This window comes from Sander lucioperca, chromosome 8, assembly GCF_008315115.2.
Source record: "Sander lucioperca isolate FBNREF2018 chromosome 8, SLUC_FBN_1.2, whole genome shotgun sequence".
In the NCBI taxonomy this organism is placed as follows: Eukaryota; Metazoa; Chordata; class Actinopteri; order Perciformes; family Percidae; genus Sander; species Sander lucioperca.
In genome coordinates this window covers 19,679,238-19,936,776 of record NC_050180.1, presented here as the reverse complement: position 1 = coordinate 19,936,776, position 257,539 = coordinate 19,679,238, and the positions used below count along the sequence as shown (strand labels likewise).

At 39.9% G+C, this 257,539-nt stretch overlaps 11 protein-coding genes and 1 long non-coding RNA gene across 23 annotated transcripts in view; 6 read left to right on the top strand and 6 right to left on the bottom strand.

Annotated features, from left to right (window-relative positions):
• Positions 1 to 13,948: 13,948 nt before the first annotated feature.
• glra2 (glycine receptor, alpha 2) lies at positions 13,949 to 26,301 on the top strand. Of its 4 annotated transcripts, XM_036004573.1 has the most exons (10): positions 13,950 to 14,649; positions 15,373 to 15,497; positions 17,815 to 17,842; positions 17,946 to 17,973; positions 19,587 to 19,810; positions 21,125 to 21,207; positions 21,300 to 21,437; positions 21,523 to 21,737; positions 23,793 to 23,942; positions 24,531 to 26,301. In XM_036004573.1, exons 1-10 carry the CDS (start codon positions 14,564 to 14,566, stop codon positions 24,810 to 24,812), a joined length of 1,359 nt encoding a protein of 452 aa, XP_035860466.1. In that variant the 5' UTR covers positions 13,950 to 14,563; the 3' UTR covers positions 24,813 to 26,301. The 4 variants fall into 4 exon arrangements, with proteins under 4 accessions (XP_035860468.1, XP_035860466.1, XP_031151992.1 ...); XM_036004575.1 differs by lacking the exon at positions 17,946 to 17,973 and having other exon boundaries at positions 13,949 to 14,649; positions 17,775 to 17,842; XM_031296132.2 differs by lacking the exon at positions 17,815 to 17,842 and having other exon boundaries at positions 13,954 to 14,649; positions 17,906 to 17,973.
• A 5,228-nt stretch (positions 26,302 to 31,529) lies between these two features.
• Positions 31,530 to 38,509, bottom strand: fancb (FA complementation group B). Of its 2 annotated transcripts, XM_036004237.1 has the most exons (9): positions 38,286 to 38,504; positions 37,360 to 37,815; positions 37,118 to 37,273; positions 36,925 to 37,011; positions 36,324 to 36,452; positions 35,214 to 35,386; positions 34,296 to 34,720; positions 33,968 to 34,208; positions 31,530 to 31,961 (listed from the first exon to the last, which is right to left on the bottom strand). In XM_036004237.1, the coding sequence occupies exons 1-9, from the start codon at positions 38,352 to 38,354 to the stop codon at positions 31,553 to 31,555; spliced, it is 2,145 nt and encodes a 714-aa protein (XP_035860130.1). In that variant the 5' UTR covers positions 38,355 to 38,504; the 3' UTR covers positions 31,530 to 31,552. The 2 variants fall into 2 exon arrangements, with proteins under 2 accessions (XP_035860130.1, XP_031151969.1); XM_031296109.2 differs by having other exon boundaries at positions 37,360 to 38,509.
• A 92-nt stretch (positions 38,510 to 38,601) lies between these two features.
• Positions 38,602 to 54,438, top strand: mospd2 (motile sperm domain containing 2). Of its 2 annotated transcripts, none has more exons than XR_004898054.1 (15): positions 38,602 to 38,892; positions 38,993 to 39,050; positions 39,463 to 39,618; positions 40,824 to 40,910; positions 41,101 to 41,255; positions 42,585 to 42,645; positions 42,800 to 42,838; positions 43,827 to 43,951; positions 44,528 to 44,701; positions 49,142 to 49,260; positions 51,699 to 51,792; positions 52,200 to 52,296; positions 52,765 to 52,885; positions 53,045 to 53,325; positions 53,486 to 53,688. XR_004898054.1 is itself a non-coding variant. In XM_031296119.2 (15 exons), the coding sequence occupies exons 1-15, from the start codon at positions 38,860 to 38,862 to the stop codon at positions 54,251 to 54,253; spliced, it is 1,578 nt and encodes a 525-aa protein (XP_031151979.2). In that variant the 5' UTR covers positions 38,616 to 38,859; the 3' UTR covers positions 54,254 to 54,438. The 2 variants fall into 2 exon arrangements, 1 of the variants encoding a protein (XP_031151979.2); XM_031296119.2 differs by lacking the exon at positions 53,486 to 53,688 and adding an exon at positions 54,101 to 54,438 and having other exon boundaries at positions 38,616 to 38,892; positions 53,045 to 53,150.
• A 3,703-nt stretch (positions 54,439 to 58,141) lies between these two features.
• On the bottom strand, positions 58,142 to 62,351 carry LOC116047342 (ankyrin repeat and SOCS box protein 9-like). The gene is made up of 7 exons (XM_031296098.2): positions 61,898 to 62,351; positions 61,687 to 61,766; positions 61,337 to 61,444; positions 60,665 to 60,815; positions 60,270 to 60,404; positions 59,052 to 59,243; positions 58,142 to 58,919 (listed from the first exon to the last, which is right to left on the bottom strand). The coding sequence occupies exons 1-7, from the start codon at positions 61,980 to 61,982 to the stop codon at positions 58,747 to 58,749; spliced, it is 924 nt and encodes a 307-aa protein (XP_031151958.1). The 5' UTR covers positions 61,983 to 62,351; the 3' UTR covers positions 58,142 to 58,746.
• gpr143 (G protein-coupled receptor 143) lies at positions 59,182 to 73,460 on the top strand. The gene is made up of 10 exons (XM_031296085.1): positions 59,182 to 59,268; positions 65,249 to 65,510; positions 67,753 to 67,862; positions 68,486 to 68,580; positions 68,924 to 69,016; positions 69,217 to 69,326; positions 69,421 to 69,529; positions 70,557 to 70,674; positions 70,763 to 71,018; positions 72,796 to 73,460. Exons 2-10 carry the CDS (start codon positions 65,255 to 65,257, stop codon positions 72,897 to 72,899), a joined length of 1,251 nt encoding a protein of 416 aa, XP_031151945.1. The 5' UTR covers positions 59,182 to 59,268; positions 65,249 to 65,254; the 3' UTR covers positions 72,900 to 73,460.
• Positions 73,461 to 73,569: 109 nt separating this feature from the next.
• tbl1x (transducin beta like 1 X-linked) lies at positions 73,570 to 101,118 on the bottom strand. 3 transcript variants are annotated; one of them, XM_031296033.2, is made up of 15 exons: positions 100,762 to 101,118; positions 84,670 to 84,775; positions 83,925 to 84,070; positions 82,097 to 82,316; positions 80,839 to 80,971; positions 80,526 to 80,667; positions 80,360 to 80,423; positions 80,121 to 80,218; positions 79,370 to 79,430; positions 79,089 to 79,210; positions 78,927 to 79,001; positions 78,699 to 78,826; positions 75,940 to 76,105; positions 75,734 to 75,835; positions 73,570 to 75,536 (listed from the first exon to the last, which is right to left on the bottom strand). In XM_031296033.2, exons 2-15 carry the CDS (start codon positions 84,725 to 84,727, stop codon positions 75,510 to 75,512), a joined length of 1,542 nt encoding a protein of 513 aa, XP_031151893.1. In that variant the 5' UTR covers positions 84,728 to 84,775; positions 100,762 to 101,118; the 3' UTR covers positions 73,570 to 75,509. The 3 variants fall into 3 exon arrangements, with proteins under 3 accessions (XP_031151893.1, XP_035860034.1, XP_031151913.1); XM_036004141.1 differs by lacking the exon at positions 100,762 to 101,118 and adding an exon at positions 92,657 to 92,727; XM_031296053.2 differs by lacking the exon at positions 100,762 to 101,118 and adding an exon at positions 92,196 to 92,614.
• Positions 101,119 to 104,042: 2,924 nt separating this feature from the next.
• Positions 104,043 to 111,681, bottom strand: LOC118495558. The gene is made up of 3 exons (XR_004898011.1): positions 111,670 to 111,681; positions 110,757 to 110,766; positions 104,043 to 104,139 (listed from the first exon to the last, which is right to left on the bottom strand). It is a non-coding gene; the product is annotated as an uncharacterized LOC118495558 (long non-coding RNA).
• Positions 111,682 to 114,366: 2,685 nt separating this feature from the next.
• Positions 114,367 to 154,536, top strand: LOC116047309 (anosmin-1). Its single transcript, XM_031296021.2, has 14 exons — positions 114,367 to 114,644; positions 120,228 to 120,275; positions 135,538 to 135,600; positions 135,899 to 136,121; positions 140,278 to 140,462; positions 140,826 to 140,955; positions 143,301 to 143,506; positions 145,169 to 145,313; positions 146,410 to 146,556; positions 149,119 to 149,207; positions 150,302 to 150,473; positions 151,309 to 151,529; positions 152,221 to 152,362; positions 153,341 to 154,536. Exons 1-14 carry the CDS (start codon positions 114,453 to 114,455, stop codon positions 153,397 to 153,399), a joined length of 2,022 nt encoding a protein of 673 aa, XP_031151881.1. The 5' UTR covers positions 114,367 to 114,452; the 3' UTR covers positions 153,400 to 154,536.
• Positions 154,537 to 185,401: 30,865 nt separating this feature from the next.
• On the bottom strand, positions 185,402 to 196,568 carry LOC116047298 (clumping factor A-like). Of its 4 annotated transcripts, XM_036004550.1 has the most exons (10): positions 196,279 to 196,567; positions 193,860 to 194,150; positions 189,472 to 189,729; positions 189,037 to 189,138; positions 188,695 to 188,748; positions 187,781 to 187,882; positions 187,408 to 187,461; positions 186,928 to 187,053; positions 186,793 to 186,834; positions 185,402 to 186,278 (listed from the first exon to the last, which is right to left on the bottom strand). In XM_036004550.1, exons 1-10 carry the CDS (start codon positions 196,325 to 196,327, stop codon positions 185,548 to 185,550), a joined length of 1,809 nt encoding a protein of 602 aa, XP_035860443.1. In that variant the 5' UTR covers positions 196,328 to 196,567; the 3' UTR covers positions 185,402 to 185,547. The 4 variants fall into 4 exon arrangements, with proteins under 4 accessions (XP_035860443.1, XP_031151852.1, XP_031151862.1 ...); XM_031295992.2 differs by having other exon boundaries at positions 186,793 to 187,053; positions 196,279 to 196,568; XM_031296002.2 differs by having other exon boundaries at positions 186,826 to 187,053; positions 196,279 to 196,566.
• Positions 196,569 to 197,423: 855 nt separating this feature from the next.
• klhl6 (kelch-like family member 6) lies at positions 197,424 to 203,585 on the bottom strand. The gene is made up of 7 exons (XM_031295980.2): positions 203,152 to 203,585; positions 202,904 to 203,069; positions 201,021 to 201,470; positions 200,563 to 200,800; positions 199,848 to 200,050; positions 199,327 to 199,540; positions 197,424 to 198,019 (listed from the first exon to the last, which is right to left on the bottom strand). The coding sequence occupies exons 1-7, from the start codon at positions 203,406 to 203,408 to the stop codon at positions 197,721 to 197,723; spliced, it is 1,827 nt and encodes a 608-aa protein (XP_031151840.1). The 5' UTR covers positions 203,409 to 203,585; the 3' UTR covers positions 197,424 to 197,720.
• A 1,671-nt stretch (positions 203,586 to 205,256) lies between these two features.
• Positions 205,257 to 215,401, top strand: LOC116047259 (immunoglobulin superfamily member 2-like). Of its 2 annotated transcripts, XM_031295933.2 has the most exons (11): positions 205,257 to 205,356; positions 206,068 to 206,144; positions 206,974 to 207,348; positions 207,475 to 207,891; positions 208,048 to 208,452; positions 208,704 to 209,075; positions 210,832 to 211,203; positions 211,328 to 211,720; positions 212,211 to 212,621; positions 213,809 to 214,198; positions 214,317 to 215,401. In XM_031295933.2, exons 2-11 carry the CDS (start codon positions 206,075 to 206,077, stop codon positions 214,520 to 214,522), a joined length of 3,411 nt encoding a protein of 1,136 aa, XP_031151793.1. In that variant the 5' UTR covers positions 205,257 to 205,356; positions 206,068 to 206,074; the 3' UTR covers positions 214,523 to 215,401. The 2 variants fall into 2 exon arrangements, with proteins under 2 accessions (XP_031151793.1, XP_031151786.1); XM_031295926.2 differs by lacking the exon at positions 205,257 to 205,356 and having other exon boundaries at positions 205,847 to 206,144.
• A 21,375-nt stretch (positions 215,402 to 236,776) lies between these two features.
• The window catches only part of igsf3 (immunoglobulin superfamily, member 3), a 73,273-nt gene continuing 52,510 nt past the window's right edge, over positions 236,777 to 257,539 (top strand). The window contains exons 1-2 of the mRNA XM_031295941.2: positions 236,777 to 237,762; positions 256,472 to 256,852. Of these exons, the coding sequence (XP_031151801.1) occupies positions 237,723 to 237,762; positions 256,472 to 256,852 (421 nt within the window). The 5' untranslated portion in view covers positions 236,777 to 237,722. The remainder of the gene's footprint in view (positions 237,763 to 256,471; positions 256,853 to 257,539) is intronic.

The following is a 257,539-nucleotide window of genomic DNA, read 5'->3' as shown; positions in this document are numbered from 1 at the left end:
TCTGCCCAACATGGCAAACACAAAAGCGTCCAAATGACAAATATTTAACTGGTCACCAGTTAAAAAGATAATAATCACCCTTTTTTACTAAATATATTTTTTATATTTATTTATTCTTTTTTGTCTGCTTTCCATGTCACTTTTGGTTTGTGATATAGCGTAGGTGTCAGCAAGTTTTTCTATTTTTCTATTTTTTTTACATTTTTGTTTCTTCAGTCTGTAAATCTGCTTGTGTGGATGATAATCAAATACAATCAGATCTGAAATTCCTGCACATATACTCTCCAAACATATTATGACCTGAATCTGTGAGAGGTCAACATGGCAGCCGTGATACAGAGGTATATACAATCACTTATATTTCATATATTTATCTGTATTTTTTCAAAACTCTTTTGTCATTTAATGTCGGGACTGCAAGTGTCCAATAGTTTTAAACAAATTTTCCTTTTGTGTCATAAACCACATTCAGTAAGTAGGTCCACCATACAGAATACATTTGGCTGATATATACGTGTGTAGCATGAGCCTGTTATTAGAAATCTGCATCACTACAAACTGTAGGCCTGTGTACATGAGCTGGATGCCAGTGTGTGTGTGTGTGTGTGTGTGTGTGTGTGTGTGTGTGTGTGTGTGTGTGTGTGTGTGTGTGTGTGTGTGTGTGTGTGTGAATAGAGGACCTGCATGGGAACATTCCAGCACTGTGCTGGCTGTTACAGCAGGCACAGCAGCTGGCAGACAGCAGGCATACAACTGTTATTAGGGTGGACCATGGCAAAACAAAACACATCGGACAAAGCCTTTTATCTGACATTACACAGCACACATGGCTGTGTCACTTATAGACCAATACGCCCAGGGCATGATGTTTTAATTCAATGGGGGATGCTGTATCCTGCAGAAAACATTGGACATTGGACATTCATTATTTTGTTAAATGTGATTCAGACTGCAATCAGAGCAAAGACGCTGTGCATGAAGTTTTCTGTGTTTCTTAGAATTAAAGCCATAATTGCAATGCCATCTAGTATGTCAGTAGTCTCGCATTGCCAGACCTCCAGCGCTAACCAGCGCTGAGTATGGTCTGCCTACATCACCTATCTATTCTGTGATGGGGGGGAACGCTCTAGATTGTTTGTTTTTCTTTAAACCAATCACAACCGTCCTGGGCAGCGCTAAGCCCAGTAGCAGAGACAGCGAGAGGGGAGGAGCATCCGCCACACGAGAGACACGGCGGATGTTAGGCACTATCCCAGCTCAGTGCATCCATTGACCCTGACTAGTATATCAGTAATTAATATGTGATAACATGTCCATTTAAATTGCATTGTGGAAATACTTTCTGAATATAAATGGGCACTTTGCAGGTCCAGCACTTAATCAGACCCTGGACAAAGCAGTTTGGAGCTGTCAGCACACTGATTGATTGAGTGTTTGATTGGTGCACTCTCAAATATCTCATATGGGCAAAGTATCAGTAATATTGCCCCTCCTTAAGTGTTTTTCTTACCAAAGAGGCATTATAAGGAGTCACAGCTGAAGACATATCTTGAAGCAATTTTGTTCGCTCTCATTCATGTAATGTTTCTTATTAAAAACAAGCACAGTGAAACAGGGATGGTGGAAGGCAGTGGAGGCAAATTGACGTAATCCTGCAGCGTCTAATTGCAAATTAAAAAAAAGATGTTGAAGCGCTTCACCAAACACAACAGCCACCATAGTTACAAACCACTGAGTAAATGGCAGACACCGTGAATGGGCTCAAAATGAGAGGTGGTTTAAAGTGTAGTGTGAAGTTGGCATCATATCAGATGTTACATGACTTAGTTGAACACATCTGGCCTGCAAAGCGCTCCTTAATATGTCACTTTCTGCGTAACAAAACTTTCTGCTCATATTGGTGATGAAATAACAAGAAAGAGTTTCTAAATCATACTAAGCATTACAAAATATTCTTTTTCTAGGAAAGCTATGCAGTCCAGTATTGAATGTGTGCTAAAGATACTGTAATTCAATGGATTGCTTCAGTTTTTCCAGATAACATTCAACAGATGTTAAGAAATGTGTAATGGGGTGACCTCTAGCTCACCCAGTAAGAGCATGCGCCCCATGTAGGCTGAGGCCTTTGCAGCGGCCCGGGTTCGAATCCGACCTGCGGCCCTTTGCTGCGTGTCATCCCCCCTCTCTCGCCCACCTTTCCTGTCTATCCACTGTCTCTCACTCTGAAATAAAGGGAAAAAAGCCCCCCCCCCCCAAAAAAAAGAAATGTGTCAGTAAACATATAGTTACTGCACACATGACATGATGACAGTGTCTTTTAAAGAATCAATTCAGTATCATGTTTTCCCTGCTGACTTTCATGTTTTAAGATAAGTTGAAGGGTTAGTTGCTCTTTGAACTCAGAGAATACAACTGTTCCTGAGACTTTGACATTGTGGTAAAGTGAACAACATATGAGGTTTAGTGTGGAACCAACATCTGGTTTAGTATTTGAGAAGAAGTGGAAAATAATGTTTCATTGCCATCTCAGGGAAAACTACAGGGGAAATATGTTGTTTACCACTACCCACAAAAGGCTGTCAAACGAGTTTAATCTATTAAAACTAAATACTGCTTACAAGTTGAAAACATATGCCACTTAGGGACAAGGCATGTTTGTGCTTGAATCTTTTATCCAAATGCTATTCTGCATTGATCCCCAACCTGACTGGGGATTTCTGATTGTCAACTTTTATTGAATCTTAAAATTGGCCTCTTATAATTTAAGTTCTTCATGGAGTTTAACAACATAAATGTCATGTGTTGGAAAGGTTTTGTATGTAAGTCAGTCTCTGCTGGAGGTTCTGCAAACACACTCACCAGAGTCAAAACAGACAGTGGTGACCGACTCCAGCAGGTCAAGGGGAGTGATGAACATGTAAGCAGCTCCGAGCTAATTGTAATTTATAGCACCCGAGGCCCCAGGCACAGGGCAGTCACAAAACAGCTCCATGCACAGCTGGGGGCTGGGCAGGAAGTTACATTCAGGCGAGTTATCTCCTCAAGTCAATGTGTAAAAAGAGAGAGTAAAAAACCCCCACTTTTGTTAACGTTAGATCCCTGTGGATAGACATGCTCAAAGTGTGAAATGAGTGAGAAAACAGTCCAGCTGCAGTGTGTAACAGCGCTGCAAATTGTATTGCATCTGTTGCCCTTGGTTTCTGGTGGTGCTAAGAGTGCAAAGAGTTGGGAGTGGCCAGATTTTGGAGGACTCACTCAACAGACAGACTTAACTCTGGGAATGGAAAAACAACAAGAGCAACTATGCACACCCTCGTGACTCTGCCTCCAGAGATAATTGGGTCAACTCTCTCCACGGTATACAGGATGCATCATGACAAAACCATCAGCTGTGTGTTGAATGTTTAGAAATGAAACATTTCTGTATATGTAAAACGAGGGGATAATGTAAATATGGACACTGGATCAGAGTTAATTAATCTTGACTAGATACTCTCTCAAGCAAACTATGCCCTAATACTAAACTATTCCTCCTCCACTCCCATCATTTGCTGGCTGGCAGCAGTGGCCATGGGCAGGGACCACATTACAGTAAATAATTCATTCTAGCAGAGCAAAGTTGTGTTGTTGACTACATTTTACATTTTGTTTCAAACTGATGAATGTGGTGTACGGGTACATTTGTGTAGGAAAATAACCTTGGACTTTATTGTTGCAGTAACTGAACTAACGGCAACCGTTTTAATACTACTCTATACTCTGCTGCCATCTAGTGATTTTTTGTGTGGTGGCCTTTCAATACCATATGGGATTTTATCGAAGAAAGATTTTAAGGAGGCAACACAAATATGATTTTTTTTGTTGCTGTTTTGCTAAACTGGAACATGATTTTAGTTTGTGTCACCTATTCTCAAAACTGTGCCTTTTGTTTCTAACACGGCATCCCAATTATGGGTTTTCAGGATTAAATTGTTTTTTCCTGAAATGTCTTTTGTTTTTTGAAATAATAGCAATGCATGTGGAGTACAGTTTCTGCTAGACTTGCATGCTTGTACAGAATATTACCGGGCACTAAAGTCAAATATATATTTTAATTTTAGAGTATACGCTGAAATTTACCATTGGGATTAATTAAGTATTCTATCTGTCTAAATGTGGCCCTGTTGTCCGATTTGATTATGTGTTTGTCCAATTATGTTGTGTTTTGCATATTAAGGCCATTGTATTATTTGGATAGCATTGTGACATTTGTTATCACTCATTGACAGAGAATTCACATTTTTTCCCTCACAATGCGGTACACCAGAGGAAACCTATGGAACAAGAAGAACAAAGTTTGACTGAAATGTTTTGTTGGTGAATGAATCAAAAGCTAATCACTCATCTTGTGTTCAACCCAACCATTCACAGAACAGTCTCACTCATTAGTTGACTTTGATAGAAGTAGACTGCATGTACTAATGGCACATACAGCATACTGTCCAACAGATTAGTAGGTATTTTAATTAACAAATGGCATTAATGTGATTGTTCTTCCTATCACAGATGTTGAAAGTCATGTCAGCCCAAAAGGACTCCTGTTATGTTACTTGACAGATTAAGAAAGTAGTGCTCCTGAGTTTACCTGAGGGAAATTATCAACTCATTGGTTGACAGCCAAATGATATCACCTCCAAGCAGCTGCTCTCCTGTTGACTCTCCTGAGTCTGAAATGAAAGCATGTAGTCTTATGTGTGTGTGTGCTTCACTCTCTTTCCTTTTTGAACCCTTAAGATTTACATTTCTCTTTTTTTAAATATAAATCCAAGGTGCAAGGAGTCAATTAGCCTACTGGACTGTGAAAAGCTTGCTGCATTTATTTGTCTGATATGTTTCTATTATTGTTTGAATATTTTACAAATATTTTGCTAATTTTTTCAAATAATTAACTATTTTTTGTTGGATATTTTACTGATATTCTTTGGAAATTAGTGATATTTTTTCTTTTTTCCAGATATTTAGTTAATTTTTGTCTGACATTTTAATAATCTTTTTTGTAGGCTATATATTACTGACATTATCATTGTGTTACTAAAATATATTTTACAAATATTCATAAAATATATAAAATTAAGTTAATTTAAAAGTACAACACAACAATCCAGTTTGAAAATGATTTTTTACAGAAATGTTCATAACAGTAAGCTAAATAAATAAAAGCAGATTGAATTCTATACGACAAATAAGCATCAATTATCACTGAAGATGCAGTGAAGAAAGTGATAGTTTTGACAGGATTTAGATAATAGAGGGTTGACTATTGTATTTGATGGAAGCCCATCTGCTGCTGAACAAAGGTGTAATTACTTTTGCATCTTCTATTATAGATTATTTTCTGTTTCACATTTGTTAAAACTGAAACTGTGACAATTTACCTCTATCATCATTTAAAAGAATGACAAGATGTGCTCTTACTGTATATACATAAATTCACCAAATCAATATATGGAATAGCTCTGTTGCATATGGATACTAGTTGTTTTGTAAAAAAATTTTTATATCTTTGCAACTATTTCCATTCCCAAAAAGCAATTATGTCAAATTGAATAGCAGCATCATTCGAGTTTTGGATTGAAAGTAGTGTCCATTTGCACGCTGATTACTCCTCACCTGCCTTGCACATAATTTCCCTGCTGAGTCTTTCCTCAAACAGAATATCAATACTAATTAGAGATAAAGGCGTCTTCTCATATTTTATTCATTTAGAGGTTTGGTGACCTCCAAGTGGTGATGTTTCAATGCGGTTTTGTACTTACTTCAACAAACATGACATTGTTTTCTCAGAGAAGCCATTAGTGCTCTGAGCAGCACATTAATACACTAGTAGACTGTGAGGTCCTTGCATTGATTTGAGTGACTTATTTGCCAAATGGATTTTACCTACATGCTGTTGTCACAGTTCTTGTTCTTTGCTTCGAAGGAGCAAATGAAGTGAATGGTGTAGTAGTGTGGGGTTCGCAACATTAATTTCAGTGTGACATAGACAAACCTATTACAGTAGAAAGCACTTCTTTTTCTACATGATCACATTCAATTTATTTGCCAACATGTGCCTTAACATGATCTACATGCTCTGCAATTTTGCTATACTATGCTGTTTATGGTAATGTTACTGTCACTGTTCCTCCTCTATATCAAGGGAAATTGGGCTTTTATATTGTGAACATAATGGTAGTTTGTTTTGCTGACCTGGTAATAACAGGCAGTCAACAACACAACTTCAACAATTTCTGTGTTTTAGAAATGGCAATTCAGGATAGGGAATTTCAAAAACAGTAAATTATCTCATTTTTCTTCTCATGGTCCCCCTGTTTCTTTTGCAGCATAAAATGGCTTTTCAGGTAGCAATACATATAGGTTTATTTTCTATTCACGCACCCACTGTACAAAGGAAGAGAAACATGGCTGGGCTCTACTCACTGACGGAGTCCAGTTGTCACTATTTCCTCTGGAGTCCCTGTTTCATTAGAAATAGATGCATTCATCAGACTGCCAGCAGGGAACGAGTTCATCTCTGAGCCTCACCCACATTGATCCACAGTCAGTGCAGCAACAGAATGAGAAATGTAAACTTCGGAGGTGTTTTATCAAAGCAGACTGTTAACTAAAAATTAGGGTGACATTCGTCACCAGTTGGCGTGGTATTTCACCATCTAGTTCACCAGTACTCTACCAATCAACATGCTGTTGATGAAGCTGTACGTTCTCTGAGCTTTGTAGGGACAAGTCTTTTTTTGTGTCAGCGCTCTCGTACTTTCTGTGCAGTCCTCTTGGGACCATAAAAGCCACAGAGGGAAGATGTGCTGCTTTCAGGCAAAGCATCTCTCACAACACCATCGGTTGCACTGTGATCAAGTTCTGTCTGTCCTCCCAACAGCTGAGTCTCAGCCCATAACCCTGGAAAACATTCTCAGTGTACAACATTAAAGATCTCCCGCCCCCAGACAATTAGAATACTCTACTTAGTATAACAATATAATCAAAATATTGTGTCTGATGGTTTTTCCACAAAAAGTGCTGAAGTATATATCTACTGCCCTCATTTAAAAAATCCCCAAACTATGAATTTGCAAGTATTGTTTGCACATGCATTATTCTGCACAGCACATGTCAATAATCCAAGTGAAGTAACAATGTGCACAGCACATTTTTGAGCGCTTCCAACAAAATATGATACGCTCTGTTCTGTAGAGTATATTCAAACAAAGTGAGCGACACATTATTTATGCTAGAAATTAAACACAATACTTTTTGACTCAATTTTCTTGGATTATTATTTTAAAAACATGTCCGACCTTTCTAGGTAACTGTTTCTTTGTCTTCTTCTTCTTCACCTATTGACTGATGCTAAATTAAACTGCCTGATTGTTTCTCTCGGGCTTGATGAGAACAGCTGCACCAGATCAATATATCCATTTGTAAAGTAAAATCTAATTGGAAATTGTTGCCCATTTGCGATCACACTCAGCCACACAAGCAGACCGGCAAAACCAGATAAGAGTAATTTGTTATCTGCTTCATAATGAGAAATCAAACAGATTCCTCTGCTTATGGATCCCTATATCCCGAATATATTGGTAGTTTTTAATTGTGTGCGCCAGCTGAAACCCTCACAGCTTTTGAGGTTTCATTCGTCATCAGAGAAATACAGCTGCTCCAATCCGCTTATCAATGTGTGTCTCGGGGATGTTTCCATGGAAACTGTGTTTACTGCCCCACAGTGTTCTAAAAATGGTTCCAAAGTGATAACGGTGCCTGAAAGCAGGGCAAAGATGAGACGGACAATGACAACATTTGACATTGTAACAAGTGAAATTTGAATGTAGACATATAAGCCATTACTCTTTATACACTGTTGAAACAAATTCAATGTCTAAAGCTGATTATTTAAAGCTTTGAGGAAAATGGTAAATTAAAAATATCTCTCTTTCCCCCTCTTCTCTCCGTATATGGCTCTTTTTCTTTCAGCCACTCTTCCTAATTCTTGCTTGCTGCTCTGGAGAGGTGCTGAATATGTTGAGCTGATGAGCACAATTTAGATAGAGACAAATTAGAAATTGAAGTTGACCTTGTGGCAATCTATGCTCAGTGTGAAGTCCAAATAGTGGAATTAAAAAGGTTAACTAATGTCATTATTTCTCTTTCTTTGTCTAATAATACAGGCTTTTGTAGGCACATTACCCAAACCTGAACACCTTGAGATATTTCCTTTTATGCCACGAGAAGATCTTTTTGTGAGTCTGATTACGTGTCCGTCTCTAGCGTCCTGATTATTCTCCATCAGTGCTTTCACTTGAAGGTGAAGGATATGATTGAAAATGCCAAGCTAATTTGCTTTTTCAAAAGATGAAAGAGATCGCACATAAACAAATCACTTTTATCCACAATGATCTAGTCATAATCTGTTGTATTGTATCTAATTCTCTATACTCTATTATTACCATACAGTTTTTTTCTTCTTACACTGTGAATGCTGTAAGATGTCTTTTGAAGGAGACAATTATCAGCTGTCTTAGATGGAAGAGACAGTTACCACACTGTTCCCATGGCGATCAGCTAGGAGGAAATAACTTTGCATTCATCAAGTTTAAAGTAGGATTTTTCTATCACTGGGGAAAAGTTGGGTTTCAGTTAAAGCTCTGATATCTCGTTCAATCATTTCAATGTGATCAATGTGAAGGAACTTTTTTTCCAGTGAAATCTGACTGTTTCCCTCTTACACAGTATATGACCTTGATTTCTTTTGTTTCCTTCTGCATACTATTTGATAATGAGATTCATTAGTGTACTCTGTAGCTAATTTAACTGCTGAACACGTAAATCTTTTACTTTTATTTTTTTAATGAATGGAGTGAAATACATTTAATTTGTTACAAAACAAAACTGCTGGTAAATTAAAGAATATTGTATCTTGTCATTCTACACTGTGTGATTAACAAAATGCCTCCAAGTTCATGTGATTCATGGTTGTGAATGAATGAAAGAAATGGCTGTGATAGTTCTTATTAAATTATTTATAAGTTCAGACCACTTACTGGTTAAAAAGTGAATTCAGTCAACCTTTGACTTAATGAAAGTGGAGCTGTTCCAAAGACACATATAAGACCTGGAAGCTGTCAGGTGTCTTCTCTGGATGATCTGACAGCTCCACACCGTGTCCACCACCCAACTAGAACCAAAGAAATGTTATTCTGAAATGAGGTCTGCACCATTTTACTGTTACATATATGACACTCTGACAAAGTGAGTGCATCAAGATGTGTTCTCTGTCTTGATAATTCCAAACTTGTTGCTTTTAGTTATATGGTAGCAACATTCAAAATTACGTAATCTGTTTATAATGTTTTTGAGCTTTTTACATTATTCACATTAGTACCACTTTTAAATGAGTCACCCTTTTTTTAATTATAAAAAGTTACCTATATTTTGTAGATTAGTTATAAACCATTAATAAGAAAATGCTTTGGGTTAAAATAGATTTTTGGATTTTAGTTAATTACTTACTAACCAATAATAAAGCCAGTTACAACCAAAACTTTTAAAGGGTGGCATATTAGAAAGCAGTAGCATAGCATTTTTTTACCAAAATAGGTCTGTCGTTTCATAATAAAATGTTTATAGTTTTATAAAGCATTACATACTTTAACAGTCTTGGCACTGGTTGTATGATTTATACTGTTACTCACATCTTTTCATGAAGATGCACAATCGCAAAAGAGGATATGAAGATATACTGAAGTGATATGCAGATGATGCAATGAACTAAACATGAAGATGTCTTTAGTATCTTGTGCACTTTTTGTAAAAATCAGTCAATAGTGGTATATTTGAATATGGTATACTGTATAAGTCAGTGTGGCTCTGTTTGTTTCAAAATGAAATAACAGAATAAAAATAAAATGAAATTGTGCAGTTGCAATGGGACGTTTCAAGGATTTCATTGTGGTTTCATGAAAGCATTATAACACATATCCCTGTAAATAACCTACACTAGACATGCCATAAACTAGTCAGATGTGATTAAAATCAATTTCAGTTTTTAAATAAAGGTATATACAGTGGTGGCACAGCTGTGAATGTAGTACACCTTCAATACTTTCTGACAGTTCAAAATAAGACAAACATGAAGAGTAGGAGAAGAGACGTGCCAAGTGTCCATTCAAGAAGATACTGATGCCTGATAATAGAGAACAAAGTGTATGTGGGCTGCCAGCAAACCTTTGCTTTTTTACTTCTGGAGAACAAACAGCAGCTTGGCTTACAAGATAAAAATGTTATGCTTTACATGTAGTTGGTATTTCAATTTAATGCAATACTGGGACGGAAAACAACATAGACAGTGGAGTGCAGCATGCTTACCTCTATAGAACTGGATTCATTTTGAGTGTGACAGTCAGTCATCTCTAATGTGTTCTTCCATTTGACAGGCTGCATGCTAATCACTTTTATGAAGCCATGTTTGTGCAAGCATACCATGTCTTGTACTCTAACAGTGCGCCTCTAACTGTATATCTGCACACGCTTCTCTATATGACAACAATTATTACGTTCCCTATTTCTTCTGACAGACCTGGTGAGATGTTGCAACCAGCTAAATTTGACAGTATTTCCTGCCACATGAATTGACACATTAGGGTGGAATACCAACACATATTAATATTCAACACAAGACTCTGCAAATAAGAGATTAGTTCCCCCATAAATATCTAAAAAAGCCAGGGAACAAGCGCTACCACTCTGCTAGTGTCCCCCATGGGTTATTGCTCCCATAACATACATCTAAGCTCCACTGAAAAGAAGAAACTGATGTAAACCAGTTCAGCAATTGAAATTGCATTCAATCTTCAATCTATTCTTGCATCACTTTGACAACTGCACAACTCCAGCGACAACAACGCTCAGTGAGACAAGCCTGCGAGCTATAAATAGATAAATTGTGAGCCAGTGTCAACATGGAGCAGAAATTAGTCAGAGAAAAGTGAGTGTATGTGTGCTGTTTAGGGTTTGGGTGACTGCATAGAAACTGGAGCTCGGGAGACATCCTGACATGAAGGTCTGAGAGAAGGAATGATGGATTTCCCCTGTCGCTTGAAGAGTAATTGTTTAACAAACTGAACGCAGTCTTAAGCGTTCAATATGATCTATACACCCTGTAAAAGCGACATGGCTTTTTATTCAGCTGTTTGGATGTGCAGAGGAAGAGTGACTGTCGAGGGTGTATGGGGGTCTAGACTGAGGATCAGCGGGTTTTCTGTGCTCAGTGATGGAGAAAGGCTCTGTAGCTGTCAGGTTGCTCCCACTGATGAAGGGAAGCTGTGATTGACAGTCGAGTCTTATGGAAGACCAGCACTGCTCTCTTCACTTGGCCTGAGGGATAGCATGACCTAAGGAGAAGCATCCTTAAGGGGCATTTAGGCTGTTTGTTCACTCTGTAGGGTAGATCAAACATTTCACCATGTGTCTGTGTTGTAGCCAGGATGTGTGTGTAATCTAAACATGTTTATCATTCTCCTTTGTGCCTCAAAATAGCCTTTATTTTGCTACGACAGAGATTATGATAAGTGTGTTGGTTGTTGTGGCACTAGTGGATTCACAAATCCTTCCTTCTCTTCAAGAATCCAATCATTAAATCCTTTGCATTCTTCCTCCAGCTTGTTGCATCGTCTCATCAAAATAGCTTCCACCACAAGTTACTCCTCTGTATCCCTGCTAGGCCCGGGATCAGCTCCATGAGTTGAATTATAGAGCGAAAAAGTCATTAAGTGGGATAAAGACACAAGGAATCGATGGAGCAATAGATACTCTGCAGCTCTCAATTGTCTCCAGTCCAGTGCACATGAGCATCGGGGTGGTGAAGCCTGCTTATTGTTTCCAGGTGAGCTGCTCTCCAGCCAGTCCACAACTCTTCAGTCATTGAGGGGGATCAATGGCAACAGCATACCCAGACTACATGGAGCATCCAGCTGCTTGCTGCTTCAACCTTATATATCTTAAACAAACTATTTTTTGTGTACAAATATAGATGGGAATATTACAGTATTGCTAAGCCGATATGTGCATCATTTTGGGCTGTAATATCATAACAGAAAGACTTAATTTAAAAGCTATAAATTGTGTTGCAAGTCCTTTTAGACAACACAATAAACCAGATGATGTAAAACCCTTAATTCCCTACAGAAAAACAGGCGGTAGCAACCAATCTTTGTTGTGTGTGGGCAGCTTTAAAATAGCGCCTTTTCCTGTCCTGAGCCTGTAATTTTAATGGATATAAGGAAACTGCTGGATAAATGAAACAGACAGCTCTAGTCTAAAGAATTGTTCTGTTTTACTCTCTCCTTTCACACACACAGAGATGAGAGGGGCACCATACATCTCTCTCTCTCTCCCCTTAATGACACCCAAATTTGACTTGTTCTCCTTTAATTATGTGACCCACGTGGCCCCAAAGTCTTTCCTTATGGAAACTAATGGCCAACTGAAGCTCTGGTTGGTTGTCATTACACAGACAAGCCAACTGCAGCTGTCTCAGAGATGGCAAATAAATGACTTGAGTACAAAGAGAGAATGTTGGCCTTTAACCAGAAATGTATTCATTAAAGCAACTTCACAAGATATCTGATTTTATAAATGTTATTTTTTGCCTCGGATCAGGCACAATGACATTGAAGTCATCTACATTGATGATGTGCTGCTCATCATGATACTTGCAAGAACAAGTGTGTTTGTTTCCTTTTGTCAATAAAATGCCAAAATATGGACATGCAGTACGCATGTGCCTGTTGGTAAATAATTCATACAAGGCATTCAGTATTTATGGAGTCAAACATGCTGCAGAACAGGCCATGCACATTGATGACACATTAATGTTAAATCCCCAGACCAGAGTAAGCCATACATTTCCCACCCATGAGATACAACGTGACACTTGTAATTTGGACTTTAGCATGAAAAGGGTTAGGAGAACACGATGACTCCCCCTCAGGCTGACACAGGCCAAGATGATCTGAAAACTGGTCAGTAACCAAGTGTCAGACTAAAGTGTATTATGGCCCCAAGCATGTTACAGCATTGATGCATGTGATGTGCTGAGAGTCATCTCACAATACGCCTGTGGTTGGCTTGATGTGAATGAAATACCTTTTTTTCTCTCACTAAGTTTAGCTGTTTCTTCCACAACACATGCCTGTGTGTTCATGTGGAATGAGTCATTCATGCCTGTGGTCCATGAAGCCTCACAGCCCACTCACATCCTCACAGTTCCAGGTTTCCCATGCAGCCTCTGTACCAATACCAATAGCTTATATACATATTGAATAATAATTACTACTCTGTGGTGGTGGCCTACTAAACCTCGGTTCTCCACCCTTGGGCTTCAGCCAGCCTATATATTTCCTGCCGACTACGTCTGTGTCTCTGTCTGTCAGTCAGCTCTCTTTCGTGTCGCTCTGGGAGACAATCTTTTCAGCATTTCCAATGATGTGCCTCGGAAATCTGTTTCCAGGGCAACCAGGGTACCAAATACTCTCCCAGCGGCATCTCGCTTGTGCGTCCTTTGTTTACACTTTTCATATATCTGAGAGGATGTAGGTTGCTCTAACCAGACAAGTATGGGAACAAAAAAAGCCACATTGCGTAAAAAAAACAACCAAGGATGATTTCAGAGTAACCCTGACAATCTTATGTTATACACCCACAGTATGTTTTCTTGTGATTTGCGTCCCTGAATGATTATGAGTGTAAGTTACAAGTGTTTGAAGTCACATTTTTACTAGAGGATGTAGATTTAGACTACCCACATTATCCATGTAATTTCTTGTACTTAATTACACCACTGTGGAACATGAAACAGTCCTAAAGCCAGTTGATCCTGATGCGCAGCTGCCTGCGCTCCCGTGAGACGAAAGCTGTAACATTTCAATCAATCATTCCATTTGTATTTGTCATTTAAAACGGACACCCTTCGTTATGTAAGAGACATGAAAGACATTTTTTTCATGTGCTTTTGATGATTACCTCCTTCGTTTACTGGATTAAAAACCAACTCACGTCCACCACTTTTAAAGCTTGCGCTTGCGCGTAACGGAGCCGGGAGCTGTTCAAGTGCTGAAATGAGAAAAGGCGTTCCAAACCCATTCCTCAACAGAGGACGGTCCTCTACCTGCGAAAGATTTCACTTCACAAGTAACAACACGAGCGAGCGGGGTTGTCTTCACAGAGCGAGCTCTTAGATCTGAGCCAACGCCAAATGCTTCAGGCCGATGCGTTTTTGGAGTTTCACCCTCTCGGCGTCTGACCACAGGACTGATGTTTCTTCACACCTCCGCTTCGAGAAATCTGGTTTTGGGAGTCAGAGTTTCATGAAACTAAACTATGATCTGTGGCTGCGTTGAGGAATGTCTCCTGTATTTTTGTGTGACACAAGAACACCCACACGTCCACGACTTGGTCAGAAAGAAACGGTACCCCTATTTGGATTATGTGTTTGACCAATGTAAACATATGGAAGATATAAAAAAGTGAGCACATGGGAAAACCACCAGGAATGAATCGCTCCTTTGTTAAGGTTTTGGCAGCTTTATTTACATATTTCATGGAGACAAACAACTTCAGGTAGGCCAATTAATTTACCAAACATATATGATTTTATAGATTGATGACAAATTATTTCTTCCTTTTAAAGTTTGGAAAATAAGATCATTCAGTAAAGTAATTGTAGGCGTAATTAAAGAAACAATATGCAAGCGACTTTCTGCACAGACTAAGTGGGTATAATTGCTTGAGTGCTGCTTTGATTAAGATTAAGATTGTATTTTCAACTGTTTTAATTGTTTTTGTGTCCACCACATGGCCCTTAAAATATACGTAAAATATAAAATGATATGTTTTGGCCTGTAGTACAATGACTTGTAAAATTTACGCACTTAATTGTATTATTAATTATTCTCTTGTGACACCATGACAACATTCCTACAACGTGAAACTACAGCACGCTGATATCTGTGTAGTAATCTTGCATGATTTGACAGAAATATAGCTCTTTCTCGTGAAAAGGAAAAATGCCCACGACGTTGAAAACACAAGATTCGTCAGATATGTGTGTGCTCTTAAACACAATTTCTAGTTTCCCCGTGCTTGCCCATCACTCAAAGACAGCTGCTAGGCGACAGATAAGGTTTAACTCCTGCTTTTCAGCCGCAACTTCAGTCTGATAAAGTCATTTTTCTCACTGTGTTTGTCTGTGTGTGTGTGTGTGTGTGTGTGTGTGTGTGTGTGTGTGTGTGTGTGTGTGTGTGTGTGTGTGTGTGTGTGTGTGTGTGTGTGTGTGTGTTCCAGAGTTGTGGATGCCAAGGAGCATGATTCCAGATCATCATCCTCCAACATGTCTCCATCAGACTTTCTGGACTCACTCATGGGTCGCACGTCTGGGTATGATGCACGAATAAGACCAAATTTTAAAGGTTTGTTTATCACTATAATTGTCTTTTGGAATTTTTCACACACCTCACTTTATACTACCGCAAACCACAAAAACACCACCTTTTCTCAACATGTGATGCACATGGAGTATTTGTGCATGCAGAATACAGTATCCATCCCCCCTAAACACACCAGACTTTGGCATTATAACTTATCTGGAGATCTATTGACTGTTACCTGATGCTAAGATACTGTGCTGCCAGTCCTTCCATAAGAACAATCAATCACTTCACTTGACAGTAACATGATTGTCCTGGCTTGAATTAAATTATCAACTAACTCCTCATTGTAAAATTGCATGCTTATTTTCATTTGGTAAAAGCATGTCAGATATAACCATAGCTCCATTAAGTAATAATTTGGAAACAAAATAAAAAAGGCTTGTAAATATCACAGTCACAGATGCAGACAGGGATGCCACCATGACCGGCCAAATGATGGTTGGTGCCCCCATGGCAAGGCTGCAGGCTATTGACTTCCTCTGTTGTTGATCCTGTGATACTGGGGACAGACACAGCATCTGTAACTGGAACGGAGCTGAGTGAGGAGATGCCGGCCCGCTGGGGCTCAGGCCCACTCCAGGCTGGGTCAGGTGGACTGGGATTTGTTGAAAGTGGGTTTGGTGATTCCAGTTGTTGATGCGGCAAAGACAGTGTAGCACGGTGGATTGATCAGCAGGATTCAGAAACACATGGCCCAGATCTTTCCTCTCCATCTGGTAGAAAAAGGAAAATGTTGACAAGATTGCTAAAATGAACTTAAGATGGGAAGACAGCCTGTTTAACACCGGCTGGCTTTTTCAGGGGAGGGATGTAGTGAAAGCAACTGTTTACAGCTAATGAAGAGAGGTTGAGCACACATGGATTAAAAGGCATTAAACATGATTTTAATGTGGTTATATATGTATTCTCTCTGTATTTTAGAGCAGCATAAATGTATATAGCTGTATAAAGCTCCCTGTCGTACACAATCCAGCATTTTAGCTAGAAAACAAACACTTTTGCATGACCCCACTGCGATGTAAACAGATGATTTTGGTTGCGTACCTGCTAGTCATACTTTGAAGACAGTGTTGAACTGTATTTCTGAAGGCTGACCTAGATTTCCTTGTTTGTTGTGAGGAAGTACTGCTTTTATTTTTCTGCTTCTGCTGTTAAATGTAGCTACCTGGCGACAAACTGAGGCAAATATTAATACCAAATGCCATGCAATATTGATGAGCAAAGCACAGGGGAAGGGCACTACGAAGGGCTTACAACTTCACTTATCAGATAGGGAAAAAAGATTTGCTGTGACTTTAAATGGCATAACCTTCCAAGCCTCGCAAAGAGATTTCAGTTTATGCCACAAAAAGGAAACTACTCATTATAGCATGCTGGGTACTTTTTACTCACAGTGTAGACAGAGAATGCTCTGATATGATACTGGAACTAACACATTTCTTTAGGGCTGCAACCGATGAGTATTTTCAATATTGAATAACCTGTATAGAACTCTCTTGACTCATTGTTTATTCATTTAGTACATTTAGAAATATTCAAATTGCTTGTTGTTTTCTGACCAACAATACAAAACCCAAATATATTTTGTGTTATATAGAACATTAAGAAACTATTCACATTTTAAAAGCTGTAAAGCTGTAAGCTTAAAAGTTACTTAAAACGATAAATTGACTATGAAAATAGTTGCAGATTAATTTTCGAAGTGTCGAACGATTTATCGATTATTCGGCTAATTGTTGCAGTTCTAAATGACTGCTTGTGTGTGCATGCATTTGTCTGTGTGTTCATGTGTCCTCTGCTGACAGGATGTAGAAAAAATAAATTGACACTGTGTTAGCCACAAAAGATCACCATCACACAAGAGATCACTAAATAATTATAAAGATTATAATAAGCTGACACAGTTTGATGTCGTTATCGATTATTATATTCTGTTTAAATATAACTGCATTTTAACAACATTCAGCGGAAAAAACAAATATATAGGTCTTGTGATCTTTTGCGTTTGGTTTAACAAAGCATGCAACATGTCACCATCCACTCCTGGAACTTCTATAAAATGAAAAAATGAAGAAGAAAAAAAGTGCTTGTTGGTATTAATGCATGTTGACACACTGTACACAGTGAAAACAGCAGCTTGTGAACCATTAGACCCAAATTTTCTGATTAAACATCTTCACCGCTACAAACCCAGTTGTCCCTGATAATATGGTTTAAGGCTTTTTCCTGTCATGTTATTGTCATTCCATTTCACAGGTTCCCCCGTAAACGTTACATGCAATATTTTTATCAACAGTTTCGGCTCTGTCACAGAGACAACTATGGTGAGTTCCTCTGGCTGATTTTTGCACAATGTGTCAATGTGTTATCTATCCCTCAACCTGCAGGTTCACCAGTTAATGTTACCTGCAACATATTTATCAACAGCTTTGGTTCTATAGCAGAAACTACAATGGTGAGTTGAGTGTTGTGCTCGGATATGTTCTAAAGCCCTGACCCTTGTTCAGGAGTTAAGACTGAATCATCCTGTTGTATTTTCACCTATCTTTTTTTTTTAAAAACATTTATCATTGCTATGTCTACATGATCACTTTTTGTCATCAAATGTATTGTTCATTCATTGGGGAACATGTACATTATAATTGATAAATCTGTTCTCTGGCTATCCAAATAAGTATTGGTTTCTTCTCCCATGTTGCCCCTTATACAGTACACGTGTTAGTCCAGGTTTAATAATTAATACAATAAATCCCAACCTGTAAGTCACTTAAAGTGCAGCCAATAACTGTGGGTGGGTGGGTGGGTTTGGGCAGTAGATCAAACAAGCTGATCTACAATATGTAATGTGTGAAGCCATCCAGTTGCCCAAGGGGTAAAAATATAAAACCTGCAAGGCTGCATCGAATCTCATCACGATCAAAGGATTCATAATGAGTGATAATAACTACTTAGATCGTGAATGAAGGATGTTAATTTGTGCAGGAGCTGGGGCTCACAAGATTGCCAGGAAATTACACAGCTTTAGACACGCATGCCAATATTTGGAACCGAGCCAATATTCTGATTAAATGTCAAACAACATAAGGGCCTCTCATCAACATGACATATCAATTACTCTGAGCTACTGAGCTTTGTGACACTCAGTTTACTTCTAACTACATGGTCAGAGTTTTCCTCATCAGCCACTATATCTTATAAATCCACTATTAGCTTCTATAATGGCGCTTACATAATTATGGTTAATAAGAAAACTTGTTATAAGGCCAGTGTTTTGCAAGCTGGTCGTGTGAACACGTTTATGGAATTTAAGATTATATAGGCACCTAGATGATAGTGTTGCTGAAAGATATAGATTTTTGCTAAACGTGCATTGGAATTCTTTTTTCGTTCCTCATCCATTTTATTATTTGTCATGTGTTGTTATTAATATTACAGGACTGTTTTTGGAAATGTTTTGTATTATAAGAACAGCTGTAATTGAGCAAATGTGACAAAGTAAAGTAAAAGTAATTAGCAGCAAAATATACTTAGTTTCAAAAGTCAAAACTCATGCAGAAGGGCCCCTTCCAGAGAATTGTTGTATATTTTATATTATTGTTTTACTATTTACTATTTTTTACATTAACATGTAAAATGCATTTTAATGTTGAAGTTTCTCAAAGTCGAAATCATTTCACTGCTTCATATGTTGAATGTAAAATCTTAATCTACAAAGTAACTATAGTTGTCAAATAGATGTAGGCGAGTAAAAGTACAACATATGCCTCTGAAATGTTGTGAAGTAAAAATATTAGCATAAAATGGAAAAAGTAAAAGTACAAATCAGAATTGTACTTGAGTCATTTGAGTATCTGCTTGCTTGTCATTTAATGCCATTTTATCAATATGATAGATGCATTTCTGTGTATAAGAATAATCATGAAGATGATGAAGGTTACCAATCTAATCTTCCTATTTACCTCATCAAAAGGAGGATATATCATTTTAAAAGCTGATATTGATGACTGCTTTCTCACAACCGCAATCACTGGACTACAAAATATGCAAAGCCGCTTGTCATCTCTGCAGGATTATAGAGTGAACATCTTCCTGCGGCAGAAGTGGAATGACCCTCGGCTGGCGTATAGTAAATACCCAGATTCCTCCCTCGACCTGGACCCGTCCATGTTGGACTCCATATGGAAGCCTGACCTCTTCTTTGCCAATGAGAAAGGGGCCAACTTCCATGATGTCACCACAGACAACAAGCTGCTGCGAATCTTTAAGGATGGGACAGTCCTCTACAGTATCAGGTGAAATGTTGGACATGTTTTCATAAATAACAACAGAATTTCAAAGGACTTAAGAATGAAAGATTGAGCTTTACACTAGGGCTGAACCATTGACTATTTGATTGGTTCGATGATTGACAGAAATTTTATCAGCAATTATTTTGATAATCGGTTAAGAAGTATGCAAAAACAGGAAGAATTGACTGGTTTTAGCTTTTGAAATATATCCTGGTTTTCTTTGTCTTCTATGATAGGAAACTGAAATTCTTTGGACTGTTAGTCATACAAAATTAGATATCACACTTGGAATTTTACACTGCTGGCAGTCTACCACCATCTTGATTAATTGAGAAAAATAATCAGTAGACTAGCCGATTATGAAAAGAATTGTTTGTTGCAGCCCTAGTTTACACAATTTGGCATTGTAGGAATCTGTACTGAGAGAAAAATGGTACTGCAGAGGACCAAAAGCTCTGATGCATAGATTACCGCCAGGACATGTTCACTTATCGCTTTTCTTACATTTCCTATCAAACATCAAAGACTGTCAATCTAAAACATACAGTTTTAAATGGATTGTATGTCATTATAATCACTCCTTTGAAATGGCACAGTTCACTGAAGTACAGTACATCCCCATAAGCGATGTAGATTTTTAATAAAAAGAACAGTGATTGCAAGATGGCAAGCTAATCTCAGGGGCATTGTTGAGTACCCAAAGTGAAGATAAGAATGGAAATACTTTGTGTTGGTCTCTCCGAATGCAAAATATTGTACTCTGAAACATGCAGTCAGGATGGATGACACTTTAAAGGTCCCACCAGCCAAAATGTGAGCAAAACTCAGTACAAGATATGAAAATATGTTTCATTTCATTTCAATACAACCTCAATCATATGTAGCATTGAATTTTCTCCGCAATGATGCAATATAAAACAGATCAATTTTGAGTCCATTTAGAGAGGCTCAGGTGTGGAGGCAGAGTGGGTCAGCAGGAGAGATGAAAGGTGGTTAGCCACTCTCTCCATTCATGAGAGAAGTGACAGAGTGAGCAGACCGCCGACCACAGTGCATCACAGAGACAATAAGTGCAGTAATGAAAGTGTGATAGGAACCTGCTGAAGGGAATCTTACGTGATATGTCCGAGGCTATTGCACAGGAGAAAGAGGCACACCATACAGAGTTACCAAAGAAAGGTACCAACTGTAGCAAGCAAATTATTTTCAATTTATGTGTCGACTATAGTTCAAGGTATATGTCTTTCAAAATCAAATATATTCATTGGTGTATTACATATAGTACATCTGACTGTGTGACTTTGTCTGACATCATAGGTTGACTCTCATTCTGTCCTGCCCAATGGATCTGAAGAACTTTCCGATGGATGTCCAAACTTGTACCATGCAATTGGAAAGTTGTAAGCATTAACTTCTCTCGCTTTTATCGCTGCACTTTCCACACTTGCATAATTATCTAAGTTTTGATTCATCCATTCTTTTCTGTCTCTAGTCGGCTACACCATGAATGACTTGATCTTTGAGTGGCTGGAGAACAGTGCAGTGCAGGTGTCAGATGGGCTCACACTGCCTCAATTCATTATGAGGGAAGAGAAGGAGCTGGGCTACTGTACAAAACACTACAACACTGGTCAGAGGACACAAATTATGCTGCTTATATTTCACAAAGCTAACATTTCTTCCAGTCTGGTAGCTGAATTGCATTTGTGTTTCAGGTAAATTCACCTGTATAGAAGTGAAATTTCATCTGGAGCGACAGATGGGGTACTACCTGATCCAGATGTACATTCCTTCTCTCCTCATTGTCATCCTCTCGTGGGTGTCTTTTTGGATCAATATGGATGCTGCTCCTGCTAGAGTGGCGCTGGGCATCACCACTGTGCTTACCATGACCACCCAAAGCTCCGGCTCCAGAGCTTCTCTTCCAAAGGTGAACCTCATTTAGTTTTCTCAGCAGCATAAGTTTAGAATTTTCTGGTATAATGTTGTGTTAATATTACATCTTTAATGTAAGTTTGGCTACTCAGATGTTCAGACAATGAATTATGCAAGCCACGCATACTTCATGACTGTGTTAATGTTTTTACAGTTGTCACAATCACAATTCTGAGATAAAAAGATGATGTTCTGTGTGTTAAGTTTTGCTGAGACGGAGGCAACAAAAGACATTTAAGAACATCATTTTGAAACATGACACACTTCTGCAGTTGTACATTGATACAAATGGCATTAATTTATCATATTAAAATGTATTGGGATCTCTGATATTAACCAACCCACAGTCTTAAGATTCTTTTAAAAAACAAAAATAGATAAATAAATACATCATGTGCTAATACCACCAATAGAACAGGATACTGTATTTTGCTCATTACATAAATAAACACATGAATAAAAGGTATATTTAACATTTGGCTTAGGTTAATACTAACACAAAAACTGAAAACTGTTTCAGGTTCATTACTGGTGGTCTTTAATCATAGTGTTGTTAAATAAGTTTTTAAATATAAATTTTAAATCTATGATCTATACATCTATTCAGCATATTGTTTCTAGTGGTGCCTCACATGTAATAATTTCATTGCTAAAAAATATATCTAAATATACACACACACATTTGCATTATAAGACGTGTACATTTCAGACTAAAAAAAGAAAAGAAAAAAGCATTTTAATAATCTCCCTAAGCCATGTATGACAGCATGGTAAATTAAAAGGTAATCGAGCTACAGGGACCTAAAGACCCAACTGTATTTTAAAAGTAAGAGCATTCAATAGATTAAATTAGATTGTACTATTTATTCTGCATGTAGCCAGTCCTTGGGAGCTTGGCTGTGTTATTTTCTTCTCTCTAATTGTAACTGTAACATTGCAACAATATTTTGCAGTTGTTTCAGACAGAGAATAGATTCATAACCCAGGAAAATATGAAGACAAGTTTACAATCTACACAAGAAGTCAATGCAAGAACCAGTGATGAGTGAAATAAAAGAAAGGATGATTCACTGCTGACTGTTTGAAGAACTTAGAAAGTGAAACAATTGCGTCTCTTTCATCCGTTATGTGACAGCCACTGTATAACTTCAGTGGATAAGAAACACCTCATTTTAGAGATGATAAAACCATAACTGAGAAGCTCTTCTGACCTGGTTGGTGCAAATCACAGCATCCAACATTTCCGTTCCAGCAGTGAAGATGTTGCCATCTAAAGTATGCATTGCCAACAGCAGTGGTAGCCTCTTTAGCTTTCTTTTCAATCAAGGTAAATTACCATGCACACTTTGTGAAGGACACTACAGGCACTGAGAGTCAGATCTCGATGATCAATCATTCTCCACGCATCAGTCTGCACCTGAGCACTGGAGGCCTCAGCTGCGTCAGGGATTCTCACATAAAAGACGTGCATGCTGATACATATTTAGAAATAAGCTTTTGAAAGCCTTGATTCAAGAAAACAATAACTTAATACGCCTTAACTGCCCTCAAAAAGCTGAGTTGTTTTCTCCACATGCTAATCAGCTGTCATGGAGTTAGGCGGTCACACTGATGATCAGAAAAGGCTTTCAACTTCATCCTTTACTTTTCTCCAAAGAAACGGGTCAAAAACAGTGCCAGAAACTAATACTACAATTCTCTTGCTATTGGTAATGAATGCTGCAATTATTTCCCACTGTTTATGGTCATGCAATCACTGACTTTACTGGCAGCTCTGATACACTTGTTAGCAAACATTACCTATAATTACAGTCAATTAGAAGTCCCTGTTAACTGGCATAACGAGCACGCTAAAGGGATGAAAAAAGGATAGAAAATGCAACTGCAGATCACCAGGTATATCTAGAAGATCCATGACTTAAAACAAATACAGAAAGGTTAAAAAAAAAAGTTATTTCAAGTCAAAGCATAAATTCATATTGCATTTGAACTATTAGCTGGTGCTATCACCTTGGAGGATCTAACAAAGGAAATCTGTTTTCTCTCCCAGGTTTCTTACGTGAAAGCCATTGATATCTGGATGGCTGTGTGTCTGCTCTTTGTATTTGCTGCATTGCTCGAATATGCTGGGGTTAATTTTGTCTCCAGGCAACAGAAAGAGTTCCTACGCCTGAGGCGAAGACAAAAGAGGAATCACAAGGTAGGCTTTCAAAGTCTATACAAGGTTGCTGTTTGGTTATCAAACTTTTTAGCCACATGTGACGATGGCAACGTCCATCTGTTGGCCGCAGATGGTCCAGACTAAAATATATTGGCAACTATTGAATGGATTGCTGTTCAATTTTGTACAGGCACTCATGTACCCAGACGATGAATCCCAATGATTTTAGTAATGCTCTAACTTTTCGTCTAGCGCCACGAACAGGTCAAATCTTTCACTTATGCAGTGAAATATCTCAACATCTACCGGGTCAATTGGCACAAAATTTGGCGCAGGCTTGTGTGTGGGATTCATAATAATGCCTTGTTGGGATGTTGAAGTAGTATAAATAGTCAGTTATGATTCATCCCCTAAGCAGTCATTCTAAGTGGTTTATCATTAAAGTGCATCAGGTTATCTTTTTTTAATTTAAAAGTGTTATCTCATGATTAGTGTTCATGTAAGTTCACATTGCTAACAGCAAACACTGAGCTGTGGCAATTGAGAAACAAAGCCTATAATTTGAGCTGCAGTACTGTAAAGACCAAGTAAGTTCATTCTGTCCACATGTGCATGTTTTTTTTTCAGGATGATGATGTGCGTGAAAGCCGCTTTAATTTTGCTGGCTACAATATGAGTCAGTGTCTGCCAACAAAGGATGGCTCAGCTGTTAAGAATGCTGCTGCAGCTTCGAACCCTCAACCATCAGTCCCCAAGGACATAGACACCATCAGGAAGAAGTTTGTGGACAGAGCCAAGCGGATAGACACTATCTCCAGGGCCGCCTTTCCTATGGCGTTCCTCATCTTCAACGTCTTCTACTGGGTCACCTACAAGATCATCAGGTATGAGGACGTCCTCCTAAAGTAAAGAACTTAACCCTTGACAAACAACATTTATTTTTTCATTTCTCAGATTGAGAAATGCTTGGAAAGCACAGTGAGATGATGAGATGGGAAACATTGAGAGGTACCATGGTGGTGATGATGGTGGTATTCTTTCAGGGATAATGTATAATGTTCATGCATCATACAGTAATGCTCATGTTCTGATAATGTGAGATTTTTTTGTCGTTCTGCTGCATAATATTTCCTGACAAATCTGGACAAATGGTTTTAACTCAAGGCTTAGTAACATGCTGGAGAAGATGGACCAAATTGTTTTTGTTATTATTATAATATAAATATATAATTAATTCTTCCTTGGCATCTGTGCAAGGAACAAAGAAACATTCCATGGATTTGTAACTGTAAGGTAGCTTAGTCAGACCCTCAAAGAATTTTTGTGATCGCAAAAAGGGTTTTTCTTAAGGATGTTTAGGACTGTTTTGTATTGTACTATTGTCAAGACACTTCCTCTCTGTTTATACAAAATAAAGCAGACAGAAATTTCTAAAATATACAGGCAGAAAGCATATACATCCATCAGAGATTAGGCAGCAGCACACATTTTAGGCATGAGAGTGAACAAAGCAGATGGAAATCGGGAACTGGATACTGCATTTTTATGAAATACCTGAGGCCTTAGATAGCATGAAGATGAGAGATGTGAAGTGCTGTGCTTCTATTTTTTTTTTTCAATCATCTCCTCTTGTTCACGGGTCTATCAGAGCCGAATGCAGCGTTTGATCTTTTCTACCTGTGGCCAGACATCCAAAGGTACTTCTTGTTGTTTCCTTTCTCTCTAAGTGTATTATAAATCACATTCATGGGCAACTGATGTCCTTTAAAATCAATGTAAGTTTATTCAGATGTTTTAAAAGTCACAAATTTTCCTTTTCATTCGTAAATAATTTACAAATAAACTGTCATATATTTCACAGGCTAGGGTTATAAAAGTACAATGGCCAAGTGTATAAGTAAGCCTACAAACTGGGAACACGCACTGCATTACTCAATGTTGTCATATGCTCACATCCACATGAATTCATTTATATTCCAGGTAAATACTCCAGGTATCTTAGGTATGGTTTTAGAGTTTGAGACTATGTTTTTTGTAGAGTTAGTCTAATAAAATATTAATTGTAATGGAGGAAAGGTTATATATATATATATATATATATATATATATATATATATATATATATATATATATATAAAAGCTTTATGTATACTTCTTCAACCTCCGGTGTGGCCTGTTACCCTTCACTTGGTGTGTTTGTTGCTGAATGGTGACGTATGTTTGTAGATGGATTCAACAGTGAAGGACAGATCTGCATAACATTCATGGTACAGTGGAGCTAATGGTCCTTGCACTCTTGATATAGTGGTGAAGAACTCCTTTCTTGAATGCTATTCCTGAAAAAAGGTTATTTACTGGCCTGTACATCAATAAAATTCACTGCACCATATTTACTTTATTTCTATTTCTCCTGTCATGTATAAAGTAGACTACTTTGTTTATTTTCATGCATTTGTTGACACAATTACACTCTATATTGAGATGAATAGATGGAAGCCTTTCCAGAAATAAAACCTGAATAAGGCACATACACATGAAAATGCCTTTTGTGCCTGGGTTGCAGATCAGATCAAAGAGAACGACAAACAGTCTCCTCACCGAGCCCATGAGTCAGGGTGAAGACACATGCCATGGATCGCTGGGTGGCCTGGGGTGACACAGATATGATCTGACAGCGAGTTTCCATTAATGCATGATAATGGACTTCACACTGTTGGGTTGAGACTCCCTTTAGCTGGGGCTTACGTACCAGTTGAATGGAAAATACTGAGGTGGCATTTTCAGACAGGAGAGGACAATTGTATTAGATTATATATATATATATATATATATATATATATATATATAATATTATATAGTATAAAATATGCTTCTTAAACTGTTTCCACCTGTTGTTACTTCATGTGAGCTCAGACAAAAGCCATGAATAACCCAAATATATCATCCTTAAAGAGACAGAAGTGGCCACATCAGCTCTCAATATCCTGTCATTACATAATAATGCTATGCATTATCATACTGTGGGTAATGCCAGGACCCATCAATCTTATTTTTATCTTAAAGATGAATAATACATGGCCTATGGTATAGGTTTATTGAGATGGCTGCATGAATCATCTACTAATGTAATGCACAACACACAGGGATTATAAACTAATCAATAATACTGTTAAAGAATAGGCATACCATCTATTTCACTGACACAGCCTTACATCACCACCCATTATTATTGCCGTTGGAATATACAAAGCCCTTATGCAATCAAGTTCAGTATGACGGCTTATGAAAGGAAAATAATTTACAGCTTATAATTGTGTTTAAGAGGGAAAACAACTTTCCATAATTAAGGTTTAGGGAGGCTGCTTTGTGAGGTCTGAGAGAGGCACAAAACAAGGGTTGCCATAGCAACAGCAGAGCAACTGAGAAGGCCAGTGTAAGAGAAAAGCGGGAAATTAATGGAGTTGAGAACAGTGGAGCATAATTTTGCCAAACATGTGTCCCTTATGCCCAAACATGAACACTAAATTAAACACATTTCCACTGTATTAAAGTAATAAAAAATCTTTTATTTTGGGTTTATTCAGGGGATTATGCTTCCATGACACTCAGCAAAACAGGCACTGTGTCTGTGAGGAGAGCCCATGTTATGGATTGGATTTCTGCCGTATGAATGCTGTACTAAAAGTGGTACACGTGGCACTTCAGCAACAGAAATATAGCTGGTTGGTGTGAGATCATCTGCAGGCTGTTAGTATTGATCTCTACTTCTTTCTTATAGCTCCAGGTAGCCTTGTATATAATCATGGTGAGCCTAGTGCCTCTGGAGACAATTTTAAAATGGAAAAACATCTGAAAAACAACAAATTTCCATGACAACATGACAACAATTTGACATGGAAGGCCATAGAATATGGTTGAAAGCAAGTAAGTATACCTTGTGTTGAGAATTTCTTGCTAATTAAGTTCAACAACCTGAATATTTAAAGTTAATGATATAAATTAGTAGCCTTACCTATAACATAAGTATTATTCATCTTGTATGTACTAGTATTATGCCCAATGCTTTAATAAAATGTGATGCCATGAATACTGTTCTTAGATATCCCCAATTATATATTTGGTGAGATGTCCTAAAATAATTGGCCTTCTAAATAATTTAAATATGAAAGCATGCATTAAAAGGTTGGTAACTCACAAGTACTTTTAATCCAGAATGGTAACTCACATTGTGAGCTCTCTGCATACAGAATCATGTACACTACTGTACTGTATGTAAGCTGTGCACTATGCATTGCGTTGTAGAGATAATCAATGGTCTCCCACTTTGTTTGGTTGACCCACTGAGTTCCAGAATTCAGGGGACTGACTGACCCTGATCAAAACAATCGACAGGCAAACACCAGACCAGTGCCCTTTTTTAAGAAAATAAAACACAAAATTGGAACTTCCTGCTACTCTCAAACAAATTAACATGTTTAATACAGTTGCATTAGATAAAAACTGAAAGCTTCCTGATGCTGTTAAATGTGTTTACATCATTCATATTTCCAAAAAACAGTCCTATACCTAATTATGAGATGAGATGCTGAGTTTCAATCTATCCATTTCCTCCAGGAAAAAAAGCCCTAACCCATTAAAAAGTCATAATAGCAATACAAAAATTATGAAATATTTAATCATAATTATGAGATTAAAAGTCACATTTTAGGTAGTAAAAAAAAAAAAAAAAGAATTCTTTACTTTTTACCTTATAACCTTTACTTAACATGAGCATTTGTTGACTAACGCTTCGTCAACTCTTTGTTTCCTGGCGGAAATGGACTGCCTAAAGTGACAGTAGATGGCTGGCATCCACAAAGGTGTCAAAAGATGCAGGAATCTGCCAATTTGGCTGCATAAATAAGCTAGAAGGGATGTAGATTGTGGTTTATCCATGTCTACGATGTTTCATAACACAGCAGAAACATAATTTATCTACCACGTTTTCATTCCCTATTAAACCAAGGGGACTAGTGGCTGGGTTGGATCAGTGGGTAGAGCAGGCGCACATATACTGAGAGGCTTATGCCTCGACGCAGAGGTCCAGGGTTCGAGTCGACCTGACGATTTCCTGCATGTCTTCCCCCTCTCTCACCTAGCTGTCCTATCAATTAAAGGCAGAAAAGCCCCAAAAAATAATATTAAAAAAAAGTGAGGGGACTAAAAACCCTGCAGCCTTCCTCCACCACTCAAAGTTAATAGAAGTTAACAGACAATAATGGGATGACAAACCATATATTTTACTCTGGGTGGCAGTCAGGGCTTTAAGGGAACAATACAATTGAATTTTCATTTTCACATGTGATCTTTTTCTCCCTGGCCTTTTACTTGTCTTGTTTACCAGCTGTGTTTACAATTCTTATTCTGTGCTAGAAGTGACAGGGGTGTTTGTGTCACAGCCAACAAAAAAAAAGGTGGGGGAGGTTTGCCTGTTGTCTGTATGTGAGGGATCGAAGAAGCAAAAACAAAGAGTTGATGTGTTCGATCAACTTGCATGGTGGCTAAAGTTGAGTTGTCTCAATATATCAGCAAAAGCTAAATGAGCTGCGAACAGGGGCTTTACTTCCATTCAAACAAGACAAAAATATATTTTGTAACTGTAACATTTCATTTAACCCACAGTAGCATTACCATCAAAAGCAACACATTAAAAATCACTCACTTTGAAGTAATTATGTTTCAGCTAAGTTCAGTGGAGTCCTGTGGCAATGAGTCCAGTGGAAGTGGTTACTTGTAATGAAGACATATTAAAGGCGTAAAAGAGGGGAAGTTCATCTCCCCTCAGACTGAGTACTACACAGAGACGGACTAGCTCAGCCCACTGGGGCAACAACCTCCCCACGATTTTAGCAAACACTATGGTCAAGCTGCCACAGACCTCATGTATCCAGATCCTTTTAGGATTTGATGTTTACTTGGGTGAACGGCATTTTAACTAACAGTGCTGACAGTCTGTGCAGCAGCACAGAAGAAACAGAATCCAAGGACAATTTTTTTTTTATTTACATCGTTTCACAAGAAAACAACTGAACCATAAGTGGAAAAGTACCACTAAAAGCTTTCAGTCAAACCCAGCCACTGAGCAGATGTACAACCCCCTTGCTCTAACCATCACCTGTTGCCTTTATTTATAACACAAACAGTTTCCCACTCCAGGATGAAAGTGGTCTCTCTCCTACTGAATAGCACACAGCAGCAGCAGCAGCAACAACAACAGACATTAAAGAGCATTTGTGAATACAGAGGGTCTAGGGACACGAACAAAAGAATAAGCTGAGCAGAAAGCAGTATAACATCAGTATCAGATTAAGGCTGTGCAAACCAGGAGGTGATCCAGTGGAAATAGGCTGACTCAGTAGCAGACACTAAATAGGTATAAACCCCAAGAGAGGGGGCTTTCACACCTGAAAGTCCGAACCAAGGTCTGGACCAAGGTTCATGTTTTTGTTACATTGTATACATTTGATCTTGGTTTCACACTGCAGTTATGCAAGCGCACAAAAGATCTATACGTGACAAAACTACGTCCTGCTGTCATCACATCCGTGATATCAAATATTTATAATTGATTGGTTTGTAGACGGGCTTCCTCTCGTATCCTCTCTCTGTGTCGGAGTTTTTTCAACTGACTGCTGCTCTCCCCTACTGCCGCGGCTCGTTTTGTTTTGTTGGGATGTTGAGAAGCAAGACACGGGAACTTTCTTTCTGGAGCAATTATTCAGAGACAAACAGAAACCTACACTGTACATTTACGAGTACATTTACCACTTAACAAGTAAACTGCTGATTTATATTCTGCTCCGATAGCCGACAGCTGTATGACCTGTTCCTTAAAAGGAGCTTCCCCGGTCTTATAACACCAAGATAGCCTGCCAGAGCTTCCTGTATTTGGTCAGAAAGTCAGAACCATCCAAAAAATGCTCCTTTAAGGAATAGCTCAGTGTTAAATGTGTACATGAGAGTGTGTGACGGTGAATGCACTCAGAGCAGACAGCTGTCGGCTATCAGAGCAGAGAATACATCAGTGGTTTATTTGTTAAGTGGTAGTACATGTACAGTGTAGGACAAGGTTTCTGTTTGTCTCTTAATAATTGCTCCAGAAAGAAAGTTCCCGTGTCTTGCTTCTCAACATCACAACAAAACAAAAAGAGCCGCAACAGTAGGGGAGAGAAGCAGTCAGTTGAAAAAACTGCCGTCTACAACCCAATAAATTATAAATATCTGGAGACGCAGCTCACGTATGTGATGACGGCAGGACGTAGTTTTGTCACGTATAGATCTTTTGTGCGCTTGCATAACTGCAGTGTGAAACCAAAACTTACCGGATCAAATGCAAAAAACATGAACCGTGGTCCGGACCTTGGTTCGGACTTTCAGGTGTGAAAGCCCCCTACGAAAGCAGACACACAGTACAGCAGAGACATAACCAAGCCAGCAACGGGGGCAGCTCTCAGTACAGGTGAAATGTGAAGAACATACATGATGTACTGTCTTTGGTCATTACACTTAACACAATGCACTACTAAAGAGTTGGCTTCCCCATCATTAATACTAACTGCGTGTCCAGACTTTGCGAAGGGATTTTTAACAACAACCACATCTACAGCATATTAGCAGAGAAAAGGTCTCTGAGTGTCTAAGAGAGCCGCCAAATCCCCATCGAGCTGGACTTTGGACATGCTTTGGGTTAGCCTACGATACCTCCCTACACCCACCAGGGGGCTCAACCTCATCCTACTCCTCTCCACGTCCCGCTGAAACACCTCCCTACACCTCTGGAGCCCCTTCACAGAACCTGGCTCGGGGGTCTCCTCATGTCCAAGGCTCTTCCTCTCCTCCTCCTCTTCTTCACAAAGTAGCGATGACACACACTCAATGAGTGACACCATCTCTTTCTCCAGTGCCAAAGAAAATATTTGAGTTGCACCCTGTCCTTTTGTTCCTTTGACAGGCTGGATGGAACAGGACACAGGGAGGTAAGCCAAGAGAGAGTCCAGAAACTGGAGCGTCTGTAACTGGCTGCAAAGGACCAACAGTCACACAATATGCATGTTATTATATGTGTTGTAATAAATTCTTTATATAATTTCTGTCAGCTGCTTCACACCCATCGACCTGTTCAGAGTTTATTTGCAGAATTTGTCATTTTAAGCGCTCTGCTGGCCAGAGAATACTAATCACTTTGATATTCAGTGGATTATCACACGGGCATGCTTCCTAGTCAACTTCAAAGACTCCATTAATATAAATTGAGCAGTGTCCACGTCTACTACCTTCCTTGTTTCTTTTAAATAAAATAGAATAATTCAAGAGAGTCCCTGGTAGTAGTGTCTGAACCAGTACACAGAGCAGCAATATCATAGTTTACAAATTTAAAGAAAATCTCTCTATTAGACAAAGTAGTCTGTGTTTTTCCAACTTTAAGTGACAAATCAAATAAGCAGCAAATTTAAATTTCAAAATAGGACATGGATTCAATAGCTTTGTTAGACCTCAAGGAGACACACGCTGGGCCTCATTCACCAACCGGTCTTACGAAGAAATGTGTTCTTAAACCACACTTGCGCACTTTTTACTAAGATTCTGACATTCACTAATGTTTTCTTATCTTGGATTTGTTCTTAGCTAAGAACAAAATCTACGAACACTCAAGAGCACTCTTACGCACATTTGAGTGATGACAATTTGCTCCAAATAATTGCTTACTGCATTTTATTTAATTCTACAGTCGTAGAAAAAAATAATAGTATGCAAAGAAACACTAACACTGCAATTTACATCAGCAATGTATTCAATTAAATCCTGCTGCGCTATTTATAGGGCCAAAATGCAGTGGTGGAATATAACAAAGTACAAATTCTTTGTTACTGTACTTAAGTAGCCTACATTTTTCCCGTATCTTCGTTACATTTTGCAGCAATTCTCTATACTTTCTCCTCCACTACATTTCTACAACGTTCCGTTACATTTTCTGATCAGTTTTTCTAACCCTGCCAAAACGTTTTCCTGACCGTCACACGTTTGTCTCACCAGTGAAGTTTGGTTACCATAGATATGGAGCACCGCCGATCCTTCATTGGCTTCCAAGCCGGCTCGGGTGCTCCAGAGCACGGGCGCAGCGCTGCTGACCCTCGGTAATACAGCCTCCGGTAAAAGTGAAAATGAAAATGTTTTTTTTTTTTTTTTTTTATTATTCCCATTTTTAAATCATAGTTGCCATCTATTTCTCTCCACCGCGTCGTTTACTCTTCCGCCAGGCAGCGTAAGACGCGTTCATATCTTATTTATTTGGCTGGACCTCTTCACATCGCCTCCCCATTTTCGCTGCTTCACGAACTTTATTTGCTTACTTGCATGGTTAAAGAAAATAAAACGGTCATAAAATACATCCATGAATAAAACCAACCGCATTCCGATTCTAACAAAATATTTCCGTTTTATGCTGGTTAGGATAGGAACATTTTTTAAAAGCCAGGCCTTGTTTGTGTTAGTGGACATCTTCTACTTTTACTAAAGTAAATATGTGTCTGGTTATTTGTACTTTCACTTAAGTACTGAGATTCAGTACTTCCTCCACCACTGCAATGTACAAGTCATCTGCGACTCCGACAACCATCTCTTGAACGCAGTATCCCGCTTCCCAGGAGGTGCACAGGAAGTGTCATGTCCTTATATGTGAATTTGCGGGGCATTTTCTTATGCTAATTAGGAACAACTGGCACGTGCTTCCAATTACGAAGACGTGGGATTCATCAATCCTAAGAACACAGGTGCGAACAATTCTGCTGTTTAAGAAACATCATGAATCCGACGTAGACTTTTCTTAAGAACATATTTAAGAGAAAACTTAGGAAGATATTGGTGAATGAGGCCCAATGTGTTTTGGTACAGGTAAGTAACACTTCATGTAAACAGAAAACTTTGTTTACAAGACAATTCAATGGGGCACCTTTAACTTGAAGACCTACAACTCTGAGGCAGTGATACAGCCATGTTACTGCTATCTGTAATTAAAAAGTATTTACCTGGAGTGGACAGACAGTTCACCCTGGAAAGGGGTTATCTGATGCCAGTGCAGCAGCATGAGAGCAGATGGTCCTGAAGAATTCAACAGCAGATACTGAGGGCTCACTTCTACCCTCTTACAACCCACTCTTTTCTGAATCCAGCTATCTATGTTACCTAAGCTGTGCTCAGGAGAGTCTATGTGGAAGACCCAGCGATCCAGCACCGCCATCAGACTCAGCAAGTCCTCTTTAACCTCATCTGTGCAAAAAAAAAAAAGAAAGAGACAATAGTGAACAGTCATCTGTCAAAATGTAGATCTTAAGTCGTAAGCATTTGTGATTTTACCTGTTTTGAGATCTGGGTTTTTCAACAGTCGGGTTTGGAAATCACTGTGGATGTCTAAAGCAAATTGACCACAATGCAGAACAACCGGTGTTGGGTTGCTCACAAGGGCAAAAGCATCTTGTCTCTGGACGTAATGGAGCATGACACGGCACTTGACACAGCCCGAGTTCAACAGAGGCGTCAGCCTGGTCACAGCAGTCACAGCCACTCTGCATGTGTTGAGATCATTGGGTGTGCCGGCATAGTGCTGCTTGCTTCTCTTGGCTGCGGGCTCTGAGAACATGTATGCAGAGGAGGAGGAGGATGATGATGATGAGGAGCAGGGCGCAGGGAGCCAGAACACTTGGCTCTGGGTCTGGATGACTGCAGGCGTTGAGCTCTGACCCGTCTCTGTCAAGATGGATAAGCTCACACTGGCCACTGGTCTGGAGCAAAAATAACACATCACCAACAATCAGATATCGCACGGACAGTAGGTAATCACATAAAAAACAAATATGTGTGTGTGACTGTGCGTGTGACTGCTTGTAAACTGATTAGCAACACCAATATCTCCAGGTGGTGAAATCAAAACAGCAATATATGGGCTCTTGAGGCAATCATGCCAGAAGTTGTTTTGCTCCACATGTTCTCAAATAAAAAAACAGGAACAGGTGGATTGGGGAAATCTTAAAGCTTAGTTATTAAATACTCGTTGCCGTGGCGAACACCTAGCCACACTGCATCAGCCTTGGAGAAATCCATGTAAAGTTGGGGGCAATTAAAGAGCATTATAAGAAGAATCACTACTACGTGTTTAAATAATGTCACGTTCAATGGGCCATATTTACGAAGGCTGATGCCTTGGTCCTTAAAGCTCACACATTCTTCACACAGACATTCACAATCCACTTCAATTAAAAAACAAATCATGTTTACACTGAGCTGTCAGTAGTTAGTATCACTCCCACAACCATTCGCTCCTCAGTGATGCGATGCCACAGCTTGTCAACTTGAGGTTTTGAAGACACTGCTGGCATGTCTTGTGTCTTGTCATCCAAGGCCTCGTCTTTTGACTCATCATCACAGTCCCACAGAGCAATAAGGCCTTCCTGGACAGGAAGTGCAAAGACTATAATCAGCGATGACAAGTGTTTGACAGCATTGACAGCAATAGCAATTTAACAGACATTTTAATTCGCCCATTGGGTACACATGCAGTGGAATACAAAATAAATACTATTTAAAAACAAAGAGCGTCAAAGTTTCTGTCAAAATACAGCACAATTATTCCTAGCATTTGAAATTTGATTTTCAAAAGTTAGTTTTGAGCCATATACACCATTTGTTGTGGGTATTTGTTGCATCAGCAAGGCCACCAGTTAGATGCGTTGGGGTTTCCAAGGCAAGTCTTGTGCCAACAGCACAAAGAAATTATAGCAACAGAAACAAAAGCATTTATAAACATGAAAGGACATTCAGTTACAAAGTAGAAGACAACAAAACATTTCTTTTCATTTCCTGCATTTGCTTCCTCAATGCCTGTGGCAGCGTTAGAAATGCTGACTGTGTCAGACTCATGTGAGATGTCATTTCAATATGACAACTTATCCACATGAGTGACTGAGTGCTGAAGCAAAGCCTTACCAACAGAGGGGAAGGAGGGTGGGACTAACAGTAATATTCCAAACTCCTTTAAGGTAATACGCTGCATATCCTTAAATTCCCATAAAGATTTATACAGTTTCCCATTTTGAAGTTGTGAACAAAATTAAAATGCATGTCAGAGGTACTGACATTTCATTATTATAGAAATGCTGCTGAAAACTACAACAGAAGACTTTGTGTTATCCTGTCTCAGTGCTAGAGGGAATGCAAGATTTCTGGTATAGTATCACTCTGGTTGTGATCTGGTTGAAAGAGTTGCTGCTGGTTTGATTCCCACTACCGCTAGTTCCAAGGCCTCTGAAAAATTAGCTAAATACTGTAACACGACAGGCAGTGCTTTGCAGAAAGTCAAAGTTGTATCGTTCTGTGCATGTACTGTACCTGCTCATGCTGGGTGAGAATAGTTTCACTTTCTGAGACCACATCGGTAAGAGCTCGGACCGACTGCTGTAGAACTCTGTCCTTCACTCTCACCTCTCTTTGAAGCTCCTGAAGCACGGTCAATCCACTCTAAATAACAGATTGTATTTGATTGAGTGTATATATTATAGATTCATCAAACATTGACAAGTGACTGAAAAAGTTTTTTTTCAATCATTAATTATGCAGCATAATAGGGCGATATGGATTCAATTAAATCACAGTATTAATACAATGTTTTACTGACAACTACAGTGTATACACATCACTATATGGCACATGTACAGCTTGTAGAACATGTTAAACAAAAACATTAATAACATAATTTCGTTCATTTTTGCTTTTGAATTATTCATTTATATTTTGTAAAACAGTAATACAATGTGATAATATCATCAGGATACAATTGATTATGCTAATAGTGAATTTGTGTCCAGCCAAAAAATTAGATAGATTTTTTTATTAATCCCAAAAAATGGGAAATAAAATTGTTGCAGCAGCAGCAGCAAAATTTAGTTAAAAATTAGTGCTGCCACTACAGTAATAGTTTATAAATGCTCACCTGTAGTCTGGACTCTAGAGCTCGAAGAGTGAGATCGCTCTCTGGTGAAGGAGGCGGTGTCTTTGGGGCTCCACTGTCCTGACCATGCTGAAATAGGTAGTTTCAATGAGTCATGCTGACCACCTTCAGATGTTCACTTTATCAAGAGAAATATATGGAGTATTGCACATGCAAAGTAAAATGTATGCCTTACAGAATATGAAATACCACAGAGATCAGTGAGGAGAAATGTATCCAAAGGCTGTCCTGTTATGCCTTGATCCTTAAAAAACAACAGCATTTGGTCTGTTCCACATCCTAGGAAGTCATCCACATGGACAGAACTGACACTTGACCAGTGGGAGGCTATCTGGGGAAGAGAGTTTAACAAAGACAGCTTATAAAAACCTGTAAACTGAAAGTAGAAAAAATACAGATATTGAAACATCGGTTTACCTGAAATGTCTCCTTCCACATAGCACATACATGGCCCTGGTGGAAAGATATGACAAACAAGCAGCCATTTCTACCTGTGTTGACCACCTGAATATTTTCAGGTTGTTCAAAGGGGAGCTGACATACGTCTTTCACGATGCCATTCTCAAAATAAACGAGTTGCTGATTCGAAGTTGCTGCAATCACAGCAGATTTCAGCACATCATCCACTTTTTCAGCTGATAGCACCAAGATGCACCGTGTGATGCAAATGTAGGGATGAGGCAAAATCACTGTGCCGTCAAACACCTGTCCACTCTCAACAAAATAGCCCAAGATTTGGCTTGTGGACGGAGTATTGGAGCACTGATCTGAAAGGTTGTGCAGCCCAAGGACAAATAGATGTTCTTTGTGGAGGGGAAGTTCTCCAATAACACTGTGGGACACCTGAATGGGCATCTGTCTCACCTCTCCTGCCTGCAGAGATGCATAGAAGACATTACCAGTATGGCTCCACAATACTGTGGGGCCATGGAGGATATGCACAGTCTCCCTCATTTGATAAGGGAGTTTAAACTCAATGCAGGGCTCCAGGTGGTTCGAGCTGCTCAGTGTGAGAAGACTATACTGGAAGCTTTCCCCTTTCTCACTCTTCTTTGTCACTAAAATGCACGCTGTGGTGACTCTCTTCTGAACATTTATGGCACATTTACATTTCACAATATCCACATGCGCGGATCTTTTCCTGCTGATGATAGCTGCTCCATCAGCTGCCTTCAGGAACGTGTTGTCTTCCCGTTGAAATGCAAGGCTGGAGAATATTAACTCGGTTCGTTCGCAGTCACTTGTGGCTGAAGCTCGTTTACAGTTAAATATGATTACCTTTCCACATAGGGAAAGCCGAATAAATCTCTCCATTATGCAAAAGTGAAGCTTCGGGTGCCTACCAGGTTCGATCCCTCCTTATTAACAGCTTGAGTCAACGTTATTGCTAAATTGGGAGCTGTCACTTTCATGACAGAAGTCTCACCAAGGTGTACATATGGACAACTAACGTTAGTTGCTAAGTTTACTTGTGAGAGAGAAATGTAGCAGTATTCAACCAACGTAGCGACTGCTCGAAGCGGCGCGCCAACTGAAATTGAACGCTTCCTGTCAATCCAAGTGCATTGTGGGTAAGAGTTGGTAAACAGAGATGACGATAACAATAGGTTATAATACTTAGTAGAACCTCTTTGATATTACCGTTAAGCTAAAGTGTGTAGTAGTCATATTGAAAAGAATCAGCTGTATTAATGATTAGATAAACGCTTTTCTTGTGACCTTGTTCAACACTCCCTCTGCTATTTCAGTTCAAACAACACAGCGGAGCGGAGAGGTGTGGCCACGGCTGAAGCCAAAATGGCGACGACAGGACCTCAGTTTCACACTTCGCACTGATTCACTCACTTAGCTAGCTGACTAGCTAGCTCAACAAGGAACTACCACAGAGACGGGAAACCCGGCCGGGGACAGTTAAATATGGCTGAACTTGAGCAGCACGAAGGAGAACAGGTATCGTTAACTACCGTTACAACACATTTGTAAGCAATTTTACAAATGAATGTGTTTAAACCAAAGACGCGTCTAATATTAACGAACTCTGTTTTAACAGGACATTGAGAAGAAAATTGAGGAGACGAGACAGAGATTCAAGAATGAGTTCCTCCAAGGTAACTAACAGTTATTATGAATAAGCTGACATTAACTTGCTCCTTGCCCAGTCACTTGCTTTTGCATTAATATGGGGTTGTTGTCAGCTTCCTTAACTCAAGTATTGTAGGTTAACTGTCCACAAGTTAGCTGTTGCTCTACTTTGACATGTTGATAACACCATGACCTAAATGCTCAGAGCCCGGATAAGCTCCAACGGTAGCTATTTATTGCCACAATGCAGCTGGTAGTTGTGACTAATAAGGTACAACGTTATAGCCTTCAGGTAAACTTTATATGAGCTCACAGCACATTGTTGTAATGAATGGGTTTTAACAGCATATTAAGTCAGTCAGTGTGGTTGAAAGTGAAACCTTGTACTTGACCTCTTGGTATTTGTCATGTGATTGAGCCTTTGTTTTATGTTTACAGATTCAATAGATAAATATGACTCCAGAGATGTGGAAAGGCTTGAAAAAGATGCTGCTCTGGTGGAGGGCTACCTCCAATGGAGACTCTATGTTATAGATGATGCCTTGAAAATGATTGATGAAAGTCTTCAGTGGAGAAAGGAATATGGTCTGAATGGTAAGAAATCATGCTAAATAGTTTGTAATATGATATGCGCAATTTCACCTAAAAGTAGTATAGGGCTGGGCATCCTTTTTGATATTAGTGCCAATCTGATACATGAGTTTTAAAATCAATACCCAACTTTTTGTTTTCTTCCATTTCTTACTTTGACAATATTTTGCATGTTTTTCTAAAACAAATCTTTTTTTCATTTAAAACAAAATCTCAAATGTAAAATGTTGTCAAAAGAGAAGCAGTTGTCTATAAACTGACAAAATAAAGTAGTTGTCAATAATTTGGTTTAAAATCAAGAACTACATGATCAGATTAAACAAGATTATGACCAGTCCTTAAATGCCAGCTTTCAGTAAATGACGGTTTTTGATAGCTGGTGCTACAGGCAAAGTTTAGTCGGCACCAAAAAAAAAAGTTTTAAAGTATCCAGTCCTATCTAAAAGTTGAAAAGTTGACATTGGCATATTTAGATGTTAAAGCTTGTGACACAGATCAGTGGTTGTCTATGTGCTGCTCTTGGTTGAATCCAGACAGAGTGTCATTGTGTGTTAAACACCCATATAGCCATGATAGGCCACCACTGAGGACAATCCCCATTCTTTCTGTTTTCTGAGGAATTTCTCAGTTGTTGTTGTTTGTTAGTCTTTAAATCAGCAAATTGAATTTGTCAAGCAGTTGTTTTTAGGAAATTTGATTTATTCAAGTCATTAGTATCCAGGGGCCTCATGGGCCATATCACCAAGGCCAAATGTTGTTAGTTCTTTTATGTATGTATGCTCAACAGATAGGTTCTATAAAACTATTATATAATGGTAAGGGAGAAACTTCCTCTAGAAAGAAAAGTACATCTGTCCACTTCTGGTTCACCTACATGAATGTTTTAATATACAGTTGCTGTACATGAATTTCAGTTATATTTTGTGTTTGTGATGATTTATCTCCAGGAATAGAACAAGATGGCTTTAAGTATACCCGGACATGATGGAAATTATAAAATTATGAAAAAATGAAAAAATAAAAAGTGTCATATTAAAATATTTTGTGCCGTTTTAAGTAGTTAAATTAAAGATTCAAATAGTCTGAAAATATGTACAAATCTTACAAGCAACCTTAGCCCTTTGCCTACAATGCCATGTTCTGTATAGCTAAAACTTCATTGATAACAAACACCATTTAACAGTAACGTGTCTATCTGCGTGTTTCAGATCTCACTGAGAGCTCCATTCCCAAATGGATGTTCGAGACTGGTGCTCTCTACCTCCACGGCTATGACAAAGAAGGCAACAAGCTCTGTACGTACATATTCTTATACAGACCTACTTACAGTAAACTCTGTTATACAGTTACAACTTAGCCTTTCTTTAATTGTAAGACAAAATATCTGTTCAATTAAAAGTGTGTACCCATCACTGAAAATCTACACAAATGCAAAACTACAAAAACCTTAATTAATAATTTTGAATATCTGTTTACTGTGTTTAGTCTGGTTCAAAGTAAAGCTACACGTCAAGGATGCAAAAACAATCACGGACAAGAAGAAGTACGTTGCCTTCTGGCTGGAGCGGTATGCGAAGAAAGAACCTGGGATGCCACTCACTGTTGTGTTTGACATGACAGAGTCTGGCCTCAGTAATATCGTAAGTCCATGATGATAGTGTTTCAAACTAGGTTTTTGTAATTTTATCAGCAACTTCTTTTTGATTTTTTTTGTCCTGCTCTTTAATTTAGCTTCTTTTCTGGAAGTACAGTAATAGCCAAGTCTCCAAGACAAAACTTGTATCGTTTTTTTACTCCGACTCTGCTAAATAAGCTTTACTTTTATGTTACAAAAATACCATTTCCTTTCTGTGACTGTCATTGAAATGCTGTTGGAATATCCTAATTTTTCTTGCTGTTTGAGCTCTGGTTTGCAGGGACTGATGCTCTTTAATGGTCTTACACTTCGGAGATTAAAGTAACCTTCAAATCCCGTTGGTCAATTTGAGTGGACTGCCTAATCCGTAGACTCGCTGTGTCGCAGGCGTTAGCTCCTTGATGGAGCTCTCTGTCAGCGAGTGTATTTCATTGGCTCTGCTCTCTCTGCTGGAGAAATGGCTCAATTAAATACAAATAAACCTGCACAAGCACAGCAAAAAGGATAAATATCTATGCAACCCAAATATGAAATGAGTAGATTATTTTTTTCATTTTTGAAAGCATCCTTGTTGAACCACAGTATGAGCTAGAGCAAGGGTAGCCAGTATGATCTCATTAAGGCTCAGGAGTGAGTCTCCTGCATAGCAATGAGGCTTCCAGCCAATTATGGAGTTCAGCCAGGGTATAGGGGCTGTATCTATTGACATATTGGCTGTTTGTCTGATGATTAACATAAAATAGTAAGATGAACATTCATCATATTCACCAAAAAACTAATTTTAAGTGTGATAGAACATTACACCTGGATACACGTTTTCTAGACGAGACTTGCATTATAGTATGTATTTAATTTCTAGTGCTACCTAAAGCATAGATAAATGTCTTTGTTTGAATCAGAAGAGAAAATGCATTTAAGTCTCAGCCATTTACTGTGAGCTCTCTCTTTTATGCTTGTTTTTAAGAAGATTGGCTCCTTGAAGTGATACAAGTTGTTAGATCTAGGTAATGCAATCAAATGGTGACAAAACAGCATAACAGCAAGTTATATAATTATCTATTTTACAAATGGTTCATAACAAAGTAAAAGTTTAAAATAGTTCAAAAATGTGAAGAAACATCCTCAAGTCTTTCTCTGGGAGGAATTGAGCAGGTCATCAGAGGAGCTTGTAATTCATTTAAATTTTCTGTTAAGTGGGTCACTTCAGATCTAGAGGCGGTTATGAGTGAACAAACATTCTCCCTATTGAAAATCCATAAAGCCTCTTTGATAGTTAAAGCCCTGTATAGGGTTCACTTTTGAAATCTTTGTTTTTTTCCACTTTGTGTTTCAGGACATGGAGTTTGTGAAGTACGTTATTAATTGCTTCAAAGTATATTATCCAAAGTTTTTATGTAAGTAACAAAAGTTGTTGTTATTGTTACAAATATTTATTCACATTCACTATATTCTCACATTGATAGAGATTTACACCTACTTTCAAGTCAAACCTGGGAATTTTTAAACATGATTCTAATGGACAAGACCTTTCCTTTCCTATCATTTCAGCCAAAATGATCATTGTGGATATGCCTTGGATCATGAATGGTGAGAATGAACCTGCCTCTTAGCAGTCCCTACAGACTTTTTACGTCAATCACAATTCATCAAAATAGTAATGAGTCTGACTGTGAAAAGGCTTCCTTTCTCCCGTTTCACTAGGCCCTGTTCCCAAAATTAATACTGTTTTGTGTCTGCTTAATCCTTAATTTCAGTGTAATGTTGTAGGTTATTGTTTTAGTTTATTTGTTACTTTATTATTTGGCATAGGCCTGTTCGGCAGGTTTTATGGGTTCATAGTGTTTTGCTATGGTTCTGCCTGTGATGTGGGGGGTAGATCAGCTGCTCACTAGCTTAATTGACGAGAGTGCATGCAGGTTTGCCTCATTAGGTCCTTTCTATGGGGAGGGGCTGGACAATCCTAAAGTGTAGAGCAATAGGTAAAACCGTTTTTGCAGCAGTTGACATTTTGATATTATGTTGGTTGTATGTGTGTGTGTGTGTATATATATATATATATATATATATATATATATATATATATATATATATATATATATATATATATATATATATATATATATATATATAATAAAATAAAATATATATTATATATAATATATATATTTTATATATATATATTATAAAATATATATATATAAACAAACTAGGAATGTCAGCAATCACATTTATCTACATGGTATGGTATTTTCTACATTCAAGTGTCTTGTTTTTCTTCAGTTTGGCTCACCCTCTAACCACCGGTACAGGTGGTAGGTGCCAATTGAGTGAGGCTGGGTTAAAAGGGTTTGAGGAGAAGGGGGGCAAGAGGGAAGGAATGGGCAGCTTGCAGAGAGGTTGCTGTTTTTGTTTGTTTGAGGGTATTTTGCCCTAAAGTGATTTTTATTTTATTTTTTTGTTTGAGAATGTTTTGGTGTTGTTTTGTTAATAAATACACAAATTGTGCACTTTAAAAGCCTCCTCTCCAGTCTTCAATCCTGAAACTGACGTATTGAGCATAATGTCTCTATTTCAGCTGCCTGGAAGATAGTGAGGTCGTGGTTGGGTCCCGAGGCAATCAGCAAGCTCAAGTTTGCATCCAAATCTGAGGTCCAGGGATTCATAGGCCCCGAGTACTTGCCCCCTCACATGGGTGGAACGGTATGTTATGTCTTTCTGTATGTGTTATATTAAACATTTCCAAATAGCCTTACATGGTGCATTAATTAATGTCCATCAGACAGTTACAAAAGATGCCGTAGTTACTAGAACTGGTCTATATTGTAATGATGGTGTGATGCACAAGTATGTTGTGAAAGCTTTAATCATATTAAACTAATTGTTAATATAAACCATTTAAAGATTTTTTTGTTTGTTATCTTGAGTTGTTTGTGCCACACTATCTGTAATATTGTTTTTGTATTATTGATAATGTACATTTTTATATTGTTGTAGACCCTCTCCATACTTGAAAGACATGTTATTAGGTTTGTCAGGTCACAACTGTCCAGTTGACAAAAATAATGAAATCTAACTTCAGTAAATAATAAACATCAGTTTGATTATTAACAGAATTTCCCTTCAATAAGCCATGTTATTATATTCATTCATATGCAAGTCATGGGACTTTTTATACACATCAAAGACATTCAGTATGACCACATTGACTTCAATTGACAATGTACACACTTTAAAAACCATGCGTGTAGTGATATAACTTATTTGACTACATTCCAGGACCCCTTCAAGTACAGCTACCCGCCTCTTCCTGATGACGATTTCCAAACACCCATCTGTGAAAACGGACCAATTGTTAGTGAGGACGAGACGGAGAGCAAAGAGGGTGAAATGGAGGGCAAAGATGCCCTCGAGTCCAGCTTCAACTCTGAGGTTGCGGTAAAGCCAAAAAAGGTACATTTTCTTTCAAGTTTATATCTAGTTATTATCGGTCCTTTCAGAATGTAGAAGTTTCAAAAAACATCTTCACCCTTCCACACCATTTAATTTGGCTACATTGTAAGTCAGGACTGCTCCTTGTGTGTTTTGTAAGTCTTCATTTTGGCAGGACACAGAATTTGAACGAGGAAGTGGTTATACTTTTGAATAAAATTGTTAAAGTGAATGTGTTTTAAATTTAGCCGACGCTGAAACTGATATAGTTACCATGACTAGTGTTTCTGTTGTCAGTGAAGCTGCTCTCATGAGTCATGATAAATGCTGATTCTGGCATTTCAGGCAGTGGTGTCCAATCTCTTATAGATGTCTAATTTTGCTACTAGTCAAATTAGATTCCTCCTGTTTCTTTCACTCATTTTCTATAAGTTGAGCCTGAGATTACAGCATGTAATCGGACCGTTCTGTGGAGACAACTGTGAATTAAGTGGCAAGTAATGCCCTGATTTGGAAGACGTTAAGCTCTTGCTTATTGTCTCAGTGAAGGTGACTCCTAATGTCTCTGGCTGCAATTAAATCCTGCCAACAAAGCCCATGAATCACAGCCAGCGCTTTGCTTCTCTCATCCTCTCCGCCCCTCATATGGTCCACTGAAGTTGTAAAGTCAGCTACTTAAGCTCTTCCCTGCTGTAGCTTGATTCCTGTTCTCACCATACAGCAGCACGCAGCCTCTCAGTGTAGCACCATCACTGAGACGCCCCACAGGCTTTATCTTGAATATGTCTGCAGCCACTGTGAACCACTCTTATACTACGGTGTTACCAAATTTCACCCACTGTATGTTACATATTCTACTCACTGGACAATCCAATGCATGGAAATAGATGGAGGGCATTAAGGGTGTCCTCTCAGGATATGCTCGACATCAGGAAATGCCTTTTGAAGACTTGTAGAACGTTGGACATTTACATTATATTGGTGGATGTTTTTAACCATGGTTATTTATGCTTTATTTAGTGTTGCAGCTGTTATTTACAGATATTTTGCTGTCATAGTTGGGAGAAGCAGATTTGTGGTTAACTGACAATTGATGTGAGGAGTAGGATATAACTGTGCTGTAATTAATAGCCGCTCACTACCTCATATAGGACACAAACTGTATTTGCTGGAGAGGTGCTGCGTCATCCAAAGCTACTCCCATGAGCCTCCTAAGCCCCAACAAACAGTGCTCCCATTGTTAATAAATACCACATTGGTCATGCACAATAGCTTTAGATTTACAAAGCAGAGATATGCAAATCAGTCAATTATTGGCCACAACAATAATCTACAGGCACAAGTTTGAAGTTTGTTAATATAAATTACCTTACCCTCGCAGGTTTCTGGTGCGAGCGACATTAACATGCCCTGCATAACCCCAGAGAAAAGGAACCTAGCTCCCATGTTAAAGCATTCGTCTCCAGATACTAAACCCATTAACTGTATTTTAACAAACCCTACAGTCCTCTAAGCTGTCAGACTAGATATCAAAACCTTTAAGTCAACTCTGTGGGAAAGGGTAAGATAATTCTTAGGTTAGCCTGAGAATCTAGTTACACAACCACTCTGTAGTGACACTGCACAGACAGTGAGTATGATATTATAAGTGTTTGAATATGCCTGACTGCAATCAAACCGTCTAAAGGGGTCGATGACAATATTCAAGGTGAGAGCAATAGTTCAACAGTTTTTCTTTGTATTACGATTAAAATGAATGTAAATAGTTATTCATGTAACTTCTAATACTGCCACTGACTGAAAGTTACATATTACATACTAAATATACATAAAGCCACTAGCACACTAACTTCCTTACACACCCATAGTTTTGTATAAATGTATTATACAGTTGGATGTTTACCAAAAATAAATTTAAGTTTATCTAAAACAAACACAATACAAAGAAAGGCAAGGTTAAGTGTTTGAAGTGAGAGGAGAGCGGTGATGAGAGGTTAATATGAGAGCTTAAGAGAAATTTGTAGGGCTGTAACGATACACCAAACCCACGATTCGTTTGTATCACGAATTTTGACCCACGATTCGATACATATCTTGATTCTTTGGGGGGGGGGTTGGAGGAGAGATATACTCAGTAAACGTAATACAACTTTTTTTCTGCCACATGGCATCGTTTTGTCATTGATTTTACATGCCACTTTGCAACACGATAATACAACAGACCATATTTATTGATATTGATTGATTTCAATATAGATCGATCCAACACCAAAGATTCTTTTGTACCTTAAAATGTTTCCAAAATCGTTTCAGTGGTTCATTAACTCGTTCGAATGAGCCATAAGAATAATGGTAACGTAATTATTAGCGTTACCGGTGTTGACTTCATTTCTGGTGTGCTGTGTTATGACTAAACCCGTAGCACTGTGTTAATATACCTGCCTGTCAGCTCTTCAAGCCCGTCTGAACGCATTCCACAGTACTGCTTCTTATCCATCTTGTCTAAATAAACAAGAGACTCCGCCTCTCAACTACCACCACCCATCACAACCTGAATTCTTCTGGATTCCAGGCAGCACTGCGCTGATAACTTGGCTTCAGGAAGCTAATTGCCTTTTTCTCTGTTTTGAAACAAGGGCTGGAGGTGGTAAGGCAGTGTAGGATCACACCCACACAAGAAGCCCAGAGTCCGGAAGATTTCTACCAGCTGGAAAGGCAGGTGTACTCACATGACTGAATTATTGTGAGTGCACCTCCCTCACAGTCGACTGATATCATCTCAACCCCTGGACATGTTCATCCCTTGACCTGTCCTGGACCTCACATTTCAATTTGACCCCCAAAATTGTATTGCATTGTTTAAAAACCGCAACATTTCAGACTTTGTTATGAAGGAATGTAGGCTAAATGAAGGCTAGCCTACCTTTTGCACAAAACCATGTAAACACTCAACCAAGGGAGACACTCTCATATTTCACTGTATAATCAGCTCCAAGAAAACTGAAAGCCAAGTCACTACTCCTCATTAACAATATATGTATCTTCTAACCTCAGATTAAAACTACTAACACAATTACTGCTATGTTACAGTAGCCCAAGTTAATAACACTCCGCACCAGATCTTAAACCATGCTCGCCTTTGAAGCAACTTAACAAAAGCCGTGTGTGCCTTGTCCTCAAACATTATCTTTTACGAAGTCTGCGACTCTGGAGAGTGCTAATCATGTAGACAATCGTGTTTTATGCCTTTTTTAATATGTACTGTATAACCAATAGACACTCCTCATTATGAGCATTTCACTAATTTTTCACTTTAGGATAATGTAAAATCGTCAATGATTTAAATTGTCTTTGCATTTCGTATCTTACACACAATGTGTAGAAATCATGAAGTTCACTAATTTTACATTACATTTCTTATTTTATTTCTTTGTACGTGATTATGGTATAAGTGTTTTTTTTTTTTTAATTTGTTACTCAAAATTAATTGCCACTTATTTTGTTCTTTGTAAATCTATAATGGAATATTGTTTCCATGAGCCTAATGAATATGGTCAAAGCTAATTATAACTGTATGACACAGCCTACTATTTCAGTGTTTCATTTTTAATTAAAAATTGGAGCATGTTTTACTTTTTTTACTAAAATTATTACCTAATTATGTAAGCCTTGCTCTTTTAAAATGATGAATAAATAGAGACATTTCATCAGCAGCTGATTATCTCTTGATGTCTTCATTGTGGCAGTTGCATTACAGTCAGCCATTAAATTAAGATGACATGTTGTGTTGCTTATCGCAGCAAATGACACACTTCCCCTCTTGAGTCACAAATGTTCCCATCACATGCAGAGTCCACTCACCTTTGCCCCTTCCCCCCCCCCCCTTTCTCCTGGGATGTGCTCACTCTCCCATCTGTTTCACAGAATATGTGGTGCCAGCAACACTGTGAAAGCATCCATTTTCCCCAACTCACCTACTTCATCCATAGCAAATGTTTCACAATTGCAGTCCTGTCAGCTGGTTTATGGTCATATGGTCCCTCTCTGGGTGATTTGGGTCAAGGTTTATGGATATTTTGATGAAGTGAAAGTATCATGTGTGAGTGGTGATATGACATCTGGTCTGATTGAACGAGTTTTGTTCAAGGTTCTTTGTTTGTTCAAAAGTCCCAAGTTTGTGAGACTACCAGGAACAAGGGTCAAGCGTCATCATGGGGGGGGTTTCTCAGTAAAAGAAAATCTATTTTAATGTTACCCTTCACCATTATTTTGCAAGAACCATTTATTAATCATTACAGATGACTGTCAAGAGCTTCATTAACTGATAGCTTTCTACGTGTCAAGGGCAGGGGTCAAACATTTTATTTTCAGGAAAGAAGCCAGATAAGGGTCATACGATGACATTATCAGTACAGAGTACTGTTGTACTCTTTTCTAATTGGGTGCTCTTTGTTGTTTCAGGTAAATTTCCTGGAAGACAGTTTGAGGGCAGAGGACAATGAAAAAGGAGACACAAGCAGCAGGACCAAAGGAGCCAGGAAGCCACTGACCACCTTCAAAGGCCCTCTGCTAGATGTTAGGTAGGTCATCCTGCTCACGCCCTTCCCCATCTTTTCATTATTATACACATCACTTACAGCTGTTCGTGGTTGCATTGCAGTAAGAAGGGAAAAGAAGGGGTTGTCTGTACACCTACATGAGCAATCTCTCAAAAACTAAATTGATGCAATAAAGTGAACAGTTCACAATCAGCAGATGGATTTTGAAAGTGGTTTTAGCTTTGGAAATCATGCTGAAATCTCATATCTACTATCACTTGGGATCTGACCGAGACCCTCCTTTTCAAGCAGTCTCAGTCTGGTTGTTTAACACCAGAGTTGGATTGACAGGTTTCACAGCAGCCTAAACGAACCACACTAACCGGGCGAATGCAATAGAGTTTCTTCTAACCGAAACAAACAGGTTAGGTATCTAGGCATCTGGTCTTGTTGTCCTGACTGCACCTGTACTCATCTGGGGTTGTATATGCACAGTATCCAGCTTCTGCACTGCAATTACATCACAATTACAGTTTTCAATTACATTATCATTAGTCCATCCCCTGTTACCAACATTTCTGGCTATCTCCACCCCACAGCTTGTTCAGGTTTTGTACTGTGGCTGACTGCACACTCATTCCCCTCTGAATAAATGTACATCTAAATAAATGTACACTGAACTGAACATTATAACCTTCATTCAGGTAAGATTGGTGCAGGGCTGTTGATTGATACAGCATTAGTTTTAGCTAGGCGTACCTAATGAACTGGCAACTGAGCATATGTGAAATGTGGAGCCATATGCAAAAAGACAACGTATTGACAAAAATGTTCTCTTCATGTATTGGCTCAAAGCCTAAAGTCATTATTGATGTCTTTGTACCTTTTTATAGCCCAATTGATCTGGTCACATGTGGGCAGGAATTAAGTATGCTACCAGTCAATTGTTCAGTGAGAGAACTGGCCATTGATCAATTAACCTTTACGAGAGGAGCACTCATCACCTCTTGCACGTGTTAACTGAATTGCAAAGGTGTCGGCTTCAAAAGCGGTGTATTGCAAAGGAGTAAAGCAATCGCACCATGATGTGGTTGGTTCTTGGGTAAATAAATACTTCACATCAGTGCATTCACACACTGTATGATATTACTCCTTATTTTCATGAATAGTGTCTGACTGTTCTGTTTTTACAGAGTAATGGCTTTGATGTAAGGGGTTTGACAGCTCTGGGCTGTGAATTATAGTGAAACAGATTTAAATGAGCCTTAAATGCAATTATGTTTCTAAGCTGCGTTAGCCTTAACTCCAGGCTGGGGCTTTAGAAGGGAGTAGGGGGCTTTGATCTTATGTTTGCCAAAGGTTTCCAGAGCCCGAAGACTCACTCTGAGCACAAGCAAGCACCAGACTTTTCAGCTGTTTTACTGGGGAAAAGAACACACGAAGACTTGAAAAGGAAAAATATACCTTTTGTTCTTAGCAGTTTTAGTCCATGAAACGTAGCCAAGCTGCACCACTGAGAAGCTTTATACATATGGTGCAGATATTATAATCCATTTGCTAGTTTCTTCATGGCAAAGTTTAAAGTCCTCAATGCAAAACGTGTTCACTGAGGCTGAATTCATCAAATCACATACTATTTATAGCCAAATTAGACTGTTGCAAACTTGCTTAAAGGAAGCATTGAGTGCCAACCATGAGTGTCAGAGAGCAATGCAAAGTGCCTCATCCAGATTTGAAATGAAATAGCCGGTTTCTGCTACAGTATACACATCTGCTCTGTAAAACTGTTTGACTTTGAGACAAGGCTGGATTATTAACCGGGAAAACATGCTTATCACATACTCTTATTATTGTGTGTAAGTTGGTCTGTGCTATGATTATGATTAATTGCAAAATATTTATGAAGATGTGTACCACAAATGATTAACTGAAATGATAACACCATTAAGGTGGGTTTTTCAATATTGTCAAAACATTGGTGCAAATGAAAAATAAAATTACCACAAACGGGTGTTTAACAGGGGCCTACAACTCGATCTTGTCCACCGGGAACCCACAGTAGGGGATTTTATTTTTTTTGGTGATTTTTGATCACCAAATGTAACAATGTAAATATGCTTGACAGCAATCCTGTATTTGAAAGTATGCTCTAGTTTTTTTTAGCTGCAAAAGATTGCTGAAGCAGATAGTTAAGGTGTAAATACCAGGATAATCATACCAGACGGACATCAAGGCACATGAATTGTAGCAGTCCAATCTGTATTAATAAGATGCCTAATAGAGAAACAACAAAACGATTTGTGAAGTAAATGGGAACTCCTATCTGCATCTATCAGTTGTATATGTACTGAAGTGCATAAATAGACACTTTATAGCACAAAATGACTATTTAAGGACCCGAGCCTCTGCTTTCCATCCTAATGTAGCTCCTGTCTCACAGTATGTGTTTGTTTGTTTGTTGTTTTTTTTTTTTCCTCCAGCCCCGCAGAGGAACTCAGCTTTGGTTCTGGAGAGACAGAGAAAAAAAGCCTCATTATCCTGAGCAATATAACCAAAAATCAAGTAGCCTTTAAGGTGAGAGTGAAGGCGCTCACATACGTGTGTGTGTGTGTGTGTGTGTGTGTGTGTGTGTGTGTGCGTGCTTGAACCTGTGAGCCAGTATGAGTTGACCGAACAACTGCTTGACTCTGCTACAATAAATAATCAAAATTGTGACGTGATTAGTAGTTGAAGTCATTTGTTAAGCAAAATTGCCAAACATTAACTGTTAACAGCTTCTCAAATGTAAGGATTTGCTGCCTTTTATACATTATTGTAAATTAAAAAAAAATGGTTTTTAGACTAGTCTAGTTAGTCAGACAAAACAAACATTTTGAAGATGTCAACATGAGCTGTGGGAAGTTGTAATGTGTATTTCCCCTGTTTTGACATTTCATAGAAATATATATTATTTCTGAAAGGTGCCTCTGGTGTCTCCACAGGTACGGACCACAGCACCTGAGAAGTACAGAGTGAAGCCCAGCAGCAGCAGCTGTGACCCAGGAGCTTCAGTAGATATAGTGGTGTCTTTACATGGAGGTACTACACTTTAGCTCTGCACTCTACCCCACTCACAACAGATGTGTCCAAATGCAGAACTTCAGAATAATCAAATGGTCTGGTCTTTTACCTTCCCAAAGTGCCGGAAGCCACTTTTCTTTGCCTGCCATACATATTTCAAAAGTGATAAAAGAATAATCTCAAGACAAACCATCAGACAACTGAAAGTGCTGTGCGAGTTAAGACAGTTTATGGTCATCAAGCACTGAAATGTCAGCTGTAGGTTATGATGTCCTGCAAAACACTCAGAAGAATCAGCGCTATTTCAGGGTTACTTTTTTCTAGCTTTTGTGTTTTTTCCATTACTTTAATGTCTAGCACTGACTTTTTTTAACATAGCCCCTTCATTTCTGTTAGAAAAGGTTTTGTTACAGATTTTAAACAATTTCTTTCACATTTACTGAAAAAAACCTAACTCTTCCCATTTCTGTTTTTGTTTCTGTGCAGGTTCTCAAGCCTCTCCACAGGACAGATTTTTGGTCATGGCTGCTGAGATGGACAATGCTGGATCACAAGAACTTTCACAGTTCTGGAAAGAAGTACCAAAAATCAAGGTCATGGAACACAGGTATGCATCTGTGCTCTTTGTTTAGCCATGTCTAAATATGTGAAAGAATTTGTACGCTGGTCTGTTGCCACACAGTCGTCATTACAGCCGTGCCAGTGGACTCGTAGGCTGCATATCCCCCTGATGTCCTCCGTTCATTAGATTGTGACTTTCCAACAGATTGCGCTGTCATGTTCTGGAGAGCATTAAACCACAAACAGTGACTCTTCTCAGAGACAGCCCTGTGGAGACAGGGACCAACGGGCAGCAGGAATTAAACTCAGCGGTGAGTTCTGGTGGAAGAGAAGCCTTTTTACAATACTCATTATCTTTAAGTCACAATATATTTGTTCATTCAGATACTTTTGACCACCATTATAGATTTTGTAGACTGCCATCACGATTTTAAAACACATTGTTTATAACATGTAGGCTGAGTATATGTCGGTTTGTAATTTTGGGTTTTATTCTTTTAAACCTCATTGGAATTGCATTTGTTATTGCTTGATTTTCTGTGTTTTGGATTCTATTGTATTTTAATCAAATGTTTTTTGTGTGAAGCACTTTGTGACTCTGTCTGTGAAAGGTGCTATATTAAATAAATTACTTACTTACTTTTAGGTTGTATTACTATAAATGTCTAGTATAACAAGTTAACTGGTTTATTACTTTCTTAAATGTTTAGTTTGTTTAAAAGAGTTAGATAAGAAAACCCACGTTTGTGGGTTAACTATGGAGCTGGAACAGAGAGGCAGCTAAACTAGCTTAGCATAAAGACTGGAAACGGGAGGGAACCCTTAGCCTGGCTCAGTCAATAAAAAAAAGCTTACTAATAACACTTTCTATCTTAATTCATCCGTACGTTCGAGGGACAACGTGTAGCCTCTCTGCTGATTGCCTCACACATTTCTGTTTATGTATAATTTAAACAAAACAAATGCATACATTTTTGGTGGCGCAGGTAGGCATATTTTTGAAGTTTAGAGAATGCCAGGTTAGTTGTTTAGCCTTGCTTTCAGTCTTCCATAAGCTAAGTGCCTCTCTGCTCAAGCTCACACAGACATAGTGGTATCAACCTTCTCATCTTCTTTAACTCTTTGCAAGCAACCAAATCTGCATATTTCACACTATTCCTTTAATTTACTGTACTTATCTACCTAATTTGTTTTTATGGTTTTCATTACAAGGGTATTAGATTGATAAACCAGGTCAGTGATCCAGTTTTTATCTCACCAGCTCATGCGAGTGATGACCTGCAATGCACGAATGGAGCAGAAGCTGAATACGTGTCTGTGGGTGCAGAAGGTAATCATTGGGTTGGTGCTGGTCCTCGTGGTGCTGAACCTCATGTGTCTCCACCTGCTGAGTGCTTCCCAACAGCCATCCTGACCTGATACAGCTCCCTCCTCCTGCATCTATTGACCGCAGACACACAGACGCTTCCAGCAGGGCCACAGTCAACTGGGCTGCTGTCATGGAGGGGAGGCGAACTGACTTTAGGGACATGTGAGTTGTTGTGGAGTTACTATATGAAGAGATTGTACTTTCTCTCTTCAGGCTCTTGAGAGTTAATACAACAGAGACACTCAACAATGTGACATCAAATCATTAATGTGTTTTTTAAGACCAATCGTGAAAAAATGTGTATTTATTGCAAAAGACACAATACGTAGGAAGAATTGGTTACTTTTGTGATCATAATGTACATTTTTTTTATATATTATATAAATCTACAGAATTTAAAATAAACACTTTTTGTCAGCTTCACTTTTGTTGAACATAATGTTATTCTCTTTGTATAGTCAGATCAGATCATCTAAGAGCATCTACACACCTGCCTTTATCCAGAGATGTACAGTGGTGCGCCTAAGTTTATGAACCCATGTTAAAGTTCACTAAAAAGAGGAATAAAAAAAATCATCTTAATGCCTTAATTAAAAGAATGAGGAAAAATCCAACCTTTAAGGACACCAATTTTCTTTGTGAATAAATAATGTATTGTAAATAAATAAATGTTCTTCCTTAAAATACAGGGGGCATAAGTAAGTACACCCCTATGTTATATTCCCATAGAGGCAGGCAGACTTTTATTTTTAAAGGCCAGTTATTTCATGGATCCAGGATACTATGCATCCTGATAAAGTTCCCTTGGCCTTTGGAATTAAAATAGCCCCACATCATCACATCCCCTTCACCATACCTAGAGATTGGCATGGTTTTATTTCAGTTAGCCGAATAGCTGGTTGGATTTGCATTGAGAGATGATTTTATGGAAAGTACCCCAAGTACGATACATTATTAATTCACAAAGAAAATTGGGTGTCGTTAAAGGTTGGATTTTTCCTAATATTTTTAATTAAAGCATTAAGATCAATTTCCAAAAGGTGAATTTTTTTTGTTTTTGTTTTTCCCCTCTTTAGTCAACTTGAGCATGGGTTCATAAACTTATGAGCACAACTGTAGATGTTTTGATCACTCAGTAGTCCTGTTTTGCATAAGTATTCACACTCATTAATAAACCCTCATTAGTACAGCAGCGTCTAATTGAAAACATTGCAGTGTATGACCTTAATAAACCTCTCCACACTCAGACCAAGGAGCCACAGGAGATCTGTCTCCACCATCTCCTCCATTTGTTTTTAATTACCCCTACACTGCTGAACTAAAAATACCAAAGCAATTACTGGAGTACAAGGACATGGCACAACCCACTTGTAGCTTAGTGGGAAGCACTGATATCTATAACAAGATCCAGCTCTGAGCAATCGGGACGTGTGCCGTCGCACTAGGAATGATCACAATTGGGTTATTAGATGTGCTCATAAGGGTTGTCTGGCATCAACATTTGCAGATTGTTCGCAGTAGGTGGTGGCTGCTCGCATGCGAGGGATGATTAGGAGGACTCGTGCAGTAATGGGTAAACTAATCCTACGTTGATTATAAACACTGGGCTGTTTCGGGGAGCCGCAAAATGTTTATTCCCTTAAGATTACATTGCATCGCTTGTTCTGTAACTCATGTTAGTGGCAACCCTTCATATGGTTCTTATAAAACCTCTCCATTAATAGTTGTTCGTCGAACGAATTGGTTTTAAGTGAGCATGTGCGCTGAATGTAAAACTTGCATTATGTATTTCACTTCATCTCTCAGTAAGAAATGCATTTTGCACTATTTGGGTAGTAAGTGCCTATGCACCAAAAAAAAAGAAAAAAGCATGGGGGTTAATGGTGTGTTTGCCTCCAGAGAATAAAAGTAAAAGCTTTGGTATCACACATAGGTGGGCTGATTTTAAGTGCATCTGAGTGCCAAGCAGTACCTGACTGAACTCAGGGAGTCGATCAGATACACTGCACTGCACAGAGCCAAACGCAACACCAACATCAGTGAAGCAACAATGACTGAAGTGGAAAATTATTTGAGCAGTCATGTGACGGTTTCCTAGACAAGACTTTCTCACCTGATTGCTTATTTGTCAGTAATTGCTTACAGTGGATACTGTCTTTTCCAGTAGCTTCAGAAGTCAGAAGCTCCCCAACGGTATTGATTTAACATTAAACACCAGTTAAATCGAAACCAGTTCAATGTGCGGCTGGCCCCGGGCACTCATGCGATGTTTGAAGGGGGGTGGTGATTAAGTTCAAGTAGCAAATTGGGACGGGGTATCTGGAAAGTCAATGAGTGCTGCATTTAACAAGAAGAGTGTGGGTGTTGAGCATCTGTTGCTTTTAGCACCATAGAGAGGATGTTCAGATGTTCATGTTGCTGAACTACAATACCACACAATGCCCTTTTCATCATCTCTATAAATGACCATAAATCAACGCCTATAATACAGTGGTGTTGAGCATTACTCAGCTCCCATAACTGTAGTAACACAAAAATGATATGGTCCGTACCCAGTAAGAACATACTATATTAAAAAGGTTTATTCTCCATCTTCACTATTTTCCTTGCCATATATCCTAAACCAGTTTTCTGCTTTTCCTCCTTGTGGGGTCTTTCAGCCCCACTGATTGGCTGCATGCACAGACCAACACAGGTCAGAGGTCAGTGAGCCCAAGGATGGTGACAGCTGACAGGCTGTTAGGTGCTTTGGAAACATTACCAATGAAGCCTTGCTCACACTCAATATTTATGCGACTTGTGTGGACAAAACTATTGAGAGAATCAAAAAGAAAAGAGATCTGCTTTGCATTACATGTTCCTGCTTCAGGCAGCCGATAAATGATTACCATGAAGAAATCAGCCAGCACATCTTAAATACTAGATTTGGTCAATGGAGAGAAGTAGTGACCTAAGCAAAACATTGTATTCTTTGAATTCGATCTGAATTAATCGGAATAATACATTGTATAGATCACTGTTTTATCTTTGTTGCAGTGCCCTCTCTCCTCTTCAGGTTATAATACGTAATCTCGCACCACAAGGAAATTAGAAGCTAATAAATGCCTCGCCTCAATGCTCATCCTCGTTTCCGTGAGAAATGGAGCATTGCAGATGTTTATGTTTGATGTAGGAATGTATACCTGTGGATTCGCTCAGCTTTAAGGAAACCTAGGTGTAACTGGGTCATAACTTATTCATTCAAACAATGAATACTTCAGTGTCACTTTTTTATATATGGTGTGTTTTGTCTCTTCTGTATACATTCAGTGTTCACGTAATGTATAGGTGTTTATTGTTTGCTTGATCCTTGTGCTGTGCTGTCTTCTTTTTCTTTTAAAAATACACTTTGGGGAAACAAAGCTTATATTTCACAGAATAATTTGCATAATATCTTAACACATCCTGTTCACAACCGCAAACCCATAACATTCGATTGTTGTGAGTGAAAAACCTGTTTCTTCACAGTGCGCATGCTGGAACATTAACTGGTACATTTATATATCTCATTTTAAACAATCTGTAGGCAAATTATACAGAGTGTCTTAAATAGCCATACGCTACACACTGTATGTACAACTGGAAAATAATTATTTTATATCTGTGTTGTTTCATTATTGCTTTCCAATCAAAACCAAAAACTCAACTCAAAGACAACAAATTCTTAATAAGATAAGAAAGAGGGAAATGAAAGAGGGTTTTTTACCAACTCAGACATCTGGTTTGTGTGCATTGGATGCTGACTCTAACTAGTTAGCATGACCATGCTTGAAATTATTGGTAAACATAGCAGCCATCCAGCTACATATGACAGATAAATCACAAAAATCTTTCCATCCATCCAGAGGGAGGCACCTACGATATCTGATACCTTTTTGATTTGAAATAATCAAGAAATGTTCTTTGTTTGTATTATTTATTGCAGTACAAAAATATATATTTGTGTAATCCAATCTCTCTATTGATGTGTTCAGCTTCGTTTTTAAATGTTTGCTGTTGGAAAAATGTTGCTATGTACCCTGCAAGGACTAAAAACACTAAACTATTTCCAGGAACTCTATAGGGACGGCATGTACCAGACACGAACAAGATTTCATGTTAGAGTAAGTTCAATCTACTATAAGTCTAAAGGAAAAATCAATACAGCAGCATCAAAAACAGAAACTTTAGTTTCAAATAAAAACTACAATATTAGCTGAATGTGGAGGCTTGTGTAATCTAAAGAATATTGTTTCAGCTTATTAGTTATGCAACAATTATTAGACCTTATAAGCCCATATTCTCATTTTAAATGTGTATTTTATATTTATGAATACTTAATGATAAAAAGTCTTAACAAAAGTCCTGATTGATCTTGAGAATTTTGAAATTTTGTTTACAGAGGTCTGTCACAGAAAGCAGAAATATAGTTAATTACTACCATGACCATGAGCTATGATGTAGTCTTCTGACTGCAAGATTATGCAACTGCACCCCCTACTGACCTAAAAGTTAAGGACTCAGAATCTAACATTGTTATTTAGTGCATCGGATCTCCCACTGGGTCTGATTTGATAGAGAAGATACTGTTTCACTTCTGTGGGAAGGTGAAGGTTGTGAATCGCACCCAGTCTCTGCTTGCCCAAAGTTTTCCTGATGTACAGCCGGCACAGCTGCATTAGAGGAGACACTTCTGGGCAGGCGTCAGGGGAGAGAAGCAGGAGCCATGACAGAGAGATGTTTTGATTATTAGCTACTGCTTTGCTTAGGGCACCAGCCTAATGTAAAGGCCGTCAGGCTACTTGGTTAGTGTTGGATTGAATACCTCCTGCTTGTCTCAACAGCCTCTCCACTGGGCTGTTGGGAGGTGCGAGCTCCAGTGGCTGTTTGCCCTCTGAATTCCTGAGTGAGCGATCGGCCCCGTGTTGAAGCAGGACTGACACCATCTCAGGACTGGACAGACGGGCAGCGATGTGCAGCGGCGAGTCACCAGATACACGGCTGTTCACACTGGCACCTGAAGGAGAGCAGAGACTAATGAGGTATGATGTCATCATATTACATAACTCTCTGACAGTTCAGTTGAAGCTTTTCTTCTCCTACAGCAGAGCATGCACCCTTTATCTTCTTTAATGCTTACATAAAAACCTTTGTGCCATTCCCTAGCTAGGCTGCATTTACTCAGGTTATGAATATTCAAATCAGTAAGCCCAAAAAAACACATATATATATATATATATATATAAAAATCAATATTAAATTACTGCTTACACATCATTGCATCAACAATAAAGAACTAATACTATAACTATATAAAATATAATAATACTATAGATAGAAGAAGGGCCACACTACAATAGAAGGGGCCATTTTGCATAATTAGGACATTTACGTCTGGTGCTTTACATTTTGCTGATATTTTTGTTGTTTTACTTATATACAATTTTGAAAGCAGAACTTTTACTTGTAAAAGAGTGTTTTTACACCATGGTATTTTTTTTTTTTTTTACTTGAGTAAATTATCTGAGTACTTCTTCCATCACTGGAAACAAGTTGTCGTGGTTTGGGGTAGCAATATTATTTAGCCCATGTGTTTGTTGTTACTGGCTAACCCCTCCCTTTGACACAAACTGAGCTTTGACACAAACTGAGGTTTCAGAATACAGAAATTAGGATAAAGCATTGTTATTACACCAAATAAGTAAATATGTCATGTTTTATATGTTGTACGGGCTATGCACAACGAAATATATATTCCTTTTGTTTGGCAAAAAGTCAAAGAAAAAAAAACAGATGTAGATGTAACAAATGTTACTAAGGTCAATCAGACCCCAAAGATGTGTATTCACGTTAGACTTCTTATGAACAAACTGTTATAAAACTCCAATATTAATACAATTGATAGGCCCCTCTTTAACCTAAACCCATTCATTGGAGAGGTTAAAAGTTAAAGTTAAGTTAAATTCCTTTACCATTATTTCTTTAATTTCTTTACCATTATTATTATTATTATTATTATTATTATTACCATTACCATTCTTACCAAGTTGAAGCAGTTTACACACAGAACTCAGATGCTGATTGGAGCAGGCGACGTGGAGAGGGAAACCTGATTGGTCAATATACTGATCCACAGCGGCACCGTGCTGGACAAGAAGCTCGATGCACTCTGTATGACCTAGACAGAGTTACCAGAATCATCACAATGTAAAGTACTTGAAAGGATGTGCTTTGAAAATCTGCGTGTGCTTGGCATCCTGGGGGGAAATATGCAATCATTTTACTTTGCAGCTTAACACAACACCGTTTTCTTTGATACATTATACATTTCTCAGATCTTCTCTGATGTTTTGGCACTCTTTGTGCATTTTGTAGTGACGGACAAAGCTGGTTCAGCATAGATTGTCTGTGCATATGCAGTGGAATGTGACCTCTAACCTTTGGCTGCAGCCCTGTGGATTGGAGAGCTGGTGTGGCTGGTCCCTAGGGGAGTCGCACCTTGTTGAAGGAGCAGCGATACGCAGGTCACATGGCCCCGGGCGCATGCTTCTGACAGGGCCGTTTGTCCATCCACCGTCGAATTGTTTACCTGACATGGGTAAATATATTTTTGACACAATTCACAAGAAATTCAATACGAAAATCATTAAAAGTCCGAATACCAAACAAATCAGGGAAAATAAATCAGATTTTCTTTTAGCAAGAAATAAGTGATAATAATTTAACAAAACAGAAGCAGTAATGAGTTGAAGCTTGCATGTCGCAAACAACCCCTCCATTGATTATATTTATACAATATTTACTGTGGATCTGCTATCAGACATGTAGTGCACTGTGGTGGTGTGACAAGTCGGACTTTGTATCTGCAGATTGATGTTTGTTAATGTGTTATTGTGCATGCATGGATGTGTCTGCATGTTCTTTGTCTGTGTGTTGGGTTAATATCTTACTAATATGCACCAAAACAAAGTTAAACCCAGCAATAATTGATTGGTTGCCTCCTAACTAGAGATTTAGGAGTGTCTTTAAAAAAAAGACATTCCTTTGGGATCATCTTGAATTTAGTTATATTCCCAAAATATCATAACCAGACAATGATGCCTTACTGACTTTTGCCCCATTTTCCACCAGAAGCTTGGCGCAAGCCACGTGGCCTTGTAAACATGCTCCATGGAGAGGAGAGACCTGGTTCAGAGTGTTCAGATTTACACATGTACCCTGTGAATAATACACAACACATAATACATTCACTGAAATAGCGTAGATGCACATTAGGAGTTTACGCTCCAAAATAAACTATTCATAACACAATGACATACGAGTTCAAAGTCTCTCTCTTAAGACATCATTAAGAATCAATATGATGATTTTCAGGCAGCAAAACTTCTCTTAATGGATGCATGTTATAATTATCTCTTCATGCAGTACAATGTAACCTACTTAGTCCCATTACACTTTACCTGAGCAATGAGTCTCTGCAGAGCAAGGACACGTCCATTAAAGGCAGCATCGTGAATCGGGGACCAGTCAGATTCAAAATCTAGGTGTAGACATTAAAAAGTCAACCACAATTCACCCAGTGTCGTACTTTCAAATAACATAAATATGCATTAAAATGACATGGTGAAATGTGTTGTGCAAGGCAGTAATATGCTGCCTGTAGCTACTCACCACTCATCAGAGGGTTCGAGAAAAAAAACGCAGTTCCACTTTGACCTGTGGTGTCTCGCGGAGTCTCTTTGTCTCCAGCAGACATACTTCACCGCTCTGTTCCAAAAGCTGTTTAATGGGCAGATTGTTTTGCCTCATGGGTTTCTGTAACAGAGGCCGAACTGTGTGTTGCTCGAAGTCAAAAAGAGGTTTGGTCCTCATCTGTTTTCAGTGTTTTGGTGCTGTGATGTCATTTCCTCTTTGACAAAGAAGTTGCCTACAGGAAACAGGCTGGTTAAATAAAGCAGTTGGTTCTCAACCAATGAAGGTGCAGAGGGAGTGAGAGTGGGGCCTGTTAGGCAGGTCTGTAATTTGAGTGTAATTTGACACTGTACAGCCACACCCATCCAGATGGGCGGTGTGGAGTTGGTTGAGGATGAGTAAAGTGAAGGGAAATGAATCAATCTGCATGGATAAAGTTCTGCTCCAATCTAACCAACATTTAAAGATACTGTATATCATCTGTTTATATTTCTTCTTATTGTGTCTGATTTAGGATAACACAGCAGCACTTTTTAAACCCCTTTTAGGTGATTCTTCAACTTTATGTCCTTGGCTTGATTTTCATGAAAAAATGTTAGCAGTTGCTATACTTTAAATTGTTAGATAAAAGTAGTTTTAAACTTTTTTTTGATTGTGCCTCAGCAGTGATGTTGCTGCCGCTGCAGAGATGTCACGGTTTTGTTTTCAGACATTTAAAGTCAAAAATGTGTTTTGCGTATTGTTACATTACTTAGATGTTTGACCTTCCCTGTGTGGATGATGTTTGTGCAGAGCTTGACACCAGACATTCATCTGTAGAAGGGGGAAGGTTTCTCTTTGCTCACCTTAAAATCTTGAGTTTGATTTTGAGGATTTTGTGACTTCAGTGTGATGTGGAAACTTGAAACCTCTTTTCAGTGAAGCAGGAGGCATTGTGTCTTGTGTCTAGCAGTTAAACTTTCGTTATATTCGTTAGTTCATAGGTTCTGGACATTTCAAAGAGGGAGAACAAATAAAAATGCTTTAAATAATGTATAAGTATTTTTAATCTAGTATTTATCTAACATATTCAACAAATTATTATTCCAAGCAAAGTGTTTTGATCCGTCTTAGAACCTGTCTGGAGGGGATCTTTAATTGCTTTGAACAGGTAGGTACATGAGCATTCTTACTTTGTTTCTTTCTTTGTCATTTAATTCTAAATGAACATAGTTTATTTTCATTTTGTGACGGCAATGACATTTTGTTTAGTTAACAGTGAAAGAATGAAGAGAATCTTATTGCTTGCTTTGTAGAAAACAAACAAACAAACAAAAAAACATGTTTTTCAGACTTGACAGAATGTGGATGGGTGGCCTGATAATCAGACAGACCCTCCTTAAAGTCAAAAGGTTAGGATTCAGCACTCACGTTAACAAAACTCTGTTCTGCTTAAGTGTCCTTGAGTGAAACACTGAACCCCTAGCAGTTCTGGCGATAAGCTGACCTGACCTACTGAATGACTTCCCTTACAGAGTAGCACACAACTTCTGTATCTTGATAATGAAATAAATCCAATTCCACCAGCTTTGTTATGGGACACACCCCTGTGCTTATTGATCTAGTCTAGTGGTAGTGCTTCATGTGTGCTATGAATATACAGTACTACAACAATGTGTAATGGTAGTAGCTACTGTATATCTTTCCACACGCAGCTATTACCAAATGCACAGCACCAGCAATATCTGTTGTGTTTTGGGCGCTAAAATCACATTGTCTGCAGACCAGCAGAGGGCAGCAACAGAGAGCAGACGTTACAGCAAGTCAATACTAACTGTATTCCTCAGGGAGTTGTTAATCCCTGGCAGCAGGCTACAAGCTTGACATACAATTGACTTTATGCCTTGTCAGAGAAGGTGCATATGGATTAGAATGTCATTGTACAAACTCAATGAATGCCCTCTCTGTAGTACTGAATAATGAAAGCCCTTGATGCTTTGTTTCCCAAATAAATCTGCTTCAAATACCCATCCGTTTTCTCAGAGCTCTGTCCAAGCAAGCAGCTCCAGCAGCTGCAGTGACCTCGCCTGTATCTGGACGTGGTGAACGTCTGCTGCATACATATTAGAAGGGAAATTATATCAAATATAGGCTCTTGATCCTGGTGCAAGTCTCAGCTAACCTATGCAAGGGCCTTGTTATCAAGAATCTGATGATGAGACTCATTTATTTGTAGGCTTCCCATTTCTCTTTATACTTTATACTTTTGTTGCAAATTTCTGACCTTTTCATAACTGCCTAAACAAAGAGAAAGCAGGCCAATGTTTACTCTTTGGACAGCCGTGAACAATCTTTCTTTGTCAAAATTAGATTTTGTGTTCATGCGCAAATCAATCATTTTATAAGACTGGTACAACATACTTTGCATGCTTTCTGGATTAAAATTTAAAGTCAGTCTAACAGTTACTCTGCTTATCAAAGCATAACACTGGATCTTTTATGCTGTAATCCATGTGGAAAACTATACAGAAATCCGTTTCTGTTATCACAAAAACATGAGCCACAAATGGCACAAGTGGTAGATATAGAGGACATCAGCCAGGGTTATCAAGTTGGTCTCCCACTGCTGATGTTTCACAGAGTTTGGCCCACATCACCTCCAAAAGGCTCAACATACATTTATGCTATGGTATCCCAGATTGCAACCACACACAGTGAGGCAAATGGCGGATGGGTGGCCTTTAACCAACCACATATACCCAATCAGAATCTAAATTCCAAATATTGTATGATATATTTACTCATTCCTATATTGTATTTATATGATGTTTATGTGCTTTGTGTTTCTGTTTTCTGATGCACAACCAATTTCCCATTAGCAACAAATGAAGTGTTGTTATGTATTGATTGATTGCTCGTTTTGCTATAATAAAAATAGAGTATACAGATCATATTCTGTATATTCAATATTAAAGTTATTCTAATGACCAGTATGTAGCTTAATGCTTTTCCCTTATAATTTTATTTGAGTGTATTTTCATCAGGGATACTGAAGAGGCCAAGTACCTACTGCAACATACTGTACATGAATGAACTAATTAAAATATAGATTGCTGAACTCACCTAACTTAAGACCTAAATCACACAACAGTCCTTTGTCGGTTTCTTGTATTGTGGCACAGTTAAACTACAACCGCAGGGATTAAATGGAAGCACATGATGATTCAACCCCGTGATTTCTCAGAGTCGGCTCATGTACCCAATCATTTCCTCTCCTTTTTTTGTCTTTTTCTTCTTTCTCCTGATACCGTAGCCCACTTCTTTATTTCTCTCTTTAACTCTCTCCCCCAGTGCGTCATGGCTTCGCCCCGGCTGGAGACTTTCTGCTGCCCGAACCGAGACCCAGCGACAGAGTTTGTGGTCACCTTCCAGCCCGTCTTGTTCGGGGCTTTAGGTCTTGGAAGCGCGACTCTGAGTCTCGTATTTGCTGTTTTACAAATTCTGCCAAAACGCAAGGGATACAGAAGACTCGGACAGTACCCGCTGCCAAGGCCCGCGTCCTCCTCACGGATATTGTTCATCATCAGTATATGTGACATACTGGGATGCACAGGTAAAAAACGAACTGCTGGTACAGGCCGATTTTTTTTAATCACAGCTGAGAGAAATTAGTTTTTTACAACACGATGTTGCTTGCTGGATCTGGTTATGCACGCAAATATGTTGTTTTTAACCCTTTTGTTGCACAACATTTGTCTATCTGACCTCTTTATGCAAACAGAGAGATCACATTAAACAGAACTTTTGTACAAATGAATGTACTATGAAAAATGTATCTGTTTGAATCTCTCCACATATGAGCTTTTGCAACATTTTGAGTCATTAAAACAAGTTAATACACGTCAATAATACAAATGTTCACTCTTTTTTTTAGCTGGGAACTTCCAAACTGATCAAATGCAAATCAATGACCTTGATCAGGTTTGTACAAAATACATTTTTAAAGGGACAGTTCATCCCCAAATCAAAAATACATATTTTGCATCTAAATACATTTTTAAGTGGACGGTTCACCCCCAAATCAAAAATACATATTTTGCATCTTACCTGTAGTGCAATTTAGCAATCTAGATTGTTTTGGTGTGAGTTGCCCAGTGTTGGAGATATCGGCCGTAGAGATGTCTACCTTCTCTCCAGTATAATGGAACTGGGTGGCACTCACCTTGTGGTGCTCAAAGTGCCAAAAAAAATCTCTTTCCAGAAATCAATCAATTCAATCAATCAATCAATCAATGTATTTATTTGTCACGTGAAACTATTAAAAAAGATAATCCACAGGCATGGTTGTGAGCAGTTTCATGTAGGAACTATTTTCTTTCTACCGAACCACACCCGCCAACCGTGTCACCGCGTAGAAGGAAGCGTACTTATGGACAAGAGGCTGTCCTCGGCTGAGCTGTAGCGCTAGCTAGCTCAGGTGAGCTAGCAGTACCGGTTAGCTACAGTTACAGTTCAGCCGAGGAGGACGCCATCAATGTTTACATCTCGCCCTGTCACAAGCATGAGCCTCTCATTGAGATGATGCGTCCTTCTGTGCGGTGATACAGTTGGCGCATGTAGTTTGGTAGAAAGAAAATGTTTCCTACATGTAACTGCTGATAACAAGGTCTGTGGATTATTTTGAGTAATGGGTCATGATTTATGGAAAGAGACATTGCTGCTGAGTTTTTCAAATGTATTTCTTTGGTGCTTTGAGCACCACAAGCTGAGTGACATCTAGTTCTATTATAATGGAGAGAAGGCAGCTCTACAGCCGATATCTCAAACACTGCAACTCACACCAAAACCATCTAGATTGATAAATAGCACTACATGTAAGTGGAAATACTGTAAATGTATTTTAGATTTTGGGGTGAACTGTCCCTTTAAAATTCTGAAGCAGCTTATTGAAACAAAATAATGAACCATGATCCTCTCATGTGAGTAATTAATGACTCCTAACCACTGCAAACCTTTTTCTGTTGATCTGAATGCAGCATTGTTCTTAAAGATTATTTTTTTTGGGGGGGGGGGGGCATTTTTAGGCCTTTATTGACACAACAGCTGAAGCAATGAAAGGGGAGAGGAATGACATGCAGCAAAGGGCCACAGGTTGGAGTCGAACCTGGGCCCGCTGCGTCAAGCAGTAAACCTCTATATATGGGCGCCCGCTCTACCAACTGTGCTATCCGGGTGCCTGCGGAATTGTTCATAAAGAAACTAAATGTTACACATTTAATAACACACAAAAAGCCGTGGATTATTTTCAGATTGTTGCACTGCATCAGAACCAATGTGAACCTTGAGCTGTTCATCACTTTGCCTCTGCACTTGGTGAAAGAGAAGGCAGATGAAGTCATGTATTTCTGTGTACTTAGTGCCCAGCGAGATTCACCCACAACTGCAAACTAACAGCTTGAAGCACACCCCTGACACAATTTAAAAAGAAATACACAACAGGGTGTAGTCTGCATCACATTAAGATTGTGGGAGAGCTCCCATTGTTCCACGCCACAGTGAAGAATCTCATGTAGGAAATGGAAACTCCCTTATAAACACACCTGGAGGTGGTTCATATTTCCATGACATAAAGCTGCTATTAAAAGGGCTCCCATGACTGAATCTAATTATTTAACACGGTTAAAAATACAGAATGAAATTATGTTTTTAATGTTAATTAAAACCAGACCAATTCCACATCCCCTGTTCATTTGTTTTGCCCTCTTTGTTTGTTCCACTTTCTTCGTCCAAGCAGGATTTGTCTAATTTACTTAACAGTGAACAATTAGAGATCATGTGTTGTTTTCCTCCTCCAGGTATCATTGTAAGGTCATCTGTCTGGCTGGGCCTGCCAAACATCTTTGACCGCGTCTCAGTGGCCAACAGCACTGAAGCCTGGCCAGAGGTCTTCTGTGTTGGCAGTGCAGTACGTATGATACTTTTTATTGATCCCCAGTGGGGAAATTAAAAATATGTTTCACTCTGTTGTTAGAAATCACTACACACAGGCCTGAAATACACACACATGCTCAGGTCCTATTCATGCACAAATGGACAGATGTCAGAGTGAGGGGGCTGCGACTGCTGGACAGGCACCCGAACAGTTGGGTGCCTTGCTCAAAGGCACGTTGGCAGTGCCCAGGAGGTAAACTGGCACCTCTCCAGCTACCAGTCCACACCTCGTACTTCGGTCCATACGGGGACTTGAACCAGCTACTGCCACCCCTTGATTCAACAATCAAACGGTTTAACTTAGCCTTTATGCGAGCAAATGCACCATATATGTTGTTTAAATACGGCTTTATGCTTGACAGATGACAGGAAGGGGACTATAGTGGAAAAACAAATTCTGTTCATTATAATATCATGCGTGATCCTGAAAAATCAGGGTGTCACGCATGCTCAAAAAACATGTGCAAAGCTGACCATAAAATAACGTCACAGATAACAGATTAACCTCAAAAGCGAGGCACAATTACTCACGCTTCTTATTGTCTGAATGATCAGAATTATGACCTGTATAGTAAGTATTCAATTCATGTTTTACAGGTGTGGATCCAGTTGTTTTTCAGCGCTTCTTTTTGGTGGACCTTTTGTTATGCTGTTGACGTCTTCCTGGTGGTAAAAACATCTGCAGGAATCAGGTACTCACCTCCCGTTCCATTTAAAATTCATTATCACCTCAACCTCTCCTTCTATAGACACGCAATGAAGTAGAAACTGAGCTGAGAATGTGTCATTTACAACAAGCACAAAGTGTGAAACATCTTCCTCGCTTATTTTCACTTTGTACTATAGATGTAATGCTTCTTTTTTTGTCTCATGATTCCATTCGCAAACACCCTGAAAGTGGTTTGAATTTTGTTCAAAGTCATATTTTTTTTTACCACACTTGTTGTATTTCAATGGGCTAACACTATCCTCAAGATACAGACCTGCAGCATGTGTTGTGATCTCAGTCTCATGACTTGTTTCTTTCCCCATCAGCACCATTATCCTCTACCACATGATTACGTGGGGTCTGGCTGTGCTGTTGTGTGTTGAAGGAGTGGCCATGCTCTACTACCCATCCATCTCTGAGTAAGACGCTTTGTTGTTTCTTTCAATGCACTGTCAAGCACCTTCCGTCAGCATTTGTCACTGTCTTTTACTCCTGCAAGAGCTTGAGACTATCAGAAAAGACCGTGGATAACTTGTCAATGATGACAGCACCTCTGTTTAGCGCTATATAGCAGTGATTCCCAATGCTAATTTCATTATTTTGTTGCATTTGTGTGCAGTTGTGAGCAAGGACTCCAGCACGCCATCCCCCACTATGTCACCACATACGCACCGATGCTGCTCGTCCTCGTAGCCAATCCCGTCTTCTTTAATCGGACCATATCTGCAGGTCGGTTCTTTTCTCTCAAATCTCTGTATGTCTAATTCATTCTTACACATGCACAGGGGCTTAAATATCCACCTCTCTCATCCTTCCGATTTAGTGACATCTTTGCTAAAAGGACGACAAGGAATCTACACCGAAAATGAGAGACGGCTGGCCAATGAGATAAAAATACGCTTCTTTAAAATAATGCTGGTGTTCTTTATTTGGTATGTTACCATTCTTTATCAACGAGACAAACTTATCCTTAAGGAATAGTTTTTGGTTACTACCCTTATTTGCTTTCTTGCCAATAGTTAGATGAGATTGTAGCTTCATGTTTATCATACAGATTTAAGAGTGGTATCAGTCAGCAGCCAGTTAGCTTAGCTTAGCATAAAGACTGGAAACGGGGCAAACAGTTAGCCTGGCTCTCCACTTACCAGCACCTCTAAAGCTCACTAATTAACAACAGGAATGGATGATACATCCTGGATTTCCTGCATTAATTCATGCATTAAAGGACCAGTGTGTAGGATTTAGTGGCATCTAGCGGTAAGGTTGCAGATTGCAACCAACTGAATACCTCTCCCCTCATCCCTTTCCAAGCATGTAATAGAACCTATGGTGGCCTTCAAGTAACGTAAAAACACGAAAGGCTCACTCTGGAGCCGGTGAAAACCCAAACACAAAACCCAAACCCAGCAAAACCTAAACACAAATTACTATGGCACGCAACAGTATGGTAGAAACCTGGCAGTGCAACATGGTGGGCTTCAAGGAAGAGAACTCGCTCCCTATGTAGATATGAAGGGCTCATTCTAAGTTAATGAACACACAGCGAGTCTTAGTTTCAGGTGATTATAAATTAATAAAAACTTAATTATGAATATTATATATTCCATTTTTGCCAATAGCTCCCACTAAATCCTATGCACTGCTCCTTTAAATCATCATGAGTGATGCATTGGTTAAGCATTGCTTATGATTTGTACCCTTATTATAAAGTGTTACCGAGATCATTCAGAATGAAGCCATCTTGTGTAATTTTCGCATTAATGTGACTCTCACAAGGCAAATCCATGAATACTTAAATGTGCTAGACCTCAATAAAGAAAATCAACACTTGTTAGGATATCAGCTGCATATTCATTTGATGGAAATAATGTCATGTTTTTTTTGGTTAAAATGAGTCAAATTTTAAAGTCTTATTGAGAGGGACTTGTTAAAAGCTAATGAGACATGTTGATGTTTTAGCTGGGTTCCAAACATCATCAATGAGAGCCTCCTCTTCTACCTGGAGATGCAGACAGACATCAATGACCACAGTTTAAGGAATATCAGAAACGCTTCCCTCATCACATGGTTTATCATGGTGGGTTTAAAACATTAAGACAGAATAAAGAACACTAGTTTTATCATTGTCTAACACCTTTGATTCTTCTGCATGTTGACTCTTTCAGGGTATCCTGAACCCCATGCAAGCTTTCCTCAACACCCTGGCCTTTCACGGCTGGACAGGCTTCGATGTTGACTTCAGACTGCAGCGGAGCAGAGAGCTGCCCTGGGACTCAGCTTCTACTTCAGTGCCTAACGCAGCAGGCCATAATACCACAGTGGGTGCGACTCTGCTCTACCAGAGTCATGTCCAGGAAGCCAAGAAGAACATGATGAGCAAAGGACAGCACCACTCCGACGCCATCAGCGTCTTATCAGAAGGTAATTGGGCATTAACAGACATTAACAACTCACCTGTATATCAGGGCTGGTGAAGCTCTAAAGCATCAGCATCCTGTATGGTGCATGGTGTCTGCTGATCGCTGGACTGCCTCCTCTTAATATGCAATATATATTTTCTTTGGATGACATAATTATGGCATGATATCCTCCACTGAGGAATCTGCTCCAACTGTGTGAGGACCAGTCTGTTTCTAGTTATTTTATCATGGTAATTAAATTAAATTCAGTGGCAAAGCTCTGGAGACATTGACTAGGACAAAAGCTCTCTTTGATACATTTTTAACCCTCGTGTTGTCTTCCAGTTGACCATACACTTGTCTCCCAGGTCACAATTGAAAATGAACACTGTTTTGACCCATTTGTAGGTGTTTTTGTTGATTTTGTTGTTTTGACATTTTTTCGATATTTTTTTGTAATCCTACTGGATGCAATGATGAAGCATATAGTGTTAGAAACACCCTGCAGAATTGTCTATTTTGATCTACGGTGTACTGATTATTACAGTAGTGTGAAATTGCAAGTTATGCATTTTTTGTTAATGAACTGATAAAAACAGGTTTTGCTACCTTTTTTGCATTTGTTTCTTAATCCACCGTGGCAGGGCATGCTTTTTTACTGTGCAACGTCATAATAAGTGCAAATTCTGACCTTCTGTTAAGAGTGCTGCAATTGTGCCAAGTTATCACACAGAGCTTTAAGTGTCATTATTGATTTGCATAAAATGATATGCACAGAGCAGTGGCAAAGCGGTTGAATTTTTAGATGAAGCAGGTAAAATAGACTCAGTTTGCAATGTTTTGGGTACACCTAGCCAAAACTAATGCAGTTAGGAGCCCTGTAATTCATGAAGGTTATAATCAGTGTTTGTTGAAGCTATTAGAAATCAACTTTATAGTCATTTTGGAGGCTGAAGTTTGTTGTGCTGTTGTATAATACTGAGAGGTGAGTTTACCAACACTATGTCCTATAACTGTAGGAGTTATTGTAGGACTGTTGTATAAGACTACTTTAGATTTAGCCAGGTGTACCTAATAAACTGGCAACTGAGTGTAGATTGAACACTGATGTGCGTCTACTGGATAAAAATGTCAATATTTATACCCCCAATTCTATAACACTGAGTGACGACAGGCCTTTTTCATGTCACAGCATGGAAAGCACGGGTGTAAGTAGTTAAATGATGGCTGAATTCCATTTAGCTGCTTCAGTTTCAGGGTCCTGGTATTGTGCATGCTGGCTCACTGCGACACATGAATACAACTGAGACGTATCAGTAACACCCGCACTTTTCCTACTGTGACATGTCAAAAATGTCTGCTGTGACAAAAAGCCTGTAAGATACTATTAAATGTATTTTGGGATGATTTTGTAAAGCATTTTAAACCATTTTTTATGCACAATGTAGATCATGTACAAAGGCTATTCAATGTTTTCGTGTCACCATTCAGTGTCTCTGAAATGACAAGTCTTCAGAAATAAAGTTAATCTTTTTAAAGGATTTATGTTTTTCATTCATTTAAATAGCCTCCCCCAATTCTAAGATGCAACACATTAAAAATGTCCACATTAAAGACTGCATTTGCAAGATATGTATACCAATTCCCAAAATACATTTTTGAATCAATGCATTTGCACATTTGTGATGGAGGTATGTATCAATACAAGATCAATATCTCAATGGATGAGCAGTTTTATAAGCTGTGAAGGTGTCATGTGCAGTCCCACCCAGTAATCTACCCCCATTTTGTCTTGCTAGGTTCAGACTCTAGTACAGTTGAAATCCACATTTCCAGCGAGCTACAGGACTATGAGGAAGTAAACGCTGATGGAGAATCCTTGGAGAACTCTGTGAGGCACTAGCTGGGCGGTGATCAACAACCCGCCTCCCTCTACTTTTCCTGTGTTACATTGTTCTTTTGTTTTTTTTAATCGTCTCCTCTTAGCCTCGATTATCCCGCTGAGATTTCCCCCAGATATTAACTAGTCATGAGATTTCATTAGTTGGTATAAACAAAATAAGTCACATTCTTGATTCTAAGCCTTTTATTCCTTCCTAAGCTTTTTAAATCTGTCTGCAGTACAGTACAGTGTAACATTCAAACCCATCGACCGTACAGCAGCTGAAGAGTTCAAATCTATTTCACTGTCTCTTATAGCAGTCTGTCAACAAAACAAACTTGACATTTTTTTGGTTAATAACTTGCAGACCTTTAAAAGTGCCTTAAGTGCTTGAGGAAAGATTTCTCCTGGAAAATTCACTGAATTAGATGTGCACTATTGTCATTAAGTTCTCAAATGCACAACAGAATGTAATAAGCCAGTTAGTGTTTTTGTTTTTAAAGTTACTGTATTTCCAGTTGTCCATCTTGTATTTTTGCACACATCTATTTTATACTATATTAAATTTACTAAATATTTCGTTTATATATAATATGTTCACCTTTTGTTGGTGACGGTTTCTTATTGTCTTTTGAGTGACTAACAAAATACTCCTGAGCTAAGAAAAACACACAATTCAAAAGACACAGGCTCCATGGTTTCTGATATCAAAATAGAGTGATTTATTTGAGACACTGAATGACTTTAAAGTTTTGTCTTGGAAAACAGGTGACTGCACCCTGGACCGGGGTGCGAGAGAGATATTAGCCGTCACAGCACATATTCCTTACCGGGCTCCTAAGCATGCCAAGAATGGCCACCAACCCACAGCCCAATTCTCAGTCTGACACAGACAATAATGGCTCTCAGCAAATGAAAAAGTAAGAAAACAATGAACCACCTATTAACATCCAATTGTGACATTAAAAATAGAGAAAAAAAACATTGGCCCATCAACTTTCAGCAAAATTTGAACATTTGCTGTACCCACCATTACAAAAAGTGCACTTCACATTGCTCAAGCAGATGTTGACTAAAAAGGGACCAGAAAACAAGGCAAATCAAAGTGGTGGCAAGTTAGTTTGAAGATACTGTCTTTTCAACGAGATCCCAGTAAGCAGATGGAGCCACTCTTACAGCACGCTGATGAAGCTCAGCCCACAACACGGGCATTGTCGGTGGGACTTAACAAGACCAACATAGCTCTTTTTTTAAGCAACAGCAGGACTTTTCCTTGACCTCCACCTTCTGGTCAAAAGATTGTTCAGAGGAAAGTGCCAAAGAGAAACCATGCAAATGCTAAATAAGCTGTAGTTGCTTTCCCTGCTCAGGTCTGCATGATACTCCTGTTCCACATACAATGCAACGTTTTGGCAGAAGCCAGGCAGGAGACTGTGATGACTGTTCTCTCCCATATTGTTGACCAGATAATTCCCTGAATGCCGGTAATGAGGTGCTCATTTCTTCCATGGCTTTCAGGGATCTAGAGTGGAAAGCAAAGCTGCTTAACATATCTGTGTCGACGCCATTTGTGATTCACTGAAAAAAGAATGAACTCGATGCATTGGATATGATTTGCCCAGTTGAAAAAGACTGTATAAAAAGAAGCTGATGACACATGCACTTCATTTAAAAAGAGGTCTTGTCACGTATTATCAGCAAAGATGTGACCGCGCTAGCCATTAATTAAAGTGTACTGTATATAAACATATATACACAGTATATAAGTCTGTGTATTAATCTAATTTACATATCTTTACATTCTGAAATTTACATCCAAAAAGGGAAAACACTTTGTAAACCACACTTTTCACATCTTGACCATAAAATGACATTATCTAACCTCGAGTGAATTGGGTAGGTCATTTTAGGAGGTTAGGACTGTTTCTTGGCAGGTTTTCCTTGTGTCGACCTGATGTTAAACGTGAGCTAAGAACTGCCTTGTAGCGGCACATTCAATTTTGACTTTCAAAAGTCCATCTGTGAAAAAAAAAAAAAAAAGCAAGAAGTACTCTTGAAACAAACTATTCTCCACTGGGAAGAAGTTAAGCACCCTGTCAACAGACAATACCAGTGCTTCAGTATTGATGTTACTTTAATCACGTCCCCAGTTAGTTCATTTGGACATGATGTAACATTTGCTCAGAGGAATTCTAAAAAACCACAACCTTTCTTTCATAATTTGTTGCCTTTCACAGCCAAACACGTGTCTCGTTAACACGTTTCTCTTTATATAAAACTCGTCTTTGTTTCCACCCTTACAACCCAATAACAGCTGGACCGGTGGCCCGGAGGGGTCCCGGCACTTTCTCATTAGAAACCTTTTACAACGCGGATGCACCCAGGGAGTTGGATTCAGTCCATTCTTGGGGATCTCTTAAACGGCTTCCATTATGTTTCCAATAGGCGTATTATAAAAAACACGTCAACAAACAGTAAGGTGCACTGAAGTCAGTTGGTATTGGCTCCTGTGAGGGGTTTTGTTTCGCTCCACCTTACAGCTCTTCTTGAGCAATGAGTGTGTGTTTGCTGCTGTCAGAAGAAGGCAATTTGCTGCACATTCCAGGATTCATCATCAAAGTCTCAAGTCAGCTATTTTCGGAGATCAAGAACACATACCTACAAGGTAAAGAATAAGGTAGCATTACTAATACATTTCAAGCAACATTCAAATTATTGTTCTCAAAGTAATAGTAATGAGTTCTTTCAGCCAATTTTATTTGTAGGCACCAAACCTAAAAAAAAAAGCAAATAAAAAAAAGGAGCTACAAATAGTTTTAAATTACTACTTCATCATCACAATGGCCATGGCTTACCGAGCCGTCTGAAGCGCTGGCACCAACTTTGTCCCCCGTGCTGTTCCAGCACACCTCGAAAATACCACCAGTACCCCTGTAGCTGTGCACCAATGCTCCGGTCTAAACAAGAGTGCAAACAAATTAATGACCGACTGCATCGAGACTTGGCAATCATAATGAGTCTTCTCCTCTGCTGTTTGGAACAGTATGAATCAGATGCTTACCATGGTGTTCCATATGTGGACGCACTTATCGAAGGAGCCGCTAGCCAGGTGCTTGCCATCGGGGCTGAAGGCCACGCTGTAGACCGGTTCCTGGTGCTTGGTCAGCGTGTGAATACAAACCCCTCGCTCAACATCCCACAGGCGTACTGTAGAGTCGAAAGAGGCGCTGTGGGTGCGGAAAAGACACAGATCACAGATCAGATATGAGAGAAAAAATATTTGCTTGTCATTAAATTGACCAAAACAGCTTTCGCTTAAGTGTCTTTAGTCCCGCAAGATGCCTTTAAATAGCATTAATTATTTAGACGGATTTACGATGCAGTGAATGCACCCCAAAAGCTCATAAATGGAAACAAGGGGACCCAACAACACATTGTTAGAAGCTACAGATTTTCATCATTTTATTAGCATCAGAACATCTTGTCCTAAGCAATTTCACAATGCTAATGTCTAAAGCCGCTTTCCGACCAAGTAGTTACAGGAACGTAGTTATAGGAAAAGTCCACTTCTAAACAGATCTACTAACTACTCTCCCCCAAAACCGTTTTTTCCAATTGCATTCGCACTGGCAAAGTGGCCATAGGGACTGGTAGGAGGGGTAAGGGAGTGATGCAAGCACAGCAACGGTCTTTATAGCGTTAAAATCAGAAAACAAATACACCAAAAAAAAGTATGAACTAAATACCAAATCTAATGTATATAGCATAGTTGTCATAATTTAAACAAGTCTCCCAAAGAGAAACGAGTATCTCTCTCTCCCCCGCCTCTGCCTGCTGCGCTGTAGACGTGTGTGTGTGTGTGTGTGTGTGTGTGTGTGTGTGTGTGTGTGTGTGTGTGTGTGTGTGTGTGTGTGTGTGTGAGAGAGAGAGAGAGAGAGAGACGGCCAGCCAGCCGCAGGACACGCTTGTTGAGTTTAACTCCAAAAAGACAGTTAACCACAGGTTCCCGTTAATCTTATGATGGACATGCGTTGTGATATTTAAACAAACGAACCGTCAACGGCGAAATAAAAGTCAGAGCGGTCTGAGAGACCTCCAGCTTACAGCCGGGTTCTCTGAGACAGTCATGGCCGAGCGACGAGCTAGCGGCCGGGGCACGCGCCTGCTGGCTGTCGCCTCACTTCATGGAGCTTCTCAACTCCGAAAACTTTGAAGCAAATTGTCAATTCGGCATCAATTTTCGCAAGACTAAATTGAATTCTAAACAGTCAATGTCTCGCCTAAAAACATTGTCAAAAGTGAAATTAGTGATGAATAAGATGGCGAAATTTTTTTAAATTGTCCCGCTGTTGGTCTGCCTGTACCGGAAACCCGACCCTCGTTGACCTAAGTTCATATGCTGAAAAGGGAAAAGACCCTGCCCTGAAGTAGGAGCTGAAAGAGTTACAGGAACTGAGGCCAGAGGGACTTAAAAATCCCCAAATTGGTCCAGTCGGAACACGAGAAAAAAAGGGTTCTAGGAACTACAAAAATCTCTCCGGTCGGAAAGCGGCTTAACACACATCTTGGAAACTTGGAAATCATAAACCACTGAAAAACTACACAAAAGAGTCACACTTTGCAATTAAAATAACTAACTCTGAGCATCTGTGACCCTAAAACTGAGACATTGTTGAAAACAAAAGTCTGCTTTCAATTAACACATCTTCTTCACCAAGGTATAAATAGGCACGGCTAATCACCTATGGGTGCCCTTGGCAACAAATGAAAGTGAACTCGGAAGAATATTATGGAGGGAGCAAAAACTGAAGACAATTAAAAATGTATTGCACACGTACTGTTCAACAGTGGCATTTACTCAAGATTACGAAGTTCCTTCCAAGCAGTGGCGATAATGGCGGTTTTATTTCTAATATGAAGTACAGGCAGGTGTGCTGGGTTGTCAGTAAGGGCTGTAAATTCCTGTTATTTTGGTATTTGAAGTAGAACATTTACACATGCATGCACATCTGGGTCAGGGTGTAGGGCTTTGGGCCACTGACAATAACTAGTACTGGGATTTTGTCTGGAACATGATTTCTTCTGAATGCCAGGCTATGACAAGTGTCCCCTTCCCCCACACGCATATATAAAGCTTGTTCTGAGCACACAAACTTCTAGCCTGACGTCGTCATACTCTGTCTTTAGTCAGAATATGAGTCTGAAAATACTGCTCCATTGGGCTGTGATTATGGGGCGTGTTCCAACCGAACCAGGAAAGAAAATGCCTCTGCACTCAATTGGATAGACCTACAACCAATCAGAGCAACGGAGACAGACGTCACAGAAGCTGCAAGTCAAAGGCAGGCTTCGTTCTCTTTATACATCCATGGCGTCGACAGAGCAAAGGTAGAGGCGGCAGTTTCCGTGCCGTGCAGACAGGTGTGGTAATGTGTATACATACGTGATCGCGGTTCTCTGTTCCTCTTTTAAAATGAATGCGCTGTCGATATCTTCTATAACAGACGCGATGGCGGAATCTACACATCTCAAATGAATTCAACCCAAGCGCTCTTTGGTGATGTGGTTGATTACGTTACGGTTGATCGTCTGTACATCATCGTATAAAGCCCGCCCTGACAATTTGATTGGTCCGAACAGCTCTGGTTTGAGTATAGTTGCTCCACAACGGATCAAGTCCAGACCGAACTTCCCAACCTCAAATGTTGTGGGCGGGGCTAAGTTCGGCTGGCTGACTTCGACTTTTCTTTAAAAATTGAGTAACGTGGGTGGTTGCCCTGTATGGTACTAAATGTGGGCTGTGTGTAAGAGACTCCCCACCTGGCGAGCATGATGTTGGAGTTGGGGTTGCTGGTTCCAGGACCTGTGGGGCTCCATTTGATAGTGTAGATCTCTTTACTATGAGCCTGGAGGTCGTGGACACAGGACTCCTGCTTCATACTCCATATCTGGGTGTGAGGGGAAACAGCAACAGCAAAATGTGACTGGATACAAATCACCACGTAGGCTTGTTGTCTTTAAGCTCTAAAGACTGAGGACCAGTCTTACCTTTAAGGTCATGTCATCTGAGCAGGAGGCAAGCAGCATACCTGATGGATCCCACTTAATGGCGTTAACTTCATTCTGCAAAACACAAAACTCGTTAGCAGGACTGTGGAGGGAGTAAGCATGGTGTAAGGTCAGATGAGCAACACAGAAAAAGATGTTCACCGTGTGGCCCTGGAAGGTCTTGAGGGGCCGGTCGCTGCCAAGGCGACATACGTGGATGCACATGTCTGTGCTGCAGGAGGCAAAGGTGGTGTTGTTCTGCCAGTCGACATCCAGTGCTGGGGCTGAGGAATATTTGAATGCACAGGACCGCATTCATAATGGCTTAGGGCATTTATGAGCCCACAATACAACCACAACTGGGCAGGAAACATTTTGCATCCTCTTTATTATCTACAATAATAAGCTTTTATTGTTCTGGAAACATAGTGAACTCGCTTTACCTGAGTGAAAGGGGAACTGCTGCTTGGCTTCTCCTGTGTGTGCGTCCCAAATGATTGTCGTCTGGAAAATAAAATTGAACATTTGATTACAAAACACAAATGCAACATTTCTGAATGCATCATTTAAAAGAATATGGCACATTAAAAGGTTCTTTCAAATGTACTCTACTTGGACTACTTGGGCTTGAAATAAATCCCACCAAATATTGGGTAGGGTAAGAAAAATAAATCACTGATACAGCTAGTGTCATATTCCTTGTCCTTGGTGTCCTTTCTTTTATCTGCCTGTTCAACTTCTCCGTGCCTGTTGATACACAGTTTTAATTTCAAAGAATCATCCACAAAATAGGCATATCTGCAATTCATGTCACTGTAGCACAAACAAAACCTGCAATTATTGTAAATTAACTTAAGTTATTTATAAAGTTGTATTTAATTAGATTTGGTTACATGCTACAATGATGCTATTATATAATTACTGTAAGTGTATTTAATAACATATGTAAGATATCTCAAATAATCGAAGGGTTCTCTCTCTGTATCTTGTGCTTATACTGTACAGAAGATTTACCGATAACAGTGCAGTTTGCATTGTAGTTTATGAATAGCAGAAAAATTATATGATACAGATTTACACTTTGGCTGATGACCAAACAGTTAATGTCAAGCCCTAGGACTGGTAAAGAAAAAACACATGAGGATATTATTATTGAAAGACACAAATCAATGCTTGTGGGCCATTATGAAATACCTTATCTACACCAGCACTGAGAATAGAGTTCCCCTTCTTGTTCCACTTGAGTGCAAATATGGGCCCTTTGTGCTGTCCCAAGGTGCTTGCCAGATTTCCTAATGGATAAGAGCCATATCCATTTCTTTTAGAAATGATCCTTCAAAAAATTGTCACAGAAGTTGCATTATTCACAATAACAATGGCATAAACCTAATGACCGAGGAAACAACACCGTACTGGAATGGAGGAGGACATACCATCCTTTGTCCATATCCTGGCAAAACCATCATACGAGCCCGTTGCCAGAAGAGTCCCATCGCTCTGTTGGATTGAAAGATAACAGAACGGTTACTTAACTGTCCTCAGCTGTCTGTTCACCACATGGTGAAAGTAAAAGACGAGGATGGATGATCAGGAACCTACATTCCAGTCTAGTGAGGTGACGTCTTTGTTGCTGGGGACATCCTGGCCACCTTCTCGGATACAGTGGCGCAGCACCAGCTGGGTGGAGTTGGAGTTATTATTCTCGTTCAGGTTCCAGATCCTGGCGGTGGAATCCCCCGAGCTGAACAGAATACCAACGCAGCAGGAGGGGGGGTCAAAAGATTGCTGGAATCCAAGCTATTGATATTATGAGGCCATATGTCTTACAAAATAAAAGCCAAAGCGTGCATACAATGTAGTATGACTCATCCGGCACGCATTAAGATTACTTTTAGCACAGACAGGGACTCACCCTGAGGCCAGCAGATCGCTGACAGGGTTCCAGGCACAGATGAACACTTCAGACTCATGGCCTCGGAGCACTGTGGCTTTACTGGCTGGTATCTCCACATCTACATCCATCTCCATGGGCTCACTGTGGTTATCTGTGAAGAGTGGGCGAGCACACAGATGGACAGATACATGCACACACATTTATATACGCACGAACACACGCATGTCAACAATGGACACTTGTCAGCAAGCTATGAGTACTATAAATAAAATGCTGATAAATGTACCGCTAATGAATGTTTCAGGAGGTAAAAGGTATACCTTTAAATAACAGGAAGATATAAAAAACAAAAATAATGTGTTTCTGCTAGTATATGCCAGTGCTATTTTTATTTATCTCAGTCTGAAAATACTGACCCACTTGGAGTGTACACAAATATCACAGTATAATGAGAACCCAGTCACAGTAATTGTTTGAAGAATATGTGAAAGCTTTCAGATCATTTCTACCTTGTGAAAGCCAGAAAGACAGTGAAACCTTACTCACACCCGACTCTTCCTGTTACCATCCACACCTTTGAATTAAATTCTTAGGGGATGTGCTGACACACACATTCACTTCCCTTCCCCTTGTCTAGAGCTCCACCTGATCGTGGATCTCTTTGTTTCTCCGTGTAAAACTGTGCGGTAATTTGGACAAATCCCTTGAAGTAAAAAAACTGATGATTTTGGTAGGTGTACTAATGAAACTACTAGGTTGCTTTCTTATGACATCACAGAGCCAAAACACAGCGCTGGAAGACCAACTCCTGTCTGCCACTTCTTTGAAAATGTTCCACATACAGATTCATAAAATGGAGCAGATGTTACGACATTTTGAAACATTAATGTAGTCGGTGCATGCTCACTTACTAGAAAAAAAAAATGAGAAAACTTAGCAGTGCTAGGAGTCAATATTATATTTCTGCAATGGCCGTGATGTTTTGCATTAAAAGTAAAGAAGAGACAGAAATATAGAGAAATATTTTGACTACTAATAAGAATGCTGCAATATAACCACCCATTTTATTTTAAACTTAAAGATATCAATAGAAAAAGCATTTCTTAGATTGTTGCAAGTTGCAAGTCTAGTAACTTACATGGAAGACAAACATTTTGTGCACTTGTCTGTCCCTTTCTTTTAACCCTTCTTGATAACCATTTGATCACATCATTATTTGTTGTAAGTTCCTACTTTGAGATAATTGGGACATGCGTATTTAGAAGATTCAACCTACTCATGTTGTGAGTGCCATTTTCCTCCCCATTGACAGTGGCTTCTCCATTCTTTGGTGCGTTGGACTGGTTTCCAGAGGTTGAAGCTGCCATGGCACCGGCCGCCTGCTGCTGGGCCAACTTGTCGCGAAAGGCCTGCTGCCGCGTCTGCACCACATCTGGCATCACTGCGTCAATGAGTGACAGTGACTCGATTGGCCGACCATCGAAGACTGTACCATCCTGTCAGGACAACAGCAGTTAATAAGACATCATGAGGCGATGTGATTTTCGATTAGTGACTTGTCTAGACTCCCTGATATTAATCATCAGTGATGGGAATAACGGCGTTATAAATAACTTTTTTTCATTAACGAGTAATCTAATTGATTACTCTTCCCATCTTAATAACGCCATTACCGTTACTTCCAAAAAATGCGGCGCGTTACTATATTTGAAGCTGTTTTTTTCATCAGACCAACTAGGTCCCTGAGTCTGAGCCGAGAAGCAAATACTTTTTTTTACTGTCGATTTGTGTACATGGTTTCTGTTAATAATGTATTGTTTTAAGTGTCCATTTCAATATAATATTCAGATTTATCATAAATAATTGAACATGCACATGTATTTCAAGTTCCATTAAAGAGGGGTAGGTGGGGTCACATTTGAACATTTGTAACTATTACCAAAGAATTTCTAATATGGGAAGAAGTTCCACTCTCTCGTTACTTCCGGCGTCTGAACTGGTTGCAGTTCCACCAGAGTTCCATATAGGGGGCGCTCACAGGCCAGTGCAGAATGAATGGGACTCTATGGAGCTATACCCCTCAAAATCCACTTTTCTCAGAATATAATTTTTTGTCTAGTAATTTGAATGTTGCATTTGAAAGGGGAGGCTAAGAAAATACACACTGCTGGGTGTTAGATTTTTTTAAAGTGGCTTTTTTGTTCTAAAAAGCCTTTTAAAATGTCAATGACGTCATACACATATACGGCCAGAGATACTGCTTTACGGCAAGCTCTGAGTCGCTTCCTTTTTCTCTCTCGAGGCATCGACAACACAGCTGACAGGTCAGACTCTCCCTGTCAATACATGTGCTAGAAAGAGGTTTGCTAATGTTTTAAAGACCACGCCGAAATATTCACTCTGACATTCTGGCTCCGCTTCGGATGCCGTCAAGCGGGATCTCCGATCGTAATCAGTCCTTCACTGACCAATCAGCATTCATTAGCAGAATGCTAGCGTGTTATGGGCAACAACGACTCAACCTGTAACAAATCGAAAGGGCATAAGTACTTGTTCATTCAACTTTTGACCTATAATCCATGTTGAACTTGCAAAAACTACAATCAAATCTGAGATTTCTCAACGACAATCAGGCGAAAGAGACAAATTTAGCCGTCTAGCTCCATAGGGTCCCATTCATTTTGCACTGGACCGTGATCACCCTCAGTGGAACTCTGGTGGAACTGCAACCAAAGTAGGTACAATGGGGCTTAATAGGGAGTGGAACGGCTTTCCGTAGACGGGCTTTGCTATTACTTTCATAATTTGTAACTGAATAACTAATGTAGTTACTTTTTGGAAGAAGTAACTAGTAACTGTAACTAATTACTTTTTTAAAGTAACTTGCCCAACACTGTTAAACAATTATAGAGGTGAAGAGTTTCCTAACTGGTAATCTTCTACAAACATTCTTCAGTGTTTCTTAAAGTATAAGGATGACTGAAAATGTTGAAAGCATTTGCAGTTCACCTGGTGTGTTGTCCTAGAGATCAAAGTCAGTCTTCGCATCATTAAGCATTAGAAAACATCTGTGGGAGTTAGTAACAGCAGGTCCCTGCCCTCACCTCATTGATGCTGATTTCTGCCTCCACATACTGAAGCCCTTTCTGCAGGATGGAGATGAGAGCTGCAGGGGGCACTAGTGTTCCATTGATGTTAGACTGGCTAATGTGGCTCTCAATGCCAAAGGTGAATGCTGAGTGGGAGAAACCTGAAAACAAAACACCATTTCACATTCATTAACGGGAGAGTGCCAAGCACAAGATGTGCACAAACACAACACAAATGTTCAAAGAAAGGTCTCGTCCGATCCAAACAAAGCTAACAGTAAATTAATACAAAAAACAATGGCATAACAAGTATGACGTTTGAGAGTGACATAAGGCATGCCAATGGCAATGTTGACCTCTCAGGGCTATTAGTAGCTTGTATTTTGCCAGGTGGCTTCAGAAGCAGTATCAATACACAGTAGCTAGGAATTTAATCATTGATACAAATCCTATAAGAGTGAAGAATAGCATGTTGACATCTAAGGAGCAAAGCAATATTCTTTGCACCCACAAGATGTTCATATTACAGGGGCTACTGTAAATGCCCTCTTTATTTCCATCCACTATAAGCTGAGGAAAAAATATCTCCACGCAAGTGACCTTGTTTGATCAAATAAGATGTGCATAGTTAGCACAACCCTGCAATACTGAAGAAAAAAAAAAACACCACCAGCAATTCATGTATCAAGCCCAAGTAAATCCATTTATGATCAGCATTAAAACAGTATCACTGTGTTTAGCAGGTATTACTGAGACAAACCTGATTCTTGGAGGTATCTGTAGACCAAGAAGTTCACTTCGTCACTGGTAATACTCATCTTAGCCCAATGAAAAGGAGGAGGTATGTTGGAAGGCTGGGCTCACTCCTGAAAATATAATCAAAAATGGGAGATGGAGATTAATATTTAGGTCTGTGGTCTTGCATACAACATATTCTTAAGTCATCCTAAAAAAAGAAAATAAAAAAAAAGATTTCTCTATCACACTTACAAATAGATCTGAAAACAAATCTGTTCCCAACCTTGTTTAGTGATGCAGACATGAGCCAATATATTTTAAAGATGCAGTAGGTAAGACTTATAAAACATATTTTGCTGAAACTGACCCTATGTTCAAGTAGAAATACATGAAGCAGGTAATTCTCCTACAGCCTGTAGTGCGATTTGCAAAAGAATCCACTGCTCCCTGTTCAGATGCACCAATCAGGGCTAACTGCATGTCAATCACTGCTCATGCACACGCATTCATTCTCCCTCGTGGGGGGAGGGGCTTAGGAGACCGTTTGGGCTTCAGCAGAAAGGGGGGGAGGGACTGAGAAGTTGTCAATGTTCAAATTCTTTGGCTAAATCCTGGATCTTCACAATCCTACCTACAGCACCTTTAACACACACACAACACACAACACACATTCACACTGACCGCGTCGGTCCTCAGACGTGTTACTGTTCCACGCTTACATGCTACGTTCACTAACTGATACAGCAATTCGGATGTTTACACTGTTAAACAGTGTGAAAAGAGGGATTGTAGAATATCAGCAGTTAAAGTTATATTTGTGCACGTTGCATAAGAAGCTGTGTGCAGTCATTGAGGAAGTGGTTCAAGGAAATGTCACCGACGCATAGAAGGTTAACCTTAAGCCGGAGAAAACAGACGAAGCGGCAAAAACTAGGGGTGGAAAATCACCAGAGGCCTCACGATACGATATCATCACGATACTTATGTCACAATACGGTATTATTGCGATTTTAAACATATTGCAATATTCTGCGATATATTGCAATTTATTAACTTTTTTCCAACTTCAAATTTTTCCCAATTTCAAATTATGTGCCCAAAAGGAAACTTTGTCAACATCTGTTTCATTTAAAAAGATAAATGTCTCTGTTTGTTCATCTCACTTCACTTTTATTGCTGCAACATGGGATTGTCAAGCAGACAAACTGACCAACACATATATAATAAAAGATCGATACCTCGCTTCTGTGTATCGATACACTATTGCCACGGAAAATATTGCGATACTATGCTGTTTCGATTTCCCCCCCACCCCTAGCAAAAACGCAGGTCTTCCCATTCATTTTGAATGGAGGTAGTATGTTCAGGCTGTGGCGGTGGGAGCCGATAAAACACAGCAACCTGCAGCAAAATGTTGAGACAGATTCAACTTTTGGAAAAAACGCAACCCAACGTCACGCTGCGGTGGCCAATCATGTAACCGGTGATCAGACTTGGCAGTCCGTTTTGAGGCGGTGTGAGAGTCCTCTACAGTAAACAGGAAACATCACTGCCTCTATCGCTGCCACAAGAACGTTTCAAAGCACTATGAGGGTAAAAAACAAACACAAGCACTTAACTGCCCAGGAGTTTGTGTAACAGCTCAATGTTTCCTGCAACAAAAAAGCACAGTCCCTCCGTCTCTTTCCTTTCTCCATGACATGAAGCTGCAGTCAGAAAAGACGGAAACCAATAATTGTGAAATATAAAGTCTACTTGTGCTACATTGGGGGGTTAAATAACTCAACACCCCGAATCGCCAGATCGCTTTTTTCTGGTCTGAACGTGCCCTGAGTACGTGCGCACTCTTGTCTTGTCAATTGCATGATTTCTTCCTTTTAAAACGTCAATGCCTGGGTCATTTAAACTGTGCATCCATGTCTATTACTGAATGTAAGTATTCCCAACCTCTCTTCTCTGGCCTAATAGGAGTGTCTATATCCATTTTGCTATCACTGATAACTGAATAGTGCTTCCCATTAGTGACCTGGCCAACCATCTAGATGGAAAGAGCCCTGATAAAGCAGTAAGGATATTAAATGCCTGTCTACTGCCCATCTAGTGAATTACAGAAGAGAGCAAGAGGAGAATTATTCAGAGCAGCAAGTCTGACCTTCACTCCTGAATTATTTTCAATAGTGGTGTTTAACAGAGCTTATGTTAACATTTCAATTGAGATTGTCTCAAAACTGAATGAAGCCAAAGAAACAGAGAGGCAATTATGTTTCCATATGTTTTTTGTCCTCAGACTGATGAAAACAACTAGAATACTGTAGAGTTCATAATTTCCCTGTGGCTTACGCTTACACTTTACGTGGGCAGGGTAAATGGAGCTTGAACAACATTGCACACAATGTAAACACACACAGATGTACATATGGAAAGAAAGATAATGCTCTATAATGCAAGTTAAGATTAGGAAAATGGGTAACAAAAGAAACAAACAGCAAGCTGAGAATGAGTCATGACAAACTATATAACCATGTATAACTGTATAACTATGTCCTGCTCTCTCACGTGGAGATTAAGGGACAGACATTTTGCTGAGAATACAAAGAGAAATAAAGGGGGGTAGTGTCAGGTATGAAGACATGGCTGTCCAACTTTAATTCCAAACACTGTCCAGGTCCACTCAAGTTCCCCTTTGGTAGCATAGCAACAAGAGAGATCGAGCAAAATAGACAGAGAATGGTGTTGTCCCAATTACCAGTGGGCATACAGCCAGAGGGGTTGAACATGTTACTCAACATGAATTATTCACTTTCGCCTTGGTATATTCTTTCAGATGGAGTCTGCCTTTATTGCACCACAGCAGCCATGCTAAGGGCTGGAATTATAACAACCTCTGTAACTGGTGCAGCCACAAAACAGTGTCTTTTATACAGTACGTTTTAATACAAAAGTGGTGTCCATTAAAGGTGGCTTGTGGGTTTTTTCTTTAAGTAAAACAAATGTGTATTTCCTTCATCATAAAACATTTACAAAGCTGATTTGAATTTTTTAATCCTGTATTGTTTTCATCCATGTTTTTTTTAGCTAGCAGTCTTCTTCTTCCCTACATTTGTTGGCAACCTATAGCCACCTGGAAGTCAGTGAAATAGTGTGAAACCATGTGGCGTGCATGTGCGTTCTCGTGCTTGTGCCTAAGACATAACGAGGGCCTGCTCATAAATACAGCTAACCTTTAAATTACACTTGGAGTAAAAAAAATAAATAATCTTGCAACAACTTCAAAAAAGCAGAACAGAATCTCACAGAAATGTTACTATAAAAACAAATACTGGTTTCATCTCACTGTTTCACACACATCAACAAAGAAAACTAACTCAAAGGCAAATGCTTGATGCTTTATTCTGCCAGAAAGCACAACAACACTAAGCCTGTCTATATAAGGCACTGTGCCCCGATTTGACCACTGCCACTGTGTTTATCTTCAGCTTACATATACGACTAGGAGAAGCCACATCAAAGAAAGGCAGCCGCTGCTACCAAGGCCGCCACAGCTACATGCCAAACAACTGGAAACGTAATTAACAGGCAGCCTGGAGGGACTCAGGTCCCATTGGTGCAAGGCAGCAGCAATAATCTCTATATCAGATGGGCCCATGATGCCACCATCCATTACACAACTCCCTGGGCATCCACGCCTCCTTTGACCAAATAATGTGCCTTCCGGGAAACCAGACAAAATGCTAACCTCTGCAACGGCTCTGAGGTTTATCCACTGAAGTGATAAGTGGAGTCAAAGCCTGAAGATATGATCCCTCTGAAAAAAAGAAAGTCATCACAAAAGGAAAAAAAAAAAACACTTGCTTTGCTTATAAGGCTGCTACTACAAAAATGCTGTTTAACCAGCACAGATGTAGAAGTAGGGATATATACAGCAGACACAATATTAAAAAGGAAATATACAACCACATATCCTTGATTATGATTATTATCATGTAATATTGTGATATTACAGCTTAAAAAAGGTACAGCAGGAAACTTGATTTTGAATTATGATGTTTCGCACAGAGGTTCAGGCGCCCAGATGGTATGGTGGGCATTTCAGTAAGATGCAAATAAAAACAAGAAGGCCCTGGAAATAATGCAGGAGACCTCCAAGCCCCACACAACAATTATTCCACATGGCTGAATTTGCTATAGCTGTAAAGGTAACTGATATGCCACTGCCATTAACACCTTCAACCCAACAAAAAAACTAAACTAACTCAAGTGTCTTAATGCTGAATGAGTATCAATAGCCTGCATTTGAGGAATGAGCCCAGATTATGTGCTGCATGCAAATTGATTCAATCCCATCAACGGCAAAAACAAGGTGTTATTCTCACTCTGGAGGGATTGCATTAATTTAACACAGCCAACAAACTGTTGAATGTTACACGTCTGCCCAGCACTGCAGCTGAAACAGTAAAATATTTGTCAATTCATACTTAATTTGGGAAAAACTCAAGACAAAATTCCAACAATGGAGCCTCCGTGCTACTCTCTGCATTACATCTTATTTACCAGCCTAGTTTGTTTACTACACAGTTCTGGTGGGAATTGGCACAGCATACAAATAAATCAGTTTTACTCCTTTTCTTTCCCCTATTTTACTCCTCTGAAGTTTTAAATTGAAAGATCCTGCCAATTTAAGTTTCTAAAGTTGTAAAATGTCATTCCCTCAACTAGCAGATTTAGGCTATGTTTAGACGGAAATGATCTGAAGAGAAAACGCATAAGTGGCGTTGCGTTCTCACTTTTTATTGCGCATTTAGACGAGCGTTATGGGGGGGGGAAATCTGCATGCATATGGTGACGCAAAAGTGTGTGAAATGTGATCCACCAAGTCTGCGCGCCTGCGTAGAACCTTCCTTCTACTTGTCTCCCTCTCCTCCTCCTCTCTCCCTCGTAGGCCGAAGCGAACAACAAAAGCTGACAATTTTGACGGGAACACGACGGTGGAGCTTTTTTAAGATTTCCACTCTGGAGTAGAGTGTGAATCTTCAACGATCTCCCGATTGGATTACAATTATCACGCCAGCGATTCGATTTGATCTCGTTGCATCACGATGTGTCAAATACATTTTTCTGTTAAAGCCATATAGGATATTTAATTCATAGCTTTTCGAGCTTCAAAAACAAAACATTCTGCAGTGCTCTAATACTAAATACATTGGATACTGCATAATAAATAAGCAATTATAAAAATTATAAATAGTGCTGCTATTTTTGTTGACCTGTCAAAAGCTTGACACTGTTGATCATCTTCTGCTCATTCAAACATTAAGCAATATTGGATTTCATTCACTTGCTGCAAAGCAGAAAACATTCAATCAAAATCTTTGCCAGCGTGGCCGGGTTGGCTCAGCGGGTAGAGCAGGCCTACATATACATAGAGGTTTATGCCTCGACGCAGAGGTCCAGGGTTCGAGTCCAACCTGTGACGATTTCCTGCATGTCTTCCCCCTCTCTCTGCCCTTTCTCACCTAGCTGTCCTGTCCATTAAAGGCGGAAATGCCCAAAAAAAATAATCTTTTAAAAAAAAAAAAAAAAAAAAAAAAAAAAATGTTTACCAGTAACAAAAGGTGTTTCACAAGGATCACTTCTAAGCCCTGCCCCGTTTACAATTTATATTGTGTCTCATTTAACTGATTGGAATGTTCATCTTTATGCGGACGATTGTATTTTGTATTGCATTTCTACCTCTCCACAGCTGGCTGTTGAAAAATTTAACTTTTTTCAACATGTTTTAATTTATCTTAAACTTGTTTTAAATGCAAACAAAACAAAGTTCATTATCTTCTCTAGAGCAAGAGGCATTGATTTTAGAAGTTTATACCTATCCACTTTGAATGGTGATAACATTGCAAAAGTAACAGAGTATAAATATCTTGGAATATGGCTTGATGAATTTACATTCAAACATATTCAAAAATTCATTACCAAACTGAGACAAAAAAATGGCTTCTTTTATAAAAACCGATCCAGCTTCCCCTTGCACTGCAGGAAACACAGTCGAGGCAGTCTATTTGTCAGTCCTGGATTATGCTGCTACCACTATCAAATCCCTGGACTCAGTTTATCACTCTGCCCTCAGATTCATTACACGAGACCCCTATGACACTAACCACTGTAATCTGTATAACAAAGTTGGTTGGACCTCTCTGGCACAATTCTCTTGGACTGTCACCACCATATAAAGCACCGATGATGAACTGGATCACAGGACCTTACCAAACTCGCTCTACAAATTGCCGTATGCTTCAAGTCCCTCAGGTTAACTCTGAGTTTGGTAAATCTGCTATAGTTTCTATGCACCAAAAGCATGGAACCACCTTTAATGTTCACTTAAGCTGAACACTCTTACTACCCCTGGACATTTTAAGACTGTTATTTCAAATCATGTTACTTCTGTGTGCAATTGTTTTCATTGATTGTTATTCATTTGTTTTGTGTTTTATGTTGTATGTGTCTTCTATCTCGGCATCACTGAAAATGAGGGAGACCTCAATGATTTCCGAGATTTTAAATAAAGGTCATAATAAAAGGATTATGTCACAGCACTTTGAGACTATGTGTAAATTCAGCTTTGATATAATTTGGAGTTAAAAGAAAGACGTGTTTAAGGTTAGAACATAAGATCCATTCATATTTTGTTGACAGCAATATCTGAGAATGAATGTGGATTTCCAGAAAGAATGACCATGAATTATCATTCACTGTAAACCAGCTTGGAGACCCACTCAATTCTAAGGCTTTTTCTTCGTAGCTAATATACAATAAAAGAGCCAATTACAGATTTAACCTGATCTGTCTTAAAATAGATCCCAACAAAGACACAACACTGATATTCTTTATATAGATTTAAAAAACAAATTAATTTATGGCTGATAGTAGGGCTGGGCAATATGGAGAAAACCAAATATCACGATATTTTTGACCAAATACCTCGATATTGATACCGCAACGATATTGTAGCGTTGACTATTGGTGCTTTCACAAAATATTTACACAATGAGATTTTTGATAAATAATCATCAGTAATGTGGATATAATGACTGAGTGGGAAAAGGCAAATAATAGAACAGCTAGAACAGTCAGGTAAGTTCAGAAAATGACATCACTTTACTGTAATGCAGTCGTTAAAACCACGAAAAGACAACACTTATGCCATATTACGATATTACGATATCCAAAATCTAAGATGATATCTAGTCTCACATCACGATGTCGATATAATATCGATATATTGCCCAGCTCTAGCTGATAGCCAATTTAAACACTACTTGTTAGATTTCAGCTACCCTGGTTAAAACAAACACGCCAGTGCAAATAATTCCTTGAACAGCACTCTGAATAGAGCTTATCATGTAAAATCATCCATTCATAGCTGAAACTAAATAAAATTGCTTTCTGAACATAAACATTTGAATTCAAAAACTGGTGCAATGAGAGCTACACAACCAGCTGTCTCCTACACGTGAAGGTTTTCGAAAAGAATGATGTTGAAAACCAGCATACCGGGGACCCCATTTTCTCCTGAACAGTCACCTCCTAACAGATGTGCAAACAAGACCTGGAAACAGCAGCCATTTTCTCTTGAACTGCTCTGCTGAGTAAAACCCGCCTTTGAAGCTTCTGGTTGGGCTGCAGTCTTGAGGGGGGAGGGGAGTGAGAGAGATATAGTGGGGGAGGGGAATCAGAGAGGGGGGATGGTGGAATGGGAGTTGGGTGATAAATAATGATCCCCACACAGGTAATCACAACAACCATTTGCGCATTATTCTTTGCCTCTCTCAATGAGTCACTTAGCGACAGCTAATGTAGGTCGGCAAACAGTGGGGGATGGGAGCCTTCAGTCTCCAGGGGAAACACTTCTCCCACGCCATGAGAGAAAGTCTGCAGGTTTTCATTCAATCCAAAGACTGCCCACTGATTAGCACTCCTTTAAGTAAAGGGAAAGAAGTAATTTGTTAAATTACCTGCTGATGTGATCAGTTGGAATGAAAACCTGAAGACTGTTGGCTCTCCATGCACACACACACTAGGGAAGCTTGATTATGGAACAAAATCATAATCACAATTATTTTGGTCAATATTGAAATCACGATTATTTATCACAATTAGTCATTGACTTTTGCGAAGACGATGCATTTCTTAAACTTAAAAAACAGTTAAACAAATTAACAGTGAAAACACCTTGAACTTTGAAATTTCCCTTAATACGTTTTCCATTTGAATCTCTTTTTTTTATCATTCAGAACATAATACAAAATGAGTTTACTTGCAAAAATGTGCAAAATAATAGTTTCTCGATTACATTGTTTTTGTGATCGTTAGGAGCCAAAATCGAAATTGCGATCAAAATTCGATTCATTGCAAAGCCTTAACACACGCACAGGGTTGGCCACCTTGGAAGCAGTAGGCCTTATCTACTGTATCTTTCAGCAGTTTACAATGAAAAAGGTCATCAGGGTGAGTAGTGCCCTATTACAGCCACTGATACTGCAAACATGCACCAATGCTATGATCCTCAGAATTACAAATCTTTGATATATGCCTTGATAGATTTGCAGCAATATGAGTGTTAGGTGTGTATTTTTCTCTTTCAGTAAAGAAACTTTCTTTCCCAGGGGAATGAATGGGGGATGGTGACAGACAACAAGCATCACTGAAAGGATTCATTATGATGGCTTCTATTCGGGAGCGTCAGGACCTAAGATCGACCCTCATGCTGAAGCCATTAGCATCAAATAAAAATGACAACTCCCACTTGCCTATTGATGTCATTTAGTATTCTCTGTAGAAACAAGGATATCAGCAGTCTAACTGTTCAAAGAAGAGAACTCCTGGGTTGTTTTTCCTATTGATGTGGACAATACATTGATAGTATTTCATCCTGTATCTGTAGCAACATTCCATACCAACGCAGATCCTTGCAATTATTTAACTCAGTGTTAGTTTTGGTCTGGACACCAGGTCTTATGCAACAAGTCTTATGTTATTAATATACTTTACATATACATCATCTCATATTATTAGGTATTTAATATGCCAGTCTTGGTTAAAAGATATAGCACGGGGTAGGGAAAAAAAAAAAAAAAAAAAAAAAAAAAAATCAGATTATTGATCAAAGACAGCTTTTACAGTAACCGTGTTATTAAAGAGCATAAAAAACACTTTGATTTTGTGGTTTCTCAAAATAACCTGGTTTCATATGTGCATGTAAGCACACAAGGAACCAGTCGCTGTAGGGCATTCATGTGTATATGGCTGTGTGGGGGCGGGTGGCAAGTAAATACGTTGTGCGGAGATTGTGGGATGCCGAAAAACTTGTTGATGCTCAGTGCAGGACACATACCAACATAATAATAATATTCATCTTGCTCTTTAGAAAAATATCAGAAAAACGGGCTTCATAGACATTCTTCATGTCATTTGTCACTACACAATAAAAAAAAAAAACCTTCATTCAACACAATGCTCTTGCATTCAGATAAGAATTTGCACACAATAGTTTTTTTGCTCAATTTTAACCCGTTAAGGATACTGAATGAACAAGTGAACACAATCACTTTTATATAAATAAAATTCATTGTACAACACTGACAAGTTTGTAGAATGAGTTGGCTTCAAATCTAGGGCAGTGCATGTTTTGTACTTTTATGTTGCATGAGCCACAAGTTCCTGTGTATTGCATCTGAAATCTAGAGTAAATGATCTGTATCAAAAACAACAAACTGTAAAATGGAGAGAAGCTTTGGCAGTCTTCTGGCCGTGTTGATGTATCATAGATGCAACTGTTGTCTCCACCGCTGACAGGAACTGAAACTATCTGAATCTTTATAGGAACGGACAGTATGTCTTAACAAGGTTTTATGTAAGCCCAGTTTCACTAAGAGAAAAGAAACCTAAAGACTGTATTTTGTAGAGTAAATGTTTAAACTACATTCATTCAATATAAGAAAGAAGTGCCCTTGAGATTGTAATAGTCAACACAGAGGACTCAGCCAGCTAATTCTTTTTTTCAGCAAGATGAGGATTGCACAGATGAGCTGTAAACACAGAGACACTACAGTGTGGGCAATACAAGTGTTGCTATGGTGACCAGAAGATCTTGCTTCTCTGTCAACAGCTGCTCATGCCACCCTAAATACCCTCCACTCTCTGAGCTTTCCTTCCATCAGGGTCAAACAAACAAGGCAGACAACTGAAAAACTGATCTTCATTCTAAGCTTTCCCTTGACTGTTTCTTTTCCTAGCATTTACACTGTTCGACACGGCACTAATACACAGATTTCCCTTGGTGGTAGTGTGTGTGTGTGTGCGTGTGCGTGTGTGTCTGTGTGTGTGCGTGTGTCTTCTACACAATGTTTATCCTGCTAAGCAACTGACGGCACATACGGAATAAATGTTTAGAAATGTTTTCAATTTCAGCGATAAAGCAAAAAAAGATCAGACAGAGTGCTTGCAGTGCACACATGTTCACATAGCCTGTTTCCACACATCTTTAATGCAGCCATATTATGCTCATTTTCAGGTTCATAATTGTATTTTAAGGTTGTACCAGAATAGGTTTACATGGTTTAATTTTCAAAAAACACCATATTTGTGTTGTACTGCACTGCTCTCTCTCACTGCTGCAGATCCTCTTTTCAGCTGGTCTCTGTTTTAGCTACAGAGTGAGACCTCTTTTCTTCTTCTTCTTCTGTACTATCTTTGATTGCACTGCACATGCCCAGTAGCTCAGATGTAGATCATGTCAGCTAGCTAGCTCCATAGACAGTAAAAGAAAGGCTGTTTCTACAACTTTGGTCAGTTACAAGGCAGGATTAGCTGGGAGACTTCTAAATGAGGGCGCACATGTAAGTAGTTCTTTTGTAGATTATGGTGAACTTGTGTGTGTTGTAGCAGTGCTTTGCTATTGAGAACGAGGTAGCATGCTAGCGTTAGCCATAGCGTTAGCATGCTAACGCTACGAGCTAATGGTTGCGTTAGCCTGCTCGTTTCGGCTTGTGATGTCACAAGCCGTGCCGATTTTGAACAGCTCACCCAGAGACTGAAGGCAGGACACATTCAGAAACCGTATCTCACTCTAAACAGCATGGATGGATTTTTTTCAAAGTTTGTATGTGTGTGGAAGCACCAGAGACACAACATAACACCCCAAATCCCAGAAAAAGTGATTTTTTCATAATATGGGCACTTTAATATTTATAGCCCATTTTTTCTATGTGCAACAACAACTTTGGTCCGTGTTGCAAACACACCTCCCTGGTTTCCCATCAGTCCGTGTCTTGTGCTCTCATTGGCTGTAGCTTCCCGACAGCTCAGATATTTAGCCTGCTGTCGGCAAGCGGAAAATCGGGGCTAAATTCCTGTAATTGGCACTTGCCATAAGGTTGTTATTTTAGAAACTGAAAAACTACACATTTATCTGTTAGATCATGATAAATTCAGTCGGTCTATTTTCTTTATGTTTGTGTTATTTAAACTATGTTAATTGTTATCGTTTTTATTTACATGTGTATTACAATGAGTAGTGTGAATGAAAATGTCTGTATGGTCACTATGTAAACTGTGAGGACCCCAGAAAGAATAGGCTAGTTGTTGCGATGCAAAAGCTAATGAGGATCTTAATAAACAAACACATGTTTAATCTGTATGGGTATTTGGATCATAAAAATACAAAGTTATAGACAACAATCGCTGATTTAAAAAAAAATTAAGTAGGCATATCTAGTATTTCATAAAGACACTAGGCCAAAAACAGTCTTGTTGGGAGGCAATAAATGCACCATTAAGCTCTGTAATAAAAACTGATTGTGACTGACTGTGTGATATTTCACAGGGCAAAGGTAAAAAAGATAACGTAAATACAATTTAATGAATGTGGGACTCCCATTTAATGTCGGTTTAGTAACCGCTCATTGGTTTACAACATGCTAAAATGGTCTAATTCAAACACAGATATTTAAGGTTTGGGGTATGCCAGAAAAGAACTGGTTTGTACGACCATGTTAGAAAGCAAAACTTTTTATAGCCGTTTCAAGCGACCACTCTAGAAAGCAACGTGAAAGGTCGGCCATAATAGAGAGAGGTGAGCAGTTTAAATATGGGGATAATGCACAATAGTGCACAGTTTCAGACAGCCCCTTGAATTTGGTCATAAGAGAGTTGTGACCATGATATATAACGAAATATTGTACTGAGCCACATTTTACAGTTGAAAAATAAACCTGTCAGGGATCTCTAGTGGACAACCAATGTCACAGCTCAGACATATCTCTGGTCTTTCTCTACTAAATGTTCCGAAAATTACTATAGCATTGTCTCAATATAAATCTTACAATATTTACAGAAGTAGTAAAGTATCATGGCAAGAAATTAAATATCTGTCATACAGAGGTGCTATGTGGAAAAGTATGTCCCATTCATTTTTTCCATAGACAATGTTAGGTGGCCAACAGCACTTTGATGGCTTGTAAGGGCATGAAACTCTCCTGATTGAATGATCCGTACAAAATTATACAAATTCACGTGACGGTAAACATTTTCAGATGTGGTTCTGTTTTTACAGTACATACTCCTCACATTTACTTCACTGCTACACAATGTATCCGACAAGATAAGTACGTGGCTGAATCAGGAGGCAGTGAAGACAAAAAAAAAAAAAACAATGTTCTCTTTAGTAAAGAAGTTTCTCACTCTGGCATGCATGTGCTTGCACAACTTCCTTAACAGTCATCCGCCAGCAGTAATAGTGCTCCAAACACCTTCCTTCTGAAAAATGACGTGCCTACTTCAGAGGCACACTAGAATGATGGAAACATAGTAACAGACTGACCTTGTAAAAAAAAAAAAAATGTTTGTGACTATTGACTAAGCATGTGTGCTAAAAAGTGAACATGCTCCATTAACAATAAATACCAAGTCTTTAAAGAAGGAAACTGAATCATTCTTCAGACAAAATGGAAATAAACTGATTAGCTGCTAGACACAGACAGTTGGACACACCCTTAAAGGCATGTTGCTTCCTCCTACTTATTATAATTTGAATACACACAAGGACAGAGTCGAGGCACAACAGACTCAATTTCACACAACTATAAACAGCCCTAGATCCAAAACTAGCCATAACTTGTATGGTCGTTATTTCAGAGTATCAACTAGTCTGCCAGTTGGCTGGTAGCCCATGCACACTGTATAACTCTTTTGGAAGGAGAGAATGGCTCACCTCGCCCCATGGCCTGTATCATAAATGAATACTGCTACAGAACTATTTGGACAGCCTGATACAGAGCTTTGCAGCGCCACAAGGTTGACATGGGCTTTCTCTGGGACTTCCTTGCCCTACTTATGAGCAGGAGATCATTTCTGTTTTGAACAGTTACACACAATGTACTTTCGATTCACAGTTGACTCTTCTGTGCCTCAATTTACCAAGTTCATAGCAATTACATTTAAATGACTTATCAAAAATCTATGAGGACTGACTACAAGCCATTAGATTAATGAATTTTGATTCTTCACATATGGTACGCCATCCACTTTTGTCTAACCACATACAGTACAGTATAGCACTGAAACCAATAAGTTTCAACTCAAATCCTGTCACTGAACAAAAGGCAGCTAGACAATAAATGTATGCCCTCTGAGGACTATGTACAAGGGTAACTGTGCCTGTCTTCTAAACACCAAATTAAAAGAAAGACAATAAAAGCTGCTTAAACAAAATGTTTACTGGGAATGATTTAAAGCATTGAGAAAAAAAGTCTTGCTCCTCACTCTTCCAGAGCTATCAGTGAGGGGTAGTAATGACTTTAGGCACTGACAATAACATATTCAGGGATCAATACAAGGAAATGTGGTATGTAAAGTGGTCTGGAATATGCCATTAAGACATAATAAAACTCCTGTTGTTCTTTAAATAGGTGGCACTAAATCTGTTTTTGTAACCACTGCAATTAGGGTTGACTGCAAGTCCAGACTCTGGTACCAAAACTGGTAGGGCAAGGCAATATGGTTGAAATCAATATCAAAATGTTAACAAAAAAATTGCGACTGAAAAGGAAATGAGAATATAGGCTAAGCTAATAATCAGATGAAACCATCAAATTTGTGTTCAATGCACTGTGTGCCACTTTTACGCACCACATCAGACAAAACTGTTCAAACGTGCAGAACAAAAACTTGAGCAACTAATTTTGTTCCCTCAGATCAACAGTTTGCTTAGAACCATGTATTTGTACAGATTTTATAAAATGATAAAATTACATGATAGGACAGTCACTCTTTACCTATATATACTGTATAATCTTGAGTCAAAAGTCCACTTACAACATTTTCGAAAGATTTAACCAAAAATGCTAATTATACAGTGTGCAACAGGACAATCCTTGTACTCCATGGGGGTCTCTGATCTATAGAATGCCCTCTGGTCTCAGTAAACTATGCTATCTCTTTGTTGACGCAAAATGGAGTAAACTCCTGAACTGTGCTGAATGAATAATGACAGCAAACCATCTGGGAATAAGTGAAAGCCTTTTGGATTTCACCAAAAGATGTAAAATTATTGGATAAAGGTAAGGCTGTTTGCGAACTGCCTTACAGTAACATTACCAAGAGAACAAATCTGAAGTCATCTGTTAGGTTATGACATCAACAACATAACAAAACATCAATTTGACAATGAAACTGCGGATGAGATTACGTGGGTTGAGCTCAAATTTATTGGAACCATTTACGTGTTTTAGCTTAACCTTGATATTTGTAAAACTATTACATAATAATATTGTCCCGTGCTGTTACAACCCCAGAGAAAAAGACAAAAAACTTGATTTTTTGCAGAGCCCATAACCACTGGTGTTCTTTTTTTTATATATATAAATACAATGATCACAACAGTTGTGGTATCTCTGAGGTGATGGCATTAGTGAAGAATGGTGTCATCCAGATTTATGAATGGCTTTATATATAAAAAAAAAAAAAAAAAAAAAAAAGGTGGCACCAAAATGTCAAACCAAGTCCAGTCAGTGTCTTCTCAAAGAGGTTATCGCCATTGCAACTTCTTTGTTAAAATGCCTCCTTCTGATTTCAGTAGCCAAACAACATTGACTGATATTGTGAACATACAACAGCCACTAGGTCAAGAAGAAAATGGGGTCATAACTTTGGCATTAATTATATGGGCCATTGAAGTAGAATCAGGTTAAGGCCATATTCAAACAACAGTGTGCTTTAGCAGTTATTTTCATTTGAATCCTTCTCATGTCTTGCTTTGATGGAGATAATAAACTCTTTGATGCTCAGAGGATAGATGAGACAACTGTGTCTGTACATGCTGCATCCCATTATTCCAAGAACTACAGAACAGCCAGGGCTACTAACTGGAAAATAAGAAAAATGTATAGGTCACTAGACTGTTTTATTAAATGTTGTGTTAACTTGTGAAATCCCCATGTCCTCAAGCTTCACAATTAGCAGGGTTTCTTTTGATAAATTGGCGCCTCTGTTGTGCTTTAAAGCAGCTACAGCTGACAGAGTCAGGGAACAGCTTAGCATTGTAGTTATACAGTAACATGAACTGTCCTTTGAAAACTGGCAGTGTCTAATACAGTTACATGTATTCACCCCACTCATGCGCTCCCAAAGTCTGCATGGCAATATAAATATGTAGTATTCATATTTGAGCTTGAACAAAAGGACTCAATTTGCACTGGTGCAACTTAATGTGGTCACTTAGAGGTAGATATCCTAATAATCCACCAAAATGGGACAACAGTCAACCTCTAAAACTTATTCCGCTTCCAAGGTTTAACACGAGTGTGAAAAAAAACAGTCTCAGAAAAGTAGGTTGTTTGGACAACCGAAAGAGAAAAAAATTAAAAGACACAAGTAAGAATTTCAACACACGTGTGGAGTCAAAGGGTGACTAAGCTATGTGCCGGGCAGGCTCCTAATCAACGCCATAATCACCAATTTCTGAATGGCATTAACGTTTTCGCGGATAACCAACACACAACCACATAACGTTTATCAGCCCGAATGCACTGCAGCCCAAACCATGCCACTTCAACTGGCTTACCTTTTATTGTGAGAGTGAACTCGTGGTGTCCGCCGCCACCTCTTCCACAAGGAGAACCTCCAACTTCAACAAGCTAGCAACGACTTTCCTCCCATTTTGCTTATCGTCATATTTCAAGTTCCGACCGCTGCCGTATGACTCACTGTGGACTAATTTGGTGTGCTAACAAAGCAGTAATCGCTCAGACACACTCACAACTGGCGCTTAAGTTGCAATATACCCGAGTTTCTCTGGCTGAGGCTGCAGGCTAGTTACTCTGTGGAGTTTCACCGTTTACTGAGATCAGGAACGTAAAGAGACAGCAGCAGCAGGCGCTGATCGGCAGCGGGAGAGAGACGTAGACAGAATAGAGAGAGAGAGGGGTGGTGGGGGGTAACTGACCTTAAACCTGAATATTGAAAACACGACTAAACGTATAGATTAATGAATTTATTTAATAATAGTTTATATCATGTATATCTCACTGCACATAACAGATCAAATGTCAGTTTGTAAACGTGAACAAGCTAGTTTACGTTACTGTATGAGATAAACCGTCGACTCTCAACGGCTGTGTGCTATTGAAGTCACATAGCATAGCTACTGTATGTTTCCTATAGCTTAAATGGGAACCTAAAATGGCGCTTTTTAGACCAAAAATACACATTTGGTTGCCCAACGTATACCGTTTAAATAGCACACTCTTGAAAAACCGCGCTAAAGTGTACTATTACTTTGATGTTTTGCTCTAGTATGGGCAAGCAGTGAGTCTACAGACTACAGTCTAGTATGTTTTTGCCTAATGCCTAACTGGCCTAGTCTGAGCCACTTCCCCATCCCCCACACTCCACTATTTTTCGCCTGCCCGGTCACACACAGCGGTTGATTAATTCTCCTTTCGCCTTGCTCAGTCATTCAGATTTGGAAAGTAAATAACAAGTTGACATCATTACAGCTCTACACTGGTGTGACACATTCCTTTGGTTACCGTACACACGGCAATATGTGCGCATTAAATATTCCATTCTAAAGCGCAACTGCTCCAGCTTTACAGTAATTGCAATGTATTTTACTGTATGCTAAAGGTGTTATTTTCGCTTTAATTAAAACAGTTTATTAGAAAAATGACAGCACAGTGGCTAGTAAATAGGGCCATAGTCACCAATTAGGACACTGAGGTCAACTCAGCTGTACTTTTTACTTTTGTCAATCAAGGAGGGAGTTCATATTTTTCAATAATACAATAATAAAATGTATATGTGATGTGTATTTTACATGCTGATTCTGATTTTTTTGACTCAATACTTGATTTGGGTTGGTTTAAAGCTAGCAGAAACAAAAATCTAGGATACTGTATCCTTTTTTTTCTGGCAGGTTCGAGAAGGCTTTGAAGCAGCATTTAGACCATGTTAAGAAATAAAATTGATAGAAAATGTAGGCTAAGAGTTAACCAACTTAATAAAATATGAAAAATCGACTGAATCAGTTTCTTTTGCAGTCTGTTATAACATGTCCAATGGTGTGTGTTGTGTCTGTAGAACTTGGACTAATTATTACTATTTCTAAAAGCCCTCATTATAAACGTAAGTTCACTATAGGCCTATATCATATAAGGATAAAGTTACTTTCATTTGTTTTTTATCCCATGAAAAAAAACCAATGTATTTCTCTGACTCTACTTCCTGTCGTTGGCACTCATCCCCAGGCCTTTTCCCTCCTACTGAAGATCTAAAACTTTTTTTAAAGGCTAAGTATTTTTTCCTAAAACAGCACTGCAGTTTTTAACAAACACATCTCACATACATCTGGTGCTTCACTAAGTATTTACGGCAGCAAGATGGCGTATGGGGGATTGACTTAAAATAAACTACAGTGCCTATGATCGTAACAAAGGAACATGTCACCCTGTTCAACCATGTGGCTCACTGATGTATTTCTATCAGTTTTTGGATAACAATGTGGGTCTGTGGCCCAGAGGAATAAACTACATTAGGATTTAGCTCCACATGTATTATTAGTATAGGACAAAATAATTGTTGTTTTTGGTCTGTTCCTGGGATTTGATGACAATGAGACAAATATTGAATATCACCAGCCATCGTTCCTGCATTTGAAATTAAACCTTTTTATATATATATTATCGCACCTCGTGGCTTTTTCCATTGCAGGGCATTGTTTCTTTTATGTCCAGATTTTTATTTGGACCATAATCATGTTACTGTAGCTATTACATTCTGAATGAGAGACAATACAAATAAACACACAGTTCACAGAGGACATGCAGATGTCAGTCAGTCTCTGATGTGCAGATGTTTTAGGACCATATGTTACAGAGAGAATCCTGTCAGAGCTGTTCTCTAGTGCAAATCCATATTTGATGAGAGCAGATAAATGGATATATGAGCTCAGCCCTCCTGCCTGCCAAATAACAGTTATAAAGCTCTTTCTTCACATTAAGTTGTTCTATAGATTTCAGGAAGTGAGATATCTCATTTTCAGAAAATTCAAAATTGTCTTTATTCATTCATCTATTATCAAATATGACACATCTGCATTTTACAATGCAGCATTTCTCACGGTGAGGTTGATGGTGATCATTTAAAATTTTGTAATTATTAACACATTTTGTGTATTGCGAAATGTAAGTTCCATGCGATGATGTATTTTTACACACTTTTTAAATAGTGTCATTTTTCCATTCTGAGAAGCCCTGCAAAGCATTCTCAAGATTATGTCACAATTTTGCTGTAATACAGTACAATGTAGGAGTTGCAGTTGAACTGGTTGAACTGCAAGATGCTGATCCACATATTGGCTCATATAGGATGTTGCATAACAGTTTAGTTCAGAAGTCTTCATCTTTAGATTATCTTTAAATGTAACATTCCTATTTTGATGTTGTAGTGCATTTATAAAAGGAAATTTGCTTAACAATACAAACTACAGGTTACGAAATTACCACCAAGTTCAATTACCTCTGACTATTTCAACAATAAAAACCTTAGAGCTTCTCTAAAAAGCCTTCCAGATAGTGCTTTGTAAAATATACCATTTTCTCAATCTCTTATTATTTAAGTCAAAGCTTGTAACAATATGGAATTTGAGAAATAAAGATTGAGCAGTTAAGCTTTGTTTTATAGCTCAGCTTATCTTTACCAACACAGAGTGCCAGCTTATCCCTCTACCTGAGTTTACCATCACTCATACTACTAGAGATCATCATGTGATGGGATCATGGCCCCATGGGGCAATGGCCCCTTCCCTACCCCCCTAATACCGGCGCCATTGCTTGGACCACACCCATCTTTGAACTCAGCCTACATTTTGATCTCAACTACACACCTGTAATGTTTCGTGACTGCATCTTGCACGGTGGCAACGCTATTGCGGTGACAATATCTGGCTGCAGATAGACAGAACCATCTGGCAAAGTACTCAAATTCGCTTCTGTGGTCATTCCTGCTACAGTAGGTGTTCCCAGGACGACATTTTGCCATGATGACACACACACACACACACACACACACACACACACACACACACCCACACACACACACACACACACACACACACACACACACACACACACACACACACACACACACACACACACACAGTCTCACAAGGTAAGAAACCAACATTGCTGTCACAACCATCCCTTGGGATTTTAGAAGTGCTGATCCATATGCCAACCCCCTCACACTCTGCTGCAAACTGCATGAGGATATAGTCTGAAGGACATCATCTGCAAATAGTAGAGATGCACTGAAAGTTTTCTGTGCAGCTTTGTAGCTGGTTTCCCTTCAAGGAATACCACACCTCCTATTTATTTTAATTTATTTAAATAACCAAGTATTCCTGCTTCAATTTTTGTTGGCCCTCTACAGCTGTAACCCCTTGGATCTGTCACTACCTCTCCCACACAAACAGTTCTAATGTCATGCTTATATTATGCAGACATTTGAGCCAGCGCTAATAAAAACAGATCTAAAATTGGTTCACTTATTTTTCTTTCTGTTACATCAGCCCTGTGCCATTTAAAAACTGCTGGATCTGCATTATTTTGTCAAACACTGACTATGTGAGTCTTGCTTGCTTGATCTCTAATGCATGAATGCTCAAAAATTGAAGTCAGTCGTCTGATCCCCAACACTGCCCTTTCTGCACTTCTATTACATGCTGTATGGTAGGCGCGCTTCCTGCCATAGAGCTGGGCTGACCTCCTAACAAAGAACAGGTTCAATCTGCCTCCCCTCCCCCAACCCGGGAAGCTGATGAGGGTCACATGACCTTTCTAGACAGCACTGAGGAGCAATGGTAATATGTACGGGTGGGGGAAGGGTACTGCGAGTCACACGCATGGATGTATTAAGAGAACGGTTTGTTGTGTCATTATTAGGCTGGGGAAGCGCGTGGAAAGCTCAGTTTGTACCAGGGGAATATCCAGTTTGGTATCTATTCGTCATTGTACTCTGATATCCATTGACATATTGGATTTAGTTCCCTAAGCCCTGCTGCTTTATTTACACTGTACAGAGAATAGGACTGTCAGAGCCAGTCTGGAGTAAATGCTTCACTGTGTGTGTGTGTGTGTGTGTGTGTGTGTGTGTGTGTGTGTGTGTGTATATGTGTAAGCTTGTGGCATGAGAGAGAAAGCAAGCCTTAGTACTCACTGTAACCCCCCCTCCTCCCACTGTCTTCCTACCCTCCCCCTCTGCAACCATCCACACAGGCCAGAGAGATGCAGGAGGCTTCTGTTATGTCATGGTCTACAGAAGTATTTTCCAGACAAAGCAAAGCAGAATGAAAGATTTAAAAAAATCTGTATATTCAGGTGCAAATGCTTTGGTTTAATAAGCAAAGCAAAGTACAGTAGATGTAGCAGTTGACAAAGTGGAGCTCCAATGAACCATACAGTATGCAAACTGCTACAAAAAACACGCAACACATTCTCACCCCCATCGCCTCAAAAGTGATGCTTGGGCAGGTGCCTTTGGCGTTTGTTATTGTATTTAGACAAATTTTATATTTAGACGCACTTGTTCGGAACTCTTGGCGTCACTTTTTGACACTCTGGGTCGGGACGTCCATTTAACTGACATGCGGCACAAGAACGGGACAGTTAGGTTTAGGAAAAGATCATGGGTGGGGTTACAAAATGTACGTTTCAGTGACACGCGGGACACGAACCCCAGTCTCTTGGGTATAGAGGATCCTCGATACCTCTTGCTACTGTTGTCACTCTTAATACTAGGTCATCTTAGGTGTCTCAGGCGCAGCTCAAGCCCCGCCGAAAATGCGCGCAAGCTAGAAATAGGACAGACGCCTATTTTTCACGCGACACGCAAGCATGTTGGAAGCATTTCCAGGCAAAATAGAATACGAAAAGATGTTTATATGTCATTTTGACACATATACATTTAATAAATGACATTTTGATGTTTGAAAGTCTCTAGATTTTGGCATAAATGCAGATATAAATGTAATTTAATTTTGATTGATTTTCAAATATTGCACCTGTCAATACAGAACGGAATATTCTGTAGCCTATTTTGCCGTCAATACTGCCGACGTTGTCTTTGCTGTAATCAAATAAGGGAAAGAAAGAGGGATGCTGGACTGCAGGATTAAGCAAACAATTAACAATTAAGCAAAATCTGTTGAACTCCTTTTTAAATTGTATTTCAATTGGATTCTGATAAAACAATAACATGGACTTTATTATCTCAGGAAAGGGAATTTAAATATAAATATATATATATATATATATATATATATATATATATATATATATATATATATATATATATATATATATATATCGTGCAAACAAAAAATATTGACAAAATAAAGTTGAAGAACACGCTATTATTTCATTTTATCAATGGGAAACATACATGTGTACAAACAAGGCTAGCAGCAGCAGTGCCGAGTCAGACACGTTTCTGGTGTGCAAAGACATAGAAAACGCCACGCAGCCGCCACGCAACAGAAACGCCAGGCTCACGCCACGCAGGCAGTGTGCAGGAGCCCTTACAGTGCCGTGGTCAAGCTGCTGTTATGCCTGGTACGCTAGAGGATGATTTTTGCGGCGGTATCCGACGCTGAGAGCCAACTGACCAAGGGTCAGTATCTTACAAGTTGGGAGTGAGAACGGGCTGTTTAGGAAGCTGCATTGCCCCCCCCCCCCCCCGCTTCATAATCAAATTCCTTTAACAGAACAGGGGGAGGGAGAGAAGGCGGGAAAAGCAGACAGATGTCATAGATTCAAGGGTTGAGGACAGAGGTCAAGGGTTGGTGACCTGGGCATCCAATAGACTCGCCTTCCCTTTCCTCCCCCTCTGGCACAATGGCAGTCATTGACTTTGCAATGCTTTTTTCCTACAGTGACATTTAAATCCTTTTATGATACAGTTTTAAAACTTCCCGCTCAAGCTGCAGATTGCTCAGAAGCTACATGTTCTTAAGTTTATCAGTATTTTGTCCTGTTTAATTTTTGATGATAAAATACAACCAAAATGCTCGAAATGAATAGGCCATGGACAGACATTTTAAGACATATTCACATCAAAAGAATAGTGCGTCACACGCAGTTCAGATTCAGATGAGATCCCCTGTAAAATGGTGAATTGTTATTTACAATTTTTGTAAAGATAAACTAAACAAGATATTACATGTTAATTATATAATGTAAGAAGTGCTGATTGGCTAATTGTGTATGTCCTTTACATTATGTAATTTGGACATATCCAGACAGTGTGTTAAAATGGTTAATGCTGATGTAGCAGATGAATGGAGGTCTACAGCATAACGTCACAGATGAGTTTCCATGGAGACCATTGTATGAGTTTAAATCTTAAAATGGTCCTGCTACGGCAGGTATCACAATGTATTAATTTAGTGATTCAATTAGATGACGATGGTGGAGAGTTGTGCAACAAATCCTTTATACCCAAATACCCCAATATTTACTTTATTTATTTATTTAATCCCACTGTTATTGTGCTGATAATAACACCACCATCACTTTTGTGATGTTTATAGTAGATCCTAATGGACTGTGGAAAGGTCAACTCAAATATTTCCATGCCTAAAACAAGTTATTATTATATTTTTTTTACCTGACATTCCAGCCCAATTTATCCCTTTGATTTATTTTTATAAGTTAATGTAAGTTATATGTTGAGCTACCTCAAAATAGATTTATAGAAACCAGGCTGTTGAGCTTTGCTGAAAATGTAGGGCAGAGTTACGTTTTTAGTTTACAACCCGAGGGCGTTATAAAACATTCCTGCTGTATGATTTCTAGCCAGGAGAATCTCACAGGATCTGTGATGTCCCAGCTACACTGTATTGTTAGCTTAGAGGCTGGGGGATGGGCATGTCTGCTGTGCAGTGTGATCACTGATTTTAGCCTCCTGCTTTGTCATAGCAACATAATGCTGTGTAATGGGCCTCCACTCAGCTAGACACCCACTGCTGCATTGTGACATGTCGCTCTACATAAGCACTCTCCTGACCTCCAGGTTCAGGGGATGACATTTGAACAAGGCTGTTATGTTTCTCGTTGTTCCCTCTGGAAATAAGTAATGATAACAACAAGAAACACGGAGATTTACATGTGGCTGAGAATGATGGGGTGGTTGTATAACAGACAGGAAAGAGCAAACTGTGTTATCACACATCCTGATAAAAGTCATTCATATGGGAGATGTCAAACACCTTGTGGTCGGATATGTAAAGTGATTCAAAGAGCATTACCACCTGTTAACATTTCCCTTTCAAATTAGGTCATAAAACATGAAAAAATCCCGCTTCACTATGTAAGAGTTGTGTGCATGTGTCTGTATGCAAATTTATTTAAATGTGTCAGTGTATTTGAACGCATACATGTGTGTGTGTGTGTGTGTGTGTGTGTGTGTGTGTGTGTGTGTGACAGACATAGAGAAAAAGAGATTTCGTTGAGTTTCAAAATGTGTTCTATTTTCCATCATCTCTGATAATTGTTTGTCTCAGACATGAGCACAAAATCCCCCTGATAAATTCCCCATTGTTGGGTATTAATGCTGGATCATCTCCTGGAAAATATTGTGAGAAAAGAGAAAGTGAAAGAGAGGGAGGGAGGGAGAGGTGTTAAAGCACTTGTCTGGACCTTAAAATTAGTCTGTGGACATATTGCCATCTAGTGGTGCAAAATGGTACAGTACCTATGGAAAATCATTGAGATTATCCTCATTTGGATAGTTTGTCTTTATACTGTATATAGATTTGAAACCAGTGCTGTTTCATAACTCCCTCATCCTCGTCTCCTCTGCGTCTATTCATTATATTTAATCTGAAAATAAACACCAGCACACAGCACAAAAAAGGTGCAGTTATGATCATCCGGCTTTCTAACAACCACCAAGGGATACTCAGCTGTCAGTCAACCATCACTGTCTAAACTGAAGCCAAAATGTAACTTCAGCTCTGAGTGGGTGGTTTATATGTGAATAACAGCTTGTACTGGACTATCGTTTTCCACCATTTGCACAACGCTGCATTGTTTTGCGTTGTGGTGAAAGAAGGAATATATTTCATGCAGGCATCTATTTAGAAGTCCTCCAAGCCAAGTAGGTTTTTCCAACCTCATATACAAGATAAATATTTTCACAAGGAATGTTAGAAATTCTTGTGAACACACCAGGAGTGAATAGACTTGAAATTATGAATAGACAAAAGAGTGACTGTAAAGCGGAAGGTTATTTTTTTTTTTTAAATCTATCAGACAGCCTATTTAGAGATATTTTCCACATACTATATTTTATTAGTTTCAAGACATAACCAACCACTCATGGTTCACCTAAAAGGATAGCAGTGTACATCATCACAGGAATAAAGGCATAACTCAAGCTATAAAAGAGCAATGTCAAGTCATTGACCAAATCAGACACAATGTATAGGAGGCACATCTAAATCCAAATTATGAAGCATACAGTAAATCAATAATCATCTGCAAGAGATCCTGCAACACACAGCAATTTGTTTTATTTATATTCTCTCTGTGGCTTACATATCAATACTGAAAGAAAATAATCTGCTGACAAAAGAAGATTTCTAAACAAAATGCCTTTTTAAAATTGATTTGTCTGTGTGTGTGTGTGTGTGTGTGTGTGTGTGTGTGTGTGTGTGTGTGTGTGTGTGTGTGTGTGTGTGTGTGTGTGTGTGTCCCAAGGACAGGGATTTATTAACTTGGCATGTGCTGATTTCAGTGTTTTCTGCCTCTACTTGGTGGATGAAACTGTGTCTGTTGCCATGATGTCATTTTTGAAGCTCTTAAAGATAAACCTTATGTTTTATTTAGCATTGGCTGCTGATTTGCTTGAAGCCATTTTCCTAGTATTACTATCACTTTGGAAATTAAATCATAGCATGTGCAGATTAAGCAATGATAATGTCAGGTGTGGTGGAATTATAAACTCACAGCTTTGGCTGTCATCGAATGGTAGATCTTTGAACTTTCTGCTTCATCTATGAACGGGTGTCAACCTGTTCTGAAGCAGGTGAAACATAAAAATACATTACAAATGCAACACTATTAGAAAGATCTATGTGCCTATTTATTGTGTGTGCCCTTTTTAACATACTGATTGTGTCCATGATTAGAACAAAGGAACAATATCTCTAGATGTTTATATTCAAAAATACACAAAATGTATATAAAAACATCCACATTATAACTGCACTTCCAGTGCATAATACTTCAGTTATTCATGTTGAAATACTACCTCCATCCAAGCTAATCTCCTACTCTTTTGTTTGCTAGTGTTCACAACAAAAGGTGGTCGTCTCCTGTGATCCGGGTGGCCTCTCATCAAAGGTGTGAACTATGAGTCCACCTGCACCTTTAAGGATCAAAGATACTCAAGTGTTTGATCACCGTACACCTTCTTTCTCAGGAGTATGCAGGCTGAAAACCGATACTGGTGTGTTGTCTTTTGAGATGCCTTTTGTCCGATCGTGTGATAGAAACCCACATTTTTGCAGCTCTAGGATTGCAGCCGGTCCCTCGCCACACCAGCATATCCAGGCATCTTTCAGAATACCAACTAAAGAGGGAGTGAAGAGGCTGCAGTGTAACCAAGGGTGCTCTTGAACACAACTAAAAGGAATATATACTATCAGTTCCTGGTTAGCACTGAACCTGGGGATATTAAATGGCTAGTCTATATCCATGACGTTCTACTCATTTAGGCCGGATATTGCCTTGGGCTTCCTTTGTGTTGGCATTTTAAACTCCGGTTGATTTATGAGGACTATGGTTAACCTTTTCTCAGATCTCTGCAGGGTAAATCCAGACAGCTAGCTAGACTATCTGTCCAATCTGAGTTTTCTGTTGCACGACTAAAACAACCTTTGAATGTACACGTTCCACCAAAACAAGTTCCTTCCTGAGGCTATTTTGCAGAGGGGCCCTTGCTCCGTACAGCGCTTAGTGCCGCCCAGGACGATTGTGATTGGTTTAAAGAAATGCCAATAAACCAGAAGACGTTTTTCTCCCATTCCGGAATGCTGTGTGGACTCGCCTCAGACCCTCCTCCGCAGCGCTGTGGAGGAAGGTCGGGCAATGCGAGACTATTGATTGGCTGATGATGATGATGTTTTTTGTGAAAAGGGGCAAATTGAGCCTGAAAATTGGGGTATGAAAATAAGAGAAAGGTTATAATAGAGATAGTGTTGAGTATTTGACTGGAAATTAGAATTTAAAAAAGCAGCATTGAGCCACTGGTTTGTGTTCAAATATGTGTTTAATTTTAAGCAATATCTTCTAAACCAATCACATGAAGGCATAAAGACTGGGTGCACTATGCAGGAAAAGAACTGTATGCTTTGTTGTGTACATGTTTTAATAGATCATGAGCCAGTTTATGTACATCCAGGTCTATTTACATAGGTAAACACGTTGTTAATGGTGACTAATTGAAAAATATAGGTGTGAATTAATGCAGTGATGTGATTTACAGATGAAATCCAGTCAGACAAACATTCCCTCTTTAGATAGCTTTATAGTCTGAATTCACAACTGGCAGAGACCTTTCCCAGTCAATGAAAGCATGGCGTCGGAGGGGTACGTGTCCCACAGACTGCAGGAGACATCAGGACCGCACACAGACAGTGTGTTTCCTTCACTGCACACTATAAAAAAAACCACCACACATGGCTGTAATAAGCCAACAAATTAAGCCATTATACTGTTTTTAAGGTACACAGACATCCGTGTTTAAATATTTTAAGAGTGGCAAGGGATTGCTCTCACCCCAAGTTACATTGTGTGTCTGAGACCACCAGGGAAATGATCACACATCCATCTTATCATTAGCGAACTGTGAGATGATTTGTATGATAAATAGCCATACTTTTGCAAAACTATGACATGCCAGTGCTCTCATTACAGCCGTCTACCTACTCTCACCGAGCAGGATGTTGAGTATTCATGAATGACATGGGAATTTGTGTCTGATGGGAATTTTTTGCTTGATTTCATAATCCCCATCATAGAGATGGCATCTGCTGTTCAGGATGTGCTAATATGGGCACATTACAGTTATGGTTGAGGCATGGGTCGAACTATTTTGGCACAATGCGTAATTGGCCCCCGGCAAGATGGCGACTTAAGCCAAATGTAATGATGGTGTATAAATGTGTGTTCACTCCCACTCTGCACACAGTTTAAGAGCAACATCTATAAAACTTCATTATGCTGCTGCTGTAATGGGGTTGAGGGAAGTACTCCATGAGCTGACAAAAGCAGGAGTGTCTTGTAAACCCTCGGGGGAACTTTCTAATTAAATACTCACTTTTTAACTCCAATAAATAGCGAGGATTTCAAGCTTTTCCTACGTGTCATATTTTCTCCATACCTCAGGCCAGAAGTTGAGAGTCCAGCTTGAGGAATTTAGTCAGGATGGTTTTAATGGTTTTCCGAGTAGATTTGTTTTTCCAAGCTACTGTTAAACTGGGAGGTGAGAGGTAAAGGGAAAGGGCTTCCCTGGGATGTTGGCAAGCTTCACGATGGCCATATGTGAGGGTTTGATACAGAAAATCTGGCTCCTCCACATTTCTGACGAGTTGTGTCATCAGTAGATGGCAGTAGGGCTAACCCTTCTGCTTAGTAGACAGGTGTATACCTGGCTTTCCATTGTGCATGACGTGTGTATATATCGTTGGGGCATTCTTATGAAGTCATGAGCTGGTACTCTGCCAAAAATTGAATGAATGAATAAATGAAAGGAAGGACAGGAGCAAATAAAATAAATTAATAAATAAATAAGCACAATATTTTTAGCACACATATTTTTTTTCCGTGTTCCTTGGCCCAAAAGTAAATTCATAGTAATCATTTGTTATTTACCTTTGACTAAGATTTCTGAAAGCAACGTTTGTATTAAAGGGCACTCCACCGATTAAACTCATGAAGTTCTGTTTTGTTCTGGAGCTTTCCAAAAAAGTAACCCTGATGATGTAATCGGGGTTATCTCTGATTGGACTTGACACTTGAATTAAATATCAGAAAGTCTGCATTACAAACTTGACGTGGAGTGGGCATTAAGGAGGCAGGGGCCCAGCTAATGAAAGACGTTATGGAGATGCATTATGAGAAGTGTAAGATTTCCATACTAGGGAAGTAATAGTCAGAATGCCTTGCCTCTTTAATTAGAGTCAGACCTTCAACTCATTAGGTATATGTAAGGAGGATAGATAGATAGATAGATAGATAGATAGATAGATAGATAGATAGATAGATAGATAGATAGATAAATAGATAGATAGATAGGTAGGTAGGTAGATAGATAGAGAGAGGTAGGTAGATAGATAGATAGATAGATATATATATAGATAGATAGATAGATAGATAGATATATATATAGATAGATAGATAGATAGATAGATAGATATATAGATAGATAGATAGATAGATAGATAGATATATATATAGATAGATAGATAGATAGATAGATAAGATAGATAGATAGATAGATAGATAGATAGATAGATAAGATAGATAGATAGATAGATAGATAGATAGATAGATAAACAGATAGATAGATAGATAGATAGATAGATATATATATAGATAGATAGATAGATAGATAAGATAGATAGATAGATAGATAAGATAGATAGATAGATAGATAGATAGATAGATAGATAGATAGATAGATAGATAAACAGATAGATAGATAGATAGATAGATAGATAGATAAAAGGTAAAGGTAAAAAACAAATAAAAAACCCATAACTAATTAATAAACTACAATAGAATAAGTCAGAGTAACACTGGACAATATGCCTAGTATTAAACACTGCACATTAGTACTGCATGTAGTAATCACATTATAATCACTTATTTACTGCAGCTCATTCCATGACTGATTAAATATTGCAAGTTGATTATAGATCATGATTTCCATTCATACATCCTTTTCTTCCTCCTTGTAGGCCTGCTCACTGACAACGTGCCCATGCTTTGACCTGTGTGCAGGTCTATGCAGCAGTCTACCTGCTTTAACGCTCCTCGTGTCTGTCAGTCACCACGCGATCCTCCAATCGCAGGGCATATGAGCCCGTGACTCCTCCCCAGTGTATAATTGAAGTTTCTTTAGTTTCTCCGGCGGAGCCTGCACGCAGTATTGTCCGATCCTTGGAGGGATTAAATACACAACCTCGGGACCATGTTTTCTAGGAGCCTGAATGTGTGTGTGACCCTGTGTTTGTGGATTACGGCGTTAATGAGCCCGGGAAGTGTGTCCGCGAGGAAGCAGGACGACTCTTTCTTCACTGCCAGTATTTACCGAGCAAGATGCGCTTCGAGATGCCTCAGCCTGCACATCACTCGCATCTCCGCTTTTTTTAAGCACTCTCAGGTAGGCTACGAGCATGTGGTCACAGACAATCAAACTTCTGGCGTTGAAAATGAGGAATAAACGCCGTGTTGTATTATTTAATGAATATGTGCTAGTGGAATCCTTCCAACATAAGTCAAACCTGTTTCTCTTGAGCCCATCGTGAAGAGACAGGAGCAGGTCACTAATGGTGCTGCTGAGATAGGCTACTACTTTCTCACTTGTGTTTTCTGTCACTGACAAGAAAATAAGACCCTTTTAAACGGAAAGTGCCACAAAAATAAACACACCAGTTGCTGAAGCATTTATATGATGGTTTGAGTTGCTTGTAAAGTTGCCACTTATGTCGTAGCCTATATTACTGGTCGTGTAGAGAGGGACGCTTGGAAATGTATCTACTTAACCAAATCCAGTATTTTTGAGACTAATGGGTGATGGACGCCTTGTGGAGTCAGTTTCCATTAATCACTGGAAAATGAGACACCCGTTTCGGTCAGTGCAAATGTAATGGACTTAACTCCTGTTATGACTCTATAGAGTGTTACTTTTCTGTTGCTCACTTATTTATAAGGAATCTCATGCATATACAACACAGCCTATATTCATAGTGAGAATTTTACACTAGTGTCCCCACAAATCATGTTGTGATGCAGACCTTGCTTGAAGCTACTATGCATTAGCTGTATTCTTTGTATGATTTGGTATGTGGTGTCAGAAGTTGTTTTTCACCCTCCACTGGACACACTGTTCTCTCCCAGGACTCCTAGAGAAAAGGACTGGTCACTGATCCTTCTTACCCTCTTGTGCCTTTTCACCAGCTATCTATCTGGTGACTGCCTTTATACTGACTTAATTTGCATCTGCATAGCATGTCTTTCTCAAGGTGCATTAATGAATCCGTAATTTTTAGAAAACATTGTGGAGTAAGGCAAATTTGTAATTAGGTCTAATGAATCAACATAGTGCATTGCTTGTTTCTCTGTGACCAATTAACTTTACTTTGAAAGCACTTATTGATCTGGTAGTTCTTAATGCATGTCTGTGGGACACAGAGACCTACTGCCAGAATCCTGGCAATTTTATTATGGGGGAATACACCTGGGGTGAGGGAAGAATGTGGTTAACTCCAAACAGAAAATAGCAGTGCTGTGCATCCAAAGACACAGATTGAAAACAGTGTTTCTTAATTCACAACTTGGCAAGCAGTGTTGGGTATTTGTTTTGAGAAGAATCCAAGGGTATATTGCCGCTCTGGGTTGCAAAGTTGGGGAATTATATTAGTCACCAGCTGACAGAGAAGTCAAATAACTGATGGAAGTCTCGCCTCTAATGAACAGCTAATAGTCTATATAATTGACTGCAGAGCCTCGAAGTCGGAGTCAGCCTCTTTCACTGAGGGGGAAATGAGAGGGAGGTGGTTTGTCTAAAGAGAGGAGCATTTTTGTGGTCAGTGATAAGCAAGGTTGCTTGAGCAAGCTTGTTGGTCTAAGAATAGAAGGCAATTGTTGATAATCTGCAAGGACTGTCTTATGCACTGTGTTCTCAACAGTCCTTTCATGTGAAAATGGGGGGTCTGCTCAGCTGCAAAAACATATGGCTCTCCTCCCCCCTGCCCTCTACCCCCTGGCCCTGCCAATAAATGCCAGCATCACACCTCATAGGCATGTAGAGGATGCACTCACTGAGCTACTGATGCTGCTCCTCCGAGGTCACCTTCCTGCTAAGTGCTGGCGTCCAATTGTGCTAAATGTGATAAGCTCTAATGTACTGTTGCCACAACACTGGAGCATGCTCAGTCAGCACAACCTACAGGTGGATCTGCTTCCTCTGCCAGATCTTATTACAGCAACGTGCCGACAGGCAGCAGCTCGGAGCTCCACTCCAGTGATTGAGACGACAGACCTCTTAATTCAACTCGGACATCCTTCAGGGGTCATTTAATACACGATAGGAAAACCAAGACATACAACACTTTTCCATTTTAATGGAAATTAAATGCCTGGGCTGTATGTCAAAGTGGTGACATTTGCCTACTGTTTCTTAATATTTTACTGTGTCTACTCAATATCTAGTAATCTATATGGACCACTGCTTATTTTGGTCATGGTACAATAGACAATTTGTCCTCTTAACACATTTTGCAGCTGGAATTTAAAACTTCTGTTTTTCATATCAATTTTAATATGATCATTCTGTGAATACTGGACAATACTTGGAGAATTTAGCACTTGCAGATGTTACGAACACCCACGCGTCTTTCCTTTTTATGTGGCTGAAACAGAGGACAAATGAGAGACTTTGTTTTAATTGTAGCAATTGTGAATTAGTGTGAAATGGAAACAAGCATGGAGTTGCAGAGTTAGGAAACCCATGGGTCGTCCATTGGTTGGCAGATTTATAGCTACTGCAGATCTATTGATGTAATAGTGTTTCCAAATAGAGATTTATTGACATTTTACTCCACATTTGGGGAACTTGTCACCCCTGTACAATAGACAGACGGCAACACCCAACCATAAATATTAGCCTCGGACACTTTAAAATATTAAGAGCGAGCTGGGAGCCCTGTGCAATATTGTATTCTGAAAACATCAGCCTTGTAGTGGATTATTTATGTGGAGACCTGTGAAGCCAAAAACAAGGTGTGTCCATGAGGTCTTGTTATTACATTCAGTCATTAATTTCTAATGTGCTGCACAGTAAAGCCTAAGCATCAAGCTTGAGAGATTTGTGTTTTAAGCGAAGGGAAGAAAAAACATTGGAAAATAGTTTTTCCGTGTCCCCTTGTTTTCGCCTTTGATATTAAGTAACCTGCGGTGGAATCAAACCGCAGCCAGTGCTCGTCTCATGTGTGGAGTTTTTCATTAGCAAAGACAGTGGATGAATAGAGGTCTATGTAGCTTGGCCTCACCTCTCTGTAAATGCTTTTAAACCATGACCGTCCTGTCTGTAAATCTCAGCCTCCAGTGCTGTTACACCCTGAGCTACCTCATTTGACAAATAGCCTTCATTCCTAAGTGGGGACAACTTTGCACCAGTGTTGTTGTTTGAGATTTCTGAAACACCCTTTCATGTTAACATTGGATGTGCGCTGGACACATTAGTTCACTTTCAGAGCCCCTGTTAAATAATTCAGTTAAAGTGAATACTTGATGAGCATAATGACCACAACCCTCACACCCACTCAAGTCAAAGCCTAAATCTTGAGGCCTTTTATTTTAGTGCTGTGCCCTTAAGGATCAGTTATTTTGGTGTTGCCTGAGGATCCCTGGGCTCTCAAAGGACACACAAAGACACCAGGCTGTCCTTTGAAGTTCTGTCTCCTGTTAACTTAGCCAGAAATGAAGGTCTCATTGACCAGCAGTATTTTCCCAGTAGTGTAAAGCTGGAAAACATTGGCAAGATAAGAAGGAATTGAAACACAATTCACCTGTGTAATCTGAGATCCATTTAATCCAAATCAGAGGCTCATAGGATAGAAAAAGATTTCCATTTTCAAAAGGTGGAATGCTATCCTCAAAGATAAAAGATGTTTTGTCCACGTTCCCCTCAGTTGTCTAGACAATACAACACGCCTCTGGCCACCTGCTATGTCTTCTCAGCTGCCATAATGTATCTCTGTGATAAATCCCCTGTTTACATGACTCCACCGGTGTCACTAACAAAGCAGAGAGTACACCTTAGCCACACATTCATATACCACTGTCTGGTATCCTCTCCTCGACCCCATCACACAGGAGGATATCTGGACAGCATTCATTCACTGGAGTCCTTGACAGTCCTCAGCACTGCATAATGTTCAGACTGCAGAGGAATGTCATGGTGAGTCAGAGAGATGAAGTTCTGACCTATAATTATTCCCCCGTTGGTCCCTGACATGGTGGGGTCAGGCCTGGACAGCTGGGGCAACATCCTGCTGAGCTTCTCTTCTACAGTGATGCTGTCACACAGCAAAATTAGCTCCTCTGTGGATCTGGCCCTGTCGCCAATGATGGATGGGTGAAGAAAGGTGTCAAAAACAGGATTGATGATTTAGAACATGGTTTAGAGTTGTGACAATCTGTATAAATTATCCAGAGGCACTGGCTGCCAGTGTAAATGTCAAGGTTTTATTTACAGCAACCCCATGGGGGGTTTGACTAGGTCGGATTGATAATTTTTTATAAGTTAGCAAAGTCCACAAGGATTTTAATCATGGGATACAGTACACAAAGATGTACTAGTGAGGAATAATTTATATTTTAATCAACATTTGGTCAAGCAGATTGAAGGAGCACTACTACACAGAACAGGGCAGAAAACTTGCTTGTGCACTCTCAACTCTTCAGCCAAATTAGCGCTCATTTCTACTTCATTTGGTAAGAAAATGAAACAACCATTCCTAGTCTCCTTGGTGCTGAGACTCATATTTTTTTCATCTTTATCTGCAGTTTTTTGTTGAAGAGATTCTCCTAAGACATGACTATACAATCATGGATTCCTTTGAAGCCATTTGACCATTATCCTTGACGCTAAAAGCACAGCACTTACTGGTACTGGATGTCAAATTAAACCCTTTAATGATAAGTTCTCTCCTAAGGTCTCATGGGAAATTTCTTCTGGATTACATTGTTGGAAAAGGCTTTGAACTTGACATTGAACTTAAGCAGACTTTTTGCCTGCAGACTCCTAAAGTTTGGCTGTATCCTACGGCTACGTTGATTTCATGCAGAAGTGCAGGAAACATCCAAAAGGGAAGTTCAGATTCAGGCCATTGGCTAGAATGAATTTTTATCAATGAAACTCTAAACTCAGAGCCTCTATTGAGAATATTTGCATTTAATTTTGTATCACTTAACCAAAGGTTTAGAAAACAGGTGGACAAAATATCTGCTATTTCAGTGTTTTTATAACATCAACCTAAATATCATATTTTCTGATAGACATCACATCCAAACATTTAATCTCTTTCATGTTGACCAACTGGTCATTTATTCTGAAGTACTAGCCTTGCACTTGCCATCCAAGCACAATTATGTTTGCAGAGGATGACAGCATAATTCCTCGCCCTAATGGAATTCAGGAAATGACCACTTGCACAAGCCATTTACCCCCACTGGTCTTTCGCTTGACAACTCCCCATATTTACACGTAGATAATTTATAAATATGCAGCAGCGCTATTAGGACCAAATGTTTGCCTTGCTGAAGTACACAAGGTGGCACTTCCATGGCAATTAGAGGAAATTGGCACTATCTGCAGTCTACACAGCAGTGCTGACATCAGTTCTCGCCTTAGTTACCTTGGGGACGTCTGTTGAGAGATCAAACGGGTCCTCAGAAAAGCTGAGGTCACCGTGCTGCTGAATCTGCAGGCCCCTGGCCCTGGTGCCGGTGACCCCACTTTCCTGCTTAGGTTACATGCACTCAGCATGCAAAGCTGACTCTTTGAAATGTGTCTAGCGTTCACATTATTGTTACTCCAAAAGGCCTTGACTTAGGGGAAAGTTGTATTAAGATGTATTGATTGAAGAGGAGAAGCTCAAAGCCACATATTCATTTGATGAATTGATAACTAAATGTATTTTTTCTGATGACTGATGATATTTTCCCTTCTCTTTTACAGAATAATGGATCCTTGGTTTGGTGCCAGAATCACAAGCAGTGCTCCAAGGTAGTGTGGTTTCCCTTCTTCCCTGAATGAGACACAAGCCACATACATGCCTCATTATCGGAGCATAATACAACATAAAGTGTGCGAGTCACGACAGGGCTAGTTTTGTCATGCCTGCAGGAATCACTTCGAGAGCTGTTGACATAGACTTTCATGAAAAACTCTTTTCAGGTAGTCCTTACTTCTGCTTCCATTGATACTTATTGGGATACAATTAAATACAACTAAATATAAAATGTTAAGTTGAATGCATTTAAATGAAAGCAAATGTATGAACGCAAACCATGATTATTTTTCCTACTCGTGTCATTTGGAATTTCAGTAGGATGTATTACACTACGCCTCCCGCAGGGCTTGTTTGTGTTTCGTGCCCTGTCCCAAAGAAGTTTGATACAAAGCTGGTGTCGACAGCTCCTCTGAAAAGATGGCGCTGACATATTCTATCAGACTCTCCCGGAGCTGTTGACATGGCCCTCAGAGATGTGCCGTATAGACTGTAGACAGAGAACACTACAGAGCTGAAACAAGGATGATGATACGCTAGCCAAGTAGAAATCTGAACAATGCTCTCTGTAGCTGTCAGAGGCTCTCATCTCCTCACACACATACCGTGAAACCAGGATTCAATACTGTTTGCCCATAAGGACTCAAAGTAGGGCATAGACAACACATATAGTATACATTGTCTGAATAAAATACAGGAAGTATGGTATTGTCGTGATGACAACTTAGATGTAGTGCTAGTATGTGTTTATTGTTTTTTCTCAAACGTCCACAGACCTTGGTGTACATAGAGGAATGCATGCTGAGAATTTGGGCAAATCACAGTGTTGTAGTGCTGGTGATTAATTGGAAATTCAGGAAAATGCGGATTTTTTTTCCCCGCGTATGCTTACTTAACACGGCCTCACATTTGGTGTACATATTAATCACAATCAGTGTCTAGTATCAACTGCCTCACAAAATGAACCTTTGTGTTTGATTTCTAAATTCCTCTTTTGAATTTCAAATTGTTTCCTTGGCAATTTGCATAAAGCCTGGGATACAGCAGAACCATTGTTCTTTGTGCTTACATCTGCAAATGTATAGGTTACTTACTTCCCTGACCCAACCTAGCAGATGTTTACAACAATATTGAATCTGTTGTACTGAATGTGTATTATTCTGTGTAAATTGTCAACTGTTATATTGTCTTATTTCTATGATAAAGTCCTATTATTGAACAAGTATGCGGTAATTTAAGTGTCTCGAGGGAGGCAAAACAGAATTAACTGTCCCTTAAACAAAATCTGTGATAAAGAATATGTCATTTATATTACCTTAAACCTTCTGTGACACGTTTAAAGTTAATGTATAGGCATTTAAGAATGCAAACCTCTTTTGTATTCACCATAATGCTGTGAAACGTGTTCCTCTCCTTTCCACTGTGATAGCCAACATTGGCTCTTGGCACTAGTCATTCCCCAGTCTTTCGGCAGAGTTTTATGTTTGAAAAAGGCTTTTGCTGGCTGTGAGTCCAGTACAGCATACTGTTTTCATAATCAACTAGCTAAAATTTGCTGAAACTCTGCAAATGTCCCAAAACTCTTTAATAGACTTCTTGTTTTTCCTTGCTATAACAAGCATGTCAGTTAGCACTTCTTTATCCTACTGGTAGGTTGTAAATAAATGAGGCTGGATTTGATGTAAGCCCGTAAAAATAATGATGCTTGTGTTACTGCTGCACAAATGTGGTGTTATGCTACACTGCCATTCCAAATCGTTTCAAGGGCTCTCTGAATTTAATTAATTCAATTGTATCCTAGGTTTTAAGTTCAGCCATTCAGGATGTGGGCCAGGGCATGGTGCTGAAGTTTAATTTGCGGCCAGAAGTCAATATTTTGGTAGCAAACACCACCACACTTCACTTCCACATCAATGACTTGAGTGCACACTCAGGGCCTGTGTGTAGTGTGTTAAAACACAGAGCTATTGTGGCCACTTTAACAATTGTACCAAATGGGCCCATGCTGTACAGTGGTTCCCTGTGAATAGCTCTACAGCCGCTGATTAGCCTCTTCACTTCATGAACAGCACACAGTCAAACAGAAAGACAAAGGCAGTGGCTCCCGGGGAGTGCGTTAGAGCAGAAGGCCTGTCCACCCAGAGCTCTGTTAAAGAGCCTTAGAGAGCTCCCTGCCTGTGAGGAAAATGTGAGGAAAGGGCTGCCTAATAATTTAGACAAAGATGCTGTGACCTTGTCCATCTGTCTGCGTTTAAGGAAATCAAAGCCTCCCGCTTCCGTTTGTGAAGACAAAGTCATCCTGGTCATCTCGTATGCAGTGTCCAGAGCCGGCCCCCCTCTCAGTGTCCCCATTGTCATGTTAATTAACCTGCTTGCCCTCTCTCCAGAGCAGAGCGAGGTGGCATTTTGAAGAGCTGGGGAGTAATTATCATGCCATAACACTGGACCAGCAGACAAACTCCATTCACTGGGGAGACGCCAGGAGAACAGACAGCAGGCATTTCTTTCTTTGAGCTATTGTCATTAAGTCTCCCTACTGTTAGAGCTCCCCCTTAAGGAGTTTGGATGTGTTCCCTGAAAGCTTTCAAAACTCCAGGGTGTTCACTTTTTCTGCTGGCGCAAAGAAAATAGATTTTGTGCGTGTGCATGGGAGAGTGTGCAGAAGCTGTCCACATTCAGAGAATGGCTGATATTAGCAGGGTTTGCTTCTCCCCCATGGGAGTGATCCAGGCTCCAAATCAAATGCTAGGATTGACTTAAGGCAGCTAAATGCCGGTCTACAACAAAGCGGTGCACTGCATTACTCAAACTTCTCTCAGGGAAGGAAGAGAAGAAAGGACATGTGCATTATGCCTGGATACGTTGGCCTGTGGTGAGTCATTGGAACGTGGCCATCACTTATAATTCCTGAGAAAGAAAAGTGTCATATTGTTCTTGTAAACACACCGAATATCTTCATTTCTTTTTTTTAAATCCGGATATTTTTTCCTCCGCTGAGACTGGTCTCTCGATGAATTAAATTGAGTGGTGGCTACTGAGTTGAATTAGAGAATTAAATCACCAGACTGTAATAAAACATCTTTTAGCAGCAGGGAGATGTTGACTTTGCCTTGTATTTCTCTAAACCTGCCACGTCCCTGCCCTTTTATTTATCAAGGCTTTCCAGAGGGAATGCTTTAGACAGCAACAATGTCTGGTCGCCATTTGACAGCAATGAGTCGAGCATGTCTTTCATAGATGTCTAACATATCCCAGGTGGCTCTTTTGAGTGCTCTTTCCTACCAATCACACCCTGGGCTGCACACACCAGTGCAAGAATAAGAAGTGTTTACTCTTTTGGATTACATGCGCCTTCGTCTTCACATGTCGGAAGCTTTGGAGCCGTTTGCCTGAATAACAATCACTGGAATGCTACTATGTCTCATTCAAAAGTGTCTTTCTTGTCAACCCCCCCTTTGCCAAACCCCACATTTTCTCATGCCAAAATAAAGTGGTCAAACTTCCCATCAGTTGTTCTGTTTTTCTGGGTCAGTTGAACCTATAAAATGAACTTGGAGTTCTCCGCCTCATTCTTCAGTTTATATGAATCTTAATTAAAAACTAAAATAACGGTCACTTTCACTAGATGCATTTGTGTAGTCATCTTTTCTTTGGCAGTAGGTAGTATATTTTGAAAAGATGTGATAAAGTGGGTGCTGGTTGGTAGGTTTACAGCTGGGCATGGCTGGGATTGTTAGGTGCTTAGAAAGACTTCAAAGCACCTTTTGGTCATGCTGAGGCCAGACGTTCGTCTCACCTGCCTGTGTTAGCCATATTACCAGCACCAACACCTCAAAGCAAGCTGGACTAGAATCAATCTGTCAAGTGGGCAGTGTGTCTGGATTGCCTGTCAGTGGAGCTGCAAATCACTGGATAGTGTACAATTTGAGAAACAGTCTTTGCTAGTTTGACTTAATTGATTTTCTAATTTCATATACAGTATATATATGTATTTGGAAGTCTGAGGTGGTGGAGATTATGTGAAGAGCCATCACTGTACTTTCTCTGAAGCCTTTCTTTAAACTTTATCTAGTTTGAGGCAGTGTGAGTGTTTGTGTGTGTGGGTGGCGGAGGAGTGTGAAGCAGGGCTGGTCAGTCCCAGCAGGAAGGACCTGATCTGGACATGGTTGTTAAGTTTCATTGGCTAAAGGGGGGTCGCTTCATTGGCTGCTATCTGTGGAGCTCATTATTCACATGGTGGGTGGCAGAGAATGAAAACCCCCACAGCAGAAAACTAAAGATGTGGCCACAGGAGAGGAGGCAAAGAGGCAGTGGAACTGCAGTTTAGACTTCTTCAGCAGTGAAAGCTCACATCTAAAGCTGCTCTCTGCAGGGCTCTATGGTGAATATGTGAGTGATGAGCACTCCAGGAAATCGTCCATGAAGAAATGCACTGTGTCTCATACCAACCTGTGTTTTTATTGATCCCACAGAGCAGAGGGGCCTTTTTTTAATAGTTGCCATTTATTTTCTGAGATAATCAACCTTTCACAGATAGCCTGATTTCACATGTTCTCTCTGTCAGAAGGGATTTCATTCCCTTGAAGGATTAATGTAATCAAAGCTGCTGTGAAATCCTCTTTTGAGCAATAATGACCAGTCACACTGAGACAATCTGCTGTCATCCAAAATGTTTATTCTTTTTTTGAGGATGGATTGGCTGAACATCATAGATTACAGAACACCTTTCATGTTGACTTTGCTGTCTTTTTCCTCACAAACTAACGTGTTCAAAGGTGCTAAAGCAGGACATTATTCCCACTGATTTATTTATGGTCTATGTTAATAAATCGTTACAGAACAAATTGTGCCAACTGTCACATTGACGAAGGGAAGATTAGACTGTAAGAATCTTAAAGCTGATGTACTAAGTAGATGTGGGTTTATCAATTTATTCCAGCTCCACTTAAAGCTGCTGCATCCCGCAGATAAATCCCATAGATTGTGTGTGACAGTTTCAGGACGATGGAAACCAGAAAGTGTGTCAAAGACTCTGTGATCGACAGCTCTCTAAACCTTTGCCATGGACTTGGGTACTTCAGCAGAGTCATTTTTACTTCAGAGTTCCAGACTGTGCATGTATCAGCGATGAAAAAAAAACTCTTCTTTTGATCCTTTTGTTTGTTTTCAGTATAAATCCAAAAGTCTTCCCACTCAGCTTGCCCAGGTTTGCCCTCTCTTTGCACGGTCTTTGATCTCAGCTTTTGAAATGCATATAAAAGAGAAATCAATCATCACATCAGACCCATGAAAAGCATTGTATCATTGTTATTGGGCTGCATATTATTTCTCAATCCGTATGTGCCATCCTGGGGTCCGTTTCAGAAAGCAGGTTTAGTGAAAACTCTGAGTTTGTTAACCCTGAGATGAGGGAAACTCTGGGTTTTCTGTTTCAGAAAGGGAGGTTAATCAAACCTGAGAGAGAGAGGGGTAACTCCAGCACGTTTTAAAAAGAGAGGTAACTTAACCTCAGAGTCAGTTACTATGGTAACGGAGTCTGTGAACCTAATCTGGTTGGGAGCAGGTTTTCTTCAATAAACCTCGAGTTTCTCTCAGTCTCCTCCCTCTGACACAGCACACATTTATTTCCTCATTCATTCATTCAGTCTGTTTGTTATCTGCATGAATAAAAAATCATTGTTGATTTATTAACTGTGTTAGGAAGACTATAAAAACATTTTTTTCTCAAAACATGGAATTTCCTTTTATCAACGATCCCGTTGATGAAGAAGCTGTATTACTTTGCAGGGAGTTAATCATACGTCAGGAGATGATATTGAGGCCCCGACTATAGATGCATTTTCATTTCCAGATACTAGCCTACCTATTTGAGCGGTATAATTTTTCTTCCCAGTCTATCAGTTATGTAGCCTACATAACCTTATCCGTCCTCATATCACTAACATCACCCATCGTGGACATGCTCTTACATCCCAGCAGATTATTTGTGTCACATTACGTTTTTTTGCAAATGGCAGTTTTCTTTACAACATTGGTGATGCGGAGCATTTTAGTAAAGCCACTGTAGCAAAGCACCGTCAGAAGAATGTAACTCACATAACATTTTTTAAACGTTTCTGTAGTGTTCCCTGGACACAAACCAGTAAAAAAGAGTTCCACAGGATTGCAGGTGAATGATGTAAACCCTTTGAAATAAAATATTATGAATTATAATTCTGTTAATGATGGTGCTGCAGCCTGAATGGGATTAGTAGGCCTAGGACTTTTTCACCTGCAGGATTGCACCTAAATGAAATACATTAGGTTCAATACCATTTCACCAGTAATATTATACTTATGATTAAATATGATATTAATACACTATATTGGAACTTACGCATTTACTCTTGCAGCAATTTTCTCCCACGCAAATTCTCTCTCTTTTGCAGCAGCCACTGTGTTGCTTTTTTAACGAAATACATGTTCAAACTCGCTGTATGTGCGCTTGAGTATTTCCGCCGACCAGTTTGTTTGTGGTTGTTACCATGGTGAATCGTAGTATCATTGCACCATTCATGCTGCCTTTTTATAGTGGTGGTGCACGCGCTTAACTCTGAGTGAACCTACTCTGAGTTGATTGAACCAACTCAAATCAGCTGTTCTGGAACCGAAAACTCAGAGTTTCCCAACTCAGGGTAAATCAACCCAGAGTTCAGGGTTAGACTCAGAGTTTGTTAAACCTCCTTCCTGAAACGGACCCCAGGTGTGAGCCGCTGTTAGTGGAGGCTGGAGAGGGCAAGTAGGATTAGTAAATTTCAAGTGTTTTGAGACTCAAATAAACAAGTGGAGATGGTGCTGGAATGTGACTGCAGCATGGGATTAGGGCGGCTTTACTTCCCCTTAACGACGTGTCGTGTTTTACATGTTGTTGGCCTACATTGAGACAGAATCTCCAGGTCTCATTTCATTTGAGATGAGGAGAGGATTGAGACAGCTTTAGTGGTCACTGTAGGAACAAGCCAGCAGGGGCTGACATCCTTTTACTTTGTTTACTATCTCCTCAATCTGCGAGGACAGAAATGCATTTGTCAACTTCTGCGAGTTGCTGTAAATCAACTGTATACAGTGGACAGTTTGAATAAATGGCTTTGCCGCAGAGGAAGTGTTTTATCATTTGATCGCATTTTCAACTCTGCTCCTATGCATCTGTCATCATAACATTATTTAGTGTGATGGTGTGGGAGCAAATACAGTAAATCATGTGCGGGGAAGATCTGACATGGGTTTTCGGAGAACAGCGGCGAGGGTTTGGCTTTCCCATGCTGCGTCACAGAGAAAGACCTCCTTAATCACCAATCTGTCCCCACATGATGGATACATCCTGTTGAGTCTAATTGTCATGAAATGTAAACTGAGCTGAGAGGTAGGTGATAACTGAGGCTCAAGTTACAGCCACTGTAAGTTTGACTCTTGTCACTGCAGAACATAACCACATGAGATGGCAGAGGACCTGTAAGAGAAGGAGCCCAGAGGAGGGGGGCATCGGTGCGTGCGTGCATGCATGTGTGTGTGTGTGTGTGTGTGTGTATCAGGGGTGTCTGGGTGAAACTTCAGAGTCATTAACTATTAAGTGAACTGCTATTGCATTCCACAGCAGACAAAGCACAATTCTGGCTATGCTGTGTGGTTTTTTTGGCTCATAAATAAGGCAGGCACCTCTGATTGTGGGGTAAATGTATAATTCATGCACTGCCCCTCCTGCTCCTCCTCTTTTTTTCTCACTTTCTGCCAAGCTATTCCTTTTAAGCTCTTTGTTGTCTGCACCCTCAACTGCATTTAAATTAATAATTAAAGTGATGCTCAAAGAATGTCTGTAACACCACCTGCTAGGTTACTCACCGTCTCCGAGCCTAGTTTTGAGAAACAAAATAGAAAGTCTTGAACCGTATACGTTTCAATTCACCCCTGCTAGTGCTGGAATACTACAGTATTTTAGTTGGTTGTAAATATGAGGGAATTATGACACTGGGAACGTTCACAGCATACGTACCTCTGAGGGCTGTAAAACACTTGGAGATTTGGAAAATGTGCCATTACTCGTGTAAAAGTCTGTTTCAATCTTGGTCTGAATTAATTGGCATAGTTATCATAACTGTATTTTGTATTACTTATAATTAAGAAATGTTGTCGGTGAGTTGCTGGTGCTGGCAGCTCTGTATCTTACTCCATTTTTAGATGATTATTTCTAGCAGGCACCATCAAAACCACGTTGACATTTTTTCTTATATTTCTCGGGGGGCTGCAGGGACATCGCTAGCAGAGAGCTTGTCCTTCCTCAGGCCTGCTAGGACAGAAGTGGTAAACCTATACAGGGATGATAGGCATCTACTGCACCTAATGCCAAATTTGCATACAGTTTGGACACCTGCACCTTTAGGGAGATAGAGGAGAGATCACACACATATAGGCTGTATGTACCTCCAACACTTTAGCAGTGGGAACAAATGCAGCGCAAGAGCGCCAACATGCTGTAATTGTTCTCTAACTCTGAATGCAGCACTGACACTGTGAGCCATGTGGGTTTCCTGTTAGTTTGCAGAGGCTTATGTAATTGCAGAATAGAAAATCCCACAGCAACCACTGCGGTATAATATTATCTGTGTCCCCCTTAAATTATCAGACCAAAACTGTGTATGAATATTTAGGATGCACACAGCTTTTTCTGTTAGTTTAAATTGCAAATGTAACATTTACATTGACTGGGAATAATTCCAACAGCTCTGATACAATTCCTGAATTAGATTGTGGCATTCAGATAAGCAACCTTCTGCTCATTGGGAAATCTAATTTCATATTTATCAGCACCCACGTGAGCTTGCTGTGTATAGAGTTACAGACTTGCATCTCAATTCAGAAAGCTGTTAATCTTTTTGATCTACCTGATCCACCCCACTGTCTGCTCAATGCACACGTGCTGATTTACAGCAGCGCTGAAATTAAATATGCGATATCTCATGGACTTAAAAAACTATAAGGTTGCATAAGGTTGAGGAAATGGCATGTCTAGACTTTCTAACAGCTCAGGACGGGGATATCTTCTTCCTGATTTAATCGCCATATTTTTACAGTCCTTTGGAACTTAATGGCACGTCAGAGACGTGTTGGAAAGCCTTGCCAGCGTATGATTTTACACTTATTCAGATCACAGCTCCAGCGCTTGATGAAATATGTTCCAGTCTGTTTAACCTGTAATCATAGTCTCAGTGGGCATGATCTGAAAGGCAACTACATAGATTTTAGGCACACTACTCCTTGTTTTGACCACAAAAATAGTGTTCAATTTTGAATGAAAATCAAGCTGACTTTGAATTCTAAAAGGCAGCTTGAAAAAGGGCTTGTGCCATGAATGGAAATAGGGGAGAAAACAGGAAAATCACCAAGAATAATGGTCCACATTGTTTCTTTGAAGAACAGAGGGTGAGAAAGGGAACCGTTACATGTCTAAGGTTTTACATTCATCTTAGTGTTTTCAGATTGTTTTCTAGATTTCTAAATGCCCAAAAAGTTGAAAATCTTTTCTTTTTCTTCCTATTTTATGTTTAATTGTGGTTTACGAACAATGGAATGGTGCACCAGCACCAAAATTTGGAAAGTAATGAGGTTGAATGTACTGTATGGGCTTTGGTGTCAACTGAATATCTTTGGGTTATTGGTGGTTGGTCAGATAAAGCAAGCAGATTTGAAATAGTACCAGCTCTGGGAAATTATAATGGGCATTTTTCAAATATTTTTGAATTTTTTATTGACGCAATGATGAATTAATTAGTTAGCTGTCACAACCGACTCCCTCCATAGTTTCGAAGTTTGTGTCTCAGAGTGTCCAAACACTCAACACAGTTGTGGTCATTGAGATGTTTTTCTGTTCTGTTTAATATACCTAAATACAAAAGTGCAGTATAAAAAGTGAATTTGTAATTCAAGGCTAACTGTAATAGTAATTTTAGTAATAGCATTTTGGGCATGCAGTGCTTTCTGCACAAACATTGTTAGGTAACTGGCACTTCAAAAGAGTATGAATCTCTCCCAGCCATCAACAGTAATGTATTCTTTGATGAAATGTCAAAGGTGCATGCAGTGTGACTCCTTGCTTGCAGTCAGCCATGGTGGAACTGTTGCTTGCATCCCCCCTCAGCGGATCCCAACGCTTTGACCAAATTTGGATTTTTCCAAGATTACATAAAATGGCAATCTCAAATTCAGGCTCCAAAATGTCTGTTTATTATCTGTGATGTGATTTTTGTACTTGTGCAGTTGTCTTTCAACAGACACTAAACATGTCTCAGTGACATCACCTGTATTGCGGGGTTGGAAAACACACACACACACACACACACACACACACACACACACACACACACACACACACACACACACACACACACACACACACACACACACACACACACACACACACACACACACAAAATGATAACAGAAAAATGTTAGAGGCTACAGAAACATGGTCCCATAACATTGCTGGCAAGTGAAAGTGCATTGGCCATGTTTGTGAAAGATATATCACATAATAATAAGCTCATTCTTTGTCTGCAATGTGAGCCTCGTGTTCTCAAATGTATCTACTTTGGAGTGACCTTTGAAAAACATCCATTTTCTGAGCATGATCTCATTGGCTTAGTGCAGATGGAAGGCCAAAACAGAGAGAAAAGATGAGTTTTAAAATTGATCTGGATTATAGCAGACGTGGCTTGAGAGAATGAAAGGCAGATAAAAACTGTGAAGAAACTGGGGAAGTCGAGGGGAGACGACAGCCAAGCAAGCCAGCGACTCGCTCCTGGATGGGTCGATAGAAGAGGGCTGAGAGCTGCTGAAATAATTGAGTCCGGTCATCGGGAGTGTAAAAAGCGCCAGGGCAGCAGAAAGTTGCCATAACTCAATGAGATTGGAGGTGAGATTTACAACGTGTATGATCAACAACAGAGATACCTCCATATGAGTCTCCCAGAAAAGCAGACAGCTGCTGCTTCGTCCCAAGGCACCGCAAAGGCACCTTGTAAATATCTGTTGGCACCACTCAAGCTTTACACCGACTGTCAGCGCTGGGATCGATACGTTTGGCTTGGATAACGGGAGAAAACATATTGGAGTAGTCCATATTTTAAATGCAGGGAAAGCACAGGTACACACATATATAGATGCATGGTTTTCCGTCTGCTAAAATTCATTTACAAAATAACAGGATGAGTCATAGCTGTCTCACTCATCTCCCTATGACTGCACAAATATGTTCTGGCAAAATGAGAAAATGTCATCTGCATCAGAATGAATTATTATCCATCTTTTATTTTGCATACACTGTGTATTGTTAAGCCCAGGGGCAATCTCGACTGGTAGCAATTCATGCTTCATTAACGAAAACAAAACACTCGCGTGACATTTTATATACACTTTTTTCATAGTTTATGTTATTCCAGTCACTCACTTGGGGCAATAAGCATTTTTATGATGGGTGGATATAACCATGCTCCAATGAAGGCGAAAGGCAGTTCTGTGCAGAACAACCCCCCCCCCCCCCCCATCTCTCTCCCTTCCCTCACCTCCCCCATATTCCCCCTCTTCACTCCCTCTACCTCCCCTCTGCCTCGTCCCAACCCTGACAAAGTAAGGATGGGCTGTGGCATTGGCTGCCATTCAGCCTGACTCTCTCACCGGCCCCACATAATGCCTTTTAGGGTCCCCCAGAGTAACAACTGTTGCGTTTTATTACAGCGTGAAATGTGAAGTGAAAGAGCGCTATGGATGTTCCTACTTAACCATGCAGAATGTGTCACTATTGGAGAGGAAGATAAGAGGACAAAGGGGAAATCAGCCGCTCAAATGCTTTTGTTAAGACTAACAGCTCAAGTCCATAGAAACAACCCCATGCTCTTGTTTACATCTCAGAATAAAACCATTTGTGTCTTTTTAGGTGAAATTTGTCCAGAAATATGTTAACATCACATTGGATGATTTCATGCATTCCTTATGCTATTCAAACAGATGGTAGTCGTGTTGCCAGCTGGAGAGAATTGCTTTAGGGAGACACAGACGTTGGCACCCAAACCCAGCAGATACACTATGTCCAGCTCAATTATGCTCTCTACTCCAGCTCCATGGTGTGTTTTCCCAAATTAGATCTCAGAAGTCAAACACTAGTATAGCTATTGACAGTGCTAGATGTGCAGATGTTTGAGGGCTCCAAGCCTCTAGGGGACCCACTAATAGTAACTGTTAGACCACAGATATCTTCTGATGTGATCCCATTAATAGAATAGGGTCAATTTTATGTGCCATTCATACATACAGCAGGAAGTTTTAATTATGGTTTGGAAGTGATTTATAATTTCTGGTTTGTTGTAATTAGCAATTTAGTGGTATTGCTACACATTTTTTATTTTTTTTATTTCAACATATAAAAGCAGAAGTGCATGTTTCAGGAGGATGAGGGCATGTTTCTGCATGGGATTGGGGAAAGGTGGAGAAATTGCTCAAGAGTTTATAGAAAATCTGTTAAGGCACTCTCCCAAGCATGCTTTTGGCGGCATCGGTACTATGGTTTTAGATCGAGCACCAAATTGTGTAAATAGGAATCAGGCACTTGATTGATGAGAGTGCCTTTGTAATTATATACAGCCGTCCTATTTGCTTTGGCAAGACGTCTGTCGTCGGTCTTCCTCTTCCCTACTTAAATGTCAGGTTGTGGGTGTGGCTGGGGAGAAACGCTGACAGATTGTCAGTTTTCAGCACACCTGCAGGGAGCTCTCACTGCCTCGACACTAATGCTCATCTTTTTTTAAGAGTGCCGTTCACGATGTAGCCGCTCATTCAGCAAGAAATAACTGTCCTGATTGTAACATTTTTATTGTAACTACAACTTCCTGTTAGAATTCAGTAGTTTTTGTTAGTTGGGAACTTTTGGTCTGAAGAGTAAAAAAATAAATTAAAAATTAAAAACTGGGACTCTGAAGGTGAAACAGTACTAAACACACAGCCAGCATTCGGATCTGTGTTGCAATACCCTTGGTACGCAATGTGCTGTGTTAATTAATGCTGCTTGGCACGCAAGCCCGAGCATCTTGAGGTAATGATGATTCTATTTTCACTTATATAGTTGTGATTGTGGTGAACCAGAAAAAGATTCATCTTCATGAAAAGCCAATGGAATGCATTCAGTCCGTGCACACAAGATCTTTCAATGAGTAAAATGAGCTTGATCCCCTGGCTTATGTGCGTATGTTCAGTGATTTGTAGAAGGGATTTGGGGGCTTTAACATGTGCGTCTACTGGCAGAATGTCCTTTAGACACTGGTGCAGCACACAGTTATTGCTTCAACACCTCATTGTTCCTGCCCAGTGCTTGTGCGAGTCTGGGATGCTGAGGTTGCGCCTTCTGCCTGTCTTCGCCACAGGCTATACTCTCAGAGGACACAATTGAGAACAGATTTAATGATATAAGGTCACTATATTATATATAGCAGAAACTGCATAGACACTGTGGCTGATGAGGCACTTGGACAGCACAATTGAGCTCATATGTCATCTGAAGTCTCTGAGGTGTTGCAGTGGTTTCACCTGACCAGCTCTGTAGAAACCACATTAGTTTCTTTTGGAGCTCTCGGCTGTCATAACTACGTGGTTCCCCTCCAAGGTGTCCAATAATCTCTCTGGCACTTTATATTTTATATCATCACGAGACGGATGTCTATATTGCTATGAAGTAATTAAGAAAATAGCTTCCCTTCCAGTCTCCTCCACCCTCTGGAGCTAGCTGCTAAACACTCAACACACTGTCCACACAGGACTCCTTGGTTGCCCGAGACGAGGCTGGGCAAAGCCGAGAGTCAAAGCTGGGTGTAATTGAGTGCTGGCAGACGTGTGCATGGTCTGTGATTGCAGCATATTCCTCCAGAAGCAAGGTTTATGTTTCATCATGCGCTCGTCCACCACATTCTGTAAAAAACAAATAAACTTTTCACTGGCAATGGCATAATAATGACTGAGTTGGCTAATGAGCCAATTAAAGAGTCGTAAATAAAACTCTGCCCCCTGATGTGAAATTTCTTATATCAATTTAAAATACACTCTCTACAGTAGGTGCCCTCATTTAACCACACTTCAGTACTCTGCCTTGCATAACATTACATATTGTTCTGATTATCTTTTCAGGATGGCAGATATCCATATCTACTTTATCATTATCACCCTCCCCCACTGACCAACAAACTGCCCCAAATGAAGAATGTAGGCGAATATGTTGAAAATGTACTGGTGTGCCTTGTCTTAGTACTGTAACTGGTGCAGGAGTCTAAATTAAATGGAGTTGAATGAGTGACTTTGGCAGGTTTCTGGTTGGTGTGGTTTGGGCTGCTCCCAGTGCAGCATAAAAGCAGCCTGGCAGTGGTTTGACTGTTTGACTGAGCCTGCTCTTCTCTTTCACACCAGCTCTCTGTGGCCAGCAACGGGAGCATATAAAACCCTCGCTTCTCTCAGTCCCATCTAAACATATTCCCTTTCCTGCGGCAGCATCTGCCTGATTCTATTGGACATGCATGGACTTTTGTGTTAAATTACATTCGCTTTTATTGAATCTGATCCATCCAGGGCAAGTTGTAGTATTTAAAGTAAGAGGAGTATGACTAGCTTGGTAAACTTTCATGTGACATTTTATCATCCCATTATGTTTGACTTCTTGAGCTACACTCATGCTGAGGGTTTTCTTTTATCCCATGCCTATGCCAGACATTCAGTAAATTTGTTCCACGTGTTAAAAAAGGGAATCCCAAGTATATTGACCCAAGTGTATCATTTATTAAGCGCTTTCTGTTCAGCTGTGGTAAAGAGAAGGGAGTTTGGTGCCGGTGCCAGAGTGTATCAGGCCCAAACATGAGCAGGGCAAGTGGTTGGATAAGAATGATAGCCAAGCACACCAAATCCAAGCATCCATAGATTTCTAGACACAGCAAGGGTGTGCCTGTTTACTTGGACAACCCCTTTGCCCCATGTCTACTTTTGTAGAAGGTTGTTTATGTGTTTTGAAGGTATGCCAGGCATCGGTCACAAAAAGAGGCGTGACTGGTGACAGGTTGTTGCAGGGGAAGTGGCTGAGCGAGGTGCCCGTCAGGCAGCCAGCGCTTGAGCACCAGAAATCAACATCTCCGCTGCATTGGCTCTTTGATGTGGCTGGCTCTTTGAAGAACTGACACCCTTCTCTCCTTTTCACAGTGCCTGGAGCCCTGTAAGGAATCCTGGGACCTGAAGGAAAACCAGTGCCAGGATTTATGCGAGGTATGTCACTACCACAAATACCGTGGTTGCCTCAGACTCAAGTGCTTGAGCTTTTCATACTTAGTGGGAAAATTCAATAAGAGGAAAGTTTGAGAGTAGTGTGAAGTAACTGTCTGTGAGGCTGAATCAAAGCTGTTTAAATGTACCCACCGCTCTGGTGAGTCATAAGCTGAAATGTAAACAGGACAATCCCTGTTAGCTCACAGAGCTGCCTGTTTGCTGCCAGGCAGGTTGGTCTTAAAAGTAATCTAACATTTATTTTCCCTCTCTTCCATCTCATCCTCCCCCTACTCCTTAGCCCCTCTTTCCCAAGAAACACTACGAGTGTCTTACGAGCTGTGAGTTCCTAAAGTCAGTAGAGGGAGTGAAGCAAGGTGACTGTCCTGCACCAGAGAAGGCCAGCGGTTTTGCAGCAGCCTGCGTGGAGAGCTGTGAGGAGGATGGAGAGTGTTCAGCCGTGAAAAAGTGCTGCTCCAATGGCTGTGGCCACACCTGCCAGCTGCCTAAGAACCTCTACAAAGGTAATACTAAAGGTTAAACCTGCATCACATTTACAATACAATGATTTTGCCACAACAAATTGATCTTTAAAGTTATAGTCCTTAAGATTTAAGTGCTGGGCTAAAATCATTTTTACTTATTATAATAATAAAAATGTATCCAATGACAATTTGAAAACAATGTGACAATGAGAAAGGGGTCGTGCGTAGTAACACACCTACAGATAATTATCACTTAAATCTCCTCGGCTTTACAGAGCTTTATAGGGAGTTTCCGCTCATTGTTTAGGTGTCCGGCCCGCAACCTTAACATTTGGTTCATTCACACCGCTCTCATAGATGCAGCAGGCAGTTGTTGTCAGCAAAAAGGCGCTAAAAATCCACTGTTCGTTACCTGCTCAGCAGACAGACACAGTTGAATAATGGTTCCTTTAGCAGCTAAAAAGAGATTGAATAATGGACTTGCATTCATCAGGTGGCCAAAAACACCACTCCAAATGAATAATTATGTTGCATTGTAACTGTTGGATGTGTAAATAAGCAACTCTTTGCTAACAAGTTTGGCATATTACCTTAAAAGCTGATGATATGTCAATGTTGTGTTTACAACTTGTCTCTGCTGCCCCAAAGTGGCCAAGAAATCAGCTATTGCAGGTTTAAATGAAAATGCAATGTGATTATTATCATGCAAAACACATATTAGAAACAAACCTAATTTATTAATTACAGGAAGAAGGGAGTTCGACAGCAAGCTAGGTTGACAGACTAGAATGCACAAGTGTCTAAATGTTAGACTGAGTGCACTGATAAAGTTGTTTAATTGTCTGTGCACTCAGCAACTCATCACTTCATTTAATCATTGCTCATTACTGTTTTCCAGAGAGACCGGATTAACACGGTTCATCAGCTGAATCATGGATACTCCCTCCCTCTCTATTTATCCTACTCAATAAATGACGTTTCATATCTGGTAATGGTCCAATGCAAACGTCATGTTTTTAATGGGATTAACTGTTGCAGTTTGTACCGTTTTCATAAACAGTGTTGGCCAATTAATGCCTCTCTGTCAAACATTAGTTTTAAATCTCAACGACGCAAATTGCAGATTATGTTGAACAATTGTTGACAACTTGCTCGGAATCATAAATCTTTATTTCATCTCTTTGTGTTGCACCTCACCCACACATCCCTCATGCTGTTCCTGCTGTAAATTAGAATATATCTTAAGCTTTGAATTTGCTGGATAAGCTTGAGGGTTTCACAAACACAGATGTACCCAGGAATCTTTGCTCCAGTAAAACAGTTTAATAGTGCTGCTAAAGGCGGCCTGATGATCTGAGGGTGCTGAGTTGTTATGTGAGAGAACCAGGAGCCTCTGAACTACATTATATACACTATCAGCGCACAATTGCTGGCAGCCTGAGGCCATAACAAAGTTGAGGAGATGTTGAAGTGAAAGCAGTGGAAGATGAGTCTAAATCAAGCTTTGAACCGCAGCAGTGATCGAATGTGTATGCTTTGAATCACACTGCAGCTAGTGTAAGCATGTTTTACTGTTTGTAGCTGATAGAGGCAAGAGCATGTGATTTTGAGCCTTTGCACACAGAAGAGCATGCTAGTATTTATATTTGATTTGGAAAGAATCCTGAGGGACTTCACGGTGGATGTTGTGCTCAAAAGGTGAACAGCACGTTAATCTTGGAAAGATGAAAGCAGGCGTAACCTTGAAAATTTCAATACAGTGACCCAGTCAATGAAAACCATTCACCACACTGTGAGACCTTCAAATCAAGCAGCCTACACGCTGATTTTCAGTCCAAACACTGAGATCATGACGGGTCGCCGTCAGCACTGCATTTACATTGAATTACACTCAGCGTTTTAGTGAAAGTCTGGATGGAATTCCTGTCCCAGTCCTCCTCAGTGTTAAAGGTCTAATTAGGTGCTCATGGTTTGAAGAGCGTAATTGTTTCTATGTGTGCACAAGTTTGTGTGTAGTCTTTGCCATGATGAGCCATGATGCTGGAAGCCATTAGCAAACACAAGCGGGAAGAAATGAAGCGTTTCCCCCACTGAGATCACTCTCAGATGTGTGTGTGTGTGTGTGTGTGTGTGTTCAGGTTAGGGTCCCTAGCCCATGTGTATGTCCCTGATAAAGAAAAACTTCAGTGTTCAGGACTGGACCCCCACTGTGCTTTTTGATTGAGTATTAAAGCTTCTTTTTTTTTTTTTTTACATCAATAGAGCCCGATGCTGTTCGACATCATCCACTGCTTTGTAATGTCGTATCGAAGATGTATTCGCGGGGGTGTACCTCTGATAAGATATGCAGTGCACGTATGGAAATAGGTGGTTTATTAGGCTCCTCTAGTTCTTTTGTTTTCATATATTTCTCTCTAGTTCTCTCATTTTCTCTGTTACTCAGAAGAAATAGCACCACATGTGATGCTACCCAATTTGTCTGTATTCTGAATAAAAGCAGTGCACAGCTCTACACTATACTGTGAGAGAAACTGGCAAAGGAGCTGAAGGTGTGGTTAAAATGAAAAAAATAAGGGAAAAATGTAGATGCCGGATTGAAATTGAAGATAAATGATGGAGTTATCACCACATTGTCACAACAAGCCAGTCAGTTAATCAGTCCATCAGCCATATTCAGTTTACGGTATGTCCTTGTGCTACAAGCAGTATTTGTAGTGTTTTCCTCAACCTCAACTGTAATTACAGCAATCATTATGACAGTATGTGCGTGAGTATTGAGAATTATATTCCTGGAGTGTAATTGTTGGCACGATTAAGACATGAATGGACGCCGTACTCTTGCTTCAGCAGCAGTTACATCACGGTTTGGAGGAAGCATACAGCCATTGAAAAATGCTGTATGATTCTTGGACCAAACTTGACCCAAAAGTTATCTTTGGAAAGAGCTAGCTGAGAGAAAGTGTATTCCTTGCTCTCCCACATATTGCGGAAGAGAGAGGTTGTGTGTTTGTATATGTGTGTTTGTGTGTGTGTTGCAGAAGTACTTATGTGACTTTGTGGGAAGATGAGCTAAGACAGAGGGAAAAGAGGAATGCTGTGGTGTTCAGTATTGCGCAGGAAATGTGACACGTTTGTTTGCGCACATGCAGACACACACACACACACACACACACACACACACACACACACTGGACTGTGGAGCTGTGAAACCACAGCACAATGACCCCCAGCTGTTAGTGTGCAGAAAGCTGTTATCAGCGGGACAAAACAAAGTACTGACTTCATATGCATGTGGCTCAAAGACCCTCCTCCATCTTCCAGGATTTTATATGCACTAATCAATCACTTTACATGCCCTGTATGAAGACTGAATAGAGATATAAGTAGATCAAGCGCTCTGCATACAAAACACAGTCTTGATTATGTTGTTTACCGACACGCTGCGCAGTAGCCTTGAGCGTGTGTTGATGCTGTTTATAACTGCCGAGCAGGGGTGGGCCGCTCAGCAGCAACAGAGGTCCAACATAATGGTCTGAAGTGCTAGGTGATTTATTGAGAACTGTGAGATGTATTCAGCCTTCTCCTGTACTTTCAAACTTGCTTTTCCAATCTCCATCTCATTATCACTGTACCCAACGCTCAATCAACAACTCACTACGTCTCCAGTGCAATAAATTTACTTGAGAGAGTCTGACTTGGCTGAGCATTTGGCCCAGTCCCGCACTTAATAAAGCTCTAATTTATTGCACATGGCCACATCGACTTCTTCTGAAAGGCTGAATGTGAAGTGCAATGATGCAAAAAACTTTACATGCATGTATGTATGTTTGCACTGGGGTATTGCATGTCTGCAAGAGATGGAGACCTTACGCGCACCATCTCACATACCTAGATGCAAACTATGTGTGTCATTACTAAGAAGCGCAGCTACTAAAACACATCACTCTGGCCAGGAAATATCACAATCTGTCACAGTAGAAAGATGATGCTGTTGACCCGCAGCATGTATTAAATCTATTGCGGTGAGGTCATGTCTCATTTTCAAATCTGTATCTGTCCAACTCTGATGGTGTCATTTATCTTTCCACCCAAGATTGGACAACTACAATTTAATGTTGAAGTTCACCTACAATGTTCCATACAGTGGTGATATTAATTCCTGTCATGGTATCGTCTATCTTGCTTGTACTTTTAGGAGTCCCTCTGAAGCCAAGGAAAGAGCTAGTGTTTTTGGAGCAGCCGTCGGGTCAGCTGGAGATCCGCTGGTCCTCCAAGTTCAACATTTCTGTGGAGCCTGTCCTCTATGTGGTGCAGCGCCGCTGGAATTATGGCATCCACCCCAGTGAAGACGATGCCACTGAGTGGCAGACTGTGGCACAGGTAGGAATGCACCAAATGTGCAAAAATACTAAAGCATGTCAGTAAGATGAAAAGTTTTTCTCTTTTAGATCCCATCAACTGATGTCATGTGAGTGATTCCTTTGATCAGACATTTGGGATTTGTATCACTAAGAAATGTCAGCTTTACATGTCCCAGCTTGCCACATGCTACAGCTGTGAAAGTGCTGCAGTGCGCTGACAGACTGTTGCACACGGTTGCACATTCCTCACAGTCACAGTGTCTTTGAAAGTTTGGCAAAGAGAAACACACAGATGACTGATGTGGCAGCAAACTCACATGAGGCTGTGACCCTGCGTGAACCCTGACCCCTGTGGTTTTCTCTCCCCCCATCTGTCCCTCAGACTGCAGAGGAGCGCGTCCAACTGGCTGACATCAGAGCCAGCAGATGGTACCAGTTCAGAGTTGCTGCAGTCAATGTCCATGGGACCCGCGGCTTCACTGCACCCAGCAAACACTTCCGCTCCTCCAGAGGTCTGTGTGTGTATGTACATATGCACGTGTGTGTGGCCTTAAGTTCCTGTTTGACACCCACTGCCCTCCATTTGTTATGGTTAAGACCTTGGAACAGGTGGAGCATTTGAGAAAGAGTTGCAAAACCTGATTTGACTTTTTATCTGACCTTACAAACCAAGTGTATGTGGTGAAGCTTTCTTCATCACTGACTCAAAGAAAGGGTGTATTTTGTTTGTCGTTTAAAAAAATAAATCAGTTTTTATTCACCCCCACTTTGCACCTTGCAACTCTTTTGAGAACTAAACAGTATTTTTAGTGAGAACTGAAGTGCTAAGCTGTTATACCCGATGGCTCCATACAGCAGCAGAAAACGGATTATGACTGAAATATGATTGGTAAAGCCAAACATACATTTATTACTATTTACTGATGGCATTCACACTGCTTCAATGTGTTAATTTAAAACTGTATTCAGGTCTTTTTCTGAATAATTCTGAATTCTTTTCTTAACCCTGTTAACCTGAATTGTAAATAAGTGCTTCCCCTCCACAGCTTCCACACATTTACCCAGTGAGCTAAGTGGAAAGGATAATTCATGCCGATGCCAAGTAAAATGCGAGTAATGAGGAGGGACTGGGTGTGCAGACATTTTTTTTGTCTGTGTTGCAACCAGATCTTAGTTTATGTCTTCAAAGGAGGGGTTCCCCCCTCTTTACAGTCATATACAATGTAATATGTCTGAATTAGTCAGGATATTGCAGGTTTCAAATGAATGCAAGTGTTGTCTTGCCTCCAGAGGGAGTGACGTAACCTAGACGCGCTTCAGATCTTTGCCACAGATTAGTGAACAAGGTCTGATGGCATTCTGTGTTGCTGCTCTGCTCCTGTACCCTGCAGTTTTAGTGTTGAATGACACTAAGTCACAGTGTTGTGCTGCAGATGGGATTTGTTAAAGCAACGGCCAATTGTTGTGTGGTTCCCAGGGATTGCAGATTTGTGAATATAATGTGTCGATATTGAATCTGATCCAGATCAGATACAGTGTTTGTTTGACATGTAGAGGCAGAGACATGTGCCAAGTTCAGCCTTATGCAGCCCAGTCTGTAAATGTATATCATGTAAAATAGTATCTGCATTGTATGGATCACTTACATTTTTTCATCTGTGTGACGCACAGTGCACATCAACATACTTTACCAAGCTTGTGTTATTTATTCTTTAATATATATTAAGTTGTTTATCAGTGGAACACTGGCAGACATCCTAATTACTTCCATGTTTTGCCAAATACTGAAAACTTGTACAAATACAAAAAGTATTAGTGTGTTTGGTGGCGTGTGTTTGTGTGTTGACCTGCCCTGTCAATCCTTCGGCATACATTTACTCCCCAGAGCGTTTTGGATGGCTGTCAGACAGAGCCAGGCACCAGGTGGGAAAAGGATTCTGCTGCAGGGATGGAAACCAATCTCCAATCAGGCCAATCAGTGCCAGAACGTTGATAGATTGATGGGAGCTGTCATGGATTTGATGAGCTCCTGGCCATTCTGTCATGCCATTGTTATTTATATAGTACGGCCATATCATCTGATTGCAATTTTGCACTACCATACTTTGTTAGGGCAATTTGTAAGAACTGACTGCTTATTTATCTTGCACAGCCAACATCAGCTGGTATGGAGAACCAATGTGTCCAATTGTGTTGTTGGACTGGATTAAATGTGTTTCAGGTGGGAGAGGGCAGTAGAAGAGGAGAGCCAACAGGCTGTGGCATGAATCATTTTCTCATTACGGGGGCTATTCCCTCTGGTTTGCCGTCTGGCATGTGGCCCTGCCCCTCCTCCTGCACCAGGCTGACATCAGATGGGTCACAGCTCATACGGATGGGTTCAGAACCAGCTTTACTACACACACCAACACACACACACACACACACACACACACACACACACACACACACATTACTTAGAGTACAGGAATGTCGAGTGTGGAGCCAAAGTGAGCAGCATGTGTTTGTTAACCCCTGACCTGCGCTCTTGGTCCTGCCGAACGCCATCATAGACGTGACATGACACATGTCATAACATCTCATGGCAGATTGTCAGTGGAGGACTAATTACTTTACACAGTGTCATACTGGTCCCCCTCCTTAACTGCAATGCTAACCCGCAAGTGGTGAAAGGTGTCTTGGCCTGTAATGCATTCGACCTGAAATTATACTTGCAAGAAAACTGCCTTGGCTCAAGATTTGTCACATACAAGACCTAGAGGCCGTCTTTGTCTTCCGCTCTAAATGCCTACAGATGTACTGAAATCTGTTACCGCTGAGCTGACTGTGTTGTGTCTTGTTGTTGCTATGTCTTCAGATCCGTCCGCCCCTCCCAGCCCAACCAGTTTGCGTGTCAGCAACGTGACGCTGGGTGACGAAGGCCTGGTGACAGCCCGTCTCAACTGGACCCTGCCAGAGGAGCCTGATATCCCCATACATCACTACAAAGTGTTCTGGAGCTGGACTGTGCCTACCAAGTCGATGGTGCCATCAAAGAAGAAAAGGAGAAAGACCACCAACGGGGTAATCTTCTCACCCTGTCTCAGTGATGTGTTCTTTCTCTTTCTCTCCCTTTTCCTCTCTCTAAGACGCCAGGCTCTTGTCCAGGATTATCTCAGCATCTTCTCCTCTCTGGCCTTCACAGATCACTGTTAATATTATCCATGCAGGCCTGCAGTGGAAGAAAGGATAAACATGGAATAGGACTTGTATATACTTGCAAGGCACTCAATCAATCACACACAGATTGATACAATGTGGTCTTCATTGTTTTAATTCCTTATATACTGATGAAAGAACCCTTAAACACCCTGTTAAGCTTTAAAGAAAACAGTTATAAATCGTGATTTCAAGAGCTGTGTTTCTTAAATATCTCAATTTGTTTGTTTGTTGTTTTTTTGCAGTTTGTATTTTGGAGCTTTCATTTTCTCCTACTCGGTTTTTGTATGTGCAATTCAAGCAGTTGTTTCTGAAGTGGTTACATGGGTTTTTATTTGTCCCATTTTTCAAGCAGTTTCAAAGTCAAGTGGTTATATAACTATACTTACAATTCCTCTCCTATTATTATCTTCACCATTAATGCCTACAGTATATTTAAACTAAGGGGAGACTCAGAAAAACAGAACAGCTAAAAACATTTAAGAAACATTCTCTAATAATGACATAAATATCTCTTTTAAAGGAAAAATACCATTGATTCCAGCTGTTAATGTCTTGGAATAGTTTAGTTTGCATACTGGAACATTCTCAACTATTTGGTCCAGCCAGAAAAAAGAGTTTTAATGAACCGTTGTCTGGGATGTCACATCATAGACTAAGCCCCACTTGCGATCACAAAGAATAGATTAATACAATTTGGATATAAAAGCTTTAACAAACTGTTCCTGGCTACGACAACTCAGAAAGCCACAGAATAATATTTTGATAGTATTACAAATTTGTTTGTTTTTTTGCTTCTACATAGAAGTGTGTATGCAAGCATTGATTAGACTGTTTGAAGCAACGGGTCCATAAGCATATAAATTAACCTTATAGATAAATCATTAACTGTCCTCATAAATTACATACTCCCTTGCGCATATCTAAATACATTTGGTATTCAAACGTTTTATGAGCCATTTGCACAATACATCCAGCAACATGTGACCTGATGGCACATACCTACTTGGGCAGATAGACAGATTGTATAGTTCACACACACACCTCTATAGAGTCTTCTCCTGAATTAGTGTATGAAATGCATAGCAGATGTGGCACAGAGGAGATAGAGGTGGGAGACACCAGACACCCATGGACACATGTACTACTGGTTTCCACTTTGGCACCTCAGGGCATTGAAAGCAGCCTGCTGGTAAAGGAATGTCAAAACACGCACAGTCAATAACAAGAATTCATCAAGCTCACGCTGATGGTGGAATGCTGCAAGTCAAACACAGTGAGGAAGCCCTGGGAGGCTCTGATAATACGGCTCCATCACAAGGCCCTGAAGGCTATCTCCTCGCCACAATACCTTCCCCAACTCCACATGTGTTCTTAATAAGCAGGGCTTTCCCGCAAGCCAGTGTTGGCCCAGGCTGAGCTGAGCTGGAACTATGACTGGGACAATGACAGGGCTTTGAAAGAAGCCTCAAGTGACAATGTGGTAACATACAAAATCCAACATGCAAGTGTTTTCTGTTGTTGCAGGCTCAGAGATGGGTGGATCTGGAGGGACTGCAACAAAACAGCAGTTACACTGTGGAGCTGCAAGCCATCACATACTGGGGACAGGTGCGGCTGAAGAGCTCCAAGGCTTCTCTCCACTTCAGCACCACCCAAAATAATGAATCAGGTAAACATTGGTGCTATCTTTCTGTTGGTCATTCAGCTGTCAGACTTATTATGTGTTTTTAGTCACTAGGGATGGCAATGTCAGTTGGTCAGTCCACCACTTTGGTCAAGACTGAAATATCTCAACAACTATTGTATTGATTGCAATGTAATTTTATCTAGACATTCACAGTCCCCAGAAGATGAATCCTAGTGACTTTTTCTCTAGCTCTAGCTGAGGTTGACATATGTGGCTTTTGAGGGACATGTTAATGGACAGCTACTGGATGGATTGTCGAAATAGATAGAAATGTAGTTCAGACATCCGTGTCCCTCTCAGGATGAATTGTAATCACTAGGGTAATCACTGGCTTTTCAATCTTGCACCATCATCAGGTCGAAATTTTACTTTGTCCACTTTATGACCAAATCCCTGACAAACTAATGACATTCCCATCATCCTCAGCTGTATTTTGTGTTTAGTGCTTATTTGCAAATGCTAACATGCTAACACGCTAAACTAAGATGGTGAACGTGGTAAACATTAGCATGGCTGTAGACTTTTAGTCTTGTTTTACTATATATTTGTGATTTAGTTAATACTTTTAGCCAAAACACCTTAGTTTTGGTTAATAGTCCACTGCAACCAAATCATAGGTAGGTGCATCCAGAGTCATGCACTTCCTGAAATAAAACAAATTAAAAAAAGAAGGAAAAAAATCTGGATGGAGCTGCAGTTTTGTGATTGCAGATACATATGAGGTTGGCTGAACAAACAGAATCCAATTTTCTTTGTTTGTTTGTTTTCTTTGAGAGTTGAATTTTCCTAAATTACTGAGAGTCTTCAGGCAAACCATCAGCATGAGAATTGCAAAAAGCAGCAATGGCCAAGGTGCGCTGACAGCACATCTGGAATTGAACCCCTAATCTTGGCTGTTTTACGCAGTACTGTGCGTACCCATCAAGTCACACCACATGTATGCATAAAGAACATGTTGTAACTGCTGTGATATTACAAAGATATAATTGTGTGTTTCTGTTACCATGCTGGAGAGTCTGCCAACAAGACAGTCACTGTCTTAGCTACAGCAGCAAACATTTCTCCTTTCTCTTCCCAGTAAAATCAGTGCTCAAGTCAAAGAAGGAGGAGATATCCCCTCTTGGTTCGACCTTGGCCAAACGCCCCTCTGGCCCTCTGGAGATAGGCACGCCCTTCTACCAGGATGGCCAGCTGCAGGTCCGTGTCTACTGGAAGAACCGGGGAGGTATGCACTCTACTGTATTGATTTACAGCTTTGTTAGAATCTAATTTGCACCCCATTATGCACATCAATCACTATGACTCATGTACACCATAATAAAGTGTTATGACTGATCCTCAGTTACTCAAGCAAAGGAAGATTCTTTTTTATAAATGTGGCATCAGATGGTGTAAATGAAATAAATGAAACAATGTGTCATTGTGAGAGCTGAGTAATGTGAGCACTGGGCAAATTTGTGTAAACCTGCACATAGAGCAGAGCCACCGTTCAGTAAAGAACAATAAACACACAGAGCCGGAGCCGTGCGATGGGATTTATTGACAGCTGTATTTAATACATCCTCGCCCTCACATTAGTGTTGAAGCGGTCCATTTTGTTTTACAAGACCTGATGTCATGGGGAACAGAAACGGTTGTGGGCTGTGGCACAGCAAGGGGTTAAAGCCTATAGGAATGCCTGTCCCAGCGGTGTCCATTCCCCAAACCTTCTGTTAATACCAGAGTGGAAATATGGAAACCTTGAAAGCCATGCTCTCAGGGTAACCTGTCAAGTCCCATTCACTGGTCTATGTTATGTTACTAATATATGTCATCCCCTAAGCCAAACTCCACATCTTAGAGTCAAGAATGCAAGCCCTGGCTGAAGGAAAGGCCTGGTGAGACACCAACTGCTGAATCAGTGTGAGAGAGAGAGAGAGAAGGGGGAGAGAGAGTTTGCCCAGAGCTGTTAGTGAGGTTGGCCTGGACTCAGAGAGCTGAGTGATGCTGACGGGGATCAAACGTGGCTTGGGAATCACAGTGTTGCAGTGCAGAGTTAATCCTGGTCCAGCTTCTTTTTCTGTCACGTTTGCAGTGCTGGTCTGCAGTGTGTGTGTGTGTGTGTGTGTGTGTGTGTGTGTGTGTGTGTGTGTGTGTGTGTGTGTGTGCGTGTGTGTGTGTGTGTGCGTGTGTGTGTGTGTGTGTGTGTGTGTGTGTGTGTGTGTGTGTGTGTGTGTGTGTGTGTGTGTGTGTGTGTGAGAGTGCGTGCGTGCGTGCGTGCCACTGCCACTCATTAGTCTGAGGCATGACCCTTGCTTTGACTCTGACAACCTGGGTTCCACTACTGTAAACATACAGACGTACAGATGGTCTGGAGAGTTGTAGTCTCTGGACATCTGGTTTGTGTGACAGGGAGAAGGGACAGGTTAACTGAACCGTGATTAAACTCTCACTCATTGTCTCTGTGATCCAGAGCAGCTTCTGGGTTGTATCCAGCAGACGAAAGAGAGTCTTACTGTACACCAGCTTAGATAATATATCGCTGTCTGCCCAACACCCAGACAATAGACAGCAGTCCGGCGGTGGCGGCACTTCTGAGGCTCGCTTCCCGCCAGGATTTATCCAACACTGCTGAGGTTCTGTTCTCTACCTGATTTACATGTCCCATTTCTTGTTTTACATACCACTTCCCCTCTCTGTCAGTCCCAGCTAAGCATATCTTGTTTATTTTTTCCCGGTTCCCTGTAATTCCTCTTTTCTGCTTCCAAAGAGCTCAGGGGCTCCAAGTGCCAGATCTGTGTCTAAGCCTTCAAAGGACCCCTTTTATCTCCCCACCACAACCCAGGCCCCCGCTGTGGGGCAAACATAGCATAACTCAATTATTAATCGGAGATGTATTTCACATATGCAAGCAACACAGTTGAATGAATAGTAAATCTAGCAACATAAGATGAGGGTGATTGGCAGATAAATGCCACTGATGAGCTCAGGAGGAGCTACTGTACAATAATGAAGGCTGCTACTCCACTGATGAGAATGCAAATCCTTAAAGTTGAAGTAGAAAAGTTTGGCTTGGGAATTGAGCCTTCAGCAAACAAAAGGAAAGGTTTAGGAAACAGGAAAATGATGTTAATAAACTAAAACAAGGATAAAGAAGAAAGTGCTTTCATGTTTCTTTTTTTTCAGAGACATTAGTTATCAGGATCATCAATTATGGAAATAGTGATATCAGATCTCAGATAGGGACTGTTGTAATTTGCGAGATACCCATCAGTTAATCATTTCAGCCAGTCGGATTGTCTTTTGATATCCAATTCATGTTCAGTGGGTGCAGTGGTGTTACATAACTAAGTACATTTACTTAAGTACTGTATAAAGGTGCAATTTCAGATATCTAAGGCTACTTCATACTTAGAGGGGCAGAAGTGTTATGCTTTTTACTCGACTACATTTATTTGACCGGTTCATTTGATGCCTTTGTCCAAAGCAAGTTTTATGCACATACGTTAAGAGCAGTTTGGACTTCAGTGTCTGTGACTTCAAGGATTATTTTGCTTATTGATTACCTGATTGGTTGTTTAGCCTGTTAAAAACTAAGAACAAAGTCAAAAATGCCCACCTAGAGCAAATGAGCAATCATTGAATCTTCATTGGATATAATAAATAGTTGTCAATGCATTTTCTGTTTAGACATTTTGCTCATCGAGTCATCGATTGCTCTTTGTTGCTCAGCTAAAGATCCGAGTACTGAGTTGGGTCTTTGTCATGTGATGTGACATTCTCTCTTTTCATCCTCCCTTTGTTTCAGACCCCACTGTGAGTCGCTATCATGTCCAGTGGATGCCGGAGTACTGTAGCCACAACGAGACTCGAGGACCGGAGAAATCTGTCACGCAGGTTAGTCTCCAGCAGCCGTTTCACATACCTTCCAACTGCAGGTCTGATCACAGAGTGCAAAGCGCAGAGCTACATCTTGATCAGCAGCTCTGTGCTATGCAAAGCATGTGCCTCACCTTTTGTCTGATGCTTAGAAAGAACTAAAGAAAACAACTTCACTGAGTGAGCCTGAAGCCCTGTTGCGTTGGATTTGCACTGGGCAAATCACTGGCTGTTGTTTTCAATATCATGAGTCAGTCGTGTGGTCAGGCATGTGGTGTGTTGGCCAATAAAATGCATTTACTTAAACAACGTTTCCCGGAATGGGGGATCATTCACCTCCAACGGCTGCAGCCATGCATTTTGCACGGGGCTTCCTTGTAGGCTCTGTGTAGGGGTTGGGAGAGTCTTGGGCTCAGGCTGATACAGGATGGCAGAGGCCTGGCAATCAACACATTCTTTGGGGACCAGCGCTCTCGTTGCTAGGAAATATACATCCATTTTCTATAGATCGCTGGGAAGGATTCCAGGGCTTGTGCTTTTATGTGAGCACAGCGCCTCATTCACTTTTAATCAAAGCTGTTTCATATCGGAGAGGATATACACACACCCTCTCTCGAGGGACTGCCTATTAATGTAGAACCTCTTTATTACAAATGTAAGATCTAAATCCACCAGTCAGCGGGATTTTTTTTGTATTTCCTGGTTAGAGATGAGAATGGCTTTTTTTTGTTAAGATCAATAGATGATTAAAGTTTGAAATACGTGTAAAGTGTAAGACTGCAGCACAGAATTCATTAACAGGGATTTACAGGCCATTCTCTTTTGAAAAATAACTTACTTTGGTTGCTGCTTCTTAATTAAGTTGCGTTTATGCGACATGTGGAAGCTGTAAAAAATCATTTATATTGTAAGTTGAATAGAAGGATAGTGGTCTAACCCCTACCATGTGAGTGTTCAAAGTGGTCCTGTAATGTGGGGCATGTTCCTGAGGTCTGAGTGGGAATGTGATCTGCCCCAGCACTATGTATTTAATTATCTCTGAAGCTCCATGGGACCTGACCTGGGTGACATGTCAAAGTCATCAGGGCTGAATAATTTGTTTCTTGGCTCAGGAGAACTACATCAACCTCCCAGGCCTGCTGTTCTCCTGCAAGTACAAAGTCACTGTTCACATGCTGAAGTCCAAGAGACGCTCCAAGGACGAGAGCACCACCTTCCTCACCCCATCCTGTGCAACCATCCGTAGCAAGACTCACAAACACATCCCCTGTCCAGGGGAGGGAGGTGAGTATTCAGCGGTTTGACGCGTAAAGGACATATTGAAATCGATCTGTATTACACAGTAATCACACACCGTAGCATATTAAAATAAAGATGAGAAAATCTATACACTCTTAAAGGAATAGTTCAACATTTCGGTCTTCAAACCAGCGACTTTTAGAAGTGCCAAGGTCTAGATATAAACGGTGGGGTGACCAGGCTTTTGCAGTTGCTGCTCCGAGACTCTGGAACAAGTTACCCCCTGATATCCGCACTATTACAGATGTAGCTCTTTTTAGGTCCAAACTTAAAACGCATCTGTTTAGTCAGGCTTTTAATACGTAGCAGTGGTGTGACGATTTCATTCTTCTGTTTCTCTGTAACTATTTCTGATTTTACATGTTCTTTCTTTATATTGTATGATATGTGTTTTTATTCTTGGTTTTCGATGTTAAGCACTTTGGATACCTGCTGGTTGCTGTAAAGTGCTATATAAATAAAGTTTGATTGATTGATTGATTGATTTCGGGAAATACACTAATTCGCTTTAGATGAGAAGATAGATGCCATTCTCATGTCTGTACGTTGAATATGAAGCTACCGCCAGAAGCTAGTTAGATTAGCTTAGCAAAAAGACTGGAAACAGGAGGAAACAGCTAGCCGGCTCTGATCACAGGTAACAAAATCTGCCTAGCAGCAGCTCTAAAGCTCACTAGTTACAGACATGAGAGTGGTATCAAGCTTCTCATCTATCTTTCAGCAAGAAAGCAAATACCAGTAAATGTGTTTCTCAAAATGTTGAACTATTCTAACTACTTTAATATCAAGACTCTAAATGAGACCACCTTTCTCCTAACAGCTCCAGGGCTTCCAAAGGTTTTGGCTAAGCCAGAGAACCTGACGGCCTCTTTCTCCATCAGTGAGGGAAACATCACCGGCAACTTTCTGTGGCGTGTGTCCAGGGTGGCTCCCCATCAGCGAATCACAGGCTTCCAAGTCACCTGGGCCGAGATCACCACTGAAAGCCGACAAAACAGCCTGCCCAACAGCATCATCTCCCAGTCCCAGATCCTGCCTCCAGTAAGTCTATTTTCATTAAAACAGTATTGGCCCATACTAGTAATAGAGTAAAGGCTGTTTTCAAATGCTGCAGATTGAATATGTTTCTATATCTCACAGGGATCATGCTCTCATATATAGTCAGTAAAGTGTCCCTTGTAGTAGGAAGGTATGTTCTATTTTCAGCATTTCATTTCACTACATCTATCAGAGGTGAGGGTGATTTGAGGATAACACTGTTGTGACCGCTTTGCATGAATCTTGTGATAAGCGGTGGTGTGTAGACAGGCACAGGGAGAGATCTGAGGAAGTGTTGTGTCCTGCTGGAAGTTATCCTCCTCTACATTTTCATCTGCCTTCACGTCTTCCTCTTTCATCCTTTGTGAGAGCTCCGAAAAAAAGCCGCTCTTTGACATAATCTGCTCCATCAACAACACGTTCTGCCTATCTGCACCTCCCAGCCTCTGGAACTCTTCTATAAATAAAAGCACCCACCGCACACTTTATCAAGCTGGCAGCAAAAAAAAAGGAGAGACAGCCAGCCTTATGAAGACAAAGTCTTTGTTTTTGTCTGTGGCTTGTGCAAAGACAGCTCTGCAGCTGATACTCCTCTGGTTTACAGCCCATTCCAATTCAAGTCATGTCAAATTCAAATTCTGTTGTATTTCAACTGATTGCATGTCTTCTGCTGCTCTCCTCCCTCACTTGGCAGGATCATAATTTGCTTGTCGTGTCCAACCTGCGGCCATCCACCTACTACAGACTGGAGGTGCAGGTCATAACAACTGGAGGGGAAGGTCCTGCCACTGTCAAGACCTTCCAGACCCCAAACATATTACCAGTCATTCAACACCGTAAGTACTAAGTCACTGTCACTGTCTTTGGTGCTATACATCATGTCAACTAATGTGATTTTTTTCTTGACTATCTATTAAAGTTTGTGTTGGGTTTCATTCAGTGGCTCTTACTGCTCAGTGCTAACAGCATACAGTATATGTTTAATCCTAAAATCCTAAAAATCTTTATCCTAAAAGCAATAGTTTGACATTTTTAGTTTTTATTTGTTATTTTGCTTTCTTGTGAGAGTTAGATGAGAAGATACCAACCTCACGTCTGTACAACAAATATAAGGCTACAGCTAGCAGCCGGTTAGTTTAGCACAAAGACTCTTGGAAAAAAGGAGGAAACAGCTGTCCTGGCTCTGTCCTATGTGCACTTATATGTGAAAGGGGTTGCTTGAAGTGCTGAACCCACAGAGAATTACAGCATTTCCCCTCAGCTCTACAGAGCGTTTTGGCATTTTTTAGCTCACCTTTTTGGTTTTCTGGCCCGCGTCGTTTTTCCAGGCACAACAGCCACCTGTTTTCAGCGAAAAATCTCTAAAAACCTACTGTACGCTACCTGCCCATCACCAAACACCTAGCTAGAGAACCCAAGTGGAGCATTTAGCAGCTGAAGTGTCCGATATTTCCCTCATGAATTAGTGGAGAGCAAAACAGAGCTAAAAGAAAACTGGATATTGATCTTACATTCATCAGGTTTCCAAAATACACAACTCTAACAAGTTTGCCATATCAACTTTATAAGGGGATAATATGTAAATGTTTACAGCTTGTGTCCGCTGCCCCCAAGCTGCCAAAAAATCAGCAGTTTTAAGAAAAGATGCTGTGCTTCCTCCACATTATTTTGGGTTAGGCAGCATATTTTTTTTGCAGACATACTTAACGCTGGTTGTTTAGCTCAGCAAAAGGAGGGGATGTAAAACATATTTATGACCTGTATAACAGGTTAAACACTGCCAAGTAATGTGTAAATAACGTGTGTCTTTCTAGGACCCAGACTCCGGCAGCATCACTCTCACCACCAGAAGCCATCAGTGGAGAGGCACTGAGCTGCAAGTCGAGGTAAACCCAATAGGGAGAAGCACCAGTGGCTCTCTGCTCCTGTCTGTCAGGGAAGGAATGTGTGGAACCAAACAGAAACACAGCGCACCAGACCATGAACTGACCCCCCTGCTCGTGAAATATGGGTCCATCTTCTCCAGGCTCCACAACACATCAGCTATTCCTTCTCAACCCCTCTCCCTTGACTGAAATATGTCAGCGGACGGGTTGGTCTGTAGAGTGAAATTTATACCGCAAGGTCTCACATTCAGCGTTGGTTAGTACACAGCTCCCCAAACTCATCCCCCAAATCATCAAGAAGTTATGAAATTCCAGGTAAAAGTTAAAGCCCCCTAAAATAGTTGTGATCCAGCTGTCATCGCACACAGCCACATGATATTAGCAAAATTGAAATCAGTTGATCAAAGACCGGCAATTAGGTCATGGTTTAAAGACAAACAAGTACTTGATTTAAGATGGCTGAACATGGATGGTAGGAAATGCCAGAACTGTAAAAAAAAAAAAAAATTGTTTATTCATGAAGAAAGAAAAGTAGAAATTAATCTATTTATTTTGTGTTACCCATTTAAGAGGCGCTTAGGAATAAGTCAGTACTGATGGATAATGTAACTAAAGTCATAGTATGTTGCATGTAGTACATTTGATTTTTTGAACTGTAAATTAATTACTTGCTTCAAATTGAAAGCTTGTAATGGTTTTGCATGACAAGCGTTAGCATTCTGTTGGCATGTAATAATTGTCTGTGTTACCTCTTTTCAGTATGTTAGCAATATTTCATTAACAGATTAACAAAGAATTATATTGGGAGTAATATGTAATGTTTATTAATGAAATTATAACTTGTGTGGAAATGATGAATTGTACATGTTCTTGGCTGTAGAAATATTTGTCGTGGAACAGTCAGTGAATGTCTATATTTATTTATGTGTGTATTACAAAGTTTGGTTTGGATGTGTGTGAATGTGTTTGTTTCGTGCGTTCTAGTCTCAAGTTTTTGAACTGGCAAGAAAATCTTGTAAAGACATTTTGTAAAAATGGAATTGTAAATACAGTCTTATGTTACATGTTATTTTTCCATGGTAGAAACTGTACAAAATGCTAAGTAATAAAATAATCCTTAACCATTTCCCTTTGCTGTTTGTTTAATTGAAGAAGTAAACAGACATGCTTCTCCTCCCAGTGCTCAACTGTTTGGCAGTTAATGTTGCTTATTTTGGCTGTAAAAGCCATCATGGCCGATTCTGTGTACAGCCTATCCACTGATCGGTCCAGGAGCCTGAGACATGCGCTCTGCAAGTCCAAATAAACAGGTCATCTAGCTTAACAGCCCAAGCAAATTTACCATCGCTGAGGTCGGGCGCCCCTCAACATAATGCTTTGCTTCTCGGAGCACTTGAAAGTATTAAATCGCTCCTCTGCTCAGCAGCCTTCGCCCTCTAAATGAAAAGAGGAAATGTTTACAAGAAAATAGCTAAGAGTGACATTGTGAGAGTTAATCCTATATGTATGGAGTGCATGATTTCTGTGTTCAAAACCGCAAGCTGAGTTATTTGTGTGTGTTGGATAAAAGCCTTTTTTAGGACACATCCAATACTGAGAGGAGCGCATGCAGAATAGTGTTTAATGGTGCATACCGTTATATGTTTTATTACGTGTATCCAGGCAAGTTGACATTACATTCTTGTTAATAAGATAGATGTTTATTTACACAGTACTGTATATGTGGTCTTTACATTTAAGGTAATTTTGTAGACACTTTCAACCAAAGTGACTTACAAGAAGTGCATGCATCCTCCATAGGAACAAAAACTGTCTTGCATTGTGCTAACGGACATCAGCATGCTCATTGGTAGAGTATTCAAAGTATTCAAACCACTGCATCTGCCAAACCTGGCATTTTGGACTTTAAAGACAACATGAAGTGAATCCATCAGTGGATGGATTTCATATCTTTCATAGATTAAAAAGAATAAAATAGAATCATCAAATCATGTACTTTGAGATTCAATTAAATTCAGATGAATTGGATACTTTATGGCATTTCCAAAAATCATCAGAAAGGTCAAAATACTTCAGTCAACAGAAATGTTTGTGATGGGACAAACACAAAGGAAAAACAAACAAATTTTTTTAATTGGTGCAGTTGGCTTTCAAGTTTCAAAATGATGCATTTTCATGAGCCTGAGCCATGTGTAATTCTAATTTGCCTTTGTTGCACTTAAGGAAATTGAGTGTCACCAAAGAGACAACATTCCTTCCAGTGTGCTGCTAGCAAAGGCACAGTTTTCTATTCTGCTGTTGGAGGTTAATCAATGTCAATTCAGTATTGCAAATATTTCCATTGATCGTGTCTGTGTGTTTGCATATTTGTGTGGGTGTGCTTGTTTTTCTAAGTGTATGTTTGACGTTGCTGTCCAGATGTTTAGATTTGAAGTCTGTTCTTGTCACCATTTTCCACAGCGAGTGACAAATTATTCTGAGCCCTTGTTTTCACACACTCAGCCTCTTCAGTCAGTCAATGCTTCGCCGCTCACTTCTCAGGGATGTTGTTTATGTACAGTTCTATTATGTCACAGGAGATTAGTTCCTCTTGGTCTGTGCACCCTAATCCCTCTCTCTTTTCTAGGAGCCGGGCCAGTGTTTAGCCAAGGCTCCTTTCTGTGCGAGCCAGCCCAGCCCCTCTCCCTTTCAGGCTGTCACAGTCCCTCTCTACACACACCAAATACCATGGCCCTCTAGTGTGAAAACCTCAAAACAAAAGGGCCTCTAGCCTCTTTTGAGGCATGTTGCAAGACGTCCAAGTCTCCGAGGACATAAAAGAAAGGGAAAAAAAATGCAACAACTAAATAATAGGCCAGTCGTCAGTACAAAAGTTTTGTTTCTTATGGTACAAGGCCAGTGAGGGCTTTTTCACTTTGCATGACATTACATCCCTATTGTGAAAGTCAGGCAGGGGATATCACTTTCAAATTTGAACACATATTTATGAAAACAATATTATTCATTTGGCTCTGCGAATAATCCCGGTCAATTAAATATTTACCCGTCTCCTGGTTGGCATTAGCCCTCATTTTATTAGAACTGAGAATAACACAGTGAGTCCATTCAGAGGAGCGCAACAAAGATAGGCTGTTTCTCCCACACATCTCCTCTGACCCCTTTGCACCCGTTCTGCAGATTAACATTGCAATGAGCCATGCATTACTATTTATCAAATCTAAGCCACTTTTATGGGTCATCCTACAATAGTTTGACGGAGCAACTGTAACATTACCCCTTAAAGGATGGGTGGAATTTAGGTTTTGATGATAGGTACGATCCAAACATTACTTTGAAGTATGAGGCAAAAAGTAAAATGGATGGATTTGACTTTCCTTTTTTCAGATGACACTGATCATAACCTGAACGATTTGAGAGCAAACGTTGCTCTCGTGAGTTTCAGGTCAGTGAGATCATCAAGGAGACCCAGGCATGCGCTCCAGATTACTACCACATGGACTACATCCATTTGCGCTGGTACTCCTTCAATATGATGAGATGGAATATATTGTCTGTGAGATTGATGAAAAATATCCAGAGTGTTTTTTCCCCTCTCCATTAGGAAAGGCAATGTTGCTTTAATGCTGTGGTATGGTGAGAAATCTGACCTTGCTCCAGGCAGTGGCATGTTTCTGGTTAGGCTCTGGTGAGTGGGACCAGGCAGGGGACACATGAAAGGATCTTTCTGTCAGGCTGCAAAAGATGTTCAGTCTAAGTCTAATGAATACCAGAACACATGGACAGACCTGAGAACATGCCACACATTACACAAGCACTATAGCTACAACACTGTTGACAAGCTCAGTATTCCTCTCCTTCTTCCCAAGGCTGACAAAGTGAGAAGCTTGATGAGCATGTGTGTGCCATGATTAAAAAGCTGTACTAGCCTACCAGGACATTGAAGTGAAAACACCTCCTCATCCAAAGACAGGCAGATAATGTGTTTGTTGCTAAGAATTGCCTTTGCTTCTGTGTCTCCACTGGGAACGTTATTCCCTCGTCTCTGTGCCTGGAAAAGCTTTCTTGGGTCGTATAAGTCAGCGACTGAGCTGGTACAATAATACCATGAGAAAATGATTTTGTATAAACAAAGTTACCAGCTTATAATGTACACCTGTACAATCAAACACAGTTCAATAGCTCTCCAAATCATTTTTGTTGACACTTGATTCAGCTTTTTTGTGCCAGTTGTAGTGAAGATACTGTATATTGGACTATTATAAAGAGATATATTTAAACACCTCAGTATAATCCGTGGTAGGAGATGTACTGTAATTATTTAAAGCAAAAGTATCAATACCACAATGTTAAAATACTCCCTTAAAAATAAAAGTCATGCATTTAAATTGGTACTTATAAATGAAGCAAAAAGTACAGAATCATAAATTGCAAAATGTAATTAAAGTATGAGAAGTAAAAGTACTAATAAGGAAGACCGAGCCATGTCATAGTGTTATTTATTATGCATTATCATTATGGTATTAGCATAAGCAGCTGGTTGAGCTGGAGAAGCTTTCGATCGAATCTTTCGATCCATGCGGCATACTATATTTTGAAAACAGATCATATGTTTTGCATTTCAAATTTAAATCTGCAAAGTAACTAGTAATTGTAAGTTGTCAGATGAATGCAAAAAGTACAATATTTCCCACTGAAATGTAGTGGAGTAGAAGTATGAAGTGGCATATAAATTAAATATTCAGTTAAAGTACAAGTACCTCAAAACTGTACTTTAGTACAGTGATTAAATGTGCATACTTCCTTCCTTCAAGTCTTCTGATGATTCTTCCAGTCAATTAACCTCCAATATGAAACATTTCACATACATTTTCCCTTTATCCTAAACTGAAACACACTTTGTTTAAAGGACTTGCCATCCTTTGGAGTTTGGGTCAAAGGTAAGCAAGAGGTCCAGTATGTTTGTGTTTACAAAGAAAATGTCACCAGAGGAGTCGTTATCTAGATCCCTCTTTCGAAACCAAACATCCTTCTCCACAGGCGTCCAAAGTGGAGAGATCAGGCAGGAAAGTGCCATCCAGCTGGGTAATAGCTGCTTATAATCCCCTCTGATTAGTGTTAATCCCTTTAATGCTCCTTCCTGAGAATAAACACATGTTGACCCAAGTGACCCGCTCTTAATAAATGAAGGTTGGTATTCTATCATCTATTCACTGTGGTCGATCCAGTGTTGCATGAGCTTGTATTGTAGCTCTTAATGATACAATGTGTATGTAATAACCTAAAATAAAACAGCTGACACTTTTAAATTGGGATCGCTGGCTGGAGTCAGCTTTTTCACAATACAATACACCCTCCAGGCGTGACTACCGATGAGGGGCAACTCTCCGTCTTGTGTTCTTTTCTCCTGTGAAGTCAGTGTGCAGGGTCGGTAGCCGGGCCGCAGAGGCGAGGCAAAGTTCACAGGTCGGCGTGTACCCTGGAGGATGGACGGCAGCGTGAGGGCAGGGCCCAGGCTTGGGGACAAGGGAAAGGGTCAGGGGTTGAGTTCAGATGGAATCCACACAGAGGATGTTGAAAGAGATATTGTCAGGGGAGAACAGAACTTCCTCCTCTTTTCCTGCTGGCCTGCCGCTAAAGACACCACAAGGCAAGCACAACATCAGAGAACACATCTGCAGCTCCAAGCACTAATTCAAAGGTGTTAATAAGATGATGCATGTGCCATCCAAAGTGGCATTTACAGTAGAAGAGGAAATTATGAAAGGCATGATTTGATGTGTAAACACTTTGCTTGAGCGCCTCTGCTTCTTCAGAATGTTGAAATAAACTTGCGTGACAGGAAAAAGAGCTGTGAAAAATGTGTTTTTAGGGCTGTTTAGAGATTAAAATCAATGCACTCTTTTTAGAATAAACAAAAAAATCGGATTCTTGCTTTAGCTCAAACACGGTTACACATTTTATTTCAAAGATTTCTCTGAGGAAAATCTGCTCTGTCTCCATCTTGATTGCTTCAGACTAACAAAACCTATATTTCAAACAGTCAATCCATTTGTCTGTCTACTGTGTTCTCGCTTCATGTGGAAGGACTGCTATGGATCAACATCTAGTTCATACCCAAAATAATAAATGTTGCTGTTCGTTTACATATAGAAAGATGGCATCAGAGGTCATTACAGTATTGCTCACAATAAAGGCATATGGGATATTTATTGTCCTGAGAAAATCAAAATGGGGCGTGAGCTGAAAAGGGAGCATGAAATTGATTACACTGTAAAGGAACGGCTTATATGTGCAATCACAAAAGCTTTTACAGGCCCCTGAAAACATGAGGCAGCAACAGACTCCACAAATAAATTAGCACCAGGATAATGTGATTCTTTGTTTTTATTTTGTATGAAGATGTTGATCTAAATACATTAAAAACGAAGCTGGCACATAACTCAGCAAACCGCATGTTTATATAATGAATATGGAGTATTTTGTCCTGTCTCTCTATGAGTGTGTGTGTGTGTGTGTGTGTGTGTGTGTGTGTGTGTGTGTGTGTGTGTGTGTGTGTGTGTGTGTGTGTGCTCAAAGGCTAAGAGCTCATTTCCACCCTTGATGATCACAGGCACCATTGATTGTAATGCTGACGAGCAGGCTAGTTCTGCCCGTGGCGTACAAAGGGATCTGGACATGTTTAAAGCACTAACTTTCATGTTTTTTATGCTGGTATGAAGTTGAGTACTGATGTTGCGGGCAGCTGGCTCTCATTAACAAAACATGATGTCAAACAGAGGGCCTGGCTGGTGAAAGTCAACCGCTCTCCCTCTCTGGTCGTCGGTGTCTCTCGGCGCTGCGCTGAGAGCTGTCTGACCTGGTGGACTTGATACTTTGGCTTTGGTCAGTAATGTCCTACAAAGAATAAAATTACAACTGTGAATGATGGCTCTAGGTGTGAAATAAATCATTTACACATTTAGACCTAAAGCATCACTTTTTTATGCTTTTCATAGACTTGTCATTAATATAATAATGATAATAATAAACTTTATTTCTATAGCACTTTTCTTAACAAAGTTACAAAGTGCTTTCCAGAAAAACAGCAAATAAAAGCAAGAACAATACAGCCAACAACAATGAAGTAAAATACAAAAAACAAAGGTGTCATGAAGCACCATATATATATATTTATACACATATAAATATAATATACATACACACACACACACACACACACACACACACACACACACACACACACACACACACACACACACACACGTACACATACATATATACATAAATACACGCAAGCATACATACATACACATATATATACACACAAACATACATGCCTGTAAATGTACAAAGACATACAGTAAATGGGCAATGGCAGGGCAGGATGATGAAACCCAACAGCGTATTAAATATTCATAAACGCGTTCCTATAAAAGTAAGTTTTAAGAAGCGATTTAAAAGATACTAATGATGTGGCGTGTCTAATTTCAGTAGGCAGAGTATTCCAGAGTCTTGGGGCTCTAACAGCAAAGGCCCGGTCACCTTTGGTCACAAGCCTGGATCTTGGAACAAACATTAATGCTATGTGATGTTCATATATATCTGCAGGTTAGACAAATTAGTACCATTCTCTAATACGACATCACTTATAAGGGGTTTTTGAAAGTTAAAGGCTTCATTAATGTTAATAATCCATTAATTAATGCTTCATAGACGAGTAACCACTTGTAAAAACAAATTGTGGGAACAACCCATTGGCTGGTGTATATCATCCTACAGCATAACTTATTTTTTCTTAAACTAGTTCTTTTATTCACCAAGAAGACCATTGTGGTGGAAGTTTTCTTTGCAGCAGGTGTAGATGTTTTGGAAAGAAAATAGAATTGTGAAACAAACATAAAAGAACAGTCGTAGACTAAGCTAAGTTAGGTTTTTGTATTTTATTAAGTATATTTGCAAATATAGGAGGAACACATTTCACAGAAGGCACGCAGCACAGGTGTGGAAAAGCTCTTCAAATGAGTGAACAGAAACACTGAGCTTAAATACATCTTCAGAGTGACAGCACACACGCACTTGGCTTATTATGACTCTACATTTCTCACAGACAATCTGATACACATGAAGACAATCAAGAAAAAACACAAGAGACATCTTGGAGCCATTTCGCCTCCTTCCCCCTGTACGACTTTCACCCCCCCAGTTGCATCTCAACTGGCATGGGAAAACTAAATGTATCAGGAGAGATAGTTTTAGGGTGACCTTGTATCCCCTATCTGTTCAGACAAACAGTGGTCACATTATATTCCAGACTTTCTGATTCTCACTTAGTTAGAATCAGATTCTTCATGTGGGAATGAGATAAACTCCCTTTCAGCATTGTGAGACAAAGTAAAACAGAAATAAGACAAGAATATAAAGAATCATGCTTAAATATAATTTTGCCACTACACCATGAAGGCTCTGGTCACCTAGAGGTTACCGCGCCAACCATGAACTGCAACGCCTCCGGTTCGCTTCCAGCTGGGGACTTGTATTGCATGTCATTCCCCATCTCACTCGCCCTTCGTTTCCTGTCCTGTTTCTACTGTCATCTATCCAAAAGTAGCATTGAAGTGGCCATATTATGCTCATTTTCAGGTTCATAATTGTAATTTGAGATTCATAATTGTAATTTGAGATTGCATCAGAATAGGGTGGTGGTGGCGCAGTGGATATGACACATGCCTTTGGTGTGGGAGATCCAGGTTCAATTCCCCCTGCGATACATCAACCAATGTGTACCTGAGCAAGACACTTAACCCATAGTTGCTCCAGAGCCGTGCGACCTCTGACATATATAGCAATTGTAAGTCGCTTTGGATAAAAGCGTCAGCTAAATGACATGTAATGTTTACATGGTTTAATTTTCAAAGAAGACCATATTTTTGTTATACTGCAGCTATTGCTGCAGCTCCTCTTGTCACCCTGTGTTCAAGTCTCTGTCTTAGCTACAGAGTGAGACATCTCAACTTCTGTAACGTCTTTGTTGGCAGTCGCACATGCGCAGTAGCTAGGTAAGGATTACATGAGCTAGCTAGCTGTTTCTCCAACTTCGGCCTGTACAAGGCAGGATTAGCTGGAAGACTTCTTCTAAACGAGGGCGCACTTCCAACTTTGCGTGGAATACCTGCAGAACAGGGACATGTAAGTAGTTCTATACAATTTATTTTGTAGATTAGGGTGGATTCGTGCGTGTTGTAGCAGTGTTTTGCCATTGAGAACGAGCTAGCATGCTAGCGCTAGCATGCTAACGGTTAGCCCCCTAGCCCCCTTGTTTCGGCTAGTTACGTAGAAAGCCGTGCAGATTTTGAACAGCTCACCCGGAGACTGAAGGCAGGAGACATTCAGAAACTCGTATCTCACTCAAAACAGCATGGATGTTTTTTTTCCAAAGTTTGTATGCATGTGGAAACACCAGAGACACAAAATAACACCCCAAATCCCAGAAAAAGTGATTTTTTTCATAATATGGGCACTTTAAAAGGCCCCAAAACAGGACTGTTGTACTGGAATAACCATTTAGTACTTACTTAATAACCAAAACATCTGTTAAGTCTACAGTTACATTACTATAACATTAATAAAGAATGTAGGTTGACAGCTTTTTAAAACTTTCTGATAAGTCTTCAAACCTCCACATTTTGTTCTTATGAATATGGTTTTAAAACAAAATGAATAAACAAATTACTAACCATGAACACAGCCATAAAACCATTACAGAAGTATGCATTGTTATCACCCAAAAACACACAGTATAAGCAACTACTAATACTTTCATGACTTCAATTTATGACCTCGGTGATGGCTGACCATTTCCTGTGCCTCAGCATGCTTGGAAGCACAGCCTGGTCTTGTTTGTCTCAGAGGGTGAGGACGACACGGTGAGCAGCAGCAGTCAGTGTTGTATTTCACAAAAACATTACAGATTATTGAAGGGATGATAGGGATATCTGCAGTGGGTATTAACAGGTGTTAATATCTTGAAAACGTGTCAAAGGTGGATCAGCAATAAAAAATAAAACAGTAACATCTTGTTCATAAATCCCTTGTCTAAATGCACCGTTGCAAGTGTGCTTTTTCAAGCCTGTTTGCAACATAAACAGTTCCGTTTGTGTTGAGGTGTTGAGTGGTCCTGAGATTTAGGTGAACTGAGGGAATCCTGTGATTCAGTGTCACGACAGGCCACTGTGCCCGCACAGCCTGTAACACGTTTATGACACTCAAGAGGAGAACAAAACATATGGTATACATGTTAGGAAGGTTTGCAAAGCAAGGCTAGCCGAGGGATGATCTCTCTTTTTCCACGCTTTGATGGTAAGTGGCTGTTAACCACGTCCCACCTTTGGGATAAATGACATTATCAGCTACTTATCTGAGTACAATCTGCTTTTCATCACTTGTGACAGAAACAGAGCACATTTTCCAGGCTCAGTTCCCTCTACAATCCTTCATACTGACATCTGATGACTGCAGCAACATTTTTTTTTTTTTAATTGCTTGATGTTTAATACATTTTTTTTTTTTTACCTTTATTTATTCAGGGAAGGTTCACTGAGAGGAAGCCTCTCTTTTGCAGGAACACCCTGATCACATTCACACAGTTACACATTCATACCTGGAAGCTGCCCAGTGCAACCACAGTCTGATCTGCTGGCCACTGAGCAGCTCCACTGGAGCAGTTGGGGTTAAGGGCCTTGCTCAAGGGCACCTCAGTGGTGGTAAAGAAAGAGGGACAAGCGCTGCTCTTTTCACATTCCCCACTCAGATTTTTTTACTCTGTCAGTCTGGGGATTGAATTGACGACCTCCCGGTCACTTCTCTAACCTTTAGGCCACCACTGCCCCAACATTATTGTTATTATATAATTACCCTACACAAAAGGCTCTCTCTTATGAAACATTAGCTGTCATTTGGCAGAAGCAGAGCACCTCAAGAGAGATGATTCCTGAAAAGCTACATAGTTTCTGTTAGATTCATATGTGCTAAACAAAACAACATTTTTCTCTTTTCAATTCAGAAACAATTTACTGCCTCGTATGATTTGTGCCACGTCTATCGTCTCCTGTCTGTGGATATATGTGATGTTGCTAAAGATCCCCCTCAACTCAACTCATCTCTGCGCTCATCTATTCTCATACTCAGTCCTTTCAAGCAAAGCTCCAAGGCAATGATATATTGTGCAGATCTGATTGAAAACAGTCTTCATAATGTGAAACTAGCAATCTCTCAGACTTCTGTCATTCCAGTTTTTTAAATAGACTGTTTGAAAAAATCACAGTAATTTGATTAAAATGGATTGACAGCCTGGTGAGTTACTGTCAGTGCGCCAGTGGGAGAAGAGTGTTTCAGATTTCTCCTGAGGAGAATCCTTTACCTCCCCAGCAGTTCTTTTAATAATACAGGCAGCGCCTTTCATCTGCTCCTCCAAGCAAGGCGTTTAATGCGTTGCAGATTCTTTTCAGCTCTGACTATATTTTACCGTCATCTTTTTAAAGGCTTTCTGGAACGTGTTTCAATTAATCTTCAACTTTGTTTCAAACAAAATCAACCTAATGTTTGTTAACAAAAGGCTCACACCAACATATAATAATAATAATAATTGATAAATAAACTGCAGAATTTCAGATAATAGTGTCTATAGATTAAGCTTTGATTACACTAATACACTATATATTTAATATCATTATCCAGGCGATTAAACACTAAAATGAATGAATGAATGAATACATTTTACAACCTCATAAGTATATTTCTTGGCATTGTGGAGACACCACACTCACCAGTGAACTGTAAAAATTCCACTGACCACATAAGCAGAGACAGACTAATAACCTTAACAAAGTAAAGGAAGTGCCAAGAGTGCCGTGAGTTAGATAAGAGCATAGATACCACTCTTGTGTCTGTATGCTACATTTGAGGCTACTGCCAGTAGCTAATTATTAGGGTTGGACATCGTTTGGATTTTAACAATTCTGATTCCAATTCCAATTCTTCCTTTCGATTCCGGTTCTTATCGATTCTCGATTCCGATTCTTTGAGGGGTGGAGTTGAAACGGGTCACATGCCTATTTTCACAAATAAGAAGAAAGTTTTATTTTGATTCAGTGGTGGTTTGCCGTTTTACCGGGCTTTTTCAATGTAAAATAAAGCCACACTGGAGCGCTGTTTACTGTGCTCCAAGGCTGCAACACAACAAGCGCCTGGCCGCTACGGAAACTTGCGCGTGTTAAATTGGGAAGCGATGATCGGATTTGAAACCAAATCCTCTAAACGATTCCAAACGATTCCAATAAAGAAACGATTCTACTGGAATCGTAATTTTTGAAACGATTCCAAGTAGGAATAGGTTATCAATGCCCAATCCTACTGATTAGCTTAGCATGAAGAATGGAAACAGGACTATTTCTTGAAATAAATAATATATTTATGCTAAGCTAAACACCACATAACCCCCTGTGAAACCACATCTTGTCGATTTTACACTTAGTTTTTTTCCAGGGTATAAACAAACGATATAATTGTTAATTTGTAGCTTTGCTACCTTTGGACAGAGCCAGGCTAGCTGTTTCCCCTTTATTTTTAGTCTTTATGCTGAGCTAAGCTAACCACCTCCTGGCTGTAGCTTCATGTTTACTGTACAGATATAAGAGTGATATCGATCCTTTCATCTACCTCTTGGCAAGAAAGCGATGGTTGTTCCCAAAATGTCAAACTATTCCTTTAATCAAAGCACAGTATTTCAGCCCTCTCACTGGTCATTCATCCCCTTGCTGTGTTTATACATTTCTCTTTGGTTTTCTTATGTTCATAATAGTAAATCAACCATTTGCTGCAGGGTACAACACTCTGATCTTTGATTAACTCAATTAGTACAACCAATCAAGAACAGGAAGCCACAACATGTAAAGATAATACAAAAAGCAAACATTATATTAACCAACCACTGTAGTGGTTGCTGTAAAACCCCTCTAGTAGTCCTCTGGCCTTGCTGCACGATCTGTCTTTCATAGTCGACCAGTGTTGACTGCCAAGAATAGTATTCTGGCTGATGTGTCTGGCTCTTGTTAGCGAAGGATAGGTTTGTGTCAAGCACAGCTTCTCTGCAGGCTGAGCCTTGTTGTTGTTGTGGTTGAAAAAGATCATGGGACTGTTGTGTGCAATCGCTCACTGACAAAGATGTCGGGGCTGCTATATGACACACTTCCAATCAACTGATCCGCTGCCAGTGTGAGTCATCTTTTTCTCATGGCAAAAGCTCCACACAACAGACTTTGAGTCTTTGAACAGGTGTTGTTTTTCTTTCTCATCGCTCTTTTTTCACATATATGTTTTTGACATTACTGTTTGTGTATCTGATCCCATCTCGGTCCACCCCTCCCACTCTCTCACACACACCCACACACTGGCTTTCTATTGCTTTTTTTTCTTCATCTTTTCATACAAAAGAAATAGTGTTGGCCTCTGGCATTTATCAAGGATGAAATGTGTTCAGAGTAAGCCTTTGAATTTGAGCCTATTCAACATACTTTATGAGAAAATATCAAATTGAGTTAAACTTTCATACTGTGTACATTTATTTTAATCTTTTTTCCCTTTTTTTTTTTTTTTTTTTTACAAGAAAAGGGGATCATTTTTCTTTACTGCGATTTTTTTCTTCTGTATTCTGATCCTCTTTCAATTGACTAAAAGTTCTTATGAATTTCTTCCAAGTGCAGTGTCACTGAATATATATTTAGTGACTCTTGAAGGTCTGCCAGTTATTGGAAGGGGCTGTTTTTAATTGACCCATTGTCCACATCATTGGTGTATTCAGGGGCACTGCCACAGGCAGAATTTCTTGTCATCAAAAGCTGCTTTTGGTTGAACATCTCAGATCTGAGGCCAGTAATTGAATAGATAGGGTTTTGATTGATGTTTAGAGGAAGTCTCTTTCCTATTTAAATATTCATGGGTCTGTAGCCTGCAGGGGTGAGACAGGAATCCAAAGCAAACCTGTGGACAACAATAGCAGCTCAGAGTTCTTCCTGTCTGCTTCCAATTACAGTAAATACACTCTCAGAGCTACCATCCCTGCTGCATTCCTGCTCCCCGCTCCACTGGGCTCTGCCTAACTGAGGGTATTTGGCATCTGAAGACAAACCTAAATGCATGGAATGAAAAGACAAATGTCCCATTATCTCACTGTTTTTGTAAATAAAAATTACCAGAAACATGAATGAGTGTCACGGCATGGGAAAGCATTAGTAGGTTTGTAAATCTTTGGATTTATCTGATCGCTATGCTTCATTTTCTATATCAAAAGTGACTGTAATACTACTTTGTTTGAAACATGCAACTCATATTACAGGTGTTGCCTTTGCTGCCATGTCTTCACTGCTAATGCACTTATGGTCTTTCAATCCCACTAGATCCCACTTGAAATGTGTCAGTCCCAACAGGCCTGTCACTATGACATCACAGACTGTCGTGGACTCCCCAGTCAGCTGTGCCAAAAGGATCCCAACCAAGGGCGTAAGCTTCTCCTCACAACGCGTACCTCCTATGGCGCTTGTAAAAATAGGCTAACGATTGTGTCATAACCACGGGACTTACTGTCGCATAGTATAGGAATTACCGTATAGTACAGGAGAAGCTCGCAGTCAGTTTCGACTTACATTAGCTGTTTAAGTTTAATTACTTATGTTAACTAGCATTTTAGTTAGCAATAATTAGCCTGTGTCCATGTTATCTCCTAACATATACCTACGCTCTCCGTCTCTGCTAGATTGGGAATGATTGAGATTTCTCTTGGCACAGCTACCAGAAGACTTACAACTTTCAGACACGTTGCTCACGTCACATTTACGTCGTCTCTCTCAGTTGGAGGCTGCGCAGTAACGCTCGGCGCCCACCGGAAAAGTGCTTCTAATATCCTTCACTGGTTTCCGTCCAGAGCAACGGGATCTGTTGGTCCATTCTATATACAGTCTATCATCCCAACCCCATGAAACATGTGCAAGAAAGTAGCATTATGCGTGATTCAGTCTGTGTCTTTTTGGTCTTGGATCAGTATGATAACACCAGATGAATGCCTTTAAACTTCATATCAAGTGGCTTTAAACACTTATTTCTTTGTCTGCATTAGCATGCGATGACATCCAAACAATTGGCAGACACTTGAAAGCTAAATGTAAACTAAGACAGATGAAGTAACCTGCTAGAAAGAAGAGATACAGTACATAGTTTTGAAAGAGATTAGATATTAATGGTGTCCTGCAAAATAAGGCGCTAGTTCAAGGTGGTTCATTAACTAACACCTTATCAAGCAAACTTTGGAACAGAGCTATTATTACAAGCTTCATCTTAGCTCTCAAAAACAACCATTTGAAAGATATGAACCAAGAACACAAACTTTTTTAAGGAAACACATCCTGACCGGAGTAAGAAGGATGTCTCATTAGTGCTATAGAATCCAATCACAATGCCAGGTATGAAATCCTGGATGCCTTGAGTATTTTAATTGCTAAGTCTCTGTTTGACTGTCAGCTTACAGCAGGGTTAAAATTCACCACGTACTTGCAATACACTGACAAGGGAAAAAAGCCTTTTGGAAATAAATTCACCCACTTGTAGGCCAACAAACACAGACACAATCTGGGTTGGAGTGAGTGCAGCCCTCTTTGGGAAAACAAAGGGCCATGAATTGTCTGCAAAAGTGTTTTCAGCACGGAATATCTCCTTTCTTTCCACAAACACATTTTCAATCGAGGATTTAATTAAGCAAGTGTGAGGGTTTGTTTGAGGAGTACCGGGAAGAAGCAGAATAATAAAAGCTCTGTTATAAAGCCAGAGAGTCAAACAGCATGCTGCTAAACACACAGCTCACATTTCTGTCATCTATTTTTTTTGCCATCATGTGTAATTTGTCTACACATTTTAACTTATGAGTTCTGTAGGTATGAAGCCAGGACATTCCTCCCTGATGTTGATGCTAATGGATAATGCTTGGCCATGGGAAATAAAGATCCCTAAGTAGAATCAGAAATTATGTTTTTATTGCTTGTTGGGTTGTGTGGATTTGTACTATTCATTGTGATAGAGTTTGAAAATTAGAGATTACTCAGTGATACCCTGACGAATATGTTATATAATATGTTCTTATCTGTGTCTAGTAGTCACTCTTAGGACAAGTAAGCTCAGTGAAATTTGTCAGTTGATTCCCAGCAGTGTCTTTGAAGTGAGAGAAAAGTGGAATGAAGCATAATATCCCCAGGGTCACATTTAGTATTTGGGGAAAATAAACATTTGCCAAGCCTGATCTTGTGTGACTGACTCTGTGCGGATAGGTCTGGGAAAAGAGCCAGTAGTATTTGTGCAATATAATTAAAATGAAAGGTGTTCAGGAGATGCGTTGCTCTTTGAGGAGTAGTGATGATTTTATTATTTAGTCTTGTTGACTGCAGAGAGACTCTACTAAACTATAGTAAGTATTACAGATATATGGGTTGAAGTAGACACCGGGCTACTTTCAATAAATCTCATTATTTGATTAATTTCTTACATGTTTTTCACCCTATACAATTAATTTCTTCAATTTTATGAATAAAAAATGCATTCTTATATTTAAAACTTTAAATATTATTCTAAAACCAGAAAATATTCACCACAAGGTCCATTAAATAGCTGTTTTGGAGCTTTCAATCATAACGTATGATCATCATCAGTAGATAGAGTTTTCCCAGTTCAAATTTCCGTTTTTTTCCCCGATAGACTATAAATTGAATCTAAGGTGTATTTATGGAGGAATAATCAGAAATAAAGCATCATGACATTGTCCTTGTGTTGGTAGGAAGCATTATTGATTTCAACATTAAATGCAGATCTGCAGGGAAGAAGATGAAGTAAGACACAGTTGAGCTTTTAGAACTGACTCATCAACGCTTATCTGTGCCTTTTTAATGACAAACTTGCTCCTTGGCATTTATTCAGAGGGTCCTATCCAAGAAAGGAAAAATAAAAATCTTTCTTATGTTTTTTTTCTCATATTTTTTCATCCTTTTCCAAAGCCCACACTCCAACCACTCATAATTTCCCTGCGGAATGTCCTGATTTATTACATCTTCAAATTTCACAATCTGGGGACAAATTGGTCTCCTCAAAAATGCATGAACATGGCTAAGAAGCCCCATATTAGATACAAATGCATTCCTGATGTTGCAACATGAGAGAATGCAGGCATGGTCATGTCACTGTGGATAAAAGGAGATGCCATGTTTTATGACCTGCAATACTGTTACTAATTTGGGGCCACTTGATATGGTGCATTTCATTAGAGGGAGACACAAACACAGAAACCCACAGTGCTGTTTCTCTTAGCCCAGTCACTGAGCTCAAGGTGACAGAGACACATGGCCCACAGGGTGGTTGGGTAGGCATCTCTTCTAACAAGAGGAACAAAAGCATTGTGAAGCGGAACAGGCCGTCATGCCAAAACACTCATAAAGAGGCATGAACTGGCAAGTCCTCGATCTCCACATCTTGAGAAATAATCACTCCCTTCTGGATGTGTTTATGAGGGCAGAGGGGCCTGTGCTATGACGCCTGTACAATATACTGAGGAAGAGGCATACAATGCAGCTGATGTGAGCCTTGGACTTTCGCAAAAGGGCATGCCTGAAGTGACATTGTGCTTGCGTCATTTGTTTTCAGTTGTGGATCTATTGTGGCGATCGAGGCGTTTAAGATTCAACAGAGTCTAATGCAAAATTAATCCATTTAAAATAGATGACATATCTATCTGTGACCACACAAAAAAAACGCATTGTTTCACTTTACAGCTATGGCTTTATAATCATAGGTGTTCTCCACATGTGCTTCAGATCAAATCATAAAAGTCAGGCGTAATACGTTAACTTTTGCAAGAAAATCATTTATCCTAGTGCAAGCTTATATAAGGTTTGCAGTAAAAAAGAATATCTGTCCCTTGGCAATGAGTTATTGTTAAGTCCAAGGAAAGAGAGAGGAGAGCTGAGTCCAGCTCCTCTGTGACTACAACACCATCCAGTGAAAGGCTCTTTCTGATTCAAATGAATTGAGCCAAGTTCGGGGCCAAGGAGTCTGGACACCACACAGCATGCAATCACCTCTCAAAGCAGCACTGAACACATGTTTTTGTGAGAGACCAGGGGCGGGTTTAGAAACTTTTGAATGGAGGGGCCAGACTGGGGCACAGTTTTTAAGAAGGGGGGCACATTTGTAAAAAGTGGGTAAAAATGTAAAGACTCAAATCTAAAACCCATGATACTATTAGGACAACTACCTATCACCTTCTGAATCTGTTAGTGGGGCACCATGGGGGGGCAATCAGATTTCAGGGGGCGGTGCCAGACAGCAGGACAGCACTGTAGGATTTTTGGAAGAACACCACAGTCTGTTTACTTTATATTGTAATATCGTGGAAGCAGATTTTAAAAGCATGACATATTATTAGACAAGAAAGACACTGAAAAATACTTATGGTATGTCATGTGAGCAGTAGACGGTTTAGAAGTTACCACAGGATTAGGATAGGGTGGATTTATACCCCAGCGGAGGTTCAAATAATTCCATGTCAAAACCAGGGATGTGTACATTTTGTCCACCCTTTTTAAAGCAGCCCTTTCAAGCTGATGGATATGGTGGGAGCATATGACATGCAGAGGATTTGCTATTCCCTTTCATGATTGCTGCGGCATTGTTTCTGTCTAAGCTTTGCAAGTCTCATCAGACATCTGGGGGAAGCCAGGCCTGTGTTTGTTTGTCAGTAGCCCATTTATAATAGATCCATATTTAAAAAAAAGCAAACCATCAATGTATTTATCTTAATAGTTACATCCTAGTCAGTACGGTGTTTATGAATTATGTTACAATGAGGAAATGAGCTTCAGAACAGGAAAGAACAATAGAAACTTAAGGATTTAGTGATACCTGATACAGTGGAATATGAATTGGCATCCATTTAGTGGATAGTTGGTTCATATAACAACAAGTATGCCCAGTTTGTCTGAACCCACACAGTTTGTAGAAATGTTAGAATCTTTTTTTTAAGCCACTGTTTATGCTGTCATGGTTAATTTATGATTTATGTTTCTTCCAGTCTGATTTGCATTTGGAGGAGGACAATTCCTCTGAGAATCTGCTCAGAAGAGTTGCATCAACCTTGTTCTCTGGATAGAAGAAGAGGGCTTTATGTGTCTCTGCGAGCTTGTTAAAATGCAAAGGAGAATGTCAAGGTAAGGAACACGTGGATATACCATTCCCAGTGGAACAGCCCAGACTTTAAGAGAGAAATCTGCTCCGGTCGTTTTTTCCTGAATGGCTTTTGCTATCAATATATTTTATTAAATATGAAAAGTTCACTAACAGACCATGCCATTGACCTGAAATGTCATAACATTTTCCTGGAACGCAACTCGGAAGTGAAATAAAAGTGTGTTTGTTATTCCTGGTTCCAAGTCTGTGCTATTGTTCAAGGAGTCATTGATTTTGCAACCTTTGAATTGAAAGGTAAGATTATGATTTATTTCCTATATATGACCTTAGTGTATTATGGTAAAAGGCTGTTACAAATAGATCTTCCACTTTTCCAGTTGCAAGTGAAGCAACAGCACAGCCCAGATACCAAAGAGTAACCGAGGCAGGAGACCAAAGTATGTACTGTAATGGAATCCAGGTTATGACCTATTTTTGTTTAGATTCACCTTCGTTTGCATGTCATGTCTACAGCAGTTTCTGTGTTGACATTTACAAGGCCTGTGATGAATGTGAATAGCTGTTGCAGGCTTCATCGTCTCACATGAAGGCTGCTGGGTAGGCTATAATGTCAGCCTGTCCAGCGTCTGCACCAACCACAGAGAATCCTGACAGGTCCATGTTGCAAACCTGGTGACATGACGCCCGGAACCCGAGCGCCATCCGCCTTGTAGCACCACAGGACTACTTCCTCTAATTAGTTTCTTCATTCATCAGTCAGACCCTTCACCACATGGCGTTGATGTACACTGACCCTGAAACTAAGAGCTCTCCTTTGATATGGAAACAACACAATTCGTCACCTTCTCCGCTTCCCATCAACCAGGCAGCTCAACTTGGACAAATGACATTGATTGTAATTATTTGCCATGTGAAGGTGCTCCCTCGAGTTACTTCTGATGTGACTTTAATCAGAATCTAAAGGTGTGAGCACAAACAGGCCAAGAATCAACGGAACGTTCCACATGCATATCTCTGGAACTCATTTCGCTCAGCGTCTGCACCTTGCTGCGAGGTGTGGATAGAAAATGAGAGACAAGGTTGTAGTGGCTACAGCTGAGAGTACATCTATCACTCTGCCAACTGTCCTTTCTACATCCCTCCTTGAATGAGAGCTTTATTTAACCTTGAGGGCAAGCCAGTGCTGAACATATGCAAGTCATTTGTATTGAATAAATAACAGGATGATCTTATGACAGTCAGTGCAGCTGCTCTGGGCTTTGCATTTTAGAGGCAACAGTGCCAGGCTTTAAACTGTCACTGTGGAGACCCGGAGCCCACCTTAGCCTAGTTAGAACTTAAGTTTACCTAGTGGGGATAATGCATCACTAAATTACAACAAGTTGCACCATTCAAACTAGTTTTTACTTAAAGATTAGCTGTTACTAAATATTTAGACCCACTAACTGCTAAGTGTTGCTGTCACTTCTTAGGTTACTGAACCAAGTGACAAACGTTAGCTTGTTTATATATGACATGCTTAGAGTGTGGAGTAAAAGGTCATATGGGAGATTGCGGACATAACTGACCTGACATTTGATAAAATGCTGTTTAATAGTTATGTAAATTGGGAATATTTAAATTATATGTTATAAACATACAGTAAAAATCCATATTAATGTATATCCCCCATCCCCCTTGTTAGCAAAGTGAACAAAAGACATGCCCCTTGTTAACCTGCCTTCTCTCTTTCAATCCCCTAGTAACAGAGAGAGTGCAGTGGCAGAGGGGATGTTTATGCAAACCTGGAATTGACATGCTGGTGCACACCGAGGGACACTGTCTCTCTCTCATCGAACAGAATGTGTGAACCGAGGTTGTTCATATTTTAAGTAGATCAATATTAATGGTCCTACTTAAAGAGCCAGGTGAGCTAACAAGAGCCTTAAATGAGCCTCTTCCATGTGTCCCTAATGTCTCCCAGATGTAGAGTACTTCAGTCCTGTTGGCGTCCTTGGTTGGAAGCAAGAGAATCTCTTAATCTGAAAAATGAAAAGTCCTTGATAGGATAAAACATCAATTCCAAAGCTGCGTGACACAGCCAGCGTTACACAAGTCATACTAGTCAAGGATAATTGGGTAAGAAAGCCAAGCATCGGCAGGGAGTTTCTGAACAAAGTACCCCTGCCTCCACTCGTCTCAGCCCAGTAATAAGAGCATTTAGACCTACTAACTGCTATCACTAAAGTGTTGCTGTCACTTCTTAGCTAACTGAACCAAGTGACAAACGTTAGCTTGTTTATATATGACATGCTTAGAGTGTGGAGTAAAAGGTCATATGGGAGATTGTGGACATAACTGACCTGACATTTGATAAAATGCTGTTTAATACTTATGTAAATTGGGAATATTTTAAATTATATTTTATAAACACACAGTAAAAAAAAATCCATATTAATATATCCCCCTTGTTAGCAAAGTGAGCAAAATGCATGCCCCTTGTTAACCTGCCTTCCCTCTTTCAATCCCCTAGTAACAGCGAGAGTGCAGTGGCAGAGGGGATGTTTAGTTGATATGTTAGTCTAGTCTGACAGACTTATTGATCCTTAATCTGACAGAGGTTTGTGCAACTTAGAATCTATGGTCCCGACCATGGCTCTGAAATATCAGTAGCCTTGCAGTCCATGCCGCTGTCCGTGGTTCTGAAGTAGCAGATGGATTTGTAATTGCGACTTTTTCTCTGAGTTGCGCCCTTCTCTCATTATCTATCTTGAATCTATAATATTCTCTAAAAAACAGAAATAGTCGTTCATGGGGTGGTTTGCCAGTTAACAAAACAATTTGTCCCCCCCAGTTAAAAATTAACGAATCGCTTACTGGTTACAGTGACCTCCTGTTTCATAGTTGATTGCTTTTGATTGGACAGCACTACAGGAACATGTTTCCTGGTGAGCGATTTATACTCAGGTCTTCACTATTTAAGACAACCTGATTAAGTAGTGTTTTGCTTTTACCTATATATACTACATGAGTCTTGGTGGCTATGAAGTAATGATGTCAAGAAAGTATGTTTGGCATGTTTATAGTCTTGAACTACAGGAACAATACAATCCAGAGGTCCTTTATTGTACAAATTGTAAAATCTGGGAGTGAAAATACTCACACAGTTAAACACGGCTTCAAATTCACACACCATCACGTGTGAAGGGTGGAGAACTATTTGGGAAATGTCTAACAGCGTGCGAGTAACGGATCATAAACCTTTGCATCTGAAGCAGTGTTTTTTTTTCAGTTTTTTCTGTTTGATGATTCATGATATTGGAGAGCTCAGATAGTGGAAGCAAACAGCCTTATGTTTTTTTCACCCAGTGATTCCAGTGAGATGTCTAAGCCAAACAGAAATCTCCTGAAAAGATAAACCTTAACACCAGATCGATCATTCACGTTACTGTTTCAGATCAACTTGCTAGTGCAGGTATAGATTATAGATCTGCTCATTTCCTCTATGAGCCAAAGGGCAGATGGATTGCACATTAGAAGATCTCAGACGCACCAATGGCCATTTATAAAAAGCTAAAAACGTGGGATAGAGGTGGCATCCTTTCAGGAAGGAGAACAATTTAAAAAGGTGTGATTTTCCAAAGGTCGCATTAACCAAAAAGCAGTTGGAGAGAGAGAAGGCTTAGAGTGAAATATAACCATCTTGAGTTTGTGTGATGTGTACTGTACATAAATTCATAACATTTCAGAAGAACGAAGGGTTGATGCAATAAAACTTCCATGCAGCAGCTCAAGGTTAAGATGCTCATTAGAGAGCAAGGCTAAGGAGGATCAACAAATTACACATTGGGGAACTCAATTAGGTGCAAATGGATGCACATGTGTTTATGGATAAATGTTCAGCCCACATGTTAATTTATTGGCATCCTAGTAATTCTCTCTAGGACTTATTCTGGCTCAGCTATCGGAAGGAAAACATTGCCTGATGCTTTACAGAGATTAATAACAACCTTGGTCACACAGTACATTTACATTAGATGGATGACAGAAGAACATTTTATCAGACATCTGTTCAGCCCGACTAATCTCAGACAGTTGGAACTAAAGCTCGCTTACAGAACCAAATAAAGCAGTGAACTGTTGCTAACACTGCACAGTGACTCGTGGTGGACTGTCATCCAAGAATACCACATAAAACCAAATCATTCTTATAAAGCTCTGCTGTCCCCACGGCTTTGAGCTGGGGCTTCAGAGCTTATAAAGGGGATACTAAACCCCTTTAAGAGACTTTGTGGCCTCGGGGTTAAGGTAACAGTTAATTGTTTCGCTTGTGTCCTGAAGATATTCGCAATGAGCTCATGAATCAAGCATGTGACTTATCCATCGAGCCACATCCCCTAGTTCTATTCATGCAGCCTGTGATTTATGGCTGGACAGTGGCCTGCAGAGGTGTTGGATTCAATGAAATACAGGGGAGAACATCTGGAAAACCTATAAGCTCCAAAATCACAGCTTGGGCCAGTTTGATAGCGACAGCTGATGCAAACCTAGAATTGACATGCTGGTGGACACCGAGGGACACTGTCTCTCTCATCGAACAGAATGTGTGAACCGAGGTTGTTCATATTTTAAGTAGATCAATATTAATGGTCCTACTTAAAGAGCCAGGTGAGCTAACAAGAGCCTTAAATGAGCCTCTTCCATGTGTCCCTAATGTCTCCCAGATGTAGAGTACTTCAGTCCTGTTGGCGTCCTTGGTTGGAAGCAAGAGAATCTCTTAATCTGAAAAATGAAAAGTCCTTGATAGGATAAAACATCCATTCCAAAGCTGCGTGACACAGCCAGCGTTACACAAGTCAAACTAGTCAAGGATAATTGGGTAAGAAAGAGCATCGGCAGGGTGTTTCTGAACAAAGTACCCCTGCCTCCACTCATCTCAGCCCAGTAATAAGAGCATGGGGAGGTGTGCTGAAATACAACCCCGTCACTATTCATCCTCACCCCCTTGATGCAACAATGACTAGCATGCAGTCTGCTTTTCATTTAAGGGAATTACCTTTGGGAGGCCAGCAGACGTCTCCCGAGTTGCTCTGTGTGTGTTCTTCTCATCCCCGCAGAGCTGTCTCATTAACACAGAACCCAGCAAGCTTGGTTTTTAGCATAGCCCCATCTCTGTCCTGCCGAAGCCTGCAGCTTGCTGCATGGAAGCTGAAAATAATGACTCACACATTATAGAGTCCCTGTACACAATCCCCAGCTCCAGCACCACTCCCCAGGTCGCTGCAGCGTACAGTAGGCCTCCAGCCTTTCTAACGAGTTGACTGTAATGTTAAGGCCACTTAAGACTGAGCGCGAGAGAACATAAGATCCAGAAGGGAGAGCGGTTATACTGTATGTTATGTGAAGTGAAAAGAAGTCACGCTAGCTTAGTCTAATTTATGACTTTCATGAGAGATTTTGTGACAGCTTGTGTGGCTTACCTAATTATGTTTTTGACACGGTACATGAGTTTAGATTTTCAGTATGAAGCATGACCTGTTGTCTTATTTCAGTTTGGAGTGGAGCAGCTATTACTCTTCCTCTGTAAAACATGTTTTACAGCCATTGAAAATACCTAATTATTCAATCATCCATAGGGTGGCTACTTCCTCTAGAACACTTATGAGTTCAGGCGTCATCTCACCGGGGTGTGGCTCATACTCATTTACTTCATTAAAGCACGCTGTGAGACATCATTGATTTCTCAGTAAGCCAGGAGTTTCCATGATGCAAGCTCATGGGTGGGGGGAGCGGTAGACGTGTCACCCATCAGGAGCTGTCAGGAGCTGTCAGAGGACAGGATCCAGACCCTTGGCCAGGAGAGGCCTGGCCAGCCAGCTGTCACCTCTTTGACACTGGCTGAGACCATCCATCTGGCTGAGAGAGGCCCACCATGGGTGCAGAGAAACTCACCAGATCCCAGACTACATGCACATGACGGCAGGAATGCACACACACACACACACACACACACACACACACTAGCAGACATGTTTCATGTGCACACAGACACATGAACAAACATTTATGCACATACAATAACATATATGCAGTTGTCTACGCATGTATGCCCGTATGAAGTCGTACAATGCTGCATGCCAGGGCTATTTTGGGTAATCTTCAGTACAATCTGTGGTGCTGTCCACATGAATCATTCCCCCACAGACAGATCTGGGAAACAGAAGTGACACGCTGCCATCGAGCTGAACAGACACCAATAAACAATTATAACATTTGGCTCCAACGCTCACTTTCACATACAGTAAGTCTCTGTCTCACAGAGTGAGCTTTACCAGCAGGAGTTTTTTTCCCCATATACCCATGCATCATTATGGAGTACATAAAAAGTCCTCTTCTGGCAATAACATTTAAATCAACGGCAAGCTTTATCTACTCCAAATTTAGACATGCCACAGTAGTAGTAGATTCACTGGAATGTTTTACTGCTGTGATACACATGTGAAATAAAACAACAATATCACCACACATCGGTTGAGCGTGGAACACATCTACCCGGGCAATGTTTAAGTAAGAGGGGTCAGTGGAGTTGCCAGACATATGGAGAGCATTTGGACATATTCAGACTCCACATCAACCACAAGAGAGCCAGACAGAGTGCTGTACATCTTGTTTTGTTAACATCTAATTTTCATAAAAATGTTAAATAGCCACAATTGTCCCCAAAATGCTGGATCTATTTTACTAAAAGAAACATGTTTAACTCAATTATTCAATTTGATATGTTTAATACTTTTCAAGACTTTTTCAAAAGCACATCACTCTGGTTATATCCCTTAGCATATTAGCAATTCAAAATGGAATTTCTGTCTTTTGGGTCAGATCTTAATTGTTCAATAAGGATTTATTCAGTTAGTAAGGGACCCTGATAAACCAATTATCCAAGGCACAGTTTAAATGTGGGTGACCTCCATGTCAAACCTTTAGTTTCTATCTGATGTGCTGTAAAAAAAATCTTGCCTTTTCCTGATTGTGAAGTTATATACTCAAAGCTGCAATTATGTTTGAATTCATCTCAGAATTGATTTAATAATTGATGTGAACAAAGCTCCTTGTTGTCAGTGAATACACTGCAGGAGGCTCTATGATTGTGGCATAAAGCCCTTTTGGTGTGAAGACAAAACAGCCAGAAATACACCACTAGATTGGCAACAATTACCTCGTGCTGTAGTCCCAACACATTATTCCCTCCCATTATTAACATAAGTTGGTAAATATTAAAGTCAAGTAAAGTGATTAGATTGAAACCCCTAGACAAAAACAGTTAGAATGCATCTCTGTGCACTCAAATGTTATTCTGGTGAAGTCAATGTGATTTCTTATCACACTCAAGAGATGAGATGCAACAGTGAGCCATGAGAAATGTCACAGAAAGGCTGGGGAGGCTGAGCTCAATGATAACGTGATCTGATGACATAGTTGAGCAAGCTGTTCCCCTCTGGTGGTCTCACCATCGACTAACTCAAGAGTTGAAGAGAGTGAATTTTGTTTGGATTGGCTTTAATCTTCCCATCAGACAATACACGGCAGGCGGTATGCTGCAAGTGTTTTTCATTTTGCCACAAGAGAATTGTGTCAGATTCTGCAAGTGCACAAGCGCAGATACGTCAGTGTGGCACGTTGACAGGCAGCTTGTTCAAATAAAGAACTGACAAAGCTCTGAACTGAGTGGCTTAACTCTTGACAAAAGTATTTACAGAAACACATGCACATGACAACAGAAAACAAAAACAAAGTGATTCCCTCTGCTGGTTCTCAGAAACTGTCTGTCCATGGTGCTGAAAAGATATACTAGTACTAATTGTTGAAAAGGGCAATGCATGCTTTTTCCACTCCAAAATTAATTACAAATGGTTACAGAGTAGTTTAAAAATGTGAGCAAATGGAAAACATAAGCTTTTGTGACAGCGCTGCCTATGCAAAGTCAAGAGCATTCAACATCAACAGCTTATTTTTGACAAATAGCATCATAAATATGAAACCAGATGATGAGTGGTGCTCATTGCACGAGAATACTGTAAATAAATCAAAGATACTAACGTGGCATCCATCTATTGTATCTGTCTCTAAAGACTCCATGCTCTGCAAGGCCTTAACCAATTTTAAATGATTTTAAAATAATTTGATAATTGTTTTGAAATTTTCTTTCACAGGTAGCAGCTTCGTGAGGCTGAAGCTACATAGGTGTTTTGAGCTAAATGTTAATGTCTGCATGCTAACATGCTCACAATGACAATGCTAACATGCTGTTGCTTTGCAGGTGTTATGTTTCCCATGTTCACCATCTTAGTTTAGCATCATAATACGCTAACATTAGCTAATTAGTACTAAACACAAAGTACAGCTAAGACAGATGGGAATGGGATTAGTTTTGTATAGTAAGTACAGTTGAACCAAATTTCATGGCAATCCATTTAACAGTTATATGAATCTTTAACCAAAAACTGTCAATCTGGCAAACCAATTGTTCCAAACCAATATCGAAGAGTTGTTGAGCTATTTCAGTTTCATATTTTAGCAAACTTTGACATCCCTGAAAACAACATAGGCATATTAAGTTTATCCTACAGTCAAATAAATGTTTTCTGACATACTGTTTTGACTGTTTTGTTTGTCATGGCCTCTGCTGTATGTCATTTGTTCTGAAAATGTAAAATAAAAAGAGTTGAAAAAAAGAAATGTTTTCTAATGCTTGACAAAAGAAGTACATTTTTTACAATAAGTATTGTTCTTGCTTAGCTGTGAGCCAATACTGTTAAGATAAAAGCCACAAATTAGGCAAGGTTCCGTTTCCCTTCAAAGATGAAAGCTATCTCCAAAGCAAAAGGCCAGGAGAAACCATAAAGAAAATGTAAATATTCCAAGATTTTTCCTATTGACGTAACAATTGATGTTTCAAAGGAAAATTATTGCCAAGACATTGTTTGACAGAAAAAGTGTGCAGGCACAAAGATGTGACTGAACTCCAAACTCCAGCCAAGCCACAAGGAGATGTCTGAGACTGTCTGTAATGCTTTAAGCTGTCATTATGTTAAGGAATCCACCATGAGACTCATGCGAACATGGCTGGCACTGTGCACACCTTCACTCAGCCTGGAGATACACTATGATAACCAATATTTACATTGTGGTCACCCGATATGATCATGGCAATAGTGGTGTGTTTGATAAACCCTGTGTTGTTCAAACGCAACGAAACAGTAGATAACACCCTCTAATTAAGTTCCTTATTATTGCAGTAATAACAACATGATAGCCGTATAAATCTCAACAATGACTTGATCAGATTTTTCCATCACAGAGCAATGCTACTTGGTATTAAGACCACAAAGGAGCTGAAGTATATTTTTGTTGTTACTTGAATTATTTCCGACTACTCAGATATTTTTTGGTTCAGAGAGGACAGTCAAACAACTTTTAATTCTAACCTGCACCTATTTTATCTGTCCCATTTGTAGCATTAATAGGTATATAAGTAGCATATTAATACGTGTTCCACTGTGTTGGTTGATGCCATGGGTATAATAATATTTCTGCCTTGGGCACACTTGAGCATAAAGGTTGAGTTGGACCCAAATATACAGTCATAAACATCATCACCCGAGAGGGAAACTTTAATTTAGTATAATAATAACAATGACAAACAATGCTCTATACTATCACTTCTCATAAAAGCAGGGTCCAAAGACAAAGCAGGCCTTAATAGAGGTATTTTATAGAGATAGGAAAGGGATATTATTTCATTATGTCTCAACCACACTTAACAATTTATCCACATAATTGTGGTCGGTGCCCAGGTTGCGCTGTCACCGTAAAGTATGGCCCAGAAAGAGCCAAGAACTTTTATTGAGCTGATATTAATTGATTTGTCCTGACCTACCCAGACCTGGCCTCCCTGGGCTTAGCTTCCTCAGTGGAGTACAGCCAAGGTCTGTCCTCCTAACTCTGCATAAAATAAATGAGAAGCTATGGGGCTTTCGTCTCTAAAGCCAGAGGATATTGTTCGATTTCACGTCAGCCCTCCAGGAGGCAATTTAAACAACCCAGCATGCTAATCAACCCGTTATAAAAGGCAGTTCTGGAGGGTGGCCCGTTCTTTTTCTTCCTTCTCTCCTATTACAACAAGGCCAAAAAAGGCCCTAAACAATCTGAAGGGAAAAATGTAATTGGGCTTGTATCTGAAGGTAATTACACTCCAGTGTAATGTAACTATGTGGAAAAGGAAACAAGTACTTCTACTTTAAAAAACATTCCCTGGCCAGTTAGGCTGGCATGCCATTGCCAGTGTCACGTTTTTTTTTTTTCAAAATCCAGGAAAAACTCATAAAAATCTCTTTGGTGTAACAATAATTCCAGAGAAAAGATGCTTATAGTAAAATATTTTGGCTGGTGACTGGAAGACTCTGAACCAGAATGTGAGCGTCCCTGCTGCCATCAACAATGTCTCAGTGGAACCACATTTTGACCCTCGTCGGAGGAGGCAGAGCCCCGATCCCCACAAATAATTCAATACTCTAATATCCCCTTGGCATTCGTTGGGACCACAGAAATATGATAGTGTTCATTCTCTGCTTATGCCCTGAACCCGCAGGTCAGGTGGTAGCAGATCACAGACTGCCCTGTGACTCAGAGGTTAAACTAATCATGCATGACTTTCTCACATGGCCCAACCAGTACCTTAAGAAATCTACACCAGCTTGTCATCCAGCAGTGGGTGGACCTGCTTTTCCTACATCTACATCATAGTGGGTTTGACTGCTGCTTTACTGTGTCACCTTCTCACTAAATTCATCTTTAATGATAGACTTACAACACAATGACCACACACTTCTACACACTGCGTTCATTCAACTCCTCACATGTTGACATCTGCCCTAGAGTTTAAAGAAATGTTTGCCATAATTTCATATAAAGCCACATTTGATCAACACATTTTTTTCAACTGTGTATTTGTTAAGCTTGCTTCTATAGCTAAGGATGTCCTTCAACTCTCTCAGTGTAAAGATCTTCACACAAAAAAACTCACTTCTTCATTCTAGTCCTTGATTGGGTAAGAGCTAATAAACACTGTCCTCTACTGGCAGAAACATGTTTGTACACTTACTTACCAATATTAGCTGATGCATTGAGTTTTGCTGTGCTTGTTGTCAAACACGCCATCAGTTTATTACCTTACGTTTCTATTATTTCATTGCAAATGTGTTGCATTTAATTTTAACAATCATTTCCACCCTGATACATGGCTTCTCCTATAAATAAATTCCCTGAGGTTTCTGGCTCTCAGCTTTCAAGGAATCTGAGCTTTTATTATATAACAAAAAGAAGAAAATTACTAATACTAGATTTTGACCCTAACACTGTAAACATAAAGGCTGCTAATCCATGCATTCTGATTTGGTATATATATATATATATATATATATATATATATATATATATATATGCAGCAAAAGGTAGGAAAACTAAATACAATCTAACTGTAGTGGCATGGAAATCACATATCATTAATGGACAATCAATAAGGACAAAAGCTCTGAAAATATTAAAATATTGTCACAGCACCACATAATCAATCTGGTCTAAAATCAAGGAGTGCACGAAACATTTTTAAAGGACACATATTTGACAATAAATCATGTTCTCAGATTTTTAAAAGTGGGTTACTTTAATATTGTTCTATGCTTACAGCATCACATACATTTTTTAGTTATGAATCCAGAGGGATCATTTCATGTTCGTAAGGATTTTACTCTCCTACAACACATACAATAAGGCGTTTTGATTCCTAAAAGGGCAAAGATCGGTTGTTTTAACCTCTTCACAGTCACTGGACGTCCAACTAAGCATACACTATTTCTGTTTCACAAGTAAGATCACAGTATGACATCTATAGGATTAGTGCTGTTAAATTGATAAGAGTTAAACATATAACTTCTTATTCATAATGGCTTGATTCATAACATAAAATATATATATATATATATACACATGTATTTTCATTAGTTGACATGTTTTTGTATCATTTAAAAAGACAAACAATAAAAAAAATTTAAATTTACAATGCAGAAGTTGGTCAAACACATTACATGAATAATATTAAAGGTCTTATGACATGCTGCTTTTTGGATGCTTTTATATAGGCCTTAGTGGTTCCCTAATACTGTATCTGAAGTCTCTTTTCTGAAATTCAGCCTTGGTGCAGAATTACAGCCACTACGAGCTATTTCTGTGTCTGTAGCTTTAAAAGCTGAGCGGGCCAAATTCTCTGGGCGGGCAAAGCAGAGAAAGGGGAGGTAACCTTTCCCCTTATGACGTCATAAAGGGAAGATTCCAGATTGGCCCATCTGAACTTTCATTTTCTCAAAGGCAGAGCAAGATACCCAGGGCTTGGTTTACACCTATCGCCATTTCTAGCCACTGGGGGACCATAGGCAGTATGGGGGAACTCATATTAATGTTAAAAAACCTCATAAAGTGAAATTTCATGCCATGGGACCTTTAAGAGGGCCAGGGAAATCTTAAGAGAAAGGTACTGGTATTACTGGTGTTATTTTTATTTTTTATTTTATGTTACTTTAAAAAAAAGAAACAAGCAACAGAAATAGATCTGCTTTTAACCTCAAAACTGTCATTGTCTGCTAATTTCCTACTGTATGTCAATCTTTCCATACTTTTACTACAATCGCACAGCAACTATTTATCTGCATTTGGATAGTCTTAAAATTCCTCCACTCATTTAACTTTACCTTTACATCTCTGTTGATCTTATTCCCTTTGCTTTGTGCTGTGTTGTATTTACAGCTTCACTTTCACTATCTTCTTTCTTTTTAAAGGCCAACAGCTTCATCTTTCTTTTGTCCTTCTGCATCCTGACTACGGCTCTTATTGCCCTGCTTTTCTTCTTTTAGGTCACACTTGACCTCATTTTTATCTTCAACAGTTTCACCCTTGCCTTTATCGGACTGACCCTCATCTGAGTCATGGCTGATCTTGTCCTGTTCTTCTCGATCTGGGTCTGCATGTGCAGTGTCTAGAGACTTTTGAAAGGTATCGGTTGTGTTGTCTGCTTTTGTTGGTGTGGGGCTCTGAGGTTGCTGGGAGGTGGCTAAATACAGATCTGAGTCTTTATCTGCATCTTCACGGTCACCTACACTATTCCTTTCATTTTCATCTTCAGAAACTGGTTTGACTTTTTCTTGCTGGTTGCTTTCTCTTGTCTGTGTTTCATCCTGTGATAAGTTTGAATCATGCTCATGTAATAATGTTTCTGAACCTTTCTGTTCAGGAACGGTGGACGGCTGTTTGTCCTCGATAGAGTCGTCCGATTCATTTCTTTCCTCTTCGCCTGATGAGTCAGATTCTCCCCCATTTTTATCTGCAATTTCTCCAGTGACCTGATCTGAGTTGGCGTCTTCTTTGTGTTCACCAGTGGCGTCCTTCGGTGCCATATTTAGACAGCCTTCGGTCAAAGGGGAATGTGGCTGAGCGGCAGAAGTAGTTTCAGCACTGGCAGGAGCAGACTGTTCTTCCTCATCCTCATCTGCCTCTTTCTCTGGCTCTGAAACCAATAGTAAAAGGATAACAAAGTGCACCTGACTGCTCACAAGGATAACATTGTTCGTTTTAAAATCAATCAGTCTTACTCCATGGAGGTTAAAAGAAATGACCTGTCCTGAACTGTCAAAATTAAGAAATGTTTTAGTCATTATTAAAAGTTGAACACTTGCCGAAAGCAATATTTCTTCTATGAGAAAGTTAATGCTGTAATGTTTTTTTGATATCTCACAAGATCATTGTAAAGCATAAGCAATCAATTAATAAAACTGCTACTGCATCTTTTGTCTCACCCAGTGTTGCTGTACACTTAAACAGAGACTACTCACACTACTGTACTGTAGTGTACTGTAAAAAAGTGGTTTTGTACCCATCCATTAGATGTGCATGATTAAGTATTTTGACCATATATGCTCGCTGTACAGTATTTTGCTTTTCTTTTGTTTATCTTTTATTCATATGAGTGTTTTCCCCCTGTGACTATTCAGAATGGAGCTCAGATAGTGTAGCTTCCCTACCTGGCTGTTCAGGAGCGATGGAGAATTCCTCACCTAAGTCGTACGACACACCAGCTAGGTCTGGTTCATTTGCCTTCTCAGAGTGTGAGGGGTCGTATAATGGGACTATATCCTCTGCACAGTCTCTGAGCTGGTCGGACTCTGCATCACCTTTGTCGCTGCAAGCAAGATTATTCAGATCCAGAGGAGAAGGGGACTCCCTACGTGGAGGGGAAGGAGGAGACAAAGTTTTCTTATGCTTGTCTATGTTCTTCTTTGAACCTGAAACACAAAAAGAAAAACAGAAGCAGTTTAAGAGTCAAACAAACCGGTAAAGAGCAATGTGTTATGGTAATAATAACAACAAGTACTAAAGCAATACACTGATTTATAAAATGACCAACAGAAAATAAATCAACATTAATTCTAAATCACTTATAAAGCAAAAATGACAAACATTCTCAAATGGGATGAATTTGGCTTTTGGACTGTTGAAAACAAGCTACAATATTTGAAGATGTCAACTGGGGGTTTGGGAACATTTTACTATTTTTGACTTATTATAAATAAAAATGAAAATAAGCATTAGTTGCAGCTGTTAGCTAACAATCCTGGCTGTTAACTAACAAAAATTACCTGTCTGTCCATCATTGATTTGTTCAAACATCTTTGCTCTCTCTTTGACAAATCCTGGAAAGAGTAAACAGCACACACATTTATTTGTAGCACTCTTTCTACTATGTGTAGGATATAATAAATTACATGTTTGTAAATGTAACCAGGTTATGTCCACAATAGTTTTATATACATATACACACACACACACACACACACACACACACACACACACACACACACACACACACACACACACACACACACACACACACACACACACACAATATGCCAACTCAGAATGCATGGATTAGCAGCCTTTATGTTTACAGTGTTAGGGTCAAAATCTGTCTTTTCTTCAGCTAGCAGGTTCATTAGGCCTTATTCCTATTACCTGCTTGGGCCAAATTGCGAAGTGGCTGCTGAGAGGGAATTGTGTCTGTTCTATGAAGAAGAGACTTATTTTCATCACCCTGGGCTTTCTTCTTATCTGAACCTGAAACAGATTGAAATAAAAAATATAATGTAACTCCTTTCCTAGACGATATGACCTTAGTAAAACCCGTCCATTAAAGAACCATGTGATGCTAACAACAAGCTGACCACCTTTTTGACATAAGAGCCATGGACTGCATCAAAATGGACCACAGAATGCATCAATACCCATCATTATGCATCATTGATATACCAAACAAAAAGAGATTTAATGGTAGTTCAGTCCATCATCCAGATTTCAATTTAAGTTGACAGTAGTAGTAGTAGTAGTTTGGTAAGTAGTTTATGAGGGAAGGAACAATTACTTAATCAGTTCTGATTTGGACCCAGGACATTTTCGAAAGGGTTTCCTAATATTGCAAGGTAGGGTAATAGGTTTCCCCGCAAAAAATCTGTCAAATGTATCCTATGATTTATATTGTTGATGCAGATCTGGATCCAGATGCAAATATTTCAAAACATGTTTATTTATTAATTTAATCTATTTAATTTGAAGGATGCCATTCTTTTAAATTGTCTTTGCTTTCCCACAATGTTCTTCATTATGAAAAGCAACTATGCACGAAACACTAAAAATGTCCAACTGCTCAACAATTTGAGCCAAAATAACAGATTACTTTTCCCTGAGTAGCATTTGTGTTCACGGCTTGTTTTCTCATCTGAGTTTTAGATTAGTTGATCAGTTGGCCTCGGCCATCGCTGGCGCGGATGCACTATTTTGATAATCTATTAAAACTATTTTGATAATCTATTAATTGTCATTTATTAAGGATGCCAAACATTGCTGGTTCAATTATAAGTACAGCATCTTACCTTCTGTTTTACAGGGTGGTGACTGTTTTTCCAAATCAGCTGTTGCAAAACATGCTGGAACCAAGAGCGAGAGGAGAGAAAACGAAGAAAGAAACAGTATTATTTTGTTTCTTACAATGTGAAGATTAAAGTCAATAAAAACAGCTGCTTGTGTTTTATAACACTGCACATACTGTAAATAGCTTTTTATACATACTGTAGTCCTTGAAGGACTTTTGATCCCTAACTGACTAAGAACCTTGCCCCATATTGAACTTATTATATTTTGTCAACTGTTACCCATAGCTCTGAATACTTGGGCATCAGCTAGTACTCCTTAGTTGCTCAAATTATAATCTTTACCTTTATGGTATACTTTGCAGAACAGTATGCCCAAAACCACGAGTAGCACAATTAAAAAGATGCTGATGATGCTGGCAATCACTGCTACAGATGAACTTTGGTCTGCACAGAAACACAAAGGTCAAGCAACAACTTCTTATTACATTCATTACTAAAACAACATTCATGTAGTGCCGTAACACTGGACATTAGTCTAGATATTGAACATGAACTCTGCCGTCTCTCCTAAAACTATAACTAAAGGATATATCGCATTTTGTACATCACTTTGAAACTATTTGAATTTTTTTTTAAAAAGGATCTTGATTTGTTCCCTTATTATTATTACTGATATGTGTAGGAAACACAAAGTACATTTACATGCGACGGCAAATTTCACAACATGAACAATAAATATACAGTACAGCTGACGCCTAAGTGTAAGTGCATCTTTACCTGTGTAGCAATCCTTTGCAGTGAATGTAGCCGTTTCATTACTTAGAGGGTTGCTCACACTGCAACTATGTACATCATCATCATGTTCCTCCCCCAGAGATATTGTAAGCTCTGGGCCAGGCTGCACTCCTCCATGTGTTCTCCACTCAAACTTCATTAAAGGTTGTCTGGGCTCTGCCGAGCACACCAACTGTCCAGATCTGTTAGAGCTGCTGCCATCGCTCATCTCGCAGGATATGGTGGGCTTGGCAACCTTGTCTTAATGAATACATCAATGAACAGATAAATGAATACATACCTACATGAATTATTCTATTAGGTAATCTTTTGTTTATATAATAACATCATTTCAAACATGGTTAAACAAATACAAATGTAGCATCACAAAACAGGAAATATAATAGGAATATAAAAAACTACTGAAAATGTTGATACAGTTAGACATAAAAGACATATGTAAGAAACATAGAACAGAATTATAAATAAAATAGCATTGTAATTAATTCTAATTCGCAAGTCTTCATTGTTATAAATAAGTTTAGGTAACAATAACTATTTAGTTTAAGGTCAGGGAAACATCATGGTCATGATATATCACTTAACGTTACAGTATGGTTAGGGCAAAAGTAAAACACTTGAGAAAGAGATAGACCCTGACTACTGGAATAGGACATTCCATGAATGACAACTTCCTGACCTTTTACTGCAATATAAGAAAGTCACAGTAATTCCTACTTTGGCACTGAATGTAAATGCCTTCAGCTGTTTGGACAAACAACAATATTTTCTGGGGAGCAAAGTCTCTCAACTGATACCAAGGTCATCATGAAAAGCAAAGCAAAGATACCGAACCATAAAATAGGTGACATATTAAGAGATAATACTGGTTTTGATATCTGGATCTCCTCATTACACTGATGGGTGTGGCCGAGCAGTCATGGCTGAATGTCTCCAATAACGCGTGAGTGTAAATGTGTGACTGCTCTGTGGGGCTTCCACACTGATAAGAAAGCAACAGCATGCACTTGCAATTGTTTCTTGATACCGCTACTCTGTTTACATACACAATTTATTATGTTTTAGAAAAACTGCAAATACTAAGCATATGCCTATTTCAAACACAAATGCAATTCAACAATTAAAATCTACACTCCCTATAAAGTGATTTTAATTGAAATGAAAAAAAAAGATATATATATATATATATATATATATATATATATATATATATATATATATATATATATATATATATATATATATATATATATATTGTATTTTTCTTACACCTAAACAGCATTTAATTTGATGTTTAGAAAGTTCCGTTTTTGTCTAAAACGGTCACAGAACCTTTTCTCCTTTTGTTTCATAACCTCCAATGTTTTCTGGGAAAACACTAGCCCATAGGTCACAAGTTTTTTAGCAGCTTCCTCTTTGCCACTCAACTATAATGTTGCAACTGTTAAAGTAACCGAGCAACAGTTGTATGCACAGTGTTTCCCACTGCAGGCATGGAACTCCAACAATAAAGTTTTCTGTTGATCAGTGTCAAAAAGACATTAAACTAAATCCATCGTGATGCAAAGTTAAAAAACAATAAAACAGGAAAAGATCCAATATTTCTTACTGGTAGTGGCAAATTCGACTAAGCAACAGGATTGTCTTTATTGCAGGTTATATATTTTCATTGTGTGTTTGGTTTTATTTTAAAGTCATTTAAGGGCATGGCGTTGCTATAGAAACACATCAACTTCCAGTTTTCAGTCACGTGACTGTCGCTGAGCCTGGAGGGCAAAACCGTTGTCACTGCCCGATGTGAGTCGAGTGCAGATGTGAGTCGCGCATGCTCAGATTTAAACTGTTTACGGCATAACGTGTCATACTGAAATTTGTGAAATCTATAAAATAATAAACGTTTCTCTTTACATACAATAACAGAAGATGGTAATCATTTCAAAAACGTTGTAGCTATCTATGACTGTTTGGTTGCTAACGTTAGCTCAAAATACCATTCAAGTGACAGCCTTTGTTGTGTTTGATTGCTAACTTTTAGCTAGCAGTCATTTCAAAAACGTTTTGGCTATCTATGACTGTTTGATTGCTAACGTTAGCTCAAAACGCCATTAAGTGACAGCCTTTACTGTGTTTGATTGCTAACTTGTAGCCAGCAGGAGCAGTCATTTCAAAAACGTTTTAGCTATCTATGATTGTTTGATTGCTAACGTTAGCTCATAGACTGTGCGTTAGCTCAAAAAGCCGTTAGCATCTTGTAGGCTACTTGTCGCAAAGTGACGCATGCGCGACTCACATCTGCACTCGACTCACATCGGGCAGTGACACCGTTCTAATCTCTTAATACATCCATGGGCAAAACACACTGGGAATTCCATAGAGCTGCCATACAAGCCTGTCAACTTTTTCACTTTTACAATCCTCAAGTGTTCAGATCACCTCTCAAAAGACAAAAATATATATATACAAACTGCAAGTCTTAGGCACATTTGACCAATATACAGCACCCACTGCGGTGTTTCAATCATTAAGTGTAATTATTTCAACTAATGTTAGTTAATGCACTAGCTAGCTATACTACAATCATAACATGATGTCGTAACTTTCACCACTGCTCATTTCATAAAGGGCCCCGGCAACAAAACGTGTCTTTGTTTACGTTGTATAACGTGCTGTTGGATTGCATTTGATTTTGTCATTTTGTCTGCGATCGGACACGATTCTGGGAAAAGGATAGCTCGCTAGCGCGCTAGCGTTAGCTACACTAGCTAACACCGGCAGTCAGAAACAAACATCTATGATCCAATGTATTTTTTGATAATCTACACATTTTCTTGCCATGGCCTTTCTAAAATAAGCCGTGGTAAAATATACTATAATCCGTTCAAGGAGTTGAGCAAGGCCCTTAGTCCCAACCGCTCCAGTGGAGCTGCTCAGTGGCCAGCAGATCAGACGTGGGTGTACTGGGCAGCTTCCAGGTATGAATGTGTAACTGTGTGTGATGAACGTGACAGGTCGTCGTTGCAAATGAGAAATTGTTCTTACCTGGATAAATAAAGGTCTAAAAAAAATAAATAAAAAAAAGAGAGTTGATAAGCAGACAGCAAAGCTAGCTAGTTGGTAATTTGCTTCTTATATACAGTCTATGGTAATTTCTACTTCCACTTTATAATCAGCTAATGTTACGTCCCTGCCGGAGCTGTGAACTAATTTACCTATGTTTAGTTACATAACGTTAGCAATATATCTTGTGTAGAATACAGGACCGGCAGGGCAGAGGGAAGTGTCAGGGAGCAGAGTATAGGCGTGTCTCTCTTTGGTTTGTGCATCCAGTTGAACAACAACTATCTGATATTTTAGGCTACAGTGTGGTAAAAGCTGAGCCGAGTCCGATTCGTTCAATCACGGACAGTGGAGGGCAGCTTCTTTTTGCCCTCCAGGTGGGCGTTCCCATAGTGCTGTGACGTCACGTGAAAACTATCAATAGAATGCAGGTACTGATTAACTGCATATAACTACTTTGTTAAAAAACTAGGGCTGTCAAACGATTAATTTTTTCTTAATCGCAATATTTTATCACATGATTAAAATTCTATTATTTTGCATTTCAGAACTGTTTTTAAGTACATATTAACGATGGAAAGCAATTCTTACCAGTGTCACGTATATATTTGTCTTTTGAGAGGTGATCTGAACACTTGTGGATTGTAAAAGAGAAAAACTTGACAGGCTTTTACATGCCAACCGTAGTACGTCTTTAAGACCCGAGCCTTCTACGATGCTGACAGGTCTGCAGTTAGTTGCCACCCATTTTGCAAGAGCGGTAGTAATTTTTTTGGATTTGGTTTCATCCACAGGTCGGCAAGTAGCACTCTCCAAAACAGTGCTTTGTCTGAGCCCGCTAGCATCAACCTGAGTCACGTTAACTGTACTATGCTTAGCTCCGTAGGTGGTAGCTCAACCTTGACGTGCTTCGGTGATATTTTAATTTGACTTTACACAATGTGCATATGGCTTTCGACTACTGAGCTGTCCGGGAGTTTCGGAAAATAAAAAGCGCCATTCAGAATTTTATTGCTCCATCATGCCTGCAGCCTGCAGCAGCAGGATGTGTTACGAGGAAGTATGGCAGCTTGATGATAAGTAAAGGTCCGGCAAAGGGTCAAAATAGTAGCCTAGCTAGATTCTAGTGATTTTAGAACAGCTAAGGGGCGTCGTTAGGCACGACGCAAAGCTGAGTGAAGTGTAAAATAAATTAATAAATGTCGACATGCGATTAAAAAAAATTAACGCATTATGCTCGGCCCTTAATCGCATCGCGATTAACGCGTTAATGCTGGCAGCCCTATAAAAAACATTAGTTAAAAAATACTTACCTATGACCTCCAATTTATAAATTGAACGATGCAATCCTTTGTTTACTTCTATTTCCAATTCATAGTCTCCGCTGTCTTCAAATCTGAGTTCAGTGATACCGAGTTCTGCAGAGACCCAATCAAGAGTGATCCTGTTTTCATATGGGGTGTACACCTGTTGCTCATTGCCATTAAACTCCACCACTTTGTTGCCACTATGTTTCCACAGAATTCCATCAGGGTGTCCAGCGACGTCTGGCATTATAAAGAACTCCTGCCCCTTGAGTGCATATTTTGGAGACTGTCCAGCAACTAGACACAGAGAATAGACACTTATAGAAACAAGCAAAGGCAACAGGACTTTCTAGAAATTCTTGAAATTCTTCTTCTCAAGAATTTCTAGCAAGTCCAGTTGCCTTAGCTTATCACAGAGAACATATAGAAACATGCAGCATTATGTGTTAAAGTATATCCCTAACTTTGAAGGGTATGATGACAACTCAATAGCATTTAGTTGCCAATTTATTAGGTACACCTTTTCAACCTGATATAATCCAATACAAACTGCAAGAAACATTGCAAGAAACTTCTGGCTGGGGTTAGTGATGAGGCTGAGTACAGGTTAAAGCTCCATTGTGTAATGTTTTGAGTTGATTCTTAGCAAAAAATTGTTCTTTCACAAATATGTGTTCATTCATGTGTAATTACTTCCACCAACTAATCAAAGTATTCTCTTAAGCGTAGAATCTGCCATTCAGAATCATTCAGAATACATACGAGCGAGTCGCTCATATGTATTCTGTAAGGGGGTAAGCCAGCCTCCACAAAGTGTACCTCCTATGGAGCCATTTTGTTGCTATCAAGCCATCACCCACCATTAGCATTCCATTGACTGCCATTCATTTTGGCGCCACTTTGACAGCGAATAACTTTACATCTGAAGCGTTTAAAGACTTTATTTGTCCATTGTTTATTTCTAAAGAAACACAACAATGTATAAAAGGCTCCATTACCTTGTATCTCATGTTATGGCTCCGTAGCAGGTTTTTGTAAAAATAGGCTAACGATTGTGTCATAACCACGTGACTTACTGTCGTATAGTAGAGGAATTACCATACAGTACAGGAGAAGCTCGCAGGCAGTTTCAACTTATATTTGCTGTTTAGGTTTAATTACTAATGTTAACTAGCATTTTAGTTAGCAATAATTAGCCCATGCCTGTTATCTCCTAACATATACCTACGCTCTCCGTCTCTGCAAGATTGGGAATGATTGAGATTTCTCTTGGCACAGCTACCAGAAGACTTACAACTTTCAGACACGTTGCTCACGTCACATCTACGTCGTCAAGCTCAGTTGGAGGCTGCGCAGTAACGCTCAGCGCTCACCGGAAAAGTGCTTCTAGTAAACTTCACTGGTCTCCGTGGAAATCTACGGCTTCACATTGTCAATTTCTTTAACTGTCTATGGTATTCTGCCATGTTGCGCCTCCATCTTTAAAATACATTAGCCAAAGAGGGACATAGCCTACCTCCGCCTTTCGCACTTTTACACTCAGTGGCACCATGACGAATGCTAGGGGGAGACTACGCGCGACTGCCGGCAGATTTGAAAGCCTGTTGAAGATGGAGGATCACGCTGATACTTTACTAACATTAGCTTGCATTTGTTTGGGAACCTGATAGCTGATGTTAGCAATGAAATGGTACCAAAATAACAAAAACGTAAACTTATTATTACACTGGAAGGAACATTCACGGATGAAGTCATACTTCTTGGAATAATACGGCCACCGGTATGGGAGGAGCTAGAAAGTAATATTCAGTTGGTTGTCATATACAATTTCACTGCTAGATGGGAGAAATTCTTACACAGTGTTGCTTATGAGAATACTTTGATTAGTTGGTGGAAGTAATTACACATGAATGAGCACATATTTGTGAAAGAACAGTGGGGTTTTTGCTAAGAATCTACTCAAAACAATATACAATGGAGCTTTAACACCTCTCTGACATGGTGTCAACAAAAATTATGTCAGCTTAACATAATAGGTGTAACTACAGGTGTAAAGTCAATACAAAAGAATGTGCATACATAGTTTTAACAACAATACAAAAAAAAAACATTATCAGGTGTATTTATTGATACAGTATTGCCTATTCAGAAGTAATGCCATATTCCTATTAGGCTAAATTAAACCGTGTTTATTGGATTTTTTTTTTTTTAAACCAAACCAGTTCAAAAACATTAGGTCAATAATATATACAGACAGATTAATATTACCTGCAGTATGATATTGTGAACTACTCAACTTTAGATAAATCATTAACTTGTCTCTGAAACTTGTTCTGCATGGTGGAGGTGTGCGCTGCCGTTTTCATGTCGACACAAAAGTGCAAAGCTTAATAAAATCACAACTATAATCCACAGACAAACTTACCCAGAGACGAGAAAAATGTGAAATAGGCCAGGAAATAACGACGAGACATTTTTGGAAATCAGATACGCCCTTTACTTTCACTTTGTCGCAGCGTTGCAGACTAACTGTCTTCCTTAATGATATAGTAGGCTAAGTCGAAAAGTTCACGGCTTGTTATTTTTCCTCGAAAAAGTTGGGACAGGCTTAAGACAAAATTTTGTTGAGAGTACCTGCGCAGGTAATCCAATGGTTGTTTAAGGTGCAGGCTGGCAAAAACAGGTGTAATGCGCACGGCACGCAACACCTGAGTCCTTCACAATAAGAAAAAAATCTGACCACACATCAACATAACAGTATAACAATGACTCTGGGCTTGGAAGTGAATACATTAAATATGTCCATAATCATTGAAATACCTTAAATATTTTATTGGTATTTGGTTTTATTGGTAGCCTACATGTTCACGTGTTCTGTCTTTCCACGTATCTCTATGCCATTAACCAGACTGCACTGAAATACTTAATTGCTTAACGTGTGGCATAGTTTTGAATTTAATCACCAGTTTCCTCCGCTCAATCCATGTAACTCAACATTTTCCACATAAGCTTTCTTTGATTTCACGATTTAATGACCTTAGTCAAGTTGTCGCCTTCATGTTGTGCGTTTTAGTTTGAAAATACAGCCTACCGGAAGCACGGCTGTTGCCAGACTTCATTTTCTGTCTGGTTGTAGCCATACAGTCTATGGTTGTAGCCTACGGGATTGTAAAACGATGAACATGTGTAAGGAGTTCAAGAAATACCTGGAAATTCAGTACAATGGACAATCCGATTTCTTTTAGATTAAGATATATTATATATATATATATTATCTTATTATCTTCATATAGCTATTTAAGACTGAATGTTTGTTTGAATAAATCCAAACTCTGAGTTATATTGATCACTAGATGGCAGTGTTCACACAGGAAGATAGACAACCTGTGTGTGTGTGTGTGTGTGTGTGTGTGTGTGTGTGTGTGTGTGTGTGTGTGTGTGTGTGTGTGTGTGTGTATGCGTGCGTGCGTGCGTGTGTGTGCGTGCGTGCGTGCGTGTGCGTGCGTGTGTGTGTGCAGTTTAAAGTGATCAAACACAGGTGCTATAGGGCTTTGGTTTGTCATGTTATGTTAACTGTAAAAGCCATAAAACAATGTATTTCTTGGTGTATACCAATTAATCTGTTATTACAGTTGTACATTGATTTTTCAGCAGTATTAAATAAAGTTTCAACAATTGATGATGTCATGTAACATTATACTGTTAAAGGTGGTAAACATAGTGATCAACTCCACTTTCAAAGTGGCATACATTTGCATAAAATGTACATTAAATGCACGCAAATAAATCATCTCCATTTTCATCGCTTCCTCACTTTTTCTTTCAGTCATTCTCTCAACAACAATGTCCTGTTCGCTGAAGTCTGTGTCATTGGCACTCTGAAGCAGATGTTATTCTGTGTATGTGTGTGTAGGACTTCATGAGTGTCACACTACCGTGGTGGGACACTCCCATAGGTAAAACACACTCTTCTGTCAACACCCCTCTGCCAACGTCCCAGCACATCACCGTGGAGATGACTTGGTTCTTGTTATCTCGTCCCCCAGTGATGAAAAGTTTGTTGTTACAGGCAGCTATGGCGCAGCTCGCCCTCTCCCCCAGACGGGTCACAAGGCACCAGGAGTCTGACAGAGGTGAGTAGCAGTACATAGCATGCATGGCACCACCTGGGAAAAGACAAAGAAGACAAAGAAACCATAATAAAGTTAGTAAATATATACACACATATCAGACACAGATGATCACATACTTAAAATATATATATTTTTTTTTAAACTTGCTTTCAGCTGTAACTAATTCAGATGTGCCTATCTTAAAGGACAATTCCGGCGCAAAACGAACCTAGGGGTTATTAACAGATGTGTACCCACTCGATCGTTCTCTGGGACATGTTTTCATGCTAATCGAATGTGTTTGTAGCTTGAAACAAGCTAGCGCGGACCGCTGATTAGCTTACAACGCTAGTATTCGGGGCACAGGGAAAGTAAAACAAATCGCTTATTATAACACTAAAAAGGCTCAAAATATCACCACACTTCAACAGTAGCATAATGAGGGTCCCTAAATGTTAACCGAAGCATTGAGAACATTGTAAGTGTACAGACAGTTTATTAAAAAGATAGATTATAAAGACAGTCGCGTTCTCGTATACCGCCGTCTTGGGAGCTACTGTCTTTCTAAACTATCTTTTTAATAAACTGTCTGTACACTTACAATGTTCTCAATGCTTCGGTTAACATTTAGGGATAATACAGAAAAATGTCCCCTGTGAATGTTATACTATTACATATTATATTATTGGATTATTATTAAGGATGCATTCATGTGTAAGTAGCATTTCACTGTTGTAGTCAATCAAGGTAAAGCTAATTTTAACTTATATACTGCTAGTGCAGCAGATTAATGGCATATTTCAAGAGAATCGTTCAAATTGGTATAGAAGCATGAAATTTGGCACAGAGACTCTCTAAGGGTCACTTTTTGGGAAAAAGGCGTTGGCCACCCAAAAATTCAACATGGCGGCCATTTTTTCAAGATGCCCGCTATTTCTGTCAAATGCTCATTATGTCAATCATTCAAACAGTGATGTAGGCATAACATTTTGTGAAAATACTCCCTTAAGAATGTTTTTTTTGGGAAAACAGTGCTTGTCCCTCAAAAATTCAAGATGGCAACCATTTTTCAAGATGGCCACCATTTCTCTTGAATCCTTACATCAATTTTTCAAATGGTGATGCTGGGTAATTTCATAATTACTTAATGTAGGTGTTGTATGTATGTATGCATTGTAAAATCTTAATCTGTGAAGTGGCCTAATTTAAGGTGTAAAAAAATGTTGTGGAGTAAAAAGTACAATATTTCCCTTATGGAGTAAAAGTATAAAGATGCATTGAATGATAATACATATTTAAAGTAGAAATACCTCACTGTTTGAGTAAATGTACTTAGTTACCAGCCACCACTGCCAACTTACCAACTATATAGATGCAGCTCTTGAACGTGACAGCATTAGTGCATTTGGTTTCGATTGGAATGGGCGCCCTCAGTTCCCAGCTGTCTGTCCCAGGTTCCCAGCACTGAACCTTATCAGTTGCCAACTTTCCATTCGGCCCGCCTCCAATCACATAGATCCATCTGTCAAAGCTTGCAGCAGCAAAGGAGCTCACGCCTACTGCAAGAGGTGTCACCTGCGAACACAGCCAAAAGGGCATCTAAATATGTATAAAGCAGTACCGCCAAACAGGCATAGAAGTAAATATGCAAGGTATAGTTTTTAAAAGCAGTACATTTTATGGAGCATCACAGTTTTTAACACCTACAGTAAAAATGGTTATTATGGAGCTCCAATGTGTTCAATACTAAATTTATAATTATGAAAGAAATAATCACTGGAGTAAATTGTGGAAAATTAGAATAAATAATTAAAACTCAGTTTATTAATTTTAAAACATAATTTTGTAGCACCACTATTACATAGACTTGTTGTATGTTTACCTGTGTCCAGCGATTGTGAAAGGGATCATAGGCTTCAACACTATCGAGTCTCTGAATTCCATCAAATCCACCCAGTGTGTACACTTTCCCCCCATGAACTGCCATCTTGTGTCTCCAGCGCCCAGTTGTCAGGGATTCGATCTGGATCCACTTGTCCAGGGCACCATTATATTTCCAAACATCATGCTTTGTCTCTTTACCTCCTGCAACAATAGGAGCATTGCAGAAAACTGTCACCTGCTGTAGATACTTTTATCCCAAAACACAGATGTGTCACTCAATCTTTAGTAATGACTGTATTTAAAAATCCCATGACCTGATCTCTGAACTTTCATAGTGTACGTATTGCTGAACAGTTAAAGTAACCATAGCTGGGGTGTCAGTTCCTGAGTTGGGAAACACCTAAACCCACAACAACTGTAACTGCAGAGGATGTCACTTCTTTCTGTTGTTTTGTTCCGTTGTACACTGTGGATTCACTGATTATAACAACATTATATTTAAATAAGAGAAGCTTAGAAACATTTACAACAACCTGTTTACATGATGAAGATGCAAGAAAAATAAAGAGGACATATAGAAACCATAACTTGGCAGAAACATAATCAGTAGACAGGGAACACTTTCACTTTCACCCGCACTGTAGGGTATCTCGGACACATATTACAGTAACTAAGCCTTTCTATATAAAACCTGAATACGTGACTTCTCTCACCAGATATGTATAATTCATTGCGGAAGGTGATGCATGCAAACTCCACCCATTTCCTGTTTTGGGATTCATCCTCCATCTCTGTGATTGGCAGCCTGGCCACCTCCAGCCTGCTGCGTCTGAGGGGGTCCAAACAGGTGACAGTGGAAATGAAGCGTTCATCTTTGGTGCAGCCTCCAATGATTAGAAACACCTCTGATAGAAAGTGCCGCACACGGGGTTTGGTTCGTTCAGAGACCACCTATAAACATGTTAAATAAAACTCATTGAACTATAAAACAATGAAATACAGCAGTCATTTTATCACAAAATGATTGGTTTTATTCTAACAAAATGGCTGTTTGGAATATGGAACATTTTAGATAGCTTTTTCCACCAGTGCAAAAAAAGTGATGTCTCCAAACATCTTTTTTTTTCTTAAATAATAATTAATTAGATTTTGGTCTTCTCTGTCTACTGACCTCACTGCCGGAGAGGTGATAGATGCGGGCCTCTTGGAGCAAAGGAAAAGCCTCACTGCAGCGGCGAATCAGTTCATCTGATTCTACTTTTTCTACAAAGTACGCAGGCTCCAACAATGGCAGTCGCACATGTGAGAGCAACCTGGCTAGTGAAGGATAGTGTTCATCCTGCCGGGCTCTCACCCAGCGCATGAGTGCTTCAAAAACACACTCCTCACACTTCACATCAAGGTCGTCCCTCTGCAGGACAGCCTCCAGAGACTCTGCTGGCAGCTCCAGGAAGTCCGGCTGCTGGACTACCTGGGAGAACTTAGTGGCAATGTAATCCTCAGCCACGGTCTTCAAGGCCGGCAAGGCATGGCTTTCAGCAAGATTCAGGATCCCAATGCAACTCTCTAGCTGCAGTGACTTGCTCAGGAAGCCAGCACATGCATCCACCACACGCAAGAACTACAACAGACAAGGCCAGTAAAGGCATTATTATCACTTTTAAGATGAAAATTGTGAAAGCACTGTGGTGTACACATCCAGGATTTCTGAATATTGTCAGTGATAAGCAGATAACACTACTTTTCTGAGACTGATGAGCTGTGCTAGAATTTCAAAAGTATGCAAAACTAAAATGGACAAGACGACATGAAGACAAATTACTGTTTTATTGTGTTCTACTTTTACATTTTTCCTTGCAATCTAATCATTTTAGCAATTTTATGGTTTACTCTGTCCGTTTTACTGACAAGCATTTTGTAGCAATATTTTTTTTAAAAGTGCTATATAAATAAAGTTAATATTATTACATGCATATCCTCAAACTGTACCCTAAATCCTAATTTGTAAGTCTAACCTCAATCCTAAACTAAATCCTAACCCTAAAACAACCTGTTGAAAAAGCGAGTACCAACCAAAGTTCTTGAAGTTTCTTTTATTTTCAAAAAACTCAAATTGCTTGTCACAAAAATAGAAGTATAGGAACACAAACCCCTGCCTCCCCCTTGTCTGGCACAGCTGTGTAGTTAATTTAAGCCTGTATGGAAAACTGATCCTGAGTGTAAACAACTGGGCAACTTTCACTTCCCTCTTTCACCCATTTCTTAATTATTAAGATGTTTGTCAGTAAATGGGGGAATAGTGTCTAAACTTAGATGATCAGAACAATTTGAAGATTTAAAACTTAGTTTTATACTACAGCAGGGTTACAGTGCTGATAAAAAGCATCACTGTAATAGAACCTGTCTTTCTGAAAGTAAATAAAAATGTTTTTTTGCTGCTATTTCTGTACCATAGAGTCTTCTGCCATGCTTTTGATGCATCATGTGTCCCAACTGACTAACACTAATTCAATGACGCTAAATTAAAATGCTATCAATATCAACTATATTGTATAAACAGCAAACTGTTGCAGTTGGGATTAAATGTCATGACTCTAATTCCTGGTAGTTCTGTGTTTTTACTTCCAGTGAAGAATCACATGATCATGCATGTGGTCACACTTAAGTAGAATGAACTGATGAGTGTACTCTTATAAAACCCTTTCACACCAAACTTGATCGAGTCAAAAATGTGCTTAAATAAAAATGTGTTTCTCTTGTGGTTGATGTTTTGAGGATATGTAATGGATCTTATAAAATGTTTGGTTAAGGATTAGGTTTCTGAAGTCAATGACTTACACAAAAGACATGTTAACATGAAATTAAAAATCAGTTTCTTTGACAATTACAGTCCACATTTTGTTGAACTTTTTATCTTTACTATACAAATGTGATTGCTGCTGATAAAGGGCTCAATATTTACAAAGAAACGCTCTGTGTGTCAGATGATGAATGTGCAAAGTGAACAAATCAAGTATCTCCTTTAAGTTTTATGGTAAGTAATTGTCATTTTACCTGAAATTGACTGGCAGCCTCTAGTATTCTCTGGACATTTGAGTGGGTTAGGAGGGCACGGCTGGTGTAGGTATACTCCAGGAGAGACTGCATTGTCCCACTGTCCAACCCCTTTATTTCCACACGCTCCTCATGACTCTCCTTCAGACCACTGCAAAACATGGCCCTACACAGAAAAGAAAAAAAATCATTCAGCACAATCAGGAGTGTCATTACATTGGAGTTAGACAATACTGGATTTGTTTTACCTGAAGTAATGACTGGCAGCAGCGAGTATGGCTCTATGACAAAGGAAGTCATGTCCCTGAACACACAGTACCACATCAGTCAGTTCTTTGTTTACTCGTAGGGTCTCCATCCCTCTCTGCAGCTCCACAGGTAGACCTCCATCTTCCCAACGTAACTCACTGGAGCCTGTCAGGCTGTTTCTCCCCTCGTCTGGGCTGGACTCATCTACAAGAAGCGGCAAGGGACCGTCTGTAGTCCTCTCCAGTGACTCACTCATCTTTTTCACTAAGCTCTTCAGAAACGCGGAAGAACAGCGTGCAGCTACTTTAGTTGCACCTGCACTAGTAAAATAGACCCCTGTGGTTTAGTTTGCAACAGTTGTGTTGCTTTGAAATGTGGATTTGTTTTTTCCTGTGCTCTTGATACTTCCTATTCCTGTTCTGTGAGGAACATACGTGTAGCAACGCTTGTTACTAGACACTTCCTCTTTTTGTGCTGAGTAAATTTCCCCCTGAATTACCCAATTTTCCTCTTCTCTCAGAAACACAGGCACCAGGCCTTCCCCACCAGATGACACCAAAAAGACAATACTGCAAATAACACACAGCATTGTATCAAGTGTCATTAAAGTGTTCAATCTTGAATACGTTTTAAAATGCTGTCTGCTGTTGTGTGTCTACATGTGCTGTCAACATGAACTCACTTCTTGTTTAATTGACTGATATAGATAGATAGATAGATAGATAGATACTTTATTCATCCTGAAGGAAATTTTAGGATCCAGTAGCTTCGACAACCTTAACACAACAAACACATATACACACATATATCACACATACATAACAATAAAAATAAAAATCACGCACAGAAATGCAATGACCAGTGATATCACTCTGTCATTCTTGCATCTAAGTGCTGAACATGACTGATCACGTTTAATGCGAAAACAGAAGGTGGCCTGTTTGATCCCCAAACCGGCAGGATGAATCTGGGTGGGAAAAGTTAAAGAGCAACGTTTACCCCTCCCTCGTTACCTCAAATGATGTGCCCCTGGGCAAGGCCCTTAATCCCCTAATGCATTACCCAAGAAGTACCAAACTTTTTGGCTTGTGACCCTTTAAAGTGGTGCGGTGTCTTCTCATGACCCCTATGCACAGTTGCATATATCTATGGGTTGTGAGCAATAGAAACAGTTAGGCTGTCTTATTTTATAAGGGTTTTATGCCTAAAGAGGTTAAACTTTCCAAGCAAATACTAGAGAATAGTTGGGAAAAAAATAAAAACACGTTTTGTAGCAGATGATTTTATTCTGTAATTGCTATCTACAACAATATATAATCAATAACATATTCAAAATGTTTATACTATGTAAGTAAGTAGTAATAACATCTTTACCACTATATTGCTTTTTATGACTTATATCACTATATAGTAGGCTAAATGTTATATGGTTGTTGTATTTTTAAATTATATGCTATATCCGGGTATTATTTTCCATTTCCATCATAGATATTAATATATCATATAGTAACAATGGGCCACCTGTCCAGCGAGCACTCAGCAGTCCTTGCATTGAGATGGCTGGTTTGCAAACACCTCCTTCCAAACAGCAGGGGGAGCAGGATATCTGTTGTTTATAATGTAGATCTTGTATGTAGATTTTTAATCTCATATCTCTGATTTCCTTACATTCCTTTTTATGTTTATTTAATTCAAATAGTTATATATCTGTTTTTCTTGTCTCTTAGCTTGTCTCCGTGTGGTTGTAACATGTTCATTTCCCTTTCTCTCTCTCTCTCTCTCTCTCTCTCTCTCTCTCTCTCTCTCTCTCTCTCTCTCTCAAACATTCGACGTCGACTAGTTGACCCACACCTGTCCTACACCACAGAGATGTCCAAACTGTTGGTTATCTCCCTTTTACCTCTTATTCAGATACATCACATCTTCAAGCATTTATTTAGGCTACACAATCAAAGCAATAGATTAGGTTATAATGCTAAAATGTAAATATGACAGACACAGTTGCAGCAGAAATGTATGTCTTCATCTTCTCCACTAAGTGGCACTGTTGCCTCAATTGTCTACACCACCATTCAAACGTAATCTAAAATAAATCTAAATTTATTTCCTGTTTCAATGTTTGCCGAAATAGGTCAAGCTTGGACACAAGCTATTTCCTAGCAATGGAATTCAACCGCAGGCCTTTTATCCCGCCACTCGTTGATGTATGATCAGATTATTATATTGTTAATTGTAAAAATGACTATGAATTATCGAATTCTAAGAAAACGCGGAAGTTACACACATTTTATTTTGGAATAAAAAACTAAGCACGTGATTTGTGTAGTTCCTTCTAAAGGCAAAAACGTTTAGACATGGAGAGGTGTCGATCTTTGAGAATGCAGATTCACATTATTTCAGTTATGTTTGAGGTCAAATGAGCGCACACCGCACTTTTTCTCAGTTTGTTAAAGCTGTAGTTTCTGCCCAATTGATTTAGTATTACATGTAATGATGGTGTCAATTTAAACGATGTAGCCTAATGGAAAAAACACAGCGTCCTCGTTAGGGCGACGCAGTGTTTATCATAAGTGGTCGGAAAAAAGCCTACATAAGTCTTATGTAGGCTATGTCTAACCCAAATTACACCGAGTATAGTTCGGACGGAACAAAGCTATTTTCAGGGTCTGTGTTCATCACATGCACATGTTTGAGACAAACAGTAAAAATGGTAATGATAATACATTTACAAGTCCAGTATGCTGCAACCGTGTGTGCAGTACGCAGGACATATGTCAGACTTCCTCTTGGTGTAACCACAGGAAGCATGTACTAGTGTATGTCTGTATGCGCACAGACATGCTGTAACAAAAGTGAGACTGACTAAAGGCTTGGTCACAACTGCTATGGTGTGAACACTGTTACTTCTGATGCAGATTTAGGATGAAGTGTTCCCTGCGATCTTGTTTGAGGGCCAATTTGCTCTTTTGCCTGGGACTACTTCTGCACTGTGGTAAGTATTACATTGAATTCCTGCAATTGAATTGCATTTTGGTGAGTGATCATCATGCTGTGGAAGCTGAAGTGGAAATATGGTAGAATTTCAGCTGCTTATTTAGTTAAACCCTTGTTAAAAAAGAAGAAGAGGAAAGAAAGTAATTTTAAAGTAAGGAGGAAATAAGTGGAGCCAAGAAACTTGGTGTTAAGTGCACTTTAAATGAAATATAGTTATTTGTGTCTGTCATTATGTCCATCTTATACCATATACCACTATAATAAGAAATAATAATAACCACTAATACATGGTAAGCTCAGTTTATGTCATACATCTACAATACTCACTGTGTTTTTGGCTACTTATTTTTGTAATGTATTGAATGTAATTGCATTTGCAATGGTTTCTCTGGTTGAACTCAATTATTCATAATTGATGATTTAATTATGTTATTCTCTCTGTATTTTATAATAACAGTTGAATTGATGTAGACAAACCATGAAGCTGAAAAAGCTATATAATAATGGCTATAGCTATATAAATATATAAGAAATAATTCCCTCCTTTCTTGTGGATGAATATAAATGTCCTGTAAGAGACATTTTCCACTATTTGCAGGCATTAATTTGATACTTACAATGAATACATACTTCACAATATATACTGTAAAAAGTTTATATATGTGCAAAGCAACTTGAAGGCTACAGAGTTTTGCTTTACATATCCATGCAATACTAAAACAAAGGTTGGACTCTGAGGTGTAGAACCCTTATTAAACATGAGCGACACTTTAAGTTGCAATATTTAACTGACTTCAACATCTGTGTTTTATCTGTGCTTCACACAGGAGAAGCCCGAGTGCACACTGAAGCACAGGCTGGGCCACTGTATCGCGTGGTGGGCTCTCCGCTCTCTATCTCCTGCAATGTGAGTGGCTTTGACAGTGCCAGCACTAGAAAAGGATTTGAATTCCGTGTTAAGAAGCCTGCAAATCCAACATTTGAGATTAACATCATCAGCACCAATGACCAGGCCTTCGGCTATGCCGTGTATACACAACGTGTGAGGAGTGGGGACATTAATTTGACACATGTGAATCCAAACTCAGTCTTCTTTGAGATACAAAGACTAGAGAAAGGTGATGAAGGGGAGTATGACTGTAGTGTAATCAACCACCAACTTGTTTATGATGGAACCTACAACGCTAAGACAACAGTGAAAGGTAATCAGTCACTGTTCTACTTTTGAGTTTTTAGACTTACTTTTTAATGTAACTGCTGTATTGTAAAAAATGGCAATAATGTATGACTTTCATGTCCTTGTCTCTGTTTCTGTTGTGGTGCCATAGTGATTGACAACTCCCTCAGTGTTTCATCACCTGCCTCCACCTCACTGAGCTATTATGAGGGTGATGCTCTCACTTTAACATGCCAAGCCTCCAGCAACACCGTCCAGCACACCCATCTGTCTCTTGCCTGGTATCTCCATAAAGACGGTGAGGACAAAGCTCAGCCTATCATTTCTCTGGATAGAGATTTCACACTGATCCCAGGCCCGGGGTTTGAAGAGCGTTACCAAGCTGGACTCATAAGGTTAGATAAAATGGGAGAGGCCATGTACAAGCTAAACATGGCTCATCTGGAGCTGTCAGACCAAGGCAGGATCTACTGCCAGGCTCAGGAGTGGATCCAAGATCCTGACCGCTCCTGGTACACTATCGCACAGAAGAATGCAGAGGAAACTATCGTGAATGTCAAAGCCAGAGGTTAGAAGCAGCTATCATTTCATTGATTTTATTTAGCACATCTTGATATGAGTTGACATGTTCATCTTTGATCTTCCTCTTAAGCAGTCGTTGTGGCTTCTGACAGGATGTGTTTCTGTGTTTGTCTCACTTTTCTTCTTTTTTTGCCTCGAACAGAGGTGGTGCCAGACACATCGTCTCTGGTGGTGAGAATTTCTGCACAGTCGTCAACACTGCAGGAGGGGCAGGAGCTGTCGCTGTCCTGCAACGTAGACACCCAGAACCTTCAGGAAAGGTTCTTCTCTGTAGCCTGGCTCAGGGGAAGTGTTGAGTTGGCCCGCATTGGCCCTACAGGCATTCTGTCTGTGGGGCCCGAGTACAGTGGGCGAGTTAAAGAAGGAGAGCTCCGGGCAGCCCGGATTGGGGACAGAGATTACCGTCTCATATTGCAGCCTGTCAGAACCGAGGACCAAGGAGAGTTTACCTGTAGAGCATGGCTTCAGGACAGAGGGCAGGATGGTGTCTTTACACAGGCAGCATCCCAGGACTCCAAGTCCCAGCTGGTCAACATCTCAGCCACAGGTCAGTCAGCAAGTGAGCCCAAACTGAATGAGACATACAAACATTTACTCAGGGTTTAATTTTCTTACCTGTTTGATTTAACCTGGATTTTAAGCTTAATTTTATCTTTTGAAATGGAGGCTTGCAATATGTGTGTGTGTATATATATATATATATATAAGATAATTCATAACTTTATTTAAAAAAAAAGTTATTTTCTTTTATTATCTTCTTAAACACACTCATCTGTCTGTTGCCTTGTCTCATTACAGAAAGCGGGCTCTCAGTTGAAATGCAAAACTCTGTGGGCGTTAACGAAGGTGAAGGGCTGAAGCTCACCTGTAAAGTGCGTGGGGTCAAAGGCCCGCTCTCCGTCACCTGGCAACGCAAATCAGCATCCACATCAACGGCCATGTTCACCAGTGTCATCAGTCTAAGTCAGGAGGGGGTTCTGGAGAAAGCGGGGGAGTTCATGAGTCGCAAAGTAAAGGCAACGCGTCCAGCGACTGACACATTCACCTTAGAGCTTGATGAGGTCACTCCTTCTGATTCAGGTGTCTACCAGTGTGCTGTGTCAGAATGGAAAATCAATAGCAAGACCAACAGTCAGTCACAGACTGCCACTGTGACAGTGGCTCCAACAGGTAAGATATGTCTCGATATGTCTAGATCTGTCTGTGTAGTACAAATTATTCAACACAAATAAATGGTGAAATCTGCATATTTACACAGCAGGTTCCTCTTAGCACATATATGGTCTGATCACTCTCTAAAAAACAAAGTCATTTTTTAACATACATAGCTGAAACTGCTATTGGAAAACATTGGTCAATGTTTACCAACATAGTGGCAATGCTATGGATGTGGATGTTGCTCAGTCTGCCAGTTGGTCTGTTTGTCTGTCTGTGCATCCATCCATCCATCCAGCAGTATAGTCCTGAGTACAAGCTACTGGATTGATAATCCTGGTTCCTAGAAGATTATTCCATGTTTTCATGACCTGACCTGACCTGTAGTACCACCATCAGGCCATAATATCCATTCACATGCAAGAAATTTCTAAATCTCATTGGAAAAAACCTACAGAGTACATTCATGCTTCAACAGGGTGAACCTTTTCCATTCCAGCACTGCATGGTCTTCCCTCTTGTGTCACCTTAGGTCAAGATATTTGTTTGCACTCAAGTCATTGCTGTGACATTTACACAATCATGAGGGAAATTATTTTGGATTTTAATAAGCACAAACTTTGTACTTTTAAAACAACTAAAGGCTCTGACACGCCAACCAGATGGCTCCTGTCTCTCAAAAAAGTGCCTCTGAACACACCGAAGCGACGCCGACTTGAGCGTAAGTTCTGCGTGTGCGCGAGACGTAATACATCTCCATAACATAGCAGCAGGCGGCGCTAATCTATATTGTCGCCCAAAAAATTAAAATGACGGAACATCTCTCTAGACCTAGTAAACACAGAGCACGCTGTCGTCAGTCATTGTTTTCATCAGAGAGTGTTGATAGTAGTCAAGAAGGATCGTTGTTGTCATTACTCGCTGAACAGAAGAAAATACGATGGCTAGTAATAAGAAGATATAGCGTTGTCAGCTCTCGGGCTTCTTCTTGTGGAAGAAGCACTGATTCGCTAGTCAAGGGCTAGTACTCCACCAATCAAATTGGTCATTGAGTCCAACTGCCCACTAGCCGATTCAACAAATCAAATCGGCCAAAATGGATGCCAACGGCTCCTCCAACTGACGACGGCACGGAACACACCGAACAGACTCGAGTCACCGACCTCGCCAGACTGTCCGACAGCCGATAAATGGGTTAGTGTGTCAGAGCCTTAAGGGTAACGGTCTAAGAAAAACCACAATATTTACAATGTTTTTTGCTCTGTCCAACACTTGTGCTGTAGGCTGTAATATATAGTGTAGGGTTCACTTCCAGGGCTATAGACTTTCAGTTTAGTCAACATGCATTTGTTGAAATGGCACTGAAGTATAGACTTCGGAGTGCCTTACTGCATATACTTGTGTATAATGACAACAAATTGATTTTCTCGAAAAAGTGTTAAGACCGCTTAATGCTTTAAGTCCTAAGTTTAATGTCAGACAAGTATGTTGACATACTGAAATACTGGATATTTAATGCATGAATGATGTTTATATATATATATATATATATATATATATATATAAAAATGTTACATATTACATATTTTCTTGTTTTAAAGAAGGAAATGATATTGAGAAATGAGTATAAAGCGTGAAAAAACTGAGATAAAAGAGAGAGGAAATGTCATTGACTCACATCTCTTTTTTATTTTGAACACTCATGATTGTATAATTACCAGCTTCTGCTTTTTTACTCACCACTGCTGACTATTTTGGATTTGTGTCACAGATTCGTTTGTAAAAGTGTCTCTGATAAGCCGCAACAACATAGTGACTGTGGGAGCAAATGTGCAGTTGATGTGCCGGATCAAAGGGCCACGAATGCCAATAACACTGACTTGGAGTCTGCAGCGTGATCCCTCAACCCTAGATAACATCCTTACACTGTACTCTGATGGTGCCATCAGCTGGTCCGGAGACCAGCAGCGCTACCAGCTGAAAGTAGAGAACAAACAGAATGAAGTCATTCACTTTCTGCTCATTAACGGTGCGAGCCACAGGGAGGCAGGAAGCTACCAGTGTAGAGTGTCTGTCTTCCTGGAGAATGTACACAAGAAGCTGCCTCCATCCAATCAGCTGGCTGTTTTGGTGCGGAACCCAGGTATTGCTGAGATTTGTAAGGCTACATGCCATTTTTGAAGCAATTTTGGATGAAAGCTACACTGTGCATTCTATTTGTCTTAGTTTCTAACCACATATGACTTCACTTTTTCTCCCTCTGCTAGACAACAAACTCCGTCTGACCACCACCCCTGCCTTGACAGGAAATATTAACACTGACATAGAAATTAAATGCTCAGTTACCTCAGAACCCTCTGCATCCTCTCGCTATGCTATCACGTGGTTGCTCCAGCAACAGGCAGAAAATAAGACCATTGTGAGCTCGGACCAGGATGCCCTAGTAACTTTCGGACCCCAGGTACAGCTGAGCCACAGACAGCGAATCAGCATGAGGCGCACTAAGGGGCCTAGTTTTGAGTTCAGTATTCGTCAAGCTCGGGTCTCAGACAATGGCTTATACGTATGTGAGGTGGTGGAGTGGCTGCAAGATCCTCATGGTGACTGGTATCAGCTCTCACCAGTGTCCAAAACTACACAGTTAACAGTTATTGAGCCTGGTAAGTTTGTGTTAAATAGCTCACTGAAAATGTCTCCAGAGTTCAGTAAGCAACATGTAGCCCATACAATTTTTATGGCCCTAAAAGCCTATTTTCTCAACAAGCTTCTTACTATAAGAGATGAAGCTCAACATGAGCGTACCATGCTCTGCCAAAGTTCAAGCAGTTTTGCTTATTTCAAATGAGAGATTTCCATATTTATCAATTTGTCCTTTACTTTCTCACTGATTTTAAGTAGTTGGGGCTCAGTTGGAAAAATGTGATGTATTTATATGCACCAATTAAGCAACATTTGAATGACTTTTAGTGCTAAAAGCCTTTGTGATCTACTCTGTGCCTCATGTTTGATTTTAGTTTATTTCGACATGAAAATATAGAAGCACTTCAACTTTTTCTGAAGTTTTCAAGGGCTTTACACAAAATTATTTGACAACATTCTAAGTTCTTCATTGACTAGATTTTCTTTTCTCTGCCCACGCTTATTCTCCAGCCAATGACCTTAGTTTAGACAAGAAAGAGCAGCCGTTGACTGTCAAGGAGGGAGATGAGGTGGAGCTCAAGTGTAACATCATCTCAGGTGCATCCAGTTCTTCTTTTTTCTACAAAGTCACGTGGCTCTACAATGGACATGATTCTTCCGCTACAAATGCCCTGGTGCAGCTTGACCACACAGGCCTGCTGAGTTATCCAGAGAACCAGGAGCTCAGAGGCCTGCAGGGGCGGCTTCGTCTTATAAGACCCACTCAGAACAGCTTCTATCTGGGTATTCAGAGGGTGCATGAGGGTGATAGTGGGACCTACCAGTGTCAAGTGGAACAATACCAGCTGGATCATGAAGGTCACTGGCAACAAAAGGCCTCGGACAGCGCTGGACCAACCGTGCTGACTGTTAATGTTGCGGGTATGATAACATCTTTTAGATCTGGGTGTTTGAAGGAATAGTTTGACATTTTGGGAAATGGCCTATTTCACTTTCTTACCAAGAGTTAGGTGAAAAGATTGATACCACTCGACGTGTGAGTAATAATCCCAAAATGTTGCACTATTCCCTTAAAACTTGCAATTGGTAATATTACCAATACCATACGATGGCGTGTACATTTGTCTGCATGTGTTTATTTGGCTTTGATGTACTGTACTGTTCTGGTTCTCAGCAAAATAACCACTTCAAAAGCACGCTAAAGGTGCTTTAATATGTTTTGCTATCCCTACTTTGCTTGCCATATGACCTACTTGTTCTGCTCTTTTAGTATTACTGATTAATTGTGTTGTGTTTCTGCCGTTTGCAAAGCCTCCTAATCTCCACTTTGTCTCCTTTTCCCAACTTCTTCCCTATTTTAAAGTCCCACTGATCAGTCCCTCCAGGATTTCGCAGCCTTTTTTTGAGATTGTTGCGGTCCAAAATGCCTGATTTCGCGGGAGCTTTTGTAAAAAATGTATAGTTCTTTAAAAATAAAAAGGAAACTTATTTTGGGGAGAAGGCATGCGTGCGAGAGGCGTGCGTGCGAGAGGCGTACATGCGTGCGTGTGTGTGCGCGCCAGTCGCGGGGGGAACTGAGCTTCAGCCCCGCTCACTGCAGATAGCTGACAGGATTGAAACGGCAGCAGCTTTCAGCGACTTCAGAGTGAAAAATCTTTAGAGCGTACTTTGATGTTAAAATGTATACAGGTTGGCAGGACGGTCTGAAATGTTTTGCACGGTCTTTCGCTGTACGTTTCGTTGGTAAATGTGAGATGTTTGAGTCACACACACATCTCGTCTTCATGTCAGAAACAAGGAAATGATCAACCTGTTCTCACTTCCCCTTGCTTGGTCATTGGCTCACAGAATCACATACTGATACAAAGTCTGGCACGTGGGACTGCTGGGATTGGTTGAAGTCACGGGAAACTTCATGTTATTGGTCAAATTTGCGGAAAAGTTGCGGTGATTGGTCAAAATTGCGAGTCGCACCAAATTCACGGTGATTGGTTGAATTTGTGTGAATTGGCGCGATCGCGAAATCCTGGAGGGAGGGACTGACTGATTGGTTTGCCTTGTCAATAAAGTCAAATAAAATGTGTCTTTTTACCTGTTTGCTTTCACAGAAAAAAACCTGTCCATTGTGAAGGAAATAAAGGAGTTGAATGTGAGCAGATCCCAGGATTTCACTGTCCCCTGTCATATCACCAAACAATCCAGCAGTGAATCCGAGTTCAAGGTCACATGGTTTTGGCAGAAAGAGACAGAGACTGAACAACACCCCATATTCACCTCTTACCGCAACTCCACCCTACAAGACTTTAGGAAGGGTGATCAGCTAAGATTTGACCACCCGTTGCCCAACCAATTCAGCCTGACAGTCTTGAAGCCAAGTCCTGTAGATAGTGGCCTGTATTTCTGTGAGGTAGAAGAGTGGCTTCCATCTCTGTCTCATGGATGGAGGAAAGTTGCAGTGGAAAAGTCAGGATATTTGACTGTTAATGTCTATGCAGAAGGTAAGCACATCTTAATGTGATTAGCAGTAACTCTCAGCAAATACAAGTGCTTGAAAATCATGTTAAATCATGCATATGTGTAAGCAAGTAATACGTTTCTTTGTCTTCTTCTTTGCAGGAGATGGTAATGCCGTCTCTGAGCCAGAATGCAAGTCGGGTATCTGGATGGGGATTCTCATAGCTACTGTCATCTGCTCACTATTGGTCATATTACTACTGGTGCTGAAGATATGCAGGAGCAAAGTTACAAGAGGAAAGCAGTCAGGCCAAAGTCTCTGGACAGAGCAACACACTCTGAACCCCAAACTCAGTGTAGAGAACTAAATCAGACCAGAAGTGGAGAAGAGATTTTTATGTGACATGTAATATATGCAAAGTTTTATAATTCAAAAATGTTTTACTGTACATATTTTGTATTCATTTTCATTCAAAGTTCAATCATTCTTGTTTAAATGAATCTGTTGATAATGTTCCATTAAAAAAAGTAGTTTAAATGTTTTACTGTGTGCAGCTGGGAATAATTTTGCCTATGAATTAATGAAATTCATTAAACCTTTAAAATTAAAAATGCACTTTTCATTTTACAGCTTAAACTTCTTTGCATAATCGCCAGCTTCTTACTGCCTTCAATGGACAGTTGAGCTTGTCAGGAGATCAACTTTGTGACTTTACACCTACAAAGCAACATACTCTGAATGATTCCTTTTTTGTAGTAACATACCAGGCAGATTGATTGAAAATTGTCTTTTAATGGGGAGAAGTCAAAGCATAGCATGTCTAAAGAGTGCAGCTAAGCACGACATGTGGTAAGACTTGAAACCTTTCTCTGCAAGTAGCACTGCGATGAATCAACCAGGAAGTGCTCTGTGGTTCTTCAAGGATGACTGTGTGGTCATCAAATCTGCTGAGACGTGGGTTTGCTGAGCATTTGGGCAGAGAGAGTGACAGTTAGAGGTTACATTCATACAATGGAAGTATAAAAATTTGCCAATGCAACCCTTTAGTTTACATGTTTCTGGATGCACAATTTTACTTATAGATGAAATGTGTGTGTGTGTGTGTTTGTGTATGGGTGTGCTTTGAGAAGTCTGAGCTAACTAAATGTGTGTTTGTATGAAATATAACTGTGAAAGCTTTTTCATTGTTTTGGTTGTACTCAAGCACATTGGATTTGAAATTAAACATTTGCTATGAGATGTCTGACATTCAAGTGTGTTTAATGGTTTTCACATCCATATTGGTTGAACAATGTAGGAATTGTCAGTTTTCTTAGATGTGGTCCCATAATGTAGGACAATGCAGCAGATTAAAGATCCTAAATACACAGCCAGAGCATTTTGGGCTAGAGGAATGTTTTTAATTGAAGATGTAAATACCCTAAAATCAGCTGAGCATGTCTTTCAATTCTTCAAGACCAGACTGAAGGTAAAACCCACGAAAACAAGCCAGGCCTGGTAGAGCATCACCAAATGCTGCCTGATGTCTATGAGTTGTACACTCACTAATTCAATGGCAATTATTTGATTTTAAATAGATTAATGTGTTCTATTTAATTTCAGTCCTCTAAAATTGGGGGGCAATGCATTAAAAGGTCGACAGTCACAGTAGTTATATGAATCCATGTCTGATGTAGGTGTAAGCACTTTCAAAGTAAAGATTAAAGTCAGCCCTTTAACTGTCCAACCACTCACAGGCTGGACTGTACTTGTACTTGGTTTGCACATAAATGCATGTCAGATTCTGAATCTCTGCCATAATGCTGTTGCTGCATTTTAACAGCTGTTCCCACTCAACGAAACTGGATGCTGGAGAGTAATCAAATCAAAACTAAAGGAGAGGAAAGTAGTGTCTCCCCCCTCTCCCACTTTCTCCCTGCATCAGCCCTATCAATGTTTAACACCCCATCTGTGTAAGAGACAAGAATAGAATCCATTCCTTGCTTTCACAATTGAGGAAACAGGCACAGACACTAGATTTCTCCCATACAGAGAAGGGTTCTTGTCTGATGAGTGTATATCAGTTATGTACAACTTAAAGGAGAACTCCGGGCAATTTTTACGTTAATCTTGATCGCTATAAGTATGTGAGTACTGTCGATAGCAAAAACAAAACCGATCCGAATCGGTGCTAGCAACATGGAGCTTCTGCAGCTAATGCCGAGAGCTCCCACTTAGCTAAAACGGCAGTTTTGGGGGCATATCATAAAGAGTGCCTTTGTGCCTCTTTAACAGACACAAAATGCAATTAAAATGTCTGTGCAACATGAACAGGGCCCTTACATGACAACAAGATGCGTTTTCAACTCAGACATTGTTTAAATTCACTTACTCTGTTAGCTGCTAGCTGCCGTCTGGGATAAGTAAGTGTGTTCAGCCAGGCTTCGGTAATAATCATCAAGCAGCAGTTCTGTGTGTATTTGTAGCATATATATCCATTTTGTGTGCGATCCATCTGGCGTTGTTGAATAGGAGTCTCGGCAGTGGCGAACTGTGTATTAGTTGCGTTAGCCGGGCTAGCAGGCGCGACCGGCATCCTTCTACTTCCTCCCCGCCTTCCCCGCCTTCCCCGCCTGCCGCGGCCGACAACAATCCACGGGCACCCACTGGTCTGGTGGATGTCCTCCAGAGGACAGTTCATGCTTTCGCAGCAAAAGTTTTGCGGCGAAAAAAGTTTATTTCCCCCTCAAAAATAGGTAATTGAGCACTGTAGTGGTTATGATCATATCCCATCCCATCCCATCCCATCTGCACACTGCTGTTTACCTTTTCCTGCTACAACTGAATTCCTGCGGGACTTCCGCAAGACTACAGCCAGCCTCCTGTAACGCTGTTACTTTACAAGAAACAGGCATCATTTGGCCCGTTTCCATGTAGTTACATAGTCACTGATATGATCATAACCACTACAGTGCTCAATTACCTATTTTTGAGGGGGAAATAAACTTTTTTCACCGCAAAACTTAAGCCACGAAAGCATGAACTGTCCTCTGGAGGACATCCACCAGACCAGCGGGCGCCCATGGATTGTTGTCGGCCGCAGCAGGCGGGGAGGAAGTAGAAGGATGCCGGTCAGGCCTGCTAGCCTGGCTAAGGCAACTAACACACAGTTTGCCACTGCAGAGACTACTATTCTCCAATGCCAGATGGATCGCACACAAAATGGATATATATGCTACAAATACACACACAACTGCTGCTTGATGATTATTACCGAAGCCTGCCTGAACACACTCACTCATCCCAGACAGCAGCTAGCAGCTAACAGGGTAAGTGAATTTAAACAATGTCTGAGTTGAAAACGCATCTTGTTGTCATGTAAGGGCCCTGTTCATGTTGCACAGACATTTTAATTGCATTCTGTGTCTGGTAAAGAGGCACAAGGGCACTCTTTATGATATGCCCCCAAAACTGCCGTTTTAGCTAAGTGGGAGCTCTCGGCATTAGCTGCAGCAGCTCCATATTGCTAGCACCGATTCGGCTCGTTTTTTTTTGCTATCGACAGTACTCACATACTTATAGTGATCAAGATCAACGTAAAAATTGCCCGGCGTTCTCCTTTAAGGTCAAACTAACAGTGGTTGTCTGAAAGATGTGAGAGACCAAAAGCACACTGAGGACTTTTAAGGCAGGCTGTAGTCGTTTCATCCCCATAGAGATAATGTAGCACTGTCTTTGGTCTTGAATTATACCAGCCCTTCACAGTCTGGTGGACTGGCTCCTTCTTACAGCCTTCATCTTAACTTTACTGTAATTCCACTCCTATGTGTTTCCATGGCAATGCCTGTCAGAGGAAACAAAGAAACATTGAATTTGGGAGGCAAATCAATGTTTTGCTATTCATGCTATTTGCCTTAATAAAGTCTGAACATTAACATAAAACAGCCATTTCATCAGTTCTTGTTTTGACATTTGATGCAGTGCATGAAGCGCAAAGCAGAATTTATAATCCTCCTCTTTCCAAATATCCGTTACTCAAAGGTGTTAGAAGAAATTTCGGTTCCCAGTTTGCCAGCATGTAGCTGGACTCTTTGAGCTGGTTATCTCTATTGCTATGATCTCATTCCAGATCTGATTTGGCATCAGCTTAATGCTCTGTCCATCGTGTGCCATGAACGGCTAGATTTATAAAAAAATAAATAAAAAAAAGAACATGTAGCCAGTGTTGTATAAAGTACTAGAAAGCAATACTTGAGTAAAAGTACAAGTATCGTACTAGAAAAAGACTTTGGTAGAAGTGAAAGTTACCTTTTAGAATATTACTTAAGTAAAAGTCTTAAAGTATCTGATATATACTGTACTTAAGTATCAAAAGTAATTTTCTGATATTTAATGTACTTAAGTATTTGAAGTAAAAGTAAAAAGTTTTTTTTTTTGTTTTTTTTTAAAAAGCAAGCGGTTAGAACTTTTATTGTGAACTTTATTGTGGCTTTCTTATAGTAAAGCATAAAGCATATTCAGGGTTCCCGTATCTTCTTAATCATCCGGTAGGAAGAATCTTTCATTCCAATGTACAGAAACATTTCTTGCAAATACGGCCACGGGTGTATGACGTTATCTTCACCACTACCCTGTTCACCGAATTCACCACTATCGTCGGGGTGGTCGTCTACGATAATGGGAGGTCCTCCAGTAGGTGCTCGTGCTTCCATGGCGGTTTCAGTTGTACGTCCTCCTCCTCCTTTAGCAACAAACAAGCGCTGAAATAGAGCGCGCGGCGTGTGGAGCGTGCGTAATGCAATCTAGGAGCAGTGATTCGCCAAACCTCCCTTATTGCAGTCGCACACATTTCTTCTAATTTTATTTTTTTAGTAACGAGTAACGAAGATGCTTAGTGGAAATACAACGGAGTAAAAGTATACATTTTATCTAGGAAATGTAGTGGAGTAAAAGTGAAAGTTGACATAAATTTAAATAGCGAAGTAAAGTACAGATACGTGAAATTTCTACTTAAGGACAGTAACGAAGTATTTGTACTCTGTTACATTACAACACTGCATGTAGACATTGTTCTGTAACATCTTGAACTGCAGCTTTTGAACTACAGAAGCATGAACAGTGTAAGCACGTACACATATAACCACTGCTATTAAAGGTATATCATGTGGACTGCAATATCACAGCAGTATCTGGTGTTAAAGAAACAGCTACCTGTTAATGACACTGAAAGAAGGTTACTAATACTGAAAGCAAAAGCAGCTTCAATTTGCATACCTGGTGACTTGTCAATCTCAGGTGCATTCCATTTAGGTATTCTAGTGCCAGGGCCCTGGAATTGAGCATGCTGTCTATCTGGTTTATTGACACACCTCAATGGTGTGGTGCCATCATTAATGTTATTAGTTTCCAGGGCTGTGGTCAAGTCCACCTTTGTTGAGTCCAGACATTCATGGGGCTTAGAGGATGCGTAAACATTTACTTGATGCATTGTCACAACTTTATGTACTGACATTTGTAGTTCCCAGGACATGAATCCACTGACTTTAATGATCCCCTGACTTTTCCTCTAGTGCCACCATGACAATCTTGGTACAGAGTGAAATGTCTCAACTATTGGATTGTTTGCCATGAACTTTGGTACAGATATTCATGTTCCCCTTAGAATGTATTGCAATAACTTTGGTAATCTCTTGACTGTTCTAGATAGGCACTAGTGCCATCCTCTGGTCAACATTTCAATTTGGGTTTATAACCAAATACATGCAAGGAAAGATATTCCCATCAGTTCTGAATAGCAAATGTTGGCATGCCAACATTGAACTAAGAGGGTGAACATGGTAAACAATATATCTGCTGAAGCATTAGCATGTAAGCATTGTCACTGAAAGCATGTCATCAGCTGACTTAAGACTCTATAAGAAAGGTCTATTGTGGTCTACTCCGCCTCCTGCCTTTCTTACTGTTGTCTGAAGCAAAGACTCTGTACATGTAGGGGGGGCCCTTCCCCTCCACAAACACACACACACACACACACACACACACACACACACACACACACACACACACACACACAAAACACAGTGAACAAAACGCGATCAAAGTTAGACCCTCAACCCTCCTGAACAAGAGGATAATATGTCCTAGCAGAAGTAGGGGCGACACGAAGGGAGAGAGACACTCTCTCAACAACTCTGCACGAATTACGTAACGAAGGCCTATCTCATGAAATCTGAAAGCACTTCTCTAAAGCACTTTTTGCCTCTCACCTCAGCTCACTCACTGAATCTCTTTGCTTATACCTTCAACTACTCTCTAGTGTCTCATGAACTCATGTTGCCTTTGATATTCCCCTTTCTCACAAGGAGAGGATACAAGCCTGACAGTACTGCCTTCTGTTCCTCACCCGAACCAAAAGCTACATGGTTTTACTCTCCCTCTTGTCGCTCCACATCAGTCTTATAATCTGCCAGCACTAGAGGGAGCTGTAGTTACCCAGAGACATGTAGTCGTCAACAGGTTAACATAGAAAAAGGGGGAATCAAAGTGCTTGTCATCGCAGTACCCAATCTGAGAATCGGAGCCTTTGAAACTAGATTTCTTTCTCTGCCTTCACTTGTTGATATTAGCCCACTTTGTGCTCAGAGCTTGGTGGAGCAAGGGTTTGTCTATATGTGTGAGAGAATAGAGGACAAAAATGCCTACAAAGCTGGCCATCCAGGTGAAGAGGCTGAAAGTCAGCGTGACGTCTCAGAGGATGTGAAGGTGAGAGGGTGACACGTCAGACTACACATCATCACCCAAAATAGCAGCATTTGAGACAAGTCAAAGCAAACTGAGCGTGAGTGACAGCCACGGTCTCTTGACAAAAACGCAAAGAGAGAATTACCTCATTCATCCGAACCCATCCCAACACACAAATAAATAGACACACAAACTGTATACAACTTTCTAAACTGTTAAGAGCTGTCTGCTTTTTCTTGTTGAGGCCTGATTGTCATCCCCAGAGATAGCGTCGGCGGGTAGAAGGAGCTGGAGAGTCCAAAATAAAAACAGCTTAAATGGTGCAATATGAAGTAATAGTCTGTTCTGCTCCCTGTCAAGGGAGCTCTCAACAAACTCAGAGCTCTCATTTTTTCTTTCACAGCTGTAAACTCACACTGGAACTGCACAGATGAACACCCCAAAGCTGTTTTATCTGTGCGCCTCCTGTTATGATAATGTAGTTAACCGATATGCATGTGTCTTTCATGTTTGTGTGCTACATGTTCATGTTATGCTGTTGCTGCTGCCTTCATCTCATATTTGCAGTCTGCTGTGTGTCTCCTCTGACAGAAGATAGACAAAACACAGAGAGGATGATGACGACTTCATGTGTCAAAATTAAATCAGTCCTGCTTTTTTTGTTGGTTTGTTTTTTTAGATAATATTGTGCCGGCAGGTGCATGAAAAACAATGAATTTTAACCGACTCTTGATTGAGCGTATTCCTCCTTTGTCATTCCGTCGCTCCTATTCTCAAGTGTGTTGTCTCTGCAGACCACACCAATTAACAAGACAGCAAAGATATTTCCATTCCACTGGCAAACAAGAAATAGATTTTTCATTTTGGGATTACATTCATACTTTCCAGAGCTGATAAAATAATAAAAAAATACAACGTTGATTTCGTCTTTATAGGACTGCAGGGGCTTTTACTGCGAGATTGCTGCTTTCCTGTAGCCTTGCAGCTACTCCTGGTCAATATCATAACTGTCATCATTCATACTAGAATCATTGAGAAATCCTATTTATGGGGTGGCTAGCTCACCCAGTAAGATTGTTTGTCCCATGTTGGCTGAGTCCTGCAGCGGTTGCAGGGTTCGAATCCGACCTGCTGCCCTTTGCTGTGTCTCATCCCCCATCTCTCTCCCCCTTTCATGTCTATCCACTTACAAATAAAGGGAAAAGCCCCAAAAAAATAATCTTAAAAAAAGAAATCCTATTTATTAAATGATTGGGCATTTAGGCTGTATCAAAGACACAGTGACAGCAACATGTGCCCAATGTGAATAACTGAACAGTGGGAGTCGCCATGCATCTATTTGTCTTGCAGATGACGTGCTGGCAAGGGCAATTTGAATCAAGCATCACCAAGGAGACAGAAGTAGTATGATATATGTGATTTCTGACTAAAGTTGTTGATGTAAACTTTAGGTAAGAAAAGGAGAAAACAACAATTAAGCTGGTTCAACACTGTGTGTGTGTGTGTGTGTGTGTGTGTGTGTGTGTGTGTGTGTGCGCGCGTGTGTCTGTGCGTGCGTACAGTTTGACATTATCTGATTTATATCTGATACAGACAGAGCTGTTGCAGTGAAGAGGCCTCTTAGCTGAGGGATGAGAGCACAGGAGAATGTCAGCTGCTTCCAAAACATTCGTTCCTCTGTATTTTAGAGCTGGTCAACAAATTTAGCTCTGCAGCTATCAGAGAACTCCATCAGCAGAGGCCATGCAAGGGGCTAATCAGCCAATATATCAGCTCCTGGCACTGAAGGCTTTCCTCACACCCAGTGCCCATCAAGGTTTCACATCCAAATGTTTTCCTGGAAGATAGAAAGGGAAGAAATGCCATGGTCAGTTTGACTTTAACCACACTACACCTTGTTGTTACACATTTTGTAAGGAATGAGACGGAGAAAGAGATTGCTGCCACAATTTTGCTGTTATCTACTGGGAAATCTGGGGGTAGTGTCTGTCTTTGCATCTTCCTCCACACTTAATTTGCAGCCTGACTGCCTGATATGGCTTTCATCTTATTAAATTCTATGCCACTTATTATATCTCTATACTACCATATATAGTTTTTGTTACTAGTCTTGTGTTCAGTCTTTAATCAGCATACATAACCATATAGCCAGGTATGATTTTTTTCTTCCAATATATAAACTAATAAACTAAAAACCAATATGCACAACCTGGAATGAGAACAAGTAAACACTTTCAGCTGCCTTTGTGGATTACTGTATTTGCCTACTTACCCAAATAAAGCGGGCAAATACAGTATGAAAGACTAAGATGAAGTCCAGCTCAAATCAGACAGATCCATCAAACAAACAGAGCCAATCTGATTGTATTTGCTGTTTTCTTTAGTTTAGTTCTGCACATTTGACTAGCTATGCAATGCCACCAGGACACCAGCACCCTTACTGGAGTGAGATAATTGTGTGCTCACAGGCACAAACGTTTTTGTTCTCTGCACCGGCATGTGCACATCTGACAATTCTTCTGCACAGTCTGAGCAATAACTTCACGCCATAATGCCAGTTTTGACGGCTGCCTCGCCTGTGACTAAGACGCTGGTGAGCTGATGTCTTCATTAGCAGTGGTTTAGATGCTGTCACCCCCCCCTCCCCCATTCCTCAGTCACCAGCAACGACGCTCTGCTGCGCCCATCAGCTCCCATCAGCTTTTCTCTGTGTGTGAAGCGCTCCCCCAACTGCTGTCACACTAACTCATGTTGCTAATTAGCTGACAAACACTTTACAGTTCAACCAAGGGCCTGGCTCATTTACAGCACTCACGTATGTATACGTCTACAACCATACACACAAATACGCACCTCCTTAAGGTACATATGTACAGTCACATTAATATAGCCATAAAGGGCACAAACATTCACATAAATGCAAACATCTTCACTCAATGAGTCTTGTCTTACTTACTGAGCGCATATTAGGTCAATAGATTTTTTTTTTTTCATAATCTACAATTCTAATTAGAAATACTGTAGAAATGCTATAGTCAATTCCTTATATTTTCACAGGATATATACTCTTGCATATTGATGCTTAATGTGTACATAATAATTTGAACTAAAATAGAGGATCTGATTAAATTCCCCCTTTCAGATCCATGTGGCTACCATGGTAACCAATACCTTGAGAGTACTACTGTAACAGTTTAAGTGAAAAAGAAATAATCGTGAATGAACCTATTAGGACTGACAATAACCTCTATTATATCTAATGTATGATCTTTATTTGTGCATTTTCTTTGACACTTAGTATCTGTCATGGCCCACTGTAAGTTTATGGAGAAATATGAAGCTAAAGGACTTTAAGTCTGTGTCTTTCTCTTGTGCAGCTTCTCTCTTTCTAAGCAGCTGGTTGATGTGACTCTGAGGCAGGTAGGCCAGTCACACATAGTCAGGGTTTTACAGTGTGACACAGTAGGCCTTCAGGGCACAGCAATGGTCTGGTTCACTTCTATGTATATCATTTATTTCTAGTCCAAAGCACAGGCAGATTCAAAGTCATGATAGAGGTAATGAGAGGTCCCATGATACTGCAATGTTTTCTTTTATTCATCATCTGCCAGTCTCTGCCTAATTACACAGAGTACAGATGCAGCCATCACAGAAGCTGCTCTTTTTATTTCATTTATGGTTTGCAGTTTGCAACCTTGAATGAGGAAATTACCTGGCAGGCACAAGCACAATATACCTATTTTTGCAGCATTTGAATTGCATGCTACTGATGTACTGTTGATGGGGGTGACTGTATACTGTAATACTTTATTGTGTATGCTGTAAAAAAAATAGGGCAGACAATTGCTGGTGCAATGAAAGTTTAAATCACGTCTAGCCACACTGCAATCATAGATGTAAAAGCCTGTGATTTTTTTTGCAGCAGATTGAAAACATCACTGATTAGGGTGTGGCCAAGAATGCAGCATGCTTGACAATTTCACCCATAGAGAGCATTTCAGCAGTAGTTTTCTACTCTGTGAAATCCACTGCTGATTTACATTTCGCAGGGTTGGGTCAGATTACTTTGGAATGTAATCCATTACTGACTACATTACATGGCAATTTTTGTAATCAGTAACGTAATCAGTTGGATTACCCAAAACATGTAATGTAATCTGATTACTTTAGGATTACTCTTAGATCACAGTAAGTTAGAATACTACCGCAGAACACTGCTGGATTAACATTACCTAAGCTAACTAACAAGTCGAGGATGTTACAATGAATCCCAGGATAACGTTAAAGTGTTCATATTATGCTCATTTTCAGGTTCATAATTGTATTTAGAGGTTGTACCAAAATAGGTTTATGTGGTTTAATTTTCAGAAAACACCATTTGTTGTACTGCACATTGCTGCAGCTCCTCTTTTCACCCTGTGTGTTGAGCTCTCTGTTTTAGCTACAGAGTGAGACATCTCACTTCTATACCATCTTTGTTGGGAGTCACACATGCGCAGTAGGTACTGCTAGCTTGTCAGTTGCAGAGCATGAGGGAGTGCCACGCTAGCAGCTAGGTGAGCATTATAACGTGTTACAAAGTGACGCACGTTCGTCACGGAAGTAAAGGCTGGACTACAATAGAGCTGTTTGGAGCAGTTTGTGAACAGTGTTTTCTGTTGGAGATGGTAAGTGCCTTTGGGGTGGACTTTGGGCTTTTTCACTTTGTAAACCTATAACGTGAACAAAAACATATATAACACAATAAAGGAAAGGGGAAAAGCCAAAAAGCATAATATGAGCACTTTAAGAGATCCATTAAAAAAATTCAATATAACATTATGAACAGTCGACATAACGTTTAGCCTAACCATTGCTACCATGATCATTACTGATGTGGCAAATGCAAATTTAACCTTCACTAAAATGGTGAAATAACTGAAACCATTAGTGTATCATCATTGGACCACCTGATAGCTAGCAATGTTTGAACGATGCCGAGCATGTTCCTGTAATGATAATGTTAACATTCAACTTACCTCCAAGTGTTTCTTCAGTTGAAGTAGATGTTAGCGCCATTAACAATGCTTGCACTTTTGGTTTGCACAACTTGCACACAACATACACATTATTATTTTCCACTGTCTTTAAATCGAAGTTGTGGTGATATTGCCAACTAGTAAGCGCATTTTTCCCAACTGAAACGGGTCTGTCTTTCGACGTCGACAGCTCCTCCATCTTGAGTTTTGATTTGAACCTTTTTCTTGTCAAAAAACTACACTGGCAATTGGATGATAGTGACATCTAGTGGACAAACGCATGAACTGTTTGTCAAATTAAAACAGGCTATCATAAAAAAAGTTGTATTGTTTGCATCATGATAAAATGTAATCAGGTAATCCTCAACAATGTAACTGTAATCTGATTACACAATTTTTTATTGTAATCTGGGTTGATTATAGTTACTTGATTTTTGTAATCTGATTACGTAATCCAGATTACATGTAATCCGTTACTACTCAACCCTGGTTATTCGTTAGGGTACCAGATCGCCCAGGAAACCATTTCATACACGGAAATACAGTAAATGCTGTTATCTTTAAATTTTCTTTTTTTCTGACTAATGTAGCTCAGCGTAAATTCTGTCAGGGAGACTTCTTATATGTTGTCTCTATTCTCTTTAACTGATCAGCTGGGCAGTGGGTGTTTCGGTTCTGTATACCAATTAGAATCGGGCACTTATGTTCTATCCAATCACAGCATGACTACCTTGTTTTAAATATCTTCTCTCTCCCGCTTCTGTCAGTTGTATTTTCAGACGAGAGTGCGACCCGCCTCCTCCCCTTCTACCTCCAGGCATTGTCGACGGTGTATCGGTCTTCTCCCGGCTGACGGCCCATTTTTAGTCTCGGATTTTCTCACCACCACCACCAGTGTCTAGATTCCATTGGGGGATGTATTTGGTTTTCCTAAACATTAGTTGTATAGATCCCCTTTACAATAGAGTCTAATCTCCAAATAATTATGTTTGTACTTGTTTGGTTAATTGTTAGTAATAAATGTTTGCATATCTGCAACGAAGTCTCTCCTGATTGAAATGAGAATTGAATATGGAGAATATACCAACCATTGAGGTATTAACAGTTTACAACTTACTGGAGTTGCTGCTATGTTCATTTGTTTTGTTTTTTTACGCTTTAATATACAAATATTTACAGCAGAGAAAGCCAAATCTGTTGCTGTCACAGTTAACATGAAAGGCAAACCCCTGGTGAACCTCAAGCAGGAGACAAGCATGTAGCCCGCCAGCATGTTTGTCACGCTTAGCCTCGCTTTTCTGTGTGAAAAACATAATAACTTATGTGAGTTCAGATTCTGGTTCATGGTCGGATGCTGTCCTTTTACAGTAATTAACCATATACAGTATATTTAGCACTGTATGTGAGCTAACACTATACAATAATAAAGCTTTAACATAGCCTAGTGCCTAGTGTCAGTATTAGGTCCTAAAAACTGTACTGGTGGTGTCTTTAAAACAAGCTGCTGAGGGCTGAGATACAGGTTTTACCATAACAGAACTTACAAGGGTTTCATCCTGAACGTCTCTCTGCCACAGCATGCCCATTAGGCTTCATGATGCAGTGTGCAGTAATTGGTATTTTTGAGCCTCATGCTGGGCTGGAGACTGTCTGATATCAGAGCTGCAGAGAGCACATGACAAAACCTGTACAGTGAGCAACATCACTCAGATAAACACCTCTGAGGATGAACCAACTCCAATGCTTTACTGACAAGATTCAATTTTACGTTTTGTTGGGAGAGATTTGGTTTGGTTTTTGTTCCACATCCTGCTATGATGTACTCCCCTTCAACCTCTCTGTATATCGTAAGCATGACGCTACAATCCCTCCCCCAGGATGATGGCTGTTGCATATCCCATATAGCGAGCATACTCAATAGGATGACCTTAACACAGCTAAAGGGAAGTTAATAAATTAATATATTTAAAAATAATACTCTGTGTCATCAAAATTGGCAGTTTTTTTTTTTACAAATGGCAAGAGGGTGGTTGCCCCTTTGATGTGGTAATAAGCTGTTTTGATTTCTGTGTGTCAAGCATGTTTAATGGTGAGAGGCATTCCCAACAGCCACTACTTCAAAATCAATTAAAACTCTTTTGCTAACAGCCCTGCCTGGTTCAGAAGGAGAAAATTAATTCTCCCACCCCTCCGCCTCACTCTCAAACATACACTCGCAGTCATAAGACTGTGGTCCAAGAAGAATGTAGATATGATAGACTGGGGAAGCAAGAGTAGGCTAACTCCTGGATTCAGATAGCTCACTACAACGTTATCTTCACGTGCATGTGTGCTGCTCATTATAACTGGCTTGCAGTAAAGCATATAGGCCTATACAGAGGATTTTGGGCCAACTTGACCAATAGAGGCTTTAGCAGATATATTGTTTTTTCTTATTCATAAGCATATTTGCAACAGTTAGAATTGATTTCATGTACAGTAAGTTTGTTGTATCTAAAGGGGGGGAAAGCACATTTGCAGAGTTGACCTCTGACAAAACCAAAAGGGAAAAGTGATTTTTAATTATAAAAAGGCTTAATCCACTTTGATTGTTTTGAATCACGGTGCAGCTAATGCTTATCAGCCATGCAATCCAAGTCAACTCTATCAACAACAATCTAATTAAGTATTTCCCTGAACTTCCTGTAGTATTTACAAGTCCTTCAACTAATATCCCCTGGAACATTTAATATACCAGAATTAATATCATATGACTCCACATGACTTGTTGACTCCATATATCCTATTGATTTTAAATGATGTCTTTTTCGCTAAGGAAAGTCCCATTACAGTAAAACAACTTTATACTGTAATTCATTTTTTTCAATAGCTTTCGGTGCTTAAGGTTGAACCTAAAAAATAAATACGGACTCACAACAAGTATTTCTTGCTTCATGATGAGGATGTCTAGACTTGCAAAATGTTATGTTTCATACTGTAGGATGGAGGGTCCTGTGTTCATAGTAAGATGGGATTGGATGATTTAAAAACTAAGATTAGAGTGTGCATGCATGATTGTCTGCAGGTCCACACATAAAGGCTGTTATGAAGGACATGAAAAGCCCACATGAATGTTGTTGAGATGAAAAAGGAGAGCAGGCTCAAAGGCATGTTAGGGACAGTGTTTTGCATGGGACTGCTAGCATGAGATAGCATTTGCATCAGAGGCTGTGTTTTTAGGTAGCAGGTGTATGTGTGGTGAGTGTGTGTGTGTGTGTGTGTGTGTGTGTGTGTGTGTGTGTGTGTGTGTGTGTGTGTGTGTGTGTGTGCGCGCCCACACTGATGAATATGCAAGTGTGTTTGTTTAAGAAAGTAAAGTGCATGACTCAGACTGAGGTAGGCAGTCAGCTCATGTTTCTTCCATTTGGCAGGCAGCAGAGATAAGATCGGACTGACCTAATCATTTACTGTAAGAAGCCCTGGGCTTTGCTAAACAACACACACAACCGGCTGAGAAATCTTTATCTCTTAACTCTCATGTCCAATTATCAGTGCACAGATTGCCTTGATCTAAATATGATGATCAGAAATATGATCTTCGTAAATTGCGTTACCTGATCATCTGTACTCAATTTCATTTTCCGTGGTAGCGCTCAGGTAAAACAAGCATAAAAAAAGTAGATAGATAGTGTTAGAATATATTTTGTGAAAGTGTTAAGAAAAGGTTTTAGAGTTCATGAGGCTGACCTCAGTGCCTCTGTTTCCCTGGGTTATGAGAGGCCATCTAGTTTTACAGTGATTAGACATTTAAAGGAAGGGTGAGAAAGATCCTCTCATATCAGGGGAGGGAACGAGGCAAACAATGGTCAGCACTATGCAAGCGCGGGATTTGTGACACTGTATGGAAATGACCTGGCTCTCATGAAAACTCCTTAAAGTTTGCTGGAGATTAAAAACACAGGTGTTTAAAATCCAACAATAGCGGCTTGCTTCTTCTGAGCTGAGAATTGGAAGTCAAGGTCATGTTTTTATACAGTGTTACAAATTAGTTAGGAGCCGGCTGGAGCCAGAAGATCTGGACCGGATCCAAACTGATGAGGGCACCACCAGGGATGGGACAGAAATGGATAAATAGACAGTATTTTAACTTAGCAGCACCTGATGCCAGGGGAAACTCTGTCAGTTCGTTAGGAGATAGAGACTCTGCCTTTGTGTATCAGATCCATGTACATGTACTTGTATTCTGCAATATCTTTCACTAAACTTGTTATTAATTTTAACTGGACGAATCCTGGTCTTGATTTGATTCCTGAGTTTTATTTCTCTGATCTACCAGTAAACGAACACAAATAGTGACCAAAGAATTGGAGTCAGATTAAGTCTGGCCTTTTTAGGGCCAGACCCGTCAAATCGGTCACATTTTAGCTTAAAATCCTACAATAGATAGATAGATAGATAGATAGATAGATAGATAGATAGATATATTGTAAAATGTAGATTTTACTACATTGCCATAAGCTCTTACAGGACCTTATCTGAGTCACTTGCTGTCCACCAAATGTATTGTGTGACTTATTGTGTGTCATTGCCACCAATACCTCAATGTCACCTTTAACAGGATTTAATACTTGTGTCCGTTACACTGTGGCATTATCAGTTGTCCCATCTCAGATTTCACTGCTAGTGATGATGTCACATAGTTTTCTCAGAATTGTTGCAGAGACACAACCAAACAAGTTCATGGCTTTGTAATTTTGGTATTTTTTTCAGATTTTCAGAGGTTTAGGAGCTTGCTCAAGGACGAGAGGACAGAAGTATTTGCAGATTAGGGTAACATTGCTCCTTGCTGGCAACCATAGGGTTACATATTATGTTGTGGTGTTTGAATACAACTTAAGTCAATTCCCTAACTTGTGTTGTATGGAATAGTTTTAGTTTTTGGGAAACACGATTATTTGCTTTCTTACTGAGAATAGAGTGAAGAGATTGACACCCCAGTCTTGTCAGTACGCTAATGTATGTAGCTGCTGCCAGCAGGTAGTTAGCGTAGCATGAAGATTGGAAGCAGGGGAAAACATCCAGCTCAGCAAAGTTTACAAATTAACACATTTCATCATGGCTTGCATCCCAGTGTATGTTGGGATAGGCTCCATCCACCTGGCAACAGTAATAGACAAGTGGAGAAAAGAAAAACTGACCTGCTAGCACACTGGATGTAATGTCCATTTCACTCATTATGTTTTCTATGAAATTATTGCTACTGAATGTCCCTGCTGTCAAATAAAACCCATCCTTTATTACTGTATGCCACATTCAGACACAAACACCATGTCTGACATGGGTTTGACCCATTTACTAATTACTAAACTCCTCTTGGGTTAATGACATCAGTCTAATGGCCACTGGTGTTTACTGTAATATACATCACTGCTAAATTACAGAAGCATACCAGACCTAAATCTGCAAAACAGATATAAAAAAATACAAAAAATATTTTTCAGCAGCAGGGTTGTGAACCCAGGTCGGATATTAAATGTTGTGTGGTTGTGTTGTGTTGGTCTGAGGGGGAGTAACAGACATGTCCCTGCATAAACCTGAGATCTTCTGTTTTAAATGCCGTGATTAAACTCACAACTACCCTATAATTGCTGCAGACTTTACTGTCACTCTAGTCTATATAGCTGACATTCCACTTCCGGGATTGCTCCGATGCCGCAGGAAATTCCGCCGGATACATGTATTTTTGCCGATGTACGTTTCCTTTCGCTTTCTTTGAATGGAATTTTAAACTCCGGTGGATTTATGAGGACTATGGTTGACTGCTCCTCAGATCTCTGCATGATAAATTGAGACAGCTAACTAGACTATCTGTCCAATATGAGTTTTCTCTCACACGACTATCTTACTGCCGCCCATGACGATTGTGATTGGTTTAAAGAAATGGCAATAAACCAGAGCACGTTTTGCAGTAAGATGAATCTGTACTCTACAATCAACTACGGTTATGTTATATTCCTCAGTTTATAAATTAAATTAATTAAATTATGAAGTGAAACAATGTAAAAGTGAAGGCTATAGGTGAACACAAGTAAACATCAGCACTCAGCATGGTACATACTATCATATATCTATTACTGTAATTAATAGAATGTCACATGCAGTGCCCCTCTTTTGTTACCAGCTTGGATAATGCTGTGATCCAGTAATCTGGTGGTGTATTACAACTGTGCCTTCAAAAGCCTTTTCTGCCCACATTCTTCCTCTTCCAGCCATGAGTCATGTCAGTTTTACATGGGTGTGTGGTGAGAATTAGAGTTACCTTGTTCTGCATACACAAAGCAAAAGCTCCAGTAAGTGTGACCATGAAAAGTAAATGATGTTTTTCAGCCTGGAGTTGATAGATAGCATCTGCTTTGTTGTTGTTGCCCAACAGCAAAAAAGGACAAGCCTGTACCTGCGAGGGATGATAATGAAATGTGTGCCTGTTGTGTAATGGGGTTTGTGTTTTGGGGCGTAAAGTCGAACAATCTTCACAGTGTGTCTAAGCTCACCTTGATGCCCTTGTCGTCATGAGCTATTCGCTAAGTATAAATAGTGTATTTGTGTATGTATGTGTGCTTGCGTGCATGCGTGTGTGTGTGCGCGTCTGATTGTGCGTGCGTGCGTGCGTGCGTGTGTGTGTGCGCGAGTGTGTCTTACTCTGTCTCGTGCATTACAAATAAATGATGTATGACAATCAGCTGTGTTTGCACGTTGGGCAACACCCACATAATCAAGATGAGAAAGAAAGACAGAGAGAAGACGGGAAATAATATTAATAAAAAATAAATTAATAACACAAATACATGAACCTTACTAAAAGTATTTTTAATGAAGATCCCAGATAATTAGTTCTGCCTCATGCAGTGAATGAACAAGTACACACAGCTGTCCTTCTTCATGACACAGGAGGATTGTACACCGCTGCCAAAAAAACAAGTCATGTATCTTGCTCAGTTATTCAGTGTGGCCTGGTAGCTCTGCTGCTGACACTGTCTGTATATTAACACCTGGAGTAACACAGTGTAATAATACCTATAGTAAGCCCACCTAGGCTGGGTGTTTATTTTTGCTCAAATGTTCAAGTGCTTGTTCACTTCATTAAAAACCTTTAATTGTCACATTCAGCTATAGAGTAATCGTTTGCAATTAAATAAATATAGGATATTTCTTGCAACCATCTGTCAGCTTATGATTGTAAAAATTACATGTGGTGCTCGGTCCTTGTCTCAGCGTCAGCTCTGCTGTAATTTGAAAACAAAGGAGATTTCATTTTAATGTTGTTACAACCACCTGCAAAGGTAGAAGGAAAAGAGTGGACGCTTTTACTCAAGTGTAGTAATTACTGAAAAACCTGTGTTATTTAACACAGCATAGGTTTGGTGTGCGGACTGTAAGTTTGGATTTGGATTGGGTTTTTTTAAACAGCTTGTGACACTTGATTTATAACATAAAGGCACAATTACATCTCTGACTGCACCAGCCTCAGCTGTATATAATCAAAGGTTATCTGACAATGCAGTGTGTAATCTTCCGAGCCAATGTGAAGTGTGGCGTGAGAAATTGGAGTGTATTACTGTGGAGTGACTCAGCTCACATTAAATCCTAGATAGAAGAGTGGCACTCTTGAATCTGGTTGGTCCCAGCTGGAGTGTTGCCTTCTGCCTGCTGTCTGTCAGTCTGCTGACTGTCAAAACCCACAGTATATGCAATATGTCAGGTTGGTACCTGCAACTTTACACTAGATACGCTCATGGCCCTCTAACAGAGGCATAATAGCCTGCCGCATGTGTATAGATTAGGAGAAATGTTAGGATTGTCAATGTGTCTATACTTTTTGATGGATTGTGAAGTAGTTTTGCAGTTGTTCTCCCCATAAGCAATGCCCAATCTCTTTTACCTTATAACCCCACTTTTACTGTTTAATTCAGATGAACCACATATTGCAACATGACTTTTGTTAATAACATGTTTTACTTTATCTGTTTTCTGTTTATCTTTACCCATCTGGATTATTTCTCCATTCCTTTCTGCCTTGCTCTTTCACTCATCTTTAGGGAAGCCTCTTAGAATAAGTATGACCAGAAGGAATTTTAAAAGTTTGCTTTTTGACTCCATCAGAACAAAGAGCTCTTGTTTACTTATTTATAATTATTTCTTATTTGTTTCAGAAATCATTTGTGTAACAGTCAGGCTCCTTGTATCCTCTGTGAGTTTACAGTTGGGCTTCATTAACAAAGTGGGTTCCCATCTGATTCCATGTTTGTGTGGTTTCACATGTACGTTTCACATGTCATCTGGAGTGACACTGGCATCTGTATGTGCACGTTTGTATTAATGTTTGCATCTGAATGTGTATTTGCTTTTGAATGTGTGTGAATTGGCTCTACACATTGTGTAAAACTAACACATAACTGTGAAACTTGAGAAAAATGCACAGATAGACAGTAATAATCCATATACTTTTGGGACTTACTATGACAATGTGCGTATGATAAAATCAGTGAACAAATCTCTCTCAATTCAATTCAGTTCAATTCAATTCAATTCAATTCAAATGGGCTTTATTGGCATGAAAGTTTCAATATCAATGTTGCCAAAGCATGTCTCTGCGTGTGTGTGTGTGTGTGTGTGTGTGTGTGTGTGTGTGTGTGTGTGTGTGTGTGTGTGTGTGTGCGTGTGTGTGTGTGTGTGTGTGTGTGTGGCCTGTGAATGAATATTTTATTTTGAAAGGTCTTTCAGCTCTTTGAAATCTGAGAGTCAACTTGTTAAAATAAATATTCCTTGTTTCATTGAATGTGTTAAATTGTAGGAAAATGTGCATCTGTGTCTCAAACTCACATGTCAAACAGTGATCAAATATTCTGTTTTCTTTTGGTTGCCATGATTTTTTGTCTTTACTCTGGTTAGTGTTTGGAGAGCAATGTTGCTGTGAAACTGGTCAGTGTGTCTGAGAGGGGGCAGTTAGCCTCAGTACCATCTCTCTCTCTCTCTCTCTCTCTCTCTCTCTCCACATTGAGCCTCACTCTGCTATCCTATGTAACCTTGCTGACACCAGCACATCAAATGCTGTAAGGGTATTATATATTATTATTATAAATATTAAGATTAAAAAAGAAACAGTGCTGAAAAATTACGAAAGATACTGGTTAAAAGAAGAAGATGGCTGTAGCTATCAACACATTATTTAGGTGATAGACCCTGTTATGAAGTGCACACAATGCACTCTACTCTGTTTCCATGGAGACCTTTGTGATCCCCAGCACCCACTATACTTGCAAACATTCCTTTAAGCATTTTTTCTCTCAGCACACATACTTGTAGATAGTTGCCAAAACTGGTGCGAGGGGTCAAAGGTGATCTCATCTTCAGTGCTAACATGATGCTTGGCTCAAACAATGCTACCACCGCTTTTTAACTGCCTGCCTGTGCAAACTGTGCCATCACTCGTCCATGCAATAAGGAGTCTGTGGAGAACTGAGCTAAATTTAGGTGCAGCAATATGTAGACCAGGTGTAATGCACATGGCCTACCTAGCCAGCTCTGTATTAATTCAGCGGCAGTGGACCTGGATAGACCTTTTGGAGAAGCTGAACCAACAGCCCACATGCTTCATACCAGTGTCTAATCCCATTCTGGCTTACTTTTTGTTTGCAGCAATGTCTGCTAAAGCCTTTGTTTTTTATCTATATAAACATGCTAAAAGCCTCTCTCTTTTCTGTTCATACTATGACACAGTTTACGACAGAAGGAGGAAGAAAGAGTCTCTTTTTTTTCATTAACAGTTTGGTTAACTGTTATTTAGATGTGAGGTTTCGGTTTATTAAGGTGTTGTATTCTGTAAACATCTTTCCTAGTGCCTCAGAGCTCAGACCAATTTCACCAGTTGTTCAGGAAGTTTTATCTGAGTTGAAATCCATGAGCACAGCAAAGGTAAAACAAATATTTTTACTGCTTCCAATTTTTTTTTATTTTTGTTTACTTAATTTAGAGCTTTTTAGATTTTATATTTCTCTATCTCTCTCTATATATATCCTTTCCAGAAAGCAATGCTCTTTCACAACTTCCCACCAAAGCAGTATTAGCTCATTATGCTATTTTCTGTTTCCCTGCAAACTCCCATTCACCCTGTCTATTTTGAGATCCTACTAATATTACAGCACAAAGTCGTGCCAATCAATAGACCTCAGCTTATGTCAAAGTAATGCTTGGTTTAGCTACTTATGATCTTAATCAAAGAGCGATGTAATTTGCAACTTGCAGTCTCTGAAGGGTGAATAGTAATGTGTTGGGGGGGGGTTTGTTCTGATATAGTTCCCAAGCAGAGTGGCACCTCATTATGCTGATTGCCAGTTGTGTGTATGGCGGTGTGGTAAGGGAAAATAAGAGGGTTTGAGCGATAGGCCTATGCCATTTCTGTCTATGAGACACAGACGGCTGGCTGAATTATGCATGAGAAGGTGACTTTTGTGATCAGCATAGGACAAGTAAACACCATAAATGAAAAATCGAGTATTGGAAAATGGATTTGTTTATTTTTCCTTTGAAAACCCCTATCACTGTGCACTTCAATATGCAGTATAATATGATTTGTCCCATAATGATTCATGTAAGCCTTAAAAAGTGGTCGAACTTTACCCTGCAAAATAAAAAGCTGAGAAAATTGGTAGCTTTATAGGCTTAATTATCCTCCACTTCGCTTAACCTATTCAAACATCAACGTCCTGGCCTAGAATTTAAATTAAGAAATGCAAATGTGGCCTCTCCCACAGTGGACAGTGTCCCACCCAGTCAGGGCGTGGTCTTCGATAGGGGGGTGGGGGCAGACAGCACGCTGTTAAGTTTTCAAACTGCACAGGCAAACAAAAGTGATTTGCCAAGCAGGAAGCCGGGAAATAACCTTGGAAGAAGAAACGCGTTGGGCTGATTGTGTCTGGGACCAGATCACAGCATTTGTCAGACAGATTATAATTAAGCAGTAGTGTTTGAACTCATGAGTTAAGCGTCTTGTTTTATACGCTTGTCTTTGCGCATTTTAGTGCTATGAATTAGGATACACTGGCTCAGGTGTATTGGTGGTACAATTGAGATCCCAGTGTTTGGAGTTAAAGTCATTGATTAATCTGATTTATTGTGTCAGAGCACAAAGCCTTGTCTGCTTCATCTAGAGCGCCCGCCCATTGGGCTTTCTCCGGAGCGATAGTGGGAGATTGATTATAGTCTCCGGGATTTGCCGTGGAGCCAGAGCCTGCTTGGACTGCGATTTGCTCTCCCATCAGTGAAAGAGAGGAGAATCCTAGCAAGGACCTATTTCGGCCGGACTCCACACCGACAGCACTCTCAGATCCCCTGTACACATTTAGCCTGCTGTCTGTAATCTGGTTTTTATAATACGCGCAAGTCACGCTGGACTTTCGTCTTTTACCGAGGAGGCTGCGAGTGTGAATTGCCTCCGCAGTCTCGGATGCGTAGCTAGTAAAGGGGGAGTGGGTTGGGTCGCCTAGACGCCTGGCATACACACACGTCGTCAGCGATAAAAAGCAAGATAGGTGAGGGTGAAGGCGAGGGGAAGAAATACCCGACGCTTTTTTAATCAGGAGGACACCGAAGAGGTGAGTCGGACACTGACAAACCGCCGGACTCACCGGCTGTGGATCTGACTCTCAAGACAGGCACCGACCGCTTTTGTCGCCCGGGATTCGTACTTCTTTCTCATTCATGACCAGCGGTTAACCACACTGTCAAGCCCGACCAGACACCCCCTCCTCCTCTGAAGGGAATATTACAAGTGAATCTGCGGGGCAACACACAATGGCAACCGATGCGCTCCTTCTAGCCTGTGCGCTGCTTGGTAAGTAATCTAAAGAAGCTTTCAGCTTTCATCTGTGCCGTGAATTTTCCCTTTCTGTTAAGATTAAGGAGGCACACCTGTATGACACATGTAGCCCACATTTTAGTCATGATGATTCAGGTAGAAGTAGGCTACATCGATAATCACTGCAATAATGACAGGTGTGTGTGTGTGGGTGGTGAACTAGGTTAATGTGTGTGTGTGGTGAACTAGGTTAATGTGATATTTGGACTTCCAGTCACAGATTAACCCTATACAGTCTGACCTCCTGTGTTTATGAGCTCATCATATGGGCAACCTGCTATTGTCTTTAGTTAACCCCCACACACATACATATAGTAGCCTACACATACATACACATACACACACACACACACACCTGGATCACACATCACTAACACCCGAGGCAATGAAGTCATCCGGGGGTGTGAAGACACAGTATCAGCTTTGTTGTACAGTAAGTCATCTCTCTGGGTAAAGCCACTGTTCAGTTCTTTCTCACACATTTGTAACTTACCTGCAATTCATTGGATTTCACAGACAAATGTGAGTTGAATCATATACAGCCGATGACTCAGTGACACATACAAACACTCATACAGGCATGATTGCTGACACACTCATACACACAGTACATCCTGCCTGTGAACTGTCCCAAACAAACACCAGATGGCTTTTCTGTTCCTGGATGGGGAGGCCTGTCAGCGCTGCTGGGGGACAGAGGAGGGGGGCGGGAGTGGGAGTGGAAGTCAGCCCCGCTGGAGGCCCCCATTTGGCCAAGAGGATTACCAGTCTGTGCCTTGCCTCACGTCTCCTTTCAGCGTACCAGAAGTCACTTTCACTGGGATTCGGGGCTGCAAATGACTTTTCCAAATGAAAATGTGAGATGCATTGTTCCGTGTACAGCAGAGAAGACCGCACATAGTCACAATACAGATCTAATCTACGATGTAGGCTGGATAACGGAGGGTTTTCATATTACATAATATCATATGGTTATTAAACGGTAAGCAGTTTAAGGTGGTAAAGAACATTTCAGGTGTTATGAAAGAGAGGTTTTACGTGATGTCTCAGTGTTGGCACAAACCACAAGAGGACTCGGGATACTTTCTAAAATGCTGTTATGTTCCCAGCATTATTGGAGATATTAGGCTGGCAATTCTCCTACATGTGATATGCTGCAAATAAATCCTCCCAGAGCTAAATAATTTGTTGATTGACAGAAAATAAATTGGCAACAATTTGGATAATCTTTTTTTTTTTTTTTTTTTTTTTGTTATTTTGGAAGCAAACATGACAATTGTCTGGTTCTAGCTTCTGAAATCAAGTCTTTTATGATAGTCGGTGTACTATCTTTGGGGCCGGACTGTTAGTCAGACAAAACAATACATTTGAAGACGTAACATTGGGCTCGGGGACCTTGTGGGTGTAACACACACAGCTTTTCAGCAAAATAGTTTTTTGCCTTCAGACTTTTGGTGTGTTAAGATGATCTTAACATACACAGGTTGAAGGCAAAAGGCTGATCTGGTCTCACTAAAGGATACAACTATGCTCCAGTAATGCAACATTGGTGCTAGTGTATAAATATGTATGTGTGGCAATATATTGCCATATCAGTTGTTCATCCCTTTCATAGTGTGCATGTACAGGCATCTTTTAAATGAGTTGTGCTTGTGTCTGTCTTTTGTGTGTGATCAGATGTCTGATTGTGCCTCATGTGTCAGCTGGCACATGTGTTTGCACTTGCATTTTGTTTGGAAAGAAGAATAAAATAAAGTTGGATGACAGCTGTGTTAAACGGAGGCTGTATCAGTCATTGTTAAACCCAGACTTGCCACTTATATCAGGGTTATATCTGCTGCTGAGTTTTCAAACAGGTGCGAGAGGGTTGTGCGCAGTGCACGTGCTTATTTGTGGCATCAGGGTATATGATATAAAGCATATAAAAAGAGTTGCCTGAAGGAACAAATGTTTAGCTTTACAAACCGGATGTCTTCCTTTCCCCCCGCAGAGAGTGAGAAAGATGTCATGCTTTTTGTGTGGTGTAACAGTGTGCTTATTTTGGGGTGTTCTTCTGTTTGTGCAAGAGTGTGTTTGAAACGGGGAGCCAACCTAAAGTACCCAAGCAGCCCAGTTTATATAACTAAATTTAAATGTAATATGTGTGAGACTGGCTGGTGTGTAATGCCTGAGTAGTTTCCATTTACTGGGCTGACAGGAGAGCAGCCTCCAGTTGCCCAGGTTTAGATGAGCTGCAACTGGTCTTGTTTATAAGCTGGTCTCAGAGCAGCTTCACAGAAGAAAATCTTAAAGCTTATGTCTGATAGGATGCACATTCTGCCACCTGCAGCTATTCACACATTTGTCATGATGTGTGTGTATGTGTATATATATATATATATATATATATATATATATATATATATATATATATATATATATATATATATATATATATATATATATATATATATATATATATATATATATATATATATATATATATATGGATGGATGGATGAACTTGTTATGAATGCATCTGCATAATCCTTTTGTCAGATGGTTGGCAGTAAGGATAGGAAAAATGTGATAAATAATTCATTCAGGTTGGCTAAAAGTTGGGTGTGGCAGTGGGTGTGGCCTCTAATTCAAAAGGAACATAACATAACCAGTATACTTGCACAGAATCACACTGACAGCTGCATCTTCATATCATAATTCAGTTTATTATCTTTTAAATCCCACTTTAGCATTTACATTTATTTTCCCCTTCCATCCATTGGTTTCCATTTATTTGTATAGGGTATGAAAATGTATTGGTACACATGCATTATGTCTGCATTAATGTTTTGTTATTTATTAATATTATTGTGAGTCAGTTCAGATTTTTAAAAACAACATTTAGCTTAACTGCTTAACTGCATGTATACTGGAATTATAAAAATACGCAGCAGGCTAGATGTTTACTGTGATGATCAATATACAACTCAAGACTCCTTACAGAAATAGATGTGACAACCTGATGTGACAGTGACTTCCTCCACAGTAACAAAAATGCATTCACCATTTAGTAGTATAAGTAGGCCTATACATGCTTTATCAGGAAATAAAACAGTGGTATGATCATTTTAACATCTGGTTTCTCCCTCATCTCTCTCCATTTCTTTTGTCTCCCTGTGTGCGGTAGATGTTTTATTGTTTCCTTTCAGCCTTCCTTATCTTTTTGTGAGAGTTTTGATGCTATTTTTAATCAGAAGTCAGAAGAGACACTAAAACAATAGCCTATTATCCTGGCTCATCACAGTGCAATCGATTTGAAAAGAGAAAAGTTTTAAGTAGTTAAAGTAACACCATCAAACTTTGAGTATAAAGCTGGCCCTCAATAATTGGACCAATCAAACAACATGATGGTACTTAAGAGCTAATTTCCATTTTAGGCATAACTATTGCCTTTTTTTTCTCCAAAACTTTTGTGCCGTGGAAGAAGGGCAGCACTTATAGCCACTTAAGTATAGATTTGATTGTCCATGTGGTGCTGAAGATTGTCACAAAATGCCTAAAGTGGTTAGAGATCGAAGAATCTCATTTTCTGTTCAGACATACTCATTAAAATGTGTGCATGTGTTAATGTGAAGGAAATCTATAATTAACAGTGAAAGAAACCTGGGACATGAAAAACTGTTTTGAAGTTCACTTCTTACCTTCTAGTTTTTGGATATTATGATGCAAGTTTAAGGAAACGGTGGGAAGCTTCATTGTTTGCAAAGGTAAAGGATTTTACCTACTTAGGGGCTGAAAATGGAAAAAAAAAATAGATACAGTACATGTGTCATTATTTCCATGGACTTTTTATGGTCATGGGAATGTCAACCCACAGGCATTTCAAACTTTGTCAAGATTCAAAGTTTGCTTTGCCACACCCTGATGCCCACCCCAGCCTCTCCTCTATCCCAAATAAAAATGACAGCTGGAGGCTCCCACCCCAAAATGACAGGGATTTTAGCTTGTGTGTGGTCAAGCCAATGCATCTTTTTCTTCTTGAGTCAGCTGCTGCCACACTGGGAATGCTTTCCATGTGTTTGTAAGCCTCAGCTGACACGACAGAGAGTGTAGTCTAGACAGTGAGGCCAAATGCAATAACTCACTGTCTAGCTGTTTGTATAGCTGATGTAGCTATGTATATGCTATGGAAAAGTTTGCCGTGTGTGCATGTGATTGTCCCAAGTTTTGTCACCCATTATTTTTGCCTGTTGTTGCCACCAGAAACAGAGGACCTACTTCTCTCTGTTAGGGGAAATGCAGGCTTGTGCTGCTGTCTGATTGCAGTGCTGTTTGCTCCTCTTGTTATTTTCGGTGCCGGCTACATTCTGTAGTTGCACTCACGCTTGTTTGCATCATAAGCACTAGACACACGTCTTTGTGTATACCCCTGACAAGATGCTTTTTGTGCTATTGTTTTTTTCATATCATAACGTTGTTGACTCAACTGACAGAAAACAAACAATAGAAAAGCAAAAACAAGACTGTCAGCTTGGCTATCATCCAGCAATTGCGTGTTAGGTTTCAGTAAATATTCATTAAAGGGATGGGTAACGAAAACACAGGCCATTCGTAGGTCCGTGTCAGGATTCAGATGTCCAATTATAGTCATGGATCTATAGCGCTGGAAGAGGGCTGTGCAATTGTGCTTGTGGACTTTGTTGCATCAGGTGCACCCAAAGGCAAGTCAAATACTGGTTACTAGTGTGTCTACGGGGTAAGTAATTGCCTTGTCATACAGACTTCACAGTCTGCTGCAGAAACTCACACCCAACTACCACTGCAGTTTTACTACAACCCTACTGCCCTCTGTTATCAGGTTTCCTCCTTTCTCTGGCCTCAAAGGTGAAAAGTTGGTTCTGGACGGAAGAAAGCATCTTTTCCTCCTATGGCGCTTTCTGAAGAGATCAAGACAAATTTGAGATTGAAATGACTTTACTGCTAGCAGAGCAATAAAACAAAAAGTGAAGTTAGTGGTGAATAATCACAGCTTGTCTTCTCATGCAGTGTCTTGTTTTTTTAATGATGATCCTCCCCCGTGACCCAGATCTGCGCTGTAGTCTCTCCAGTTCACATGGGTAGATGAGTGACTGTGTGAAGTGAAGCACAGTTCTTGAGGGAGACTTCCTTCCTGCCACAGTGAATCAGGAAAGTGGCTGGAGCTGGAGCCGTAGCAGAGGCAGCGTCTGCTTTGTGTCAGATGGTGACTCTGCAGTAGCACCTCTGGTTTTACTGTCAGGACTGTCCCACATTACAACTCCCTGCCGGGATCGCATGGCTGTGCCTGCACACCTCGTCACGCCTGAGATTGTATCTAATCTGTTTTGTGATAACAACCCAACGACCACCCTTAAGCCATTCAGTTTGTAAACCGGTTTAAGTGTTCTTTTGGGCTGATTTGCATGTATCTCTGCCTCTCCTCACTCAAACAGTACTTCAGCTGCGTCCTCCTCCTCCTCCTCCAGTGAATAGCCTGTGACCTCCCTCCCCCACTCTTTTCTAAACAATACTATGCCCAGCCCACCTCCTCTTCAAAGAGCACTAATTTAAAAAAACTGCCCTCAAGGGTGATCAAAACCAGATATTTTCATCGTCCTTACAGTGTCAGAGGAAGAATCTGCGTTTAACAGCCACATCTACCTTGGACTGTCAATGATGATGAGGTCCTTCCTTGCCCAGGAAGGTGCTCAAAAAGACCAACCCAGCCCCCTTTCCCTTGGGATTTGGTCTGCTCTCCCCCCCTCCCCCCCCTCTGCTGTTCTGTGTTGGGAGTGATGATGACTGGCCGGTGAGAAAATTCCACTTTACTCCTCCACACACACACACACACACACACACACACACACACACACACACACACACACACACACACACACACACACACACACACACACACACACACACACACACACACACAGCACTCTGAGCTGCTGTCTTGCGGTTCAGCAACACTCCCCTGCACCATGCTTGATCCTCCACCAGAGCAGATTCCACACTGGTGGGATAAACACCAGACAGCGTAACTATGGCGACCGCTCCCCACCTGCACACTGCTGATCCATATACAGTGGCACGCACTCAGCTCTGTGTGCACGTCCAAAGGTGTGTGAGCACACGAAAAAATTTCTACATGCGTGCTGGATTTTTTTTTTTCACTTTTAAAAATCCTCTTATGTAATGATGAAGAGCACTTCACTCACTTTGCCATTATGTTTAGGTAATGTGCATCTTTTCCACTTAACACCTAAGACCAAAGAGAAAGTGTGTGTGTGTGTGTGTGTGTGTGTTTGTGTCTAATTAATTATGCATAAAATAATTAATTTATAAGTGCATGTTTTCTACTGGCTGAAAGGCAAAATGACTGACAATGGCAGAAAAAGTCTGAAGTAGACTAATTAATAGTTAATTAGTTTCCTTTCCAATCTGCAGCTTAATGCGCAAACGTGGGAACTGATAGCAAGCTGCCAGTCATACAAAAACTAACCACTGTACATAAAGTAGATACAGCTGTTGGGCTTAATTGTGCACAAGCGCAAGATGGATAATGACTGAAGATAGTGAGTGTTTTTATAGCCCCATATTCTTTTACAACAATTAACGGAAACATTCAGTCGTCTCTGCTGTAACAGTTGACAGGATATTATGAGTCAAGCTTTTATTACTAGTTGAGCTTTTGTTTTGTGTTCATTGTGTTTTGTTTGGGGTGGATTTGAGACCACAGTGCTTTGTCATGCAGACAGGGTTTGAAAGGGAGGGTTGAGGTTGGTTAGGACTGGGGGTTGGAGAGATGAGGTTAGTTGGGTAGCAGGTGTCCTTATAGAGTTAATGGATTTGGCGAAGGGACTAAATTGGAGCACTTAATGTACTGGAAGTGTATGTGTTTGTGCGTGTGTGTGTCTGATATGAATGAACCACTTTGACAACTATGCCTTTGACCCCTTTGTCTCCCACACTGTTATAAACCGAAATAAACAGTATGGGCTAATGGTCTGAATCTCTATAAAAGGATGATGGCACTTTTAGCTACCTAAACACTTCCATGTCTCTCACAGACAGTCCCGCCACAGCTTCTATCCATCACATACAGACTAAGTGTAACCATCTTTCCCACTGTAAATGCTAACCAAGCTCCCAATGACCCACATAATTGTAGATTTGACAAGATGATATGCAGTGCTAACTATGTAATTTAAACTTTTATATAATTGTTTTGGATATCTTTGACTTGTGTGATATTCATGTATAGTATAGCATCATTTTCAAGCCTTCTTTTGATTTATGAATAAGTTATACAGCTTGTTTGTCTGCCATTGCTCTGCCTCATGACTGTAGGCGTTATACAGTCCAATGAGTTGATCTCAAATGCTAATGTTTTTTACTGTGGTGAGAGAGTTAAGAGAGACATTGCTACCTAGCTGCAGTTTCTCACCGTCTTTCTCACGGCCTCTCTGTCTTTTAATTATTTATTCAAAGATTACCGGAGTCAAATTCTGCTGTAGCTGCGCCATATGTGACTATAGTGTAGTAACTGAGTTATAGCTCCGCATTGGCGGAGGCTGTTGCTGCACTGCTGCAAAGCTAAGTAGCAGTGGCATGTAATCATTCGTTTTTTCGTTTCGTTTACGTTCCATCACGTTAATGTTGAGGGACAGAGCGATAAAGCAACATATAGCATTTTAAAACAGCAGCTTTACTGGATGACAATGAATATGTTTAGTCTGACATCACTCATGATAATTGTGATTGAAATTGTTTGAAAATGTTATTTAAAAGGTTCAGAGGAATCAGTGCATGATGATGATGATCCATTTCAAATGATCACTCAGGATGAAACAATAAAACTCAAAAGCTGTTTTCCACCGTGGTCAATCAGGAAAGCGAAGCAGCTGAGGGTGTAGGAGGGAGTATGAAAAGGCAGCTGTTAACAGAGAAGGATGGATTATTATATGCTCCTTGTTGTTGACACTATCCACAAATACTACCAGCAACGGAAATAGATAGGAGAAAATATGAATCAGCCCGCATGGAAAAATCCCATTTCTGCTAAGCAAGCATCGCCCCTACGCTTACTTACATATAATGTGTAATGGCCACAGACACCTACAGTATACAGTAACACAAGTGACACAGACCTATGAATTAGCCCTAAAAAACCCCCATTGCTTCCATCGTGGTCTCACCAGCTGTTATGAGCAAGAGCACAGGTGGGGGTATGACTGTTGTAGCCCAGGGGGCCCATAAATTAGGACTAGTTAGCATAGTGAGAGCAGAGGACTGCATGACCCAGGTGTGACACAAAGCAGGAGTCCTAGTAAAGAGCTGTAGACACTACATTGATTTGAGTCACAAAAATGGAGACTTAAGACAAGTTGACATGGACTTGACTGCTGTGAGTCTTCCTAAATGGCATGAGACGTAGTAAAATCTGTGTATGTATATATATATATATATATATAATTAATAAATTTTTGGGACCGATTGCTGTGAGCCGTGTCGACCGATGCCGATGACCGATCACCGGGTCTATTTGAAACCTTGTATTTATCATGTCATATTTATCATATATTAATTTTAATATTCTTAACAACAATGCATAAGTATTAAAATTAACAGAAGATAATGTATTGCGAATTGTCAACGGTTTACTTTTATTGACAGGAAATGTTCAACATTCCACTTCCTCTGTTAGAAACACACCTTAAACAGCTTAGAGCTTAACGGTCCGTGTACTTGGTGGCCAACGGATTTTCGTTTTGAAAGGAAAAAAACAAAAACGAAAAACGGCCAGTTTCCCAATTACCATTAGTAAATAGGAAAACAAAAAACGGAAAACAACCCATTATTCGTTTTTTGTTTTGATATTAAAAAACGGAAAACGAAAAACAATCTCGTTATCCGATTTTCTTTGATGTATTTGTAGATGGAACTCGGAAATTAAAATGTGTGTATAAATCTTATTCCTTTGTCAGTACCCGATCTGTACCGCCTGTAAAATCCGTTCTGTGCACTGCCTGATCAGTTCTACGCTTGCTCGAACACCGGCAAACTTCACAGCTCTATGCACGCATTGGCATAAGGATGTTTGGACATTCCCGGTTACCGGAAGAAAACCTTAGACAGTGACAGTAGACCGTTATGATGGCAAAGATGAAGTTTACAAGGTGTTTGCTGGAGTTGCCTAAAGTATCTGTTAATGATATACGGAGGTCGTCCGGCCATCCACTACAACACCATGTAGCAAATTAAATAAAGGCTTCAAATTTTACGTTTCGTCATTTCTTTACAACTTTGAAGGTAATTTGCTAACGCTAGCTAGCCTGAGCTAGAAGCCTTGCTTTGGTGTTATAAGTCATGACTCCGTCCTGCTTCAGGTTAACCATGTTTTAAATAAAGTTTAAGCATGTGTATACCTCTCACTTCATGTGTTTGTACTTTTATGAAAGTATCAGGTAAAAACAGGGCTACAAATGAAATCTCTGTGAGAGACCAGCTAACTCCTAGCAAACTATTATGTAGCTCAATGCTGGACATTTCACCCCTAATTCCGGTCACTTTACTGTATTTGTATTTGTTTAGTATTTGGTTTAGAAGCCTTTATTGGTGATTTTTTTACGGTACAAAGTCCTGCTACATACGTACATAGCTAGCTATATATGCTCCGCTATGTCGCGTTAGCATGCAGCTACAATAGTTAGCTATGAGTATGCTAACGTTAGATTGTAGTGGAACGAAGCAGCACTTTCTAACGTCAAAAATCGCAGACCAAACACTACACAATCGGACATGTTTCAGCAGGAATGTGACCCGGAATTGGGGAGAATTTAACAACATTGCCAGCTAAGATGACCGTTAGCATGTAGTTACTATAGTGTTTACTGCCGTTAGCATGTAGCTACTATAGTGGTATACAGCAGTGGTGGCTGGGAGAGCTGTCATCCCATCTTCAAAAGGACACTTATGTACGTTTACACTTCATCGCATTAATAATAGACAGTCTATGGTTATTAGTCAAAACGATGTATTAGGTAAAAACATTAACGTAAACAACACAACAACGATGTCGCTACACGGTTTTGGATCAGTGACAAATTTCGAATGTTTGTAGCTATGACTATTGTATAATAAAGATTTAATAAAAAAAGATTTAATAAAAAAGTTGTAATGTTTGGTCATAAAGTGTTGACACATGTTACTTATATACAGTCTATCGTGCAGGCAGAACGGATCGTGTACCGACAGTTACAAATCGCACAGGGACATTGTTAGTTTTCTACTACGTAATTATGCGCATCCACAGAACGGATCTTACAGGCAGTACTGGCCAATAAATGCTATTGAAGGGCGGGTCTTGGCGTGGCGGGAGTAACTTCCGGGTCACGAAAAAAATACCAATGCAAAATTAAGGAATACGACTTATACACACGTATTTTAATTTCCGAGTTCCATCTACAAATACATCAAAGACAATCGGATAACGAGATTGTTTTTCGTTTTCCGATTTTTAATATCAAAACAAAAAACGAATAATGGGTTGTTTTCCGTTTTTTGTTTTTCTATTTACTAATGGTAATTGGGAAACTGGCCGTTTTTCGTTTTTGTTTTTTTCCTTTCAAAACGAAAATCCGTTGGCCACCAAGTACACGGACCCTTAACATATAGCTAAAGCCTTATTCGGAATAAATTACAAAAAAAACTGTCAGTGTGTTCTGAGCAGGGTGGGGCCACTTAAATTTTTTACCAGCCACTTTTTCCATAATTCAAATTTATAAGAGTGCACTATCATATTTTGAATTGCTTTATTAAATTATGTTTTATTATTAATACATATTTTATTAATATAATGTATTTATGTGTCAGTAGCTTGTTGGCTGGGACACACATTCATACGGTTTGATAAAGGATTTATTGGACTTTAACTTATCATTGATTTTACAATAACGAGTGTAGCGCATGGATGTATTAATTGTAGCTGTCCTCAATTTAGGTCATCCTGTACGTCTCATCTCCGGTGTGTGTGGTCAGTCGCGGGGTAGAACTGAGCAGCAGAGAGCCAACAGATTTAAAACGGCAGCAGCTTTCAAGCGACTTAAACATCGTTACAGTCTACATTGACGTTAAAATGTAAACAGGTTGGCAGGGTGGTCTGAAATGTTTTGCACGGTCTTTCGCTGTACGTTTTGTCAATGCGCCACTTGTTTGAAAAGTACCTTCTCTTTTTCTTTACTTCGCCCTCAACAGCTTGTACATCCATAGCTACTGCTGACTCCGCGGCGGGCCTCTTAACACCGGGGATATGTCGCCACATTTTTTAACAGATAATTTTCCTTTCGTCTGTACCTCAGCTCAGCTAGCTAGCTAGCTAGTTACACGGCGGCGTCCCGGACTAGCGCTGAAAACTAGCTACTCGACTGGTCAAAGCCCCGGCTGTGAACGGTTTCATTTCCTGTAAGTTCTTCACAATAAAAGTCCTTAAAAAATCCGGAAATGTTAGGGATTCATTAGCAGTAACGTAACGTGATTCCTATAAGCATTGTGCATTGTTACTTAGCAACAGCATTCTTTGACAAAATCTGGTTGGTGTGTAACTTAGCTGCGTATAGAACATTTTCTCATGAGTAGTGAGTCATATGATCGGCCTATCAGATCGGCCTTTATGGAGACCACCGATCAAACTATTTAAAGCCTTTATCGGCTGATAACGATCGGTTCCCGATCAATCGGAGCACCCTTATATATATATATATATATATATATATATATATATATATATATATATATATATATATTCACTCACTCACTGTGAGGTTGCCAGGCTAACAGCGGAGACTTCAGAGAGTTATTGCTCATAGCCAAGAAATAGACCAGCACATGACCCTCTGTAAGATATATGTTAATTAATGAGCTTCAGAGGTGCTTGAAGGTGGAATTTGTTACCTTTTTAGACAGAGCCTAGCTAACCATTTCCTCCTCTCTTGAGTCTTTATGCTAAGCTAAGATAACCGGTTGCTGGCAGTAGCTTCACAATTAGCACACACACAAGAGTGATATCAGTCGTCTCATCTAAATTTTGGCAAGGAAGTGAATCATCGTATTTCCTAAAGTTTTCTTTTAACAGCTCGGTCCCTGTTGGGAAAGAGAGTGAGAGAGCTATGCAAGAAGCAGCATTTACATGTATACTCTTTGCACTCCAGCTAGAGATAGTGGGAGTCTCGGAGGTATATTCATGTAGTATACATGAATTTGTCTGTTTTTTTATGTTTGGTTCTCTCTTTGCCCCCCCTGCTATATTTCCTGCTTTAATGGCTGTGAAAAGTAGAGATGTTCCGATACCGATACCAGTATCGGTATCGGCTCCGATACTGCCTTAAACGCTGGTATCGGTATCGGGAAGTACTGGAGTTTATGCACCGAACCGATACCACATAATAAAGCCCTAAAGAAAATCTACGTTAAAGTAGTTCATTTATGTTCTTTTTCCGTTATAACTGACTGTCAAACTGGATAATAAAAGAAAGTTCTGGGCTGTTCATTGTTCATGTTTCACAAAGAGTTTAACCTGAGCCAGACTGACAACAAAGATATAGAATAATATCCTATCCATACAGGGATAGTAGTATACAGTTGTTAAAACATAATAAAATATATGACACACTGGTATCGGATCAGTACTCGGTATCGGCCGATACGCAAGTTCAGGTATCAGAATCGGTATCGGGAAGCAAAAAATGGTATCGGACCATCTCTAGTGAAAAGTATGGTAGAAAGTCCTCCTCAGCACTGCTGGGTTACAAAATCTTAGTGAATCTTGTATGTAATAATGTAACTTTTCTCTTCTTGTAATCACCTGGCTCTCTTTACTTGAGCCATACAAAGATGAAATGGTGACATACAACATATCCACTTCATCTTCCCACTCTCTGAACTCTTTCTCTCTTGTTCTTGCTCTGATCTGCGTGGATGTAATGGGCAGCTGTTGTAACTGTTCGTCAGCTGTTGGAGTGGCCTATCTAACTGGCCCTCTAATGGAAGTTAGAACACTTGGTCTCCTTTTCTCCCTGTATTTCTCCATGTCAGACACTCCCACACAGAGTGTCACTCCTCTTTCCCATTTGAGAGGCTTCTAGCAGCTAGAATGTTTTTCCTTGAACACTGAAAATCATTTAGCTTTTGCTTCAGCACAGAAGAAAAACATGCAATCTCCCTCGTCTGTCTTTAAAATATCCCAGTTAATAACTCCGCAGTGGATATGGGATTTGTTGAAAGTTTTTGAAGCTGACAAATGTGTCAGAGGTGGTTAATGACGGCCCCTGCTACACTGATTTCGACATTCTGACGCAGATGAAGATTATCACCACGGGAAGGACAAGGAGTAGAAAAGGAGAGAGAGAATGAGGCCTGAATTGTAATATGTGATACTGCCCAGAGCCCATCAATCAAAGATCCAAGAATCTGAGAAAGCTGTGGGGAAGGAAACGTGGGGCCTCTCATCACTCCATTACATGGTTTACATTAGGATGACATTCTTACCCAGTGCCATGTACAATGAGTAAGTAGTGTTTATTCACTTTTCTGCTCAAGGACAATGTGAGTTTTAACACTGCATCAGCAGAGACACAAATTCTGTTATGTCAAATTTAGATGAAGACAATGAGAGAAAGTTAAAGAAAAGGCAATTATAATCTTGCAGGCTGCAATATAATGAAGCACATACAGATTTATTTTGTTGCACTATTTTAGGCATGTCCATATCCTATTAAGAACGTTTCCCTTATATGAAAATGTTTCCTTTGTCTACTGCCTTCGTCTTTCTCCCTCCAGTTTTCCCTCCATCTTGGAATCTCTCTGTCTCCTTTGCACTTGCGCTCTCTCTGGTAATGATGTTAAAAGGGTCAAATGCTTTCGGAGGCCTAGAGGGAGAAAAATGCTGAGTGATTTTGGAAAATGGTTAACCATGCTGAGAAGTGTGGAGAGGGTAATACTTTTATGTTATTCATCTTTCTCCAGAGTTTAGTTCTCTCTTTCACACATGTATGTGCAGCACATAAGTCAGTTGTACGCTTGTATATTCACTTAGTTCTGTGCATTTATGTTCAGCACCTTCGAGGAAGCCGTCGTTTTCGGTTTAGCTTCCTTCTTGTTCCTCTTTTTCCTCTCCTCTCGCCATGCGATCCCTTCCTTTGCTCATCACTACCTCGCTGTCTGAGAATCTTCACAAGATTATAGATCTGTGGAATGAGTCTAAACCTCCCTCGGGGAGATGGGACATTGACTAGGTCCATTTCTTTTTAGCAAGAATATTTATAATTAATTCATATTTTGCTGGCTCGAATTGCTTCACTTCACCAGCAAACTTTTTTTACTTTCCCCAAAAGTTTTTGTAGAAAAGTCTGAGGATGAGGACTTGCTGTTCATTCACACAATCAGGGGTATTCATGACTCGATAAGAAACACTTTACATTACATACATTACATTATTAGTCAGTATTAATTTAGAGTTTAAAACTCAAAAAGTCAGCTGGCCTGCTTCACCCAGTGACAGTGGTCTGACAACAAAACAACATACCGGTAATTGATAACCTAAGCAAGCAACCCCACAACTCCCGTCAGATTCAGATTAAACTGTTGGTAAATTCTGATTGGTGCATGGAAATGTGTGACATCCCCCTTTTTTTTTCCAAATGAGCACTGCACATTTCAAAACAATGAGAAAAAACCCAGATAAAAACACAAATACAGAAATCTTGTATGTGAAATAACCAAAACTGTTCTACCTTTATGTGTGTTTTATGTCGGACCACATCGCCGAAGAAGATGATTGAAAAAGTACCTTTGCTGGCAGGTCATCTCTAGGTATATTCTGTTGTTGTCTGTACATACATGAATTGTGTAATTAGGAATGAAATCAAAGTAAGAAGAGGTGACGGACAGCTCAAATCTCCACAATAGCACTTCTTCACACTGCTGTGAATGGCCTCTATATTACTTACACCCTGCAGTGTTTTTATTAAACACCTTTCTTGGTGTATAATTTTATGTGTCATAGAGTGATGGTGTGAGTGTGCATGACTGCTAGTGGCCTCCCTGCTGTTTCCAGTGAGAATAAGACACTGGCCACAAATGATTGGATTAGTATTTAACCCCCCTTCCACTTAGCATAATCCTCTTTGCTGTGTGTGTGTGTGTGTGTGTGTGTGTGTGTGTGTGTGTGTGTGTGTGTAGTCATCTGTTCCCATTGCTCTATATGCTGCAGCTGACAAACAGCAAGGTCAGTTAGAGAGCCTGTCCGTGATCATTCACCATTATCTGACTGGACGCTTCCTGCGTCCAGTCAACAAGCAGTGTTGGAAACTACTGGCAGCAAAGATGAGAGATGAGACGCTGAAGGGGGAAGCCAAAGAAAGTGAGGGCGGGAGAAGGAGAGGGGTAGAAAGACATCCACGGTATGCAAAGATGGAGATAAGCGTAAATAATAGAAAATCCAAGTCGTTCAAATATGGGCACTCGACGATCGAGGTAGCGCAGCCAGACGTGAAGAAGTGGGGGTGGTTGGGGGCACAGGATTATTGTGGAAGGGTGGTGGAATAGAGTGATCAGTTGAAGGTCTGCAGGGTTTGGTATGTCATTGTCAGCCTTTCTAAACAGCCTGCAGAGCGATGGGCACTTTGAAGTTTCACAGAGCTGCTTAAATCCTGCCTGAAAAGATGCAGAGAACCGTGAGGCACAGAGAAAAGACAGGAATATAGAGAGAGTGGAGGGGCAGGAAGAAGGGAAGGATTGATGATGGGTGAAACATGCGGGACGGGAGTGAGAGTAATCAGAAGTAAGGAGGCAGCTTGTTTCAGGAGGATGACAAGAGACAGGCAAGCGGAGGAAAGCTCTTAGTGCGCCAACACACAGTAGGAGTAGTATGTTGTTTTTTTTGGGGATGTATGAGTAATATGTTTCCAGCAGTTCTAGATGAGTAGCTGCCTGCAACAGGAGAAGCAGTGATGCAGCGGTACAGCTCTGACCTGATCTGAGCTGGATGTGGGAAGACCGGGCGCCACCAGATTAGCACACTGACATCACAGTGAAGAAAAACAGGGAACCAAAGTCTGAGTCAGAATAGATGGTTGCCTCTTACCTAATGCATCCCATAATATTCTCAGTCAGATTCAGTCTGCATGCTTCATTATTGACTTTCTGTCAATCTCAGTTTTAGGTCCAGAGTGTTTGGTGTTTGAAGGATTTCCTATGTTAACTGACTTTTTAAATGCCAGTGGCCAAATGTTTTGCAGGTTATGGCCTGTAGTTTTACAGCGGTAGAGCAGTATGTGTTGTTTGCACATTTACAAAACCCTAAACAATTATTTTTTTATTAATAATTTCTAGTATATTTGTGTAAAAATAGCATCAGAAGATGCCTTTATATTATTTAGCAAGGCTGCATGAACAATGTAAGCAGCATGCATGTGGGAAATTATAAGTAATATAATTACGTTTCCTTTTAACATGTCTAAATTTAACATGTCTACATTTTAAAGTTAAAGCGGCCTTCACGAGTAGAGTTTTATGATTTATATCCTGTTTAGTCCTGTGGGGGTCCTTTCAGTGAGCCATAAAGAATGATTGCTTTAATCAGTTTTCACTTTGGTATGCCACTGTGACTGAATTCAAATCCCATCCAATCCCATCAAGTGAGGCCACACATCAGGTATGTAGGAGAAATCATAGATTTGTAAAGATTTTATCAGCTTATGAGTGGAATGTGTTTCAAAAAGCAAGCAATAGACAAAAGACCTGAAGCTTTAAGAGCAGGAAGAAAATTAGGACATATGATCCACAGACACACAAAGTAATGCATTCTTTCGCATGGACACACACATACTGTACATACATACATAAATTGACTCACACTAATAACAGTGAATGAAAGGTGGGGGTGTAGTGTAAGTGTAAGAGAAAGTTACAATGAGAGCAGAGAGGATGTTCAAGTTAAAAAGCTGTTGTGGTGAATTATTAATGCCAAGTATTGTGCCCACAGACACAGCATCTTACAGTCTCTCTCTCTCTCTCTCTCTCTCTCTCTCTCTCTCTCTCTCTCTCTCTCTCTCTCTCTCTCTCTCTCTCTCTCTCTCTCTCTCTCTCTCTCTCACACACACACACATACACATGTGCACACACACAAACACAGCTGCAATCCCCAGTTGCTTGTGCAGACAGGAAACCGGGTACTTGTCGCTCTGTCTGGATTTGGGGGGATATGTGTAAGTGCTCTGTTGTCTCCGGCCGCAATGAGAGGGATGTTTGTAGTTGTTCCCTGAATGGTGAATGCTCTGTGTGTTTGTGTGTGTGCATGTTTTTTTTTGTGTGTGTGTGTGTGTGTGTGTGTGTGTGTGTGTGTGTGTGTGTCTGTCAATGCAAGGGGTTGAGGCAAGATTCACATATGCTGTCTACCTAAATATAGGCTACAAAGCAAGATACAGAGTAGTAATAATCAGTCTTCACTAGGGGTTTAACGGTAAATTCAGCTCTCAGTTTGCTACAAGGCTCAGTACATGGCTCATGGTTCACTCCACGAATTGCATGTTTGTTTAAAGAGAACAACGTATGACAATTGAAGATTTCTTAGCCATTCCTCTTAAACTTAAAATCTGCAAAAACAATGTTTTGAAGTTTATCCTTCTTAGATGCCTATGGTCTTAGTTTTTATTCGCAAAATGCAAATGATAAAAATAAAACAGCGTTAGTACAAGGTGATCCTCATAAAACTAATCTGAAGAGTAGAAAAGGCTTACAGGGATCAAACAAAATTTGTAAATCTGGCATAGGACAGGGAGGTATTTTGATAAAAGTGTTTTAACTTCTTCAGGTATCAGGTTTGGCCTCTGACAGTACAGCGTTGATTTATATAATTAGACAGCACCTTTTGGCAAATGTTTTGTGTGAATGAAAATAATGTATACCCTCTTGGACATATAATTGATAAGATTGCTTAAAGAATTGTGACTAAGATATGTACTACTGAGTGAGACAAAATTACTGTTGAAAAGTAAACTTGTCAGTGCTCGCTGGTGGATAAACCATTTAATGTAACCGTGACACTTTTTCTAAATGATCTAAAAAAAACAGCGTGTTTCTCAGCATGTTTGGTATTTCTGTACTGAAATTTCAGCCACCATATATGCAGATACCGATATTTCGGTATTGGTGTAATTATTATTAATTGTGGATGCAGTGTTTATTTTCCTCTTCAAACACCTGTACTCTTTGCAGCTTACACTGACCTCTCTCCAAACTCCCAGATGCCTCTCGCCTCCAGTGTAATATAGCTGCAGTATTGTCCCTGTTGTGAAGGGTTAACATGTGAGTGCGTGAAAGGTGCGTGAGCGGTTGAAAAGAATTGCTGTGAATGTTTCAAGTGGTTATTGGTGTTCAAATATTGTGTGTATGTGTGCATGTGCATACCTCAACCTCAGTGAGTACTCTCCAGAATGCTTAGCTGCACCTGTCACGCTGTTTCTGTATTTCCTTGGAGATGTGGGGTGCATAAACTCTGCCAATGCTAAATATTTAAACTGCAGTTTTGTAACCCATGTTCTCTCTTTCCTCTCTCCCTGCCCTCACACCATCCTCAATCTCTCTTTTTTCTCTCTCTCCATCTCTCTCACCTCACCTCCATCTGTAGCCGGTGTTGCCGTGGCTCAGAGAGTGGTAACTGTGCAAAGTGGACCACTGGTACGGACTGAGGGCTCTCACGTAACCATCTTGTGCAACGTGACGGGCTACAAAGAGGGGGTGGAGCAGGACTTTGAGTGGTCCATGTACCTACCATCAGCACCGGACAGGGAGATTCGCATCGTGAGCACGGCTCAGCCAAACTATGCCTACGCCGTGTACGCCCAGAGGGTCAATAGTAAAGAGATCTATGTGGAGAGGATGAGCGGTGACTCAGCTGTGCTTCACATCACCAAAGTGCAGGCCAAGGACCAGGGTCTGTTTGAGTGTTACACACCCAATACAGACGGGCGGTACTTGGGATCCTACAGCGCACGCACCAACCTCACTGGTGAGTCTCTAAACACACACACACACACACACACACACACACACACACACACACACACACACACACACACACACACACACACAGGGGGTCCCATGGCAAAGTTGATCTGTGAGCCCCTGTTGACCCCTCACACTCTCTGTGAATCTTGCATGTATCCTGTTGCCTTTAAGTACCCTAACTACCAATTGTATTTTTGATTACTATCCTGCTCCAGGTTTGCTGTGTGTCAGTTTGTTTGTGGTAATTTGATTAAACATACATGTATTTAGCTATATCCACAATATAAGCATAATAATGTCAATCAAATGAGAAAGGTATCAAAACTAGATTTTGACACAGGGCCCCTACACAAAGCAGGGCCCTGTGATTAAGTAAAAATGTAGCTCCTGCCTTGAGTCATTTCAATACATATTGTGCCTTAAAGCTGCAATCCTTAAGATTTCAGTTCTGGTTGATTTAGAATTTGTATTTGAGTGAAAATAATGGAATTTGTGCTGAGAGTTTAGCAGTCTAGCAGTCTGGAGCATAGACATAGAATGAATATTCTCTTTCGGTCTGGAGTCATGTTTTCAGAATTGTGTGCAAAGTTCCCTTTTTGTGTGTATACAATGGAGAATAACTGTAATACAGCATTCTTTCCAAGAAATTTCTCCAAAAACACCCACTTCGTAATATTGCAAATATATA

What these genes read in the sequence shown, in the direction of transcription:
- glra2 (XM_036004575.1), top strand. Translation starts at nt 14,564, where the DNA reads ATGGGAAAACCACCAGGAATGAATCGCTCCTTTGTTAAGGTTTTGGCA. An exon ending in AATAAGACCAAATTTTAAAG is followed by an intron (nt 15,498 to 17,774) that starts GTTTGTTTATCA and finishes TCCATTTCACAG; the next exon opens with GTTCCCCCGTAAACGTTACA. An exon ending in ACAGTCCTCTACAGTATCAG is followed by an intron (nt 19,811 to 21,124) that starts GTGAAATGTTGG and finishes CTGACATCATAG; the next exon opens with GTTGACTCTCATTCTGTCCT.
- fancb (XM_031296109.2), bottom strand. Translation starts at nt 38,256, where the DNA reads ATGGAGAGATTTATTCGGCTTTCCCTATGTGGAAAGGTAATCATATTT. An exon ending in AAACCCAGATCTCAAAACAG is followed by an intron (nt 34,209 to 34,295) that starts GTAAAATCACAA and finishes TTTTTTGCACAG; the next exon opens with ATGAGGTTAAAGAGGACTTG. An exon ending in GAACTGTCTGTCCACTCCAG is followed by an intron (nt 31,962 to 33,967) that starts GTAAATACTTTT and finishes GGTCCTTTGCAG; the next exon opens with CCAGTTACAGACGCTCCAGT.
- mospd2 (XM_031296119.2), top strand. Translation starts at nt 38,860, where the DNA reads ATGGCTGAACTTGAGCAGCACGAAGGAGAACAG. An exon ending in TTGCGGTAAAGCCAAAAAAG is followed by an intron (nt 44,702 to 49,141) that starts GTACATTTTCTT and finishes TTGTTGTTTCAG; the next exon opens with GTAAATTTCCTGGAAGACAG. An exon ending in AAAATCAAGTAGCCTTTAAG is followed by an intron (nt 51,793 to 52,199) that starts GTGAGAGTGAAG and finishes GTGTCTCCACAG; the next exon opens with GTACGGACCACAGCACCTGA.
- LOC116047342 (XM_031296098.2), bottom strand. Translation starts at nt 61,982, where the DNA reads ATGTCTGCTGGAGACAAAGAGACTCCGCGAGACACCACAGGTCAAAGT. An exon ending in CCACAGGGCTGCAGCCAAAG is followed by an intron (nt 60,405 to 60,664) that starts GTTAGAGGTCAC and finishes AACTCTGTCTAG; the next exon opens with GTCATACAGAGTGCATCGAG. An exon ending in GCTGTTGAGACAAGCAGGAG is followed by an intron (nt 58,920 to 59,051) that starts GTATTCAATCCA and finishes ACGCCTGCCCAG; the next exon opens with AAGTGTCTCCTCTAATGCAG.
- gpr143 (XM_031296085.1), top strand. Translation starts at nt 65,255, where the DNA reads ATGGCTTCGCCCCGGCTGGAGACTTTCTGCTGCCCGAACCGAGACCCA. An exon ending in TCTTCTGTGTTGGCAGTGCA is followed by an intron (nt 67,863 to 68,485) that starts GTACGTATGATA and finishes CATGTTTTACAG; the next exon opens with GTGTGGATCCAGTTGTTTTT. An exon ending in TAATCGGACCATATCTGCAG is followed by an intron (nt 69,327 to 69,420) that starts GTCGGTTCTTTT and finishes CTTCCGATTTAG; the next exon opens with TGACATCTTTGCTAAAAGGA.
- tbl1x (XM_031296033.2), bottom strand. Translation starts at nt 84,727, where the DNA reads ATGAGTATTACCAGTGACGAAGTGAACTTCTTGGTCTACAGATACCTC. An exon ending in TCACCTCACTAGACTGGAAT is followed by an intron (nt 80,424 to 80,525) that starts GTAGGTTCCTGA and finishes TCAATCCAACAG; the next exon opens with AGCGATGGGACTCTTCTGGC. An exon ending in TCCACATATGGAACACCATG is followed by an intron (nt 75,836 to 75,939) that starts GTAAGCATCTGA and finishes ACTCTTGTTTAG; the next exon opens with ACCGGAGCATTGGTGCACAG.
- LOC116047309 (XM_031296021.2), top strand. Translation starts at nt 114,453, where the DNA reads ATGTTTTCTAGGAGCCTGAATGTGTGTGTGACCCTGTGTTTGTGGATT. An exon ending in CTTTTTTTAAGCACTCTCAG is followed by an intron (nt 114,645 to 120,227) that starts GTAGGCTACGAG and finishes TCTCTTTTACAG; the next exon opens with AATAATGGATCCTTGGTTTG. An exon ending in AGTGCCAGGATTTATGCGAG is followed by an intron (nt 135,601 to 135,898) that starts GTATGTCACTAC and finishes CCTACTCCTTAG; the next exon opens with CCCCTCTTTCCCAAGAAACA.
- LOC116047298 (XM_031295992.2), bottom strand. Translation starts at nt 196,327, where the DNA reads ATGTCTCGTCGTTATTTCCTGGCCTATTTCACATTTTTCTCGTCTCTG. An exon ending in ACCACCCTGTAAAACAGAAG is followed by an intron (nt 187,883 to 188,694) that starts GTAAGATGCTGT and finishes AATCTGTTTCAG; the next exon opens with GTTCAGATAAGAAGAAAGCC. An exon ending in TCGCAATTTGGCCCAAGCAG is followed by an intron (nt 187,462 to 187,780) that starts GTAATAGGAATA and finishes TACTCTTTCCAG; the next exon opens with GATTTGTCAAAGAGAGAGCA.
- klhl6 (XM_031295980.2), bottom strand. Translation starts at nt 203,408, where the DNA reads ATGAGTGAGTCACTGGAGAGGACTACAGACGGTCCCTTGCCGCTTCTT. An exon ending in GCTGCCAGTCATTACTTCAG is followed by an intron (nt 203,070 to 203,151) that starts GTAAAACAAATC and finishes TTTTCTGTGTAG; the next exon opens with GGCCATGTTTTGCAGTGGTC. An exon ending in AGGCTGCCAGTCAATTTCAG is followed by an intron (nt 201,471 to 202,903) that starts GTAAAATGACAA and finishes TGTCTGTTGTAG; the next exon opens with TTCTTGCGTGTGGTGGATGC.
- LOC116047259 (XM_031295933.2), top strand. Translation starts at nt 206,075, where the DNA reads ATGAAGTGTTCCCTGCGATCTTGTTTGAGGGCCAATTTGCTCTTTTGC. An exon ending in CGCTAAGACAACAGTGAAAG is followed by an intron (nt 207,349 to 207,474) that starts GTAATCAGTCAC and finishes GTGGTGCCATAG; the next exon opens with TGATTGACAACTCCCTCAGT. An exon ending in TGTGACAGTGGCTCCAACAG is followed by an intron (nt 209,076 to 210,831) that starts GTAAGATATGTC and finishes TTTGTGTCACAG; the next exon opens with ATTCGTTTGTAAAAGTGTCT.